Raw genomic sequence first — 210,210 nt, 5'->3', positions numbered from 1 at the left:
TTTTTATTAAATTCTCCTTTTTTTTCGTTATATGATATTTTGCCCAAAACAAATGTTTTCTTTATTACGAATTATTTCATTTCCCAGATATTATTCAATGTAGTATCAAATGTAATAACTTTGTATTTCCCAGATATTATTCAATGTAGTATCAAATGTGGTAACTTGCAACAAAGGGGTAACTTGTAACATACTTTGATTTGATCCCATTCAGATGTATTTTTTTAAGTTTTTTTTAATCTGGGCTTCAAGGCAATCAAACTTTAGTATGTGTATGTAATAGCAAGTTAAGGTATTCAGAATAGAATATAATTCCTTATCGTCTTCAGGCTACTTGCCTATAACGTTCTTAGTTGATTTGTATATAAAAATAAAGGCTGAAAATCGTACTTCGTCCTACACACACGGTAAGTAATCTAAGTACAAGACTTCCACTAAAACTGCGTGTTAAAAATTATATGAATTACAACAAAACTACAAAAAATGTGATAAATTTTCCTGTGGGGTAACTCGTAACTAGAGGTGTGTGCCGCTTCAAAACCGGCGGCGGTGTTGGTCAGAATTTAGTTCGGCGACGGCGTTTTCGGCATCACGCCGGCCGTCATTTTGGCCGGCGACGACGGTTTCAATCGGCGTAGCGAGTATTAGGTTAATTTTTGTTTCCTAATTGATTCTGATTTTTATCGGAATTTTTTCAAGACTAGCGGGAGAATATTTTAGATTTTGCCGGAAAAATATGATGAGCTTTATTAGAGAAGAGCTCGAAAGCTTCATGTCTATATTGTCGGAGACCTCCTTTCAAGAAAATCGGAATCTTCCTTTCAAGAGACTCGGAAAACTCCTTTCAAGAGGCTTGAAAGCTTCCTTTCATGAGGCTCGGAAGCCTCCTTTCAAGAGGCTTGAAAGCTTCCTATCAAGAAGCTCAGAAGCATCCTTTCAAGAGGGTCGGAAACCTACTTTCAAGAGGGTCGGAAGCCTCCTTTCAAGGGGCTCGGAAGTCTCCTTTCAAGATGCTCAGAAGCCACCTTTCAAGATGCTCGAAACCTCTGGAATTCCTCTTTCAAGGAGCTTGAAAATCTATTTCGTCCTACCAAGATGCTGAAATGCCTTTTTTGACGTGGTTTGGAGACCTCTCTTTTAAAGGCTCGGGAGCCTGCTTTCAAGAAGCTTGGAATTCTTCTTTTAAGGAGCTTGAAAACCCCCTTTCTCAAAAGCGTCCTTTTAAAATGCTCATGCCTCCTTTTAAGAGGCTCAGAAGCTTCTTTTAAGATGCTCGGAGGCTCGAAAGCCTTCACATGTCTTCAAAATCTTATAGGAATCCTGATGAAACTGAATTTAAACTAGAAAGTTTCACGGAATAACAAAAATTTTAGACAACTTTATGGAGAGCCAAACTACCCAAAATCGCATATTTGTTCCATATGAATAGGTAATCTAGCAAAAATGGGACTGATACGCTATCATTCTTCTTCTTCTTATTGGCATTACATCCCCACACTGGGACAGAGCCGCCTAGCAGCTTAGAGTTCATTAAGTTCATTAACATTATGCAACTCAAATTGGTTGCATAATATTCATTATAGCACCTAAATGAGTGCTATAGCACTCATTTGGGTGCTATAATGAAAAGCCAACGTCGGAACAGTAGTTACATGACTACATTTTGCTGAATTAGCTTGGGTAAGTGTTCGAATAGTGTATTCTCTGCGTCGCGTAATAATTGAAATGGTTTGATGGACATGACGTCAAAAATTTCTAAAGGCAAGTACATCTATCGTTTCATGGCTTGTCGAACTATGCAAAGTGGCACCTTAACATGGAATCTGATTGTTCTCTGCAGCAACATAATTTATTGCCAAGAATTATCATGTGGAGTAAATAAGACTACAAATTTGGTACAGATTTATCAAATTAATGTCCAATTTTCGTCATTGCAAAAAATAGCGTGTGCAACTCGTTGCAAAACTCGATTTTTTTCAGCACTCGTAGTATTCATCCAACTCGGCAAGCCTCGTTGGATAAACGTACAACTCGTGCTGAAAAAATCATCTTTTTGCAACTTGTTGCACAAACTACTATTAATGCGTTGAATCAAAATGGGCTATCAAAAACAGTCAATTATGCATCAATTGTGCGGTAATTCATTCCATTTTGGTCGCCTGAAATTGATGGAAACAGATTTTAAAATTAAAGCAATGTCCACTTAGAATCCGGAATCATTTATTGTATTGCAGCGGCACGGAAAGTGACCGCTGCAAGAATTCTTTTACAGCGGTTTGTCTACCTAGACGCCCACTTGCTGTGGTATAAATTTCACGAAGTTTCGTGCAGCGTAACAAAAATTATTCCAGGTGGAAGCCGAAAAGAGAAAAAAAAAGTCTGCACACCCACGTCGATAATCCTGTCATCGACGATGGAACCTACGTCAAAATGGATTTCGGACAGCTTCCTAGCCAAAAATTCTACATGGTGACGGCACGAGGAGTAGTTCCTGCGAAGTTTAAGTTTGCTTTTTGGACAAATTTGCAAAAAAACGGATGATTTTGGCAATGGATATGCAACTGTGGGGCATAGATCTAAGTGTTTGTGACGAATAAGACGATGGACTCGAAGCTGTACAAGAAGGAATGTCTAAAAAAAACCGCGGTCGACCTTCCATAAAGCCCATAAAGGTCCCGTGAAGTTTTGGCCAGATTTGGCGAGTTGCCACTACAGCCGGGAAGTCATCCAGTGGTACCGCGATAATAACGAAGATTTCATCGATAAAAACATAAATCCACGCAACTGCCCACAGCTCCGGCCCATCGAGACATTTTGGGCAGTAATGAAGCGGAAGCTTATGAAACGTGGAAAAAGTGGAAAAACAGCTCGGGACGCTACTCAGATGACCAAAATGTGGAACAAATGTGCCACTCCGGAGGTGTGCAACTTTTGATGAGAGGAATAAAGAAGAAGGTGCGAATTTTCACTAGAAACACGAAGAAATTATTTGCATCAATAATTTTTCCTTAAAGTACAGTGAATTACCCTTGTTTTGATGTATTAACCTTATTTGTACGTCAATCCGTTACCGAGATACAGATGATTTTATTATTCCGGATTCTAAATGGACATAGCTTTAGGAGTTGTTTTTTCCACTTACCCTAGTGGGATGGGGTAAGTGGAAAACCCATGTTACCTTGACATTCAATAGTGATGAGTAGTTACATTTAACTAAAATCAATACGATAATTGCTCTGAGTATCTTTTGTGGAATAATTTCATTACCTTAACGGAATAGATCCTCAAGGAATTCTCGTAATAGCTAGAGGATGGCTGGTTTTACCTTCTCGAACACTAAGTGTACGTAAAGTCTATATGTTCGCCCCAAAGATGAAGTTTTTAAAGGAAAAATGGGACTTACAGGGTTATAAACTAATCAACTTATTTCAACGAATTGAGATGATGTCTGTGTGTGCGTATTTGTATGTATATGTGTGCGCAAAGCACGTACAAAATTATCAGCTATTCTTAAGCACTTGTACTTAACCAATTTATTCGCAAAAAATGCATTCAACGGCGAAACTTGCTATGAATAAAAATTAGTGTGAATTATACAATATATTTACCTTTATTTATTTTATTTAATCAGACTAAGGCCGAAGTGGCCTGTGCGGTATATAAGAGTCTTCTCCATTCGGCTCGGTCCATGGCTACACGTCGCCAACCACGCAGTCTACGGAGGGTCCGCAAGTCATCTTCCACCTGATCGATCCACCTTGCCCGCTGCGCACCTCGCCTTCTTGTGCCCGTCGGATCGTTGTCGAGAACCAGTTTCACCGGGTTACTGTCCGACATTCTGGCTACGTGCCCGGCCCATCGCAGTCGTCCGATTTTCGCGGTGTGAACGATGGATGGTTCTCCCAACAGCTGATGCAATTCGTGGTTCATTCGCCTCCTCCACGTACCGTCCGCCATCTGCACCCCACCATAGATGGTACGCAGCACTTTCCTTTCGAAAACTCCAAGTGCGCGTTGGTCCTCCACGAGCATCGTCCAGGTCTCGTGTCCGTAGAGGACTACCGGTCTAATTAGCGTTTTGTAGATTGTCAGTTTGGTACGGCGGCGAACTCTATTCGATCGGAGCGTCTTGCGGAGTCCAAAGTACGTACGATTTCCAGCCACTATGCTTCTCAGAATTTCTCTGCTGGTGTCATTTTCGGCAGTCACCAGTGAGCCCAAGTACACAAATTCTTCTACCACCTCGATTTCGTCACCACCGATGCAAACTCGCGGTGGGTGGCTCACATTGTCTTCTCTTGAACCTCTTCCTATCATGTACTTCGTCTTCGACGTGTTGATGACTAGTCCGATCCGCTTAGCTTCCCTCTTCAGTCTGATGTAGGCTTCCTCCATCTTCTCAAAGTTACGTGCCATAATATCTATGTCGTCGGCGAAACCATATAGCTGGACGGACTTATTGAAAATTGTACCACTCGTGTTAATCCCTGCTCTTCGTATTACCCCTTCCAAAGCGATGTTGAATAGCAAACACGAAAGACCATCACCTTGCCGTAACCCTCTGCGGGTTTCGAAGGGACTCGAGAATGCCCCTGAAACTCGAACTACGCACATCACCCGATCCATCGTCGCTTTGATCAACCGTGTCAGTTTATCCGTGTTCGTGCATTAGCTGCCATAGCTGGTCCCGATCGATTGTATCATATGCGGCTTTGAAGTCGATGAATAGATGATGTGTGGGCACGTTGTATTCGCGGCATTTCTGCAGTACTTGGCGAATGGCGAACACCTGGTCCGTGGTGGAGCGTTCGCCCATAAAACCCGCCTGGTACTGCCCCACGAACTCCCTTGCAGTTGGTGCTAGTCGACGGCATAAAATTTGGGAGAGTACCTTGTAGGCGGCGTTCAGCAATGTGATTGCGCGGTAGTTGCTACAATCCAGCTTATCGCCCTTTTTGTAGATGGGACACACGACACCTTCCATCCACTCCTGCGGCAAAACTTCCTCCTCCCAAATCTTGGTAATGACCCAGTGCAGCGCTCTAGCCAGTGCCTCACCACCGTGTTTAAATAGCTCTCCTGGTAGTTGGTCAACCCCAGGGGCTTTGTTGTTCTTCAGCCGGCCAATCTCCTCCTGGATTTCCTGGAGATCCGGAGCCGGTAGAATTATGTCCTGCGTGCGTTCTCCCAGGTCCATCACCATACCGCCATCTTCGTCTGCCACATCGCCATTCAGGTGTTCTTCGTAGTGCTGCCGCCACCTTTGGATCACCTCACGCTCGTTCGTAAGAAGGTTCCCGTTTATGTCCTTACACATATCAGGCTGTGGTACGTGGCCATTACGTGAACGGTTTAACTTCTCATAGAACTTTCGTGTGTTATTAGCGCGGTACAGTTGCTCCGTTTCTTCACGGTCTCGATCTTCCTGCTGGCGCTTTTTCCTCCGGAAAATCGAGTTTTGTCTGTTCCGCGCCTGTTTATATCGTGCCTCGTTCGCCCTCGTGCGGTGTTGCAGCAATCTCGCCCATGCTGCATTCTTCTCTTCCACTAACTGCTCACATTCGCCGTCATACCAGTCGTTTCTCTGATCCGGGGGCACCGTGCCAAGTGCAGCGGTTGCGGTGCTACCAATGGCGGATCGAATATCTCTCCAGCCATCTTCAAGAGACGCTGCGCCTAGCTGCTCTTCCGTTGGAAGTGCCACTTCCAGCTGCTGCGCGTATTCTTGGGCTAGTCTACCATCTTGTAGCCGCCCAATGTTAAGCCGCGGCGTCCGACTTCGACGCGTGTTGTACACCGTCGAGAGTTTTGAGCGCAGGCATACTGCAACGAGGTAGTGGTCGGATTCAATATTCGCACTGCGGTAAGTGCGGACGTTCGTGATGTCGGAGAAGAATTTACCGTCGTTTAGAACGTGGTCGATTTGGTTTTCCGTTTCTTGGTTAGGTGATCTCCATGTGGCCTTGTGGATATTTTTGCGGGGAAAGAAGGTGCTTCGGACTACCATTCCGCGGGAGGCTGCGAAGTTTATGCATCGTTGGCCGTTGTCATTCGATACGGTGTGCAGACTATCCGGTCCGATGACCGGTCTATACATTTCCTCCCTTCCTACCTGTGCGTTCATGTCACCGATGACGATTTTAACGTCCCTCAGTGGGCATCCATCGTATGTCTGCTCCAGCTGTGCGTAGAACGCTTCTTTCTCGTCGTCGGGTCTCCCTTCGTGTGGGATATTTACCTATCAGTACTATTTTAAACTTTCTTATAGTTTTTTTTCATGTGTGAAACATGTGAAAGGCATCAATACCGGTAGGTGGATTAATCAGGCATTTTCTCATTTATATGAGTCCAATCACCACTGGAATCACAATGATAACAAAGAAGGAACATATTAAGATTCACAGCTATCGAAATAAACCCTGGAGGGAAGAAACAAATTGCGTAATTAGAACATTATCTACTTCCCCCGCAGTGTTCGATACCTGGGGTAAGTGTAAAATCTTTGAATTATTTGCTTTCTTGGTACAAACCACTTCCAATTGAATGGCATTAGTTTAATTGTTTTATAATGGTCACCTGTGATATAAATTCACTTGAAAAAAGGACAATTGGTGCAAATAAGAATTGATTTTATGAATGCAAAAATCAACTTTTCGCGAAACCTAAAATAACAGTTCAAGCGTTACCTGTGAATGTGCTTCATGAAAGTGAATATTTTATGCTCTGGTGGAGGTAGTGAGGTTTAAATGAGATTTTTCATAATTATATACTTTATGATGGTTTCAGTTGATGCGTCGTTTCTTAATAAAATTTGCTTTTACTTAATAAAATTTACTTCCTTGCACCTATAGTGGTGCAACTGTACCAATAGTAGCGAGCAACCAACACTATGGGAACCAAAATAAATTTTCACCACCACTAAAGGAACAGTCTCCCCCATTAGTGGTACAAGCAATATTTTTTTGTTGTTGATCTCAAATAACATCAATCTCATTTTTGTAGGCAAATTCATTAGTTTATCTTTTGGGTAAGATGTTAAAGCTGTAAATTTCCCATAATCATCGATTTAAAAAAATCGTTTGTGGATTTACTAATACCTCCACTATTGGTACCGTTACACAGTGGCTAAAATCGGGTTTCTAGCGCGTTTATTTATTAGTCCATTTATTATGCAATTTAGCGTAATGGTGTCTTCGAGACATTTAATCAGTAAGTTAATGCGCTTTCTTGAAAGTATTCAGCTTACTGATCAATACCTTTAAAAGTGATATGAAGAATTTAGTTTTTCCACTTCACAACATATAAAGTTTGATTCTTCGTAAAAATTGTAGCAAAAGTTCTCCTGAAAAACTTTGTCGAAGACACCAAGTTCGAAATTCCGCTACTTTTGGAGATTTTTTTACGTTTTATGCTAACAACCCCTTAAAAATGGGTTTTTCATCATATCTTTTTCATTTTCATTTCTACATATTTGTATGTTCTAGAAAGTTTATTATAGAAGATAATATTAAAATACGCCATTGGGTGGCTATTGTGACTTGAAAACTTAAAAAAGTTATAACAGTTTTATTGGATTTTTTAGTCATATTTGATTTAACTGCTACTTGACACCGGGCAAATTGTGTCAGTCAATTTCATACGCATAATAAAGTACAAGTAATGAACTTTAAATTAATACCTGAACTGTAGAGTTGTTAGCGATTGTAAGTAATGACATTACTTACAATCGCTTACATCTCAACAGTTCAGGTATTATTGTAATGTTTCATCAAAAACCATTTCCTACTTTGCAAGGTAGAAATCAATCACCCACCACAAGGAGTTGATGAACTAATGCACCATGCGTCTCCATATGATTGAATGCTTATACATCGAACATTTTCAAAACTTGTTGGCATAAAATGCAATAAATCTCCAAAAGTAATGAAATTACGAACTTGGTGTATTCGACAGAGTTTTTCAGGCGAACTTTTGCTACAACTCCCGCGAAGACATATACCTTCCATGTTGTAAAGTGGAAAAAATTAATTTTTCATCTCACTTTTAGGGGGATTGATCATAAGGATGAATACCTCCAAAGAAGCGCGTCGACTTACTGATAAAATGTCTCGAAGTCGCCATTACGCTAAATCACATAATAAAGGAAATTAAATAAACGCGCTAAAAACACGATTTTAGGCAGTGTGCGTTAGCCTAACTGCAACCAAACGCTTGTCGGAACCTTGCGTTGATATTTAACTTCGTGCTAATATACAATACATACAATACAACACAAATACAAATATTGTTCGACGAACAATCGATGATTTTTCGCTAAAACGCCACCATTTGGAAATAATTTTCAGTGGTGCGGGACCGCAACAGACGCCATAGTCAACCCTTTCTTCACATAAAATGACGGTTCGTTGAGATTGAATGATCTCCAGTAACCATGCCGACGACAACCACCAATGTGATGGTTTTCCGTTGAAAATGCTACCAGCGCCTTCGTGCTGCTGTGTCCGCTCTACTGCTTACGCTCCGCTGTGTCTGCTCTGCGTAAAATCTTGTTATAACTAAGGATTGAATCCAAACCCGCAAGTTGCTTGATTTTGATGTCTGTGCTTGCGGAGCATGTACGTGATTGGTTGGTTACCTATTTCTAAACTTTTTTTTCAGTTATCGATAATAAATAGTTAAAAAAAAAGCATTTCATATAAAAACAAAGAAGCGTTGACTCTTCCTAGATCTAATGGTCAACAGTAATTGGACACATTGAGAAACGGCTGAGATATTAATGTTCAATGTCTATCATATTTTCGAGGCGGTCTCCGATGTTCGCAATCGCAAAGTGTATAGAGTGTATAGAAAAGACAGACGTAGGACGTAGTTCTACGTCAACTTGTTTGAGTAGATTTCCAGTTTATTCCAGAGGGTTTTTGGCTGCTTGTAAACAGATTACATCGAATGTTCTAAAATTAGGATCTTGTATTACACGTATCTGCGCTTCAAAGATGAAATTGTTACTCAAATATCCTTATTAAGTAAAGGGATAATCCTAGGGCATTTGAATTAGTAGGTCAGATATCCAAACTCTATGGAGCTCTTAAATGACTTCGAATGCATGAAAATAAAAACGACCGGTCCATAGTGTATTGATGATGCGGAAGTAATGTCTTCACTTGATCTGATAGATCTTCAAATCCAAACTAAATAAACTCTTAAGAATAATTTTCACGAACCAATTTGAAGAATATCTTTCGGATATTTTAGACCCATCCGTTACTGTTGTATATATCAAATAAAAACAAAACTGTTTGTTAAGAAAATTATTTTGAGCTTTTTAGTGGAATGTCTTCACTTGTCATAAGATGAGTTTGTACAATCCCATTGTACTCCACCACTTAATTGTATCTTGACAGATACGTATTTCGACCTCAACAGTAAGACCGTCTTCAGTGTCTCGTACTTGACTCGAGTCGTACTAGACACTGAAGACGGCCTTACTGTTGAGGTCGAAATACGTATCTGTCAAGATACAATTAAGTGGTGGAATTCAATGGGATTGTACAAACTCGTCTTATGACAAGGGAAAACTGTTTGATTTGTACACATAATACATTTGTACTATGTGGTTTCCATACACATAACAGTTGATTATGAATCTATAAATGTTATGTCGCTATTCTAAAAATATTTTGCATGGAAATTTTTGCACTACGAATACCCTATAGATAGTAGAATTCCACTATCTATAGTTTACCTTTACGTGATTTTTCCAATCAAATCAGTGTAGTAGGTATGATGTGTTGAGGTGTAGAAATTATGCATTGAAAATAGATACAAGGTAATGCAGCAAAGTGAGAAAGTAAGACGAGTTAGTTCTAATCACATGTGGAGAAACTATATATAATCCGGTGCGAAGCCAAGCGAAATTTTTTCTTCGGAAACTATCGGCTAAGAATGAGCATTAATGAGTTTTCTTTTCTGCTGTCGATTTCGTTTCGCAATAAAGAAAAAACTTTTCCATACCGTTGAAATAAACACCACTAATGGAATGTGCATTTTAGTCAGATGCTATTTATTTCACGCGTACATGTGCTGCTGGATGTCTGAAGCAACAAAAGAAGACGTTGGCACATTTCCTGTTTTGCGGTGCAATTGGATCAAGACAAGTCGGTTCCTCTTTACTAAGACATCGTATCTTGAAACTACTTTTAGAATGAAGAAAGTAAATTATCAAAATATATTAATTTCGTAGGATGAGTAAGTTTTATTGAATGTCATTCTTTCTTTTTCTCTTTCTTTTTTGGCATTACATCCCCACACTGGGACAAAGCCGCCTCGCAGCTTAGTGTTCATTAAGCACTTCACCAGTTATTAACTGCGAGGTTTCTAAGCCAGGTTACCATTTTTGCATTCGTATATCATGAGGCTAACACGATGATACTTTTATGCCCAGGGAAGTAGAGATAATTTCCAATCCGAAAATTGCCTCGACCGGCACCCGGAATCGAACCCAGCCACCCTCAGCATGGTCTTGCTTTGTAGCCGCGCGTCTTACCTCACGGCTAAGGAGGGCCCCTATTGAATGTCATTACTGATTTTTTTAAGGCTTTATTAAGGTGTTTTTTTTTTTCAAATAAATATTAAGTTCAACACCGGTCATTACTGAATGTTTTTTTGATATTCAATTGACTTCCGGATAATATAACATCTCATTTTCCCGAAAGTTATGGGACAATTTAAAATTTAAGAAACAATAAAAACATTTTATTTCAAAATCCAAATGTGATCATCTAAATCAGTTTAATTATCATCAGCACGTTTTATGAACAGACGCAGCCTTTTCTTCTCTTCGTCTTCTAAAAGCCCGCAGAGAAAAAAATGATAGAGTCACGTGTACCTACCTACACTATCAGTGTCCGTCATGCAGTGCACCAAGGATTCATCACGTAATGCATTTGTCACATCCAAAGTTCTTAGGGTTATTCCGGCAAATAGAGACCAGATTAAATTCGCCCTGCATTAAAATCGAAATTTTCAATAGAAAATTCAATAACTACATAAAAACTACAGTTGATGCACTGTATATAGCAATTAATAGTTTCTCCATCGGTTCTGCAATAATCAATCTCCGTACGGCACCGTTGTCTAGAAACTTGTCTTCTATTAGATTATTATTTTATGGAATTTTAAAAACGTTTATTATTGTGAAATGTGTATAACTTTTAATATACTTCTAGTTGAACATACCCGACCGTACTCGGGGTTGTATTATTTTGCATTCTAATTGTTTAATTGTTGAGTTCATTGTTGCGCTTCAGTCTAGATCATTTTTTAAACGATCGCTATGAGTTTTCTTCCAACTCGTCCTAATATTGTGTTTTGACAATGTTTTAACTTTTACTGTCAAATTTGCAATCTTTTTGTATACACACAACTGACTTCAAGACCAACCGATTGATGAGAAAATCTTTTAAAATGGTCCATGTGAGTTATTTTGTCTCAAAGGAAATGAGAACTCATTTTTATATCTAGAGATTTTTTATTTCTCATTCTCATTTCTCTCGCAGGTTCCAAAAACCGAGCTGTTAATAGCACTCTTTTTATTTTATTGATTTTTCTTACCTAATTGGAAATATTAATTTTTTTATGGAGTATTTATTTGGCTACCGAAAATGAACAATCAAAATCATACGGGTAAGCAACTATCAGAAAATCTGAGAATGGCATTTGCGGAAAGGCACCAAGAGCACTTATGTCGGTTGTAGCTCTTTTGGCATAAAATCGACGGGTATAATACTTTTCTTTTTCTTTATCGGCATTGCATTACTGAACAAGGACATTGCCACAACGCAGCTCGATTGTTCACTTAGCGCTTCAACAGTCGTTAGCTGTTACTGAATGCCAAAGAAAGTTGTGAAAATTGCCTACATTGAACCAGTAAAAAAAAACTTTCGAGCTTTCGAGCTTTGCGGCAATATAATTACGTTTTAAAAATACATGCAAAAAATCCTGATTTGGCTGGAATTGTAGTAATTATCATTTGATTCTAGACATTTTAGATTATAAAGATAAATGTACTTTCTATGCATATCGGACATAATGTATTTTAGCGCTATTTTAATGGTTGACAATTTGTTCGCAATGTGTTCGGAAATTGAGCTGATTTGCATAGCGTGTGCGTTTCGCAGTTGCTAATCTTGATTGGCCGAGGAATAACTAATACCTAAGCACATGGAACTTATAATGGAATAGTCTTCTTTGATTACAAATCCATTTTCATTATACACGCCGGACAAATGTTTATAGTAATTCCAATTTACATCGATCATTCAGAAGAATTATATTATCCCACTTATACTCCCACTGGTACTTCACAGATACGTATTTCTATCTCAACAGTAAGGCCACCACCAGAGTATCGTATTTGACTCGACTTACTAACACAGACAGTACTAACTCGTCCCAAGGCAAATGAACACATTCCACTAAAAAGCTTTTAATAATTAGCTTAACAATTATTTTGTCAAATGTCAACAGGCAAAAAATATTTTGTGATTTTAGATGATGATGCACATGTTTGGAGCATGCACATGAAAGCAACATTCAATCAAACTCACGCTAGTTTGTAAAATTCAATCCAGTAATTAAATTTCGAATGTTAATTCGTTTGTTGCAAATAGCTATGTTTTACATGTCGTTGAATTTTCAATGCTTTTCACTGTACATTATGCCAAATGACCTTTATTCCAAATGTCTAAATACCCCGTGCCATATTCATATTGCACTGATGAGCCACTTGCTCTAAGGGAAATGGCGCATAGGAAGAAATTGAGCTGATTATATGTTTAACATTTACCTTCTGCCTCTTTCGCAAGGAAACCACTCCGAAGCGTGATGCTCTATTTATAGACAAAACGTGATCTTATCCGGTGCCTCAATTCTTGTCTATCGTTTCAGCCTGGCCCGTTGCCTTTGGTGCTGGAAGAATGGCACAACCACGACGATATCAACACTATTTCAGTAATTTGTAATTGGAGGTAGCACTTCCTTGCTGTCGAGCATGGTTTAAATGTCAGTGAAATAATTGGAAAAAACCTAACTTAATTCACCGATTGGTGATACTGCCTTTCTCGCATTTAGCCAAGACACCAATCTTATATGGCGCTTATATAGTTCGATTCCATTTTCTTGATAACTTTTAAACGCAATAGTTTATCGTTATCAAATTCAATAGTGATCAACAAGAATTTGTCCCCTGTTGAATGCAACTTGTTGCGAGAAATTCGGTCCAGAATTACTACATGAATAAGTGGCTATTTTTTTTGGTTTACGTGTGCACACACACACATACACACTGACAGACAGACATTTGTTCAGCTCGACGAGCTGAGTCGATTGGTATATAACATCATGGGTCTCTGAGACTTCTATAAAAAGTTCGATTTTGGAGTGAAATGATAGCCTTTCGGTACAACTTTGTTGTACGAGAAAGGCGAAAAAGTTGTGAGTATCGCAAGAATAGTGCTGGAAGGTACAAAACTAATGAGATAAATTTATTTATTTGCATTAGGACACATCTCACGCAACTAAGCAAGAAAGCTAGGTTAAACATAACACTAATTGGCGTATAGCTTCTATGTATTATTCAATGAGAAGGCAGAATTCCAAATCCAATCGAAGACAACTTGTTGCGAAGAACTCCCTTAAGAATTAGTGCCTGAAAAGGAGTGACATTTCTTGTACATTTGCTACATAAATCCTATTATTTCCATCAATTCACATTTCGGGACCGATCTGCGATTTGAACGTAAATTATTTTGTAAACAAACATCCTCCAAAACTTATTCCCTTACCTGATAGAGGAAAGCTCCTTCTGTCGGATACACACCGCGGTTTTATCAGGAAATGCTTGCTCTAGCAGGAATTCTTCTTCCAATGTTCGTTTACAAAATAAGTTACGCCTAAATATAATAGAATGTGACCTGATGCATCGAATGCAATCTGTTGCAAGCCAATAGGATACTGCCATGTTCCAAAAAGTGTGTCTTACATTTTTAATACACACACATGCAGACATAACCTCTAATTTTCGAGCTGAGTTGATTGGTATATGGATTAGGTTGGATATTTGTTTTGTAAAATGTCGCTTAAGTAGTGCTCTATAATGTCAATTTTTATTTATAGGTGAAAAATGGAAATGGCGACCAATATGGCTTGTGTTCAAAAGGCTGCTGTTTTGTCAATTTTTAACATTTTTCTTTTTCTTTTTTATGTCCATTTCATTACTGCAGGCTATATGCTTCATATTCCATCGCGCAGAAGCTGTTCACGAGAATTCTTTATTTTTCACTTATGAAACAAAATTGAGATTATACAGCAAGGCTTATTTGACATTTAAAACAAAAATCAGATCTCTGTCTCTTACCAGTTCTGTGAAAAAAAATCAGAATTCGGGTCTAGGATACTGGAAGGCCCTATCCAATTCATAATTGATTCAGGTATCAGAACGTCGGCTCAGGCAGCACATTTCCCTCAATCAATTTCCTTTTGATAAATCTGCGGACGCTGGAGCCTAGAGTATGCTCAACATATATTTTTCTCACAAGCTGGCATAATTTGTGATGTGAACTTTCATCATTTTATATGCTTTTCCCAGAACTAATATGCAGACCAATGCTGGCTATCGGTCGAGAATCCGTCAAACGAAGAAAGAAGTAAGGATAATGGAAAACCATTCTAGAAAGTTCCACCTTTTCAAATCAGTCGTGCATTTGGTAGAATATTTGAATCGCCGTTAAAAATATCTTTTTGAACTATAGGTAGATAAAGATTCATAAGTTAGGTCTAAAACCAAATGGGGTTACAATTAATTGGTCGAGCGCTTTTTTGTACTTAGCGTTATCCGATTTGCTCGCAACAAGTTGTAATCGACGCGGATTGCGTTCTAGTTGTTAGCTTAGTCGTTAGTTGTTAGTTCGTTCCAGTCGTTTCCTATTAAAAATTGGCTTAATAGGCTTGAAAATATTGTTTTTGCCAAAAAAAATCCAAGCCGAAAAAAATATTTTTTTTAGAAACTGCTGCAATAAATTCAAATTACTGCAAATAGATATAAATGAAAGGAAAAAGTAAAATCTATCCCCCTCAAGTGTAAATTTTATCTCTCATATATGTTCTTCTCATTATTGTAATGCGCCAGATTAAATGCGTGGATTAATTTGGATTTTTTTCTTGACTTTCTTATCATTTTAGGATTTTTTAAATGATTCTGAAGTTGCCTCCCTCTTTACGAGACGAGGCAGCCTAGGGCTGAAAATCTCGATAATAAAGACAAAAAAAGTTGCCTCCCTGTTATAGTACCAAAGTAACTGCCAGAGGCAATTAAAAATAACTAAAAATGAATACATTTAAATAGGGATGATATTGATGATCAAATACGGAATACCTAGTCTTAGAGGTGAACGCATTTAACAAATAGATAATTAGCAAGTTAAATTAGTCAAAACTTACATTCATAACGCCTAACAATAACAATGAACAATGAACAATGAATTGTAAATACCATAGAATTGGCTTAGAAAATTTTGGCTTGCTCACAATTGTGGAACCCTGTTCTAATCTGATTTATTCAAACAAATCAAACTTGAAGTGTTTTTTGGAAAATTATGACGGGCTGCAAAGTGGAAATACAATTATGCGATAGTAATTTGATCAGTGGTTGATGTATTTGTGGGCGACAAATTCCTTGAATGTCGGTATTACATTCTCTTTGGTTGTGCCTGCTCTGATTTTTTCCCTAAGGCTGTTGTTGTCGATTGTTTGGATAGGCATGTTCCATGCCCTATCTGATCTTCTGATAGCATGTATTTGGGAATGATCACCCCGTCCGTTGTTTCTAAAAGTAATTTGTTAGCTCTTCGAACTACTGGGTATCCCAAGGCTCCTTCATTTTTTTCACAGAGTGAGACACAGACATTGTATCAAGGCCAGGCGAAAATTAAGCCAACCTGCTTCAGCCATATAACTCATTCGGAAGAATTCAGAAGCACTAAGTGCTAGCGCGTTGTATATTGGCTCTAACATTTGTTGCATCACTTCTATCACAATGCTCGTCAGTCCTAATCCGAAATAAAGCTGCAAGATTACCAGGGCTGATCATATTTTCAATAAAGTTGCTCAATTGCTTATTATGAGACGATTCCCTAGTATACGTATGATCTTTAATCTTTAAGGAAACCTACCCTTAGTAAGCTGAAGCTGTTTCAGAATGTTGAATTAAGGGTCGATTGTGACACTAAGAATTTTTCGACACTGTGTTCGAGGTACTATTGGAGTTTGATCAATTCTACCTCGTTTCCGGTGAATGCTGGATCATTAGGCCGAAGGTCTGTTACGGAACCGAAGGTTGTTGAGAAGTGAAAAGTGAGAAATGAGAAATGAGTAGTGATCAGTGTGAGAAGTGAGAAGTGGTGATTCATAAGTGATAGTTGATAAGTGAGAGATGAGAAGTAATAAGTGGAAAGTGAGGAGTTAAAAGTGAGTAATGAGAAGTGAGGTGTTAAGAGGTGTTAAGTTAGAAGTGAGAAGTGAAAACTAAAAAAAAATGAAAAGTGAGAAGCGACAAATGATAAATGAAAAGAGGGAAAGTGGTAGTAAAAAGTGAGTAGTGAGAAGTGAGAAAAGTGATATGACAAGTGAGAAATGAGAAGGCAACAAGTCTCATGCTTGGACCCCAAACAAATCACACCTTTGACACCAACAAGTCTCATGCTTTGACACATCAGACTTGTTGGTGTCGAAGCATGAGACTTGTTGGTGTCGAAGCATGAGACTTGTTGGTGTCGAAGCATGAGACTTGTTGGTGTCGAAGCATGAGACTCATTGGTGTCGAAGCATGAGACTTGTTGGTGTCGAAGCATGAGACTTGTTGGTGTCGAAGCATGAGACTTGTTGGTGTCGAAGCATGAGACTTATTGGTGTCGAAGCATGAGACTTGTTGGTGTCGAAGCATGAGACTTGTTGGTGTCGAAGCATGAGACTTGTTGGTGTCGAAGCATGCGACTTGTTGGTGTCAAAGCATGAGACTTGTGTCGAAGCATGAGACTTGTTGGTGTCGAAGCATGAGACTTCTTGGTGTCGAAGCATGAGACTTGTTGGTGTCGAAGCATGAGACTTGTTGGTGTCGAAGCATAAGACTTGTTGGTGTCGAAGCATGAGACTTGTTGGTGTCGAAGCATGAGACTTGTTGGAGTCGAAAAATGAGACTTGTTGGTGTCGAAGCATGAGACTTGTTGGTGTCGAAGCATGAGACTTATTGGTGTCGAAGCATGAGACTTGTTGGTGTCGAAGCATGAGACTTATTGGTGTCGAAGCATGAGACTTGTTGGTGTCGAAGCATGCGACTTGTTGGTGTCGAAGCATGAGACTTGTTGGTGTCGAAGCATGAGACTTGTTGGTGTCGAAACATGAGACTTGTTGGTGTCGAAGCATGAGACTTGTTGGTGTCGAAGTATGAGACTTGTTGGAGTCGAAGCATGAGACTTGTTGGTGTCGAAGCATGAGACTTGTTGGTGTCGTAGCATGAGACTTGTTGGTGTCGAAGCATGAGACTTGTTGGTGTCAAAGCATGAGACTTGTTGGTGTCAAAGCATGAGACTTGTTTGTGTCGAAGTATGAGACTTGTTGGTGTCAAAGCATGAGACTTGTTGGTGTCGAAGCATGAGACTTGTTGGTGTCAAAACATGAGACTTGTTAGTGTCGAAGCATGACACTTGTTGGTGTCGAAGTATGAGCCTTGTTAGTGTTGAAGCATGGAACTTGTTTGTGTCGAAGCATGCGACTTGTTGGTGTCGTAGCATGAGACTTGTTGGTGTCGAAGCATGAGACTTGTTGGTGTCAAAGCATGAGACTTGTTGGTGTCGAAGCATGAGACTTGTTGGTGTCGAAGCATAACCCAAGCAGCACGCGCAACATCTTTCAAATATGTGTTTGTTCCTAATACATTGCATTGAAGATACTGGCAATACATCGAGTCACATTAAAGCCACTAACCAGTTTCAGAAAATCACAATGTTTCATTTCCGTTTAAGTGGCGTCGCAATATTCTACCCATCTGACTTCTTGGCTGGTTTAAAATTCGATGTGTTTCATATCAGAAACAAAACAGATAAGATGCAGAATTAAGAACACTTCGGTTCATTGCTGTTACGACAATGTTTATGATATGTTGCAAAACACTTTGAGCTCAGCTGAGCAGTATTTTATTTTTGACAGTCCCCTGCATGTTCCGTATAAGGTACAATTAAGTTACAAATGACTTTGTTGTTTATGTAGTGCACTTGTAGCAGAATCTCCAAATAGAATTGTTGGTGTGATGGTTATAGTAGAAGGTTGCGAATCTCAAGGTCCATGGTTCGATTCCCGGTTGGGTTTTGTGTTTTTATTTTCATTGTAGCCGCAAGATGTAGCGGGCTTGGTAGTCATATGGCTACTGCTGCTGCCTCATACGCAGGAGGTCGTGGGTTCAATCCCAGGTCCGTTTCATTCTCCTACTTTGTATCTTTCTCTTTATTTCTCATGTTCTAGCAATCGCTAGAACTGGAAATGGACTTCCATACCGTTTCCATTACTATTCCTATACCTTCAACTTGAGTATTCTAACAGTAATCTGCTAGAATTGGAAATGAACTATAGAGCTCGTTTCTTACATCCAATTAGAAATTCCATCAGTTACACCTTCTCCTATCTATCACATTGGCAGCTCGTTAGCCAAGACGAACCTCTGCCTCTCCAACCTAACCCAGAAATTCCAACAAATTCCGCATGAACTCGTGGCAAGTGCAGAGGTATATTCGGCTTGCAGTGGGCGAGTGATTGCATCATCATTTCCTTCCCTTCCCTACATTGACTTGCATTCTGACGTGGCAGGCGCCAGTATGACCTAACAAATGAGATCACCAGTACTTGTACATTGAAGATGTGTGTATACCCAAGCAAACATCTGTTGGTTCCCTGTGCAAGAACAGCTGATCTGGTCATAATGGAGTAGCAACTACGAGCAGTCAATCAAACTCAAACTCAACTCATTGTAGCCGCAAGATGTTGCAAATAGGCTCCACCTCTTGCGCTTTTTGTGTCACAAAGGAGTTCCAAATACGACACGTTGTGCATAAGTCAGACCTTTAGTAAGTCACACCACAGTTGTTGTTACTCACTGAGAAACAAGAGGTGTTGCTTGGGAAGACTTGTTGGTGTCGAAGCATGAGACTTGTTGGTGTCGAAGCATGAGACTTGTTGGAGTCGAAAAATGAGACTTGTTGGTGTCGAAGCATGAGACTTGTTGGTGTCGAAGCATGAGACTTGTTGGTGTCGAAGCATGAGACTTGTTGGTGTCGAAACATGAGACTTGTTGGTGTCGAAGCATGAGACTTATTGGTGTCGAAGCATGAGACTTGTTGGTGTCTAGGCATGAGACTTATTGGTGTCGAAGCATGAGACTTGTTGGTGTCGAAGCATGCGACTTGTTGGTGTCGAAGCATGAGACTTGTTGGTGTCGAAGCATGAGACTTGTTGGTGTCGAAGCATGAGACTTGTTGGTGTCAAAGCATGAGACTTGTTGGTGTCGAAGCATGAGACTTGTTGGTGTCGAAGCATGAGACTTGTTGGTGTCGAAGCATGAAACTTGTTGGTATCGAAGCATGAAACTTGTTGGTATCGAAGCATGAGACTTGTTGGTGTCGAAGCATGAGACTTGTTGGTGTCGTAGCATCAGACTTGTTGGTGTCGAAGCATGAGACTTGTTGGTGTCGAAGCATGAGACTTGTTGGTGTCGAAGCAAGCGACTTGTTGGTGTCGAAGCATGAGACTTGTTGGTGTCAAAGCATGGGACTTGTTGGTGTCGAAGCATGAGACTTGTTGGTGTCGAAGCATGAGACTTGTTGGTGTCGAAGCATGAGACTTGTTGGTGTCGAAGCATGAGACTTGTTGGTGTCAAAGCATGAGACTTGTTGGTGTCGAAGCATGAGACTCATTGGTGTCGAAGCATGAGACTTGTTGGTGTCGAAGCATGAGGCTTGTTGGTGTCGAAGCATGAGACTTGTTGGTGTCGAAGCATGAGACTTGTTGGTGTCGATGCATGAGACTTGTTGGTGTCGAAGCATGAGACTTGTTGGTGTCGAAGCATGAGACTTGTTGGTGTCGATGCATGAGACTTGTTGGTGTCGAAGCATGAGACTTGTTGGTGTCGAAGCATGAGACTTGTTGGTGTCGAAGCATGAGACTTGTTGGTGTCGATGCATGAGACTTGTTGGTGTCGAAGCATGAGACTTGTTGGAGTCGAAACATGAGACTTGTTGGTGTCGAAGCATGAGACTTGTTGGTGTCGAAGCATGAGACTTATTGGTGTCGAAGCATGAGACTTCTTGGTGTCGAAGCAAGAGACTTATTGGTGTCGAAGCATGAGACTTGTTGGTGTCGAAGCATGCGACTTGTTGGTGTCAAAGCATGAGACTTGTTGGTGTCGAAGCATGAGACTTGTTGGTGTCGAAGCATGAGACTTGGTGGTGTCAAAGCATGAGACTTGTTGGTGTCGAAGCATGAGACTTGTTGGTGTCAAAGCATGAGACTAGTTGGTGTCGAAGCATGAGACTTGTTGGTGTCGAAGCATGCGACTTGTTGGTGTCAAAGCATGAGACTTGTTGGTGTCGAAGCATGAGACTTGTTGGTGTCGAAGCATGAGACTTGTTGGTGTCAAAGCATGAGACTTGTTGGTGTCGAAGCATGAGACTTGTTGGTGTCAAAGCAAGAGACTTATTGGTGTCGAAGCATGAGACTTGTTGGTGTCGAAGCATGCGACTTGTTGGTGTCAAAGCATGAGACTTGTTGGTGTCGAAGCATGAGACTTGTTGGTGTCGAAGCATGAGACTTGTTGGTGTCAAAGCATGAGACTTGTTGGTGTCGAAGCATGAGACTTGTTGGTGTCGAAGCATGCGACTTGTTGGTGTCAAAGCATGAGACTTGTTGGTGTCGAAGCATGAGACTTGTTGGTGTCGAAGCATGCGACTTGTTGGTGTCGAAGCATGAGACTTGTTGGTGTCGAAGCATGCGACTTGTTGGTGTCAAAGCATGAGACTTGTTGGTGTCGAAGCATGAGACTTGTTGGTGTCGAAGCATGAGACTTGTTGGTGTCGAAGCATGAGACTTGTTGGTGTCGAAGCATGAGACTTGTTGGTGTCGAAGCATGAGACTTGTTGGTGTCGAAGCATGAGACTTGTTGGTGTCGAAGCATGCGACTTGTTGGTGTCGAAGCATGAGACTTGTTGGTGTCGAAGCATGAGACTTGTTGGTGTCGAAGCATGAGACTTGTTGGTGTCAAAGCATGAGACTTGTTGGTGTCGAAGCATGAGACTTGTTGGTGTCAAAACATGAGCCTTGTTGGTGTCGAAGCATGAGACTTGTTGGTGTCGAAGCATGGAACTTGTTGGTGGCGTAGCATGATACTTGTTGGTGTCGAAGTATGAGACTTGTTGGTGTCGAAGCATGAGACTTGTTGGTGTCGAAGCATGAGACTTGTTGGTGTCGAAGCATGAGACTTGTTGGTGTCAAAGCATGAGACTTGTTGGTGTCGAAGCATGAGACTTGTTGGTGTCGAAGCATGCGACTTGTTGGTGTCCAAGCATGAGACTTGTTGGTGTCGAAGCATGAGACTTGTTGGTGTCGAAGCATGAGACTTGTTGGTGTCAAAGCATGAGACTTGTTGGTGTCGAAGCATGAGACTTGTTGGTGTCAAAGCATGAGACTTGTTGGTGTCGAAGCATGAGACTTGTTGGTGTCGAAGCATGAGACTTGTTGGTGTCAAAGCATGAGACTTGTTGGTGTCGAAGCATGAGACTTGTTGGTGGCGAAGCATGAGACTTGTTGGTGTCAAAGCATGAGACTTGTTGGTGTCGAAGCATGAGACTTGTTGGTGTCAAAGCATGAGACTTGTTGGTGTCAAAGCATGAGACTTGTTGGTGTCGAAGCATGAGACTTGTTGGTGTCGATGCATGAGACTTGTTGGTGTCGAAGCATGAGATTTATTGGTGTCGAAGCATGAGACTTGTTGGTGTCGAAGCATGAGACTTGTTGGTGTCAAAGCATGAGACTTGTTGGTGTCGAAGCATGAGACTTGTTGGTGTCAAAGCATGAGACTTGTTGGTGTCAAAGCATGAGACTTGTTGGTGTCGAAGCATGAGACTTGTTGGTGTCGATGCATGAGACTTGTTGGTGTCGAAGCATGAGACTTATTGGTGTCGAAGCATGAGACTTGTTGGTGTCGAAGCATGAGACTTGTTGGTGTCGAAGCATGCGACTTGTTGGTGTCGAAGCATGAGACTTGTTGGTGTCGAAGCATGAGACTTGTTGGTGTCGAAGCATGAGACTTGTTGGTGTCGAAGCATGAGACTTGTTGGTGTCGAAGCATGAGACTTATTGGTGTCGAAGCATGCGACTTGTTGGTGTCGAAGCATGAGACTTATTGGTGTCGAAGCATGAGACTTGTTGGTGTCGAAGCATGAGACTTGTTGGTGTCAAAGCATGAGACTTGTTGGTGTCGAAGCATGAGACTTGTTGGTGTCAAAGCATGATACTTGTTGGTGTCGAAGCATGAGACTTGTTGGTGTCGAAGCATGAGACTTGTTGGTGTCAAAGCATGAGACTTGTTGGTGTCAAAGCATGAGACTTGTTGGTGTCGAAGCATGAGACTTGTTGGTGTCGAAGCATGAGACTTGTTGGTGTCAAAGCATGAGACTTGTTGGTGCCGAAGCATGAGACTTGTTGGTGGCGAAGCATGAGACTTGTTGGTGTCAAAGCATGAGACTTGTTGGTGTCGAAGCATGAGACTTGTTGGTGTCAAAGCATGAGACTTGTTGGTGTCAAAGCATGAGACTTGTTGGTGTCGAAGCATGAGACTTGTTGGTGTCAAAGCATGAGACTTGTTGGTGTCGAAGCATGAGACTTGTTGGTGTCGAAGCATGAGACTTGTTGGTGTCAAAGCATGAGACTTGTTGGTGTCGAAGCATGAGACTTGTTGGTGGCGAAGCATGAGACTTGTTGGTGTCAAAGCATGAGACTTGTTGGTGTCGAAGCATGAGACTTGTTGGTGTCAAAGCATGAGACTTGTTGGTGTCAAAGCATGAGACTTGTTGGTGTCGAAGCATGAGACTTGTTGGTGTCGATGCATGAGACTTGTTGGTGTCGAAGCATGAGATTTATTGGTGTCGAAGCATGAGACTTGTTGGTGTCGAAGCATGAGACTTGTTGGTGTCGAAGCATGAGACTTGTTGGTGTCAAAGCATGAGACTTGTTGGTGTCGAAGCATGAGACTTGTTGGTGTCAAAGCATGAGACTTGTTGGTGTCAAAGCATGAGACTTGTTGGTGTCGAAGCATGAGACTTGTTGGTGTCGAAGCATGAGACTTGTTGGTGTCAAAGCATGAGACTTGTTGGTGTCGAAGCATGAGACTTGTTGGTGTCGAAGCATGAGACTTGTTGGTGTCAAAGCATGAGACTTGTTGGTGTCGAAGCATGAGACTTGTTGGTGTCGAAGCATGAGACTTGTTGGTGTCAAAGCATGAGACTTGTTGGTGTCGAAGCATGAGACTTGTTGGTGGCGAAGCATGAGACTTGTTGGTGTCAAAGCATGAGACTTGTTGGTGTCGAAGCATGAGACTTGTTGGTGTCAAAGCATGAGACTTGTTGGTGTCAAAGCATGAGACTTGTTGGTGTCGAAGCATGAGACTTGTTGGTGTCGATGCATGAGACTTGTTGGTGTCGAAGCATGAGATTTATTGGTGTCGAAGCATAGAGACTTGTTGGTGTCGAAGCATGAGACTTGTTGGTGTCGAAGCATGCGACTTGTTGGTGTCAAAGCATGAGACTTGTTGGTGTCGAAGCATGAGACTTGTTGGTGTCGAAGCATGAGACTTGTTGGTGTCGAAGCATGAGACTTGTTGGTGTCGAAGCATGAGACTTATTGGTGTCGAAGCATGCGACTTGTTGGTGTCGAAGCATGAGACTTATTGGTGTCGAAGCATGAGACTTGTTGGTGTCGAAGCATGAGACTTGTTGGTGTCAAAGCATGAGACTTGTTGGTGTCGAAGCATGAGACTTGTTGGTGTCAAAGCATGATACTTGTTGGTGTCGAAGCATGAGACTTGTTGGTGTCGAAGCATGAGACTTGTTGGTGTCAAAGCATGAGACTTGTTGGTGTCAAAGCATGAGACTTGTTGGTGTCGAAGCATGAGACTTGTTGGTGTCGAAGCATGCGACTTGTTGGTGTCAAAGCATGAGACTTGTTGGTGTCGAAGCATGAGACTTGTTGGTGTCGAAGCATGAGACTTGTTGGTGTCGAAGCATGAGACTTGTTGGTGTCAAAGCATGAGACTTGTTGGTGTCGAAGCATGAGACTTGTTGGTGTCGAAGCATGCGACTTGTTGGTGTCAAAGCATGAGACTTGTTGGTGTCGAAGCATGAGACTTGTTGGTGTCGAAGTATGAGACTTGTTGGTGTCAAAGCATGAGACTTGTTGGTGTCGAAGCATGAGACTTGTTGGTGTCGAAGCATGCGACTTGTTGGTGTCAAAGCATGAGACTTGTTGGTGTCGAAGCATGAGACTTGTTGGTGTCGAAGCATGAGACTTGTTGGTGTCAAAGCATGAGACTTGTTGGTGTCGAAGCATGAGACTTGTTGGTGTCAAAGCATGAGACTTGTTGGTGTCGAAGCATGAGACTTGTTGGTGTCGAAGCATGAGACTTATTGGTGTCGAAGCATGAGACTTATTGGTGTCGAAGCATGACTCTTGTTGGTGTCGAAGCATGCGACTTGTTGGTGTCGAAGCATGAGACTTGTTGGTGTCGAAGCATGAGACTTGTTGGTGTCAAAGCATGAGACTTGTTGGTGTCGAAGCATGAGACTTGTTGGTGGCGAAGCATGAGACTTGTTGGTGTCAAAGCATGAGACTTGTTGGTGTCGAAGCATGAGACTTGTTGGTGTCAAAGCATGAGACTTGTTGGTGTCAAAGCATGAGACTTGTTGGTGTCGAAGCATGAGACTTGTTGGTGTCGATGCATGAGACTTGTTGGTGTCGAAGCATGAGATTTATTGGTGTCGAAGCATGAGACTTGTTGGTGTCGAAGCATGAGACTTGTTGGTGTCAAAGCATGAGACTTGTTGGTGTCGAAGCATGAGACTTGTTGGTGTCAAAGCATGAGACTTGTTGGTGTCAAAGCATGAGACTTGTTGGTGTCGAAGCATGAGACTTGTTGGTGTCGATGCATGAGACTTGTTGGTGTCGAAGCATGAGATTTATTGGTGTCGAAGCATGAGACTTGTTGGTGTCGAAGCATGAGACTTGTTGGTGTCGAAGCATGCGACTTGTTGGTGTCAAAGCATGAGACTTGTTGGTGTCGAAGCATGAGACTTGTTGGTGTCGAAGCATGAGACTTGTTGGTGTCGAAGCATGAGACTTGTTGGTGTCGAAGCATGAGACTTATTGGTGTCGAAGCATGCGACTTGTTGGTGTCGAAGCATGAGACTTATTGGTGTCGAAGCATGAGACTTGTTGGTGTCGAAGCATGAGACTTGTTGGTGTCAAAGCATGAGACTTGTTGGTGTCGAAGCATGAGACTTGTTGGTGTCAAAGCATGATACTTGTTGGTGTCGAAGCATGAGACTTGTTGGTGTCGAAGCATGAGACTTGTTGGTGTCAAAGCATGAGACTTGTTGGTGTCAAAGCATGAGACTTGTTGGTGTCGAAGCATGAGACTTGTTGGTGTCGAAGCATGAGACTTACTTGTTGGTGTCGAAGCATGAGACTTGTTGGTGGCGAAGCATGAGACTTGTTGGTGTCAAAGCATGAGACTTGTTGGTGTCGAAGCATGAGACTTGTTGGTGTCAAAGCATGAGACTTGTTGGTGTCAAAGCATGAGACTTGTTGGTGTCGAAGCATGAGACTTGTTGGTGTCGATGCATGAGACTTGTTGGTGTCGAAGCATGAGATTTATTGGTGTCGAAGCATGAGACTTGTTGGTGTCGAAGCATGAGACTTGTTGGTGTCGAAGCATGCGACTTGTTGGTGTCAAAGCATGAGACTTGTTGGTGTCGAAGCATGAGACTTGTTGGTGTCGAAGCATGAGACTTGTTGGTGTCGAAGCATGAGACTTGTTGGTGTCGAAGCATGAGACTTGTTGGTGTCAAAGCATGAGACTTGTTGGTGTCGAAGCATGAGACTTGTTGGTGTCGAAGCATGAGACTTGTTGGTGTCAAAGCATGAGACTTGTTGGTGTCGAAGCATGAGACTTGTTGGTGGCGAAGCATGAGACTTGTTGGTGTCAAAGCATGAGACTTGTTGGTGTCGAAGCATGAGACTTGTTGGTGTCAAAGCATGAGACTTGTTGGTGTCAAAGCATGAGACTTGTTGGTGTCGAAGCATGAGACTTGTTGGTGTCGATGCATGAGACTTGTTGGTGTCGAAGCATGAGATTTATTGGTGTCGAAGCATGAGACTTGTTGGTGTCGAAGCATGAGACTTGTTGGTGTCGAAGCATGCGACTTGTTGGTGTCAAAGCATGAGACTTGTTGGTGTCGAAGCATGAGACTTGTTGGTGTCGAAGCATGAGACTTGTTGGTGTCGAAGCATGAGACTTGTTGGTGTCGAAGCATGAGACTTATTGGTGTCGAAGCATGCGACTTGTTGGTGTCGAAGCATGAGACTTATTGGTGTCGAAGCATGAGACTTGTTGGTGTCGAAGCATAGAGACTTGTTGGTGTCGAAGCATGAGACTTGTGGGTGTCGAAGCACGATACTTGTTGGCCTCGAAGCATGATACTTGTTGGTGTCGAAGCATTAGATTTGTTGACGTCGAAGCATAAGACTTGTTGGTTTCGAAGCATTAGACTTGTTGGTGTCAAAGCATGAGACTTGTTGGTGTCGAAGCATGAGACTTGTTGGTGTCGAAGCATGAGACTTGTTGGTGTCAAAGCATGAGACTTGTTGGTGTCGAAGCATGAGACTTGTTGGTGTCGAAGCATGAGACTTGTTGGTGTCGAAGCATGAGACTTGTTGGTGTCAAAGCATGAGACTTGTTGGTGTCGAAGCATGAGACTTGTTGGTGTCGAAGCATGCGACTTGTTGGTGTCAAAGCATGAGACTTGTTGGTGTCGAAGCATGAGACTTGTTGGTGTCGAAGCATGAGACTTGTTGGTGTCAAAGCATGAGACTTGTTGGTGTCGAAGCATGAGACTTGTTGGTGTCGAAGCATGAGACTTGTTGGTGTCGAAGCATGAGACTTGTTGGTGTCGAAGCATGAGACTTGTTGGTGTCGAAGCATGAGACTTGTTGGTGTCGAAGCATGAGACTTGTTGGTGTCAAAGCATGAGACTTGTTGGTGTCGAAGCATGAGACTTGTTGGTGTCGAAGCATGAGACTTATTGGTGTCGAAGCATGAGACTTATTGGTGTCGAAGCATGACTCTTGTTGGTGTCGAAGCATGCGACTTGTTGGTGTCGAAGCATGAGACTTGTTGGTGTCGTAGCATGAGACTTGTTGGTGTCGAAGCATGAGACTTGTTGGTGTCAAAGCATGAGACTTGTTGGTGTCAAAGCATGAGACTTGTTTGTGTCGAAGTATGAGACTTGTTGGTGTCAAAGCATGAGACTTGTTGGTGTCGAAGCATGAGACTTGTTGGTGTCAAAACATTAGACTTGTTAGTGTCGAAGCATGATACTTGTTGGTGTCGAAGTATGAGTTTTGTTAGTGTCGAAGCATGGAACTTGTTTGTGTCGAAGCATGCGACTTGTTGGTGTCGTAGCATGAGACTTGTTGGTGTCGAAGAATGAGACTTGTTGGTGTCGAAGCATTAGACATGTTGGTGTCGAAGCATGAGACTTGTTGGTGTCAAAGCATGAGACTTGTTGGTGTTGAAGCATGAGACTTGTTGGTGTCGAAGCATTAGACATGTTGGTGTCGAAGCATGAGACTTGTTGGTGTCAAAGCATGAGACTTGTTGGTGTCGAAGCATGAGACTTGTTGGTGTCAAAACATGAGACTTGTTAGTGTCGAAGCATGAGACTTGTTGGTGTCGAAGTATGAGCCTTGATAGTGTCGAAGCATGGAACTTGTTTGTGTCGAAGCATGCGACTTGTTGGTGTCGTAGCATGAGACTTGTTGGTGTCGAAGCATGAGACTTGTTGGTGTCGAAGCATGAGACTTGTTGGTGTCGAAGCATGAGACTTGTTGGTGTCGAAGCATGAGACTTGTTGGTGTCAAAGCATGAGACTTGTTGGTGTCGAAGCATGAGACTTGTTGGTGTCGAACCATGGAACTTGTTTGTGTCGAAGCATGCGACTTGTTGGTGTCGTAGCATGAGACTTGTTGGTGTCGAAGCATGAGACTTGTTGGTGTCGAAGCATGAGACTTGTTGGTGTCGAAGCATGAGACTTGTTGGTGTCGAAGCATGAGACTTGTTGGTGTCGAAGCATGAGACTTGTTGGTGTCGAAGCATGAGACTTGTTGGTGTCGTAGCATGAGACTTGTTGGTGTCGAAGCATGAGACTTGTTGGTGTCGAAGCATGGAACTTGTTTGTGTCGAAGCATGAGACTTGTTGGTGTCGAAACATGAGACTTGTTGGTGTCGAAGTATGAGACTTGTTGGTATCGAAGCATGAGACTTGTTGGTGTCGAAGCATGAGACTTGTTGGTTTCAAAGCATGAGACTTCTTGGTGTTGGTGTCAAAGCAGTGGGGACGATGTGTTTCGAACTTTAACCGTCCTTGCTTCTAGATTTCCTTACCAAATTTTAAATAAGAAATCTACTTGCAGCAAATGAGGAGATAATATACAGAGTATCGTCTTTGCAGATCTCTGAAAAAAGTCAGAAAACAAAATCAAAGTTGCGGTATGTTAAATGCTTATAAGTAGACGGCAATGCAAGATAAAATTAAGTTTATACAAATTTTATCCGATTGATCAAATAAGGCAAACAAACGGAGTGTACACGTAACGTTTGCTGGGGGGATGTCCATTTTGTCTTTATACATATCTTCTTCTGCTACGCCTCTGCTCGCTACTGGAGACCACTTTTCTTTCTTTCTTTCTTAATATATAATGTGACCAGACGTCCCGCGTTTCGTGGGACGCTGCATTTTTCAACTTCGTTTTACAAATTTATTACAATTCATACAGCCTTACAAATATTTTTCCAACTTTCTTGGGCCAAAATCTATGCGAAATGCACTTTTGGAGAATCCACTTTCAAGACAGTGACGCAATCCATATAGGTCACATTGCTGGTCACATTATTAATATACTATACTCTTAATTCTTGCTTAATATACTATACCATTTAAATTTAATATATTAAAAAACATCATTTTTGGAATATGGTAAATGATCAAAAGTATAAAAGCTAAATAACAAATACGCCTGTCATAAGACGAGTTTGAACAATCCCATTGAATTCCACCACTTAATTGTATCCTGACAGATACGTATTTCGACCTCAACAGTAAGGCCGTCTTCAGTGTCTTGTACTTGACTCGACTTAAGTCGACTTAAGTCGAGTCAAGTACAAGACTAGTGAGGTCCTGGAATTCAATGGGATTGTTCAAACTCGTCTTATGACAGGTGAAAACATTCCACTAAAAAGCTCAAAATAATTTTCTTAACAAATACGATCAACCCTAAAATCCTGTAAATATTCTTCGTTGTAAGCACATTTTTGCAAAATAAATAGCAAATAGCAATCGATTGATACTTCACAGTGGAATGAATCGCCTTCGGCGGTTTGCCGATTTAACCATGCAGAATTGCTATCTCGTCGTAATACTTCTGGATTGTATCTTGTTTTTGGCTCCGATAAATAAGAAACCAAAAGCAAACAAAACTGCAATTACTCAAACAGATTGAGATTGAAAAGGCGGTTTCCAGACTTGCTAATCCATCATCCTTATCAACTACGCATTGCTTCTAAGTACCAAACAATTACGGTTGAAGAATGATGTTATCCAAAAACCTTTCACGGAAATTAAAACTCCGCCGCTTTATAATATAAAAAGAGCTAAATGGTGAAAGGTGATGGTGCCATAAAAAGTTGTGTAAAGAACATTCATGTTTCAAATTAACACTTGAGAACTTTTGGAAAAATCTTCGTATACCTACCTGATAGATATTGTTGATCAATAAACAGTAGAACAGAATCCATATCACGATTTTTGAAACTTTCCTTGGAATTGTTCTTTTACGAAGAGTAAACGTTTCCGAAAACTTAGTCAATCATCGAAAGGTCAATATTCGAATGCCACAAATATCAAAAGGAAAATGGTATAAATCTAAAACTGCCATCTCACGTTCTCCAGCTATGAATTATCGCACAGGTACGGCGGAGTAAAGGTTACGACAGATATTAATGTCTATCTCTCGACAGATGATATGTTGCCTTTCCCGAAGGTCAATGGTGCTAATGTAAATGATGGTAATTGGAACAAATGATTAAATGGGATAGAAGCTGTCATATTTCAGTCGCATAACAGATAAGCACTAAGCAGCATTATCTTCCGAATTTTGGGGTCTTCCATAACCTAGCGGTAAGATGCCATGCTGAGGGTGACTGGGTTCGATTTCCGGTGCCGGTCTAGGCAATTTTCGGTTTGGAAATTGTCTCGACTTCCCTGGGCATAAAAGTATCATCGTGTTAGCCTCATAATATAAGCATGCAAAAATAGTAACTAGGCTTAGAAACCTCGCGGTGAATAACTGTGGAAGTGCTGAATAAACACTAAGCAGCGATGCGGTAATGTCCCAATGCAGTGGGAGATGTGATGCCAATAAGAAGGAAGAAGGAAGGAGTCAATGTGCTTTACTTGTAAGTAACGTTCGCGATTTATGCTATGAATAGTGAATTAGCCAAAGGGATCATAATATCAAATAATCCATTGACTTTGCTGTATGAATAACATAAACAGAATCTTCAACAGCTAAACCAAACCAATAAATTAAATTCAATATAAAGGAATAAAAGTTGTCCCGGAGAGTTACTTCACAAATTTTCCAATCATGCACCAACAGTTCATGTATATGTGTATCAAAAAAGATGCTGTTAACGTATCGATGAAAGGATACGTACCCAATCTAATCAAGAGAGTGAAAGTTTTTCGTTAAAGCTAGAGACCAAATGGGAGAATAACATAAATTGTTCTCTTCTATAAGCAGAATTATGGAGATGTAATACACGAGTGAAAACATAATCATTAGAATGGGACGCAGTTGTATGGAAAAACGCAAACTTTACCCAATCATGTGAGATCAAGGTTTTTCTGAATCGTTTTGGAACCCCAATCAACTATGCAAAATATGGGCTCGATTAATTGCGTCCTTGCTTTCCGCATCGCGTTTTAAATTTATATGGAGATTAGTATGGAAAAACGTACTTTTTTCATTTTTGCTCTTAGCGGCTTGAATTTATCACCAATCAAGTGACTCAATACGTTAGCATATAGTCTGAAAGATGCCGAAAAAGGTACGTAGCTGGAAGTCTTGAAACAATTTTATTACGCTTCGGAAATAGATTGTTTAAACCAAACGCAATAAATCATTGTTTCTGCCAGCACTACCGGACAACCTATGGTTATCGGAGGGCAAACCCCATTGTGAAATGATTCCGAATAACTCCCATTAGCTCCAAAGCCGTATAAAATATTGAAATAACTTCTTCTTCTTATTGGCAATTACATCCCCATGTTCATTAAGCACTTCCACAGTTATCAACTGCGAGGTTTCTAAGCCAAGTTTACCATTTTTGCATTCGTATATCATGAGGCTAAACACGATGATACTTTTATGCCCAGGGAAGTCGAGACAATTTCCAATCCGAAAATTGCCTAGACCGGCACCGGGAATCGAACCCAGCCACCCTCAGCATGGTCTTGCTTTGTAGCCGCGCGTCTTACCGCACGGCTAAGGAGGCTGAAACGCACGGCTGAAATAACACTCAGTTAAATTATTGGTCCACGTAGTTCGGCAGTGCTGGCAGTATCAACGATTTTTTGCATATGGTTTGAACCAGTGCTGGTAGTTTTCGTGACTGTCATGTGAAAGCGAAAACATTGCACAATTTTTAAGAGACCAAATAAAAATGTAGCCGTCTCCCGGTCACCTGTCACATTACAAGCAGTCATGGTGGAAATGTTGCTTTGTTTTGAAATAGTTTTAATAGATCTATGCAAATAACGATGACTAGTCGATAAAATGATTTTATTGTTTTTGATTTTAGAGTTAAAAGTACCATTATTGAAGAAGAAAAAGGTTGTTTACAATAGTTTGATGCGCTTCCATGAAATAAAAATCCGTGAAAATTTAGCAGAATTCCTTTCATTGTTTATGTTTTCTATGAAAGCGGGAGAGAATAAAATGTAAATATCGCGTGAGGTCTCAGAGAGAGAGGTCTCAATGAAAATGAAAATCTCAGTACTGGTTTGAACACTCAATCTTCGGAGTGTTATAACTTTTTTCGTGAACGTTCCAGCAACGTACCTTCTTCGGCAAAGTTTTTCGGCATCCTTTGGGCTATACTTTAACGCATTGTGCTACTTAGTTTACGATGAACTGAAACATCAATATACATTCTCCCATATATGGAAATTACATACAAACTTCAAACGCGATGCGGAAAGCGAGGAAGCAACTAATCGGGCTCAAATTCTGCACAGTTGTTTAGAATGGCGTCGAAAAAACATTGATTTGAAAAAAATGATTATGATGCCCCACTCTAATAATCAATCAAGTGTTTAGTAGAGGTCAAATCAAATTGAAAGGCCTTGAAATAAATTCAACCTCTTTATATGGTGCCCAAAACTATCCGTCGTCAACAATGTTCAATGCCGCAGTACGATCTAGAGCGACTGAAGCAACAGCGTTGCCAGAAGAGGGTGAGATCGTCGATGGGACCCCTCTTGAGGACTTCTGGAATACAGTTAAAGCAGCCATTAACGACTGAACGGAGAGCCACTTCATATATTTGGGACAAGGTCGACGAAACGATTGATTCGACGAAGAGTGCAGACAAGTTCTGGAGGAGAAGGACGCAACGCGGGCGGTCGCGCTGCAGCAAGGGACCCGGCAGAACGTGGAACACTATAGACAGAAGCGAAGACATCAGACCCGCCTTTTTCGGAAGAGAAACGCCGACTGGAAAAGGCGGAGTGCAAGGAGATGGAACAGCTGTGCCGTTCTCAAGAAACACGCAAGCGAAATGCAAAGTACTATCAATAGTTTAACGGACGAACGTGTGGTGGTCGAAAGGTGGAAGCAATACTACGAGGAACACTCAAATGGCATTGACAGTGCAGGCAGTGAAAGTCAAGGCAGCGGAGGGGATGACGACATCAGTTCAGCGGACGGTAGAAGCCAACCAGCCCAGGGAAAGTTAATGATGCCATCCAACAGCCCAAGACCAGCTTACCGACAGCTGGTAAGGATGGTATCGGAGCTGAGCTCATCAAGAAAGACCCGGAAAAGCTGGCAACTGGCCTGCACAAAGTAATAGTCAGAATCTGGGAAACTGAACAGCTACCTCCGGTGAAAGGAGAGGATTATACGCCTCATCTACATGAAAGGCGACAAGCAGATGTGTTACAACTTTCGAGCGATCACCATCATTAATGCCTCCTACAAAGTGATACCCCAGATCATCGTCCGTCGTTTGTCACCAATAGTGAATAAGTTCGTGGGAAGTTATTATTATAGCTTTATTAAAGAGGGTTTCAGCCGGAGACTGGTTCGCCTCTTCTGTGGAAAGTTATCAAGCTGACGGCCGCCCTACAACGAACCAGATCTTTACTGTACGGTAAATCCTTCAAAAATGCTGTGAATATCCGGTCAAAACGCACCTGTAAAGACCGCATAGAGCTACGGAAAATTATGGATGAGGACAGCTTTCCTGGGAAGCTTACTAGACTGATCAAAGCAAGCAACGGTGGATGGTGTGCAAAACTGTGTGAAGATTTCGAGCGGGGACTTTCGTGCCTGTTGTTCAATGTTTAATGTCATACGCGAGGAGAAGTGGATGGACGCTGTCATTAGAGGAAAGATAGAATCACTGAAATTTAACACGGCAAGGTATAGCCAATGGAACTGAAAATAATTTTAAAAATTACAAACAGAGATTTTTTTGAAAATGATTTATTATGCGGGATTAGAAATTCAATAAACATTAAAAGTAGTACCATCTCGGGAATCATTTCAAGAAAAAAATTCATTGTCATTAACAATCAAATTATTATATGTATAATGTAGATAATCAAAATTCTAACCTCATGCTATAAATTATTTGTAAATAAATATCATTTTGAAATTTTGAAAATTATTTTGAGAGCTGCATTCCATACCTCGCTGTGAATTTTTTTTTCATGATTCTACTTTTTCTTTTGATGACAGAATTCATTCTTCTCCTATAGCGCATGTACGATTTTCAACAGATTCAGTCAATTTGTGTGTTGCACGGATGACATGGACATTGTCGGCCGATATTTCTGTTAAAATCACTCCATAAAAAAGGTGCGGCCCGCGGGCTGCACTGTTATTTTACTTTGATCAAGTCTTACGGAGTGATTTTTAAACCAATTTCCGTTTTAGTTAAATATACATATTTAAAAACTTTGGTCCAAGTACTAAGGTGTATGATCAAAGCTCATTGAGAAGTAAATTAAGAAGAAAAAAAAAACGCACAAAATGCTGAGCATCTCTGATCAAGACGATGAATCCGAATCCCACTCTTCACTACCCTTATATGCATTAATGTCTCACATTGGGTTTTCTAGATTTTGGCTTTTTATCTCAGGTTTTTTTTCCGAAAATTGTTAAGGAACATTAACAAAATCAAGCACATATGAATTGAGGCTTAATTAAAATGCTTATTAAAGGTTTAACGAAACAGTTAATAAAGTTGTTTTTCAAAATAAGATGTTGTCGTTGTATAACTTCGCCAAATTTGTGTGAACAAAGTTTGAACAGAAGTTGTGATAAGAAATAGTACAGACATAATTCAACATAGCGCTGAATTAAATCATCACACTGATGTTAGTTCAACTAGTGAATGTTTGTTGGGTTATTCAATAAGTCGATCTGTCAAACTACAGTTTGTTAATAACTGTACAAGATTTTTATTTCAACCATTGTTCAGTCAGTCATAACCATCGCACACTAGGAAAAATACGTAAAAATAATGTCGATAAACGCTAAAATAAAATCCGTCCTTAATGCTATTTATGAATTTATGAAAATAAAATCAATGTTTATTCGACCTTCCTCAGAATCTCTTGATAAACGGTTGCGATATGATTGTCAAATGCGATGATTATTCCAATTTCGCCCCAATCAAGATCAACATCCATGCGATAATATTGGGATTCCACACACCAAAGATTCAATAATCTTCCGATGTTATTCAACGACGTTAAGCCGGCTTTTAGTAAATTTAGTTCCGCATGAAAGCATGATTTTTTTCATTGCTCCAGCAGTTTTGTTCGTTATTATCTCCGACAGCTTTATAAATCACGAATATAAAAAGCATGTCTTGAAAATAAATCATTATTTTCCTATAAATCAAATTTTCCAGATCTAGAATCCAGATTTTCTCTCAAACAGAAAAAGAGCTTAATGTTTTTCCCACTGTGCGATAGATCAGATAAATGTGAAATCTAATGGTAAAGAAGGACAAAGGTTAAGAAGGATGTCTAATGCTTGCTTATTAACTTACTATTCAAACTCAATTCGACCACCCTTTCAAAGCATCACATCATAGTCGAATAGAGAACTTTAAAAATCATTAGTTCAGCACATTGTTGAACTTCCCCCGAGCTTCCCCAATGTGCTGAAATGTAATAGAACGAAAACGTAAGTTCGACTTCAAATAAAGGTAGTAAACAAATAAATAGGCCATGTCGAATATTAGTTAGATTTAATGCTGAAATGAAATCTGTCTATCAAATTATTCAGCATCCATTTTATTCAGCTACAAAGATCACAAATAAACAATAATTCAACCTAGATGCTTATTTGTAGCTTGTCGTTGTTTGTTGGGATACCTGATAAGACTGATTTAAGTAAAAAACACCAAACGAATATTGGACTTCTCAGCAGACCTGTCCAGTTAAACTATTTGAATAATCATGATTGCAAAATATATTTCCGAATGAAAAATTAGAATGACTTTAATGAAAAGCAGTTTTCATATCAATTTTGTAAGGCAATGTTCCTAAATAGCCTACCGGTTAAATACCAGCAATGGAAGATTCTGGACCACACGCAATAAACGTTTTACACCAGAACTAATAAACACCCTCATCTGATAGAAGGAACCTTTTTTTCGAATACACCTGTGATTTCCTAGATAATGATTGGTTTTTGGTATGTGCTTTCCAATGTTTGATTTCAAAATCATGTACCCTCAAATCGATAAGTCTTTAATAGTCAGCTTTTTGATTTGGTTCAAGCATGTCTGGAACGGCAGTACACGAACTACTCGCAAATAACAGCTCGGAAATCATGTTGACGGATTTTTTTCATATGTGTTTTGGAAAAGTTGGAATTCACCGCAGACTTCGAAACGGGAAAATGGAAATTTCGCTTCTGAAATAAAAATTTCGAAAAAAAAATCTCCGATGCAGCTTTCAGGATATGTAAGCAACATTGGATTCCATGACCATGATTTGCACTGGAGCACTCAGATGGGCGTTTCTCAGTGGTTAATATGATACAAAATTGCTTCCATCTTCAAAAATGTCATGCTTTCCGGACGACCTAGGGACTTTTAGGTAATAGTGAGAAAATAGTAAAATAGTAAAAAATAGACAATGAGCAATAGTTTATCTTCTTTATTCGTGTGGTGGACCAAAATAACTCCACTCGATTCCCTGGAAAATTCTAGATCAGACTAATAATGTGAGGTTATTAGTAAGCAATTTGAAGAATATGAGACTTACTTATGAATCCTGTACACCTCCGGTGGTGCAAAGGGCCGACTTGAAAGATCTCCATCCTGAGCGTTGCCCAGCTATCGCTTTAACCTATTGCCAGGTTAGATTTCGGTCGACTAGTTTTATTACTTTATTGAGGCTTCGCCGCCAAGAGCCTCTGGGTCTGCCTCTGCTGCGATGTCCCGCTGGATTCCAATCTAATGCTTATTTACACCAGGCCCGAATTATATACCGCAGGCACCGTTTTTCCAGGCACTTGTCGAAAACCATTTTTTACGAATTTTCAAAAAATCTTCATTACGTGCTCTCTGTAATATTTTCATATGACTAATCACAGGCAATGCATTTTCGACTTTTTAGACTACCAAATAACAACGTTTAAAAAAATTGCGTTGAAAAGAGGAAAGTATTTCTTTAGGGGGGCATATTATACCGTCTTACTCTAATCTGTCTGTTTGAAATGGAATAGAATAATATTTCTATTAATTTGGTTTTTGATCATGTGCTGTGTGCTGAGAATATCTGTTGCTATAGCTAGCAGTGTTCAAAACAAAAACTCATACGCGGCACAAAAGAGAAAAAATCTGCCTTTAAAATTTACACAGTCTCGTGTTACATGGCCCTCCACCATATTGAAAAAATGTTACTTTTTGTTACAGGGGGAAGGGAGGGGTTGAATTGATCACTATTGAATATAAATAAGATCAGTCATTTAAAAGTTATGAAGAAAATGGTGTGTTGAGCCATATACGGTTGGTTGGTTGATTCACCTTACAGCGTTTCCTAGAGACGTAATGGAGGCAATTATTTATGATATGTATCTACTATACTAAGGTGAAACCAAACCATCTTCACCGCTAGGTGGATTAATCTGGGTGTTATCTTGAAAATAGCAGTCCTTAGATCTCATTTCACAAGAATAGATTGAAACTTGATCAAATAATTGAAAAGGATTATACTGATGTAACACATATACCCCTGATAATTTGATAGGTTTTATTCTGATCACTTTCTAATTTACACCCCGTTGGTTTTAATTAATTTTTATTTTGTACGTCTTCAACATTTGTTGTACAGACTGATGTATCATTACTCGAATTAATGTTTCAGTGAGCTTTTCAAGTTTGTTACAAGATGCGTTTCATATCATTTCCTTCTATCGGTGACAACAGACATCCCACGAGGATGCCAATCAATATACATTCAATTTTCTTCCAAACTCTTCGATATACCACCAAATGCCACCACACGGTATGAAGTGGTTGTTGCCTGTTGGATGAATGGGGGTGATGTAGCGATAAATCTTCCAGATTTCACTTTTACTCGTATGCTCTAAAACGCCTCCGGAATGTATGGAAACGCTATTTGTCGCACATTAAGGAAAGCGTGTTTGGGCCATTTCAACTAAAATGATGATGTATGTACATATATTGAAATACATAACATTCAATTTGAATTCCTTTGAACATCCTTTTATAATGAATTAAGACAATAATTTTGAACTTTTAAACTCATTAGACGTGATTCAAAAATAGTTCGAAACTTTAGTGTAGCAATACATGTAGCTTGAAATTCATAATTTTGCCTATCATATAATGTCTTTGTTACTAGCACGACATAACTGATGTGCAGGAAAGCCGAGACAATTTTCTACACCAACTCCAGATCCAAACCGTGCTGAGCTACGTAAGAACCCTATATACTGTTCAATCCTCAAAGATTTAAAACAACTACATACCTTCAACCATCACAAGAACTTCTTCCATCGAACCTAGCGCCTTATTCAATTATGTTTCACGAAACTGAAGCAATGAGATGCGGGGAAGCGACAATTCGCCGAGTAATTCAATTATACGTACAGAAGACAAAATGAGTTTGCGTATCGTAACATAATACCGTGAGCGGAACAAACCTGATTACTTTTATATGGCCCACTATATAAATTTTCAAGATTAGAACAATCTGCATGGAACGAAAAAATCAAAGCAGAAAGAGCTAATTTGGCTGTGTTGAGAAAACGTGTCATAAAATATGAAACTTGTACTCCCGATGAGATGTAAAATTCTATAACCTACTATTATACGTTTAAGGGTTGGATTAATATTCGAGTGAACTTAGGCAGTACCCAGATCTTAACTAGATCATATAGATGCAGATGCCCCCTTTAGCTTCTGTTCTACGCAGCGTATATGCAGCACTAAAATAATGCAGGTGTGCTTCGGTGCGGCGATGTTGCGTTTCCGCTTTTTTACGCATACACACCTGCGTCATCTCGCCTACACGCAGCATTGACAAGACACTACGTGGGCATCGAGCCTGAATGCTACGTTTTGCTAGGACGAGTGAATTGAACAACTCAGTTGAATTCAATCAAATTTGTTATGTTCGGTTTTCTATACGGAGCCTGTAAAACACACCCGTTCGCCTCAGTGGTCTCTCTGTGGTACTCATGTCTCCTCATCATCTAATGCTCTACTTAGCCCCTTAAATAGTCGATATAAAATAGTTTCCGGAAACTATTTTATATCGACGATCAATACTCTACACTCTTCTTCTTCTTAGGGATTATTTGCACTGATTGATTTTATAATCTTGTAAGTACTCTCCGGATAAATTTCTACTGTGCTGTTCGTAACGGTTTCTTCTACAAGTCGCTCTCTCTCATCCAACGATACTGTTTGGCCTTCCTCTGTGTCCGAATTGATTCTCAGTAACTTGTGATGGGCCACATTCCTATTTATAATCCGGCTTGATTCGTTCGATCGCAGTGTGACATCTGATCCTGTACGGTTGATTATTATCCATTCTTCTGGACTGAAATTTGACGCAGACTTGTTGTCCCTCATAGTTCTTTTGACCAAGACTGCTATTTTATCTCGATCCTGAATTTCTTCCACCATTATTCTTGGACGAAAGACTGTTGGCAATTCATCTCGAACCATCCTTCCAAACATAAGAACAGCTGGAGCAACATTTCAACAACAACTTCAGTACCATCGCGACCCCAATTTTAGATCTCCTAGCTTAGCTGGCAAACCGAAATTGGTGCGATGGACTAAAGAGGCGAACGAAGCTTTTCGGATAATAAGCGCCTTATCACGGCTCCTATTTTATCTAACCCGGACTTTGAGCAAAAGTTCATTGTGCAAACGGACGCGAGTGAACGTCCCGTAGTCGTCTAGGCTCAGTCGCTGGAGTTTAGACTTGCTGCACCTGGACATGACCAAGATTTTTTTTATGTACAGGTTATCCGACTTCGTCAGTAGATGGGAATAACCAGCGCGGTGGGGGAAACATAAATTTTTAGTGCAAAACGTAAACAAACGAGCATAAATTCCATACAAAAATCCATGATGGCTGAGTTGGGGATATTGACATGTCGGATAACCTGTACATAAAAAAATCTTGGACATGACCATTATTCATCGAAACGGTACTGAGAACATTGTACCCGACGCGCTTTCACGTAGCATGTGTGCTATACAAGCGTCCAAGCCAGAAACATCATCATTTAAAGTCATAGTGCGAAAGGTGGAAGAAGAACCCGTGGATCATCCGAACTTTTGTCTCGATTACGGTCAACTTCGGAAATACATTCTGGTGGACGACGAACCGTTCGATGTAAGGTTCGAATGGAAAATGGTTCCTCCTCCAGAGAATAGACAAAGAATCATAGAACAGAAGCACGAACAATCATTTCACCTTGGAGTCGAGAAGACGTTAGCTCGGCTGAAACTCCGATTCTTCTGGCCGCATATGGTCACGGATACGTGGAAGTGGATCCAGAAGTGCGTGGTGCGCGGCTAAATTCTTGTTTTTAGCGCGTTTATTTAATAGTACCATTACTATGCAATTTAGCGTAATGGTGTCTTCGAGACAACGAGAAAATTGTGGCAGTCAATCTCATACGCATAACAAAGTACAAGTAATGAACTTTAAATTAATTTCTTTAAATTTCACAAATTACGTAACGCTAAATTTGATAATTTTAGACCCCCACCAACTTTTTGTATGGAAAGTTTATCATGCTCGGTCTGACCCCCTCCCTACCCCTACAGCGTTACGTAAACGTTACGTTACGTAAGAAAGGCCCCTTAAGCGCATGTAAGGAATGTTTCATTTACTATGTAAAGCAATATCAATCTCCTATCACAAGGAGTTAATGAATCAGCGCACCATGCGTCTCCATATGCTTGAATGCTTGGGATAGGCAAATTTTGGACATAATTAAATGTATTGTAACTATGTCAATTATTATCCGATTTTGACAATTCAGGGATGTCTGAACTAGAAATTGAATGTAGCTTCACGATATGGAACTAACCATGGCCATCCCGGGTTTTCTCGAAGGTAGGTCCCGAACCGTAATAGTTGTGGTGGATATTAGGATTAGTTGTGGTTGCAAAAACAGAATAATATTATTCACAAAGTAGGGCTCTTTCTGATTGGAACCATATGTTGAAATTCGAAATCGGACCTTAATCAAGTGAGATATGGCCATTTGTTTAGAATCGTTACCGATCGGGAATTTTAAAAGGGACCAGGCTACAAATTCATTTGAATCAAGCTTTTTGTCCGATCTTCAATTATGATTCAATTCCAGAAGTCTTCTGATACGTCAAGAACGAAAAACCAACTTAAAAGACGGATCCTGAAATCGCTGGTCTGAATATAAAATGGACCATTGACGATTTTGACCCAAGGGCGTAGCCAAGGGGGGGCAGGGCCGTCGCCTCCCCCCCCTAAATCGTGGAAAGATTGAACGGGTACTGAAATGAATTCCTCCAAACATGTGCACTTTACGATGCAATCATATACAGAAATAGGTGGTTGAAATTCAAAAGATTCCCAAAATTTATTAGGGCATTCAGGATCCATAATATATGAAAGTTCAAAACAACTCGAAACATTTCGGACTCAAAAAATCTCCTTGAAATCCTTCTAGAAGCTCCCCTGGGAACTTCTAAATTCCTCCGGAAAGTTATCCACAAATTCCTCTGAAAATCGTTCGAAAATCCTTCTCATGTTGTTGTAATGTAATTGTAATTCCTCCTTATCTAGAAACCCCCACTCAATTTTTTTCGGAAATTCACGAGGAAATTCCTTGAAGATTTCTTTTCTTCTCTCCAAGATTCACTTCTAGATATTTTTTCGGCTATTCTCTCTTCAGGAAGAATCCGGCATTTCCTTCAGGCATGCATTCGAGAGTTCCGTCAAGAATACATACGGAATTTCTTCCCAAAATTCTACCAGAGGTTTCTTCAAAAATATATGACGTAAATCCTCCGATTTAGCTCCATAATTTCACTTGTAAATCTATAAGAAATTCCTTCGGAAATTCTTCTAGGAACTTCTCCGGGCATACCTCTCGGAACTCTTCCTTTTATTCCTCTGGGATTACTTCCAGGAAATTTTCCGGGAATACCTCCAAACATTCAACAGCGAAATCATTTAGCATTCCAATCAGGAATTCTTTTCACAATTACTTCAGAATATCCTTCAAGAAATCCTCTAGAAATATCTTCATGAATTTCTCCTGGAATTCTTCCAAGTATTTCCCCAGAAATTCTTACAGGTATTTTTTCGGGAGTTTCTTCAGGTACTTCTCCAGGAATTCCTTCAGGAATTTTCCCGGGAGATTTTCCGCGGAAGTGTACTAGAATTCCTTCCGGACTTCACTCGGAATTTACTCGGATATCTGCCAAGACTTCTTCCAGAAATTTCTTCGGAACAATCCGCAGGGATTTTCTTTGGCAATTCATCTGGGAATACTTTCAGGATTTCGTCTGGGAATTTCTGCATTAATTCCTCCTGGTATTTTTCTGGGAATTCCTTCAGATATTTTTTCGGAAATTCCTTTAGGAACGTCTCTAAGAATTGTTTCAGGACTTCCATGTGGGAATTCCTCCGGAAGTGCTTGTGGGAGTTCCTCCGGGAGTTCTTCCAGGAGTTTTTCCAGGAGTTTTTCCAAGAAATTCTCCGGTAATACCTCCAGGAACTTTACAGGAATTTCTGGTCGATATTTGGCAGGAATTTCTCGGGAAATGGGATTTCGGAAGTTGCTTTAGAAATATTTTTTCTCTTCCTCTAGGGTATTCCATCGGATGTTCCTCTGAAGTTCCACCAGTAGTTCCTTCGAGAATTCAATCAGGCTTTCTTCCAGGAATTCATTTAGCATTTCTTTAGGCATTTATCTACAAATTCCTCCAGAAGTTCCTCGGAGAATTTCTCTGGGAGTTCTTACGGGAATTCCTCCGGGAGGTTCTTTTAAGAATTCTTCCAGGAGTTCCTCCTGAAATTCTTACGGAAGTTCCTTTGGGAGTTCATCCTAGAATTCTTACGAGAGTTCCTCCAGGATTTCCTCCGGAAATTCTTCCTGTAGTTCTTCAATAAATTCCTCCAGAAGTTCCACCGGCAGTTCCTCCGAGAATTCCTCTGATAATTTCTCCGGAAATTCCTATAGAAAATTCCCCGGGAGTTCCTCCGGAAATTACTCTGGGAGTTCCTCCGGGAGTTCCTTTTCAGAGAAACACCCGGAGAAACTGCCGGTGAAACTCCCGGAGGGATTCTCGTAGAAACTGCTGGTGGATCTCCCGGAGGAAATCCCGAAGGAACTGCCGGAGGAGCTCCCGTAAGAACTGCCGGAGGAATTTCAGAAGGAACTACTAGAAGAATTCCTAGAGGACCTCCGGGATGAGCACCCAGAGAAACTATCGGAAGAACTTCTGAAGGAATTTCCAGTTAAATTTCTGAAGAAAGCCTAATTGATTTCCTGAAAAAAACGCCTGAATAATTTCCTGGAATAGCTTCTGGTGGAACTCCCGGAGGAATTTCCGGAGAAACTCCCGGATGAATTGCTGGTGGAATTCCCGGAGGAACTCTCGAAGGAATTTTCTGGAAGAATTTCTGAAGAAACACCCGGGAGAATTTTCAAAGGAACCTCGGGGAAACTGCCAGAAGCATTCTCGGAAACAAGAGAATTCATCTTATAGACAAATCTCATCTAGCTGAAACCTTTGTTGGGATTTGTAGCTGAACCATCATCATCATCAGAGAATTCCCGGAGAATTCCCTGAGGAGCTCGCAGAGAAATTCTCAGAGGAGAGGCATTCCACGGGGGCATGTCAGTCGATCCTGAGCGACCATTTCGAAAATATTTGAAACTCTGCACAGTTTTTCAATTTCATCTAAATCGTCATTTTTCGATATCAAATCTTCATATTGAGTCACGACTAACTTTTCAAAAGGGTGTATGTGAAAATAGTTCAAAAATATTTAAAAAGCTGCACAGCAAAAACGGAATGTTCGATTGTTATGATTTTTTCAGCAAAGTTAGACAACTAAATGGTGATTTTTAAGAAAATGTGCACAGTAAAAAAAAATTTTTTTTTGCCTTTAAAAATATCATTTTTGTCACAAAAACTCAAATATCACAAAACCCTATATTTTTTCGAACGTAATTTTTTTAGGGAAAACGGTCCATTATATTAGCTATCTACCATGAAAATTTGGTGATGGTAAACTAATAAACAAAAAAGTTATGACATTTCAAACATTTCACAATTTTCACATTTAGTAAAAAAATTTTTTTTTCTTTGTAAGTTATTTCGAGAATTGCAGTTTGATGCAGATTTTATTGTTAAGGGACGTGATTTAAACAAGTTGTTTTCATGATATTTTGATTTAATTATTCATAGCATCTATAAGAAACTTAGACACGATCCAGTGTTGTGATCAAAAGTATTGATAGTGTCATAATTTTCATTGCACGTGACTGGCGAAAAATTCTTTTAATAGTGTTGAAACCTGTTGATAATAACGTTGATAGAAACATATCAGAAATGATATGGAAATGCTAATATCATCTTCCAAACTTGGACGTACATGTTCATGATAGCATTAGAGGCGAAAGTATAGAATTGATAGTTCCGTTAGGATACGGCAGGCATGAAGAATGTTTTTATAGAAGTCGATTTGAAAGCGAGCGGAGGGCAATATTTGTGATGGCATATATCGCACGACCTTCCTTCTGCCAAGCTCCCGTATGAAGGGGGAGGGAAGAATATCAGTGTGGAAGCTGATATATCTCCACTGGCAAAAGGAAGGTGGTTTGACTTGCTCATATGCCATCGCGTGCAAGGATTTGCTATCGACGAGTACTGTCTCCAAATTTCTAATATGACATCAGCATTTAGTCGAATAGGATTTTTATTGCACAGTTCTGTTTTCTCATTGCGTCCGTCTCGTCGCAACCAACTTGGCTGCCTCGGAGAGAACAAAGCAGAGAAAGGCACTGCTGCTGTACCGTCGGACCAATAACAGCTGAATTGATGGATGCCCCCACCGAGGGTAGTACACTAAATTAATGATTTCGTGTGTGTTACTCCTACGTGAAGTTAAACGATTTACAATGATATGGAAATGCTAATATCATCTTCCAAACTTGGACGTACATGTTCATGATAGCATTAGAGGCGAAAGTATAGAATTGATAGTTCCGTTAGGATACGGCAGGCATGAAGAATGTTTTTATAGAAGTCGATTTGAAAGCGAGCGGAGGGCAATATTTGTGATGGCACATATCACACGACCTTCTTTCTGCCAAGCTCCCGTATGAAGGGGGAGGGAAGAATATCAGTGTGGAAGCTGATATATCTCCACTGGCAAAAGGAAGGTGGTTTGACTTGCTCATATGCCATCGCGTGCAGAAGGATTTGCTATCGACGAGTACTGTCTCCAAATTTCTAATATGACATCAGCATTTAGTCGAATAGGATTTTTATTGCACAGTTCTGTTTTCTCATTGCGTCCGTCTCGTCGCAACCAACTTGGCTGCCTCGGAGAGAACAAAGCAGAGAAAGGCACTGCTGCTGTACCGTCGACCAATAACAGCTGAATTGATGGATATCAGAAATGTTATTTTTAAGACAAAAGCTGCAAAATCAAAGATTTATATACACGTGTACGTATATAGTTTACCTGCAAAAAATATACCTCTTAGAGAATAGACTTTATGATCGGGAGGAAACGGGTATCTTCAACAACAACAAATGCATGATAGGTACATACCATGACAATGCTCACGAAAAAGCAAAAAAATTACTACTACTAAGGTTGTTAAAGATCTTATAGTAATTTTTTTCTTCAGTCAAGCAAATGACACCAAACTAGTCAGTAAAAACTTAAAAGTGATTTTGTTTATTGAAATATTACGAACAACATGAGTAGCCGCTTTCTCAACTGTTGTAGGCCGTTTGATGGAAAAAAGAGTTACGAAATCTCACCGAAAGCACCATAGATAAACTGAAAGCGACTGGTTATGCTCCAATGTCCACATTGAATACAAATTTACGCATTTGCACGTCCTGCCGTCTAAACGTTGACAAAAGAGCAATCTGTATATCATCGGTTGAGCAGAGCGCAGGAAGTTCGAAAACGACAGCAACTGAGGAATTGCCAGATGTATCGACAACAACTGAGGAATTACCAGAAGTATTAAGTGCTGAGAGCCTTGCCACCGTACCATCAGCGAAATCTGTTTCAACAAATCAATCGGAAGATGAGTGTATCCAAAGGTCAACATCGAACGCTTTAACGAGGGCATAGCTGGGATAAAAGTGACTCCGATTAAATGGAGTAAGATGGACTACGTTTATTACCCGGAGAAAAATACCGTGAAATAAACGAAGCTGTACGAAGAAACCTCTTCAAATTAGGACCTGATGATGTGGAAAATACAGACTACGATGAGGTAATTATAAATATGAAGGAAAGGTTCTCGAATGCAGCCACGACAAGGAAAGAAAAATTATTGATTTTCTCGATGCTGCCAAGTTCGTGGTCTATTCAGGATGCCATTGATGAGTTCAAAACCAATAGAAATACAGTAAAAGAGGCAAAACAATTGAAGAATAACTGTCTTTCAACCAAAAATACTAGGTCTAGTACTGCATTAACAGATGAGACAAAAGAAATAGTAGTTCAATATTTTGAAGATGATGAAGTAAGTCGAGCTATGCCTGGTCAAAAATATTATGTATCAGTAAAAAAAGATGGAAAGCGTCAAGCAATCCAAAAACGATTAATGATGACGACTTTGAAAGAAGCGTACACACGCTTCAAGGAAATTCACGATAATATTAAAATAGGTTTTTCCTCATTTGCAAGCCTTCGGCCAAGGCAATGTAGTTTGAAAAGAATCAATTTAACAAAGGATATTAAAATGTTAACTGGTAGTCTTTTGTGTGAAAATACAACCTCAAATTGCTATCTACGATCTTGTTCGGATTGTCCAGATTCTTCATCATTGGAAAATACTTTATTCGCTGAGTTTGAAGAAAAATATATTGATCAGTTATCATTTGAGCAATGGGTGACCACGGATAGGTGTGACATAGAAACTATTGAAAAACCTGTAGATGAGTTTGTGTCATATTTTTGCTTGAAATTAGAAAGTTTAATCCCTCACGATTTCATTAAAACAGAACAATCCAGCATTACAAAATGGTGAATTTTTAGTCATTTGTGATTTTTCTGAAAATTACAGCTTTGTATTGCAAGATGAAGTGCAGTCCCATCACTGGAACGTACAACAAGCTACAATTCATCCATTCGTTATTTATTTTAATGGAAGTACGCAAATTGAACACTTAAGTTTTATTATAATTTCCGAAGATTTAAGACACGATTCAGTATCCGTAATCTTGTTCATTGAAAAAATGATTAACTTTTTACGCGTTGATAAGCATAAAGAAGTCAAAAAGATATATTTCATGTCTGATGGAGCAGCGTCGCAGTACAAAAATCGTAAGAATTTTTCGAGCCTATGTCAATTTAAATCAATGTACGGAATTGATGCAGAATGGCATTTTTGCTACATCACATGGCAAAGGTCCTTGTGATGCTATTGGAGGAACAATAAAGCGCATGGCCACAAGAGCAAGTTTAGCCAAAGAACGTGAGCATCCAATTAAAACTGCGAAAGAACTTTTTGATTGGGCAAATCGTAGAAAAGAAAAAGATTTAACCAAATTATCATTTTGTTTTACTACTACTGAAGAGTACGAAATAAAGGCTTCAGAGCTCAGCGAGCAATTTAATAACGCGAAAACGATCCAAGGAACCCAAAAATTTCACTGTTTCATTCCATTGTCGGAAAATAAAATTAAAGCAAAACTATACTCAAACTGTGCTGATAATAATTCAAAAGTGTTCGATATTTTAAAAATTTGAATAAAAATAAATAAAAAATAAGTATTAATAAACTGTTTTCATGATATCATAACCCATACCAAAATTCAAACCCAAAACTCTTAGAGTTTCTATAACAACATTGTGTAACTGCCACATTTAATTTAATACTTAGGATAATATTAATTCATTTTTATTTATTTATACATATAATATACATAATATCGATGAATACATAAATATGGAATATCATACAAACAACTTGTTTAACTCACGCAAGGCCCTTAACAATAAAATCAGCATCAAACTGCGATTCTTGAAAAAAAAATACACGGAAATTTTTTTTTGTTTACTATATGTGAAAATTGTGAAATGTTTGAAATGTCATAACTTTTTTGTTTATTAGTTTACCATCACCAAATTTTTATAGTAGATAGCTAATATAATGGACCGTTTTCCCTAAAAAAGATAGGGTTTTGAGATATTTGAGTTTTTGTGACAAAAATGATATTTTTAAAGGCAAAACAATTTTTTTTTTACTGTGCACATTTTCTTAAGAATCACCATTTAGTTGTCTAACTTTGCTGAAAAAATCATAACAACCGAACATTCCGTTTTTGCTGTGCAGCTTTTTAAATATTTTTGAACCATTTTCACATACACCCTTTTGAAAAGTTAGTCGTGACTCAATATGAAGATTTGATATCGAAAAATGACGATTTAGATGAAATTGAAAAACTGTGCAAAGTTTCAACTCAATAGAAAATCATGAATTAAAAATTTTCTTAAATTTTGATGCTGTTGCTTGGAATCGCTCAGGAGCTTCTGGTGGAAAATCTATATAAATTCCTGAAGAAGCCTAAATAAATTCCAATTCTGCCGAAATCCATGGAAGAATTTTCAGAGGAACTGCCGATAGAACTATCGGAATAATTCTCGAAGGAAATCCTAGAGAAATTGGAAATGCCGGTGGAACTCCTGGAAGAATTCCAGGAGGAATTTTCGGAGAAACTCCTGGAGGATCTCCCAGTGGAAATCTTGAAGTTTCCATCGGAATTCTTTCAGGATTTCATTGCGAATTAATCTAGGAATTCCTCCGAAAATTCCATTGTTGATTTCATCTTCGGTATAATTTCTGTATAAATTTCCGGTGGAATTACTGGAGAAATTCTTTGAAATTTTCACAAGAAATTATTCGAAATAATTCACGGAAAATTTTATGGAATTTACACAAGAAATTCGAAGATTTTTCGTGAAATTCTCAGGAATGTTTACTGGCAATTCTGCGGAATTTCCACGGAATATTCTTATTCTTAAAAATTATGGGAAACAGCACGAAATTATTTGAATTATTGCAGGGAACTCTGCAGAACTTATAAAGAAGTTCGTGAAGATTTTCTTGGAGTAAATAATGGTGGAATTTTCGGATCAATTCCCGGAAAAATTTATGGTGGAATTCCAGAAGACACTGCCGAAGAAGTTGCTGGAGGCATTCCTAAAGAATCCATGATAGAATTTTGGATAGAATGCCAGGAGCAATTGTCGAAGGAATTCCTGGAGAAAGCTTGCATATTGATTTTTCTGCCTATTTTATAATAAATATTATTTCAAAGAGGATTTGTTTAGAAATTCAAATGTATGGTTCTAGTATTCTTAAACTTATGGAAGAATACAGGATTTTTATAATAATTGTTATAGCCGATTTTATATTCTTTCTGAACACTAAGTTCGTTAATATTTTTCTCACTTTATTTTAAAATATCTGATGAGCAATAAATCACGCATTTTTAAATCCATTATTGTTTTAATCATTATTGTTTCGATTTGGTTTTGATTTGGTTTCATGCGTTAATATTCATGTGTTTTTATAAAATTACTATAAAACTATGGTTTAGAAGACCAAAAAAGTCCCCCCCCCCCTTCTCGAAATCCTTGCTACGCCCATGTTTTGACCTCTTCCTCGGGGAAATTATAGAAGAGGACATTTCAGTTTTAGCACCTAAGCTTGTCACTCGAAGACTCTTTCCTCATGCTTTGCGATCGGACAGCGAGGTACATATGAATATAAAATTGACCATTGACGACTCTGACCGCTTCCGGGACCTATGGATTAGCCCAAGGGGAACCTGTTGAAGGGGTCTTTCCGGATTTAGCGCCAAAACTTAGTCTTATTTCATGGTTTTCTATCAGGAAGTGAGGTAAGATTATTGTCGTATTCCAGCCGAAAACGGACTATGACTAGACTAGACTATGAATACTACAATTTTGAAACGTATTATTGACGACTTTGTCCGCTTCAAAGACCTACGGATTGTTCCCGGGGAACTTGTAGAAGGGAACATTTCAAATTCTGCGCCAGAATAAGTCATTCGAGGGTTCTTTTCTCAAGGTTTTTGGTCAAGAAGCGAGGAATGATTATTAAATGTATTATTAGCGATTCTGATCATTTCCGGAACCAATGCCACAGTGTTGCTTTTTGCCAATTTCGTGCGCTTTTTTAATAACATCGTTTCTGTTGATTTTTTCGCTGTAGTTTGTTTGGAGACGTAAGATATGAAAAGGGCCTTTTTTTGAGAAAATCTGTAAAATGATTAATTCACCTAAAAGTGAGATAAAAATTTTGCTTAACCATCGAAACCAGATATGAGCCTAGTGTCTTCAGGAAAGTTATAGCAGATGGTATTTCAAGCCACTTTGCCAAAGAGACCCCATGGTACTGACTGGGATTTAATCACCGTGGAAACTTATTTGTTGTTTTAATTGGCTTTTTTCGGTGACAATTAAATCAAACAGCAATTTAGCGTTACGCGTTTCGGCTTACTACGCTTCAGCCATCATCAGACGCTACTAGCTGGCAACCTCCTAGCTGTTCAGTCAGACAAACATAACTCAAGAGACCCCATAGCTATGACTATAGTACGAGATATGTGACATTTTCTGTGGAAGGTCCCTGAAATCAGTTTTTTGAGCATAACTTTTTTTCTATGTTTCAGGCATTTTTACCACCTTCTACAAAGTTGTTTGGCTAACAAAAATACACGTTTTTGTAAAAGATTGCAAAGCTCTATCTCTTGAAATTGAAAAGTTATCTGAGAAAATGTGTTTTTTCTAGGGGTATTTTAGAATCGTGTAACTTGTTCCGGCGCAAAATGGCACACACAACTTTTTAGTACACTGAAACTGCTGTATGTCTACTCTTACCCACTGGTTGAACCTTGTGTTTACACGAAATTACACGTGAGTTATATAGATTTCAAATGTCCCACTAAGTTTATGTAAATGCTATAGGATTTAAATAAAAATTGACCTTTGATATGTGGCCAATAGGCCCATAGTATATTGCAACACTATGAATTGAGCTGATGTCTGTATGTGTGTATATTCGTGTGTATGTGACTATGTATAAACATTTTATAGACCCATTTTTTTGGACTTCAGGATCCGTCTTTTTGATGGGTTTTTTATTCTTGACGTATCAGAAGCGGCCAGGCCTACTAGGCAGTGTTATTAATAATTATTGCGGATATCAATCCTCAACTTGAATCCACATTTAAACCATAAAACGGGGACATCTCGTACCAACCGCTCTGTATTGCAATATTATTGCAATACATTGCTAAGAGGGTTAATATACACTCCTTGGGTCCTCGATGTCTTCGGATGGTACACAGTTTTTAGTCTAGTGCCCTGGCTTATACAATGATTGACAAAAGTATTCGTATGAATTCATACAGATAATCATAAAAACATGACGAATGCTCAAATCTATCAGAGTACATATAAGCCTAGATTCAAGCGCCAATCTGAAACGAGAGAAAAAAAAGAAGAAACAAAAGTGATTAGAAACACGAAAGAATTCATAAGATGATGATGATGATTTTACCATCTATAGTAGCAAGGCACCTGCCGATAGCACTGGCTATATCTGACAAACGATTTGATCATGATTATATTATTGTTTGTATTTCATCAAACTGCTGTATGAAGGGCCAAACATGGGCGGGTGGTTCCATAAGCAGAGACACTTATGCGAATCCACGGGTTGAATAGGGTGCGTCCACAAATTACGTAACGCTTAGAGGGGGAGGGGAGTTAAGCGAAGTGTGACGGTCCATACGAAATTTTCAGATGTTTCATACAAAAAGTGTGGCATAGGGGGGAAGGGGGATTGAAAATGCCAAATTTTTGCGTTACGTAATTAATGGATCTTCCCATAGAGAATTTTCTTCCAGAAGAAAGTTAGTACATATAATAATATAACCTACACCTCGTTTCCCAGATTGACCCAATAGATGGGGAGAAGAGCCCGCCCTCTATCCACGAGATGTTAACAATAGAAAGTTGGCAATTCCTCTCTTCCTATCCAAATCGCTTCAATCGGGTGCCCTGATGGTTTTTTATGGTATATAATCATATAGTTTCAATATAGTTTGGTAAATATAGGGACACGGCAGGTATTTCCATCCATCGTCATAGGGGCTAAAACCATCGAAAGGAACGTCCTTTAGCTAGAACTCCACTATAGCAGAACGTATCTCCTGAGCTTAAGAATTGATACGGATGAGTTTGTCAAAAAAGTTTCTCTTTTATTGGTTTTCGAGACTATGACGAAAAGACGAAAATACCTGCCTGAACCCTATATAATGGAATTCTCTCACCAAGTTTCAATTCGCATGTCCTGGATGAGGGAGGACCTTTCTTCAACACAAGCTAGTTTTAGATTTATGGTGCCTTCAGAGATGGAAAATAGCGCCACCAAGCGAATGAATACCATAATAATAAGATTTGAATTATAATGATTATTTATTTATAATGTTTATTTATGTGTTTTTTTTAATTCTAGGATTAAGTTCAACACAACTTTGTAGAGAATCATAACTCTCTAAATGGCACGTATTCTGTGACATCTTATTCAAGTGGTAGCCTCACATGCGCTTCCTCCGCCAAAAGGATCAATCCCGAGTTAATGAGTTAATTCACTGTAAGGTTTTGATCACTCGGACTGAGTGCGTGTTTTCTCCTGTTTCGAACAGCAGAACGATTGCGCGATTTGCCGAAATATTGTGTTCTGCATTGCGCGAACGGTAATAAAGTTAATCAGTTCAGTGCGTGTTTTAATCGTCGCGAAGTAGTTTTTTTTTTGTTGGGGCGTAGAACCACTGCGTCCATTGAGTTGAACTTTTGTGGCATACCCCTGATTACTCTTAACTATGTATTCGCATCTTGTAGGTTGATCACCATTTGTCAAGTAAACAACCTAAGACGCGTCTTTTCCCAGTCCGGTATAATTGAGTTAATAAAACCCACTACCTTTCCAGGATTTGCAGTCCAAATATCTCCTGGTTGCATAAAGCCACTATTTAGAAATTTAGATCTACCCTTGTACAATGCATCGCAACTTGAAACTATCTTACTGTCTACAAGGGTCAGATGGACCCTTGGCTAATCCCCTGGACACTGGTCTAGCCACGGTGTCCACTTGGGGTGGGCTCTACAACAGCCTCGTTTACGATAGTCTGATTTGTTTGGGTCGTTTAAGTGTAGTCGTGTTCCTGAGAGAGAGATTGGTTAATTTCGGTGGACTAGCTTACCTCGTGGCTTTTGGGCAGATGAAATACAAATTAGGCACAGAAAACAAGCAGAAAAAATAAGCGAAATGGAATGTAATATTTTTATACTTAATTCTAATCAATTTAGTTCAGATAGGAAAACAATAATGCATTTATTCAAAAAACTAATACTTTTTTTTATAGACACAATTGTGATCACTTTTAGGGACGATTTATTAGCGTGTATCTCAGCATAAATTTTATACTTGCGATTTATTACTCCTTGAATTCATACTCTCATTCGTCACATGTGTACATTTACGTTGCGGCCGATCGATGAGCGGTGGTCGACATGCAGCATCACAGGTTCCAGGGGCGATCCTCGAAGCAGCGAGGGGCTTTCACTTCTTAGCAGACGATAGGACTTGGTTTCAACATACCGTGCCTTGGAGACACTTTGTAGCTTCGTTCCCACTTCTAGCAAGGGAACCACTGGTAACACAATTGCCAATGTGTAGCGTTTGGCATAATTCCGCTAGTCCAGGGAGTGGTACATTTCGCACGCGCACTATCACTTCCTTGGTCCGATCCGAGCGAGAAGACACCATGAGCTGGCGGCAACAGACTTTTCGTAACACCAGTACACTTGTCCACCATGTGCTTGTGTCTCTTCTATCCACGATACGCACTTTTCTACCGCCAGCTACGGACCACTATCTATCGTTCTTGTTCAAAATTATTGCACTACGCTCGCTCGGATAATATTGCTATGTACGATAATGACCAAGCCGGCTTAGCTCGATCAGAATATCACTTTTGATTGTTCAATTTTTGGGTGTCTTTTCTGATCGTTCGTAGTGCAGCCAAGCATAGGTCCGTACCACATTTAGCTTTTAGCGAATTTTAACTGATTTGGTGTTTTAGCTGTTAAGTTTTAATTCACTAGGGTTTAAGATTTTAATTTAGTTTGTAAGTTTTAGACTTTAACTTTTCACAAACTCGCGGAACTACGAATCGCAATGAACGGGCGTATTCGCGGGTGTTACCACAATTCCTCACTCCTCTGGACCGAATCAAAACTAAGAGGCCGGGTCTATTGCTCCCGGGCCTTTTATATCCTTTTCTCGCTGCTATGGTCATGCCCATCGCCTTCAACTTCATTCTTCCTGTATCGTTTGTTGCGTTTCTCGTTGCGATATTTTTAGTACTGTTGGAGGGGTTTTGGTTGGTGTTTTGTTTCCAATTCAAATTTGAATTTAAATAAATTCAATGGACTAGATTGCATGCAAAATCTTTACATAATTAGACCCTAAGTGCTTGTTTTCTTTGTTTTTTTTTTCATTCATATTATGTATTCAATTGTAAATAGTGTATATAATTAATTTAATTAATCTAGTGTAAATAAATCTTTAAATAAAGTATGTAAATAAATAATTCGATAAATAATGCGAATACATATTTTTCTCAACACCAACCAGGAAGTAGACAAACAATTAACACTAATATAACAAAATTGGACACAAGCGTCATCTTTTTCTATAATAATTGTTTGCATACACCCTATAACTACTATGTACAGAATAAACATCAATCAAACATATAAATATGGACCATAGAAATTTATTTCATACATAGACATTTAATAATAAATTAGTAAACAAACACATAAACATATATTTACAATTCTTTTTCTGGGGTCTGAACTAAATTGGCCTAAAATTAAAAGCAGTTTTAATTGTAACCCTAAAATGGCGGGTTACAAACTGCAAAGCAGATGTTCCGAGGTTTCACGCTCCATGTTACAGAAACGACAGATATCATTCTGAATCTGGCCAATATTTTTCAAGTGATATCTGCTCGGGCAGTGTCCGGTTATTAGGCCAGTGAAGGTGCAAAAAGCTCTCTTGCTGAGCTCCAAGAGCTTTTCGGTTACTTTAACATTGGGAATTATAAATCTCTTTGATTGAGCACACTTTTCGGCAACCAACCAGTTGGTCATCAACCTTTGTGCTTCCCAGGATTTCAATTCCATTTTTATAGTACAGTATGATATACCGCAGAAAGGTTCTGGGCCAATAAACTGTGTGTTTGAACCTCGTTTTGCAAGCTCGTCTGCCTTTTCATTACCTTCAATGCCACAGTGTCCTGGAACCCAGTACAGATTTACGGAGTTCTCTTGGCACACTTTTCGCAATGAAAGAAAGCAGTCCCAGACAAGTTTTGATGTACATTTAAAGCTACTCAATGCTTTGAGTGCCGCTTGACTATCTGTGAAGATACAAATATTTGGATATCTATACACCCGTTTCTTTTTTTACACGGATTATTTTCGCACGGATTTTTTTTACACGGCTTTTTTTACACGGATTCTCGAAATAACACGGATTTTTTTTGCACGGTTTCTCGAAATAGCCTCGGAAATAGCACGGATTTTTTTTACACGGTTTCTCGAAATAACACGGATTATTTGTACACACTTAACCAGCATTTCGATGTTCGGTATTTTGTTTACTGAGTTTCAACTGCAAAATTTCTTTTTTACTGAAATACTAGTTTTTTAATGGACCTCCAATGATTTTCAGTAATAAATTCCCGAGTTTCGGTAAAAAAATATGTTTATGGCTTTGACGTTTACTTATTTTTACTGGACAAATCATTAAATCCGTAAATTGCTAAACTGTACAAAAAGTCGGTAGAAATCAAAACAGCAGCACCGGTGAAAAATGAAAAATTACCGACTAGTCCTTAGAAAAACACTGAACACAATTAGTGCCCTTTGCTTTTGTTTACTTTGTCATTTATTACCACTTTGTCGGACGCAAGTCTTATTTGACGATTTTCTAAAGTGAAAAATAATCGCTAACCAGTAAAAATAACAACTAATTGCCATATTTAGCTTCGATTCTAGTTTTTGATAGCAGCCTCCTCTCGGCTGTGGTAGACAGCATCTGACGGGGATACGCAACTGGCCGCCATCAGCATCTCCATTTCAATGTTCGTCTCTGAGCATTATGGTACTCGATGATTTCGAGCGCCTCCCCTCGCTCGGCGGCTTTGAGATGCGGCATTACTACCGTTGCTCCGGATACCTGGTCTTTGAACCAGTATATGTATATGCTCTTCAGACCCTAGGATCTCAGACCGAACACGTTCAAAAAGTACCACGACGCGGATGATACCCATACCAATTCGATACCCAGCTGCACAATCGCGGCTTGAAGCGCAGCGTCAACGGGAATGGAACCGTCGTCGTCACCAGCCCAGAAATAACCAATTGATCCACCGATCACTATTATCGGTAGAACATTGATGAAGTTACCCTTGACTATGTCGGACAACATTGCAGTCCAGTTGGGACAGGGCGAATCCAGTTTCTCATTGTTGAAGTAATGCCGTCGCATATAGCAAACGACTGCGGGGTGAGGTATTTGCGGAGAAGCCGCGTGCGGATGATTATCTGGCTGTCTTGAATCTGTGTCAATTCGACCTTTTTCTGGGCAGAGATCAATATCGAAAAGTAGTGGCAGATGATTCCGACCAGAAAGGTGGATATTCAGGATCGACAGAAACACCCAACTCTGCAATGTCTGCAAAATCTAGCAAAATTTATCACAAAATCCCTGAAATTTCCCCATAGCACTTATATATTTTCAATCAGTAAAATATTGTCTGTTTCCTTGGTAACAAAACGCGCCGACCATTTTTTAGGCACTATCAAAATTGTCGCCAACATCTTTATTCAAAAATTATGTTAGTTTTATTAGAAAATAATGTCAATCTGCATTAAAAACAGGGCTCAATTTTGGGAAATAATGTGATTATTGAGTATATAAAATTTTGTTCACAGTTGATTTGACAGATCTTATGGCCATTATGGCGACGATTTTGGCGTCAATTTGTTTTGCGACGATTTCAAATCGTCGCGGCTGATAAGGTGGGAAATTGATAATGTTTCCCAAAAAATAAATCCTCATTTACTGACTAACTCAGTTATGTTCACATAAACAAACTACCTTCATTACCGATTGTAATGTTCATTTGACATTTCTCGTTTATGCTGACAACTCAGTAATGCAAAATATTGCTGTTAAAATTACTGGGTGATCCGTAGTCCAAAAACTCAGTAAAATTTTACCGACTCCGGTAAAATAAAGTAGCTGTGCACATGTTTATCTACATACATTTCCAAAACCCCAAATCTGGCGTAATAGTTTTCGTACAGTACCGAAACACAATTTATGATTGTTCAGCATAACTAAGCAATCGATCTACCATTATTTCAGTCCCATACGCGTTATGGTTCTTTTATCTCGTGCTCTTGAAAAAAAATATTGGAAAAGCACGTGGTTTACAAAATGGCCGATTTCTGGCTTCATTCTATAATCACCTTAAACATGTATCTCCTCCACAAGCAAAGCGAGAGAGAAGCTTTGTCGCTAAATGATGTTGTGAGTTGGTTGCAACACGGAGACGAGCCAGCCTCGGGCTGAAAGTCTCTTTAATAAAGATACAAAAAAAAAAAAAAAAATATTGGTTGCAACACCGAGCAACAATACTTCATACGCAAAAATGAAGCACGACAACTCTCTCGTGCAGTATTTGTGCGACAAACACAGTACATCGAATATGTGTATCTCCTCTGTTTCGACGAATCTGAGAATTTCCATGCAACAAATTATCATAGAATATATTCACAAATCTGCACTTTTTACAAGGCCTGGTCGATTGTCATCGGAAGACCCGTGGAAGCGTGAGATTGGAACTTGTGAGGACCAGAGCTGTGTAGGCCGCTCCTTCTCAAATGTCAACTCACCATTTCGCAGCCCGTGTGTATGTATGTGTGTGTGTCTGTGCCCACCCACCCAAAAAAAAAGCGTCACTCATTTTTTTCAGACACTTATCCTTAAGCGATTTACTCGCATCAAGATGCATTCGACTCAGAATACTCTCCCATTGTTTCCTATTGAAAATTGGCCAGATCGGATTATGGGCTCAAAAGTAATGGCCAAAATACTATTTTTATAATGCACGAGAAAGACACCATCACCGCTAGGTGGATTAATCAGGGTTTTTTTACTTAGAGCTATCAAATACTGTTCAATTGCCAATTGCAAGAGAGTTCGTGGGGCAGTACCAGGCGGGATTTATGGGTGAACGCTCTACCACAGACCAGGTGTTCGCCATACGTCAGGTATTGCAGAAATGCCGCGAATACAACGTGCCCACACATCATCTATTTATCGACTTCAAAGCCGCATATGATACAATCGATCGGGACCAGCTCTGGCAGCTAATGCACGAAAACGGATTTCCGGATAAACTGATACGGTTGATCAAGGCGACGATGGATCGGGTGATGTGCGTAGTTCGAGTTTCAGGGGCATTCTCGAGTACCTTCGAAACGCGTAGAGGGTTACGGCAAGGCGATGGTCTCTCGTGTCTGCTATTCAACATCGCTTTGGAGGGAGTAATACGAAGGGCAGGGATTGACACGAGTGGTACGATTTTCACGAAGTCCGTTCAGTTATTTGGTTTCGCCGACGACATTGATATCATGGCACGTAACTTTGAGAGGATGGAGGAAGCTTACATCAGACTGAAAAGCGAAACTAAACGGATTGGACTAGTCATCAACACGTCGAAGACGAAGTACATGATAGGAAGAGGCTCAAGAGAGGTCAATGTAAGCCACCCACCACGAGTTTCTATCGGTGGTGACGAAATCGAGGCGGTTGATGAATTCGTGTACTTGGGCTCACTGGTGACCGCCGATAACGATACCAGCAGAGAAATTCGGAGGCGCATAGTGGCTGGAAATCGTACGTACTTTGGACTCCGTAAGACGCTCCGATCGAATAGAGTTCGCCGCCGTACCAAACTGACTATCTACAAAACGCTTATAAGACCGGTAGTTCTCTACGGACACGAGACCTGGACGATGCTCGTGGAGGACCAACGCGCACTGGGAGTTTTTGAAAGGAAAGTGTTGCGTACCATCTATGGTGGGGTGCAGATGGCGGACGGTACGTGGAGGAGGCGAATGAACCACGATTTGCATCAGCTGTTGGGAGAACCATCCATCGTTCACACCGCGAAAATAGGAAGACTGTGGTGGGCTGGGCACGTAGCCAGAATGTCGGACAGTAATCCGGTGAAAATGGTTCTCGACAACGGTTCGGACGGGAACAAGAAGGCTAGGTGCACAGCGGGCAAGGTGGATCGATCAGTTGGAGGACGATTTGCGGACCCTCCGCAGACTGCGTGGTTGGCGAAGTGCAGCCTTGGACCGAGCTGAATGGAGAAGACTTGTATGTGCAGCACAGGCCACTCCGGCCTTAGCTTGATAATTTAAAAAATACTGTTCAAACTTTTGATGCTTTGTCTATACTAATCTTTATTGAATTTTCAGAATATTTATTTTGATATTATTTGTAAACTACTAATAGTAGGTGTATGTTAAAATTAATACATTATTGCTTAGAAGAAACATTTTTCAGTGATTCATCTAAATAACTAGCAATTAGCGGATATACTACATCGTATTGCGAGATGTTCTTCTGTCGAACGAGTGTTCTATATTTTTGTAAAGCTCCTGTAATCAGTTCTAACTTTTCACGCTCAGACGAATGCGACTCCAACCATTGAATCAGCTTCTCGTTGGACCATCCAGCTGTAACGTGCGGACTGGCCAGTTCTGGCCCGGCAAAGCTGAACAGCATGAACAATACAATGTGAGGTGGCACAATACCGCCAGCCTCTGAAGTGTGCCGTACCAGCTCTTCGGCGGAAACAGTTAGAAGCGAGGCCATGGCTCTTAATAAACGAAAGCTTTTTCCCAAAACTGCCAAATCCGGTACAATAGGTTTTAACGCTAGTTCCAAATAATGACAATCGGCCTTAATCCTTTGTCTACCGGAGCTCGAGATTGGTCGCAGAATCGACACATTTTGCACGAAAAGTTCTATGCAACGAGCAGCCAAATGATGTCCACTCTCATCAATCACTGACTTGTCGGCGAACGGCAGAATGTGGGAATTCCACGAACGTATCAAAAAATCTTGTAGCTCCTTCATGTAAAAGGATGGTCCAGCGGTCGAAATCGATGTCGTGTTGAGTCCCGGCTCGCGATGCATGCTGAGCAGAATTATATTAACGGCTGAATGAATTGAAGCTATCAGTTGTTGCATGATAGCAAGGGTTATAGTGCGACCTTCGTTGAGGCTTTTTCTCAGCTGTTCTGCTGCTTCAGTGTTGGCGAAGTTTGTACCCAGATTTTGAATCAATCGGCATATGGCTTCATGATGATAATGCACTACATTGGCCAATGTAATATTCTGCGATTGTGATGCATTCGGGTTGTCTGTAAAAAAAAAGTTACGAAATGTGATACCATTGCATTTTGCACAAAGATTCTTTTTGTTTCTTTATCATAGAGAATTGCAGCCTTAGTTTGGCTCACCTCTATTGAATAATGGTGAAAATTGTTTCATTTATAAGTGTATGTAATTATGTATGTAATAGTGTATGTAATTAAACATTTAGCTCAACTGAACATAAAAGGGAAAAAAAGATTCTAAACAAACAATAGGTATTAAATAAATACATTCCAAAGAATAGAAAACTGTTTTATTAATCGTGTACATACCAAGAACCTGTTGGGTATCGCCACCAAGTTTCACATTGCGTTCGATTCTGTTCCATAAATCTTGGTTCGATGCACAAATAACATTCGTCACCTGTCCTGTTAATCGGTCATCAACAATAGCTGCGTTGAGTTCTGTTGAAGCTACTCTCACTACGCTATCGATCACTTCCTGGTTAGGGAAATCAATGTCCAACAGCACAACCTTCAAGTTATTCGCGCATTTCTCCAAATAACCTGCCTCTAAGGCTACAAATGTTTTATCGGCAAACACGAAATTGTTGTCGATTTTTTTCTCCAAAGCACGTGCTACGGAAAGCATTTTTGGAAGACCCTGCTGGAGCGCTTGATATACATGAGGCTGCGCATTAGTGAACGACTCAACCAGTTGTTTCTCCAATTTATACCAAAAGTCTTTGCTAATCGTTTTTGCCATTGAAAGACAATCCTCCGACAATGGTAAGCCAAGTAAGCATCGCTGTAGGAATGATATTTGTTGACAGTAGCTATAAAACTCATCCAGAAACAACCATTCCAATGCTTGCCACAGTTTTGTCCGGAAATGATTCGAACTGGTCAATACGGGGGCCTTCCCCGGACCCTTGGATTGCGTTCGATCACTCTTGACTTTGTTATTAGCGCCTAGTGGTTCTTGCTTGCGCAGTTTGCCAATATCTGATGCTGCATAGCATTCTTTAATAGAGTCTAAAAATAATATATTATTAAATACATTTTAATCGATAGAGTAATGGAGGAAGCAATTTGTTACCTCTGATGTAACGTTGGTATGTTGCAGAAATGTTTTCTAAACACTTCGCCAGTGTTTTTAAGTTGAGGAAAATTTTTAAACAATTTTTCGTTTCTTCTTCCTTGGTGTTTTGAATGCCTTGGAATAAATCTCTATTGGCCACCTAAAATTATGACATAAAACTGATTCTCGGTGTGAGAAAATTTCACAACAAACCTTCAAAAGACGGGCCTTGATAGTAGACATCGTAGCGATTTCTTCCTTCAAGAATTCTATTTGACTGAGGTCAACATCCTCCATGACACTTTCAAGCTCAAAAACAATCCGAGCTTGTTCCGGTAGCTCCGTTGCCTTGTCAAGCGCTTTGTAAATTTGTAGAAATCGTCCACTTTGACGCAGCACATGTGAAGCCTCATGCAATCGTCCCAGGATTTTAGTTTGGGTTTCCAGTTGGTCGTAAGGAACGTTCACTTGTTTTTTCAACCGATCGGCGCTATGCTGCAATGAATCGATGTGGCCTGAAATAGAACTGATGGCCGCGTTGAGCCGGCCTGCATGATTCGCTTGTGACAACAGCGCTCCGTACTGCCCGCGGACCTGTGTTTGCAGTTGGGTCGAAATTTGCTCCAAACCTTCGGACAACTTTGCTATCTGCTCCGAGATAGTCATTACTGCGGAGAGATCCGCCTTGGCATCATGTCGATCTTCCAGGAAAATCCGGAAGAAATCTAAGCACGAAAAACACTACTGCTGATGATAGATTCTTTCGGTACACAAGAGAGAAAAAACTTACCATCATTATGCATGCTGTCGCAAATATCTCTTTCAACGTGTTCCATAATGAAAATTATATTAAAATTTGGAAAAATATCCTATAGGTATTCAATTTTGAATCAATTACAGACAATATAAATGAGTTTTTTTCTTCAAACTAGGTAAACATATTTATTATGAAAGCCATCAGGAAAGCCACGACTACAACGTTACACGTTCATTTAATTCAGCTCACCGGTGAGCAAAAATATCGATGCGAAATGAATAAATAAAATTTGAGTAATATTTAAAAAAAAAATGCGTAAAAGGCGAAAAGGCCTATTTTCCCTTTCCCCTCATCGTACACAAAACAGGAAATATGATCTTTTAGGGAAAAGTATGCTCTTTTGCGGTAGAAAATATTGTGGATTTAGAGCATCATTATCGGTCGCGAGTATTTTAATCACCCGCGCAGCGCTTTCATTTTAGGTTTTGGTCTGATTCGTGATTCGGACCGATTCCGTCGATTCGGAAATTATGAAATCCCCCGTTCATAAGAATGGCTGGTGCTACCCAGCAAGACCAACAAGACATCTATCAAAAATGATTCAATATCTGTCAAAAGTAATCTTGCTCTCCGAGCAGGGTTTTTTGGAAATTTTTGAACTGTCACTTTTAAGTTTAATTCGATTTTAATTCACGAATCGGACCAAAGCCTTATGGGCCAAACACAATTGATACGTTTGCGTGCGTTTTGACAGTTTTCCCATGAGAAAACTGTCAAAACGCACGCAAACGTATCAATTGTGTTTGGCCCATTAGTTTCGTCACTCCGTTTCCGTATCGGTCACTATTTTCGGCTCTCAATTTGGTTGCTCTTTTCCGTACCGGTGACGTTTGACAGTTGACGGTTCACCAAATAGCAGCGCGTTTAGTAGCGATCGGTGAAGTGACAAGTAATGATACTGCGCTGCCAAGCCAAACGGCTTAAACTCACCACCGGTAATCTTGCACTTATACCGATAATTTTGTAAATTTATCTGGCCACCCTTGCATTTGTTTTATGCGCGAGGTTTCATTGACAATAAAAAGTTTATTTTGTTTACCTATCTCTGTAATAGAAATTATCAATCTTTCTATCAGAATCTGTTAAAATCGTTACAATATTACCGAGAAGCGCTGCAACATGACTAAGGGTATGTTTGAACTTATAAAAATAAATTTATTTCAAAAACTTTTTATTTTCAGATAAACGAATAGACGAAGATGAAAAAAAGCCCTCCGATATTACCACTGGAGCTGGAGGCAACAACGATCCGGTGGGACCGATTGTCCGGAAAGGAGCGTTATTGTCCTTTCGTACTAAGAAGCTTATGAATATTCCCGCTAAAGACATGGTGTGTAGTCAAATAGTATAAGGCATTCTAAAATTTATTTTAATTGGAAATTGTTTCAGTACGGAAGATGTCGATTTGTTTCCGTGTTCCAGAAATGTAATCGGGTTGGCGAAGGCACTTACGGAATTGTCTGTGAGTATTGTCTAACATAAAAGTAATGTGTTTTATCTGCGATCTATCGAACGTTTATTTCCGTCCAACCTTCTTAAGGTTACCATCTTTTTCCGCTTAGAAGCTTGCTTTACTTGGCATGATATAAAGCTATATAAAGTAAATAGATTAACAGGCTATCGTAGAAATAAACATAAAAGATACATGGCCAGAACAGAACAGAACAAACCCACAAAAAGTCCTTATCTGTTTGAAAATCAAATATGTGATGGTTTAGACTTGTACCACTTATGGAATCTTTTTGATCACTCAATACTAATTGTATATGAGGTTGAAAGACTATTATTCTTCTATTTACTTCCACTATTCATGGAAGTAAATGGAAGAATAATAGTCTTTTAACCTTGTAGCATTTCCCCTAAGACGCTCTAAAATAATTAATCACTAATTGTATGTTTTTATATTGATTTCAGTTCGAGCGCGAGACTCGGAGAGTAAAGAAATTGTAGCACTCAAAAAAGTTCGGATTGATCAGGAAATGTTTAAGGATGGCTTTCCAGTTAGCGGTCTGCGGGAAATTCAAATTCTAAAAAATTGCAGTCACGAAAATGTTGTCGAACTTAAGGAAGTCGTGGTAGGCAACAGTCTGGAGAGCATATTTTTGGTAATGGAATTTTGTGAGCAAGATTTGGCCTCTTTGTTGGATAACATGGAGACACCTTTTTCCGAATCGCAAGTGAAATGCATCGTAATCCAGCTATTGAAGGGGTTGAAGTATCTACATTCCAACTTCATCATCCACCGAGATTTAAAAGTATCCAATTTGCTGCTGACCGACAAAGGTTGTCTGAAGATTGCAGACTTTGGTTTGGCTCGTTATGTGAGTGATTCGGAAAAGCCAATGACTCCTGGTCTAGTAACGCTTTGGTATCGTCCACCGGAGCTTCTATTCGGATCAAAGGTGCAAACTACTGCAGTGGACATGTGGGCTACGGGCTGCATTTTGGGAGAGCTGTTAGCTCATAAACCACTTATGCCAGGCGTCAGCGAAATCTCCCAAATCGAGCTAATCATTGAATTATTGGGAACCCCTTCGGAAACCATTTGGCCAGATTATTCATCATTACCAGCGGTGCAGAACTTCACCCTCAAATCTCAACCATACAACAACCTCAAGCCAAAATTTGCCTGGCTCTCCTCCGCTGGGCTGCGTTTACTGAATTTTCTCTTTATGTACGATCCCAAAAAACGTGCCACCGCTGAAGAATGTCTTCAGAGTAGCTATTTCAAGGAAGCTCCGTTGCCATGTGACCCTAAGCTGATGCCAACATTCCCACACCACCGGGATCTGAAAAACATTCCCAAGGAAGCGGCGGAAGTGCAGCCTCCATCTTCTTCTAAGACTTCATTCGACCCGACCACAATGCCTACCATTTCGGATTTATTGGGTTCATTAGTCAAAAAACGTCGAACTGAATAATCTACTAAAATAAAAGGCTAATAAATACATTTGTGTGCTTTAATTGTCTTTAATATAATAATGCCGGAATATTTCCATTAAAGATACTGCCGATCCATTGGGGTCTTTTTAGCTTTCTTATCACGGGCTCGCGGGAACCACCGATGTTTGGTAGTAAAGGTGATCTTGGAAAGCTCTTCACGTACCATTTCTGGGTGTTTGCCTCTCAGTTGACTAACTCCGCACTGGACCAAGTCATCACGCACTAACGACGGACTTGATTTGACCGGAGTTATTTCGATCGGTTTTGAATATTCATAGGGAAAGGTTGGCTCTGGATGCCAGGCTACGAACACTTTTCCTCCTAGCGCCGGTGAAACACGCTGCACCAGGTTTTGAGGGTTTCCTTTGGCCACCTGGACATTTTCATACTTTTTTAAAGTTACAAAATGATTCCACCGACGAAAAACGCGACTGCACATCGACATGATGCAACTTTTGTTGACTTTTGAGATTTTTGACGCACGCATACATCAGGCCTTTTCGATTGACGTTCTAACGGCCTTTTCATGTGCACGTTAAAAAGAACCAAAACGCCATCCAGCCAAATAACGCGAGTGAAAACAACTCAATTTTGGGTAAAATTCCATTTCCGTGCACCTCCTCAAAACAGTGCGCGAAACAAAACAGAACAAGAAAAACAGTTTGATTTCTACCGCGAAACCTGTTGCGAACACGCGAATATCGAACTCCCGTCTTTTCAATAATCTGCATTAAAGTTTTGTTTATCTTAGGAATTTTGCAGCGACAAAATCCGATAAAAAATGGACGGAATAGACCTCTACAATAAGGCTTACCTTGAAGTAAGTCTTCCGGTTCCATTTGGTAATGCTTATCCTCAACTAGGTTGATTTTTTTCTTCTAGTCCCTGGCTATCAACCAACGGGAAACAGAAAGATGGAAAAGCTACCGAGCGGAACATGAAGAGCTCAAAGAAAATCTCAAAATGTACAGCAAACAGCTGAAAGCTGATATTTTAATCCCGGTTGGGTCGAAAGCTTTCATACCTGGCCAATTGTATCACACGGGCGAAGTGATGGTCAGTCACGGTTCAGGTTACTTCTCCGATTGTTCGATGGAGCAAGCCAACCAAATTATTGCTCATCGAATTTTCGCTGCAAATGATGTTTTGCAGAAATACGAGAAGGAAAGAGATTTTTTCATAAACAAAGTTGAAGTTCCATTTGCAGAGGATGCTTTCAGTGGTAAAGAAATAATAGAAGAATACGACCAAACACGGGAGGAAGTATGGAATCGGGAACATCGGATACGTTCCAAGGAATCAAAGTTACGCGAAGCTAAAGATCGGGATGAGAATAATGCATTTGAGTCCGATCAAGCAATAATGGATCGTTTGGAAGAATTGGAATTGATGGAGGAATTGGAACAGGAAATTGATAATTTAGATATTTCGGTTGAAACAGATGAACAATTGCGTAGATTGATGAACGGAGAGTTGAAGTTACCCACGAGTCGAAGAATTGCTCATGGATCAGGAAATAAAGCTGTGGAAAACGTGATAACCGATATGTCGAAGAAAATCTTTGAAGAAATGGACACCGAGCCGATTGAAGTCGAAACCACTGACGACGAAAGTACTGATGAGTCAGATGCCGAAGATGCTTCAATCGAGTTTATGAAACTGTTACAAGATACAAAAGCTATGAACAAAAGAGATAAACTTCAAGCATTTAAGAATAAACTCAATGACATTAGCTCAAGACTGAAGAAGGAAGACATCAGTGTGGAAGAAAAAGTGCTTCTATGTGACTTGCGGTACGAAGTGGAAGAAGCTCTCGACTTCCTGGATCCTTCGTGGGAAAGTGCAATTGTGAATGCAGAAGATAAAAAAACTTCCAAAAAAGCCAAATCAATTCAGTTTGCAGCTACTCATAGTGTGAAATTCATAGATGATCACGAAGAAATTGCAAAAGAGAGTATCACTAGTGAAGATTATTCCTGCAAAACTTTGGAATTGAAAATTGTTCATTCGCCGGTAGTTTCCCCAGTGATTAGTGATGACGATTCCATGAGAAGTCCGGTAGATATTTACCGTTTGTTCGAACATTGTATGATCAGAACCGAACCTGTTTCTCCTCCTATGAAAGGGAAAAAATCGATTCTTAAAAACCGGGATATGGTTTTGGCGGAAACTCATCTTATCGACTGTCATCCTGTTGTCAAGAAACCTCGTGATAAGACAGAGGTTTTACCAGTGGATGTATGTTTCATTTATGGGATATAATAGGAGTGGGTGAAAATTTAATGACTATTCTTTTTACTTTTAGATAATTGGTGACGTAGTGGAACATAAAACCGAAAATTTCTCACAATCCACGGCACCAGTGCCGGCAAATGTGAGTCAGAAGAAAATTAGTAGGTTTAGACAACAAAGGCAGTGAAATTGTTCATAAGTATAAAGGTGAAGGTAAGTAAACTGTTATTTTTCAATAAATTTTACCCAACAAGTCGCAAACACCGCGTTAGTGTTCCGAAATTCCTTATGCAAGGTGTCATTTTTTTGTGGATCAAGGTCCTTAAAATTGTTGTTAGATTTCCTGATGATCGAGTGAAAGGGTCTCTTAGGCCGTTTGTCATTTCTGAATCTATGATATTTTCGGTTGAGAAACATTTTCGGCTCCCCTTCAATGTTTAATGTTTAAATTATTCTTATTAACAGTAAGCAACAATCATCACGATGATCCGGTTGCAGCTCAGTTAATCTAAGAAGTATGGTCTAATGGTCGGTTGTCATAGTCATTTGGCCTAATGGCCATATAGGCATAATTTTTACAATTTTCTCCTGTTATTCATTTACAGGGCTGTTTTACGTTTTTTTTTTTGCAAATTTCGCGGATTTGTTATTCCAGTTGCGAAAATCGCGATTCCTCAGAATGTCGCAAAAATCGCATATTTTATTTACGCGCTTTTGAAAAACCGCTTTTTTTCTATTTTATAAAATTGATTGAATAAATTCAAAATGCTTATGTTAAAGTGTATAAGGGCCATCCAGAAACCACGTGGTTATATTTTTGAAGATTTAAAACCCCTGCTCCTCCATGTGATTTATTGGGTTCTATATATAATAGTATACTATTCCCCAGAAAACCGTTCCCCGAAAACAGAATATATAAATGAACATGATTTAATTTTCTTTTTTTTGTTCAATATCTTGGCTGTGCATATGCACAGCATATGTTTCGAAATGGACAAATTGATATGAAATTTGCGAAAAAGAATCCACGTGTCTTGGAGGGACTCGAACCCTCAACCTCCTACTCTCTAGATAGGCGTGATAACTCCTACACATCAAGACCACTTAAAGGTCACGTTTGCGGAAAAGCCATCAGAATCCGAGTACCAACCTCCACCGCGGTTAGCTCTCTTTTTTGCAAATTGAATATCTTTCGGATGCTTGATTTGTCCAATCTCCACATGTGCTTTACTATTGTATACCCACAGCCAAGCGAGTGCACATTGTTTATTAAACGAGAGGATCGCACTTCATTCCCCCGAGCAACGGACTGGGCGGGATTGTATAGAATGCGAATCAATCGCATATGCACAGCCAAGATATTTAACAAAAAAATGGTTTTCGTACTGCCGAGTTGCCGAATAATATGCAATTAATTAATTTTCTTGTTTTGTTACAAACATCATCGCAAGAACATAGATAAAATAATTTGTCTTTATGAGTTGGATGTGCAGGACCATTGTGGTAACTGTCGTGTCACGTCGCATCGCGTAGTCACGTCTATTCTGGCTTCACCCCAAAACCGAAAAAATGAATTTCTTCTTGAAGTACGCCTTGATTGAGGAAATGAATAGGGACCCACGCATTTGCCTGAAATAAAGCAATTAAGTAGACCTGTGCGCCGGTCATATAATCGGCGGCGGCGGCGTAATGGTCACTTTTGCGTCCTCACGGCGGCGCGCCGTTGGCTTTTATCGGCGGCGGCGGCGTGAACCGGCGTGGATGAAAAAAACAATGGCTAAAAAATCAATTTTAACGCGGATTTTTGGAATTCACGCTGTTTTGATTCACACGGTACGAATCGCTCGTATAAAAATCGACTTCAGTGGATTAAAATTGTAATATTCGATCGATTATTAAACAGCACATTCCATAGTAAATTACCAGCGACACTAATAAGTACCTGATCTCAATATGTTATTTAAATTGAAACTATTTTATTATTCTCTGATTTTGATGAATCAAAATTTAACAACGAATCCTGCTTCACTTTTCGTAACCCTTGCAATATTGAGCAATATTGAGAATTAGACTTCGGTGTCATAGGACTAATTTGTTTATTTTTTTCCAGAAGTTTTCCTAATTCAGGATTTTGATAAACTTCAGTCGATTTACTTCTCAATATATCTAAATTTCAGAAAAAATCTAACTACTATTTCATTTGAGTTACATATACAATTAGGCAATGTTTGAGCGGCTGCATATCTAGTATATTTAGAGAATTTGCAGTTCGTTCACCTGCTGTGATTCTTGGATCCTGGAAGGACATTCACGATGGAATCCACTAATGACAACCACAATGGACAGTTTACTTCCCACCTCGCGTTCTTGTATGCACAAATCACAGTAGATGATCAACATAACTAAAATGAGCTCTGGCTGAGTAAGACTGAGGCACGATGACCTACCCAATTGAATATTTTCCTCAAAAGTTGGTTAAATATGACAAAAAAAAAGTTCTTTATAGAGTTCCTGAAGAGATTTCCGGAGGAAACTACGATTGTTTTGAAGTTTCTTTAGAAATTCCTTTGTAAAACCCTATAAGAGATTCTGCGGAAACTCATATAGGCTTTTTTCAAAAACCATTAACGCTCTCGTTGGGAAAGGCCTTTAGTAAAACCACAGGTAAAACCATAGAATATTCTTTCAGGGTTTCATTTGGAAATTTATTAAGGAATGAAATAGTTTTCGAAAAAAAATCCTAAAACAATTTCCGAAGAAATTGCTGAAAAAATCTTCGAAGGGGTTCAGAAAGGACTCTCCGAGGGAATAGCGAAAAGAGTTTATAAAGACATTTCTGGCAAAATTTTTGACGGAATTTTCGAAAAAACTTAGTGGAAAATACTTCGTCCGAACTTGGCCAAATTCACTATTTATTCCACGATGGACTTCCTACAAATCACACCAAAGAAATACAAAACCGAATTACGAAAGAATTCCTAAAGAAGTTTATAAAGAAATTCCTAAAGCAATTTCCTACGAAATTTTCAAATGAATTTCCAAAAGAACGAACCTTAACAAACTTCCTATGGTTTTCTTAAACAAAGGAATACGTGTAGGCTCCAGAAGAAACTGCGGTCGAAAAAGATTCGCCACCGCACCAAATGTGTCATGTACAAGACGTTAATAAGACCGGTAGTCCTCTACGGACATGAAACATGGACAATGCTCGAGGAGGACTTGCAAGCACTCGGAGTATTCGAGAGACGGGTGCTTAGGACCATCTTTGGCGGTGTACAAGAAGACGGTGTGTGGCGGCGAAGAATGAACCATGAGCTCGCCCAGCTCTACGGCGAACCCAGTATCCAGAAGGTAGCTAAAGCCGGAAGGGTACGATGGGCAGGGCATGTTGCAAGAATGCCGGACAGCAACCCTGCAAAGATGGTGTTCGCTTCCGATCCGGCAGGTACGAGACGACGTGGAGCGCAGCGAGCGAGATGGGCAGACCAGGTGCAGAACGACTTGGCGAGCGTGGGGCGTATTCGAGGATGGAGAGATGCGGCCTCGAACCGTGTATTGTGGCGTCAAATTGTTGATTCAGTGTTATCTGTATAGATGTAGACTAAATAAATGAATGAATGAAACGTGTAGGAAATTCTGACGTAATTCCTGAGGTAAATTTTAAGGAATATCCGAAAGAATTTTTGAAGAACTTTCTGGAATTCTTTTCCGGAGGAGTTTTTGTAGAACTTTTTGAGGCAATTTCCTATGGAATTCCTTGACGAATCTTCAAAGGAATCTCTGGAGGAAATTGCGAATAAATTACTTTGAATACTTCCAAAGGAATTAAGAAATCTAGGAATTACATCAGTATAGTAGGCATTTTCTCTAAAATTATATTGGGAATTTCTTCGTAATTTCTTTTGAGAATTCCTTCGGAAATTCCATCATAAAATCCTTCAAAAATACCTTTATGGATTTCTCTGGAAATTCCTTTAGGAATTCTTTAGGGCAGTATTTTACCTTCTAAAACTCTTTTAAAGTTCCTTTATGATTTATTTTCGAAAATCCATTCAGGTTCTCTTGGTTGGGAATGCCAATGATATATTTTCGAAAATCCATTCAGGTTAACTCAGGTTGGGAATGCCTTCAACAATTTATGTGGAAATTCCTGCACTAAACCCAACACAAATTACTTCAAAAACGCCTCCAAAAAATATTTGGGAACTCCTCCAGAATTTTATTTCATAAATAATCAAACAAATATCGCCCAGAATTCCGGATATTCCTCCAGGGATTTCTAAAGATTATTCGAAAAACCTCCGAGATAGCCTTCGGAGATTTCTCCAAACTTTTTTTTTCGGGGGATCTCCCAGGAAAAGATAAAGCCTCATTCGAACTTTCAAACTAATCAACCAACCTATTAATAAGATTTGAAATTGAATTTTGATGAGAGCCACCTTAACAACATTTATGAACTGTCATAAGACTAATTTGGTACTATTCCAATTAACTCCACCACGCTGAATTTCTTCACAGATACGTATTTCGACCTCAATTACTAGGCCGTTTTCAGTTTCTCGTGTTAGCTCGACTCGGCTTAGGTGAATTAATTTTTTTATTGCGATTAGTCATCAGCGTGGCAAAATTATCATCGACGGGGCGCCGACCCAAAATTGTCGGCGGCGCGAGTAAAACCACCGGCGGCGGCGGCGGCGCAGGCCTCCGTAAAACCTGTCTTATCGCTAAACGAAGGTTTCGACGTGCTGAAACAGTCGCTAGACGCCGGGTATTCCAGTCAGGGAGCAGATCTCTGAACTACGAGATAAAATGTAGATAGAGAGCCTGCTTTGAGCAGCTGTGCAGAATGGCCAATAACACCACATGGGGGGATGCATACAGGATAGTGATGGCTACGACCAACAACACGCCTCTTGAGATATCCCAGAGATAACACATTAATAAAGATTAAAAAAAAAAAATCCCCGGAGATGTTAGCCAAAAAAGTAGAAGGGTTGTTTCCGAAACATGAATCATCGAACTGGCCCGCTACACCGTATGAGTCAGACGACGCGGTACCGCTAGTGACTAACGAGGATCTTATCGTAGCTGCAAGAAAACTTAAGCTCAATAAGACACCACAGCGGATGGTATTCCAACCTGGTCCTAAAACACGTCATTCTTGCTGATCCAGATATGTTTAGAGCTGCTCCAACGATGCCTGGACGAAGGAAACTTCCCAGACCGTTGGAAACGGCAGAAATTGGTGCTATTGCCGAAGCCCGCCAATCCTTCGGCATACAGACCAATTTGCCTACTCGACACAGCTGGGAAGTTGCTAGAGAGGTTTCCGTAAAGGCCGTTCTACCATCGAAGCAATTCGGTCGGTAACGGATATGGCAAAGGTAGGTAATGTCGCGCGTGCTTTGAATAGGCGAGCTATTAGGTACTGCGCATTAATTACATCAAAAGAATGCGTTTAACAATGCTAGCTGGGCAGCTATAGCTGACTCCCTGCATCGCTTGAAGATTCCGGATTATCTGTGCAGGATACTGAATAGTTATTTTCAGAATAGGGTGTTGATATATGACACCGACGTTGGTCAGCAGTCGATAGAAGTGTTAGCGGGTGGATGGATCCTCGGACCGTTTCTGTGGAATATCATATACGACGGAGTATTACGCTTACGCTTGAGTCTCCCGGCCGTTGTAGTACAAATAGAAGGCTTCGCGGATGACGTAATGCTAGAGGTGACGTTTGACACTCTCGTTGAAGTCGAACTGACGGCTTCGTATGCGATTGGCAGAATAGAGGAATGGCTCAACTCGAGGAGGTTATCCCTTGCACATCGCAATACCGAGGTCGTTGTAGTGCATAACCGCCATGGATTGCAGCAAGCGAGGGTAAGAGTAGGGACCTACACAGTTCGTGAGGTCATTAAAGCATCTGGGTGTGATGATCGACGATAAGCTTAATTTCACGAGCCTCGTCGATCATTGGCGAAAAAGTCTTCATCACGAATGATATCCAATAGATCTGCGGTGCATAGTCAAGTGCGTAGGTTGATAGCGGGTTTAGCATTGTCTATCATCCGCTATGGCGTACCAGCATGGGACGTAGTACTAAATGCCAAGTACCATATCATATGAGGCGGTGTGCGTTATAGCTGGGATGATGCCAATCGACATACTCCTAGAGCAGCGGTTCTCAACCTGGGGTACATGTACCCCTGGGGGTACCTACCCTGGCTCCAGGGGGTACCTCGAAAAATAAAGCAAAATAAGGCAATTAATTTGTCATTTACACTTTCAGTCACCGTGGGAGGTTGAGTATAGTTTTATCTCGTTTAAATACGAGAAAATATTTCCTTTTAATTAAGGAAGGGTCAACATCTCACTGTAGGTGGATTAATCTGGGCTTTTTTAATTCAGAACTTTGTCTTGTACATAATATGCATGACGATTAGTACATCAAAGCCTATTGAATCCTGCCCACCAAAACCAGCACAGTATAAGCGACAAATGATCAAAATAACAAAACGCTGAATGAACAAATTATAAAAATCTTCAATGCAATCTACCTATTCCAAACAAAGTACATATTGAATAATATGTTAACAACATGCTTCTAAACTAAAATCTAAAGTCTGAAGGTACGGAAGCCACCATTTGAGAGGCATGGAGGTTTTTTTTTTAACGCTCAGTTGCTTCGTTGCCAGAGAATTGGAAGCATCCTTCTAGGCTTCTCGGAAGCCGTCATACAAGCAGCTCTGTAGCCTCCAATCAAAAGGCTCGGAAGCCTACCTTCAAGAGGTTTGAAAGATTACAAAGGCTAAGAGGCGTCCTTTCAAGAGGCTCAGAAGCCTCCTTTTAAGTGGCTCAAAAGTTGCCCTTCAAGAGTCTCGGAAGCCTCCCTTCAAGAGGCTCGGAAGCCTCCCTTAAAGTGGCTTGGAAGCCTCTTCAAAAGGCGCCTTTTTCCAAGAAACTCGGAAGCCTCTTTTCCAAACGCGCAAATGCCTACTTTCAAGAAGTTCTGAAGTTTCCCTTTAAAAGGCTCGGAATTCTTATTTCAAGAGGCTTGGAAGCATACTTTCAAGAGGTTCAGAAGCCTCTTTTTAAAAAGCTCAGAAGCCTCCTCCGTCTTTCAAGAGGCTCTGAAGCTTTTTTTTCGAGATGCTCGGAAGCCTCACTTCGAAAGGATCGGAAGCCTTCATTCGAGAGGCTCGGAAGAATTCCTTCAAGAGGCACGGAAGCCTTCTTTCAAAAGGCTCGGAAGCTTCCCTTCAAGAGGCACGCAATTCTTCTTCCAAGATACTTGGAAGCGTACTTTCAAGATACTCAGAAGCCTCTTTCTGAGTTGCTCAAAAGCTACTTTGTGGAGGCTCGAATGCCCTTTTCCAAGAGGCTCTGAAGCCCGCTTTCAAGGGCTCAAAAGTAGCCTTTCAAGAAAACCGGAAGCCTCCCTTTAAGAGGCTCAGAAGCTTCCCTTGAAGAGGCTCGGAATTCTTCATTCATGGGGCTTGGAAGCATACGTTCAAAAAGCTCAGAAACCACCTTTTAAGTGGCTCGAAATCCGCCTTTCAAGAGGCTCTGAAGTCTCCCTATTATAGGTTTGGAAGCCTTCCTTCAAGAGACTCGGAAGCCACCAATAATCAAATGAGTCCTGTAGGAAGCTTGATGTATACATTTGCTTTGAATTGGATTTTTCTAAGGAATAATGAAAATTTCAGCCAACTTCATGGAGAGCTATATGTTTGGTTAGTTTTCAGGTCAGTTTTTCGTTTATCTTATCTTATAGGGGGTACCTCAATTAATGCAAAAGTCTGTAGGGGTATCTCTTAAGAAAAAGAACCGCTGTCCTAGAGGAAGATGTGGAGTGCTTTAATGAAAGAGATTCGGTGCAAGTGCGACGTGTCAAGAGAGCAGCCTCGTTGCTCAAATGGCAGTGAGCATGGGACACCGCAGTCGAAGGACGTTGGACCCACAGGCTGATTCCGGATGTGTCGAATTGGGTTAGTAAGCAGCATGGTCAGGTCAACTTCCACCTATAACAGGTGTTGTTTGAACAACAATGTGTAGGTGAGGTAGAATCGGCAGAGCATGTGATGTTTGCATGCCCGCGATTCGGTGTCTCAACAGATTATGTCGAAACTACAGCACTGGTGTCGTCTTGAACAAAACCAGCAGCTGCAGTAGAGACTACTGTGATGCAGTGAACACCATGCTCACCCCGACAACAAAAACGTCTCGGGTGGGCTGCGGGGACCTCCGTATGTAGATATAGAGGCAAGGAATGTAAAATAACAACATTGCCAATGACAACGACATTATCCTCTTTTGTAAATGTTGGGACAAACTCAACTCGCAATAAGCGTTTGTCCCAAACTGCAACAGAATAGGACAATTATCGCCTGCCACGCATTTTGAGAAGTCGGTTTCCGATGATGTTTTTGGTCAAATTAGTATCAGTTATCATAGATTAGACATAAACTTAACAATCTGTTGACATGAGTTGCGTTTTACTTCTACAATAATCAAGTTATCGCAGTTTGAAAAGTTCACAACAATTACCTCTCCATGTTTGTTGCAAATAAAATGGAACGCAACAATGTCTTTATCCTCTGCAGTTAGGGACAAAGAGTTATCGCTATTTTCTTTTGTCGCTTGTTTTTTGCATTTTTCAACGACAATTACATTCCTTGTATAGAGGTCATTGCTGTTACCGCGCGGTGTCTGTTGTCGGGGTGCTCGTCTCCTACGCAAGTTTATGATATAGATCGATAGGTTACTATCATAGCTTGTGGTCGATGTGATGTCGATGTATAATAACGTCGAGTGCGTTAGCATAGGCGTGAGCGTTCTCAATAGTCCTCACCTGATGTATTGTATATTAAGGCTTGTTCACGACAAAATCTGGACACATAACTTTAAGAATAAAAATAAACTGCTGTTGGTTTAATTCGGTACGTTTTTCACTTCAAATGGCTTCATTCCTTATCGATACTTCGATGTATGCACGAAACTTGGTGACATTTGAATTTTATAAGAAATAATACGTGCCGAATGATCTGGTATCCTCAGTAGAATTTGTTTCGAGCTCGTATCCTTCTGGTGGCTCATAAAATCTCTGACGTTTTAGATATTGTCGAACAAGCATCGACAAATTTTAAAACGCTTTGAGCAGTGTTCACATGAAAACAAAATGTTTTTAGTCATTTTCTGGATCGAGAGACCCGAATTTCAATTGCGACTGCACACAATTCTTTCTGAACCTGCAATTCCTTCGACCCCATTATTCACTACGTACTTGTACCACTCATAAGAAATATATTTTCAGAAAGTACAGACATAGATTCATCAATCTACGAAATATTTCACTCGTTGATGAGCTATTTCAAAAGTTATACGTGTTTAAAGGTGTCCAGATTTTGTCGCGTACAAGCCTTATATACAGTGTATAGAAGTCTTCTCCATTCAACTCAGTATATGGGTATACGTCGCCAACAACGCAGTCGGCGGAGGGTCCGCAAATCGTCCTCCACCTGATCGAACCATCTTGCTCGCTGTGCATCTCGCCTTTTTGTTCCCGTCCGATCGTTGTCGAGAATCATTTTCACCGGATTACTATCTGACTACTATTACATATCCGTCCATAGATCCGTCCATTCCTAAAACTCTCGGTGCGCGTTGGTCCTCCACGAGCATCGTCTAGGTCTTCGTATTTGATCGGAGTGTTTTGCGAAGTCTAAAGAACGTACGATTTCCTGCCATGATGCGTCTCCGAATTTCTCTGCTAGTATCGTTATCGGAGGTCACAAGTGAGCCCAAGTACACGGATTCTTCAACCACCTCGATTTTGTCATCACCAATACAAACTCGTGGTGGGTGGCTTACGTTGTCCTCTCTTGAGTCTCTTCCTATCGTGTACTCCGTCTTCGACGTTTTGATGGCTAGTCCAATCCGTTTAGCTTCGCTTTTCAGTCTGATGTAGGCTTCCTCCATCCTCTCAAAGTTGCGTGCTATAATATCAAAGTCGTCGGCGAAACCAAATAACTGGATGGACTTCGTGAAATTCGTACAACTCGTATCAACCCCTGCCCTCCGTATTACTCCCTCCAAAGCGATGTTGAATGGCAGACACGAAAGACCATCATCTTGCCATAACCATCTTCGCGTTTCGAAGGACTCGAGAACGCCCCTGAAACTCGAACTACGCACATCACCCGATCCATCGTCGCCTTGATCAACCGTATCAGTTTATCCGGAAATCCTTTTTCGTACATTAGCTGCAATAGCTGATCCTGATCGATTTTATCATATACGCACCGACGAACCGACGTGTCACTTAATGGAAAATAATTCAAATTTGCTGCCCACGACGCCATGATGAAAAATCATCGAACACTACCGCCACCCCCATAATGGATCGCGAAGTTTTCATAGCTCAGCCTCTACCCAACGTGTATTAACATTGCAGCGGAGTTGTGTCTTAGCTCATTTGACAGAAGCGATCGCCCGCAAAAGCGAATGACCGTTAAAAAGCGTGAGACAGTCAGAGAGCGCCAGTGACACGTCGGTTCGTCGGTGATATACGTATCATATTGTAAGTATTCGCGGGATTTCTGCTATAACTGACGTACGGCGAACACATGATCTGTGGTAGAGCGTTCACCCATAAATCCCGCCTGGTACCGTCCATCCCGAGTTGCAGAAGGTCACATCGATGCATGACTCACCTCTAGGGCCTCTGAACGTGGATACCTGCCCCACGTTCAAAAGGACCATGTTCAGTCCAACGCCAACGCATTGAAGTCACCTGCTACTACTAATGGTTTCAGACCAGTTAGTGCGGGCTGCGAAAAGGTGAGTTGACATCTGGGTAGGAGCGACCTACACAGCTCTGGTGCTCACAAGTTCCAATCTCACGCTTCCACGGGTCTTTCGATGACAATCGACCGCCAGCTAAGGGTTTTGTACTTAGCTTGTAGTGCAGCCTGGGCACTGTTGTCCTTCTGACATCAGCTAGAGTGAGGGGGTGCGACCAAAGGGATCATCGTCCCAAACCCCTAATCCAAGGCGTTAAGCGACCCGTGCCGAGGGGATGCATGGCTAGAGGGGTGAAATAATGAGCTAGGCCTCTAACGGAGCCTGTGGGGTACCTGGGCACCCTCCACAGTAATTGTCCCTTACCGCGTCATGCTGACCTCTTTTCCCGAGCAACTCGTGGGACCAAAATGGAAAACCAAGTCAATTCTTCAATTAGTGGTAGTAGTGTAGGCGACAACCCCTTCGCAAGAGGTGGGTTGTTCAGGTCTCCGCCTAGGAGGCCAGAGGAAATAGTCGGCAGCTCAGTGCGCAGCGCCAGCGTGGGTCACTTAACCTTCATCATCTCGGCTAAAAAAACGCCGGTTGAGGTTATTGACGGACCATGGCTTGTGGAGGCGATGAACCGCAAACGCGATGGGCTTTCGGCCTTCGAGGTGGCGACGGAACAGCTGGACGCCATCATCGACTTTGCGTCATTGAAGCATATGGGCTTATTCTACGAGTGGAGTGACGTGAGATTGCTCGGATGACATGAGAAGAGTCGTTTAGTCCCATTTGAATAACATGGTCACCTCACGTGAGAATTGCTAAAATCGACTCACCTCACGTCACTCGACTCGTAGAATAAGCCCAATAATATCAGTAAGAACCTCAAGAGGATCTTGCTGAAACTTCGAAAGTCGATGTTGGACGCCAAGCTGGAGAGGGCGGTCGGGACGGCCAAGTCTAAACCCGTGAAATCCGCGTAGTCGAGGTCTACCCAGACTGAGGCCCAAGGATTCGTGGACTCGGGCAAGGTCGAATCGACCGAGGGCGTGCCAGCGAAGACGGTGGTGCCAAAGTCTACCCAGACCGAGGCTCAAGTATTCGCCGGTACGTCGGGGGTGACTGCTCCAACGGAACAGACACAAAAACGGGGGAGACAGTCTCCAGGGGATGAGCTCCTTGGGGGCCACTCCAAAACGCGGAGGGTTACTACCCCGAACAAGGGTAGTGGGGCTGGGATGCTGAACCCCGGCCAGGTACCTCCAAAACCGGGGGAGGAAGGATCTGGAAAGGTCCGTCCACCCAGGAAAGACGGTGGTTAGTGGTTGCGGCAAGCTGAGAGCTCTCAGCCGCACCAGACCAGGGAAATAGAGGGGGATGACGCCTCCTGGACCTTGGTCAAGAACAAGAGGAAACCGAAGACGTCAAGGGCCGAAAAGAAGGTCCAGGCGAATGAGGGTAGCAAGATGTCTAGGGTAAGCGCCAATCACTACAGGGGCGATGCTCTAGTCATCAAAACGGACGAGGCTAAGTAATCGGACGTTTTCAAAGCGATGAGGAGTGACGCCAAGCTCGGTGAACTCGGCGCCGACGTACGTCGAATAAGACGTACCCGGATGGGCGAGATGATCCTCGAGCTGAAGCGGGGCGTCTCGCAAAAGGGCGCCGCCTACAAGAAGTTGGCGGAGGAAGTCCTAGGCGAGACGGTCAAGGTGAGGGCATTCACGACGGAGGTGAATCTAAGGGTTAAAGACCTGGACGGGATCACCGAAGTCGAAGAGCTCGTCACGGCTCTGCGGCGACAGTGTGAAGTGGAGACTTGCCACATGTGGACCTGGACGGGATCACCGAAGTCGAAGAGCTCGTCACGGCTCTGCGGCGACAGTGTGAAGTGGAGACTTGCCACATGTGGTCTGGGCATTACCCCGGACAACCTAGTTCGGAGGATGTGTAAAGATGAAGTTGGCTGGAACGCCGTTTTATCGACTATCGCCCAAATTGTCTCGGAGCTACACAGAAGGTGGCGCGTGGACTCAAGGATGGCTAGTTAATGCGCAAATAAGAGGTGGTCCAAGGGATCGGAGTCGGCTTCATGGGTCATGTTGTCGAACTCGATCCTTTTATCGAACAAGTGGCCGCGCGAAGAACAACATGGTATCGTCGCTTTCGCGGTGTCGGTCAACCGAGCGGGTTCCGAGCCCGAGGACGGAAAGGGGTCCTCGTCAAGGCTGGGGAAAGCGTAGCCACCGCGTCGGCAAGTCCCTCTGTGTGTTGACGAATAGACCCTGTCGCAGAGAGGTCAATTTGGGGTGCACGCGGCATCATCATTCTTGATACCAGTCGTGCAGAGGGAAGCAGGCGTGAAGTCGACCGTTCCCACCTTCCGAGGACATAGGGCGTGGTAAGGCCACCTGGAAAACCGGCAATGCGCTGGAACGATACCATGGTGTTCTTCTAAAAAAGCGAGTCACGATGTTCGGTGCTGCAAGGACTCGCAGCTAACCTCGAGGGTTACGAGGGTTAGCATTACTTTCTGGTTGTACCGAAGAGACTATGGGCTTGGCGGCAATGGAAACGGTTTAGCGGGTCGGGGATGTAGTCCTGCCTCCCTCGTTTGCTGTTGGAGGTGGTCCCTAACCCCGCGCTGTTGAGCAGATTCCCCCTCCATTGCTTAGGAAGAAAAAAAAGACCCGTTAGTGCGCCTATAAGACTATCTAGTACCCTAATGTACTGCACTGTATTCCATCTAAGAGGACAGTAGCGTGTAATGTTATGACGAAGACTATTTTTTTTTCGCTTTCTTCATACGACGAGAATGACTATTGTCAGCACTGGTCGATACAAATTTCAAACCGAAAATTGGCTAGACCGGCACCGGGAATCGAACCCAGCCCCCCTCAGCATGGTTTTGCTTTATAGCCGCGCAACATCTTAATTATTGTACAAGAGATAAACTATGCCCAGGGCGTCGAGAATGTTTCCCACCCGAAAACATCCTAGACAGTCGAGCGAGAATAGAACTTGTCATCTCCGGATTGGCAATCCTACGCCTTTGCTCGCATGGCTACTGGAGACCCATCGGAATGGATTTCATGTCATGATCTCCACAGCAACCCTGGAAGTACATTTCGGATAACAATAAATTCGAATAACAATTCAAGCACAATTCTTTAGCGTTTATTTAATGTATTCAATGAAATACTTTTTCAAAATGTCGAGCTTATCCACTTTTGTCATGTCATGGTTCTATGTAGACAACACTGTGCTGGAGAATCTAATCCCATAGTGTCTTACCGATTTAGTACGTGTCGAGAATCGATTCTATTCTACGTATTATTGTCGCAGGTTATTTTTCTACGATGCGCTGATGACCGCTTGTGGCACCAATATAGTCGAACAATTGATTAGGTATTCTATGTATTCTTGATGGGCTGTAGTAAACGGTAGCCTTTATGTCTGATGGGCAAATGCACGACCACCACCAGCGCAGTCGTAGCAAAGCAAAATGGGACAGTTGTACGTATAACGTCACTATAACGTCACGTCTTATCGGTCGAGCAGCGTTGCGTGGCAAGCGTTTATTGCGTTATGCAACCAAGTTGAGAATGAGGTGTCAAAAACCATTGTCGCTATAGTTCCATGTCTTTTATAATATGATTTGTTTTTTTATTTGAAAACTAATAGCTAAAATATATGAAAAAGAAAAAAACATAAATAGAAATTATTATCACATGTCATTAGTTCTATTCAGGACAGACTCGCTGTCCTCGCTGTTCAACTCATAGTTTTCCAAAGCTAGAAAATAGCGTCCCCCTCCATGAGAAAGGGTGTCGTACCCCAAAACTTTGGTAATCTACGGCTTAACTCCTTTTACAAATAATTATCGGTCTCTCTAAAAATAGATTAGCACTCCCAATTTTGAGCACTTATCCTATCTATAAGCTGATTTCTATGAGAAAGCGATCCTATCTGTGTATCTATTTAGTTGATTTCGATACAAGTTCCTACCTATCAAAGGTGGACAAACAAAAGAAATATTATTTAACCTAATTCAAAAGCCACGGATTAAGCTATTAAAGGATACATCGGTGAGGTTTTCAAAGCTGTTTAGGGGTTTATCCATGATTCGGTTATGATGATTTAAGCTTCTATCTGCGTAAAAAGCTAAAAGTTATTCTGTGACAACATTTATTCTTACCCACATTGTTTCTGATACGATACTGATACGCGATAGAAAATATTGTTATTTTTGGAAAACAAAATAAAACAAGCTTTAATTTTCCGGTATAGTCGGTAGGGCCTGCTGTACCAAAGTAGCAGTGGGAGTCACTTTTCCCGATAGCAGTGAAACCGGCGTCGAACTACCGCTTCCACTCTGAGAACCGCTGGACATATCAAGGTTCAGCTCTATGTCCGGCACTGGATCTCGCCAGTAGTTGAAACTTGTGTACTCGCTATCTTCTTCCTCGATATGCTTTATGGGGGGAAATAGTTGATCCACAATGTATGCCATGTTTGCGTAACTGTAAGGAAGAACAATAAATAAAATTATTATTAGCCGTAATTTGAAAATTAATATTGAATTGATCGATACGTAGTAATGCAAGCAATTTACAAAGAAAAAGAACTCTCGAATATATACAGTAGCAACATGATTGTTGAGAAAGAAATGTTCTACAGTTAGTGGAGTTTATGAAGACCTATGAGAACCAATTATACCTCTACACGTTATTTGATTTGATGCAATTTTGTTTTCCAATGTTAGGCGAGTAGTCGAACAATGTACCAACATGTTAATATTCGACCTTTTATGATGATGATAGTTTTACTTTTCTATACATTTGCTTACCCATAACAAAGTGACGACAAGAACATTAAAGGACAATCTAGAATAAGCTCATATGCGAGCTAAAATTGCAAAAAGTCAATTTCGTTGACTAGCGCTCTACAGTTTCTCTAAACAGTATATTCCAAAACAATGTGCACATTAGCCATTAACCACTCTAACAATTGATTAAAATAGCAGCTCTGCTCCTGCCTCAAATTCAGTCTTATCACTTTAGCCTAGGCCGCTGCTTGGGGTCATCTAGTACTCAATATCACATGCGAACTGCAGTTCCACTTGATCACATTCGCTGTGACTATCACTTGGCCGTTGCTTAAATTTTGCTTTGCGACTTATTCGTTGTTTGCTACTGGTTCGATCGAAATCACCTTCCTCGAAGCAGCTGTCCGCTTCATCGTTGTCGTCATATTGATCGAAGTCTGACTGTTCAGATTCTGATAACGACTCGCGCATTAGGGGCGGAAATATATCATTGACTACCAAGGATTGCCCGGCATAGCTGTGCAGTTTGATTTTTTGTACAATGATATAGTTTGCAGAAGTGTTATGAAGAATCAAAAACAATAAGAAAAAAAAACAAACAAACTCATTAGAACTGAGTAATACAAAACTTACAGACTAAGTGGTAAATAAACTGGGTTAGTGACGTTAATGGATTTTGTACATTATGGATTGTATGCCATTCCCTCGAAGCTCGACAAAATGTGTAATTATGCAACGATAAAGATAATAAAATAGCCATATATTATTCTGCCAATCATTAGATCCAAAATTGCGATGTAGCTGTTATTGAATGTATGTACATACACTGGCTGGCATAATAAAGTGACCACTTGCCGAATTTCATGGTCAACTTTATAGTTCAAGATCTCGGTTGATTCACAAAGTAAAAACAATATTGCGATAATACCAAAATGATTTTTTTTGACAATCTGGATTAAGTTCGATACCGGTTCAAATATCTTGAAAAGTACAACACTTAGTGAACAGGTATCTCTCGCAAATGTTTTTGTATTGCCAAAATTCGCGTTTTGCTGAACCTATAGAAATCAAGATATTATTAAAAAAAACTGAAAAAATCATTTTAGTATTACTGCAATTTTTAAAAAATGGGAAGCAATATGGTCAAAACTTAGGAATGGTAAAATTCAAGTTGTGTCTGAAGTCTGGTCAAATTTTCAGCAAAATCGGTTCACGGGCAACTGAAATCAAGAACTCCAAAGTTGACCATTTTATATGAAAAAAAAGGCAAGTGGGCACTTTATTATGCCGGTCACTGTAGATCGAACATTAAAAATTCTATAAAATATGTTTTCCAATTCAGCTTGCTCTCAAAATGATGATCAAATAAATTCAAGTGGAGTAAAGAACTAATCTTTAATGACAAAATTCTACAAATAAAGGAAAAAAGATTGATTCATATGACCTTGTGCCACCCAAAATGTTTATATGAATCGTGACATTATTTTTTCTTAAACTAAAAAAAAGCATTTTATTGACTTTTTTCTTCACGCTTATGTGGGTATGTAAGTGCGCAAAAAACCCATTCACTTATTTGGGAATTTGTCTTCAACCGTTTTGCTCGACGGTGATTAACTAGTTGCATTGTCACCCCCGATGGCGGTACGTGGACTGAGATTTTGTTGAGAGAGACAACCAGGGATGAGAAAAATCAAATCTTCAAAAAACGAGGGTGATCTGATCAAAACTCACCCGTACTCAAAAAGTACACCAAAACTCAACTCAAGGTAAGATTTAAATTATTAGGTGATAAAAACTCGCCAGCGATTAAGAATCGTTTGAGGATCGTATCTTGATTTCAAGCATTTATCGTTACATTATGGACTCCATGAACTACCATGAAATTATAACGCCAAATAGAAGATATAATGGGACTGTTGACAATTAGCTGATATTAGTAAAAATTAATATTTGAATGAAAATTTTGTGCTTATTATCGTTTGAGTACAACATTTGGGAAGTTATCGCCGGCAATAACTAGCCTACTGTTTTCACGTGAAAAGTTTTCACAAGAAAATCTGATAATGATTCGGCACAACACTGGAGACAACCTGGAAACAACCACATTAAGGTGGTTATACAACAACGCCACAAATCGGCCATCTTGGAAACCATGTGCTTTTTCTAGTGATTTTTCAAGGGCACGAATTGAGAGAACTACAATGCCCATGGGGATGAAACATCCGTAGATCGTTTGGTTACTTATGCTAAACAATCGACTTTGATTTCAGCATCATACGAAAATTATTACGCTAGATTTGAACACCTTAAACTGTAAATATCACGTAAGATTTAAAACGTGACTTAACACGGAAGGCTGACAGTATAAATTTAACATAAGGCTGAACTACCAAGGGATGAAAACCTAAAAGGATGAAAAATCGCGAGAAACTGATTTTATGCTATAATTTTAATTTGACTTTAATATGAGAACAAAGGGCAATAAAGCAAACTATTCTTGTGACTCCTTGTAGTCTTTCAATCTATAAGGAATTTGCATTTTTTGTGTCTGTACAGCACAAGAAATTCTTAGGAAAAGAATACAGTTCTTCAACAAGGGGCTGACAGAACCCTCTGAAGTTTGGAGAACAAATCCCAATATGGTAGTACGATCCATCAGAACCATAATACCGCATTGGGAAGACGTCTTCCACCGTCATTAATCGTCTGAGTACCCGCGACCGTATGCGTAAGGCAATCAAACTCATCAAATGCTTTAGCCAAGCAAGCCTTTGGCACAGCAGAGTGTGATTGATTCGCACTCTATACAAATCCGCCCAGCCCGTTGTTGGGGGTTTAGTTTGCGATCGTCTCGTTTAATAAGCAATGTGCACTCGCTTGGCTGTGGATATACAACAGTAAAGCACATGTGGAGATTGGAAAAATCAAGCATCCGAAAGATATTCAATTTGCAAAAAAAGAGCTAACCGCGGTGGAGGTTGGTACTCGGATTCTGATGGCTTTTCGCAAACGTGACCTTTGAGTGGTCTTGTTGTGTAGGGGCATGTAGGGGTCATCACGCCTATCTAGAGAGTAGAAGGTTGAGGGTTCGAGTCCCTCCAAGACACGTGGATTCTTTTTCGCAAATTTCATATCAATTTGTCCATTTCGAAACATGTGCTGTGCATATGCACAGCCAAGATATTTAACAAAAAAAGTCACTTTTAAGTTGAATTTTACAAATGAGACAGATTTTTGGCTTACGTAATTATTGGATCTTCCTTTACCTGAATCAATCCCGTGTTTAAAAAAAAAAAAACCACTTCTTTCGCATTATATTAAAAAACAGTTTAATCCACCTAGCGAAGGTGTTGCCTTTCTCGCGTATAATTGCATTTTATTTCACTATTTCCATCAATTCATATCTATTTGGGGTCATTGGAGAGCATTGTAGCAATTTCTGAAAACATCTTTTTTTCAAGGGGAGGCCCCGAGCAAAAAATATTCTTTTGTCAAAAATTCTGGCAATGATTGGGTCGATTTTCAAAAGCAAATAATGAGTATAGATTCTGCAACTAATACAAATTGTTGCAAGCAAATCGGATCATACTAAGTACCCAACATGTGTCTATCATTTTTGGACACACACATAACTACATACACACATACAGACATCACCTCATTTCGTCGAGCTGAGGTAACGAGAAAGGTGAAGAAACGTGCGTTTAAAAGGTGACACGGGAAGCACGAACTATCATCAAATCGTCATAATTTTCATCATTGAATGCTTAATTTTTTCCTACAACAAATATGATTTTGAAAAAGTATCACCATCGCTCCTTAGCCGTGCGGTAAGACGCGCGGCTACAAAGCAAGACCATGCTGAGGGTGGTTGGGTTCGATTCCCGGTGCCGGTCTAGGAAATTTTCGGATTGGAAATTGTCTCGACTTCCCTGGGCATAAAAGTATCATCGTGTTAGCCTCATGATATACGAATGCAAAAATGGTAACTTGGAAACCTCGCAGTTAATAACTGTGGAAGTGCTCAATGAACACTAAGCTGCGAGACGGGTCTGTCCCAGTGTGGGGATGTAATGCCAATAAGAAGAAGAAGAGGATCACCATCGCGTGCTTTTTTTTCCTTACTGGGTATTTTAATCACTGCGATGATTTTTTAGATCTATTGTGATATATGCCCCATTTCCATTTGATATAGCTTTGTCAAGTTGACACATCATTGCTATGTAGAGCAATTGCATCACCTTGACTGCCAGCGTCTTCTCAATGTGGTATTATGGTTCTGATAAATCGTACTACCATATTGAGATTTGTTCTCCAAACTTCAAAGGTTTTTATCAGCCCGTTGTTGAAGAACTGTATTCTTTTCCTAAAAATTGCCGGACAATGGCATAACAAATGTTCCGAGTTCTCTACATGTATGCCGCAGAAACGACATAGAGGAACGGTTCGCCACTTCATCTCATAGTTCCTATTTCCATCCCATCAAAAACAAAGCAATGGAAAGGAATTTGGTTTGTTTATTATTTTTGAGATTTTTTTCAGCAGTGAGCACGCATGTTGACAAAAAGAAGCGACGAATATGGTGCCGTATTTCTTTGTTTAGCGATGAGATAGATATATGCACAGTGAGATGGAGATCGGAACATTTCCCCTATATCATCTTGATGATTTCCTAGCAGCTTCAAGTGATATCGGCTCGGGCAATGGCCCGTTATAAGACCTGTATATGTGCTAAGATCTTTTTTCAAAAGATTTAAAATTTTGCGAGTGATAATTACGTTTGGTGTGATGAAACGATTAGACTGCCTCGCAATTGAGGTGTTTTTCCAGATGTTTTCTATTTTTGAATGTTCCCAAGATTTGAGTTCCATTCTAAAAGAACGCGCAAATACACCACAAAATGGTTCGGGACCTATCAATTGTCGAGATGATCCAAGTCTTGCCAGCATATCAGCTCGTTCATTGCCTTCAATGCCACAATGACCAGGAACCCAATACAGGTTCACTTTGTTACGACTACTCAAGGTTTAGAGTGACTGAACATATTCCCAAACTAGTGTAGATGTGCATCTTGCTGATTTCAGAGCATTCAATGCTGCTTGACTATCAGACATTATGCAAATATTTGAATGCCTGTAATTTCGGCGTAAGCATAAATTAGAGCATTCAAGAATAGCCTGAACTTCAGCTTGGAAAACAGTTGGCCACTTTCCCATGGGAATTGAAATATGCGTCCCTGGGCCAGTCACGCCTGCTCCAACTGGATTGTTCAGCTTTGAACCATCGGTGTAAAACACAATAGATCCTGAACGAAGATTTGGTCCACCATTTGTCCATATGCTTCGCTCAAGATTAATTATATCAAAACATCGATAAAAGTTGTATCTTCTCCTCATACAATCATCGTTGTTTGTGATCAGTGAGTTGATACTTATATTGGTTAGAATACTAAGATGCCCTATTAAGTCACCTTCGAAGAGGTTTGAATCTCTTTTGATCTTCAAAGCACTCTTCTCTGCTTCTAATTGAATAAATTGATCCAATGGTAGCACGTGGAACAGAGCGTCAAGCGCTTTGTTCGGCGTGCTTCTCGTTGCACCAGTTATTGAAAGAGTAACTAATCTTTGAAGTTTTTCCAACTTCTTGTGTACCACCCTTTCTTTTGTTTTTGGCCACTATACTAATGCAACGTATGATAATCTGGGTTTCACAATCGCCGTATAAATCCATTGAATCATTTTTGGCCTAAATTCCCACTTTTTACCGAACATCGCCTTTCTTATCCATAAAGCAGCATAAAGCAGCTTACTGTCAAGTCGAACGCCAAGATGCTTGACTGAGTTTGAAAGTTTCAAATCTGCTTCTTTCAATTTTAAAGTAGGAAAAGAAATTATTCTTCTCCTTGTAAACGCCACTAATGTGGCCTTTGAAGGATTTATGTTTAATCCTTCTTTTTCACACCATAACGTGATGAAGTTTAGGGCAATTTGCATTTGATTAGAAATAACACAGTAATATTTTCCTCTGACCAATATAACTATATCATCCGCGAAGCCGATTATTTCGAAGCCTCGAGCTTCCAGTTGTTTGAGTTGTTCGTCAACGATTAAAGACCACAAAAGAGGTGATAGTACTTCTCAATGAGGACACCATTTTACTGCTCTTACCTTAATTGATGAGCTTCCAAGGTAAGCCGATATTTCTCTTTTTGATAACATCTCGCCAATCTAGTTAACAATACATACATCGAAACCTCGTTTCAACATAGCATTCTTCATTGAACTGTGAGATGTGTTATCGAATGCTCCTTCAATGTCAAGGAACGCTACAAGTGAAATTTCTTTTGCTTCAAAAGATCTTTCCGCGTGCTTACTCGCAATCTATATGCTGATACATTTACAGTTACATCAAACAACTGTAAACCAAAAAACGCCGCTTCAAAGTTACGATGTGATAATGCCAGAAAGAGACAAAAGATAGGAAAAATAACACGGTGTGTAGTGCTTCCCCGAGTCTCCTTAAAGAGTATCAATAAAAAAAGCAAAAAATAAATTTATTAATATTTTTTTATTTTCTCGATTTTGCTTGTTTCTGAAAAAATCGCAAAAACGAGGGCCGAGTTAGCAATGTTAGCATACGTCTTCTTTTTTGTTTCATTTTGAAAAAGCTATCACAGTTTTTTTATTCAATTGTTTCTTTGTCTCTCTTTTTACCATTGCTGTTGTAGATAATAAAGAATTCTATGTTAAGAAATGAAACGGTTTTGTTACGTATCTATACATATATAATACTAATTATTGATTCGTTAGTTTTAATTTTTTGTTCAAGTAACAGGTACATAAATATAAATCCCATATCTTCTATGTGACAATATTCTACACTGACGTCATATACGCTTTATGATAATTGGAATAGCCCAATATGGTACTTACGTAGACTGGAATGTTTGTGTCAACTCATGTTTTAGTTCGCCCTTCGTGTTAATTGTGAAAATGCGGGAGATGGGTATCCCAACTGCACGATAAGCCCACACATCCTGCAGAAACAAAGCATGATTACAGTATTCAGTCTGCTTTCAATTTCTTAAAACGATCAAATCTTACGTTTATCCTGTTTCCGTAACCTGCGTAGAATGGATTTTTGTCCGGAAATAGTGCCTGGATGTCACTCAGGCAAGCTATTTTAAACTGTTCCGGTTTCTTTTCGATTACTTCTCGGTGAAACGCTGACATCAACGAGGTAGGGTTAAGTAGTAATGGACCATCCGGCAGCTTTACATCGCCCTGTCGTATCGACTGCAAATAATCTCTGGTTGTCTATAACCGAATGAGAGAAATAACATCAAACATTTGTAGCTAACATTGTTTCAAATATTCCTTTACCTTCGATTGACCAATGGCACGCGCTGAAAGATACAGCATCTTGTAACCGTTTTCTTCGATTTTCGAGAACAGCTGTGCTACCCCTATTTGTTCCCAAGTTTTGCCAACCATCGGTAGAATGTGGCCAAGAACGTCAGATCTGTATAGATTATATAAACAAATACAATTAATACATTATAGCTATTTTACAAGCATTGATGTGAAGTAACAATGTGGCGGCTTAAGTCTTAGTACAAAATTCAAATGTTCACTTTTTTTTATTTATTTTTATTCTTTATTAAGGTGTTTAAAAGTTCACTTTATCAAATTGAATTATGTTTAAATTACCCTACAGATTTTCACTTTATAACTTGTGCAGCACAGATTATAAACAATTATACTTACTTTGTAATAGTTCCGTCGATATCGGAGATCACTACTTTATCGTTGTATCTCCACTTGAACAAGTAGCATTTGCAACGTGTAGTTCCTTGGTAGGCAGTAGTAACACTAAATACAATTTCATTCATGCCTTCGTTTAGATTGAGACTTTCTATTTGTTCTGACGATAGACGAAGCGTTTTTCGGAACTTTTCAACAAAACTCTCTGATTTGTTCAGTATAAGCTCTTGCTGCACAGGTTGATCCGCAGGAAGCTCAGAATCTTCCGAACTTAAGGAACCATTGTATCCGTCCTCTTTTGCTTTGCTGAGACTTTCCGTCATTGTTCCTACATCTTCTGGGGTATTGGATCGAGAAGTTTGAGTCGCTATGACGGATGTTTTTGACGGCTGTTCAGGCTCATTGTCCGTTTTCATAGTGGATTTATCGTTTGATCTACGCCAATACCACCAACGACCTCCCTGATTGACCTCTGATGTTTGCGAAATTTGTTTCTTATTAGTCTGCGCATCAGCCTCTAGGGAACCAGCTGCCGCCACATCTAATGATTTTGGCTTAGTAGGAGTTTCCGAGAGTTCGTTTGGAAGTGTTTTTTGGAATGCTAACATTGTCATGACCTGAGGACAGGCGACTTGCCAAGAGCAATATTTATCATTAATACGCACTACAAGATCAGATGAAGCGAATATCGTCGGATTGTTGCACACATCTGAGTACTGAAGGCGGTGTTTCTCAAATTCTTCATACGTAGGTGTACCATTATCCAATCCACCACAAAGCGAAAGGGCGATGAAATCTAAAGAAAGCTTGTCCTTGTTGTCGTCAAAATCGGAATCCAAACTCTTGATACCTTCCAATGATGTAGGACTATGTGGTAGAGATGTTCCATTGCCACTCTCCCTGTCCTCTTCAGTTTGCACATGCTGTGCTTTAGATGAAGCGGGAGGGAAATAAAGAGCAGCCACCTCTGGATCCAAAGATTCGTCAAGATCCGAAAGATACAAACCATCAGGAACATTTTTTCGCATTTTCTTATTATATTTCATGAAGCTCATCAAACCACTGAGCATTGAATTCCGTTGAGCTTGTTTGCCCTGAGTGGTGGTCAAATCTTCAGTATCCTCAGGTTTTGTTGGAAGCTCTCCCCACTTCCACGAAGCAGACATATTGTCGCCTTCGGACTTCTCACGTTGTGAAATTTCAAACTCCGTATCACTTTGTATTGGGGTTGATGGGCGTGATTGGCGTGGACTAGCTCCGGAAGTAATTTCGGTATCACTAAAGAAATGAATATCTAATTCATGACCTCGGTTTGATGACTCCGGCGTTTCCTTCGGGGCACTCTCCGTTAGTACGGCGGTAACCGTTGCTGAATTGTTGGTTAGGCTCTCCTTGGGAGACTCGCTTGCTGATGAGGCAGTAGGTTGGGACACAGTTAAACTGTCGGTTTCAATTCCATCGTTCTGATCAGAATGGTTTGATCCGCCAGAGCTGCTGGAAGAATTTTTACGCTGGGAGTTTTTCTTCTTCATGACAGACTTCTTCCTGCGTTTCTTTTTCGATTTGCAATCGACATTAGTCTTATCTTCTAAGGACTGTACTTGTTGATCTTCTTGGTTAACTGGTTCCGCATTAGTTGATTTTAATTCCGTTGAGGTAGGAACTACTTCGATAGGTTTAAAGTGTTTATCCTCTTCATTATTAGTAGAAAGTAATGTGCTATTTTGCCAATCAGCGCTGGAGCTTTCAATTCCATCCATTTGGAAAATTTGTTCCTGTTCTGCTTCGGCCCACTCTTGGCGAATCTTTTGTGTAGTGTATTCTTTCTTGGTAAGCGTTAAATCGGGTCTTCCGGTAGTGTTGTCAGTGTGCCTTCTATGGCTGTAATCGGATTTCTGGTTTTCAAATTTGGATTTTTCGGATTCGGTATTTTCTTTCGATAGATCAATTGAATTGCGCCTTGGCCTTGGCAAATTTTCGTCTTCTATATTCTGAGAAACTGTCACGATAGAATTTTCGTAATTTGCATCAAACGAACTAGTGGGTATTGGCGAGGTGGCCATATGCGCGGGCACTTCACCATCCTCTTCAAGACACTCCTCGACAAAAAAAGCCTCGCCAGATTCACCCAGCTTCATGTGTATATCGACTGGATCACCATTGATTTCAATATCGACAATTTTCTCGCGACTTCGTAGCACTCCAAGCTTGCCGAAACGCACATGAAACGGAGAACATACGAACGATCCATCTGGTTGTTCTACTATGATTACATCAATGGCCCCTGTGAGCGTCGCACCATTAATTTCGCTATAGAATTCGCGAAAATTACTAAACACTTTAACAATGCTATTCATTTTGATTATATTGTCTTATAGACTTATCACACCGTTTTTAATTCTGTATATCGAAGCTGGCGAATGTCACTCAAACAAGGTTTGTGTCTGCAAAGAAATAGAGATATAGAAATATTTATTTAGGTGGAAAAAATGCAATAAAACAACAATTTTACTATTAAATTTTTGCATCTAGCGATAAAACAATGACGTATAAAAATTTACGCATGGAATAGTTATGCTTTAGATATTAATAAAATATTCTTTAACTACTTCTATTAAACATTAAATTTTACATAGATTCTACACTCATCATCTATGATTTTTTCAAGTGATTTTATTGAAGTATTATTCTTCTCTTCCTGACATTCCGAATTATTAAATGGATGATTACGTTTAATAATTTGGGTTCGCCACCACCAGTCTACGGGTGGAATTTGACCTTTGAAATCGCCATCAAGTTTTGATTCTGATAAACGTTATCTTTCTCTGACGTATGTATTAGCATGCAATCACCATTATTCAAACATGTGGTTCGTTTGCTTTCAACAGCAAACGATCATCAGCGTATCAAATAATCCATCCAATTATTTGCACTATAAGTGGCGTAAACAACGTATAACTAAAACACAGTGTCGACCGCACTATTATTATAGTTACTATTTATTACGTACCTACACTGTCTTAGACCTGGACCTGAGAGCATTTATAAATTCTACCATCTTCATTTGTTTATTCCTTCTTACCGTATTGCAGAATGACGTGCGCAGAGGAAAGGAATAACAAAATATAAAGCTTAGCTATGTCGGCTATGTGCTTCGAAATGTGACCTACCTTTGTGCTAAAGGAGTCTGTTGTTTAGTAATCTGACGAAAATAATCCACTTAGACACAAGCGGAAGTGATACTTTTCATATCGGGTAGAAGTAACTACATTTGAAAAACAACATGCTGTTCCCGTCAGATTTTTTGGCAATGATTTTATTATTTTCAGCCTATTAATAGGTTGTGTCCAGAACCCATTTCTTTTTCACTTGCTCACTTATGTCATGTGTAGTTCATGACTATAATTTTTAAAATTTCCTTCAATTTATACGTATTGACTGTTATACTTTTACACAAATTGTACCATTTTCGTATTCTTTCAAAGTGTGTTGATTCGAATCTCATACATGTATAGATTTCACATTCAGCTACTTATTCACTATTTGCATCTTTTTCTATTCACTTGTGCTCTATAAGACGTTTACCGGCTGACTGAGCCTAGAAAGACAGTCGTCTTGCAGCACCTTCCCAGAGACTATAATATTTATTATTAAACTACCCTTCTGCGTGCATGTGGACGAGAGAGAATGTATATACAGTCACATATCGCCGCATATAGGCGAAGATTAGTATTCTTGCAGCATGTTTCTGTTCTTTCATTCATAGGTAGGTATGTATTTTGCAAACAGCGGAAAGGAGATACGTTGAACCCCAGACATAAATTAGAGTAGCTACGTTCAAGGTAATCAGACTTATTAGATTATTTTTAAATATTCGATTAATATTCATATCGGAAGATATTTTTTTAGCCATGAAGTGCAATTAATTTTGATGAAGAAAATTATTTAGAGATTTTTCGTGGAATGTTTTCATTTGTCATAATTCGAATTTGTGTTAATCTCATTTAATTCCACCATCTGATTGTAACTTTCTAGATACGTATTTCAACTTAAACAGTAAGGCCGTCTTCAGTGTCTCGTACTTGACTGGACTTAAATGTAATTAATTTATAAGTCATCAAATACAATCAGTCTCAGGAACACCCTATATGTATATCCTACTTTTCATGTAAAGTAACCAAACAATCATTTTAGAAATGTTCACAACAAAACTGATAATTTTCTTGTTTGTCATTCGAGATACCAGAGTGTAGTATGTAGTAAACAACCGCAATCGCGCTCTCCGACAATGTGCGAAACCGTGGACCTTGAAAAAGATCTGCCTTTATCTGCGGTGCAAATGTATATTATCGAACTCAACTACGCATAATATTTAGACACTGCAAAGCAAAACAGATAAACATCACAAGGGGGCTTGTTTTGATCCGGCCTACAGAAATTCTATAACAGAATACTGTACGGCCAAAATATTTAATTATGTATATGCCTAATTTTCTTTACCGAAAACAAACAAACACTTTTTCAACTATAAACAACTAGGTATTTCAACCTTAAAAACAGATTATTCCACCTTACGATAATAGTCTCGTATAATAAAAAAAATACTATGAGACGAGTTATTACTATTGAATATAATTCCATTATTTCGTAAGTTTATAAATACGACCTCAGTATCTCATACTCTACTCGACTAAGAAATAATAAGAAAAACCCATTCAATTCCACCAATGACCAATGATTGTAACTTTGCTAAAACTTACATCGGTTAATTCAACTTTGATTGTAGCGAACTCAAATACGATGCTACTTCCATTTCGTTCCGTTTCCCGTTGTCCAGCAAGTAAAATATTGGGAGCGATGGATCCAATGCTCGAAACATCCCCAAAACTTGTGGACCTAACTAAGATTGAAGAAAATGAAAGAATACTAGAAGAGTTTCTGCATCCGATGGTTTAGCTTTTATCAAATCTGGTTATTTTATAGAAGTTAGGTGCTATCCATAAACCACGTAGTCTCTTTAGGGGAGGAGGGGGCTTTAAAAAAGTCTACGTACCTGGACTGTAAGATACAGGAGAACAGGAGAAAGCAGAAATATACATCGCTCCGAAAATCGGGGGCGGCTTTTAGGCTTCACTTCTGAAATTCTTTGGATTATTCACAGGAGTTTCTTAAAAAATTGCACAAGATTTTTGACAATTATTTTGAATCACATCCGAATGTTACTTGGAATTTCCTAGGGAAGCTTTTCGGAATTTCCAAAAAATGTTATTTGGAGTTACTAAAGAAGTTATATGGAAGCTCTACAGGAAATTCTTGAAAATCACCGTAAACCGCGGGAATGTTTTCGAATAGAAAATTCTTAAGAATTATCAATGGAATTTCGGAATGATCACTGAAATTCTAAAATAACCTTGGGAAAAATATTACTCGGAATTTTAACGAGAAAACTTGAAATTTATTAGAAAATTCTTTATATTTCAATAATTCTTCAGAATTTCCACGAGAAATTCTTTTTATTTCATATCGAAAGAGAATTTTTTTACTTGGTTTATGTGTTAACTATCAACGAGAAGTTTCAGGGTTATCAAGCGGAATATTCCTTGGAAAATTATCTCGAATTTCTACTTGATATTCTTCAAAATTTTCAGTTCAAATTTTTCGACATTTTATTGGACCTCCACAAATTCGAATAGGTCAGTGGCGTGCCAGATTTTAAACAGCGACGCACCAATGCAAAAAAAATCGGTCTCGATGACCCACACATTATGGAAGGCTCTAATCTATCGTAGATTGACTATTATTTGACTTCGAGATTTTTGGATTCAGCAGCCAGAGGACAGAGACTTCAGTTTGATTCTGTTTTAAATTGATGTTTCTCCTGTTGACTTTTGTTTAGTTTGATTTTGTTCTGTTTGAAATGGATTTGAATACCTAAATGACTTCACTTCTACGCTACTAAGGGAAAAGGGATTTAAAAATGTGAAAATTAAGTCTACACTCTGAAATAGACCAAACCTGTAATAGCATACAAACAAATCATTTTTCATATTTTCAAAGTGCATAAAAGTAATCTATGCAAGATTGAAACATTACACGGTGAGGATACTAATCAAGTATAAACTGCACGTAAACGAACGTGGGATCAACCAGATTTTCCCCAGAGTGTACGTGGTTTACGATTTTTTTTTACAAATTTTGCCTATCTCAACTTTTTTGTCTAACCCCTTACTTCTCTTCTCACGCTAAGTATCGTAGGGCGTAACTGCATTGGTAGACCTCTGTAGCAAATTGCAGTAGTTTGCCAAAAAATTAAATATTGGTTTGTATAAAAATAAGCTATGATGTTCTAGGATCTCCGAATGGCTCTGGAGTTTGATTCAAAGGTCTACCAAATCAACCACGACTTCCATGATGTCCCCAGCCGAGGTATTTACCCAGTTGTGTCCTCCGAGTGCTAGTCTTTCAGTTACGTCTCAAATTCAGGCATATGAGATGTTGTAAAATCTCCAAATTGTCCTGGAATTTGAATCAAATGGTGTACCGAATCAACCACGACTTCCATGATGTCCCCAGCCGCGGTATCAACCCAGTTATGTACTCTGAGTACTTGTCTTTCAGTTATGTCTCAAATCCAGGCAAATGAGATGTTGTTAAGATCTCTAAATCGTCTGGGAATTTTGGCGAATCAGTCGACTTCCATGATGTCCCCAGGCGAGGTAGCAATCCAGTAGTATCCTCCGAGTACTTGTTTTTGAGTTACGTCTCAAATCTAGACATATGGGATATTGTAAGTTCTCCAAATTGTCCTGAAGTACGAATCAAATAGTCTACTGAATCAACCACGACTACCATAATGTGCCCAACCGAGGTAGTAAACCGATTATGTCCTCCGAGTATTTTTCCTTCATTTATGTCTCTAATCTAGGCATATACTTCCGCTAACCGTAAGTCGAGCACATCTGTATATGGACACCAGTATAGGATGTTGTAAGATCTCCAAATTGCATAAGAGTTTGGGCAAAGCAACCACGACCCCCATGATGTCTCCGGCTGCAGTATTAACCCAATTATGTCTTCCAAATAATGATCTACCCCAGCGGTTCTCAACCTTTTTCTTGAGAGGTACCCCTTCGAACTTTTGCATGATTTGAGGTACCCCCTCTCGAAAGTAGGCTTCCAATCCTCTTGAAAACATAATTCCGAGCCCTTTTGAAGCTCCTTTAAGCTTTTAGAGTAGGCTTCCGCGCCTTTTTATTAGATGCTTCTGAGCCTATTGTAGAGAGGCTTCCGAGCCTCTTGAAGGCGGTTTTCGAGCCACTTAAAAGGAAGCTTCCGTTGCATCTTGAAAGAACGCTTCTAAGCCTCTTGATAGTTTGCTTCCAAGCCTATTAAAAGAAGAATTCTGAGCTTCTTGAAGCGAGGCTTCCGAGCCTCTTGAAAGGAGGCTGCCGAGCCTCTTGAAAGAAGGCTTCCGAATTACTTGAAAGTAGACTTCCGAGCCTCTTGAAAGCAGGCTTTCGAGCCTCTTGAAAGAAGCCAACCTAACCACTTGAAAGGAGACTTCCGATCCTCTTGGAAAAAGGCTTCAGAGCCTCTTGAAAGGAGGCTTTTGAGTCTCTTGAAAGAAGGCTTCCGAGCCTCTTGAAAGAAAGCTTCCGAGCCTCTTAAAGGCAGGCTTACGAGCCTCTTGAAAGGATCCTTCCAAGCCTCTTGGAAGAGGCTTCCGAGCCTCTTGAGAGGAGGCATCTGAGCCACTTGAGAGGAAGCTTCCAAGCCACTTGAGAGGAAGCTTCCAAGCCACTTGAGAGGAAGCTTCCGAGCCTCTGGAGAGGAGGCTTCCGAGCCTCTTGAGGGGAGGCTTCCGAGCCTCTTGAGAGGAGGCTTCCGAGCCTCTTGAGAGGAAGCTCCGGAGCGTCTTGAGAGGAGGCTTCCGCGCCTCTTGAGGGGAGGTTTCCGGGCCTCTGGAGAGGAGGCTTCCGAGCCTCTTGAGAGGAGGCTTCCGAGCCTCTTGAGAGGAGGCTTCCGAGCCTCTTGAGAGGAGGCTTCCGAGCCTCTTGAGAGGAGGCTTCCGAACCTTATGAAAGGAGGCTTCCGAACCTCTTGAAAGGAGGCTTCCGAACCTCTTGAAAGGAGGCTTCCGAACCTCTTGAAATGAGGCTTCTAAACCTCTTGAAAGGAGGCTTCCAAACCTCTTGAAAGGAGGCTTCCGGACCTCTTGAAAGGAGGCTTCCGAATCTCTTGAAAGGAGGCTTCCAAACCACTTGAAAGGAGACTTCCGAGCCTCTTGAAAAGAAGCCTTCGAGCTGCTTGGAAGAAGGCTTCTGAGAGGCGTAAAAGGATGCTTCTAATCCTCTTACAACGAAGCAACCGAGTTTTAGTGAAAAAAAAATCATTTTGTTCATTCGACATTTTGTTCGTTTGATTCATTGTGCTGGTTGTGTCAATTGAGATTTATTTCAATCAAAGTTAATTGCCTATTTCCGGGGATTAAACCACCCGACTTGGACGTTAATTTACAATGTTATGAAAACTCATATGTGAATATGTACGTTATGTGGAAGATATTGATTTGGAAAATGTATTGGAGGTAACCACTTTCCCTTCGATGGGACGAATGAATCCTATAGTGTTAAGGACGTTACCTAAGATTGACGCAAAAAAACAGTGATTTTTCATGCTTATTTCACTTATATCTAAAAATCCTACCCATTTCGAACTGCATTTGAAAAGGTTATGCAGAAAGGCGTGTGCTTCGACATGAAGCATTGGTTAGTTTAGAAATGGTTGTATATATGATATCATTATTACTTAAGATATTCCGATGTATGGAATTTTTGACAAATTTAATTTTCTTATCGCACAAATTTGGAATTTGTAAAGATGATGTCTTTAGCAAGTTTGTCTGGTGGGAATGGACTGTTTTGTAACGGGATAAATAATTAGGAATTTTACAAACAGACGGCGCTACTGGTGGACGCATAATTGTCCCATGTTTGCTGGGATTCCCTATATGCATGGGACAATTATGCGTCCACCGACAGTAACTGTGCTTTCAATATTCTTGCATGTGTAAAATATTGCTCTTGGTTTAGATCCCTTGTACCTACACCCAAGTTGTATTGGGCAAAATTGTTCGTCATGTCCAGGACTATAAAGCGGTGCTCACCAAGGATCAGATAGTCTGTTTCAAATATGCTACATGCTATAAGTGATACGTAGATTGAAACTCATGGTATTATAGGTAAGATATAAAACTGGTCATTTTGCCCTAAATTGAAATAAGAAGATGGTTCATAAAAACGCAATATTTTTTGTTTCATACAAGCTTGAGCCACCATATAGATATCAACAGTTGCATTTCATAATATTCTAGAAAATTTGTACAGTAGGTAGGAGTTTTCATCGACTATAAAACTTGAAAGAATAACAAACATACTTAATACAAGTTTCAACACTACTTTAACCGAAAAGGAGAATCTAGTCGAGCAACTTGATGTACGTGCCTCCACTGATGTAGCCAATCAGGAACAACAACAAAAGTCACGCTACCAGATTTGCCGTCATAGTGGTACGGCTGCTGTTCGTCAGCGTGGCGCTTGCTTGTGACTCGTGATCAGAAGCACCAATCCCATCATTCAGATGTTGCTTCCGCATATACTTAGTGTTTGTGCATAAACCATGTTTTGCCTTTCTCGCACAACAAAGTTGTACCGAAAGGCTATATGATTGCTCCAAAAAAGAACTTTTGATAGAAGGCTTGGAGACCCATAGTGTAATACACCGATCGACTCAGCTCGACAAAATTGAGGTTTGTGTGTGTGTGTGTGTGTGTGTGTGTGTGTGTGTGTGTGTGTGTGTGTGTATGTAAAATTTTTGTAGACACACTTTTTGGAACTTAGCGTTATCCGATCTACTCGAAACAAGTTGCATTCGACGGGGAATGCGGTCCCATTGTTTGCTATTGAAAATTTACGTGATCGGACATTTCGGAATTATTGATAAATAATTGTTTTGTTTAGATTTTTTTTTAAATCGATTTTTTTTTCATAAATGGTGGCAATGCATTTTTATCAATGCAAAACCATGCAAAATGATCTATTTCCCTAGAGAGCTTTTATGACCATTCTAATTCTTCCAATATATTTTATAATGCACGAGGCATCATTACTGCTAGGTGGATTAATCTGTTTTTATTTTTTTCAATATCAATAGTAATGATAATATACGATTAGAAAATAGAAAACGTTTTTGTATCAAATGTTAAGGGTAATGGATCGGAATCAATGCCAATGACCTTAATAATTCACGATAATAAAGTTAAAAATAACCTAAATATTAGTTACTCTTGACTGTAGTAAATGTTTCAATCATTTTCTTGGGAAAGTACTTTCTCTGATACTTTTAACTATGCAAAGTGTATGCTGGATAATCCCACGTGCGTATTTTTATGCTGCATCACTCCAATTAATGCAAGGTATTTTTATTGCACTTGATCAGCGTTGAAAAGACGCCTTTAGGGCATCTGGCTTATAGAGAACCTATTTCACTAACCACACTCCACAACGCATCACTAAAAGGTGCTTCATTCAGTAGCAAAATAGCAGAATAGGATGACCTACAATAAAATGGAATTAGTTTATTTTACTTATCACAGTAGAGAATTTTGTTTCGATTCTGAGCCGTCGCCACTTTTCATTACAGTCACTTCGCACCAATCATTGTTAAATTGTCTTTGACAACCGGCGTACAACGTGACTTTTGGCAAGCTCTGCACATGTGCGAACTAGTGGCAACACCCGGCATTTGTTTGTCTGGCTGTGCATTGCCAATTCTATTTAGCCCTGCCTTTTACGTGCGAAATAGTATGACCTCCCCACCTCAACGCTTTCAAAACATTGAAAAATGTTCTCAGGCTTGGTCATTGATGGTATGTAAACCCAGGCATCGTACGACATAAAGCTCGAATCACCTGTTTGAGACTGTATCACTCACACTATGGTGCCTTAAATGCAATAAACAGGCTTACCTTTTGCTTTCTGTTGATCAGTAGGGTGTCCCAACAAGCTTAATCAATTGAAAAAGCCATTGAGATCAATCGACTTTTGTAGACACACTTAGTTAATTTAGCATTACCCGATTTACTCGCAATATTCGATGGGGAATGCGGTCCCATTGTTTGCTATTGGAAATAGGTCCGATCGGACATTGCATTTTGGAATTATTAAAAAGGACCTCCCCTCGTAATTTTTTTAACAATTTTTTTTTCAACTATTTCTTCAACTATTCAAAAACGTGCAGAATAATTAATCTGTTTTTTTTTACTTAACCGTAGCTCTTTGTGTTTACGTAAGATCTTACGATACAGATTGTTGAATCAAAAGTTTTTCAATTTGGAGTAGCGTACCGAAGTCTGGAATATCAAACGTGCTATGGATTATGACGGTTACACAGTTGTGACAATTTGTCCAATAGTTTCATTTACATGAATTTTGATTAGATTTAGGGTTATTTTTTTGTCTTTATTAGCGAGATTTCACAAATCACAAATCATATCCTGTGACGATAAATTCCGTTTTCAGTATCTGAATTGAGTTTTGTAATAGTTTTTTTTTTAAGTTTTATTAAGGTGTTTTTTTTAAATTTTGTAATAGAAGTGCTTTTCAGTTGGGTCGAGTCTCAGACGGTACAAATAATGCATTGTTAGACAAAGCTATAGAAAAAATACAACGCCACTAGTCCACTATGCATTACAATTATTACATTACAAATCATGCTTAAATGACGAGCTTATCGAAAACAACCTTGCTTCTACCAACACGTGCAAGCCAGTTTGACAAACCATGGGCAACTGGGTGAAAGCTGTTATCAGAGAAGAAGTAGAATCACAAAAAATTACCACGGCAAGGTGTAGCCAATAGAATTCATTTTTTTTATAACGAGCTAATTTTTTTTTTGAAAATTGTTTATTACACGAGATTAGAAATTTAATAAACATCAAAAATAGTAAAAATATTGTCATCATTAACAATCAAATAATCATATGTACAATGCAGATAATCAAAAGTCTAACATCGTGCTCCAAATAATTTTCAAGTAGGGGGAATGACGGCTTTGGCAGGTTTTGTTCTATTATTGTCAGGGGTTTTTTTATGACTGATTATGCTCAAATTTAGACTAAACATTTATTACATATCATTATATTGTGGCCAAATTTCATAAGATTTGGTCGACAAAAATCCCCCTGCCAATAATAGAATAAAACCTGCCAAAGCCGTCTTTTCCCCTACACATAATTTTAATTTTTTTTTGAATTATTCAGATAATTGCATCCCATATCTCGCTGTGGATTTTTTTTTGTGATTTAGCTTTTTTCTTTTTTGACTTTTATCCTAGCGTATTGGCTAGACCCCTCCCCCAGTAAAATAAATTGTGGGAACTGTTTTTATTTTTATCTAACTGTCTGTAACAAATTCATTTCAACTCCAATGAAAGATGTAAAACACACAGAAATAAATGAAACTGCTTTCCATAGGAGGAAGAAAATGGGAATAAAATCACACAATTCTACTAACTATAAAATGATTTGCATCAAAATTATCGCATGTAATTGTCACACTATATTGAAAACCAAATTTGGTTTACTTTTGTTATACGTCAGAAGAAAAGCGATACTTGATATTGCTTTTCTGTAGGAAAAAAATCGTGATACACCCTAATCAGCAAATGTCTGTACCAATTCTAAAATGTATAAACTGGATGTACTGATAGGTATACAATGTAGATACGTTTAAGAAAATAAAAAAATAATTGCGAAATAATACAAAAATAATTGTCAACACATTTCCAATAATGATGGTTGACTTTCCTGTAGAACTGATTCTATCATCGTGTATATCATAAACGAACCTTATAGATTAATTTAAACCGGAGATGGCCCACAAGATGGTTGTCGTCTGCTTAATCGATTAATCTTACGAATCAGAATGATGCGAAAAGATAAAAAAGAGTATTCTGTTTCTTAAACATGAATGCTACTGTATAATTGAGCAATGCTGTGCTCCGATATCAGAATGAGCAACCAATTCACACAACTTTCAACTTTTCACACTGGCGGTAGGTAGATATCGATTTTTCGAAAGATCGGAAGCATAGCTGTGTACTATTACCTACCTTCAACTTTGGGATAATATTTTGTTAAAATCCTACAGGATACGTTTACACTCGAGATCTTTGATTGTTTTAAAAGCAAAAAGTATAAAATCCTTAAATTTCACTTTTCGTTTTGTTCTGTTCAACTTGCGACTTTGGTGACTACAGACCAACTTTGAACAGGACAAAAGAAGACAGCTGACTGACTTTGCTTGGCGACTGACAAAGTGACAGCGACAGGCAATGAGTGAATCAAATGAACTTTTCGCGTAGATGAATGTTATTAAATTGAATGTCGATCACGGAGATTTCAGAATACGCATTTTATGCACTGAAATTCGAAACAATCCAAAATTAAGTCATTTTCACTCAACTTGACAGCTAAGTGCAACCACTCAAAATTGAGTTTTTCGCGAAGTACTTAATTTTAAGTAGTTTTAAAAGACTTCATTTTGAGTGAAAATAACTGTACTTAAAAGACTGCGGTTTAAATAAAAATTACTCAAAATTAAGAATCGATTTTTGCAGGAAAATTTTAAAATTTGTTGGTTTTTCTTCGTTTAATGTTATTTATGCTATTGATGCAAAGATTGATGCGAAATGATCATTATTTTATTTCAATGGCTATCTACACTATATACATTTTACACAGCTCAAATGAAACGTAGCAAAAAATGTCCGGATCTTGCCCAACCGGCAGCGGTATATAATATCTGCCGCAACGGCTACATCTGGTTCCTCATGCTGCATACATATTCCTGGCCTGTATGCACATTTCCAAATAATCCAAACGGATATACAGAAGACGGTTCTACCTGCAGGTAATATAATTCAAAACTGAAATGCAATACATCGTAACAAATCGGTATCGAAATGCTTACCTCGCTTCTTCTGCTTCTCAGTTGCTCTTGCATAAAGTCTCCGTGCCAAACTTCCGCTGAAAATGCAATATTCATAGAAATTGGATATTTTATATGTTTTCTGATACTACTTACCCGTGAACTTGGTTGGTTTTCCCGAAGGCCTTATTTTATTCCGCAGATAGCAAAATATTTTCAGCCTGTGCGGAACATGCTTCCTGACTGACTGATTTGCAAAGTGTTTTTTCAGCCAAACTGAAGTGAAAGGTCAACACTTTGCTTTGGGTACTTTAATAGAAAGCAACAACTCAAGGTGAGTTTTTGGAGATCACCCTCAAATTAAGTAATAATTACTCAACAATGTAAATAACAAACAATCCAAAAAGACAGTATTAGTAAAACACTCAATTTTGAGTACTTTCACACTCGATTTTGGATAGTTTGGTTTCTCAGTGTGTATAAAAATCACCCATCTTAAGATGCCATATATGAAGCTGTCAAAAAGATGGGTGATTTGCATTTATGACAAAGCACCCATTTTGAAATAGATCAGAGAAGAAATAAATGTGGGTATTTTTCACTCCTTTATGGATGAAAATATACTTTAAAGTTTTTCAATTCAGTTCAAACCAAGATGAATACACCACTAGGTGTTCCAATCTGCCAAATTCACGATTCAGCCATCTTGGATTTTAGTATGGGAGAGCCAGCCGGTTTGTTTTCGTTTTGCACTGAAAATGAATTTTTCACCCCCGCCCTCTTCTCTTCCACAAACTGAAAAGATTGGAGCACCTAGTACTGTATTCATCTTGGTTCAAACCTCGTGACTGAGAATCCCAATTTAAAAAAATATTTCTGTTAAATCTAAACTGATAAGAGAGAATCAAAAAATCATTAGCTAACTATACCCTAGGCTCTGGATAACATTTGAAGATGATATTATCTTTAAGGTAAGTAAAAATTACATTTAATCACAGCGTTTTTTACCTGATATTCTTTACAAGAAAATGAAAGAAGTCTTTTCTTTTGACGAAGGACTTACGTCTCTCTTTACTATACCGGGTGTCATTTCAAAATATTAAAATCGACCGCGTTACGCTGTGTTGAAAGATTTTAAACGTTAATATCGTTCGTCTCAGTGGACGAATTTCTGTGGTAAGCCCCTCAATCGACAGATTTCAAGTATGCCTTCCATGTCCATGCTTGATAAGACCCGAAAAACTTGTTTCAATAGGCATGAAACTGTTTTCAATGAAAAACATTGAGATCAAGGGAACCTATAAATATGGGTACCGCACAAGGGGTGTCTCACAGCTATCGATGGCAGCGAATTTCAATCAAAATAAAGTCGATTTCTATTGATTTTTATGAAAAGGTACTATTTGATCAAATTGCAACACACCTTCTGTAATACTGAACTGTAATTTTGATCTTAGCAAACTGGGACTACGTACGTTACCAATGACCTAGGATAGGATGTGACAACTCTATTGAGACTGCCTTGTTGTTTTTTAGTCGGTTGCTCTGACGAGGTGGTCGCCAGTGCTGCCAAAGTAATTTGGTACAAAATCTTCCAAATATCATGTATCAAAATTTGATGTTTTTCTTCCCGTTCCATCCACTATTTATGTAAGAGAAGTGAAAGACTAACAGAGAGAAGTTTTCGCTACTGAAAAAATGACTTTTAGATCGAAAATGACGGAAAGGTGTATGATAATGCTTAAAATCAACAGTTTTAAACCTGTACAACCCTTGAGAATAATTTATATGGCGTTTGCAGTTCAATATAAATTTATTTCTTACCAACAAAGTGGAACTCAAACATTTTCGTATTTTGCTTAATATCAACTTTAAAAACCTACAACACGGCCAAACTAACAACATGCTGCCCTACGGAAAACGCGCCGCTACCAATCGAAGTAATCGATTGTCATATTCAACCAATCAGCAACCGGTACGATTGTGACAGCAAATCGGTACGATTTTTACTGACTACTTGTCACATCCTATCCTAGCCAATGACATTGACTGGATTGTTTATTTTTCCATCAACAAATCTAGACCAACATTTGAAAAGGGCGTAACAGCCAAATTTTATTCCTTCTGATTCTTTGTCTACATATAAAGGTTGGTATCGTGTACAAAAGAAATTTCTTTTTCTATCTCAATCACATGTTAAATTCCGTTCACTGAATCGGAAAAGTAAAGAATCGAAACAAAATTCTTACAACAGTATCCACATGAAAAGAACAAAAAACAAAATTGGCATTTGTAAGGTTCCCACGTAAAGTAATGAGAGCTGTCACTTTACTTTCGGAAAAATATTCTGCTCGATTATTCCGTACGTAAAAGTGACAATTTGCTCCATGCAGATCAGTTGTCAAAACTGCCCTTGGTAATATTGAACAAAATTCCGTAACCTCTCTACTTTTTAAGTCGATACTGGCCTTAAAGCTATATATGTGGACGAAGAATCAGAAGGAATAAATTATGGCTGTTACGCCCCTTTCAAATGTTGGTGTTGCACCCTCCGGGTGCAAAGAAAACAATTTTGGAGTATATTTCCAATAAACTCAACTGAAATATATTTACTAACATTAATAACACTTAAAATACAAACATAATTAACTTACAATTTAGTTTTCCACTTTCCCAAACACTCCCTAGCTTCGCCTCTGGTGATGAGCAAGAGTCCTAATAATTTATACATTGAAAACATTACAAACATTATTTAAGAGGTACAAACTATCACTTACGGTAAGTATCACTACAAATTCAATCTCCTCCGGAGAACATAAACGGATAACTTGACTTAATCTGTAATATTCACAATTATACGATCAAAACATTTCTACAAACTCGTTAATAACTTTCCCTTACAGCGCAACAAACTACACATATTCCATGATGGAGACTTTACATCGCTTATGTACTTAGTAAACAAACAACAAATACAACATTACAACGATCATCTGTTTCTTTACTCATATTATTGACACTCACACAAACGCACGCATATCCGTATGTAAATTTATGCTGCAGCAAGAAACGTCAAATATAAGGGTGCGTTCACAGCTTTTTGTGGGGATGATGCTTTGACCCTTTCGCGACCAGGTATTTATTTACCGGCGGTAACATTCCCCCACCCGTAAACCCTGTGGCTGCTTCAGGCTGTGCAGGGATTACCATTACTAATCTGCTTTCTAATTAATCAGTTCCGCTCTACTGATACTATTCTGCAACTTGCTTCTTCGTTGGCTGTAGCCTTCTTCCGCTTTGGTCAGGCGTCTTCCCTATACAGGCTGAAGACCCTGTCGAATCAAAATATATTACTGTGCGACTTCATCACACATTTCCGCTCTCCGAGCGGTCTCTCAGCGCCTACGCTCTTCTAGCTTCATACGGGGCCCATATACCGTCCAGCCAAGTTGGGACCGAACAGCTACTGGTTCTCCAGATTCTCCTATTCTAGATTCCAGCGGAGCAATAAGGTGAATGTTGTCGATCCCTATCAACATTTGAGGTGCAACTGAACTGTAACTCGATACATCCAAGCCATTCAAATGATTAAAAACACTCAAGTGCTCCGCATCCATTTTTGGGCAGGAGCTCCAACTTCTGAACAGTTCGAGCATCAACAAGATCGAATAGACATGACGAACCTTTGGCAGAAACTTTGATCTTTAAAATCTTCGATTTTCTTTCCTTTGCTGAACACCATTCGTCCAATACATCTGCAACGGCTGAACCGGTCCATCTGCTCTCAACAATTTTGCCAGCTTCCTATTTATCAAGGTTACCGCAGATCCTTCGTCTATCAATGCTAGGGTATCGACTTTTCTCCATCCGTTGTACAGGGTCACTGGAGCCATTCGAAACAACACCGTTGGATTCAGTTGACGATGACTGTGGCATTGAACCTCTAGCGTCGTACACTCTGACCCAGATCCACTGTGCAGCAAAGGATTGTGAAACTCAGGGCAGCCATCCACCGTACAGCGCTTCCTTATACGACATGGCCGCTCCCCGTGATCGTACATACAACACGGACACAGATCCAGCCGCTCTACCGTCTTCCATCGTTCTTCCATGCTTTGTGACATGAACTCCGAACAGTTTCGACCAAAATGTCCCAATTTCTGGCATACGGAGCACCTCATGTCCCGATGTTGAGCTTCGGTTGACTGATCCGGATTCTTCGCCACACCCTTCTGACTAGACTGACTGTTCCATAGAGAATTCCCTCCATTCATCGTATGAACGAATCCCTTTGCTTTGAGCTTATCTTTCTTCTTGACCTTCTCATCCACATCCACCTTTTCGAAAGTTGCTTCCAACGCTTTCTCCACAAGACTTTCCATAAAAGCTCCAAACGTTTCCAAATCGACCAACTGTGCACGTCGCTTGAATTCCACCCACTCCATGGCATAGTACGAAGGCAACTTTTGGATCAAACTTTACATGAGAATGGGATTTCGGCTAACGGCTAACTCCGCAGCTTTGAGATGCTGAGTGAATTCCACAACTGCACTCCCAATCTCGATAACCGATTTGAGGCTCTCCGCCTTGGGGCCTTCCAATTCCTGGATCCGGTTAGTCAATCTTGTCGACAGAAGCTGCGGAAGAGACTCATGAATCCGGAGACCTGAATATCTTCCGCAGCTTCTCGATGATCAACGGCACATTTTCCGGTAGTAGGAGGCGATTTCGTACCGCATCCAATGCCTTGCCCTGCAGAGCTTCTTGCAGACGGACCAGGTTCTCAGCTTTAGTAAACCCACATGATTTATTCGCCTGCTCATATGCACTAATGAATATTGGCCATTCTTCGGCGGCACCAGAGAACTTCGGAAGACCCCTAGGAAATACTTGCCGGGATGCAATCTGCAGCTGCGTTGGAGCTTCCTCAAACCCACTCAAACTCCGCTCGAAATCCTCTTCATCAAAGTCAGCTGTATGGTCAAAATGCGAACTATAGTTTTCTGTATAAGACTCGAATGACGGTCGAGGGAGGCTTGTACGTCCTACCCTATTCGACGGTCTCAGACTGCTCTGGGACTTTGGTAGACGAATCGAACTGTGATGAGGCAGATTTGCAGTTGACAGCTGCGGCCTTTCTTGAACAAATTCTGGAAATTCATCCCCGCTCAATCCCAAATCGTCTTTGACAGTTCCATCTTCTATTATCTGCTTCAATTCCAGACGTCTCTGCATCATTTTTTTCTGCCGAGCAATCCGCTTCTTCTGTAGCTCAAGAATATTTCGTTGATTCTCCTCCTCAAGTTCTTCTAAACGGTTCCATTCGTCTAGTTCCTTCATTTCCTTTAGCGCCCGAGTTCGCGTCGACTCCGCCGACGATACGCTGACAGCTTTCTTCACACGCTCACGAACACAACTAGTTCTCTGAACCGGAACCGACTCGGATCGCTCAACACGCTTACGATAATGACTCAATACTTCTGTCAGTGCATGCAACAAATCTTTCTCTTCGCTTTCTACTTGCTTCTTGTCTGACTCTATGTACGCCTGATCTCCTGTCTCAATATTGCCATCGTCTTTATTCACGACCTCCTGCGCTTTAGCCTTACTCAGCTGACTTCTTTTTGTAAAATTCTCCTTAGCTGACTTACCGACTCCTGAGCTATTACTCTCCATTTTTCCAGCATGCTCAAGTGCCAGTGGATGAATAGCTGTGTTACCTGCAGCACCCAGTGATGTACGGATGGATCTATCCTCTCCCAAACAGGTCGCGCAATACCAGACGACTTCCGCTACGCTCTCGTCTACGCCGACACACTGGAAGTGGTACCACTCCTGACATCTCTCGCACTGAACACTGCCATCGAACTCCTCATCTTTATCACAGCACGGGTACAAGTAGGTCATGGTAATAAATTTTGAGAATGTTGCACCCTCCGGGTGCAAAGAAAACAATTTTGGAGTATATTTCCAATAAACTCAACTGAAATATATTTACTAACATTAATAACACCTAAAATACAAACATAATTAACTTACAATTTAGTTTTCCACTTTCCCAAACACTCCCTAGCTTCGCCTCTGGTGATGAGCAAGAGTCCTAATAATTTATACATTGAAAACATTACAAACATTATTTAAGAGGTACAAACTATCACTTACGGTAAGTATCACTACAAATTCAATCTCCTCCGGAGAACATAAACGGATAACTTGACTTAATCTGTAATATTCACAATTATACGATCAAAACATTTCTACAAACTCGTTAATAACTTTCCCTTACAGCGCAACAAACTACACATATTCCATGATGGAGACTTTACATCGCTTATGTACTTAGTAAACAAACAACAAATACAACATTACAACGATCATCTGTTTCTTTACTCATATTATTGACACTCACACAAACGCACGCATATCCGTATGTAAATTTATGCTGCAGCAAGAAACGTCAAATATAAGGGTGCGTTCACAGCTTTTTGTGGGGATGATGCTTTGACCCTTTCGCGACCAGGTATTTATTTACCGGCGGTAACAGTTGGTCTAGAAATAAACTTGGGCATGATTTCTGAAATAGTAATTTTTGTGTACTCATATCAATTACTAATAAATTGGTTTCTGATTTTAGGTTTTAGTTGGAAAAATATGCTTGAGGACGACACTAAACGAAGCTTAGATGATTTATAAGAAAGTTCTACCCAGTGCTAATTATTGTTTTTGCAAATATAGAAACTAAGCTTTTGTAATTGCGGCGGCCGTTTTTAGCCGACATTTAGCTCATTTAGCTTGGGTGAGTGTTCAAATAGTGTATTCTTCGTGTCACATTATAAATGAAATAATTTAATGGGCATGACATCAAATTCTGCAAAGGCAAGTTTATCTATCGCTTTATGGTCTGTCGAGCATACAATGTGGCACGATAACATGGAATATGTTTGTTTCCAGCAGCAGCATGATATTTTGGCAAGATTGATCATGTGAAGTGAATAAAATTGTACCATTTTGGTACAGATTTATCGTATTAAAGCCCATTTTTAGTCATTGCAAAAAATAGCGTGTGAAACTCGTTGCAAAACTCGATTTTTCAGCACTCGTAGTATTTATCCAACTCGGCAAGCCTCGTTGGATAAACGTACAACTCGTGCTGAAAAAATCATCTTTTTGCAACTAGTTGCACAAACTACTATTCCAATGTATTTCCCTAAATATTTCCTGTAGTGATAAATTTACCTCGGTATCGAATGCGCTTTTATTGCACTATGTTTTCTGTTCTGGTGTATATATGACAAAGAATTATTTGGGCGCAGTTGTAGATGAATTCAAAAATCCAAACGCATCACATTTTGTACTACACTGTGTTGGAAGTGACGACATATGCTATGAGTCATCAGACATTTTTTTTCTTCTTTATTAAAGAGGCTTTCAGAGTCATCAGACAGAATTCACTTATTGCATTCTTTAAAAAAACTGTTTCCGGCTAGCTCTATGTTTTCTATCGGTATTTAACAAATTCGAGAAACTTTACATTATTTGTGCAGGCGGGTGTCATATTTTGACAATCACTGTTCGATCTGACAGATGTAAAAATCGTTGCGTTGCCAAATCAACTTTTGAGCCTAAATAATTTCGATTTGCATCGAAATAAAGTCGCTTCGGTTGCTTGATTAATTTTTAGCAAATCAATTCAATTTATTCTATGTGAGACACCCCTTGGTACCGTATAATTCTTGCATCATTCCATTACCACGTTCTGATTGGTGCAGACACCAGCGAATGAGCAGCCGCTGGGTCTGCCGAGAAGCCATAAAATAGCGCAACGCGATTTTTTCCTTTCATTCTGACCGGGACAAGCGAAGCAACCGCATCATCGATTGAACAGCACTCACACCTTTTAGCAGGGAATGAAGTCATCGAAGCCACCATCATCAGCCGAAACCTAGCCAGTACAGCAGCAGTCCACCCTACAGACCCGACAAAGCAGCAATGCTGAGCAGATACCGGCAGCAGCAGCAGAGTCGAGCCGAGACCGGCCGGCATCGGTGATGAGCCGAGACAGGCTGAAGAAAAGCCACATGATGCAGCATGTATGTCCAAAAAACAAACGGTTCTTCAGAGAGCCAATGATAGAGATCAATATCAAAGCTTTCAATTCCCTTCGGGATAGAAATTGCAGGGTTGTTACGGAGATCCTGAAATATTTCCCGCAAAAATATATAACGCTCTTTTAGTGGAATGTATTCAACTGTCTAAGACGAATTTAGTGCTATTTCGAGAAACCGTGCAAAAAAAATCCGTGTTATTTCAAGAATCCGTGTAAAAAAAATCCGTGCGAAAATAATCCGTTGTAAAAAAAGAATCGGGTGTACTTAATTCGTCTTAGACGGTTGATATTTTCCGCGCCAAATCCGCGCCGACTAAAATCAAATCCACGCCATTTCCGCGCGACATGAAAATTCATTCTGCGCCAAATCCGCGCGACCCAAAACTAAATTCTAAGCAAATACACGTTAAATATCTGTTCTAAATCTTATCACCCGAAATCCCATGTCCGGGTGTTTCCTTTCTTCTACTACTAACAATGTTGTCTCAGAAAAGAACACCCTACTTCCCACCTGAACTGCAATTCTAAGCTCGCTTGCCTGGCTTATTGGCTTGTATCAAGCGAAAAGTCCCGTTAAGAAATAGACGCCAGCAGCGAGCACCAAGCGTAAAAAAGAAGAAGTCCTTCTCGAACGCGTTGATGATGATGACGCTTTGGCTGACAAAGAAGCGGGGTACAAAACACTAGCTGATTGGCCCACCAATTGGGAAGCAGAGAAGATTCAAAATTAAGTAGTATAAAAGAAAAGTGCATTCGCTCGCAGAGCATTCAGTCTTTTTTATACCATCACTAGAAATTCGCGGTTATTTGAAAAGATCGTTTTCTTACTTTTTGCACTTAGCCGAAGCAAACAGCAATTTCAGGGTTGTTACGACTAAGCGGATTTCGCGGATTTTGCGGTTTTCGCGGATTCGGCGCGGATTTACATATCGATTTTAGGACTTTGTGCGGATTTAGTTTTAGGAGTATTTAAACAAATGAAATTCTATATCTAAGGACGTTTATTTGAAAATTAGTTTTATGTCTATCTAGATGGGCTTTATTCTCGTTAGCAAATATTTTCGAGAACAAAATAACTACGTTTGTAGTTATTTACTAACATCAATTTGCGGATATTAACATGGTTACACTCTTGAGCATTGATTAAACAAATGTTATGAGGAGAGGGGCAAGTGGTTGTTGTCATTTTTAAACCATTCTGAAGCATAGCGCATTCAAAACATGTCTGTTGAAGGACATGAACACCCGTCTTTTAAGTGCTTCCGCAGAAATTGTTTTTGATGTTGATTTTGAAAAAAAAAAGATTGTTGAAAATTTTTGAAAATGTTTTCCCGGAAGAGTTTTTGCAGAGATTCCCGAGAAATTCCCACAAGAATTCACGTTGCGATTTCCTTCGAAGTTTATTTAGCTATGATCACAAGACCTTATGTGAAAAATCCTGAATATTTAACAACAGATTTTTCGGAAGTTTTTCAGCAGGAAGTCACCAACCAATTTCTGTTAGAATTTCCCAAGCAATTTCTGTAGGAATTAATTAGGGGTGTCCGCATACAGTTTCCGAAAATTTCCTACGTGTTGTTTTTGAGGAATTCACACAAATTTATGAAAAAATGAAATTTCGCATAAATTTCCGGGGAGCCTTTTGCAAGAATGGAGAAATTTCCACAGATGTTCTCGGAGAAACACCCGCAGACAATTTTGGAGCGACTTCTTCAGAAATTCCAAGAAGGACCATCTAGATGAGTTGTTATATCAACTGCTTTTTCCTTAATCCTATTTTAAATTTTGTACCAACATGTGTAACGTTGAAGTTAAAACATATACTTAAAATCAGTAATATTATAAAAACGAACTCGAAAAAAGACGTTCACTAAATTGTTGTAATGTTCAGCGTAATATTTAACATATACAGATACTTCCTGAATTTTTCTTGATGATTTTTGTTCGAGGTAGATTTGATTTCTGTGTTGGTTTGATTAGAAGATTTTGCCAAGGAATGGTATGTAACGCCGATTATTTATCCAAAATAGTTGATGTGAGAAATTTGGACATATTATGTATCTTAAAGGCATGGTCAAGTCAAGTCCTACGTCCACTTAGCGGTTATGTCACAGACATTACCCACTGTTCGTTTTTTCTCACAGATCTTAATATTTTGAGGATATTTGAAAAAAGGCTATCACACCCATTTCAAATCACTCAGAGACTGAGTGAAATTGTATTGCCGTCTCTTTTTTTCCCATGGAAAAGTTACTCAATTTCCGTAAAAAGTGGAACTACTCAAAATTTGAGTAGTTCCACTTTTTACGAAAATTGAGTAATATTTCCGTGAGAAAAAAAGAGATGGCAATACAATTTCACTCAGTCTCTGAGTGATTTGAAACGGGCGTGATAAGGACAAGCGTCTAGTATCGAGAAGAAAGCAAAAGCACACCAGCCTTGGCACCAGCCCGTTTTTTGGCAAAGCAAGGGGAACAGACTTCACCACATTCATAAGGGGTCGTTCAAAAATGATGTCACAAGTTTTAGGGGGGGTCTAAGATTTTGTGACAGTACATGTACTAGGTATACAAAAAAGCGTGACAGAGGGGGGGAGGAGACCGCAGCAGCAGCCACGACCAAGCAGACAACAGTCACAACATGATTTTATTATTTTCTCTCCCCACAATTCTCGCTTAACTTTTCAAAAGGACCTAAGTAACATTTTTTTCATGAATTAATTTGAATAGCGCAATCAAAAGCTTTCATGTTGTTCTGTTGATTGCGCTATTCAAATCAATTCATGAAAAAATGTTACTTAGGTCCTTTTGAAAAGTTAAGCGAGAATTAATGTTCCTGTACGCTCATTTCACGACGCATGACCATTTTTGGTGGTAAATGATTATTTTATTACTCCTTGCTCATTTTAGAGACTAGAACTGATAAATGAGTACCAACGGCTAGTATTCTTTCTAGGCTTTGTGCCACAGGCAATTTGACTCGATTCTGTTCTGTTTGCGCTGCGCACGAAGCGAAACAAGAAATCTCATGCAAATGCTGACCGCACCATTTTTCAGGCACTTACCCTTAAGTTAAGGGCCTTAACCGATTTACTCGCAACAAGTTGCATTCGACGCAAAATCCTATCCCATTGTTTCCTATTGAAAATTGGCCAGATCGAATGGGCTCGGTAGATATGCCCAAAATATTTTAGTTACAAGATAAAGATTGTCGCTTCAATTCCCTTTGTTCTACTGTCCGAAACATGTGTGGTATCTAACTGTCAAATCGTATGTTTTTTTTTATTGACATTTAGATCCCCTATCCTCGCCAGCAAAAGATGTTGCGGACAGCGACGACAGCGACAATGTTGATCTGGTAACTAAAATATCTTTTGTTACTTCGACCTGGCAGCCATAGTACTACAAGTTTCAAACCGATGTTGGTGATGAAACCAAACATGCACAACATGATACATAATGTTAAGAAAATTATTTTGAGCTTTTTAATGGAATGTCTTCACTTGTCATAAAACGAGTTTGTACAATTTCATTGAATTCCATCGCTTAATTGTATCTTGACAGATACATATTTCGACCTAAACAGTGAGGCCGTCTTCAGTGTCTCGTACTTGACTCGACTTCGAATTGAAGCTTGTTGAAGCATAAGTTGGCAAAATAATTTAATTGACTATAGCGCCAGTAGCTATTACTTATGCTTCTATTTGCCAAGTAGCGGACTTCACATTTGAATCCCCCTTTAAGGACAAGCATCACAGAATCCAAAATTAACTTCACTCGCGTTTTCAAGGGCACACCACTCAACACGGAGGCAGCGGACAACTTTTATTTTTATTATTTCAGCTTTGCTGCGTCGCAGCATGCATGGAATAATAAAAACGACAGTTGTGCGATGCTTTCATATTAAGTCATGTCCCCTTGAAAACGCCAGTGAATTTTGTTTTGGAATCTGTGATGCTTGTCCTTAAGGTTAGCAACTGTAAACGAAGCAACTTTTGGCTGCCGTGCGATATAATGTGCGGCTTCAAAGCAAGACCATGCTGAAGGTGGCTGGTTTAGATTCCCGGTCCGGTCTAATAAATTTTCAGGTTGGAAATTTTCTCGACTTCCCTGGGCAGAAAAGTTTCATCGTGTTAGCCTCATGATATACAAATGCAAAAATGGTTACTTAGCTAAGAAAGATCGCAGTTCACAAATGTAAAAGTATTTAATGAGGCTGCGAGACGGCAATGTCTCAGTTGGGGATGTAATGCCAAAAAGAAAGAAAGAAAAAGGAGCTGTAAACGAACAATCTCATATTACATTGCCCTCGTAATAGTTTATTCAGATTACGCCATTTATCATATTAATTATCGAGTTAAATATTATCATGAATGGCGTAATCCGAAAACCCCCAGGAAATAATATGCCAAAACCTGTCAAATCCGTCATAAAACTACAGTCGCTATTCGCTGGTTGGACCACAATCTCGACTCAACTAACGAAAGTTTGGTCATCTGACAGCCATTTGAACACGTGTATTTCGACTTGAACATCACAAATGATGTCCAGTGACACCAAAACCCATTTTCAGCGTTTGCATAGAATATTGACGTATGGTTGCTTATAGTTAGGATATGTCCCAGCCAACGAAGGCCCAACTAAAAAGGTCCAAGTAATGAAATCCCAACCAGCGAATTATTGTATTGCATGTATTCATCGTACAGTGATTTACTTGTTAATCTATCTTCTAGGCCAATAGACCACATGTGGCGTAGGTATCGATTTTGTTTAAGTTTGATGTTATCCAAGAAGCTCAAGTCAAACAAAATTGGTTACAGCAACTTGGTTGTCACTCGATCTGGTCACATCTTCTTCTTTTTCTTCTTCTTATTGGCATTACATCCCCACACTGGGACAGAGCCGCCTATCAGCTTAGTGTTCATTCAACAATTCCACAGTTATTAATTGCGAGGTTTCTAAGCCAAGTTACCATTTTTGCATTCGTATATCATGAGGCTAGCACGATGATACTCGAGAAAAGTCGAGACAATTTCCAATCCGAAAATTGCCTGGCCGGCACCGGGAATCGAACCCAGCCACCCTCAGCATGGTCTTGCTTTGTAACTGCGCGTCTTACCGCACGAATAAGGAGGGCCCCCGATCTGGTCACATATAAGTTACAATAACCTACGTGGAACACGTGTGCTGCTAGGGTTGTTCACTAGCGACGCCTGGCTTGAATTTACCTAACTAAGGGTAAACAACAGATGCTGTTAATGTTCTCGTGACGATGATTTTGATAGCTAAATATTCTATGTGTTATGTCGGTAACTTTATGATCCATTGTTATTTCCGTTATATCAGTTTTTTTTTGTAACTCAAGTTTTTTTATGCAACTCATCTGAGTGATGTAATGATCATTACAGCACTAATTTTTCTGGTATATATTGTAGGTCGTTTATTACTTTTATCTCACGAACTGTTATCAAGTATTACCGATTCACGATCTGGAATTGCAAAACATATGTATCATTATAAAATTAATAATTTGTTTCAAATTATTCATTGGTAGTTGAACTGTTCAAAACCGTGCTTCAACTGGAATCTTTGATCCTTCGTTATTGGTTGTCTTTGGATTTGCATTATTTGTTGTATTAGCCGCTAGGGATCCAAAAACCAATCCATCGTTAGGGGGCTGTCTGTAAATTTATTGAAGAAAAATAATAATTGAAAAATGCATTCATTGTGTTAACAATATGCTATAACAATAAATAGTAACATTCAATTGTTTGATTTGTTTTGATTTGTGAACACTTGTTTTATTTTTCAATAAATCAATTCAATCTCATTTATCTCTAACGTTGCAACTATCAAGATATTTTATGATTTATAATTTTATAATTTGAAAAAAAAACTTACCCATTTTGAGCAAATACGCAAAGCTTCATAAAATTACCAAGATATATTACGAAAATCAGAAAAATCGAGTTTAGCCAATGCATTGCTATTCGGAGCGATGTTATCTAACCAATGATTATAGTCGCAATGAAAGTATGGTTGTAATTTATGCACCTTTTGAATGGAGAGAATTATTGAATCGCGCGCTATACAATGAATAAATTAGAGGATTCAGAACTATCCACCTAGTGATGATGATTCCTCACTCGACGCTGATACTTAATATACACATTGAAATTTCTAAACAATAAAAAAATAAACTATCTATACGCGATACTACTAGATACTAGATATATATTTCATAATTTGTGTACGAGTCCGGTAAAAAAAACGTTCCATGTAAGAAGTGAGTGCTAGTAATGGAACCCGTGCGTATAATAGACTCACAGAACAAAACCCAAGATTAAACGCTGGAATCGACTATTTTCTGCAAGTTTCCGTCGGATGGAGTTGCTTCATGTATCAGAACAGCAGTTCCATACATTTGTTATAGCATGGGAAATATAAAATTAGCTATATTAACTAATTTATAAATGTAAATACGCTAAAGCGTCTATTACTAACACACAAGAGGGGGGGGGTCCAAAATAGGCACTAGGATCATGAGGAAATGAAACATGTAAATAAAGGGGGGAGGCATAATTCGTGTATAACAGTCGGTAGGGATCCATTACTAGCACTCACTCACTACCTGTCTGACTGTTTTTTGCAATTTACTTTATACTTCGTTCAACTGATAAACATGTTGAAAAGTCAAAAATTAGTATTGAAATTATTCCTAAATTTTTATAAATACTTAGTGGTTTTGCGTTAAACTGTGTGTTAAGGTATAAATGTAAATACGCTAAAGCGTCTATTACTAACACACAAGAGGGGGGGGGGGTCCAAAATAGGCACTAGGATCATGAGGAAATGAAACATGTAAATAAAGGGGGGGAGGCATAATTCGTGTATAACAGTCGGTAGGGGTCCATTACTAGCACTCACTCACTACCTATCTGACTGTTTTTTGCAATTTACTTTATACTTCGTTCAACTGATAAACATGTTGAAAAGTCAAAAATTAGTATTGAAATTATTCCTAAATTTTTATAAATACTTAGGGCCAATTTCTTCACCTCCGCTTAACTCCTAAGCGGCGCTTACCCATACGCTTAAACCTGGTTTAAGCACTAAGCGGAGGTGAAGAAATCGGCCCTTAGTTGTTTTGCGTTAAACTGTGTGTTAAGGTATTACTTTTTTTTGTAGAATCAGAAAATTTCATATTAGAGTGATAAAACATGTTCCCCTTTCTGATCATTACAAGACACACATATGGAAACATTATAAAAGCCAAAATCTACAGGGAATTGGAACTTTGTATTAAAACATTAGAGTAATTCAATTTTTGACTTTTTCGCTCCCCTATGCTTAAACGATGACTTTTGATATTTAAATAATCATCCTAAATTTTTAACTCATTTTTGGTTGTAATTTGATTGAGCACATGAAGTCTGAAGTCTGTGGGAAATTAAATTTAATACGTAAAAGAATAGCATAAAATTTATCAAATTTATATATCAATAATGAGCATTTTTATTTTCTTTAGTACAAGTAAGTCAGTACAAGACGGCAAGAAAACGATTCCAAAGCTATCTTATACTTATGATACACTGGTGGTATTCGTATACCTTGGCACAAGTTGTACAACGTTGCTGGTACAACGTGGAAAACCATGGTACAATATTTTAATGATGTCAATAATAGGTATGGTACTCATTTCTTGAACGAATGCCGTCAAGCCACCAGTGTGTCATTAGTATAAACACGAAGATTTTTTTTTCGTCTGAAATGAACGCATTCATTTAGTGTGCGTTTACATTAGAAAATGACGTAATGGTTTTTTGTTTTAATTATATGAAATTTCGATTGAGTAAGTTGTGAAACCAAATAATTTGGTTAATAATTTATTATTAATTTCTAAAGGTACTAGTTAGTACATAATCGTTTTTTATTCATTAGTGACATTTATGTCTTACCGTCCCGTTAATAGCTTAAACGTCGTAGCGTACAACATTACGCTTTTTTCAAATATTGCTCCCTAAAATGACAGTACAAAGTTGATTGCGCTTTATTATTCAAATCATAGCCCTGTGAAATTGTTCTGCTGAATTGTTATCACTTTTGTGTCCGATAAGGTGTACGATCGTGAAAATTGTAATTTGAATAAAAGAGTTTTTATTCTTTATACACAATGGTAAGTGCTAGTTTCGGTAGTTTGCGTCAAATTGTGTTTTAAAATTTCAATACTCGCCCCATGACAGAGTTATCAAGATGAGGAAGAACAAATTGGCTATCAGGTTGGATCGTTCCCGAAAGATTTTGGTTACGGAAACTTTGATCATGAGGACAATACCTCTCGTTCGGTCGAAGATAAACCTCGCATTCTTCTAATGGGTCTCCGTAGATCAGGAAAAAGCTCGATCCAGAAGGTGGTTTTCCATAAAATGTCCCCAAACGAAACATTATTTCTGGAGTCGACAAACAAAATCGTCAAAGATGACATAAATAATAGCAGCTTTGTGCAGTTTCAAATCTGGGATTTCCCGGGACAGATAGATTTTTTCGATCCCACTTTTGATTCCGACATAATATTTGGTGGCTGTGGAGCATTAGTTTTTGTGATTGATGCTCAAGATGAATATATCGAAGCCCTGGCCAAACTCAATCAAACAGTAACTAAGGCACACAAAGTGAATCCTAGGATCAAGTTTGAAGTTTTTATCCATAAAGTAGACGGCGTTAGTGATGATTCAAAAATGGAGTCACAGAGAAACATCCATTCTCGAGCTACGGATGATTTGGCTGATGCTGGATTAGAAGGTGTTCACCTGAGCTTCCACCTTACATCTATTTATGACCATTCGATATTTGAGGCCTTCTCGAAAGTTGTTCAAAAGCTAATCCCACAGTTGCCAACGCTTGAAAATCTGCTCAACATCTTTATTTCGGCAAGTATACAGCTGTACATGATTCTGTGGCATGTTAAGATAACAAATCGATCTGTTTTTTTCAGAATTCTGGGATTGAGAAAGCCTTTCTGTTTGATGTGGTATCTAAAATTTATATAGCAACTGATTGTTCTCCAGTAGATATGCAAAGTTATGAATTATGCTGCGATATGATTGACGTTGTCATAGACCTGTCTTGTATCTATGGGTTAGTATATATTCTACAGCAATCTGCATTCATAACTTATTTATTTTCATAATTACGTTCCTATAGATCTAAGGACGATCCTGATGTTGCTGCCTTCGATAACCATAGCTCCAGCCTTATCAAAATGAATAACAGTACGATATTGTATCTCCGGGAAGTGAACAAATTTTTAGCTTTGGTTTGCATCATACGAGAAGAAAACTTTTCTCGACAAGGAGTGATAGATTACAACTTCTTATGTTTTCGGGAAGCCATTACGCAAGTGTTCGAGCTCAGACTAAAAAATCAAAAACTCGAGGCAGCTGAACACAGTCAGGATCATGAGAGCGATTATCAAGGTTCAATTCCTTCAAATGGCAGCGTTTCACATACACTCGATCAACAGATGAGTAAAACAGCTGTTGTTTAATTTGATTGATGATTGATTGTTTAAAATGAGGAGCAAATCACCTAAAAATGTAAAATATGTTTTTGTTGTAATGTTGCATGAATAAAGAATTGATTCAATTAAGGATATTGCATTTCTCGAGAAGTACCGTGACCTGCCCTAATTCCGCGCATTGCCTAATACCGTGGATTTTATCCAAATTGTTGAATATAGAGGTACTGTCTGTTACTCATCACATTATTTGATGAAATGCACAAATATATAGCAGAAAATGTTAGCACATTATTATTGTGGGTATTTGTGACGTAAATTAGGCGCTAAAAAATATATGTAAAAATGTATGGCTCGACCAGCCAAAATTTTTATCCGCTTAGCAAAACGATTAAAATTATGGTTATATTTCTAAGTCTTGTAACTTATTTTTTATGATATTTTGTTTACTTCTAATATCTCATTGAGCAAATTTTCACGGCTATAAAATATGAGCTGGGTACTGAAATGGTATTTAAAATTCTTGCTTGTGCACTTTTATTGATCAAAACAATTGTCGCGGTATTAGGCCATCTTCTTCGCCAGTAGTGCCTAATACCGTGACTAGGCTATTATACCCACCGTAAAGTTGATACTCAGAAAAATAAAACGTAACCATCACATTGGGTACATAGACTACTAGACAATATCGTATAGGTAATGAAACATTCATGTTAGCTATCTACGACATTTTATGCGTAAGATACCTAGGGGAGCATCTCTCAGATGAATTACATATTTCGATATGTATTATTCCAGTACTTCACCAAAGAGAAACTGCTGTTGGAAGACTTGAAGATGGTTTACATCTAATGAACACACAAAACGTCTTTATTGTGTCGTTCAGTACATACGAATACGATATCATTTATGTGATATTTACCACAGACTATTGACGTAAATATTTTTCCTGTACAGTTTCCTTTACAAATGTAGTCTAAATCTATCTAAATAATCTAATCTAAATAAATCTAAATAAATGTAAAGTAAATTTATATGAAAAATCAATAAGCGCTTTTAAATTGTCAATATTGAGAAGTTGCTAACTTCCCGAGGAAATGATTCTTTTTCCAGTAGGTATCTGTGTAAAATAGTAATTTTTGTTATGACCTAATAATTCAATTGAAGTTCATCATTTGAGCTTGTTTGATAGGGCACAGTATTAGGCAATTTTCTGTGCGGTATTTGGAATCTTCATCGGAATGTACGCGGTATTAGGCATATTCATAAGTCAAATGTCGTACACTATTTTCTTCATTTTTTATGAGTTGAAGTACAAGACATAGTTTTCCCTTCGAATATATTTAATATTGATAAAACGACATAGTTTTCAAGGATGATTGTTACAAATTGAATTTTATATAGCGAATTTATTGTGGACACGTCCTTAACCCCACGGTGATAGGGCATGTCACGGTATAAGCATATTTATTTATTTTTTTCTTTATTAAAGTGTTTTTTGCCTTTCTCGTACACCAAGGTGTAACGAAAAGGCTATATATTCACTTCCAAGACGATTTTGTGATAGAAGGTCTGGAGACCCATAGTGTTATATACCAATCGACTCAGCTCGACAAATTGAGATGATGTATGTCTGTGTGTATGTGTGTGCAGGTAATAAGTTGCATTCGACGGGGAATTCTGTCCCATTGTTTCCTATTGAAAATTGACCAGATCGGACTATGGGATCAAAAGTTATGGTCAAAATACGATTTTTATACAAAAAAAAACACGCTAAGAAATTCTCACTAATTTTTTTAGTATATCTAATATACGAGAAAGGCACAAACACCGCTAGGTGGATCAATCAGGGTTTTTAATCTACAGATTAACAAGTATATTTATTTGTTACGATAGCCTACAAGTTACAGGACTTTTACTTAGGTCATGGAAGGTCAAGAAGTATTACCATTAGATTAACGCATAAAAACGGTCATAGCTTCTAATCCAATTTTTAATAGCAAACAATGGAACAGGACTACCCGTCGATTGGAGCTTGTTGCGAGTGATTCGGCCAATGTTAAGTTCTAAAAAGAGTGTCTAAAAATGTTGTACACACACAGACACACACCCACACACAGACAGGCTGCGAAATGGTGAGTTGACATCTGGGAAGGAGCGACCTACACAGCTCTGGTAATCACAAGTTCCAATCTCACGCTTCCACGGGTCTTCCGATGACAATCCACCGCCAGCTAAGGGTTTTGTACTTAGCTGGTAGTGCAGCCTGGGCACTGTTGTCCTTCTGACATCAGCTAGAGTGAGGGGGTGCGAACAAAGGGAACCATCGTACCTAACCCCTAATCCCAAAGCGTTAAGCGAACCGTGCCGAGGGGATGCATGGCCATTGAAATAATGAGCTAGGCCTTTAACAAAGCCTGTGGGGTACCTGGGCACCCTCCACAGTAATTGCCCCTTACCGCGTCATGCTGGGCTCTGGCGTGGTGGACCTCTTTTCCCGAGTAACTTGTGGGATCAAAATGGAAAACCAAGTCAATTCTTCTTCAACTAGTGGTAGTAGTGTAGGCGACAACCTCTTCGCAAGAGGTGGGTTGTTCAGGTCTCCGCCTAGGAGGCCAGAGGCAATAGTCGGCAGCTCATGCTCATGCTCAAATCTCAATCATCAAGACCGCATGTACAGGCTAACTCGCTTGCGATTCTGTAGGGAGAGCATCGCGTTTTAGTTTCTCCGACAGAATCGCATTTTTTACACTCACTGACCGAAAAGAACAATGAAGAACACGTAAAATTCATACAATGATGCAAATCGCAACTCGAATTATGAGTGATTCTCAGGGCCATGACTCTGATGGGATTTGACTCACGCATGATTTGAATCGCCGATGAGATTTGATAATTTTAGATCTTACCAACACTAAAGAGTTCACTGCCGTACAAAACTGACTATCTATAAACGCTCATTAGACCGGTATTCCTCTAAGGTCAGGAGACCTGGATGATGCTCTTGGAGGACCAACGCGCACTTGAAGTTTTCGAAAGGAAAGTGCTGCGTACCATCTATGGCGAGGTGCAGATGACGGACGATTCGTGGATGAAGCGAATGAACTACGAGTTGCATTAGCTGTTGGGAGAATCAGCCACGGACTGAAAATACCGGTAATAAAGATAATAATATTGATGTCGGATAGAAATCCGGTGCAAATGGTTCTCGACAACAATCTGACAGGCACAAGAACGTGAGGTGCGCAGCGAGCTAGGTGGATCGATCAGGTGGAGGACGATTTGCGAACCCTCCGTAGACTGGTTAGTGGCGACGTGCAGCCGTAGACCGAGCTGAATGGAAAAGATTTTTATGCACTGCACAGACCACTCCGGCCTTAGCTTGAGCAAATAAATAAGGTCCCTCTGGAGCACTCCATAATGATCCGAATATGGCCAGTAAGGTCAATTGTCCTCTATAGAATCACCAGAGATTTATTCGTGAGAAGCCATGAGGGTAAAGCTGTCATTATTTATTATTTATTCAGACTAAGGCCGAAGTGGCCTGTGCGGTATATAAGAGTCTTCTCCATTCGGCTCGGTCCATGGTGTCTTTCCTTTCGAAAACTCCAAGTGCGCGTTGGTCCTCCACGAGCATCGTCCAAGTCTCGTGTCCGTAGAGGACTACCGGTCTAATTAGCGTTTTGTAGATTGTCAGTTTAGTACGGCGGCGAACTCTATTCGATCGGAGCGTCTTGCGGAGTCAAAGTACGTACGATTTCCAGCCACTATGCGTCTCCGAATTTATCTGCTGGTGTCATTTTCGGCAGTCACCAGTGAGCCCAAGTACACAAATTATTCTACCACCTCGATTTCGTCACCACCGATAACTCGCGGTGGGTGTCTTACATTGTCCTCTCTTGAGTCTCTTCCTATCGTGTACATCGTCTTCGACGTGTTGATGACTCGTCCAATCCGCTTAGCTTCCCTTTTCAGGCTGATGTATGTTTTTATCAAAGTTACGTGCCTTAATATCAATGTAATGTCGTCGGTGAAACCAAATAGCTGAACGGACTTATTGAAAATTGTACCACTCGTGTTAATCCCTGCTCTTCGTATTACCCCTTCCAAAGCGATGTTGAATAGCAAACACGAAAGACCATCACCTTGCCGTAACCCTCTGCGGGTTTCGTAGGGACTCGAGAATGCCCATGAAACTCGAACTACGCACATCACCCGATCCATCGTCGCTTTGATTAACCGTGTCAGTTTATCCGGAAAACCGTGTTCGTGCATTAGCTGCCATAGCTGGTCCCGATCGATTGTATCATATGCGGCTTTGAAGTCGATGAATAGATGATGTGTGGGCACGTTGTATTCGCGGCATTTCTGCAGTACTTGGCGAATGGCGAACACCTGGTCCGTGGTGGAGCGTTCGCCCATAAAACCCGCCTGGTACTGCCCCACGAATTCCCTTGCAGTTGGTGCTAGTCGACGGCATAAAATTTGGGAGAGTACCTTGTAGGCGGCGTTCAGCAATGTGATTGCGCGGTAGTTGCTACAATCCAACTTATCGCCCTTTTTGTAGATGGGACACACGACACCTTCCATCCACTCCTGCGGCAAAACTTCCTCCTCCCAAATCTTGGTAATGACCCAGTGCAGGGCTCTAGCCAGTGCCTCACCACCGTGTTTAAATAGCTCTCCTGGTAGTTGGTCAACCCCAGGGGCTTTGTTGTTCTTCAGCCGGCCAATCTCCTCCTGGATTTCCTGGAGATCCGGAGCCGGTAGAATTATGTCCTGCGCGCGTTCTCCCAGGTCCATCACCATACCGCCATCTTCGTCTGCCACATCGCCATTCAGGTGTTCTTCGTAGTGCTGCCGCCACCTTTGGATCACCTCACGCTCGTTCGTAAGAAGGTTCCCGTTTATGTCCTTACACATATCAGGCTGTGGCACGTGGCCCTTACGTGAACGGTTTAACTTCTCATAGAACTTTCGTGTGTTATTAGCGCGGTACAGTTGCTCCGTTTCTTCACGGTCTCGATCTTCCTGCTGGCGCTTTTCCTCCGGAAAATCGAGTTTTGTCTGTTCCGCGCCTGTTTATATCGTGCCTCGTTCGCCCTCGTGCGGTGTTGCAGCAATCTCGCCCATGCTGCATTCTTCTCTTCCACTAACTGCTCACATTCGCCGTCATACCAGTCGTTTCTCTGATCCGGGGCACCGTGCCAAGTGCAGCGGTTGCGGTGCTACCAATGGCGGATCGAATATCTCTCCAGCCATCTTCAAGAGATGCTGCGCCTAGCTGCTCTTCCGTTGGAAGTGTCACTTCCAGCTGCGTATTCTTAAGGGTAAAGGGTAAAGCTGTCGCATGACATATTTTGGTGCAGAAACGGAATTGTCAATACCTGTAGGTTACGCGACGGAACTCTGTGAGGTTCCGGAAGTGACGAATGAATTCTTCCGCACTTTATAGACTTACCACTAAATTATTTGTGTATAACCATAAATAACGAGCTGTCCCAGGCCACGTTTTTCTTTAAAAACTGGAATATCCGCTTCTATACGTTCCCCCGGGGTACTAAATGATATTCAGACAGTGGCCAATGGGGTCAATTGTCACTTATAAGATCATCAAATGATAATTCGTAAATAACCTTGAAGATAGTGCAGTCGCATGACATGTTTTATTGCAAAAATGAAAATGTTCATTCCTGCAGGTTCCCTTCATGTTTCGGAAGTGGCGAATGATTTCTCTTACATTTTACAAACTTACCAGACGATTTTTTTTAAACCATGAAGAATGAGTTGTCGCATGACAACCTTTTGGTCTTTAATAGGAAATGTCCCCTTATACTGGTCCCCTCGGGTACTTCGTGATATTCCGGAAGTGGCAGTTCAGGTCAATAGGGCAAAGACAAAGGTGCTGTTTGAACGAGATGGCGCCACAACATTTAAAGTAAAATGAATTTCCTTGTATGGACAAATCATCCGTTCTCATCAACTACGCATCGCATCAATATGAAAGCTAGGTCAAAAAGCAACAAATAATTTTTAGATTTTTTGTACCACGACTTGTTTTGCAGTTCTAAACAATAAAAGAGATTTCATTGTACTTCCATAATAAATTCTAGCTGTATACTTTTAATTTCTTCAAGATTGTTCTCCACCTCGTGTGTGTGGAAGGAACATTGAAAGCTAACGATATCGAACAGCAGATGTCACTAGTGTATATGCAATATTACATTAATACAAACACGCAGCAACACCACCTGTCGCCTGATAATGGAAATATTGCAATTATACCATCAGGTGTAGTGGCTGTTGTTAACATGTTTTGAAAGTGCCTCAAGCGGATTTTTTGGTAGAATGCAACTGACGATCTCCTATTGTCCTTTATAAGATCTTCAGATAATTATTCGTGAGAAACCATGAAGATAGAGCTATCGCATGACATGTTTTAATGCAAATATGAAAATGACCATTTCTACAAGTTCCTTCGGGGCGCTCCGAGATGTTCCGGGAGTGGCATTTGGGGACATCCTTGAGAAGCTTATAAGCACTTCAAAAAATTAGAAAAATCCCTAATACAACCGTATCTAGTATAGCTTTGTTTTTGGTAAAAGCTTGAGAAGAGTTCCATATAAAAAAATAAGTTTTTATCGTAATACCCCAAATGCCATATCGGGCCAATGCCATATCGCCAACGGAATCTGGAATAATTCCTTAACCATACGGAATCTGGACACAACTAGTGGAATCGAAACTAGAAGAAAAAACTGGACCTCCCAACAGACATTGGAAGCTGTTAGAGTGCTTTTTTTAACCAAAAACAGCCTTCTTCAGCTAAAAAACTAGCTTGTTCAGCATAATTTGTGTGTTGGGCTTGTCTCAAAATTTCACATTGATTGGTTGAAAGTTGAAAGCGAACAGAGTTATGATTTTTTCAATTTCAAAATTTGCCTTCTGGAAGAGCTTGTCCTTTTGGGTGTTTCAAGCTAAGATATTTTTATTCGCTTTTAAGATCATGACCAACTTAGCCACCTTGAAGATGAAAAAAGCACAAAGTATACTGCCGTTAACCGCAAGTCGAGCACATCTGTATATGGCGTCCATATCAATATGTGCTCGACTTGCGGTTAGCGGCAGTAGAGTAGAGTGGGGCAAGAGTCCGCGTGGGGTAAGAGTACGTTTTTGATTTTTTGAAGTAATAAAAAAAGATAAACTAGCAGCACTGCATCAGTTTGACAGGTATTCTGGCCAACTATTATCATGTGTAATTGTGAACGATTTGAATAAACAACAAGGGAGATATGGACTTCGATAATTTTTTGCTAAAAATATTTTCCGCAACTAGTTTTTCATTACCATATATACGTTCAATCACGTGAACATTATACCATTTCGATAACCTATTGTATAAAGTACTTTATGGTGCAGAACACGAATCCGGTTGGTTTTCCAAGAAGTGAGAACCATTACTTGAATAAATGTTGGGACTGTGGGGTAAAAGTACGCAAGAACGGGTGGGGCAAGAGTAGGCATGTGAATCTCCAAGTTCTGATGTCAAACCCGTATCTCCGACCGAAATAAGACTGCTTCCAAAGCGTAAAGATCCACAACTAAGAAAAAAGGGACAGAAATCGATAATTATCACAAGTTTTAAGGATAAGTTGAAGTAATTTGGTGTTAGAAAGGACTTAGCGAACAAAGCACTGAAGCGAAATAATGAAATTGTATTTGGACTTGGTGTACATCTTAACATAATACGAAACACAATTTAATTTAATTTAATCAAAAGAAACATCCATAAATTACGCAACATTTAGAAGGGAGGGGTTGCGAGATGTATGACGATCCATATAATTTTTAGAGGATTCATACAAAAACTGTAAGATAGGGGGAGGGGTGATGAAATAGCCAAATTTAACGTTACGTGATTGGTGGACTTTCTTTAAGGAAAATTCCTTTGTTTAAGCCAGCGAGGCCTGATATATTTTTACCTTTGTAGTTTTTTTTGTACATAAAAAACAATGGTTTTTCGTTTGAAAGTGCACATTTCTAGAACCCCCCCCCCTTTTAGAGTTACGTAATCTTGAAACATTCCTTAATATATGTTCATTAAACAATTAAAGCACATGATTGGATAAATGCGTACTCTCACGCCACCCAATGCACTCTTACCCCACCGGTGGGGTAAGAATGCGTTTTTCACTTGTCTTGCAATAAGGGTTATACTAAAACGAATCTCAATAATTTCAACATTTTTTCCGCTGGGTAACATATACGAAGAGTATATGAATCATCGACATTGATTTGATATGCAGAAGCTTGCTTCATAAGGGCCACATGATCGATTGAAAACTAAGTGCGTACTCTTACCCCACTCTACTCTATAGGTACTGCTGTTGTACCATCGACCAACAACAGCATATGCGATGGATGCTCCCACGCCCACCAAGAGTCACATATTTTATTTAATGAAATGAATATACGGCACATGATCGTATATCTGTCCCATCTTTGCTGGATTTCCTATTCATATGGGACAAATATGCGATTGTGAGCAGTACATTATTCACGCATTTTACAATGATTTGGAAATGCTAAGGGGCCATCCAGAAACCACGTGGTCATATTTTTGAAGATTTTCAACCCCCCTTTCCCCCATGTGGCTTATCGTGGTCATTTGGCAGACCCCTCTCCCCCTATGACCACGTGGTTTTTTTCAAGTACAAAAAAAGCCTTATGTAACTAAAACATATGGTTAATTCGATCAATTTTGAAGATGGACAATTTCAATTGATTCAAAATTAAACTAAACCCAGCATGGAAATTATAAATTTTCATGAAGTCGAAAATTTTGATTATGTTATCATGTTGTAATGTGTATCAGGTATTAGGATATCTAGAACTAGTACACCTTCAATGCTTCAGGAGGATACAAAAAAATGTGGGCTCGCGAACATCTCATAAAAATTCGAGAAAATTTATAGTGGTTTAGAAATTTTCCAAAACATCCCTTTTTATTAGTGTTTTTTTTGAATAACTATAAAGTTCATCACTGAATATCCCTATAGATTCCTTAGAGTATTTGGGACCTTCCATAGCTCTGGAGCTACTGGAAATTCTTAAGATATTAACCTCAGCGAAGCATCTGAACTGAACTTATACAATGAAAGGCTTATCAGAGAATCACAAAGTTAATATGTAATATTAGAGATGCAAATGAAACCTCCTACTGTTGTTTCTTTTGAGTAGCATTCCTGTAGAAATTTCAGTATTGTTTTCAGAATCATCAATATTAGAAATAAATAATTATAAAATATTTTTTTTAATTGTTCATTGCTAATATTGATTTATTCATGAAAATTTTGTATTTTTCCGTTGAACATTTTGATTTCTTTATGGAAAATTCTTGATTCATAATTGCAATTTTTGCTATTACAAGTGCTAATTTATTATTGTTGTGTGTATTATTGTTCTTTAGTGGCAATTTCCTATTTTATTATGGAAAATTTCTATTTTTTCTCTACTAAAGAGATTTTAAATCCAGAGCTGGCTCATCTCTCAAAATTTCTAATTCTTCATTGAAATTTTATTTTGATATCGACTCGTGGAAGCAAATGATGCCATACTAGAAATATTTTCTAGGTCACTCTGATGGTTCTTTGGAATCATTTTCCAGGAACTTCTATTCCACATCTCGAATATGCTTCAGTCAATGGTCCTTTCATAAGCGACTCATAGAGAAATGGATGTATTATAGACCAATTGTTATTTTGGAGTTCGGATCATTCGATTTATCCAATTAACCAACTTATGAATGATGTATGATATAATATCCCAGTAGGTCCATTGGGTTGATATGACTTCAATTATTATTTATACAATCTACTACAGACTTTTTTGGTTATACAAAACGTCCAAAAGTCGTAATGTTTGAACTACTTGATCATTCAAGTCCGTAAACCCAGTGCTTCTAAGGCCCTACAAAAACAGTTTGCGAACATACCTCATAGTCATTGCGCAACTTGCTGTTGACTCAAGATAATTTTGGGTACCTTGTCTCTTGAATCTCATGTTAATGGAAATTAGGGTCATATGCTTATTTCATCGGATTGGGTGTATACCGATAATGAGAACATTACAAATGTCTTGATTGATCTGGTAGATTCGTGGGTTGAACTTGAGAGCATTTTGAAGTACTTTGAGCATCTCGTGTTCCTGAATATTAATCACTGGCTTAACCTTCAGGATGACCCATCTTATTTGACCACCCATCTGTTTAGAATGATTCAAACATTTAAACTTTATTTACACGCTCTTAGAATCGAAGAAATCTTCCCAAGGTTTTGGATATCTGAGTTTTCATGATCAGTCAAATTTGAGCTCCCATATTTTTTCTGTAAAGCCAATATCTAGATGAACAATTTTACAAAAGGCCAAAAATAAAATGATGGCCTAGCTTTCTTTTGTGATTTTATAGACAATCTAAAACGCTGGGCATATATGACCCTTCATTCCTGAAAGGGTTGAGATTTGTTTTAGAATTCAATTTCAAGCGTTATTATAACACTATTTTTAGCCTAGATTATTTTAGGAATTGGAGAGTTTTTTCTGGAACACTGCAACTTTTTTCATATCGCAGGAATCTCCTTAGTTCTTATTTAGAATTTCATGTTAATTTTTAAATGCAAGCTTCTCTATGTCATAACCTTTTCATGCGCACTACTTGAATTTTGTGCATTTAGAACATTTAGGTGCATTATTAATTTTTTTCGATCAATTATGATAATTATTCAATATCATAAAAACTAGGCTTCTTAAGCCTAAATTATTGTCTACATTTATTGCTTAGATTAATTTTAATTTCCAAGATCTTCTTAATTTTCAAGAATAATTATTCTGGAGTTGCAAGGGAAACCCTTCGGAATATTGATAAGAAATTTTTCGGAGTCTCCCCGGAAAATTTTTAGAATTTCAACGACATTTTTTCAGACATTCCGAAAAATGGTCGGTAGAAAATTTTAAGAACTAGAAGAATCCGTAGAAGGATCCGAAATGCATATTTACGATGAAAATTCCAATAAACATCAAATTCCGAAGAATTTCAAGTATAAAAAATCCAGCTTACTTTTTACAAAATTTCTAAAGATTTTTTCCAAAATCCTGGGCAACTTTAATGAATCTTCAAAGGAAATTCTCCTAAATTTTGATTGGAATTTTTTCGTTTCCCAAAAGAAATTCTTAGAAATTTTCAGCAGTTTTTTAATTTCAAAAGAAATTATTCGGAATATGCCAAAATATTTCCGATGGCAATTCCTGAGATTTTTCCTGTAGAAAATCGAAAAAGTTCATCTGAATCACAAACAATGAATTTCCCGAGGAAATTCCGATGTTTTACAAGTGGAAATAACGAAAAATTGTACTTTTGAAGTACTTGTGAAGGTTGTACTTTTGAAGCATTTCCAGTAGGAATTCCTTAAAAAATTAAATCATTATTTTAAAGATTTTCTGATGTGTAAATTCCTTAAACTTTCTAAATCATGTGCATCTATGCATGGTAAAGATTTAAAGCAATGTTTAGCTGAACCTACAAAGAAATCAATTCTTCCCGAAGAAGAATGAATTCCCGATGAAATTTTGAAATGATTTCTGGTTCAAGAGTGGAGAATTCTAAAGATTTATTGTTTGAAAATCCAAAGAATTTTTTGAAGGTAATCCATAGACTCTTCCGTGGAAATTCTAAATAATGCCTCGAATAAAAAAATATTTGGAAAATTTGAAAAAATGTGATAGAACTCACAACGAGCGTAAAAATGTATAACGAAAAATTTTCATTTCAAAATTCCATAATTGAAAAAAAAAACAATGGAATATCAGTGTTTTATGTGACATTGGCTCCATATTCCAACTGGAAGTTGGTCTGCTTTCAACTTCATATTCTATTTATATTCTATTAGCATTTCCTCAGTTATAAATTGAAAGCTTTTATCTGCCAGCGATTGCACGATTATATATCTTGTGTAGCAAGTACGATGGATACACTCTACCTAGGGTGTCGACAATGTTTCCACCCGAAAACATCCTAGACAGGAACGAGAATCAAACTCGTCATCTCCGGATTGGCAATCCTACGCCTTTGCTCGCAAGGCTAACTGGAGACTGAACATTTTGAAGTGTTGAATGTTCGAAAAACTTCTTTTGTAAATGAAGAAGAATTTCTGGTGAAGATTCGGAAGAATTTGTCGAAGAAATTCATTAGAATGTTTTTCCACCGAAAATTATATGTATTTCCCACAGGACTGTTTTTAATTTTCAGACAGAATTCACATGGATTTTTTTTCGGAGTTTTAAGGAATTTTTTTCGGAATTGACACTGGAGATGTTTTGTTTTTGTTTCATTACTAATTTGTAGCAAAATTTCCAAGCAAAATTTTTCAGAGAGAATTGTTCAAAAAAAAATCTGAAAGCCAGCACTTTATCAGTATTGTATGAAGTAATGTCAAAGTTTTTACAGGAAATTTCTTTACTTGATGTTTCCTGAATATCCACAAAAAATTCTTTTGAATTTTTCTTCTTAAGATTTTTTCTTGGATTATTGTAAAAACATAACATTTTTCAAAATTGTAGCTGTAGTCCGCTGATGAAAAAGTGTCGGCGGCGTGATGCCAAAAACCATCTGCGGCGGATTTTTTTTTAAAATATTTTCCCATTTTTCCTACCCAAATTTTTTTTGTGGAAATTGAGACTGAATCGCAATCTGTTTTTTCGTTTATTTATGTATGGATATAGGACCTTAGGCTAAGATGATCAAATAATGCAGATATGCATCGGCGTTGCGACCGACGCTGCGTTATCGATTTTTCATGCGCACCTACGTCTTTTTAACGCTGAGTTGAAAAGACGCTACGTGGGCATAGGCCCTTAGATGCGCTTTGCGTTTAATATTTAATCATTAAATTTTAATGATTTGTATTTTTACACCGCTATTGTTATTCACCAAAAGTTTTCGTGTAAAAAAAACCACGTGGTTCGAGAGCAACACCCCCTCCCCATGTGGCTTATCGTGGTCATTTGCCAAACCCCCCCCTCCCCCCATATATGACCACGTGGTTTCTGGACGGCCCCTAATGTCCTTTTTGAAACTTAAATGTACATGATAGAGTTAGAAGCAAAAGTATTGATTAGATAGTTTTGTGTGGATACGGCAGACCTAAAAAAATTACAGTTAAGTAGATTTTTTAAATTAAAAATAACATGCGCTGTGCATATGCACAGTCTAGATATTTAACAAAAAATATGTTTCGTACAGTCGGATTGCCGAACAATATGCAATTATATTTAAAGCTAGCAGAGCGTATTTTTTGGTGACTATAAATAAAATCGATACAAAATGAGTGAAAATCACGTAAAACAACCATCTAATGGCATACGGACAGTACTCCAGTGATGAGCTCAAATAATCTAATAATTAAGAAAAAATCATTCTAATAAAGTATTAAAACAAGAACGGTCCTCGTTGATAGAAACCCTTCCCTACGCTGGCTATCATTCTGTAAAAAAAAATACGCCTGCCTTATTATAACGCAACTGTACAATTCTTCGCCTCTAATTCTAGCATGAAAATGTTCACTTGTCATAGGACGAGTTTGTACAATCCCATTAAATTCCACCACTTAATTGTATCTTGACATTCCACTAAAAAGTTCAAAATAATTTTCTTATGAAAATGTTTAAAAATGACTTTTGGAGAAGAAATGGCATTTCTCATATTATTATGCAATGGGTAGCCTATTCAGATCACACCATTCATAATAATAATCGTGAATGTATGGGAATTGGCATCAAGTTATTCTTTATCATGATATTTATTATCATAAATGGTATAATCTGAATTAACTATTAATTTCCTTAACTTCACACGGAAATAATACACTTACCTTATTGATTGAAACATAATATGTTTCGGATAGAAGATAAAAGACGTGGATAAAATATTACTAAAGAAATGTATTAAAATACGTTTGACTTATATATATTTTCCGACTTAATGTTAGAAAGGGAAAATCGGATAATTCTAAGTACTAATGGTATGAGTTTTTATTTTCAAATTGTTTACTGAATTTCAGCGGGTCTTTTTTGTAAACAAACGATTTGCAAAATTAAATAAAGATTCTAGATGATTACAGTGCTACTTTAGGAGAGTAAATAATACAATTCCAATTTGCTTTAGGTATATCATTATGTTACATACAATGAGTATGTAGTTAGGTAGTAGATTGCTGAAGACTGGCGTTTTATAGAAACTTGATCATTTCTTTTATAAAAAGAATATTTCCAATTTAGCCATAACTTGTGTTCAATATATCTGTTTTTTTTTAATTGCCATTTAGTGCTGCCGACAAATGTCAATGTTGATTTGTGGTTTGAATTTCAAGAAAGTTTGAAATTTAGTGATTTTTCTATGATTAAGAGGTACCTTTTTCATTTTGGGCAGTTTTTAAAAAACTTGCACTATGAATTAAAACAGGCACTTTCCTCGAAATGTATCACAATTGCATAATGCACAACAGGTTTCCAAAGATCTTCGGTATAAAACTCTGCTAATGTTCGTACTAATCAAGAGATAGATTTGAGGTGTGTTTGTCCTATCGCTTATTCTATCAATAAAGTCTTGCATACATAAGTACAGATAAGCAATAGTACAATCGTTTTTGGACGTTTTTTGTGCCTCATATTGTTGAAAGAAATTTAACGATTGTATTAAAAGTATAGTTTGAGGATGTCTTCGATTGAGCTTTTCGACCCAAACACCAAGGCAATGACGCCAAAAAAGCATACGACTACATTCTTCCAAATAATCCAGTTGAATTTGCCGAATCCTTGATCCCAGTATGTTACGATTTCGATCAAAATCGGTATGAGCAGACCAAGAATTGAGAAACAGAAAGCTCCAATCAGTCCAATAAATGGTCCAATTGTTGGTACAGCAACGGCAAGCAGTACAGATGCTGTTACAAGGATAGTCCTGAAATATTTTGAGATTAATAATGGGGTTAAATTTTCATTCGTATTGACGGATACATACCTCATTGTATAGTTGACCAACAAAGGTCTTTTCTGGAATTTATCTTTGATACCGACCCATGCAATATCCAGGCACACGTAGAACTGCAGTCCAAATGTGCAATATACAGCAAGTGCAATGAGGATTTTTACGGCTTGAGCAGGGCTATTGATGATGTAACGAGAATCAGTGTATTAGTATTATATATATTTACTTTCACTGCTTTAAATTTTTACTTACATTTCTTCGACCGGAAGGTTAAGGGTTATACTTCCTTGAGCAGCATCTCCGTAACGTACGTATCCCAGGAATCCCAAGAGAATGTAGATCAAAGTAACACCACCCATTCCTTGATTCAATACTCCACACAGTCCGATGAAGTTTTGTGGGGTTTTCATTTGATTTTCTAAAGGCATCACAACTCCAATAGCCTCCATAGCAAAAATAACAATTGCGAAGAAAGAAGGCCAACTTAATACCGATATATACATTGGTCGTTCGGATAAAGCTGGCATATCCGTAACCAAATAGTAGAACGTAATTCCCAAACCTGCACACATGAACACATTGGCAATCATCGATACCGGTGCTAGGTATTTTAAGTTAGGAATCCATGAGAGTAGAATCAACGGAACAAGTAAAAATGCAATCATGACGCGCAAGTTCATATCAGTTCCTGTGTAATGTTCGATGACTTGTTCAAAGTTTGTAGCAATAATGACGGTATACACAGAACATGTTCCGAAGTAGGTGATGAAAAGGCCATATGTGATACAAGAACGAATGAACGGTCCGAGTTTGCGACCCCATTGTGGTCCATTTTCCAGTGCAACCTCTGCTACTTCCGCAAAAGACATCGCTGTTTTTCTCGTTCTGTGGTACATTGTGTGTGCGCATTTGACCTATAAGAAGTATACTATTTATCTTCGGTTGTTTTTCCTTATATTGTTAGTAATTCAGAATTACCAGTACGTAAGCACAATGTGTGCAAACTATTGCTGTTAGAATGGTAGCGAGAATACCTCCTACAAGACCAGCATAACTGAATGCTATTGGCATAGCCAAAATTCCAGTTCCCAATGACGCCTTCAGCAAATGCGTTAATGTTTCACCATCACTAAAGAAACAAATAAGAATTAGGTTACGAATTACATCAACGCGATACTGGCATTCATCATGATGTGTAAATATGAGATTGTTTGTTCATGTGTTGTCGGACATGTTAAACATTTTCTACAAACAAGCAAGTACATTTTAAGCATTGTACGATTTTTGAATGTATCCTTGAAATGTGATTAATAATTGTCCATTGTGCAGTATTGTGGATTTCTTATGTGGTTATACTTACGTTGTTGGATGTTCACATTTTCTTTCTTTGAACGGATCAAAGGCTACCAAGGCAGTTTCAACATCAGTTTTGGCCGGAGTGATCTTGTATCTGAAAATACATAATGTTTCTCATTTAGGAACGGTAATTGTACCAGTTATGATTTAAGATGCATTGGCTCGATCATGAGTCATATCATTGGAAAAAAAAAATGAAAATTTCATACGGAACTGCAAACAAAAAATTTGTGATGCTGTTCAAAGCAAAAGTTCAAATTGTATATAAAGACCTGCTAAAGATATTTGAATTTGTCTCAACAAACGCTACACATGGCTTATCAAACTGCTTGACAGCACATAGGTGTTTAATTTAAATTTGTTAGGTCTAGTAGAAAGGATTTGTATGTAGGTAGTTCTCCCTATCCCGTCCACAACGTTTATTGCTCAAACTCATTAACCGAATTACTTGTTACTAGTGCATAGTATCTGTAGATTTCTAGTAATGTACGAAAATCAAGTCCTCAGATCATTTGGAATGTATTCTCCCTACTTAGAAACACCACGTTATTTGTTATCAAACATGGGCTGAGAGTTTCTAATCGTCCAAACGTTTTGCTAATTTTTTTCAAATACATTTTAAATGCTTTCCCAAAATCTAGGTAACTTAAGTGGAAACTATTGTGATATGTATCTAGTCTTGTGAATTTAGTGTCTGAACGTTGAAAAAATTTGGTATATCGTTCAATATTGGTTAAAACATCGAAAAAGCTTGAGGGGGCATTTTGGACCATCCTCCCCTACTCATTTGATGTGTTTGGTCATCATATCATAAAACATTTGAATCATTTGTTTGAGAAACTGCATAAGTCCATTTTACACAATTTCGAGAAAACAACAAAAAACTGTTTTTGAACAAATTGGCAACGAACCTTTCGATTTCTTCGATACAGATCAATAGTTTTTGGCAAAACTCAACACCCTGGGGTACTTCCAGTGCAAAAACTGTAAGCAATACTCCATAATTGCTCTTCAAAGTGCGTGGACATATGTTGTTTCTCAAACAAACGAAAAAAATTTCATGCATTCCTGAACGAAATTTTTGTTTTTCGTATTTTTTGCCAGAATACGTATTTTTGGAAGAGGTTTCAGAATATATAAAAATCTTATTTTGGCCAAAAATGTTACATATGCAGTTCCTAAATTATCAAATAACCCTGCTAGCAGAGCAAGATTACTTTTGACAGATATTGAATTGTTTGTGATGGATGCCTCATTGGTATTGGTATTGGTGCTTTTAATCAACTAAGCTACGAAGGACCTCCATCGGCCTTCGCAACTTAGCGACTACTGAATGAGCCCGAGATTCCCAAATTGGACGCATAGTCGAAGCACTCACAATCCATTTTCCAAACCAACGCTTCCACATGTGTGTTTGAACTCAATGACGTTTTGGATTCAGGGTCTCCAGATTACGTTTATTCAAAACTCGATTATTATTACATGGATAATTTTGGATCTCAGCTTAGGATATTTTGTGCCTAGACATATTTTCTGATACATTCGAGGACATGTACTCCTGAACAGTTTGGACGGCCTAGTACTTCCAAAAAATTTCAATGCTATTTCCAGTGAAAAAACCCAAATTTTTACGTTAAATCTACGCAAAAACAAATTCTGTTTAATCCACCTAGCGGTGTTGGTGCCTTTTCGTGCATATAAGAAATAGTATTTTTGCCATAATTTTTGGCCAATTTTCAATAGAAACCAATAGTTAGCGGGCTTGGTAGTCATATGGCTACTGCTTCTGCCTCATACGCAGGAGGTCGTGGGTTCAATCCCAGGTCCGTTCCATTCTCCTACTTTGTATCTTTCTCTATATTTCTCATGTTCTAGCAATCGCTAGAACTGGAAATGGACTTCCATACCGTTTTCATTACTATTCCTATACCTTCAACTCGTTTCTAACAGTAATCTGCTAGAATTGGAAATGAACTATAGAGCTCGTTTCCTATATCTAATTAGAAATTCCATCAGTTGCTTTCTCCTATCTATCACATTGGCAGCTCGTTAACAAAGACGGACCTCTGCCTCTCGAACCTACCCCAAAAAAAATTCCAACAAATTCCGCATGAACTCGTGGCAAGTGCAGAGGTATATTCGGCTTGCAGTGGGCGAGTGATTGCATCATCATTTCCTCCCCCTTCCCTACATTGACTTGCATTCTGACGTGGCAGGCGCCGGTATGACCTAACAAATGAGATCACCAGTACTAGTACATTGAAGATGTGAGCTAGTCCCAAGCAAACATCTGTTGGTTCCCTGTGCAAGAACAGCTGATCTGGTCATAATGGAGTAGCAACTACGAGCAGTCAATCAAGCTCAAGCTCAAGCTCAATTTTCAATAGAAACCAATAGGTTATGATTCCCCGTCGAATGCAACTTGTTGCGAGCAAATCGGTTAAGGATAAGGGTATTTTTTGCGCACATACATACACACATACAGACATTATCTCAGTTCGTAGAGCTAAATCGATTGGTATATGACTCTATGGGTCTCCGGGCCTCCTATCGAAAGTTTGTTTTTGGAGCGAACGTATAGTTTTTACGTTTGCTTAGTATCGTTCTCAAAGGGTTAAATAAAATTCTCCATTGATGTGCTAGGTTAATGTTTCGAGTAGATATGATTATGAGACATCGAATAAGATCTGATCTAAATCTAGGGTTCCGTTCATTTGTAAATCTTTTAAATTATGTTTCAAAGTCATTTACTCCGTGGGACAGAGAGTATAAAAAACAATATAATTCTCAAAAAGGCGTTGAAAATCTATTGGGGCGTAATTTATATTTTTTTACACATTCATAGTATGTATTATTTTAAGCTAGCTATGTCGATTCACGTCGAACAATGGAGAACATATTAAATACACCATGACTCAAACGGATGATTTGAATTCTGAGCGATGTTTTTGGTCCGACGGGTTTTAACTTGTCCTTGCTTTAAATCGTCTATTATTTTGAGATTTTGAGTTTTCATCAACACTGCCACTTACCGAATTACAGTCCTCACTTATCTTTAACTGATTTGCTCTTGGCAATTACATTTACTTGAAATAAAGATAAAAACTACTTCAATCTGGGTATAGGTTAATAGGTGCAACACAGTCGTTTCATTCAGAATCTACAAGAATTGGAATATTATTGTTGGAAGTCGAGTCAATTACCATACACTTAATATGGCTTTAACTGTCTTGTTTGTGAATATGTTTTTATAAAGTTACAATCAAATGGTGGAAATGTATAGTACTAACTCATATTGTAGACAAGCGACAACTTTCTACCTAACTGATCGCAAGTTGTTGGGGGTCTTATCTTATTATGGAAAATAAGCCTGATTAGGATATGTTCTCATAAGTTTGATCGTGGAAACTCATTTTAAGAAAAAAAAAACACGATACTTATTAATTAATGGTTTGAGTGTGTTACTTCTACGTGAAGTTAAACGATTTACAATTATATGGAAATGCTAATATCATCTTCCAAACTTAGACGTACATGTTCATGATAGAATTAGAGACGAAAGTATAGAATTGATAGTTCCGTTAGGATACGACAGGCATGAAGAAATCTCCATGCATTCTTCATGCCTGCCGTATCTTAAAGGAACTATCAATTCTATACTTTCGCTTCTAATTCTATCATGAACATGTACGTCTAAGTTTGGAAGATGATATTACCATTTCCATATCACGATATTTATACTTTTGATACTTATACCCAGTGAATTTTCTCGCTTCTAATTACTTTCAACTTAGAATCTAATGTCATTTTTTTCTAATTGATAAATTTTAAACTTTAAATACTAGGCATACTTTGAAGTTGAAACGGCAACATCACTGCAGTTCACTTTTTTTATCAAACAGTTTTAATTTTTCAACAGATGTTCCAGGATATTCCTAATTACCTTGGGTCACATTTCTCTGAATTATTATTATTGAATTGGAAATCACTAGCCATTGTAGTCCTTTAGATGATCACCGAACAGACTATTGAATGGTTTCTACTGAAGTAAGTCCAACCGATCGCTGCGAGCGTTGATAACAGACTAAATCATGCTGCTTTTCTTTGCATGCATATCTTACCCCGTGCGGAAAACCAAACTGCAATATTAAAGAAGGCAATGTTTCTCGTTTTCTCATTCTTTTCGCATATCAGCGATACAGCATAACACGTGTTAAGTTGGTCTATTCAATCCAATATAACGATTTTGTGTCGCTTGATCCATTTTCATTCTAATCCTATTGGCCTGTGATTATGAGTTAGAAAAAGTCTTGGCAGTTGCATCAGCATCTCTGCATATCCTTACATCATTTTCAGTTCGATTGAACTTACACGGCAATCATAAAAGAGAAACTAAGAAACAGTTAAAATGGAAGGGATAATTACCAATAATAAGTACACTCGAATTGGTGGATAAATTAAAGCCTGCACGTCCTATGCCAAGGGATCGCTTCTTTGGACATTCATGCTATTAATGCCAAGTCTGCCTTACTGTCATATTTTAATTTGTTCCACACATCGAATTTAAAAATTTCTTCCCTTCTTGTGGTATGCAGGCCACTAAATTTTCTGTCTCTGTGAAATACCAATTTATCGTTGATTTTTCGTTGTTCGTAAATCAGGTTTCAATTCATGCGGTTCACCATTTTTCATGTATTGCAAGGAAAACATTTGCAGCGCAGCTCGGCGGGAAACCGTTCAACGAAAAATGGAACGAAAATGATTTTGCGTGCATTGCTTTGCACTGGTCGTTCGTCTTTTTTAATTTCTTGGAAAACAGCATCTCTGTTGTGTGAAGTTCAGTGCCTCTTATGTATGGGCTAAATATCAGTTCTTATGATGCACACATTGCACTTTTTGGAGCCTGCAGTTAAATATAGCTGGAGAACTGGTAGCTACATGCAATGTTTGCATTTTTTTTTTATCCGCAGTATGGAACCTTTATCAGAATGTAAAATTGTAAAATTCACTGAACTAGACTTTTCTGATTTTTTTTAGTCAAATCCTATGTTTCGTATTGTAGGTATTACGATTGTCTTCATACAGTTGAATTGTCAATGCAGATTACGATTTCATGACGAGAATATTCCGTGATAGGATAATTTGAGTATACTTACTTTGATGTTCCGTTTTTCGCGTCTTTGGGTAAAAATGTTTCCAGCTCTTGAGCCGGCGGCCCGGTATATTCCTGCAACAATAGTAATCAATCATTATGCAATCGATTAAGACTCCGCCGTCCAATTTACTTACGTTAACCATTTTTAATTGATTCGGCGTATTGCTTCTATCGGCCTTAACGGTAGAGTTTCTGTCGGTAGAGAAGAAAAAAAGAATTTTACGTTATTGACCGTTTCCACATTCAATTAAGAGAAACAGACTTTGTGTGATGAAATTTGTTTATATTTTGTTTAGTGGAATATCTTTGAAAGTCTCAAGTCCTGACTTCTTAGTTATTTATTAATTTCCATTTTTTTTTCATCTCAACATGGCTTTTTGGCCCTTCTTTCGGAAGTGCTAATAATTTCACTTTGTATGCGTAAACTGCCGTTTTTCGCATAATTGTCCCATGTTACGTTTGATTACGTTTGAAATCCAAAATCGAGTCAATTTGTCCCACTGATTTCAGAATCGATTCGATCTTGAAATTTATCAAATATTTTTTCTAGGATGTTATGAGCGTAGGCAACACTTTTCTAGGACATAAAACGAATCACTACTTATTTGAACGGTTTCCTGTCTATTATCTCAAACAACATTTTCATTTTTTTCAGTTGGGCAAATTTTTTCGAGTTAGAGATTTTTCATCAAAGGTAACATGGGATAATTATGCGTTGAACGGCAGTGCAGGTTTTATTGGTTTTATTTTATGAATTAATTCAATGACTTTTGAAGTATGAGTATACAAGTATGAGTATATAAATTCAGTTTGATATAGAAAATATTAGAAAATTATTAGACTTTTTAAAGTCAATTTCTTCACCTCCGCTTAACTCTTAAGGGGTGCTTATCCATACGCTTAAACATGATTTAAGGCTTAAGCGGAGGTGAAGAAATCGATCCTTGCTCGGAGACGAACCAGCGACCCGTAGTGGAATGTCTTCTCCTGTTATAAGACGATTTTAGTACTATTCCATTTAATTCCACTAAGTTGTACTCCTCACAGGGGTCTCCGGTTAGCCTTGCGAGTAAAGGCGTAGGATTACCCATCCGGAGATTACGAGTTTTATTCTCGGTCCGGTCTAGGATATTTTCAGCGAAACAGCAAAATAATAACAATTTTAACCATTAATATAGAAATAATTGAATAGCTAAATCTGATATTGGTTTGTTTGATATAGTTGCTACAATAGCAAAAATAATGACAAAAAACATTGGAGCAAATAACTCATTTGGCCAACATAATAACAAACCAATAGCAACATATTTGCAAAAAAGAAAATATCGAAATCAGTTATTATTGATACGCTGAAGTTCCGAATAATAAATGAATATCAAATTTTCTTATGATTGCAAAGTTCGTTCTTTATTTGATGTTTTCCTGTTCCCTACAACAACATATAATTAAAAAAATGCTATCATAAGACAGTTCATTATTTATTATGCTAAATTGCTTCCTAAACACATTTTTATACTTCCAAAATGTGTCGTTAATTGATGATAGGCTGCTGAACCTATATTTTGCGCTGTAGGCATAAAGCACGCTGATAAATTTTCACTCAATATGGACATGAAAAAAGTTTGTGTTAGAAAAACTGTTTTTCCTTAAATATGACACAGGAACATTATTCCCAGAAAAGTTAGATTATTGAAATACCTATCTACAGAAAACATTTCATCGTTTTCTGAGATCAGTTTTTTTTGTAATATCGATTTTAATTTTTTAAACAAATTTTTTTCAGTGTAGAAATCGGTTTTTTATTTTTTGGATATTTTTCCAAAAAACTTCTGGGAATTTCACGAAACACTTTTTTGTAAGTCTTGTCATTTTAGAGATACGACAATTTTTTTTAAAATAATGAAAAAAATAGGCCCTTATCAAATGTTACTCTTGACAATTTTTGAAAAACTAAGTATGCAGAGTGGTTTAGAAATACCATATCTTTATGCCCACCAAGTTTCATTCGATTCTGAGATGGTGCTGCCAACCGCTGGTCGAGTTGGCGCGAAATTCGTCTATATGTGAAAACCATAAGTGTAATTTATGATTCAGAAGGAGAAATGCATTTTTAGCTACTTACAACTATCATAACCAGACTTATGAATATTATGAGTAAGAACTATTGATATCACAAGAGCGGTTAATAATTATTCATAGTGTTATTTATGAATTCAATAATAAAAATAAGATAAAAATTGAAAGTATTTGTATTGAAAATTTTATTTAAAAATGTATGCCATGAAAGTTTAGAAGATATTTTGATTACTATAACAAAATGTTATAGTTTCAATATTTTACGAAATCCCACCTTCAAAAAATAGTCATACGAAATTATTAACATAAGCATATTAATAAACATATTTGTTAACTTGTCATAAAACAAGTACGAGACACTGAGGACGACCTTACTGTTGAGGTCGAAATACGTATCTGTCAAGGTACAATTAAGTGGTGGAATTAAATGGGATTGTACAAACTCGTCTTATGACAAGTGAAGACATTCCACTAAAAAGCTCAAAATAATGTTCTTAACATATTTGTTAAACAATTAGAGGATTTGAAATGACTCCAGTGGCGAAAATAGAATCTTCAAGATATATTATCATAATAAATTAATACTTTTTTTACAATTTTTATCCCATGAATCATCAGCCTGAAAAAAATAAATCCAAATCATTAAAAACGAAAATAAAATCAATTTTCTGAAATGTGTTTGGAGTAATACAATGACAAACACAACCAAAAAGTATAATAAAAGCATTCAAAACGTCTTAATCGACCAAAGTTGAAACTATATATAAATCAGCAAAAAATACTATTCACTCATCCGGCATGGTAAACTGAATATTTTTCCACAATATCAACTCTAATGCCAATCATAAGTCACAGTTATGGAGTTGGAAAACAATTTTTATGGACAGCATAAGTCTTCACCAGGGGGGGGTGATAAAATCGGGATATTACTGTATGTACAATACACAAATCTGAAACGATAATGAATGCCGAGAAGGGGTTTGTATTTATAACATGTAAATATAAAGAGAAACGTATCACGTGTTTTTCAACATTTTTGTTTTGTAGATTCTAACGCACCTTATTTGTCGAATGTAGTCCAAAATAAGGCGCGGCTTTTTCTATTTTAAGACTCAGTCGTCTCAAGAAATTGAACCTGTCAATCAAGATTTCATTTGGAGTGTCGAAAAATTAGTCTGTCTCGCCATAAAACAAGATGCGACTACTGACATGCTTATCACAACATTTAGGGTAATCTTACCTTCAATGAAACCTTCAATGAAACCTAAAAAATACTCATTCTTAAGTTGTAACTTATGAAAATCCTAAGTGTTTTTTCCTGCGTGTAGTAAAGCACATCAAGTCTATGGTTAGCTAGGGCATATTGCGCTTCTTCCCCTAATTATAAATTTAAAAGAACAAAAAAAATTGAAAACACACCATTCAGTAATTCAGGGTCTTCTACTCAGCTCATGAAGGATCGCAGAAAGTCTTGACGCGAATAGACGTGTTTGGATTTTGCTATCAAGTTTTTTTCGGATCATTTTCTGTTGACGTCAGTGCTCTAAGTGCAGTGAGAACTAGTATTTGCGGTTCAATTGGAAACTCTGGAATCGCCGTTCAAGGAATTCTTGTCGCCGATACGACCGATTGCCGATGTCGACAGCATAGAATAGTGCAAGTGGTTGATTGCCGATCACCAAAGCTCGAACGAATTTGTCTCCGTGATTACTAGGATTTCTCGCTTCCGTCATCAGGGAATGGATTAATTTGGTGAGATTGTTCCAAATATGTTTTCATTATGATTCCTATTTATAACACTAGATACGCGCTGGATCGTATAATCCGGAAGTTTGTTTATGGATCCTTTGTCCAATTGATAATGGTAGCCTAAACAGGCGGGCTTAATGTAAGTAAAAGTGGCCTGGGACTGGTCATGAAATACTAGGCAGTCTGAAATGGGTCACTGGATCTGCAGTAGAGCCAACACCTTCTAACTCCCGGATTAAATCTGACTGTGATACAGACAGCTTTCTTCCATAACATCACTGCCAGCCAGTGGGGGTTAGAATGGGCACGCACGCACGCACGGACGATTTTTACTATCACTTCATCATAAAAATGAACTTTTTGAAACAATCGACATAGTTTGACAAAATGAGCAAATAGCTGTGTGTCTGTGTATTTGTTCGCACACAATCCAAGACAAAGCAAGCAATTCTCAACCGATTATGCCGTAGTAAGTTGCATTCAACGAAGAGTACCTAGAGCCTAGTGGATCCGTTTTGAATAACGGCGATTGTGTATCTCATCAAAACTCGTTTTTTTTTTTCTAAATATTGTTGCTGAATGTGGAATGTTTGAAAAACACCCAGACAACGCTAGAACAAAACCGGCCAAAGTCGTCTTATCTCCTACACTAATTGATATGTACCAGCAATTGCATTATTAGAATATTTGTCTCCAAATCGTTGCTTCTGATTTTCGATTTTAGCAAAGCAAAACATTTTCCCAATCCGGCTCAAGCTATTGGTAGACCAGCCCAAGCCTTTTTATTGAAAATATCTTTCGGTACACTTAGGTTTGTGGAAAAAAACAAGACAGTAATAATGCGTCATATCTCTATTGTTGTAATACAGTGTTGACCCGATTTTGTCACTCCCCGATTTTGTCTACCCCCGATTTTATCACGTTTTCGACCCGATTTTATCACGTCTCGATTTTGTCACTTTTTCGACCCGATTTTGTCACCCCAAAAAAATTTGTCATTCTTTTTATTTTCGTAAATAATACCAAAAACAACATTGATTTTCATGAAATAAGTTTCACCGCCTGTAGTTTATTACGAACGACTTCTGAGTACCTGGGAAATATTCTGTAAGCAATTTCGACAAGAAATAACGGGTACCGTTCACGCATTTGGCCTTTCCAAGGCATAAAATGATTCATATTTATGGAATGAATTAAAAAAAAAATATTTTTTTCCAATTTTGTCACATACCCTGTTTTATCACCCCAAAATTCACCAGGGGGGGTGATAAAATCGGGATATTACTGTATGTACAATACACAAATCTGAAACGATAATGAATGCCGAGAAGGGGTTTGTATTTATAACATGTAAATATAAAGAGAAACGTATCACGTGTTTTTCAACATTTTTGTTTTGTAGATTCTAACGCACCTTGTTTGTCGAAAGTAGTCCAAAATAAGGCGCGGCTTTTTCTATTTTAAGACTCAGTCGTCTCAAGAAATTGAACCTGTCAATCAAGATTTCATTTGGAGTGTCGAAAAATTAGTCTGTCTCGCCATAAAACAAGATGCGACTACTGACATGCTTATCACAACATTTAGGGTAATCTTACCTAAGATCAAACACGGGAATATATTATTTCATGTATGCTGTTTTATTGGGTAATTAAAATGTTACGGCTTTGAAGAAACCAATAAGTTGTTTTAAATCTATTTTTCAAAGAAAGTAGTATGATTTTAGGATTTCACGGTCTCAATTAAATTATAAAAAAAATAGAAGATTTTTACCGTTGAAATATATTGAAGTATGTAATTTAGAAAAAAAATTAAGAAATTAATCATGTTTATAAAGGATCGCTTATCTATTAAGGGATAAGTAGTACAAAAAGTATTTAATTTCATACAAAATATGTAATATGTGTGGCCATTAAAAATATGTTTCTTAATATTATTTACTTATGCTTTTAAAGTCATTTTTTTTTAAAATTTAATTGACACTTTCAGCCCAAGGATAGTTAACCTCATATCAGTGTGGTTTTTTTTAAATATTTATAAAAAAAATATAACGAAACAGAACGCCTTTGAACGGTTTTGATATTTTTGAATCTTCTAAGTACTCTATTATTATCCTCTTAAATTGACACGTTTGACTAAAAAACACACCACAAAACAAGGGACAGAAAAACCAGGATTAATCTACCGGTAACAGTGCCTTTCTCAGATTTTATGAAAAAAAGTCATTTGGCATATTGTATGAAAAGTAGTCATCATTTTTAACCAATGAAACATGCATCGAATGCAATTTGTTGCGAGTAAATCGGTTAAGGATAAGTTTCTAAAAGATGTGTGAGTTTTTTTGTGCACGTACATGCATAGATACAGTCACACATTCACACACACATACACGACTTCACATCAGTTCGCCGCGTTGAGTCGATTGATGTATAACACTAAGGGTCTCCGGCCCTGCTATTGATATTCAATTCTTGAGGAACATATAGCCTTTTCGTTGTACAAAAAAAGCAAAAAAAATAGGATTACTGCTCCTGGACTTCATCTCATAGCTCCGATATCCTATGAAAAACAAAGCAACGAAAAGGTATTTGATTTGTTTATTATTTTTGTGATTTTTTTCAGCAGTGAGCATGCATGTGAGCAAAAAGAAGGAACAAAATTGGTGCCGTATTTCTTTGTTTCGCGATGAGATGAATATATGTACAGTGAGATTGAAAACGGAACAGTTCCCCTATATATATATATATATATATATATATATATATATATATATATATATATATATATATATATATATATATATATATATATATATATATATATATATATATATCGGTCTAATTGTTTTTCAAGAGTCCATCTGTTAGTGAGAGAACTAAAAGCAAAACATCCTAGTAGAATAATCATGAGCATCTTATCAGTTTTTTATTCTACTTTATTATCAAAGCTGTTCCGAAGTACAGGTTTGAAATTGATAATGGAAATTGTTTGTTTTAACTTTAAATTACTAAATGAAAATAAGCTTCCTACGACACGTGCAGACTCAATCACGGATGTGGAACAACGTAAGGTCGCAATATTCGGTGCGGTAGCTTACTCAATCATGCTTACTATACATTTTGCGAACCACGCACAACAGGAATGTCTATATGAGGTTCACATTTCGGATGTAATTCCATCTTAGCAGTTGCCACGTAAGAATAAAAGTTGAGCAGTTAGACATTTTTATCGCACTCTAGCTCGCGGTTACTCGTGGGAATTATACCGCATTCGATTTGTCAAGTTTACCATCTAGTCAGAATTAAATTTCTTACACAACGTAAATTATTTGCACAAATGATTATCCATACACTGTAACTACAAACAGGCGTGGAATGCTTCGTCTGTTGTAATATGACACTAATAATTGCACTTCGTTTCTGGATGAGCTACAATAATTGCTGGAAACACAAATGAATTTGCGACGGTGCTGCTAACTGTGACGCTTACTGTACAAGACTGGGGACGCGCTTGGTTGTTTGTAGTCTGTTATAGGTAGGTGTTGAACAAATATCGTTCTATCACTGCTTTCAACGACATGGAGCGGTCAAGTAAATGTTATCAACGAACAAAATTGTTTTGCACTGTCGGTGATTAGCAACAATGACATCATTTTTGGAGCAACCCGCCTTATGGTTAGTGACGAAATAATGGCGTGAACGTAAAACACCCACGTGTACACTATGATGACGATACACGATAACATAGGGGCCAAGCGCCAACTATTGAACAAGCTAAAAATTCAATTCCATTGGTGCGATTATTTAATACATATATTTTATTACCATTTCCAAGAAAATTGTTGCAACATTTCATTTTTCGGCAGGATTAAACTGTGAAGAAATCATCGAATTTATAAATATTGCCTTGTTCGTATTGGAGTGTAAAAAATGCGGTTGGATCGTTAGAAACATAGCATTAGTTTGCGATGATGTCAGATTATTACTACAAACGCTTCTCAAATTTGATTCTTCTTCTCAAGTTTACAACGCGCTTTTTCGCCTACTATGCAGGACAACGTCGGCCGGGTCAACCAATTTGTAAAAAATGTACAGTTTCAGATTAAAAAAAACTGTAAATCGTACTTTAGCAATTATATTACTAAAATGTCCAGAGAAGAAGAAGGAATATAATATAATCAACTTACGAAGATTCATAATAAATTCTATAATTTTGTAGAACAAGGACTTCTGAGTGAAACAGTATTTTAAGCACTTATAAGCATGAAAATCACTTAAACATGGTCAAAACCAAAACTAAATAGGGTAACGGTACCAATAGTGTAGGTATTAGTAGATCCACAAAAGAAAATAAATTGACAATTATGGGAAGTTTACAGCTTTAATATCTTCGCCAATAGATAAACTAATAAATTTGTTAATAAAAATGAGATTGATGTCATTTAACATCAACAACTACCAAATATTGCTTGCATCACTTATGGGTACACTATTCCTTTAATGGCGGTAAACATTATTTTGGTTTTCAGTGGTGCTATCCATTGATTTATTATGATACTCACCACTATTGGTACAGTTGCACCACTATAAGTACAAGGGAGTCAATTTTATTAAGGAAAATAATTGTTTTCAATAGTTTTCAAGCGTAATCTTAGGATAAGTTATATTTGACAGGATATTTAAAGCACGTCGCATAAACTGAAACCATTGTAAAGTCTATAAATATGATAAATCTCATTAAAACCCCACTACCTCCATTATTGGTGCTACCTCCACTAAGGGTACGGTTACCCTAAATCGCAATGCTCACAAGACTTGAAGAGCACACCAAAAGCTTTCGTTTACAGTTTGTTGCGATTATTTTCGGTCTTCATATCTCTTGTTACAATTTTTAAACTAGCTCTAAAACACTAAAACTTGTGCAACTTTTGTCCAAATTAGCTGAATTGGAATTCTGGGTTGATCAATTAAATTACTGATAATTTTTGAGCACTCTTCATGTGCTGTCAGGTGTACATTTGGAGAAAAGTGTCTGTCTCTTTCTGGTAATCTATTATCACCATGAGACAGCATTATTTCTCGCATGTGATGCAATAATGCATCAACTTATCATTTTCTCGAAATATCAGATCCATGATACATTTACATATTAAATTCACTGAAGTTTCTCTGTGGTTTGTTAGTTTTTTCAATTGAAAACTTTAATGCCTTAGTTCAACGCTATTGAATTGAATCGCGCTTGGATCTTCACTTCCAGAGATATCTTTCGAAACATAATAGATGTTTCTAAAACTCAATTTCTCCTTTTAACAAAAAACAAAATTGAGGTGGATGCGTTACGAATGGCTGTTCGCAAATGAGGTGCAGCTCGGAAAGCCTCTTAAATTATATATAAGAGCTGACTTAGGAATGGTCTTGCCTTAAACTTACAATGCCCCATTAGCGCGGTTGTTGAACAATCTTGTTTCCTAATCATTACTGTTCACAAAACTGGTACAGAAAGATTGAAGACAGATTAAACGGGAACGGCCTTTGGCGCAGAAACATCAGTCAAGATTTATAAGACTTAAGTCTCACTCGATAACAAAACACTGAAGAAGTTTTCAAGTAGAAATCAAATACATATCTGTTGACATAAAAAAAAATCATAGTGGAAGTAAATGAAAGAATTGAAAAGTCTTATTATTTCCCCTAAGACGCTCTAAACTAATCAGCCAAGAATTGTAATCCCAGTAAAATAAATTGACATAAATTGCCAATGAAGCGTCAATAAGTTTCGGTTATGCTATATTCATCAATTAGGATTTTCAAAGATGATGACTTATATGGAACATTTGCCATATTTTTTTTTCATGTATCAAATAATCCAGCTTATGCGGAAAATATCATAGAAATCGGAGACTCTTCGGCCCAATTTGTACGATAATGAAAATAATTTCCACTACTTAAGACTGCTTCTGATGTACACATATATAAATATGCTCAGTAGACGCGAAGTAACGTTGATTAATGAATATTTCATAATAGTTCTTGGTTCAGGTGTACATTTGGAAAAAAAAATGTTCGATATAAATAATCGAGTAATAATGCTGTCTCATGCTGGTAATTTATTATCACCATGAGACAGCATTATTTCTGGCATGTGATGCAATAATGCATCAACTTGTCGTTTTCCCGAAATATCAAATTCATGTTAGCTTTGTGCAATGCTTGCATGCGTACGTTACAAATTCCATAACCCTAGGTTTTTCTGTCGTTTGTTAGCTGCTCCAATTAAAAACTGCAATGTCTTAGTTAAACGCTATTGAATTGCATCGCTTTTGGATATTCGGTTTCAAAGATATCTTTCGAAACATAACTGACTGAACCTGAATAACTGAATTTAAAATTAATTTCATGCTTTTCATATTGTAAAAAATAACCACTTGTGATTTATTTGGCATGCAGCTTCTACCTAGATTTTCTTCTAAATTGTAAACGACCTTCTAAGAGCATTGACACTTGTTTAAAATTAGATAACTATAAATATCGTTTAGAAGTCTTATTTGAAAGATCTAGCTAGATTTTTTTAATTTTAAATAGAAAAAGTCCTCAGAGTTTCCCCTCATAAAAATTGTAGTAAAATTCGTTGCTACCAAGCATCTGGTGCCAAGCAATTTGGAAAGATTATTGCATCATTGCACATTCACATTAAAAAGTATTCGAGGGAAAGCATCAGCAAAATTAAACTTCAACTCACCGGCATCATATTAAAACTGCAGGTTTCAAATATCGTCTGGGTTTGAATCACTCGAATGCAACTTGTGCACTAGAAAATTAATTCCTTTTACAAGTATACACCAGTGGAATGGATGATGTAAAGAGAATTTGAAAATCTGTCAGCCAAAAGCGAAATATGCGATTTGCAGTTTGCTATAGTATGCATCACTTTTTCGGTACTTTTTTCTTGTGTTGGTATATGCCAATACTTTTACTATGCATACAATTCGATAGACAGCTCTCTCATGTCAAGCAACGAAACACGTGGCCGTTTATATCAAGAAAATGATGCACCGCTTGTTGACTACAGTAATAGGACCTATATACAGATTGTCGGCACATTTTCATGTTAATTCACAAAACCATCTCTACACTCAATTCAACACTGCTTATCACACTTTACAACCGCTTCGAAGAAAAACCTTGAAATACTCACATATACAGATATTGCTGTCTGTTGGTCTGGCTGACGTAATTAGTTAAGGGATTTCACGAGTCGTAAATCTGATATGTAACTTGGAAAGGAGATTAGAATTGGCGCACTGGTCGACGGAACTCCTTTTCTTGTTCAATGAGATAACCCAATTAGTGCCCGAGGAAAATTATTGACTCACTAAGAAGGCAATGAGGTTCCTTCCCAGTTAAACCGGGAAGCAACCGTCTGATGCAAGAGTAAAAGTAAGACTGCCACAGCAAGCTCGCTCTCTATGGTACGATGAGAACACCTATGAATTAGAAATGCCGCTTTTTAGCTTTGTACCGATAGAGAATATACTCCGGTGTACTACGCATGCGATTCGAAAAAAAGAAAATTTGATTGATCCACCTTTAGGTTTCGACAACTTTTTTTTAATGTTGTAATTTTGTTAGAAGATATCTCTGTGAGTAGGAACTTCATCAAATTTTATACATCTATCACTACTTATGTAGAAATTCAGCCCATCGCAGCCGCTCTGAAAAAATATATGAAAGTGATCATACAGCGTTTCCGTTCATCTGGTGTACAAAAAATAAAAAATATAAACACATGTTAATAGAATGGCGGATAAAATAGGGGGAATGACGGCTTTGGCAGGTTTTGTTCTATTATTGTCAGGGGTTTTTTATGACTGATTTTGCTCAAATTTGGCCTAAACATTCTTTGCATATCAAAGAATATTGTGGCCAAATTTCATAAAATTCGGTCGACAAAAACCCCCCTGCCAATAATACAACAAAACCTGCCAAAGCCGTCTGTTCCCCTATGTCATATTATTCAAATAATATTGAAGAAGTTTTATTTTCCGTTTTCATTGAATATATCTATTCGTCTTTCCCAAAACAATTTTTTTTTGTTCATTTGTGTAAATGAATCACAAAAATGAGAAACCATTGAGTCCGTTTAATTTTTATTTCTTTATTTTCGATAACATAAATATGGGAGCCATATCCTCAAAATAAACCAATTTTTACGAATCAATCAAGGCTCAGTGAATTATCGATTCATAAATTGACTTTCATTTTCAAAACTTTGCAAATGTCAATAAGCTCAAAATTGCTACAGTCCTTTGCTGAGCGATGAACTGGATAATAATCCAGATTTAGGAGGAGAAGGTAATGCTGAAGGCGTGTATGGAAAGTGTTGGGTATACCATCTTCAAATAGAGCGTTAAGCTGAATTGGGAGATTATTTGCGGACGTTCTTGATTTACTATGATTTACGACTGCAGCTTTGGACTCTGTGGAACGGACTTTCTACTACCAGGATAATGGGCTCCGAGGTTTTTTTTAACAAATTGATATAAAAGTTGCTGCCGCTGTATACAGTTTAGCCTTAAACGAAGTTCGAAGTTATCTGCAGGGTAACATTAATTATGTTTAATTTCTGAGACTAATGTTGGTAGCGAGGATTAAGGACGATGAATCCTTTATTACCACAACTTATTGTCCTAGCTAGAAAAATGGATTAAGCTAGGGCTCTGTTTGGTAACTTTTACACCGTTACACACTACGTAAAAGTGATCTGCCGTGTTAAAAGGATTCAGCATATATGTTCGTTATAGTTTCCGACAGGTTTATATGATATGTCCTCATGAAAAAATCACCAGTAGAGTATAGTAAATCGTGAAAACCAAAATTAAGATTTGTATGAACATTTCGCATGGGCAGTTCACAACGCGCATTTTCCCCTACTACGCAGGACAATGTCTCCCGGGTCAACTAGTTTTGTACTAGTTTTGTATCCTAGGTTAAAATCTATAAAAAGGCTTTTAACAGTATTTGCGGAGCCTCAATGTCCCAGTTGTGGAATGCTAGTAACAAATAATCAATGTTCAGACAATTGTGACCCTCCTTGCGGTAATGATGCGCGGCTACAAAGCAAAACCATGCTGAGGCAGGCTGGTTCCGATTCCCGGTCGGTCTAGGAAATTTTTGGGTTGGAAATTGTCTCGACTTCCTGGGTATAACAGATTCATCGTGTTAGCCTCATTATATAGGAATGCAAAAAAGGTAACATATGGCTTAGAAACCTGTCGGATAATTGAAGAAATGCCTTATGGACACTTACCTGCGAGGCAGAACTCTCCCAGGGGGAGATTTAATGTCATAGGAAAAGATGAAGAAGAAGAAGAAGGAAAATGTGATGCAATAGAAAAGATAATGGATGTGATTATAAATTCACTATAATGTTTATTTGTTTGTGTTGTTTTTGTATATGCTTAGATCAATTTACTTAATGTATTCTTCCATCAAATTAGAATAGTTCTGTCCAAAAATTTCGTTTAACAAGTCAGAAAACAGAAAATAATTGACTAATAATAAAATTGCGGCGATAGCTCCCAGGATTAGAACATAACGGATCACTCTATTGCCTGTTTTCTTATCAGCTACTGTTTTCTGTTTAACTGTATGACTGTTCGTTTTATTCAACGCCGTTTTGTCTTTTTGAACTTCCGCTAGTTGTGTATTCTCAATCTTGGATTTCTTGTTTTTATTTTTCTTTTTCTTTTCCGTATTAGGCTTATCAGTCTGCTTAGATTCCTTGAGTCCCTTATCTTGCTCTTGCTGTACTTCATGCTCCTTCGCTTCTTTCTCTTTACGGCGTTCTTCCAGCACCTAAAGGACAATAACCCATTAAGTGTCGCTATATAGATATAAAAAAGTGGCTTGTTACCTGTTGCTCTATATCCACCATAAATGCAACAGCTTTTTTTGCTGCTTCCATGCAATCCTTTTGGTCGGTACAAGTGCCTATTATCTTTGAAAACACGGGATTGAGCCGATTATTTTTTAGATCTAAATACTTGAGTTTCTTAAGACGACCGAAGCTCAGCGGAAGGCGTTCGATGTGATTGTTATACAGATCTAAATGCCGCAGATTGATAAGATTTCCGAAGTCATCGGAGATTTGCCGGATTTTGTTATTGCTCAAGTCCAACTTTGTTAACTGTACAAGTGTTGTAAAATCACTCTACAAATATATTTGAAATAATATATTTTCAATATTTATAACTTATTATATACCTACATTTATTGCAAATATAACGTTGCTTGATAAATCTAAAACAGTGGCACGCTTCAGAGGTTTCTGTAAGAACATAAATCAACTATATGTTTGTTGTGGAATAAAAGGAAAACTTACAATATCGTTCACGGGAATTATCGAAATATTCATTAAACTCAAATCTAACACATTATCGGTGAGCCTTTCTCGGACGTTAATTTTCTCGCGATCATCTTTTTTTGCTACACTTCGCTTAGACATTTTTGGCGTTCTTTAACGAAAATATCACTTATTGTATGTAGCTTGATTGCCGGTCCTTGTGACGTGTGGATTATACAGCGCTTGTCAAAAGGAAGAGGGCTGGAACAAGAAGGTAGTATCAGCACATCGCCACCATTGCATTTCCTATACACATACAAGTTTGTGTATCTAGGGATGACTAAATGTTTTTCAAGATTTAAAGTTTCGTTGAAGCATCGTCAGTTGGCGCGGATTTAACAAGTTCAAAGTTGTCGTTTATATTTACAAAATAAGTTGGAATTTTTCCTCTTCCTTTCACAAATATTTGTCCTCGGTATTCACAAAGATATCCATAGCTTTGTAATATTTCAGCACTCTCCTTAGTTACTTGAATTCTTCCCGGAATGCCTGTAGAATCCATTCTTGATGCCATGTTTACGGCATTACCCCATATATCGTATAAAGGTTTGCTAGAGCCTACTACTCCTGCCATTACTTTTCCATTGGAGATGCCTATTCTTAGTAAGCCAGGATTTGTCTGTTTGAAATTTTCTATGCTGAAATCGCGCAAAACTTTCATTAATTCTAAAGCAAATTCTGTCATCACAATAGTCACATTGTTAGTATGTCTTGTACTAGAATTATTTCTACTGGGCAGTTGTGGCGATATATCTGATGTTCTGGGGTTCAGGCTCCTTCGACCATTTGTCATCAATGAAGTTCTCGTGATTCCTGACACGGAACGATAAGGCCCAAGCGAAGATGACGAATCACATCGACCAGGATCCAACCCGCATGCTGCCATGTATGTCCATCCGGCAACTTTAATTTTTTCTACTTTAAGATATCCATCAAAATATTGTAGTTTTTCATCGAAGTCACATATAATCTCGTTCAGTACTTTTAACACACTTTTTTCGTTTTCTACCGATATATCCGTATTTATATCCATATTTGTGATTGTTGCAAACATTACTGCTACATTTTTGTAGTCCTCATTGTAGAATTCATTTTTCAATTGGCGATTTATGTAAATTTCAGCTGAAAGTGATCATTTAATAAATGGATTTTTCAAATACTATATTTTGCGATTTAACTCACCCACATGTGTAGGAAGAATGTTTTCCACTAAGATTTTATTGGTTTGTTTCGTGACTTCCGCTTCTTCCTGTTGTTTGAGAAGTTGCCTTTTCCAGCTAGAAACACATTACAGATATCAAAACTATTCGTTTGCAATGAATGAAAATTGTGTTTTTACTTATAATCGACCCTAGCGATGTATTCTGATTGGCGATCAATCCATTGAAATACGATCACTGTAAATACCACTAGCAACAAATGCGCAACTTTGGGATTCATTCCGGGATTCATGCTAGCGCTATTTTCATAAATATAATGCAGCTCATCGAAAATTGCCCACGAGTAGAAAAGTAGAATGGTTAATCCACATACTGCTTTCAATATATAATGAATTCTTAAAAACATAAATGCCATTCCAATTGCAAGTGTTAGACACTGACTAACAGACTGAAAAAGAAAAGAGTTTAAAAAGACTATCAACACATCTATCGAGAAATTTTATACCCATGAATTGGTACAAAATTCTTTACGCATGTCCATAATTTCATAATTGCACTCGATCTGAAAAATATAGTTTTTATGATTCTTTTTTTTTTTGCATTTTTCCAATATGTATTACCAAGTACGCTAACGAGCATGTTACCAAAATTGCGATTGTTACAAGATAAATAATTGTTCTGAAAGAGAAGCTGCTCATGACACTATTAGAAAAATCATAAAGTTTGCGTAAGAAAATGTTCCTTGGTTTCCGAATTCGTAATAAATCCTCGGATGAGTATGGTGTATATATGTCCCATATCTTTCGAAACCATGTTATTGGTATAAAACAAAATAGTATAATTCCAGAGGCCACCATTACCATCCAAAAGTAAAATCCAGATCTGTAGATAAAATTGTGCATTGTTTTATACAATATAATTCTTGTTTGAACCCTATACCTACGCTTTGTCGAGGACTTGTATGAGAAAAATGCATACAAAAACTATAAAGCTCATGAGTACGCTATACTTGAGCATCAAATCTGGCTCTTTCATAAATAACCATTCCCAGCGTTTATTCTCAAAGCACATGAAAAATGTTGATAAATTATCCAAACGACTATCGTTGATATTTTCATTATTAGTGCTTCCATTGGAGTAATATGGTGTTGATGATGTTTGCTGCTGAAGTGTATCTCGTCTCGTAGAAAAGATTTTATTGAATCTGTAAATAAATTTTTGCTTTAAATTTCGATATAAAATCCTGTTAAATCGATCCACTAACTGGAATTTTCCTATTGGCATTCCATCCAACTCCTTTGCCATTTCAACATTTGTTTGCTTCATAATTTCGCGGAATTGCTCCATAGAATTTTGCATAAAGTTCCGTGTTACTTGACTTCGTTCTTTCTTCAAGGTAGAGAAATTAAATTTAGTATAGAGCATAAACATATTAGTTCATTGTTATTACCTTGATTTGAATCGTTTTCCTTTTGACGCCAACTGACAATCGACTACTCGTAGCAGATTCCGATAGCCCATAGTACTGAAAGAGTAGAACGCAGTTTTTTTTAAATCATTTCAATGCTCTAATTTATTCTTCATCCATTTTATTTTTTTCTCTTTTCCTTTTACAGATTTACGAGGTTTTGAAGTGGTCATTTCTGAATTAGGTGATTATCAAACGAGAAGAGGTGAGTGTTTATAAATCTCAAATATATTGGTGGTATTGAATGGAATAGTACTAAAACATCTTATAACAGGTGAAGACATTCCAATAAATAAGCTCAATTTTTTTTTGCGAAGAAACAATTTGAATTGCTTTACTGACCGGGTCCCGGCGTAAGATATTTAGGTACATTACATAAAAAAAACAGAATAAATGCATACAATTGATAGACAGCTATACCATGTCCAAGTTAACCTTTGGTATTACAAAAATACACTAATCCTGAAGTCAATTCAAAACCAATTGAATTGACTGCAGGATCAGTGTAGCATTGCATAGTATGTAGCTATTCATTTATAGCGCGCGTTTTCGTGTCGATTTTGTTCGAGTTTGATATTCAAGAAGGTCAAACGCAAAGGATTGTTAGTTACAAAATAGTAGTTTGTGCAACAAGTTGCAAAAAGATTATTTTTTCAGCACGAGTTGCACACGCTATTTTTTTGCAATGACGAAAATGGATTTTAATTTGATAAATCTGTACCAAAATTGTACAGTCTAATTTACTCCACATGATCATTCTTGCCAATAAATTATGTTGCTGCGGAGAACAATCAGATTCCATGTTACCGTTCCACATTGCATAGTTCGATAAGCCGTGAAGCGATAGATGTACTTGACCTTGGAAAATTTTTGTTGTCGTGTTCACCAAACTATTTAATTTATTACGGGGCGCATGGAATACACTATTTGAGCACTTACCGAAGATAATTCGGAAAATGTAGTCATGTAACTACTGTTCTGATGTTGGTTTTTCATTATAGCACCCAAATGAGTGTTATAATGAATATTATGCAACCCATTTGAGTTGCATAATGTTCATTACCCATTTCGTTGGTATGGAAAAGTAGGCCGTTTTATCACTCAAAGACGAACTGTAATTGCAAAAACTGTGTTTTAAGAAAGCAGGCTGCGTTTTTCTATATATTGTCGTATAATATAAACTGAGAGAACGTTAAAAAAATCACTATTGAGCAAATTCTCTGTCAAGGTCGGCTAATTTTTGCATTGTTTTGCATATACTATACATACATTTTTTTATGACCAAAAAACATATTTTGGTACACTGAAAATAGTGTATACGTTCATACTACTGGTTTCACACGTGAATTCTCACTTATTGCCTAGCATTTCAAAGCATCGTGTGTTTCAAGACGCATACGCCATTTTTTATGATCAGCATAGATGAAAAACATCATGCACCGAAATGTAAATCACGTTAAATTACAGAAAGGAATGGCTCAGAATGTATATGAAGTCGATATATTTTTCACAAGATATTTTTTCTGTAATGAATTATGATGTAGGGGAACTGTTCCATTTTCCATCTCACTGAACATATCAATCTGAACAATCGTCTCATCGCGAAACAAAGGAATACGGCACCAATTTCGTCGCTTCTTTTTGCTAACATGCGTGCTCACCGCTGAAAAAAATCACAAAAATAATAAACAAACCAAATACCTTTTCATTGCTTTGTTTATCGTGGGACCAATATCGGAGCTATGAGATGAAGTCCAGGAGCAGTAACCCTATTTATTCAACATTTAAAATATTCTCATCTCTATCGACAATTAGTATATATGATAGTCAACATCTGCAGATATCCAAAAAGATATCCTATTTTCTCGTTAAACTGCAAACGCCTGGTGGAGCATTCAGCAGCAGCTTGATATAAGGTCCGATTGGCTGAGTCAATTTGGGTTTAGATCATGAAAACTTTTAGTTAGTATTTCTGAAACAAAATATCATTTACATCGTTTATTCTGCTTTTTTTTTCTTTATTTAAGTGATTTTTTAATTTTAAAATTAGGTTCATCACTATTTATTCTGCTTGTTATGAAGCGGTATTGGTTGATGTAAGAGATTTTTTTTCTGAATTTTATGTGTGATTTGAAAAACATGTAGATTAAAGCGAGGCAAGTTTGCGCACCTAACTTTTGTCTTAGAATAACTTTTGATATGAATGTTTTGAAAGTTATTAACAAGTATGTATCCTATGATATTGTCCTCAAAATTTCTTGCTTCATTTTTGATATTTTCTATTTGAATTTGAGAATAAGAGAGTTTTATGCATAAAATCAAATGCGCACACTTGACCCGTGTCTGGGGTGAGTCTGCGCATTTCGCGGGCAAGAGTGCGCACGAGAAAGATTGGCTGATTTTCCATATTTATTGTAACACTTTTCGTTCCGTGTTGACTATCATGTTTAAAGGCAACTATTCGTGAACCATTTGGTCAATGTTTTGCCCTGCTAGATTATTCCCCTTCAAATTGTAACCCATTTATTCGAAAATTGTAATTATTGTAATTTACGAGACGAGCCAGCCTATGGCTGAAAATCTCGTACATTGATCTCCTATTCAAATTAATCAGGTTTTCATGACTTTCTAACGCATTTAAAAAATGTTTTAGAAAAAGGCCTGGGGCAAAACGCCCGAATGGTGGTGCAAAATGACCCTATTGCATGTAAAATAATGGTGAACGCATGGTAGTTTGTTTTTTCTTAATGGATTGAACTTCAATCTTACGGGTCTGGAGAAAAAATCGTAAATTTGAGTGAATTTGCAGGGATTTTGCTCACTTTTTCCAATGGAGCTCGGTAATGGATAACTAATTACGAATTGTAATGGTAATATTCGTTCATAAATGTCCTACAACAGATTATATGTGTGATTTTATGAGTGAGTGAATTTTGCCCCAGGGGTGCATTATGCATTATTCTCTCCTACATAATGTCCATTTCAGCAACCTGATTGATCTGTTCTATATTTTGAAAGATTTTTCCTCTTTATTATCCATACTTACATTACTATCATCACTAAACTGTGGAACTATGAGGAAGGTCTGAATATTGTGTTTCATCAACACTGGATCTACTTTAGCCTTTTCTGTACCGTCTTCATAAATGTATTCCCCATCCAACAGTTCAAGTGTTTGCATTGTAACGTGGACTTTCCTGAAACAAAATGGAATTCAATTTAGCTACGGCGATGATTTATTTATTTGTAATTATTAATCAGTTATATCCGGCTAACTACAGTTAAGTAAAATAGTGAATATTATACTACTTATTTAGATGTTCCCGACCTGCGATTAGCGTCATTCAGCAAATAGTAGCCGAAACGACTGTGTTTCATACAAGTTTAAACATTTAAATAGCTAAATTGTAGTGCATTGAATTTAATATATTTACTTTTATTTCCGAGCATTAGGCTTAGTGAAAGTGAAACGAAACATCAAAAACGCTTTTTGTTTGGGCTGAATGATAGTCCTTAGATAATTAGTTGAACAAGTCATGCAAATTTGACTATAATTTGATACCCTTCTCAATGTGCAATTTTCTACTGTCTTTCTCGCATATGTAGTGTACGAAAAGGCTTTATGTTCACTTCAAAAACGAAGCCCGGGGATCAATATACTGATCGTCTCTGCTAAGCAAGACTTTGTTAACCATACACTGCTAAAAAAGTTAACACTCAAAAGACTTTAAAGTATGCTCTTTTCACTATAAAGTAATCAATTATGAATTCAAAGTACATACGCTCTTTCGTGGGAGAATGGGACTACACATAAAAAGGAATAAATATTATGCACAATTATGACTTTCTTCTATTCACAAATGATTTACTTTTATGCATAAAAACAGGAAAAATGTGTAAAACTTATGCTTTTTATGCATCAAATTTTACTCCTTTTGTGGGTAGTCCCATTCTCCCGCAAAAGAGCATACTTCTCCCGAAAAGAGCATACTTTCATTTTTGCGTGTAGTGTATTTTAACTGGCCTATACTCTGAAAACAGAATAGGAAATGATTCATGTTTGCACCGTTAATTACCCAGCTTCTCCAGTAGATTCCAGCTTATTTGCTATTATGACATCCTTGGACCAGATATCATATTGCCATTTACATGCTCCGATTACACCTGATATTATGCTTCCCGAATGGATACCTATCCGCATGTCTATATTGAGATCTCTTGACATCCGTACATCACGGATATCTTTAATCATTCGTAATCCCAAATCGACACAACTTTTCGCATGATATTTGTTCTTAATAGGAACTCCGGAAACACAGTAGTAACAGTCACCTAAAAATTTGATTCTCAACACATTAAACTCTTTTGCAGCCTCGTCGAATTTAACAAAAAGCTCATGGAGGACGTCCACCAAAGATTTGACCGGTAACTGTGTGGTAATGTACGTGTAGTTGACCACGTCTGCGTAGAGGATTGTAACATTTGTGTGTTTTTGTACGTAGAGCTTGCTGAAATATTTGAACAATTAATTACGCTAAAAGGTTTTTGTAATTACAACAGTGGACAGTGGACAGTGAATCTAGGATTTCTGTTCCTGGGTTGATGTACCCATCCGAATTATTCCCTAGAATAAAGATCCAGAGCGCAAAATATTTTGAATCTTTTCATTGTGAATTTTTGACAGTAAGAAAAGCTACTTATATAGGAGCATTAGACTGACCCAGCCGTGTATGGGAAAAAAAGAGTTGTCCAATTCTACATGCCCACGTTTTTCATAACAATCAATAAATTCTAAATAGCACAACCCAACTTCCAATAAATCAGCCGCAAACTACATCAAAGTTTATTTAATAGTCGTATACTGACCATGATCGCATATTTGTAACATTTGCATTTTGGTTGATTTTGTAAAACGTTTGTCAATCACCCCCACAAACTTAATCATTTTTAGCTTACCACGGATAAGCAATATAGTAAAGCCTGTTTTACTGTTGTGGGATTAGATGCAGTAAATTGAGCTTTCTGAACGATTCACAGGATTTCTACAAAATTCACAAAAATGCGAGTGTTACAAATATGCGATCATGGGCAGTATAGTATTCTGTGGAATTGATCTTTGTACCAATTCTGAGCTCTATCGAGCATACTGAACCAATTTCCTAAACATAACATAAGAGTGACGGAGTTATATTTTCATATGTATTTTGGCTGAAACCTTTGAGCAAACTTTAAATCAAATGCGCCAGCTCATGCAACAAGCGATTGAGCTGAAATTTTCAGAGATTGATTTTCGCACCCAAAGGCACAATCCGTAGAATTCGACAACTTTTTGTTTCCTGGACCAGTCTAATGAGCATGTTATTTAGAATGGAACAGACATCAAAGACTACAAGTTTACTGTTGTTAAGTATAACATGAAATAATTACTTGATAGATCGCCATTGTGTACCGGTTCTGAAGAAGCTGGAATAACATAAAAAATTAAAATTAATACGGGATCGACGGATATTCTCGGCAGGCATCTTAAAACGACAGTTTCAACAAATTTCAAATTGATATTGCTACACCGTAGCTTTTCATTTAATTTTCGATTGTCAAGAAATTTCGATTGTCAAGACCTTTGCCGGGAATATCAATCATTCACATACTTAATATAGAATATCGCCTACTTTTGTGGGTTGATGTTGTTATGATGACCGTTGCGCATTTTTTCAATCATCACTCGTATGTCTTTCTCCATAAGCTCAGCGGTATGTTCCGGTAATATACTTAACAGTAATTCTTTCTGAAAATTCCTTTTGTTATCCTTTTTGATAAATCATAATGCATAAATTCTTTAATATGTTACCTCTTGATTTCTTGCGAATTTCAAAAGAAGGTTCCCTTCAACTAATTCCCTTCTATCCAAGAATGTTCGCCTGATAGCTATCTCATTTATCAATCGAAAATATAAGCCAAACAAATTGAGGCATAGAAAATAAATCAGTTCAGTTGTCACTTTAATGATCATGTCAGATTCCAAACGATAAGAAATTAGTGCCATTATTATCAAATAGCATACGGTAGTAGCACCGCCCAGTATGATTACATGATAATTTTCACTAAGTGGTAGGAAGATGTAAATTGCGAATATTATATGATTGGCATACGATGGTCGCAATGGAGGATTCATGAAGGTAACAGCTGCATGATAAAGTGGTATCATAATATCTGAAAAGTTAATGTATCAATATTAAACAAATATAATTTATGAACACATTTTTTTTATTGATTTTCATACCGGCTACTATGAGTGTAAAAATTGCTGCGCAAGAAGTAACGTATGGCACCCAGGGGTGTGCTTTTATCAGTCTTTCTTTAAAAGCTGCAAACAATGACACCCAGACTATCAAACTTCCAAAAGTGTAACAAATTAAATCAGGGTGTATAGCAGCGGTTGGATGCTGAAACAAGAATATTTTTATTTTATTTTCTATAATCTGATATGTATCACTTACTTGTTCTCCTGTGACTATCACTACCACATGAGCTATGCTAATAAAAGTTTGAAGAACTACAAATATGGATAAATAACTCCGTTGAACTCTTGCCATATACTTGTTATAGAATACCTCCAACCCTAGATTAACGCATTCTCGCTATTAAAATAATTGTATCAATACTTTGAATCTTTTTTTACATAATATCAGTTATACATACTCTTAGAAACCCTAGCTCCCATTTCTTCAGAGCATAATAATCCGCATCTGCCTCTTGGTTTTGTTCTATTTCGTTTTTATCATTTTTCGGATCAACTGCATCCTTGTTATTGATCATGATCACTTTGTATTTATTTTATTCTAATGGAGAATCCAATTCAATTTGTTTTATGAAACTAAATGTAATGAGAAATGGAATCTTGTACTAAACGATACTGTTTGAACACCTAAATTCCGTAGACTAAAATGACAACTAATCGTTGAAGAGAAATGATAAGCTTCGATGGTGTCGTACAATGGCCACTTAAAACATTGTATTGATAACGATGATGCTTGTCTACTTATCTCGCCATGATAAAATTGGTCATCGATACACATAATTTCGCGCATGAGCTTATACGGTAGTGTTCACTCATCCAAAACACTCAACGTTAGAAATTGTGCATAAGTAGTATACAGATTTCGGACGATCTTATAATGTAAGCTCGTTTGCAAGTAGTTCATTTCAGTCTGTATTCTAAAACGTGATGTCAGGAGAACAGTCTAACAGAACATTTTAATCCTTGTTTGATAGCCACAACACGAGAGTGCTAATAACACTATATACTCAGGGAGGTGGGGAACTTTTTTTTTGTCAATCGAAAAACATAAACTTCTTCTTCTTCCTTGGCCTTACTTCCTTGGTGTTCATTAAGCACTTCCACAGTTATTAATTGCAAGGTTTCTAAGCCAAGTAACCATTTCTGCTTCGTATATTATGAGGCTAACACGATGATACTTTAATGCCCAGGGAAGTCGAGACAATTTCCAATCCGAAAATTGCCTAGACCAGCACCGGGAATCGAACCCAGCCGCCCTCAGCATGGTCTTGTTTTGTAGCCGCGCATCTTACCACACGGCTAACGAGGGCCCCTCAGAAACAGTAAGGGTAAAAGACTCAATAGTAGAGGAAATAAGCACGTTGAACCACTATTTCATTGCTTACATCAATTCTGTACTTTATTTCACTTACCTTAATATGCATTCGAAAGCTCATCAATTATGTTTCAAACGAAAATTGATCTGATCGCAACAGAACCCATCGTTGTTGCCTAAAATGATACCTCCAATTTTTGGTGCAGTGTTCTCGATCTGTTACATGAAAAGTGATTTTTTTCCAATTTCGTTTATTTGGTAGGCTCAGGCGTGTATAACACTTCACGGAGCCATTGTTCTTTGTGATATATACAATCAATATCATTTTATTATACGGTTAGTAAGAGGGGGGGTAGAAGCCAGCGTACTCATGGTGACTCGAGGTTAGTTTACAATGTTTAAGGATGGACGGGACTTAGGATTTGGGATCAGGAAATTTCAGCTTCTCATCCGGGCATTTGGCGTCAGTTACGATGTGGCGTGTCGTCGTGCTCGAGGAATGGTTCGACTGGGAGCATCTTCCGGATGGCAAGAGCTATGGAGCTCTACGGAACAAAAAGGCAGAGACAGAACAAAAAAAAACTTTAAAGAAAGAAAAAAAAAACAAATGTTAGATTTTGATGTCAGAAGTACAAAGAAAACTATAAATGGCCTGCATATAGACAACATCACGATCTCCCACAACACCTCGAACTTCCCTGAAGGGTTGTTTACCTCGGGCCACAAGGGTATCCAATAATTGCTCTCTGGAGGCGTCATTTTCCGAGCAGGACCAAACTACGTGATCGATGTCATCATAACCGGCTCTGCACCTACACAAGTTGGAATCGACAAGGTTTATTCTGTACAGATGTGCGTTTAGTGAATAGTGATTAGACATAAATCTCGACATCACGCGAATGAAGCCTCGACTTAAGTCCTCACCTCTGAACCACGCTCGCCCAGAAACTTTTGGAACTATGGAAAATAGCCACCGTCCAAGTTCGTTGTGTGTCCAATTTCTTTGCCAACTTTGAAGAGTACTCAGACGGACTAATGGGAAAAACTCGTTGCTCGAGTATTGTCTATCATAAATTTCACTTTCCTGTGCGCCCACCTTTGCCAGCGAGTCTGCCTTCTCATTGCCGTAGATTGAGCAGTGAGATGGGACCCAAAACACGCATCTGCTCTCTTATGTTTGTATGAAAGTAAGATGCGTCCTTAACAGGTTTTATCGACCGGAGTGCCTCGATAGGACTAAGACTATCCGAGAAGATGAGATAATGGTCTACGGGCTGATTGGAAATTATCCCCAAAGTGAAATTAATTGCTGCCAGCTCAGCAACATAAACCGAACACGGTTCCTGAAGTTTTCGGAAGGTGGTTGAAGTTACATTGAAAACACCGGAGCCAGTGGATCCGTTAATGCGAGAACCATCAGTGAAATATCTGTTTTGCAATTGACATGTTCATATTTTTCTGAAAAAGGGAGGAATAGATATTTGTCGAAGATGATCTGGTATTCCTTGAATAGCGTATTTCATGGACAGATCGTATTCAATTGAGGAACTGTCGTTGGTGAAGTGAACTCGAGGTGGATTATAACACGGAAGACAAAGATCTGAAGAAATGTAGTTGAGATAGACACTAAGGAATCTTGAACGACAAGTCAGTTCAAGCATTTTATCGAAGTTATCTAAGACAAGTGTGTTACTTGTTCCACATTTGACGAGTATTCTCATGAAAAGTGATGAAAGTAACTAAAATTATTACAAAATTGTGTTACTATGTTGCTATTGATAATTATTATATATCACATGTGTGATACACAATGGAAGAGTATTCTGCGTCGAATGCAACTTGTTGCGAGTAAATCGATTAAGGATAAGTGCCTGAAAAATGAGTGACATTTTTTTACTTAATTTTTCTATAAAAAAGTGGTATTTTGGCCATAACTTCCGAGCCCATAGTCCGATCTAGCCAATTTTCAATAGGAAACAATGGTAGAGTATTCTGCGTCGAATGCAACTTGCGAGTAAATCGGTTAAGGATAAGTACCTGAAAAATGAGTGACATTTTTTGGGTAGGTGCGCACAGACACACACACATACACTCACACATACACACACAAGGGGCAGCAGGGACTTTGTCCAAGGGCTTGACGACCCCTCCCCATGGCCACTGCGAGTTAGACCGGGACCATCGTCCCTAACCCCTAATCCCAAGGCATCAAGCGACCCGTGCCGAGGGGATGCATGGCCAGGGGGGTGAAATAATAAGCTAGGCCTTTAACGGAGCCTGTGGGGTACCTGGGCACCCCCCACAGCAATTGTCCCTTACCGCGTCATGCTGGGCTCTGACGGTGGAGTCGAGGAAAGACGGTGGTAAGGGGTTACGGCAGGCTGAAAGTTCTCAGCCGCACCAGACCAGGGAAATAGAGGGGGATGACGCCTCCTGGACCCTGGTCAAGAACAAGAGGAAACCGAAGACGTCAAGGGCCAAAAAGAAGGCCCAGGCGAATGAGGTAGCAAGAAGTCTAGGGTAGGCGCCAATCGCTCCAGGGGCGATGCCCTAGTCATCACGGCGGACGAGGCTAAGTAGTCGGACGTTTTGAAGGCGATGAGGAGTGACGTCAAGCTCGGTGAACTCGGCGCCGACGTACGTCGAATAAGACGTACCCGGATGGGCGAGATGATCCTCGAGGGCGCCGCCTACAAGAAGTTGGCGGAGGAAGTTCTAGGCGAGACGGTCAAGGTGAGGGCACTCACTACGGAGGTGAATCTAAGGGTTAAAGACCTGGACGAGATCACCGAAGTCGAAGAGCTCGTCACGGCACTGCGGCGACAGTGTGAAGTGGAGACGCCCACCGCAGCCGTTCGGCTACGGAAAGGTCCGGCAGGGACGCAGGTAGCATTGGTTCGGCTATCTGCAGTGGACGCCTCCAAGGTAGTCAAGTTTGGGAGCGTCAAGGTGGGATGGTCGGTATGCCCTGTGGGCATATACGAGCAACCCGAAGTTTGCTTCAAGTGCCTGGAACCGGGGCACAAGCAATGGGACTGCAAGGCCCTGACAGAAGCAATCTCTGCCGACGCTGCGGATTGGAGGGACATAAGGCACAATGCTGCACGACCCCTCCCCGGACAACCTAGTTCGGAGGATGTGTAAAGATGAAGTTGGCTGGAACACCGTTTTATCGGCTATCGCCCAAATCGTCTCGGAGCTACACAGAGGGTGGCGCGTGGACTTAAGGATGGCTAGTTCAGGCGCAAATAAGAGGTGGTCCAAGGGATCGGAGTCGGCTTCATGGGTCATATCGGTGGTCATGCTCTGTGGTCGAACTCGATCCTTTTATCGAACAAGTGGCCGCGCGAAGAACAACATGGTATCGTCGCTTTCACGCCGTCGGTCAACCGGGCGGGTTCCGAGCCCGAGGACGGAAAGGAGTCCTCGTCAAGGCTGGGGCAGGCGTAGGCATTGCGTCGGCAAGTCCCTCTGTGTGCTGGCGAATAAGCCCTATCGCAGAAAGGTCAATTTGGGGTGCACGCGGCATCATCATTCTTGATACCAGTCGTGCAGAAGGAAGCAGGCGCGAAGTCGACCCTTCCCACCTTCCGAGGACATAGGGCGTGGTAAGGCCACCTGGAAAGCCAGCAATGCGCTGGCACGATACCATGGTGTTCTCCTAAAAAGCGAGTTAAGATGTTCGGTGCTGCAAGGACACGCAACTAACCTCGAGGGTGCGTTGTGCACTGGCCCCCCTTTGAAGCATTACTTTCTGGTTGTACCGAAGGGACTATGGGCTTGGCGGCAATGGAAACAGTTTAGCGGGTCGGGGATGTAATCCTGCCTCCCTCGGTGATCCCTAACCCCGCACTTCCTGGTCAACCCAGGATGTCTGTTGAGCAGATTCCCCCTCCATGGCTTAGGAAGAAAAAAAAACACATACACACACACAGACATCACCTCAATTCGTCGAGCTGAGTCGATCGGTATATAACACTATGGGTCTCCGGGCCTTCTATAAAAAGTTTGTTTTTGGAGCGATCATGTAGCCTTTACGTATACTTAGTATACGAGAAAGACAAAAATCATTTGAAAGGTCAAAAAGGCACTTGAGGAGAATAGATCGCATGTTTTCTATCATTTTGCATGTTTTTGCACTAATTAATACGCATGGCTGATTTTCTTAAAGTTTTTAATTTTTTTTCCAAGGGAAAAAACAATGATTTTTCAATAATTTCGAAAGGCAATGTCCGATCGGACCAATTTTCAATTGCAAACAATGAGAACGTATTCCTCGTCGAATGCAGCTTGTTGCGAGTAAATCGAGTAATGCTAAGTTCCAAAAAGAATGTCTACAAAATATGTACACATACACACATACAGACATCCCCTCGGTTCGTCGAACTGAGTCGATCGGTACATAACACTATGGGTCTCCGGGCTTTCTATCAAAAGTTGTTTTTTGGAGTAATCCTATAGCCTTTCGGTACAACTATGTTGTACGAGAAAGGCAAAAACATCGCACAATGGTCGGAAGCCGTGATTTGATGAACTTTATTGTTCTGTGCCCAAACGGTTCATATAGTCTTAATAATGTCTTCAGAGTAAAAAATCGCAAAAATATTGCGCATTTTTTTATGGAAACACTCATATCTCTGCGTAGTTTTTATGGATTCTCGATCTACAGCCAGCATTGGTCGGCATATTAGTTCTAGTTTCTCGGGAAAGCATAAAACATGATGGCAGTAAACGTCACATAAAATGACAAGCAGAAAAAAATGCATTTTGAACTAACCCTCGGAAAATCCGGAACATCTCCGGTGGCCAAGGGCTAATCTGAGGTCTGAAGACAGTATACAAGAAGAGTTTCCGCGTACGATGGTCCTGGTTTTATCAAAATCGGATTTTTCTAGGCAAAGTTATGCTGATTGGAATTTCAACAAAATTTTGCCCCTGTACCTTGACGATCGGGTATACACCACAGTTCTTCCCCTTTCATAAATAACATCATTATGATTCAAAAACAAAATGTATTGCATAACTTACAAAAACCTTTTTCCACATTACCATTCAAATGGTAGGGGATGGTGGCCGGGTGTCAGCACCCTGACGTTGCATTTGACAGATAACAGATATGGACATTTTGACATGATGTATAAGCACGTTTTTTGGTGCCGAATACCGATCCAAACAGATGCGTATGTTTCGTTTAACAAAGAAAACTTTTTTTTATCAAGTTTTTAGTTTTACGAAACGAAATGATCGATATGATCGAAACGGTTAATTTATTACGTATGGTATTTACAAAGTAAATTTACTTTATTTTGTGTGATTTAATATTGAATGCTACCGTAGCATTTGCAATTAATCTTTTATGTTCACTTTTCAAAATGGTTGCTATTTTCGGTTGTCGGCACACAAACATGGTCGGTTGTCGGCACTCCATTTTTCAAGGGAGATATCACGACGAATTAAAGTTAATTGCCTAACTTGAGGTTATTAACTACGTTGTGAGCAAATATAACAGTTTTTGAAAGCTTAATTAAATATGTATGTAAATATCATAAATTTCGTTGCCATTTTCATAATAAATCTTGATATTTTCAGCCATAACGGCCTCAGTTCATATTATTCCGTATTAAATGTTTTTTTTTTCGGGGTGATGATAACCGAGCACCTTTTTGTAAACGGCATAAAATCAACATCTAACAAAATTATCATTAAAAACTTTCCTATAGATAAAACAATTTTCTACACCAGTTATTGCGAGTGATCTGACTATGCGTATAATTTGGGAATCTCGAGCTCGTTGAGTAGCCGCTAGGTTGCGAAGACCGACGGAGGTCCTTCGTAGCTTAGTCCCATCGAAGGGAAAGTGGTTACCTCCAATACATTTTCCAAATCAATATCTTCCACATAATGTACATATTCACATATGAGTTTTCACAACATTGTAAATTAGTGTCCAAGTCAGGTGGTTTAATCCCCGGAAATATGCAATTAACTTTGATTGAACTGATTAAAAACTTTCCAATAGATAAAATAAATCAAAATTCTTCACCAGTTATTAGCCTATGGCTTTAGGCTTCCATTGGTATGCAAATATCATCATTTTGTTCAATTGGGCAAAAGTCATGAACCAAGGACAAAAGGATGCAGACAACCGACCACCTCTACTCTTGATATGATAAATGGTACTTTTGCTTTATTTCTAGACCAACATTTAAAAAAGGCTTAACAGCCAAAATGTGTTCCTTTCCGTTGCTCGTCTACATAAATAGCTATATAATAGACAATGTACACGAAAAAATAAATTTTAGCTGTTTTGCCCTTTTCAAATGTTGGACTAGGTTAAACATTCACACATAATTTCTATAGGAGTGGTATACACCACACGTACCATCCTACCTGAGCACTGATGACCAGGATTGCCCGCAGTGGGCATTCATCGTTTGTCTGTTCAATTTTCTAGAACGCTACTTTTTCGTCGTCGGGTCTTCTTTCGTGTAGGCAGTGCACTTTGATGATGCTGCAGTTTTTTTGTAGCTTTATTAGAGTGATTTTTAAGGTGTTAACAAAGTTCATCACTTAGATGCTGTAGTTGAAGGAACGACATGTAGATTGTAGTTCCATGTTTCAGACTTCCAAACATGGTTCATTTTACTTTTTACGTGGTTCTGTTCAGAGTGACATTTCACGTCCTGTATTCTAATCAGAAGACACTTGTTGGACTACAAATGACCCATCTGGCCGGACGGATAGATTTTCTTACGTAGATACTGCCAAAACTAGTATAGAAAGAAATGAAAAGGCGTTGAAATATTTTTTTTTCGGATATCCTAAACCGTCCAAACTGATCTGGAGTACATTCCACGAATATATAAAAAAATATGTCTAGAAACAAATTTCCTAGCTGAGATATATGTCAAAAAATATCTATTTGATCATATGACATACATACATACAATACATGAGTTTTGAATAAACGTAAACTATTTCAGGATCTCCAAAATGTCCTGAAATTCAGAACATGTGATTTATTCGATCAACTAAGTTCTGAATGATGTATAGGCAGCGATGCCAGTTTGTTTCAACATCAATTCCGTAGATTTGCTTAAAAATTTTAGACGGGTTAATTCCGGTTCTCAGCCACAAACCTTCCATTCCAGTTCCAGTTAAAAAATGAAGTAAGATCTTTTTTTTTTTCCAATTTCGTTTATTTGGTAGGCTCAGGCGTGTATAACACTTTACGGAGCCATTGTTCTTTGTGATATATACAATCAATATCATTTTATTATACGGTTAGTAAGAGTGGGGTAGAAGCCAGCGTACTCGTGGTGACTCGAGGTTAGTTAACAATGTTTAAGGATGGACGGGGCTTAGGATTTGGGATCAGGAAATTTCAGTTTCTCATCCGGGCATTTGGCGTCAGTGACGATGTGGCGTGTCGTCGTGCTCGAGGAATGGTTCGACTGGGAGCATCTTCCGGATGGCAAGAGCTAAGGGGCTCTACGGAACAAAAAGGCAGAGACAGAACAAAAAAAAAACTTTAAAGAAAGAAAAAAAAACAAAATGTTAGATTTTGATGTCAGAAGCACAAAGAAAACTATAAATGGCCTGCATATAGACAACATCACGATCTCCCAAAACACCGCGAACTTCCCTGAAGGGTTGTTTACCTCGGGCCACAAGGGTATCCAATAGTTGCTCTCTGGAGGCGTCATTTTCCGAGCAGGACCAAACTACGTGATCGATGTCATCATAACCGGCTCCGCACCTACATAAGTTGCTATCGACAAGGTTTATTCTGTACAGATGTGCGTTTAGTGAATAGTGATTAGACATAAGTCTCGACATCACGCGAATGAAGCCTCGACTTAAGTCCTCACCTCTGAACCACGCTCGCCCAGAAACTTTTGTAACTATGGAAAATAGCCACCGCCCAAGTTCGTCGTGTGTTCGCCAACTTTGAAGAGTACTCTGACGGACTAAAACTCGTTGCTCGAGTATTTTCTATCATAAATTTCACCTTCCTGTGTACCCACCTTTGCTAGCTAGTTTGCCTTCTCATTGCTGTAGATTCAGCAGTTAGATGGGACCCAAAACAAGGTAATCTTGTATGATCTTTCGGCCAAAAAACGTATCTGCTCTCTTATGTTTGTAAGAAAGTAAGATGCGTGCTTAACAGGTTTCATCGACCGGAGTGCCTCGATAGAACTAAGACTATCCGAGAAGATGAAATAATGGTCTACGGGCTGATTGGAAATTATCCCCAAAGCGAAGTTAATTGCTGCCAGCTCAGCAACATAAACCGAACACGGTTCCTGAAGTTTTCGGAAGGTGGTTGAATTTACATTGAAGACACCGAAGCCAGTGGATCCGTTGATGCGAGAACCATCAGTGAAATATCTGTTGTTGCAATTGACATGTTCATATTTTTCTGAAAAAGGGAGGGAATAGATATTTGTCGAAGATGATCTGGTATTCCTTGAATAGCATGTTTCATGGACAGATCGTATACAATTGAGGAACTGTCGTTGGTGAAGTGAACTCGAGGTGGATTATAACACGGAAGACAAAGATCTGAAGAAATGTAGTTGAGATAGACTCTAAGGAATCTTGAACGACAAGTCAGTTCAAGCATTTTATCGAAGTTATCTAAGACAAGTGTGTTACTTGTTCCACATTTGACGAGTATTCTAAGTGAGAGCTCCCAGTAACGGTGCTTTAAAGGAGTGACTCCAGCAAGCACCTCCAGGCTCATGTTATGCGTCGAATGCATGCAGCCAAGGGCAATACGCAAACAACGATACTGAATTCGTTCCAATTTGATCAGGTGGCAATCAGCTGCTGAGAGGAAGCAGAAAGAGCCATACTCTAAAACAGAGAGAATAGTCGTTCTATAGAGTTTGATGAGGTCTTCCGGGTGAGCACCCCACCATGTTCCGGAGATAGAACGTAGAAAATGAATCCTTTTCCGGCATTTTTGTATCAAATACTCAGTGTGGAGCTTCCAGGTACATTTGGAATCAAACACGACCCCAAGGTATTTAGAAGATAAAGATTGGTTGATGTCATCATTCAACAGCTTGAGTTTCAGTTGAGCAGGATACCGCTTCTTAGTAAACACAACCAACTGAGTTTTTTGCGGTGAAAACTCGATCCCTAGATGTCTGGCCCAAACAGTCAGATTATCCAGGGTACTTTGCAATGGTCCTTGCAAGACAGCTGCACATGGACCTCTTAGAGAGACCACGGCATCATCTGCAAGTTGTCTGAGCGTGCATTGTCCTTCCAAACAATTGTCAATATCTTTAACATAGAAATTATAAAGCAAGGGACTTAAACATGATCCTTGGGGAAGGCCCATGTAGCTATTTCTGGAAGTTGTCAGAGTGCCGAGTGTGAAGTTCATTTATTTTTCTGACAACAAATTATACAAGAAATTGTTCAAAATAACGGGTAATCCACTACTGTGCAGATTGTCTGACAGTACTTCTATGGAAACTGAATCAAAAGCGCCCTTAATATCCAAGAATACTGAAGCCAATTGCTCCTTGTGCGCAAAGGCCAGTTGTATATCTGAAGAAAGCAACGCTAGACAATCGTTTGTTCCTTTCCCTTTTCGAAATCCAAACTGAGTATTTGAGAGCAATGCATTTTCTTCGACCCAATGGTCGACTCTTGAAAGGATCATTTTCTCCAATAATTTTCTCATGCATGATAGCATGGCAATCGGTCGGTATGAATTGTGATTAGACGCTGGTTTCCCAGGCTTTTGAATAGCTATTACTTTGACCTGTCGCCATTCAGGTGGCACAATGTTGTACTCCATGAAACAGTTGTACAGGTCAAGTAATCGTCTTTTTGCGATATCTGGGAGGTTTTTCAGAAGATTGAATTTGATGTTATCGCATCCCGGAGCAGAGTTATTCGATGAAAGAAGAGACATAGAAAGTTCCAGCATTGAGAATGGTCCACCCAAAGAACCGGGATCAGTGACTGATTCTCGAAATAGCGGTTCTGCTGGTACGGAATCTGGGCAGACCTTTTTTGCGAAGTTGAATATCCATCGATTGGAGTATTCTTCACTCTCATTGGTGGAAATGCGGTTCCGCATGTTGCGAGCCGTTTTCCAAAGTGTTGTCATTGAGGTTTCTCGTGATAGTCCCTCGACAAAACGTCGCCAGTAGCTACGTTTTTTGCCTTGAGAAGATTTTTGAGTTTTCTTTCGAGCCTCAAATACTCTTCAAAAAGCTCGGACCTTCCGTGTTTACGGAAGGCCTTGAAGGCATCAGATTTCTCAGAATACAACTTAGTACATTCATCATCCCATCCAGGAGTGGCTGGTCTTCTTATGACAGATGTACTTGGAACGCGTCGTTTCTGAGCTTCTAGTGCGCTTTTTTGAATTAACTCAGTAAGGAATCGATATTCATCCAAAGGTGGAAGAGTATCAGTTGAGTCAATACCAATTTTTACCGCCGATGCAAATTTTTGCCAGTCAATGTTCTTCGTGAGGTCGAGAGGAACATTAACTGGCTCAGACTGTTGATAGCCACTTTTAATTGTGGTGACTATCGGCATATGGTCACTACCATGGGGATCTTGAATTACCTTCCACGTGCAATCTAATGATAGTGAATTTGAACATAAAGACAGATCAATACGGCTTTGTTGACCATTTGGTCCTATTCGAGTTACTTCACCAGTGTTCAAAATATTCAAATTGAAATCGTCACACAAATCATAGAAAATAGGCGCTCTATAATCGTCATACGTTTCGCCCCAACCAATACCATGTGCGTTCATATCACCCAATATCAATACTGGAGATGATAGGAGGGAGACTGCGCTCCAAAAATGTCGACGATTAATAGAGGCATTTGGAGGAATGTACACTGAAGCTATGCAAAGATCTTTATTCTTTACATTTATTTGGCAAGCGACGATCTCTAGGCCATTAACAGTCGGAATGGGAATTTTGTAGAAGGAGTAGCATTTTGATCCCCAAAAGAACGCCACCATAATGATCATCCCTGATCTTGGCGAATAATATTAAAATCGTGGAAGTTGATTTCATCTTCAGAAGAAAGCCATGTTTCACAGAGTGCAAATATATCGCAATCGGAATTGCGAATCAAAAACTTGAACACGTCTAATTTATTTTTCAGACTATGACAGTTCCACTGCAGCACAGTGATCGTATCTTGGGTATTGGCCGTATTATCCATCGAAAGATACAATTCCTGCAAGAAGGGGCCATGAAACAGTCAATTGCTTCAGATAACTTTCCACTGTTGGTATGAAAAGGTCAATGATAGGCCTCAATGAATTCGGAATATTGAATAAATTCAAAAAACGGTCCACAAGGTCCTTAAAGGAGATCAATCCTCGCTTGGACGGAATACTTTTACTAGAAGTGCGAATTACTTTTTTTCTTTCGTTGATTCTCCTAGCCGGATGTTTCTTCGAAACATCGGATTTTGGCAATGGCGGGAATGCCTTACTGCAACTAGGATCAAAAGAAGCAGTAGGGACAGGTTGCTTCGGGATTTTAAATAAACCCCCATTGCCTTCAGATTTTGCCAAGCTTTTATGGATGATTTTTGTTCTCTTGCGGCGCGATCCCGGGGAAGACGGTTGCTTCCTCTTTTCGGGCACGTGTACCTCCGCAGAATCATCCATGTCGGCTGCGTCAGAGTCCAATTCGTCAATTGATATGGAATCATAATAATCACTTACACGAACGGTGGCTGAAATAGCAGTCGATGCAGTGGCTGTGGCGGATGTGTCTTGCGACTTAACCATTTCCGCATACGACTGCTTGGAGCGCTGTACCAACGAGCGCTTCACTTTTTGGGTGCGCTTTTTGTACACCGGGCATTCCTGCAAACCATGGGGAGGATTCAAACCACAATAAGCACATTTTGTTGCCTGTTGCTGGCAGGACTCCTCCCGATGCCTTTCAGAACATTTGCCACAACGTGGTTTGTTGTCACAAAACTCGGCAGTGTGACCAAGTTGTTTGCAATTGGTACAATTAAATACCCTTGGCACAAAAAGACGCACCGGAAACAGCATGTTTTCAATATCAACATATTTTGGGAGCATCGAACCGGCGAACGTCACCCGAAGCGAACCTGACTTGGAATATACCTTCTTTCCATCTACCGTGGCTGCTGAATGCAATTCCTTGCAGTCCAGAATATCCACGGTAGACTCCATTGCATTCTTTAGGCGGCCTTTTCCCGCAAGTACATCCTTGCAAGTCAGGCTCGCTGCGTTGATCACACCTTCAATTTCGACCTCTCGCGAGGGGACATAAACCATATATTCAACATTGTACGCCCTGTCGCCAGCAATTTCATTCGCCACCTGGTATGTAGGTGCGGTTATGCGTAGTTTGTTCCTGTTGATCTGGCTAAAATCAAGCTTCGGAAAACGACGCGTCAAATCTCGTTTAATGCCGAGAAAATCTAGGCTTTTTACTTTCTGCCGAAAGTAAACAACCCAAGGCCCAGGCGAAGCCGCATGGTACAATCGAGTGCGCCCTCCATCTTTAGCAGGCACATTGCCTTCTCCAGTCTCCTCCTCCATTCTCACCCCGCAAGGTGGAAGGATAATTTTGCTTATACTAACTTAAAACTAATAGCAAATTAGAAAAAAACTTTAAAAAACTAATTCGATTAATTCTAAGCAGTCCCACTCTGTATCAAACAGAAGGGAGAACAATAAAAAGTTTTGCCACTTATCTGCCCCTGCTGCTGTAGGTAGCAGCAGTAACAATAGCCTGCTTCACTGGCGTCGCCAGAAGCAGCTACTTCACTCGCCGACAGCGATCGCCTTGGATCCGTAGGTAGGAGCACCACACAATAGCCTTTTCACTACCGAACACAATCCGCGATGAGACACAGCACACACGTCTGGCTCGTTCGAACTATCGGCACGGAATGAAAGTAAGATCTTACGTTATATGAATTTTCTCTCGCTTTCAGATGTCACAACTGCCATGTGCGCCATCATGTGCTTTACTCATGATGCAGTCGCGACATCCGAAAATGGGATAAATTTCTATCACAATTTGTGTGCAAGGACGAAAGCTATGAACCAAGAACAAAAGTGTGCTAACAACCGACCACCTGTTTGTCTTGAAGCAGATCGAGGGTAAAAATAGACTATTATTGCTATTGAAATAGTAAGTAGACTTTATGAAAAATCCATAAAAAACGCAGAAAAACCAGGTGGTATTTAAAAAGTTATTGAAATATACAGAGAAAGATGTACCGAGAAATATAAGAAATCCAAAGCGACTGAAGTGTACTCACTTACATCAAAATTAAGGCGATAGTTCGATGAAAACCAACAAATAAATGCATTACACTCTAAAATTTTGTTCCGTGAACCAGCAAACAAATTTGCTAGGAAGCACGTAATAAAATAAACATTACAGCACAGAGAAACAGACGTCTCACTTAGAACAAAATGCAATCAAAATCATCGTCACGGAAACATGGTCGCTCAATAATGTAATCACTATATGTGGACAACCGTCAACCAGATGGCGGTAGTGTGCAAACGTCAAAAACAAGCAAAAATCGATGGAGCGCCATCAGTGGCCAAATGACCACCTACAAAAATTAAATCAATAGTTATAAAGGTGAACGATGTAACATGTGTTGAGACGCCTGTTTCTTTGTGATTACAGTTGTTGTCAATCTGAATACAGAAAACCAGCAATCGAGAGAATTGCCGTGAAAATTCCGCAGAATTTTCCACAGACATTCCGAAGAGTTCTCGTGGATATCCAAGAAGTATATCGCGGAATTTCCGAAAATATCCAGAAGAATTTCCCGAATATTCTTTGCGGAAATTCCGAATGGTTTTTTGCGGATATTTTGAAAAATTCTCCTTGCAAATTCCAGAGATAGTTCCGTGGAGATTCAAAAGCATTTTCTATGGAAGTTTTAAAGACTTCTTCTTGGAAATTGCAAAGAACTTCTTGTCCAATTTCCAAAGAAGTTTCTCTAGAAGTTTCTCTAGAAGAAAAAAAGTTCTACTCAAATTTTTAAGTGTTAGTATTAAGTTTTAAAATGTTAGTAGTAAGTTTATTTAAATCATAATTTGCCAATGGAAGATCCCGTGGTTGGACCTGAGGGAGGCCAATATGCTCCCTCCCCTGACAAGTGCATCTGGTCTTGTTGCTCTTACGAGTGAAGAACTTAAAATTTAAAAATTCACATGAATAAAGGAAGAAAAAAACCTACGTAGACTCTTGGTATAAACATCCCCCCCTTCGCCATCGTAAACAAGCGTAGACCTTTATAAAACCCCTTGCCCTCTTGAGAGTCTACGTGGTTTATGGACAGCCCTTTAGCAGCTCATGGAAGGTCGACTGTTTTATACACCCATTTATGTTCTTCAAAACGTCCTGGAGCTCATATCATTTGACCTATTCGAAGAATCAACTTTTGAATAATGTATGATATGATATCCCATTAGGTCCATTGAGTTTATATGACTTCAACCTTTACTTGTACAAGCTACTGCAGGCCTTTTTGGTTCTATAAAACATCCAAGTTCGTGAACACAGTTACCTCAGCAAAAATATCCGCAGCTACATTTGAATTGCTCGACACAAACACCTCCTTAGTCATTGTGCATCTGGTAGATATCATTTTGGTGGACCTTAGACATCTTATGTTTATGGAAATTAGGATCACATGATTTTTGAACCGGATTGGGAACATATCGATGATGAGGATATTGCAAAAGCCCTGATTGATCTGGTAGATACTTTATACTTATCTCGAGAATATTTTGGAATATCCATTATGGGCATCATTGCGCTAGATTGAGTATGATGAAAACATTGCAAAAGCCTTGGTTGATTCGTTGGGTTCATCTTAACCTTAAGAACGTTTTGGAGTACCTTAAACATCTCGTAACATTGCAAAAGCCTTGGCTGATTTCTGGTAGATACCTTGCACTGAACTCGAGAATGTTTTGGAGTATGTACCTTGAATAATTTTGAATGAATGATTTTGCTAAATAGAGTGGGAACTAGTTCTCTTCTATGATTTTTCACAATCAATCTAAAACGCTGAGCATATGTGACACATTCCATTCCGAACGGGTTAAATAAAGAAATATTCTGCTTCATCCAAGCCAACTTGTTGTGTACACACTAAAAAAGACAATAGTACTACTAGTTGGATCAAAAATGGTATTTATTGTTTATATGACATGTATAATTTGCTTACAAATTTAGCTTTCTATATTTTAAGTAACTTTGTTTAAACACCTGGACAAATCTATCGAATTTCAAAGTCATGAAAAAAAAATCTTTTTTAATTTAATACGAGTGGTGGAGTATTTTCTGATATGCTCATTTAAATACACTTTTTAGTTTAGCACACGTCTTATACTATATTACTCGTTGTTGGCACATTTGATTTTTCGTAAATGCATGATTCGTGTTTAGAAACCTATGGATATTTAATTACCAAAAAACACGGATAAAGGCAGCAAGTATCTAGCTCCATTAGGTTGAACCCTAATTGATATACTATTTATGGCTCAAGACGTAGTCTTTTATGACAATTAGCTGGTAAAGAGTCTGCGATCATCTTAATTATTGCTACTTCGCCTTCAAGTTCTGCTAATTCCCGCTGATAACTTTTTATGTTTTGTGATTGAATGTTCTTAGATTCATTTAGTACATGAAGTTTATTCTTCAGCTGGGCATCTTCCAACTCCTTTTCAGCTGCAGTCAAACGGTCATCTGTGGAATAAATCATAACATAAAAGCGATTACATGGCGGAAATATAAAAAACATAATGAGTTATAATGTATGTAAGCATACATATCCTGTCTACTGTTACTTATACCATAAATATTCCTTTATTTGAATAGTTATTTGTGCAACTAGAAACAAAAGGATTTTTTTCAGCACGATTTGAAAAAATCGAGTTTTTCAGCGAATTGAATGTTTTTCAAAATGACGAAAATTGGGCTTCATATGATAAATAGTGACCAAAATGGAGCAGTCTAGTTTACTTCACATGATCGTTCTTACCAAATAATCAAGCTGGTGTAGAAAACCAATTAGTTTCCATGTTAGCACTAGTATAGTACATTTTCATCCAACTTGGTAAGCCTTGATGGATAAATCTACAACTCGTGCTGAAATTACCTTTTTGCAACTAGTTGCCAGAGATCGTAATTTTCACTCATTCTCACGAGAAGGAATGTTCACTCATACAAATTTTCGCCAAGAATCGTTTTGCTTGAAAGAAAAAACAAGGTCTGATGAGAGATAACCATTTTTCCCTCACTGCTATTCTATTTATTGTTTGTTCTTTAGATATTCCCGATTTACTAAGATAATAGTTTTACACGACCCTGGAATTCTGTCACTTTCTGCTTAGTAAGCCAACCGATTCCTCAGGATCATCGAATACATACACGAAATATGTTGTTTGAACATAAATAAACCAAATAATTGAACCGTCTAAGAAGAGTTTAGTACTTTCCATTTAATTCCACTACGTTTGGAGTGGAATTAAATGGAAAGTACTAAACTCTTCTTAGACGGTTGAATACATTCCACTTAAATATAACGTAATTTATCGCGAATTCCGATTTGTGGTTTTTTTTATATAATAATTAATCTGTAACTTGTAAGAAAAAAATAGTTTATCTAACAAAAACTTTTTTGTTCAAATTGAACCATACATATGTGTAGTCAGCCAAAGCAAAAAGATAAAGCTAAGCACATTGAATTCTTAATCTTTCTTTTCATTCGAAAAGAAACTAAAACAGTAAACTATAATCATCTCAGAACCCAAACAAAAAAATACTATAAAAACAAGCTCGATTTCCTAATATTTGGGTAATGCGGAGCAGTCTTGCAAAATGTCGTGACCATCACCAGATGATCAGATATGAAAACAAAAACCACCACGCTTTTAAACGATGTTCTTTACTGACAATCACTGCAAGCGCATCGTGACATGTAGAAGCTGACACGTGAGTACCTTCGGTAAGCGTGACACCCAGATTGACAACCACAAGCTGAGAGCCATAAAGAGCATCAGGTCGGTCAGCTGTCAAAAGTGCAGGTGAGCACCGTTATTGATTGATTTTGTTGTCGTTTGATTCGCGAAGTCGAAGCAAATTCTGCTCTTCCCTCCTATGGGAAATCCCATTGCTATCTGTCAGAGTTTGAGTGAAACATGGCCGCCATCCCCTTCTCTCTGTTGCTCTACTGTAAAAACCCATAAAGAACTGTCATTGTTTGTGTGAAGAATTTTGCTTCGACTTCGCGAATTGGACTGACGTCGTTTTTAATTGATAAATTGGATAAATCAATAGTTAAATTAAGGGTTCATTCACAAATTACATAACGCTAAAATGGACCTGGGGGCTGAAAGCCCCCACCCACCCTCTCGTAACGTATTTTGTATGGGAGGGTTCTGAAATTTGTATGGGCCGTATTTGTGAATGGCTCTAACTAAGTTTTTACCAATTTGATCCAGACTATCTTTTGAAAAAGGCCAAATTTTTTTATTGATTTTTTCAAATGGATACAATCAAAAAACGACGCATCCTACAAAAAAATGTTATATGGGTGACTATCGCAAAATCAGTCAAAGTTTCTAATAAAGATATCGGAAACAATTCAAATTGAGCCCTACACTGAAAAAAAATCAGTTTCAACAGTTTCAAAAATTAAAACTCGATTTGCGAAAAAACGCTTTTTTTGATTTGTATGAAATTGTGTCTCAAGATAGGTGATTATGTTTCCTACCAACCGTCCATACATCGCAAGCTGGGCACTTTGAAGGGAAAAAAGTTTTTCTAACAAAAACTTTTTCTTGTCGGAATTGATTTTGGGTGGTGCGGATAGAATCGATTTGGTTGTCAAACTGAAGCCAAAAATTTCTATTGTGCCGGAGCCAAACATTGAGGATTGTGGTTATGTTCGTTTCTGATCTGATATTGAGAAGTATTGTTATTATTTGGGGAAAAATAAAATAAATTTTGTTTGAGTTTTGTATTCTTTGTAACAAATATTCTCACATTATATTTCGAGTGAAAATTAGTAGGAATGCAACTAAAAAGCACTCGTTACGAAATTTCACGAGATTCAGCAGCTGATTGGAGCATGAAAGTTTGTAAACAATTGTAAAGTCATGTAGAGTCTCGCGCATTTGTTCGCCCTCAAGCAGCGTGGAAAGAGAAATTCGAAGAGCGGGAAATGTTTGACAGCCAAGTAACTGCAATATAATTTTGTTTATGGTAGTGATTTCAAAATATTCCTCTACTCGCTTGAGCGCAGAAAAACGGCTCTATCCGCAGCACCCAGGGAAAAACTATGTATGTACTTTTCTTCTAATAGCACCTCTTCAAATATTGCACAAAAAGTCAATATAAACAATAAGAACACTTAAATGTTCCCAAAAATTCTATTTTGGCTTCATGCATTTTTATCACAGCAAAAATCCATTAATTCCGCTAAGTGGATTATTCCATTGCTGTCGAGCGTTGATTTCGAACCAAACACCGCATAGGTCAAGTGATCATCACGATAGTCAAGATGACATGGATATGACAACCACAACATCAGGAAAGTTTTCCTATCATTCATGCTGGTGATCACAGGCAGAAGAAGTGAAGACATGGTGAGTGACCAAGCGCTAGTTGCTAAAATGTCACTTTCATGGTGATCGTTACACCAAGCATGTGAGATCCACATTGAGCATCACAATTGAGTACTTGACACATGACCTGGATTTTGTTATTGTCACGCTTTGCGTGACTTGTACGGTGACACTTTGCAGCACTGATGCGGAGGAATAAAACATACCCCATTTCACAGTCCTTAGCCTCTTACCCAGAAACTCCTATCCCTACCTGCTCGTGGGGCTGGTCGGGATACGAGCAACCTTAGGGAAGATCGGGGAACTAACCCCGGTGGGAACTATGGTCGTATGCTGACAGGGAAGGTGGGATTTGTTACTCTCCGGAGGTGCAAATCTGATCGAGCGTCTGTTCTCCATGATAGGAGCAGCTCACAACAGTGTCTGTTCCCCATGTTAGCGGCGGCTGATCATCGTCCGAGTGCCAGCGAGGGATTCTAAATAAAAAAAAATGTACACATCATGTTGCATAGAGAAGGCAGCTCCTTTAACGCGATGTAGGGAACGCAACCGTGGTAAGGTAGCCTACGGAAGGTTCTATAGTTACCAAGAAAGGCAAAAGTAGAGCCAACGAATTTATTCAACGGCAACAGAACCGGCAACGAATACAGGACAACGATTCAAAAGTCGGATCTTGGAACGTGAGAACTTTGAATTAACCCACACTTGTCGAACTCTGTAAAGATTGTCATCGGGGATGCAAATGCGCAGATCGGAAGAGTAAGTTTCTCTAGCCCTGTCATTGGTACGGAAAGCCTTCATTCCGATAATGGACTGCGACATGTGACCTTTGCTGCTACTAGAGGGATGGCAATCAGCAGTACCTACTTCGCACGTAAAAATATCCGCAAACAAACCTGGCAACATCCGAGTGGAGACACTTGCTCGCAGATATACCACGTGATGATCGACGGACGACATTTCGCGAATGTTATAGAAGCCCGGATCACTTGTTGTTGCAATAAATCGGACGCGACTTACAGCGTCACGAATTCACATAAAAACAGAACGATACGTTTCAATATACAACGCTTGTCAGTTGAAGGAGTTGCTGAACAGTATCACCAGAAGCTGGACGAGCGGATAGGAGATGCCACCGGATATGGCGACGTCAACAGATTGTGGGAAAATATCCACGAAGCTGTGACTACAACAGCGCATGAAGTGTTAGGCACTGCACAACAAAATGGTTGGTTTGATGAGGAGTGCCAGCTATTGATGGACGAGAAAGATGCTGCTTGGAGTCGAATGGCAGTGGCTCGTACCCGTACAGAGAGCGGTACATTGTAGCAAGGGCAGAAGAGAAATGAATTCACCGTGAAAAAAAAAGCCACACGAAGAGAGTGTGATAGTCGAAGCGCAGGAGGACATGGATAGAAACGATATGTGGAGGTTTTACGCAACTGTCAATGGCGTGCGGCATAAGACTGCGCCAGTGCCCGCCTTGTGCAATGACCGAGAGGGGAAAATGTTTCTAAGCCAGGTTACCATTTTTGCATTCGTATATCATGAGGCTAGCACGATGATACTTTTATGCCCAGGGAAGTCGAGACAATTTCCAATCCGAAAATTTCCTAGACCGGCACAGGGAATCGAACCCAGCCACCCTCAGCGTGGTCTTGCTTTGTAGCCGTGTAGAAGTGTGCCAATTAGAGGGGGATCACCCTTCTGAACTCGGCGTACAAAATTCTGTCGCGTATCCTGTTTAACAGACTGAGACCGCTTGAGGAGTCCTTCGTCGGCGAATACCAGGCAGGTTGTCGTAAGAGCCGATCAATGATGGATCAGATGTGTAGGTTGCGGATGATCCTTGATAAATTCCGGGAGTACAACTTGCAGACTCACCATCTGTTCATTGATTTCAAAGCAGCGTATGATTCAGTGAAAATAAATTAGCCGGCACTGATAATGTTCGATCATTGTTTTCCGGCGAAACTGATTAGACTGATACGTGCAACGCTGGATGGCTCGAAATCAAGTATTCGGAATGCAGACGAAGTGTCAACCTCGTTTGTGACCTTTGACGGATTGAAGCAGGGTGATGCACTTTCGAATTTATTGTACAACATCGCATCCAAGGGCGCTATTAGTAGAGTTTCCATTTCCCGGCCATTTTCGTTGTCCCGGGATTCGGGATAAACTTGTTCGTATATCCCGGGAAATCCCGGGATCCCGGGATTTTTAGATGTTTCCTTAGAAAACTTTTTTTTATATAAAAACGATTTTATTCAAAATTCAGGGGTAAAGTTCATATTTTAGAAAGGCCAGATAATACAGAGTTCAAATTGAAACTCATTTCAATTCTAATTTGAATCGATTCTTTCGAAAAAAAAACTACTTCTAAAAGCAAATAATATTCACGTTTTTCTCGGAAGGTAGAGTACCCCTTTGGAATATATGAGAAGAAGGGTTCGCCGAGTCCGAGAAGAAGGGTTCGTTGGCGGTTGAAGTCGGCTTGACTGTTCGCATTGTTTTGAATATGCATAGGTGTTCTGATAAGAACTACCCAGCCAGATGTACATCAATATATGTACGCTTCTACCGCCGACGCATGGTGTCTTTTTCTTTGCTCTAAAACAACAATTAATTGCATATTATTCGGCAACTCGGCCGTACGAAAACTATCTAAAACAATATTTTATGCAGCGACCTGCATTACTGCATTCTAGGCATAGAGTACCTGCACCGAATAAAAATACTCTCAATGAATTGGTGAACTAACCTCGTTCCCAATTCAGTATGATGGTTAGGCTGAGGAATTTTGTCCTCACTGTTGGTCATAAAATAATCGTTTAACTGGGTGTTTTGCATCTTCAAAATAGAAATTTGGTTAATCAAACTAAATTAAACAGTTAAGGCATTAAAATATTCTCAGATTATTTACTATGGAAAACTAAGGCTCTGTAAGAAATTTAAAAAAATAGGCAGAGCATCGGGGTAGGACCACTTGTACTTGCGCATGTGCTGGAAAATTTGTTGTACGAACGTCGATTAGAAGGACATGAATTGGATCAAGAATTGTTATGGAGGCAAGAAGCTCAGGAAGACTGACAAGGCAAGGTGAATATCAGCTAGTGTACACAACCTCGCTGTAGACGGGAGATGGGTAGGAAGCAGGTGCCAAATAGATGTAGCTGATCTTGTACTGCAGATACTTGTCGTTTAATTAATAGAGAACTGTAGCTGCTGGAAAAAGTATAAGTCAGTAGCCCTCCATTTAGTATACCAGGAATCTAATATTTTTTGTGAAGGTGTTCTATTAACTATCTCCAATATTTTCATGTCTTTTCCTTTCTTACTGATTTAATAATAAGATGATATCGATTGTGCATCACAAAGAACCTTGGCTCCGTATACATGCCTGAGCATCCCAAATAAACGAGTTTGGAAAAAAAAATCATGTCTGATGGGAGGTATAAAAATATGATATGAGCTTGTCACCTAAGTTGGGTTTCGCGTTCAAAACAAATAACTTTTGTAAGAAGAAAAATAACACTGTTTGCGAACCGGAAATGAAACAGTATTTTTTGTCCCGGGTATCCCGGGATTTTCGGGATTTAAAAAATAATATCCAGGAATCAGGAAATCCTGAATTTTCTAAATCCAGGATTTTTGTCCCGGGATGTCCCGGGATGGAAACTCTAGCTATTAGGAGATCTGGCGTGCAAAGGAAACGAACTATCATCACACGGTCGCATATGCTCCTGAGATTTGTGGACGACATCGACCTCATTGGAATCGATCGCAGAGCAGTAGTGGTGGCTTTTGTCCCACTGTAGAGGGAGACGGCGAAGATAGGCTTAACCACTCTACCAAGACAAAGTACATGGTGGCAGGTAGAGATAGAGGAAAACCTAGTGGTGCTGATGCTGAGGTAGTGCATGATGGGGATGTGTTTGAAGTTGTTGAAGAATTTGTTTACCTTCTACGGATTACGTAACCAGCCTAGGTCCCGCAACATGCAGACGGAAACGAAATTTGCTCTACATAAAACTATGATTCCACTAGTGGCCCTTTACGGACATGATGTATGGACATTAAAAGAGGCAGACCGGGGAGCTTTCGGGGTTTTTGAGCGAAAAATGCTGTGGCGCAGACGCATGAATCTCGACTTCAGTGGACTGGTCCCTTAGTGCAAATGTTGGAAGAAAAAATAGCGAAAATCATATTCAACAGAGAACCGGATGGAGGCCGACGACTTCGTGGAAGGCCACGAACACGCTGGCTGCACGCGGTGGAATCGGACCTGAGGGCCTAAACGTTCGGGGAAACTGAAGGAACATTGGCAGAACAAAACAAGATCGATGATTATGGAGCTCTACAATGCGCCAGGTATAGGTGTATCGACGATGTAGCCAACCAGGTGCCCAGGTATCAGGTAGGTATGCTCATGTTTGAAAGTCAAAATGACGATGCTTAGCGAATTTACTGAGTTGATTGTTTGACAGCATGCTTGAAAGTACTTGAATCTTGAATCAATAAAAGTTATATTGAATTATATATCCTGCATATATATATATGCGTTTCGGTTGGACATAATTATAAGGACTGACCTCTTGTATGTAGCTTCATATAAAAAAGTGTGATCTTCATAATTATTTTCAAATTCAGAGGTCGAAATCAGGAGAGATGTACAGAATTAACTCAACAATGGATAAGGTGCCTAGCTAAATCAAATCGCGAATAGAGTTAATCTCCAAACATGAGAAAAATGTATGAAAACCACGCTTGTTTTATACTTATTTCCGGCGGTATAATGCATTAAAAATAGTATCCATTCCTCTGCGAATGCAACTTATTGTGAACAAATATAAGTTTGTAGACATACATACATACAGACTTTTAGTGATAAACTCTAGCCATTTATGAAAAATCACCTAAATAAAAATATATAAAAATTTTATATTTTTATACTTCAATTTGCTGAGCTCTGTCGGTAGATATAGAACACTACGGGGCCCTTCTTAGCCGTGCGGTAAGACGAGCGGCCGTTTCGGTTTGGAAATTGTCTCGACTTTCCTGGGCATAAAAGTATCATCGTGTTAGCCTCATGATATACGAATGCAAAAATGGTAACTTGGCTTAGAAACCTCGCAGTTAATAACTGTGGAAGTGCTTAAGCTGCGAGGTGGCTCTGTCCCAGTGCGGGGATGTAATGCCAATAAGAAGAAGAAGATGGGTCTCCTGATCTTTTTTCAAAAGCTTGACAAAGAAGTGACCATGTAGCCATCAAGAACAAGTGTACGAGAAAGGCAAACAAATCTCGCTTAACTTTTCAAAAGGACCTAAGTAACATTTTTTTCATGAATTAATTTGAATACTGCAATCAATAGCTTTCATGTTGTTCTGTTGATTGCGCTATTCAAATTAATTCATGAAAAAAATGTTACTTAGGTCCTTTTGAAAAGTTAAGCGAGAAATGTATGATATACAAATCGATGCAGAACTATTATTTTCAACATTACATTCACTCGACAAGCCTTGTTGTCGTCCGTGAAAGAATCAAATAGACGTTATGTAGTAATCTAATGATTATCAATGCGTTTTGTGTTGTGTATTGGGTTTTACACTTACCTAAAGCATCCAGACTTTGTATGTCAATATCGCGTAAGTCGGCTAACTCATCAATTATCGCCTTTATATCTTTCATAGCTTTTTCAACTTGGGATTTAGCTTCATTGGAGTTAAGTTGGGCCTGACCAACTTTTTCTTTAGCCTCTTTTGTAAGGTTGAAATCCTTGCGAATATTCGTTTCTCGTTCGGATAGACTGTTCTCTGTTTTTGCTAATCTGCCATTTAATTGATCAGCTTCGTGCCGTAAATCACGGGCAGTATTTTTCGTTGTATTGGCTCGTTTCTTGATGTTCTCAGCAAGCTGTGTAGGAAAGATTGAAAGAGTAACTTATCAATATTTTAGAGCAATCTTTTTCTTGATGAAAAGTTTGTGTTTTTGTAACAATAGAGCCATTGAACAAAGAAAGAGAAGTAGATCGATGTTAATGAATTTAAACTGCGTAAAAAAGCAGCCTTGATATAATACTCGTCATGTGATATTATTATTATTTATTTTATACTGGTTGGAAGCGCGTACCTTAGACGCTTCTTCGGCATATTTCTTCTGAGCTGTTTGTGCATTTACACGGGATTCCGCAGCGTTCATATTGGCGCTTCTTAATGCCTATAAGATAAAGTTTCGGTATTTGCATGTATGTAGAACATGGTTTTATCTGTTTACTTACTGCTTCCGAGTTAGCAATCAATTCAATAGCATTTTCAATCTGTCGTTGGATACTTGGTACAGATTGAAGTGCTTCTGCAGCTTTCTGTTTCGAATCTTCGACCTGATTTTTGAATCCTGAAAGTGTGTGATATGTAAAATTTGCTTTCTTCAGAGTTCCATCGCCTTCGGCTACTGCTTTTTCTGCTAGCTCTCTTGCGAATTCTAGCTCTTGAACGGCTCTAATAGCATCGTCTTTTTGGGATTCAGCCCTATGGATGATATGTTTAACATTAATTATCATGAACATTTGATTACTTATATTTTAATTACCTTTCCAGTAACGTGTTGGCTAGTTCAATATTTTCGCTAACGTCAGTTAATAAAGTGCTATGATCCTCTATAGTTTTATCTAAATCTTCATTTATTTTGTCTGCTTCCTTATTATACTTGTTGGATTCTTTTTTAATGTGATCAATATCAATACTAGGGGGGGACAAATTGTTCACAGTTACAAATTGTGAAAGAGCATCATCAAATACTTCATTAGCCTTCGTTAAAGCTTGCTCTGTTAACTTAGATACTGTATTGAGTTTATCTTTAGCTTGTTGCACTTCACTTGAAATATTTGTCCGGAATTCTTCGCTGATGTTGGCTTGCAAATTAATTGTGTTTTTCGCCATGTTATGTGCCTTTGTTGCTTTTTCAAGGGCCTCCTCAGCTTGTTTCTTATTTTCATCAGCCTCTTTTTTAAACTGATCTGCATACTGTCGAGCCTCTCGAGAAATACCACTGATTTGATTAGTTTGGTTACCTAATCGACCAGATATATCCCGAGCTCTATTCAATGCTCCGTTTCCATCGGTTTGTAACAAATCGATAGCATTTTCTAGCTCTCGGCGGGCTTCTTGTATTTGATTGTTGGCTATTGTTGCATTGCTAGTTCCTTTGCCTATCTTCAAATCAGTAGACGCTTGAGATTGATCAGCTTTGTTGAGCAAATCCTGAACAATTTCAAGGCGCTTTTCTAAATCCTGCAGCATTTCATTCAGTGTTTTTTCACCTCCACCGGAGCCACTTTTCGCATCTTCAACGAGGATTTCAATTTTATCTTGGACTGCTCTGAGTTTAGCAACAAATTCATTATCATCTATGACAATTGGCTTCGATTGAATGTCTTGTAAAATTTTGTTCAGATTGGCCAACTTATGGCGATGTTCATTTGCAGCTTCCTGTACTAAGTTGTAGCACGCAGGACAATCTAGGCAACCTTGATGGCGATCATATTTATTCTCTTTACATCGGTCACAACGCCTTCCTTCTACATTGTCATTACAAGGGCATTGTCCGTACTGGTCACATTGAGATCCTTTTGATCCACTGGGATCACAGTCACAAGAGTTGCATCCTTCAGGTGAAAATCCATAGTGTGCTACTGCGCATTTATCACATTTTTTGCCAATAATTCCAGGTTTACAATAGCATTCACCAGTGTACGTATCGCAGGATGAATTGAAGCTTCCCGTTGGATCACAATTACAATTTTCACATCCATTTCCAGAGATTATATTCCAATAACCATTCTTACACTCGTTACAATTACGACCAATTACATTCGGCTTACACTGGCAGTTCCCTGGAATAATGAAGTGTTAGACCTTTTTAATTAGTAATGGAGCTTGGTATACCATTGTTAGGATCACATATGGAAATGCCCTTGTCTGTTTGTTCTGTTCCTCTGGGATAACAACTACATTGATCGCAGTTTCCATGAGGTAGCGCAAGTGGATCTCCGAAATGACCTTGAAAATAAATAGAATTAATATTAGTTATAGAATATATATTAGTTTTCAGAGAATTATTAACCGGAGCAAAATATCACTGCACATAATGATGTGTAACAAGCCAATGTCAACTTTAGCGACATTTTGGCTAGACATGTAGCGACACAATATATCTTATCTAGCATGTGAAAAAATAATCATTGCTCACCTGGTAAACATTGGTCGCAGTGGACACCAGCTGTGTTGTGAATACATTTCAAACACTCGCCTGTAGTGCGATTACAATTGCCAACAGCATTTGGATCGACATTACCATTACAATCACATGGTTGACACATTCGAATGGAACCGTGAACGCCGGTTGGATCACCGTAGTAACCATCGGAACATAGCTCACATCTGGGTCCTTTAAAATCATACTTTTATTATAAATGTTTACTTACATCTGTACTGTATATATGAAGCTTACCGAAATATCCAACTGGGCACTCAAGACATATGACTGACTCATCTGCCATTTGCATACATGCTCCATTATTCGGACAAGGGCAACGTTTGCAATCATAAGGAGTACCCCCTAAAGCGTTACCATAATAACCTTTCGCGCATTGATCACATGTGTCACCTGCAGTATTGTGTTGACAGATGCATCGTCCCGTTTCAGAATCGCATATTTCCGCATGCTTATTACAATCACAAGGTATACAAGGCATGAAGGGGCCACCTAATGCAGGGTTGTGCCTGTAACCAGGAGCACAAGATTCGCAAAATTGACCCAAATATCCCTCTGGGCATGTACACTGTTCAATCCATGTGGCTGGACGTCCTGCTGCTCCTCGATGTGCGGTCTGCAGTTCAACGTCATCCAAAAATGCTTCACCATAGTCGGAATAAATAGCTCGTATTTTAATTGCAGTGAGATTGCTCAAAATTGACATAAAACCTCTGGCAGACATAGATGGTTGCCATGAATATTCAGGATGTTCATGCAGGGTAAATGTAAATTCTTTCATTTCATCATCAGGCATTTGTTGATTCTGTGCGAATATTGGTAGAGATATACTGCTGTTTGAACCCTGCAGAATAACATCGTATGTGGAAACATCTGGTCGGGGTTGGCCAACGAGTTGAAGTCGGAATTTCAAAACTTTATTGTATGAAGCTCGTTGATCTCCAAGAAAACGGTCTGGGGCCAAAAAATAGATTGGTTCATACCCTTGTGCACCCACTCCGATAGTTTGACCTTTTGAGTTGTACTTGATATCTACGACAGTTCCACTCTGAGTGGCTGCGGTCCACTTTTCTTTATGTTTGTTAAAATTGGAGGTGGTGGAAACTATCGAGTATCCTGCTGCGCTCGTACACTCACTCGTATGGCCATAACAGAAACATGGAGTACATCCAAATTTATTATCTAGATCCAAATTGAAATAACCAGGTCTGCATTCACGGCAGTGGCGCCCTTCCACGTTTTCTTTGCAAACACAAATACCGTTGACAGGATCGCAAGATGGTGTGTTTTCATAGGAACCGCGAGCATCACAGTTACAAGGTTGACAGCCGTGTGGTCCAAAATTGTAAAAATTGTTCTCACAGCGATCGCATTTTTCTCCCGTTACTCCTGGCTTGCACTGGCACTTTCCTTCCGCATTGCATTGCAGTGATCTGGAACCCGTTGGATCACAACCACAATTGATGCAATACCCATCTTCGCGCATGTAGAAATTTTCCTTGCAGCGTTCACAATTTGGTCCATCTCGATTTGCACCACATTCAAGACAGTGACCGCCATGTCCAGTTAAATTGTATAGTTGACGATCGAAGAAACATTTAGTTGAGTATCCGTTACAGTTGCAGGCTGAAAAAATATAATATAAAATTGAACCTATTTTTCTTGGTGATATTTTTTAGAGGCTTGGAAATGAGCTTGTACAGTCACATTAATTCATTGTTTTGTAGCCTTTCTTAAATATATGACTTTAAGTAAGTCATTCAATGTCAAATGGTGAAGATGTTTAATCTTAAAACATAGTGCAAAACTTGCTAAAAAATGTCTTCATGCAATCAGATTCGTATTATAATTGAGTGAAGTTGAGCAAGTTAATCAAAACTATAACGATCTTACAATTTAGCTTGTATTGCACATATTTGTCCAAATACATATCTAGCAGGGGAATTAAATGTAGTAGCTCATCACACTGTATTTTATTTCTTACAATTTATGAAATACCACGTTGTAGATAAATTATGTTTTTTGTTTTTATAGGATTGAATATGGGGTTCTGATTTTACACGCAATAAAGTAAATATCATGAGAAACATCAAAAAAATATTCATTTTACATTTTAACACCATGTTTAAATATAACTCTTTTTGCGACTAGACTGAACAACACATCATTTCGAAATGGCTCTATGGGTCTTCGAAAGTGCTCTCGACTACCGAGAATATCATTTAAAGGGATGAGTGAAATGATCTTCTGTCTCTACCCGTGACAAGTTTTCTTAAAAGGAAACTGGCATTCCAACAACAGGTTCAACAATTGATTGACGATGAGATGCTTTCGATCGTCGATGCCATACACCAACATATTTTGTTTCAGTTACAACTTACGTTTGCACTCGTGAACATTCTTCGATGTTGCTCGTCCCCATGGAGCATCATTGTAGAACGGCAAGCATTTTTCACAATCAGGCCCATCAGTGTAGTGTTGACATTTACATATCCGGCCGCGTTGACCACTGCTGCTGGTACTAGTTATACATTCGCTTGCATGACCGTTGCATTTACATCTAGCACCAACTGCAATATCAGCTATCGCGTAGAAATATGACTGAAGCACCTGAGCATCTCCAAATACTTCATCGCCGAAAGTATTTAAACGGTCTAACGTAATACGGATATCTGTGGCAGTTACCCATTGCTTGAATTAAAAAAGACAATATTAGTCATTTTTCATTTGGGAACGATATTTTCCTTGAATCTTCGAATTACCTGCAATTCTAGACTGTGTTCAAAATTTATTGCGCTTGGTCTCCCTTCAAGTGACGAGAATGCGATATTTCCATCTCGCAAAGGGGAAATATCACTATACTCGCTAGTACATAGTGCACGCGATTCATCTTCTCCTTTCATTACCGAAAGAGAATCTGGAAGTGCATAGGTATCCCGGCAAGTGGCACTGTAGTACTGATATGGAGTCCATGGGCCGTTTGGTGTTACACGTTTGTAAATTGCAAATGACTCTGGTCGCGGAGAGTAGAAGACGATTCGAATATATGTGATGTCAAATGATTTTCCCAGCTTGAGCGTTAGATTAACTTGATTCGGATATTGGATTCCTTCGAACATTGTTTCTGATTGCCACCAGGTTGGGTTCGTGGGGTCGTGTAAATCTGTTAAGAAGTGGGGTGCATGTTGATTTTCTCGACAATCATCGCAACTTTTCCGATTAGAATATCCAGTTTGAACGCAAAAATTTGTTACTCCATCTTCTCCACAAGTATTTGTCGCTTCAATTTCTACTTGATATGCAGCATTCTCGAACTCGGGTATACACCGCTAAAAGATGTAGATGACAATTATTACAGTCACTGCATGCCTTCGTAATCACTTGAGTCTAAATTAAAATATGTGAATGCCGTCTCATTGTATCACTAAGCCACAATGAGTAGCTTGTTGCTTTCTTATCAAAATTGTAACGTATAGAATAGCTGATATTTTGCTTCCGGAGTATAATACGTCAGTTACGAATACTTTTCTTTCATTATTATCATATTTACATATTTACGTCCCGTAGTAAATTAGCCTGCCTTTATGATTTGAGATGACATCCACCTTCTTTTCAATAATTATGGTTATGCTAAGTTATGGCAGAGCAGTTGACGAAGTCAATGTATTTCCAAGTTTGGACTTTGTTTTCACATTAAAGTTTTATTTAAACTTTAGAGTTCCTCATGTTAAATTCGTAAAAGTTCCCATTAAATAGCTCACCTGCGGTCTCCCATATGGGTCGTAACACTCCAACGGTGGCTGATAATGTTGATTATCGCTTGCCGTGATCGCAGTTGCCCCTAATATTGCCAGTATTGATAAACAGTGAACGATCGTCTTCAACATTCGTAACATCGCGCAGAGAATCAGTTCATTCAACTCTATTTGTATTAGCTCAGTTCAACTCTATTGTATTAGCGCCAATCCTTTTGATTTTTCTGTAATGCAAAATTCAGGTTCGATCATTATTAGATCGATGAGCACATTTTTGGAATCAAATAATGATGTTTCAACTAAAATGTCTAGGGTGGAGCTCAATGTAAATTTTGACACCAACACTAAATCAGATGGATCAGACATGGAGAAGCGGACTAAAATAAACATTTGTATGCTGTTGCTTATGTATCCATCATTATTCCGTACGATGTATTCTTCATATTTTAGCTTGCTATGCAAACCTCGCACATCTGGTAATTAAAACAAACTGAACAGAACTTGAAATAAGCAATGATATCATGAAGTTTTCACTTAGGTATGGTCGATTCAATTTCTAATTACGTCATCGTTTTAAAATCAACTTATCAAATTTTACTACTTAATCAGTTTCAGTTTTAAATAGTTGAGCGAATTCAACTTGAACCATGTATCACGCAGAGGATTCGAAAATTTTGTCACATATTGAAAGCAAGAACATAGAAGAATAATGAGCACCTTATCTCAAAGCGAGATAATGTAATGTTCTATTTGAGCAGAATGATTCTTTAGTGTTTCTTAATGGATGCCTGTTTTTCGCGTATATATTTATAACAAAATTTAGATTATTTATGGCGTTTCCACTGGATAAGTACCTTTTTTCCGAAAACCATAAAAGATTCACTCTCATTATATTCTAGGTTTAAGATGGTGCACTTTCACGCATGGGAAACATATTTTTCTTAACTCCCGAACCTCAATACCGAATGAAATCTTAAGTGCAACTGAATGATGTTGTTTAAACCATGCTCTCTTGAGTTTTCAACATTCTCGCCTTGCTCAGAAATTTTAACACACAGACAACACTGCAGAGAGATTAACTTACACATTCATTTGAATAAATTCATCCCGGTACAAATAGCAAAGTTCAACTATGATCATATGATCGTACACAGCATATTCGACAGAACCAAGAACATGTGCGCACAAATTATTGGTTGTGTTCGTGAGTAGTAAAACGCATTGAGTAATCCAGTGCTCAGTTTTATTTAGAGGATCGTGAGTGAGCTTTTGATCTCTCACCGAAAGGGAAACATGCGGTGAAAAGAAAATATTGGGGATGTTTTTTTTTTTTCAGAATTACTTTCAGTTAGCAATAATGTTATCATAACTCAGTTATATCAACGGTTGTTTTAAATAACTTTTTGTTGTAATCTTGTTTTGCGTTCCTAGTTGAGTTGATAATACTAGATTTATATCACCACCTGTTATTCTGTCACAGCAGTTTTTTTTATAACGGCGATTGTTGTTAAACATGTACCATTAGTAGTTAAAATAACAAAAATTGTAACAAAATCTCTTCTAGTTTTAACAAAAATATTACTCAATATGTTATTAATCGAACAAAAATATAACTCAATGTGTTACAGAAAAAGCGGTGAAAGTAGCTCATACTATACCAAATTATGTCATTGAAAAGATTATGATTATTCATAAGGTAGGCAATTGACTTTGTCCAGCTGGTTCAACTTTGAATGTTGGTTCAAGTTATACTGAAGCTGGCGTTTTTTTCCCAATTCCTATCTACCAGAAATACAGGCATTTTTTTTTTTCGGTAAAGATGAACATTTCACATTATGTTATAATCATGTTATGACGACCATGAAATTTTTTTCTCCATCTTTGACAGAGAATTTATAACAAAATTAATGCAAGTTTTGCTATTTGTAACACATATTGATATAATTGTGATAAAATTTTGTTATGACTAACTGATCGGGAAACTAATATTTTTTATTAAAAGGCATACACCTAATTCTGCTGTTATTTTATGTTCCAAATATTGTTTGCTGAATGTTTTTTTGCACGGTTGCAATTAATTAATTTCTCATTTAACCTGAACTTTCACAGCTTTTTAAATACCGTCGTCGGGGGGGGGGACAATGGGTCAAATGGTGTGAGAATGGCTCACTGTTTCAACTACTTAGAATGCTTGTAGAATGGATTGAATGTATCTGCGGGCAAGAAGACTAAAATATAAGAAACCTTTTTGAACGATTTTGCTCTACGACATCCAGGCTGCCGGTGAGAACGATGACCCATTCTCACCCCCATTTGATCCATTGTCACCCCCAATGGTGGTACCTACAACCTGAATTTTCTTTGATTTTTGAATTTTTTCGTGGCGTTTACTCATTGTTTCATTGACGCTAGAGGTCCTTATCCACTAAGACCAAACTATGTTGAAAAAAACTTGAATGTATTTGTTTTAAAACAGTTGGCTCTGATTTCTAGGAAAACATTTTAAAAATGGGCAAATGCTGTTTCTCAAATATGAAATTAAATTTGTTATAAAATGAAAGAAACAAAAACTTCCGCACTTCCTAATATCACGAAATTATATGAAATGATTGATTTCCATTCAAATAAATAAGAAGACGATGATATTGCACTGGTTTGGTTAGGGCAGGTGTGTTGTACCTATTCGTGAAAATTGGATAACGATCCATTGTCTTCGTAATTTTGGTTGCTAGGAAGCAGCTTAGAAAATCTAAAGATGCTAGATCATTGTATTCGAACGACGTTTGAAACAATATTTATAACTAGTTTTAGAGATGAAACATTAAAACTTGTGCATCGAGCATAATCTACAATACACCACTCCCCCCTCCCTAACGAATTTCCTGGCAACTCCACCGCACTGAACGTTAGAGTACAAAAACGATCCATAAAAAATGAAAAACGATCCGTAAATAAGAGCAGTATCCATAGAGAATATTTTTAGGATCCTTAAGGACGCTAATTGAATTGAATTATCTTTATTTACGAGATATAAATACGCTAAAGTATATCAATTAATAGAAAAAATATTCATTTAGACATGATTAAATAAAAAAAAATAACATTCCTGCTTTTTTTTTCGAATTAACGTATGACAAATTATTCATAAAAAACAATATTTGGTCCATAAAAAAATTGCACTTTTTTTGTCGTGATGATGGTTTGTAATTTAAGTAACATGGTTCAAAATGTTGGTCGTTCGATCTATAATTTTGTTAATATGATACATAACGTAATACGATGCATAATGCTTGGAAAGAAGGTCAATAAAAGTGTATTAATTGATCCACATATTTTTAAATCTGTATTGCCAAGTTTTGCGGGGAAATATTTCGGAGGTTTTCCAGCAGAAAACTCGCGTGATGCTGTAGTGATCAGCTGGGGAACATGCTGCTCCGAAGATCGCCACGTCGGATACCATGATGCTCATCGGTAGATCTGGGGAATCTCGGTACGGGAACAGTAGAGCACTGCGGTCTTTTTCGCGGATTAAAATTTGAAGGAACATTTCTTTAATATCCGCTGAAACTGCCACTTGGCGTTCTCGGTAAGGGAAGATAACCGACAATAACGGCGTTAGGAGATCCGGACCTTTGAGCAGCATAGAATTCAACGACACGCCGTCCACTTTTGCCGCTCCGTCCCAGATAATTCTAACTTTTCCTGGCTTCTTGTCATTAATAACAACGCCAATTGGCAAGAACCACATACTCCTCAGATCAAATGATTAGATTTCTTCCTCAGATGCTACGTGTATGTAACATTTGGACCTAAATTCGGAAATTTGCCGGCGAACGCTGTTATACAGCTCTGGACTTCGTGCTAAACGCTTTTCTAGGCTTTTGAAGCGTCGTTCGACCATCGGTCGACTGTTCGAGAATTCAACGTAGTCATGTTTCCAGAGCAATCCCGTTTCGTACTTTTACCGTTTCGTACTGCCGAACACTGCCCATTCGATTCTTGTCTTCGTTGGCCGATTGCAACGTTCGTTCCTGATCGGGAAACTAATATTTTTTATTAAAAGGCATACACCTAATTCTGCTGTTATTTTATGTTCCAAATATTGTTTGCTGAATGTTTTTTTGCACGGTTGCAATTAATTAATTTCTCATTTAACCTGAACTTTCACAGCTTTTTAAATACCGTCGTCGGGGGTGACAATGGGTCAAATGGGGGTGAGAATGGGTCACTGTTTCAACTACTTAGAATGCTTGTAGAATGGATTGAATGTATCTGCGGGCAAGAAGACTAAAATATAAGAGACCTTTTTGAACGATTTTGTTCTACGACCTCCAGGCTGCCGGTGAGAACGATGACCCATTCTCACCCCCATTTGATCCATTGTCACCCCCGATGGTGGTACCTACAACCTGAATTTTCTTTGATTTTTGAATTTTTTCGTGGCGTTTACTCATTGTTTCATTGACGCTAGAGGTCCTTACCCACTAAGACCAAACTATGTTGAAAAAAACTTGAATGTATTGTTTTAAAACAGTTGTCTCTGATTTCTAGGAAAACATTTTAAAAATGGGCAAATGCTGTTTCTCAAATATGAAATTAAATTTGTTATAAAATGAAAGAAACAAAAACTTCCGCACTTCCTAATATCACGAAATTATATGAAATGATTGATTTCCATTCAAATAAATAAGAAGAGACGCCAATTGGCAAGAACCACATACTCCTCAGATCAAATGATTAGATTTCTTCCTCAGATGCTACGTGTATGTAACATTTGGACCTAAATTCGGAAATTTGCCGGCGAACGCTGGTAAACAGCTCTGGACTTCGTGCTAAACGCTTTTCTAGGCTTTTGAAGCGTCGTTCGGCCATCGGTCGACTGTTCGGGAATTCAACGTAGTCATGTTTCCAGAGCAATCCCGTTTCGTACTTTTACCGTTTCGTACTGCCGAACACTGCCCATTCGATTCTTGTCTTCGTTGCAATCGGCTCGTTCCATTTCCATTGCTTTGACCGATCAGTATTTGCGGAACAGCCGACTTGAAGCTTCCTAGCAGCACAATCCAGACCGATTTGGTTGCTGCAACTCAAACGTGACTAAATTCGGTTGCATATGGGCTACTGAAACTTTTGTGCAACATGTGTGCTGCTCGGGATTTTTACGTGAAGTTTACTGAGGTGGGTGTATCGTGATGTAAGCTCGGCGTAGTCAGTAGTCTGGCTCGGCAAACCAAGGTTTTCAACTGTGTATACTTCTGGTGTTTTGTACCGCTTGCTTCCTTCTGTTCCAGATATATCCATTGTGACGACTTGAGCCTCGACTTGTTAACCCTCCAGTCCACTCGATTCGCAATGATTCCATGCTTACTCCGCGGGCATCTGCAACTGAACGCTCCACGAGCGTCACCGATGATCCGTCGTCGAGGAATGCGTAAGTATCGAGTTGTCCTTTTGGTCCGAATAGTGTGACAGGAAGAATTCTCAATAGTGTGAATGATGATAACTGACGATGTACAGCAACCACAGCATTCGTTGTTTTAGATGTTTCAGGTGGCTCAAAATGCAGCAAACGGTGATGACGTTTCAGACAATCATTTATCCCGCACACCTCTACCTTGCATGGCCACCTCGTATGTGATGTAAGGCACCGAGCACAAAGTTTATTCTCTTTTACCGCTTTCCGTCGGCCATCCAAATCTAGCCCCTTGAATGACGTACAATTTCCTATTCGGTGATCTTCGACACGGCAGATAGCACATGATTTGGCATTGCTCAATCCACCATCCCTTACTTTATGCATTCCGGCATGAGTTTTAGACTTCTCCGTTTCTTTCAGACGATTCTCTCTGTGTCTAGTCGACACATTTGTATTGACTTGACAACAAATCTCTCCTTCTGTCGGTTTCGCTCTTCCTTCAGATGGATGTTAGAAAGTGGTGTAACACCGCTCGCGGCAGAAGATATTCATACCATCTGAACACATTCAGATCCACCACCGGAACTTGTTCTAGGTAGAGAGCCCAGCTGAACTTCACCGTAGCTGGCAGCTTTTCAACAAGACAACAACTGGAGTAGGATCGGATTTGACAGGTGTTGTTCAAGCCCAACTGCTCTGTGGTGTCCGCACAAATGTTGTACTACCAATCCAAAGCTGACTAGAGTATCCATCCGATCGGGCTTTGGAGAAGTGGTTGTCCGAACCTTTGCGATCATATTGTTGACGATTTGCTCCGGTCGGCCGAACAGAGTGGACTTGAGGCACTGTCGACGGATGAAGTAAAAAGCTGCTTACAGTATCCTTTGCACTTCCTTTCAAACTACGCTGCAAACGTAAAAGGTTTTCTGCGTTAGTGTATCCGCAAGCATTTGAATAATTTGTTTGAGAAACTGCATAAGTCCATTTTACACTTTTTCGAGAAAACAACAAAAAACTGTTTTTGAACAAATTTGCACCAAATCTTTCGATTTCTTCGATACAGATCAATAGTTTTTGGCAAAATTCAACACCCTGGGACATATGTAGTTTCTCAAACAAACGAAATTTTTTTCATATATTCCTGAACAAAAATTTTTTCTTCGTATTTTTTGCCAGAATACGTATTTTTAAGCGAGGATTCAGAATATATTAAAACCTCATTTTGACCAAAAATGTTACATTTGCAGTTTCTCAAACAAACGGTTCATTTGTTGAATGTTGAAAGCTGCTAATGAAAAGCGGCCAATCGATTGGATCACCCGAGAAATGTGTAGACAACTGCGGGAAACTACCTGGCATGCCTGCAGCAGAGAACGGTGGATGGGGAGGAGGCAAGGGAAAGTGTTTGTCGCTGTGATTGGAACTTCCCATGTTAGTTGAATTTGAAGATTCTAACCATGACGCCGGTGGAGGAGGTAACGGTGGGGAACAACTGTTACCTGCGGACCGATCTTCGTACCGATTAATGATTTGTTGTACTTCTTCGTGCAACTCCCAGTATTCCTTTTCTATTTCAGTCCGCTCGTCATTTTCGCGCTGTCGACTCGCTTCTATTTGAGACAGCAGCTGCAGCTCCACTGTCCGTAGGCTCTGAATTTCGCTTTCCAGTTCCGCTATTTGTAGGTGAAGCGCTTTGAATTCCCGGTTCCGTTGCTCGCAGATCTGTTTCTGAAGTACATCCTTGTCCCTTTTCTTCAACGAGTTGCCTCTTGAGTGTCTCAACCAGTTCTTTGAAACTTCGTCGCTTTCGATCTATCTGTTCAAGCTCGCAACACTGTTCCTGTTTCGTGAACCGATCTCAATTCTCCTGCGTGCTGCAGCTGCAGACACTTAATCCGGTGCACTAGATCTATCTCCCGCTTGCGTCTCGTATCGATGTCCAACTCATGTTTCGCAAACAGATCTTGAATGGTCTCCCGCTCTGCTTCAGTTCGCTTTTGCAGTTGTAAAACATTCTACTTTCGGAGCGCACCAGTTTCAACACTCCAACGTCTGTAGCAGTGGGTGCCACATCGATTTACATTTGATCTTGCTTCTTTATGAGGTTTCCTGAACTATCCTTTCGATTTATGGTAACGTTTTACGTTACAATAAGGTGTTATTTACGAATCATTTTATTTTTTATGGATCATTCTTCGTTGTTTATATGAAAAAGTATGATTTGCCGTTCTTCACCCTTCCATAGTTTTTGGATAATGTGAAGGATCGATTGGTGCAGCTGATTACTTCCAAGCTTGGGAAGTTCGATTGGAATCTCATATTGCCCAGCAACTGCTTTTCAGCCCATTTAGAGCCTTCTTAACCTCATCCAGCTTTGTTGATTCCACAGCTTAACCGTCGTCGACTATGTCCATCCTGCTTCTCAATACATCTTCGTTTCTACCGTTCAACAAATCCACGAAATGCTCCTTTCACCAGACTGCCATCATACAATTGTCTGTCGGAATATTCCTCTCTCGGTCATTGCACATGGTTGGCGCAGTCTTAATGCGACCGCCTTTCACAGTCGCGTAAAATCTCCGCATACCGTTTCGCTCCATGTTCCAGCGCTTCAGTTACAACTTCAGAGAACTTCGTGCTGCCTTTTCTTTCTGTGGTGGATTAATCTCTTTTCCTGCCTTACCACACTGTACTGTTCACTGTTGCATCGGGTACCAGCCACTTGACTAATACCTGGATCCGTCGCTATGCAATGTCTAACACTTCCTGTGCTGTTATAATCCCAGTTTTGTGGATATTTTTCTACAATCTGTTGATTTCTCCAGATCCGTTGGCATCTTCTATCCGCTGTCTACAACTGTCAAGCGTTGTAGTTGGAATATTTGCCCTTCATTCTCAACACGCAAATGCGGGCGCTTATCGTCTTGCGCCGGATAACTCGCTTCATCTGCTTCCTGATGACCATGAAGCCAACTCCACGTGCTGCTCTATCGCCGCCGCTATAGTAGTTGTGGTACTGGTATGTTTGTGTTGCGAAATTCACATTCTGCGGTTTTAGGCCACCGTATTTTGTGAATCGCTCCCACGCTCACACCGACTTTGTGCAGCTCACGAGCCAAGAGCCGACAACGTTTACCAATTGTTGTCCTTCATTCGTTGCCGGGTTGAATCCATCCGTTTGCTCTACTTTCGCCTTTCTTGATAACTTCGGTTGGTCACCTTACCAGGTTTTCGCGTTTTTTTTTCAATATTGGCACGATGCAGCACAATGTTGCTGAGTAAGATCCTAAAGACCGCGAAATGGGGTGTATTTTATTACTTCAGGTACGCGAAGTCCCAACGGTATGCATTACTCAGCATTTGCCATGTAGAAGTGCCAATTATTTGCGTGAAATTATGTTCGAGTCTGATTTTCCCAGAGTTATTGTTATGCGTTCGCTTTGCTCAATGTAGTGTGGTGACAAAACAACTTGATAGTTTTACAATGATATGGAAATGCTAATATCATCTTCCAAACTTGGACGTACATGTTCATGATAGAATTAGAGGCGAAAGTATATAATTGATAGTTCCGTTAGGATACGGCAGGCATGAAGAATGTTTTTATAGAAGTCGATTTGAAAGCGAGCGGAGGGCAATATTTGTGATGGCACATATCACACGACCTTCCTTCTGCCAAGCTCCCGTATGAAGGGGGGGGGGGGAGAAAATCAGTGTGGAAGCTGATATATCTCCACTGGCCACTTGATAGTTTTCTAGTAAACAAACATTGTTATTACACTTAATCAAACTCATCTCCAAAGTGTTCCAACAATTCCATTTAATTCCACCACTTGATTGCACTTTTGACAGATATGACTAAGTCGAGTCAAGTACGAGACACTGACGACGGCCTGACTGTTGAGGTCGAAATACGTATCCATCAAAAGTACAATCAAGTGGTGGAATAGAATTACACAAACTCGTCTTATGACAAGTAAAGACATTCCACTACAAGTTTAAAATAATTTTTCGATCACATTGGAGATTATTTTTGAAAGTTACTCAAAATCTACTAAAACATTTACACGAATATACGATTGTGGTCAGTTTTGATTCATTCTAATTTGTCTTATAAGGCCAAACATACTAATAATTATGAGTAGTTACAATAATGCTTTTTTTTGTTTGTGTTGTCCTACGTAGACTTGGGTACATTAAAAAAAGTAGCAAAAATATGTCCCCGATGTACAAGTTTTGGGAATAGTAGATAGCTTTATTACATATCCCTGATAACATATATAAGTATTTTTTTATGATTTTATAGAATTTTTGAAGAGCAAATTGATTTCTTCAGCATACTGATGACCAGTGCTATAAGCAGGTGCCATACAACAATACGTGGTAGTTATTGTCATCATATCATACCAGTAGATGGGTGGACGCTTTTCTTTCCCCCGGATTATATTCTCTTGTTGTTGGTGAATCGGCTTCCTCCGTCATAAGGGGAATAGGAGGTTAAATTTCAACAATATGAAATGTTAACATTAGGATGGATTTCACAATATTGTTGTGTAAACTAGAGTTCTGCAAAAGTACGTATCATTTCAAGGGTGAGGAGGAGTTTCAAACAGTGTGACGAAAAAAAAAGGATTTCAAAAGGTCAAGTTTTGTGTGATATGCTTCATGGATAACTTAACAAATTGGAAAATATTATGAACAAAGTTTATTTTTATTTGTTTGTCTTACAGCACTATTGAACAGAACTGAATCATTTGTTTGAGAAACTGCATAAGTCCATTTTACACTATAAAATGATAATCAAATGGTGGATCTTTTTTGTTTTTTTTTTTTATAAATCTGCTAGAAGATAAATTTTGCATTTTCCTCATAGGAAATTCTATTATCAAAAGTGCCCAAATTATGGTCATCCCTTCCCCCCAACTTCCCATCAATTTTTTTTATCCAAAAATAATATTTTGAGAAAAAATATTTTAAGCTCTTTTTAGTGGAATGTAT

General features: G+C 38.9%; 11 protein-coding genes and 4 long non-coding RNA genes across 24 annotated transcripts; 3 read left to right on the top strand and 12 right to left on the bottom strand.

The window, feature by feature from the left end:
• Positions 1-56,856: 56,856 nt before the first annotated feature.
• LOC134208797 (ER membrane protein complex subunit 3-like) lies at positions 56,857-57,129 on the bottom strand. Its single transcript, XM_062684745.1, has one exon. It carries the CDS (start codon positions 57,127-57,129, stop codon positions 56,857-56,859), a length of 273 nt encoding a protein of 90 aa, XP_062540729.1.
• A 2,968-nt stretch (positions 57,130-60,097) lies between these two features.
• LOC134213932 (conserved oligomeric Golgi complex subunit 5) lies at positions 60,098-63,110 on the bottom strand. The gene is made up of 5 exons (XM_062693391.1): positions 62,912-63,110; positions 62,335-62,846; positions 62,140-62,281; positions 61,374-62,075; positions 60,098-61,088 (listed from the first exon to the last, which is right to left on the bottom strand). Exons 1-5 carry the CDS (start codon positions 62,955-62,957, stop codon positions 60,199-60,201), a joined length of 2,292 nt encoding a protein of 763 aa, XP_062549375.1. The 5' UTR covers positions 62,958-63,110; the 3' UTR covers positions 60,098-60,198.
• Positions 63,111-63,893: 783 nt separating this feature from the next.
• LOC134217427 (cyclin-dependent kinase 10) lies at positions 63,894-65,902 on the top strand. Its single transcript, XM_062696193.1, has 4 exons — positions 63,894-64,067; positions 64,120-64,268; positions 64,328-64,400; positions 64,853-65,902. Exons 1-4 carry the CDS (start codon positions 64,058-64,060, stop codon positions 65,857-65,859), a joined length of 1,239 nt encoding a protein of 412 aa, XP_062552177.1. The 5' UTR covers positions 63,894-64,057; the 3' UTR covers positions 65,860-65,902.
• On the bottom strand, positions 65,885-66,363 carry LOC134217433 (large ribosomal subunit protein mL42). Its single transcript, XM_062696198.1, has one exon. The coding sequence runs from the start codon at positions 66,324-66,326 to the stop codon at positions 65,937-65,939; it is 390 nt and encodes a 129-aa protein (XP_062552182.1). The 5' UTR covers positions 66,327-66,363; the 3' UTR covers positions 65,885-65,936.
• Positions 66,364-66,479: 116 nt separating this feature from the next.
• LOC134217426 (uncharacterized) lies at positions 66,480-166,017 on the top strand. Of its 2 annotated transcripts, XR_009981036.1 has the most exons (5): positions 66,480-66,701; positions 66,764-68,119; positions 68,187-68,326; positions 161,657-161,713; positions 165,880-166,017. XR_009981036.1 is itself a non-coding variant. In XM_062696192.1 (3 exons), the coding sequence occupies exons 1-3, from the start codon at positions 66,663-66,665 to the stop codon at positions 68,298-68,300; spliced, it is 1,509 nt and encodes a 502-aa protein (XP_062552176.1). In that variant the 5' UTR covers positions 66,481-66,662; the 3' UTR covers positions 68,301-68,366. The 2 variants fall into 2 exon arrangements, 1 of the variants encoding a protein (XP_062552176.1); XM_062696192.1 differs by lacking the exons at positions 161,657-161,713; positions 165,880-166,017 and having other exon boundaries at positions 66,481-66,701; positions 68,187-68,366.
• Positions 82,060-104,853, bottom strand: LOC134217418 (phosphatidate phosphatase LPIN3). 4 transcript variants are annotated; one of them, XM_062696165.1, is made up of 7 exons: positions 104,666-104,853; positions 91,499-93,939; positions 91,115-91,253; positions 90,836-91,048; positions 90,665-90,768; positions 83,943-84,249; positions 83,293-83,427 (listed from the first exon to the last, which is right to left on the bottom strand). In XM_062696165.1, exons 2-6 carry the CDS (start codon positions 93,850-93,852, stop codon positions 83,991-83,993), a joined length of 3,069 nt encoding a protein of 1,022 aa, XP_062552149.1. In that variant the 5' UTR covers positions 93,853-93,939; positions 104,666-104,853; the 3' UTR covers positions 83,293-83,427; positions 83,943-83,990. The 4 variants fall into 4 exon arrangements, with proteins under 4 accessions (XP_062552152.1, XP_062552149.1, XP_062552150.1 ...); XM_062696166.1 differs by lacking the exon at positions 104,666-104,853 and adding an exon at positions 94,666-95,089; XM_062696167.1 differs by lacking the exon at positions 104,666-104,853 and adding an exon at positions 94,960-95,089.
• Positions 105,327-105,938, bottom strand: LOC134213931 (uncharacterized). Its single transcript, XR_009979577.1, has 3 exons — positions 105,640-105,938; positions 105,526-105,581; positions 105,327-105,459 (listed from the first exon to the last, which is right to left on the bottom strand). It is a non-coding gene; the product is annotated as an uncharacterized LOC134213931 (long non-coding RNA).
• LOC134213929 (uncharacterized) lies at positions 108,136-108,571 on the bottom strand. Its single transcript, XR_009979575.1, has 3 exons — positions 108,385-108,571; positions 108,261-108,321; positions 108,136-108,198 (listed from the first exon to the last, which is right to left on the bottom strand). It is a non-coding gene; the product is annotated as an uncharacterized LOC134213929 (long non-coding RNA).
• LOC134213930 (uncharacterized) lies at positions 111,521-111,956 on the bottom strand. The gene is made up of 3 exons (XR_009979576.1): positions 111,770-111,956; positions 111,646-111,706; positions 111,521-111,583 (listed from the first exon to the last, which is right to left on the bottom strand). It is a non-coding gene; the product is annotated as an uncharacterized LOC134213930 (long non-coding RNA).
• LOC134213928 (uncharacterized) lies at positions 119,004-119,600 on the bottom strand. The gene is made up of 2 exons (XR_009979574.1): positions 119,491-119,600; positions 119,004-119,270 (listed from the first exon to the last, which is right to left on the bottom strand). It is a non-coding gene; the product is annotated as an uncharacterized LOC134213928 (long non-coding RNA).
• LOC134213927 (ras-related GTP-binding protein C) lies at positions 121,460-123,238 on the top strand. The gene is made up of 4 exons (XM_062693390.1): positions 121,460-121,765; positions 121,833-122,519; positions 122,585-122,727; positions 122,794-123,238. The coding sequence occupies exons 1-4, from the start codon at positions 121,763-121,765 to the stop codon at positions 123,134-123,136; spliced, it is 1,176 nt and encodes a 391-aa protein (XP_062549374.1). The 5' UTR covers positions 121,460-121,762; the 3' UTR covers positions 123,137-123,238.
• Positions 137,082-155,946, bottom strand: LOC134217416 (proton-coupled amino acid transporter-like protein pathetic). Of its 5 annotated transcripts, none has more exons than XM_062696160.1 (8): positions 155,674-155,946; positions 144,792-144,849; positions 144,659-144,729; positions 139,507-139,596; positions 139,125-139,275; positions 138,399-139,060; positions 138,180-138,323; positions 137,082-138,119 (listed from the first exon to the last, which is right to left on the bottom strand). In XM_062696160.1, the coding sequence occupies exons 2-8, from the start codon at positions 144,798-144,800 to the stop codon at positions 137,855-137,857; spliced, it is 1,392 nt and encodes a 463-aa protein (XP_062552144.1). In that variant the 5' UTR covers positions 144,801-144,849; positions 155,674-155,946; the 3' UTR covers positions 137,082-137,854. The 5 variants fall into 5 exon arrangements, with proteins under 5 accessions (XP_062552144.1, XP_062552146.1, XP_062552147.1 ...); XM_062696162.1 differs by lacking the exon at positions 155,674-155,946 and adding an exon at positions 155,218-155,313; XM_062696163.1 differs by lacking the exon at positions 155,674-155,946 and adding an exon at positions 151,830-151,950.
• On the bottom strand, positions 157,888-159,097 carry LOC134217430 (leucine-rich repeat-containing protein 59). Its single transcript, XM_062696195.1, has 4 exons — positions 158,860-159,097; positions 158,746-158,805; positions 158,392-158,688; positions 157,888-158,333 (listed from the first exon to the last, which is right to left on the bottom strand). Exons 1-4 carry the CDS (start codon positions 158,980-158,982, stop codon positions 157,947-157,949), a joined length of 867 nt encoding a protein of 288 aa, XP_062552179.1. The 5' UTR covers positions 158,983-159,097; the 3' UTR covers positions 157,888-157,946.
• On the bottom strand, positions 158,944-168,723 carry LOC134217421 (adenylyl cyclase X E). 2 transcript variants are annotated; one of them, XM_062696180.1, is made up of 17 exons: positions 168,208-168,717; positions 168,006-168,146; positions 167,789-167,951; positions 167,357-167,718; positions 167,178-167,293; positions 166,936-166,971; positions 165,585-166,016; positions 164,555-164,705; positions 161,491-161,565; positions 161,305-161,429; positions 160,984-161,244; positions 160,661-160,922; positions 160,546-160,602; positions 160,220-160,488; positions 160,063-160,157; positions 159,139-160,002; positions 158,944-159,081 (listed from the first exon to the last, which is right to left on the bottom strand). In XM_062696180.1, exons 1-16 carry the CDS (start codon positions 168,322-168,324, stop codon positions 159,179-159,181), a joined length of 3,486 nt encoding a protein of 1,161 aa, XP_062552164.1. In that variant the 5' UTR covers positions 168,325-168,717; the 3' UTR covers positions 158,944-159,081; positions 159,139-159,178. The 2 variants fall into 2 exon arrangements, with proteins under 2 accessions (XP_062552164.1, XP_062552165.1); XM_062696181.1 differs by lacking the exons at positions 158,944-159,081; positions 159,139-160,002; positions 160,063-160,157; positions 160,220-160,488; positions 160,546-160,602 and having other exon boundaries at positions 160,806-160,922; positions 160,980-161,244; positions 168,208-168,723.
• A 15,586-nt stretch (positions 168,724-184,309) lies between these two features.
• Positions 184,310-200,797, bottom strand: LOC134217419 (laminin subunit gamma-1). The gene is made up of 12 exons (XM_062696169.1): positions 200,651-200,797; positions 199,803-200,020; positions 198,804-199,370; positions 198,423-198,732; positions 196,279-197,667; positions 196,018-196,215; positions 195,714-195,827; positions 194,359-195,661; positions 194,048-194,297; positions 193,900-193,986; positions 193,383-193,683; positions 184,310-184,887 (listed from the first exon to the last, which is right to left on the bottom strand). The coding sequence occupies exons 2-12, from the start codon at positions 199,935-199,937 to the stop codon at positions 184,676-184,678; spliced, it is 4,866 nt and encodes a 1,621-aa protein (XP_062552153.1). The 5' UTR covers positions 199,938-200,020; positions 200,651-200,797; the 3' UTR covers positions 184,310-184,675.
• Between the last annotated feature and the right edge of the window lie 9,413 nt (positions 200,798-210,210).

The sequence above is a fragment of the Armigeres subalbatus genome, chromosome 2, assembly GCF_024139115.2.
Source record: "Armigeres subalbatus isolate Guangzhou_Male chromosome 2, GZ_Asu_2, whole genome shotgun sequence".
NCBI classification, from domain to species: Eukaryota; Metazoa; Arthropoda; class Insecta; order Diptera; family Culicidae; genus Armigeres; species Armigeres subalbatus.
This window is presented reverse-complemented; position numbering and strand designations above follow the sequence as displayed.

What these genes read in the sequence shown, in the direction of transcription:
- LOC134213927 (XM_062693390.1), top strand. An exon ending in TGCTCAACATCTTTATTTCG is followed by an intron (nt 122,520 to 122,584) that starts GCAAGTATACAG and finishes TGTTTTTTTCAG; the next exon opens with AATTCTGGGATTGAGAAAGC. An exon ending in GACCTGTCTTGTATCTATGG is followed by an intron (nt 122,728 to 122,793) that starts GTTAGTATATAT and finishes ACGTTCCTATAG; the next exon opens with ATCTAAGGACGATCCTGATG.
- LOC134217433 (XM_062696198.1), bottom strand. Translation starts at nt 66,326, where the DNA reads ATGTCGATGTGCAGTCGCGTTTTTCGTCGGTGGAATCATTTTGTAACT.
- LOC134217427 (XM_062696193.1), top strand. An exon ending in ATATTCCCGCTAAAGACATG is followed by an intron (nt 64,269 to 64,327) that starts GTGTGTAGTCAA and finishes AAATTGTTTCAG; the next exon opens with TACGGAAGATGTCGATTTGT. An exon ending in AGGCACTTACGGAATTGTCT is followed by an intron (nt 64,401 to 64,852) that starts GTGAGTATTGTC and finishes TATTGATTTCAG; the next exon opens with TTCGAGCGCGAGACTCGGAG.
- LOC134217416 (XM_062696160.1), bottom strand. An exon ending in CACATTGTGCTTACGTACTG is followed by an intron (nt 139,061 to 139,124) that starts GTAATTCTGAAT and finishes TACTTCTTATAG; the next exon opens with GTCAAATGCGCACACACAAT. An exon ending in TTGGTCAACTATACAATGAG is followed by an intron (nt 138,120 to 138,179) that starts GTATGTATCCGT and finishes AAAATATTTCAG; the next exon opens with GACTATCCTTGTAACAGCAT.
- LOC134217418 (XM_062696165.1), bottom strand. Translation starts at nt 93,852, where the DNA reads ATGAATAGCATTGTTAAAGTGTTTAGTAATTTTCGCGAATTCTATAGC. An exon ending in GTTACGGAAACAGGATAAAC is followed by an intron (nt 90,769 to 90,835) that starts GTAAGATTTGAT and finishes TTGTTTCTGCAG; the next exon opens with GATGTGTGGGCTTATCGTGC. An exon ending in ACACAAACATTCCAGTCTAC is followed by an intron (nt 84,250 to 90,664) that starts GTAAGTACCATA and finishes CAAACTGCACAG; the next exon opens with CTATGCCGGGCAATCCTTGG.
- LOC134213932 (XM_062693391.1), bottom strand. Translation starts at nt 62,957, where the DNA reads ATGGAACACGTTGAAAGAGATATTTGCGACAGCATGCATAATGATG. An exon ending in CGACAGCATGCATAATGATG is followed by an intron (nt 62,847 to 62,911) that starts GTAAGTTTTTTC and finishes TTTCGTGCTTAG; the next exon opens with ATTTCTTCCGGATTTTCCTG. An exon ending in ATACCAACGTTACATCAGAG is followed by an intron (nt 62,076 to 62,139) that starts GTAACAAATTGC and finishes TATTATTTTTAG; the next exon opens with ACTCTATTAAAGAATGCTAT.
- LOC134217421 (XM_062696180.1), bottom strand. Translation starts at nt 168,324, where the DNA reads ATGATCAATAACAAGGATGCAGTTGATCCGAAAAATGATAAAAACGAA. An exon ending in AGTTTAGTGATGATAGTAAT is followed by an intron (nt 161,566 to 164,554) that starts GTAAGTATGGAT and finishes CTACTCTTTCAG; the next exon opens with TACTATGGGCTATCGGAATC. An exon ending in CATGCTCGTTAGCGTACTTG is followed by an intron (nt 160,603 to 160,660) that starts GTAATACATATT and finishes TATATTTTTCAG; the next exon opens with ATCGAGTGCAATTATGAAAT.
- LOC134217430 (XM_062696195.1), bottom strand. Translation starts at nt 158,982, where the DNA reads ATGTCTAAGCGAAGTGTAGCAAAAAAAGATGATCGCGAGAAAATTAAC. An exon ending in ACGTTATATTTGCAATAAAT is followed by an intron (nt 158,689 to 158,745) that starts GTAGGTATATAA and finishes ATATATTTGTAG; the next exon opens with AGTGATTTTACAACACTTGT. An exon ending in TGGTGGATATAGAGCAACAG is followed by an intron (nt 158,334 to 158,391) that starts GTAACAAGCCAC and finishes ATTGTCCTTTAG; the next exon opens with GTGCTGGAAGAACGCCGTAA.
- LOC134217419 (XM_062696169.1), bottom strand. Translation starts at nt 199,937, where the DNA reads ATGTTACGAATGTTGAAGACGATCGTTCACTGTTTATCAATACTGGCA. An exon ending in ACCCATATGGGAGACCGCAG is followed by an intron (nt 199,371 to 199,802) that starts GTGAGCTATTTA and finishes TACATCTTTTAG; the next exon opens with CGGTGTATACCCGAGTTCGA. An exon ending in GTGCCCAGTTGGATATTTCG is followed by an intron (nt 196,216 to 196,278) that starts GTAAGCTTCATA and finishes ATGATTTTAAAG; the next exon opens with GACCCAGATGTGAGCTATGT.
- LOC134208797 (XM_062684745.1), bottom strand. Translation starts at nt 57,129, where the DNA reads ATGCGACGGCATTACTTCAACAATGAGAAACTGGATTCGCCCTGTCCC.
- LOC134217426 (XM_062696192.1), top strand. Translation starts at nt 66,663, where the DNA reads ATGGACGGAATAGACCTCTACAATAAGGCTTACCTTGAA. An exon ending in ACAATAAGGCTTACCTTGAA is followed by an intron (nt 66,702 to 66,763) that starts GTAAGTCTTCCG and finishes TTTTTCTTCTAG; the next exon opens with TCCCTGGCTATCAACCAACG. An exon ending in CAGAGGTTTTACCAGTGGAT is followed by an intron (nt 68,120 to 68,186) that starts GTATGTTTCATT and finishes TTTTACTTTTAG; the next exon opens with ATAATTGGTGACGTAGTGGA.